At 43.2% G+C, this 234959-nt stretch overlaps 6 protein-coding genes, 2 long non-coding RNA genes and 1 pseudogene across 20 annotated transcripts; 5 read left to right on the top strand and 4 right to left on the bottom strand.

Moving 5' to 3' along the window:
* Nucleotides 1-12012: 12012 nt before the first annotated feature.
* Nucleotides 12013-13304, top strand: LOC102133096 (protein SET-like; annotated as a pseudogene).
* A 3782-nt stretch (nt 13305-17086) lies between these two features.
* LOC107130609 (uncharacterized) lies at nt 17087-18999 on the top strand. The gene is made up of 2 exons (XR_001492923.3): nt 17087-17688; nt 18739-18999. It is a non-coding gene; the product is annotated as an uncharacterized lncRNA (long non-coding RNA).
* A 2695-nt stretch (nt 19000-21694) lies between these two features.
* CD48 (CD48 molecule) lies at nt 21695-37546 on the bottom strand. 3 transcript variants are annotated; one of them, XM_005541240.4, is made up of 4 exons: nt 37365-37546; nt 27790-28092; nt 24139-24396; nt 21695-22082 (listed from the first exon to the last, which is right to left on the bottom strand). In XM_005541240.4, exons 2-4 carry the CDS (start codon nt 28076-28078, stop codon nt 22003-22005), a joined length of 627 nt encoding a protein of 208 aa, XP_005541297.1. In that variant the 5' UTR covers nt 28079-28092; nt 37365-37546; the 3' UTR covers nt 21695-22002. The 3 variants fall into 3 exon arrangements, with proteins under 3 accessions (XP_005541297.1, XP_005541296.1, XP_073895334.1); XM_005541239.4 differs by having other exon boundaries at nt 37406-37546; XM_074039233.1 differs by lacking the exon at nt 27790-28092 and having other exon boundaries at nt 37406-37546.
* A 13413-nt stretch (nt 37547-50959) lies between these two features.
* Nucleotides 50960-51546, top strand: LOC102133072 (large ribosomal subunit protein eL36-like). Its single transcript, XM_045399200.3, has one exon. The coding sequence runs from the start codon at nt 51038-51040 to the stop codon at nt 51479-51481; it is 444 nt and encodes a 147-aa protein (XP_045255135.3). The 5' UTR covers nt 50960-51037; the 3' UTR covers nt 51482-51546.
* Nucleotides 51547-58495: 6949 nt separating this feature from the next.
* SLAMF7 (SLAM family member 7) lies at nt 58496-74599 on the top strand. 2 transcript variants are annotated; one of them, XM_005541237.4, is made up of 7 exons: nt 58496-58603; nt 66903-67223; nt 68529-68801; nt 69016-69135; nt 70074-70177; nt 71661-71723; nt 72573-74599. In XM_005541237.4, the coding sequence occupies exons 1-7, from the start codon at nt 58549-58551 to the stop codon at nt 72642-72644; spliced, it is 1008 nt and encodes a 335-aa protein (XP_005541294.3). In that variant the 5' UTR covers nt 58496-58548; the 3' UTR covers nt 72645-74599. The 2 variants fall into 2 exon arrangements, with proteins under 2 accessions (XP_005541294.3, XP_015310241.3); XM_015454755.4 differs by having other exon boundaries at nt 58496-59499.
* Nucleotides 74600-94646: 20047 nt separating this feature from the next.
* On the bottom strand, nt 94647-104978 carry LOC141410270 (uncharacterized). Its single transcript, XR_012434548.1, has 3 exons — nt 104923-104978; nt 97429-97764; nt 94647-97324 (listed from the first exon to the last, which is right to left on the bottom strand). It is a non-coding gene; the product is annotated as an uncharacterized lncRNA (long non-coding RNA).
* Nucleotides 104979-108548: 3570 nt separating this feature from the next.
* On the top strand, nt 108549-137852 carry LY9 (lymphocyte antigen 9). Its single transcript, XM_074033943.1, is given in 8 exon segments — nt 108549-108686; nt 112135-112464; nt 126237-126512; nt 127020-127361; nt 129215-129546; nt 132873-133391; nt 133778-133849; nt 137357-137852. Coding segments are annotated over 8 exon segments (2064 nt in total). The 5' UTR covers nt 108549-108562; the 3' UTR covers nt 137426-137852.
* A 1716-nt stretch (nt 137853-139568) lies between these two features.
* Nucleotides 139569-172763, bottom strand: CD244 (CD244 molecule). Of its 8 annotated transcripts, none has more exons than XM_065543482.2 (9): nt 172492-172763; nt 150901-151218; nt 150528-150818; nt 148311-148421; nt 147822-147889; nt 145583-145654; nt 143416-143481; nt 141927-141983; nt 139569-140840 (listed from the first exon to the last, which is right to left on the bottom strand). In XM_065543482.2, exons 1-9 carry the CDS (start codon nt 172550-172552, stop codon nt 140760-140762), a joined length of 1125 nt encoding a protein of 374 aa, XP_065399554.1. In that variant the 5' UTR covers nt 172553-172763; the 3' UTR covers nt 139569-140759. The 8 variants fall into 8 exon arrangements, with proteins under 8 accessions (XP_065399554.1, XP_045255108.2, XP_065399568.1 ...); XM_045399173.3 differs by having other exon boundaries at nt 150528-150803; XM_065543496.2 differs by lacking the exon at nt 141927-141983.
* Nucleotides 172764-186934: 14171 nt separating this feature from the next.
* Nucleotides 186935-196047, bottom strand: ITLN1 (intelectin 1). Of its 3 annotated transcripts, none has more exons than XM_065543469.1 (8): nt 195861-196047; nt 195697-195760; nt 194258-194356; nt 192856-193103; nt 192061-192219; nt 191306-191426; nt 190029-190132; nt 186935-187210 (listed from the first exon to the last, which is right to left on the bottom strand). In XM_065543469.1, the coding sequence occupies exons 2-8, from the start codon at nt 195752-195754 to the stop codon at nt 187058-187060; spliced, it is 942 nt and encodes a 313-aa protein (XP_065399541.1). In that variant the 5' UTR covers nt 195755-195760; nt 195861-196047; the 3' UTR covers nt 186935-187057. The 3 variants fall into 3 exon arrangements, with proteins under 3 accessions (XP_065399541.1, XP_005541291.3, XP_005541290.3); XM_005541234.4 differs by having other exon boundaries at nt 195883-196047; XM_005541233.4 differs by having other exon boundaries at nt 195938-196047.
* Between the last annotated feature and the right edge of the window lie 38912 nt (nt 196048-234959).

Raw genomic sequence — 234959 nt, 5'->3', positions numbered from 1 at the left:
CTCAGATGGCATTCTGAGACCCAGCTGTCCTTCTTGGATTTTCTTCCAGCCAGAACCTCCAGCAAAAGTTTCTGTGGAGACATTTCCCTGCAGCTTAGAACATCTACTATTTCTCCTGGAGGAGACTCCCACTCCACCAAAAAACCCTTCCCTGGAACAGAGGGCTGGGAGAAAGACAAGCAATTACTGTTGCTTCCTATATTGTTTACTGAACTCTTTAAAATACAAGAATCTATTTTAAGAACATGGGTCCTTAATCTGGCTTGCTCACAGAGGTGTGGTATGTCATGGGACTACAAGAAGATGAGAATTCTACAGCAGTACAGCTGAACTTTTCCATGAGCTCAGCACCAGGTTTAACCTTACTATTATCCACAGGTGATTCACAGATGAGGAAACTGAAGCTTAGAGAGTTAAATAACTTGCTTGAGGTCATGCAGTAAATAAATAGCAGACACAGCACTTGGATATAATCTCTACTGCCTCTTACCACACTGACCCAGGATACATGCTATTGAGCAAAGCCATTATCACAGCCCTTCATATCTAGGGGCAAGAAGGCCAGATAAGGAGAGACCAGGGAAAGAGAATAGCGGTGGTCCTATGCCCTCCTTTTATGACATTTTTTCTAAGCTCTTGCCCCATATCCTAATCTACTTATCATTAAGGATTTTTGACTCTTGACTTCCCTTAGTCTTTCCCGTCTTCTCAGAAACTGCTCCAGCCTTGACCTAGGGCTTTCTCTTTCTCCCCACTTCTTTCTGCCCTTTGAGTTGTCTCGCTCCCAGGAGATTTCTTGCCACTGGCCTAGGTCAACAAACAGACTCATCAGGGTCCTGCCATAAGCATGATTCTGCTCTCCTTATCCTGAGTTATACACTGAGGCTCCACAGGCCCTGATATTTCTGACATAAGACAGGTGAGATCCAAAATTGGGGCTTAGCCCAGGAGGGCTCTTGACTTTGCCCAAGGAAGAATTCAAGGGTGAGCTGGTGGTGGTAAACAACGACTCGCAGAGCAAGGCTACCCCAATAGGCTGTGTGCCCAAAGTAGCAGATCGGAGGCAGTTTTGCACTCACATTTATACCCACTTTTAATTATATGCAAATTAAGGGGCAATTTATACAGAAATTTTTAGGAAAAGGGTGGTAACTTCCTGGTTGTCAGGTCATTGCCATGGAAAGGGGCAGTAATTTCTGAGTGTTGCCATAGCAGTGGTAAACTGACATGTTACACTGGTAGGTGTGTCTTATGGAAAACTGCTTCCACTTCAGCCCTGTTTCAGCTAATCCTCAACTTGGTCCTGTGTCTGAGCCCTGCTTCCACAGTCAAGTCCCACCTCTTACTTTACTTCCACTGTTTGACAGACTCATGGTTCTCTATTTGGGATCTTAGATATTTGGCCCCACTATTGCCCAGCTCTGCTCTTCCTTGAATGATTAATGTTTGAACAATTTATACTGCCACCCAAAGAATCCGAGGGTTCAAGTTTGACCTTATGCTAATAAAATTTTTATGCCAAGTAAGTTTCTTTTTTTTTTTTTTACATTTTAGATTCAAGGGGTGCAGGTATAGATTTGTTATTGTGCAATGCTGGGGTTTGGACTTCTACTGAACCCATCACTCACATAGTGAATATAATACCCAATAGGTAGTTTCCAACCGTTACCCCACTCCCTTGCTCCCCACTCTTGGGGTCCCCAGTGTCTGTCTATTGTTTCCGTCTTTATGTCTGTATGTACGTACCCATTATTTAGCTCCCACTTGCAAGTGAGGACATGTGATCATTAATTTTCTGTTTTTGTGTAATTTATTTAGGATAGTGGCCTCCAACTGCATCCATGTTGCTGCAGAAGACATGATTTCATTCTTTCTTACAGCTGCATAGTATTCCATTGTGTACATATACCACATTTTCTTTATCCAACCCACTATCGATGGGCACCTAAGTTGATTCCATGACTTTGCTATTGTGAATAGTGCTGTAATAAACATATGAGTGCAGGTGTCTTTTTGATAAAACTATTCCTTTTCCTTTCAGTAGATTCCCAGTAGTGAGATTGCTGGATCAAATGGTAGTTCTAAAATAACTTTGAGAAATCTCTATACTGTTTTCCATAGGTGTTGAACTTATTTACATTCCCACCAACAGTGTATAAGTGTTCTTTTTTCTCCACATCTTTGCCAACATTTGTTATTTTTTCACTTTTTAGGAATAGCCATTCTAGCCGGTGTGAGATGGTATTTCATTGTGGTTTTAATTTGCATTTCTCTGATTATTAGTGATACTGAGCCTTTTTCATATGTTTGTTGGCCACTTGTTGTCTTCTTTTGAGAAGTGTTGCTTCGTGTCCTTTGCCCACTTCTTAATGGTTGATATAAATGGATGTTTCTCACCTCCAAATGTTGAAAAGTAATTCCCAGTGTTGGAGGTGGAGCCTAGTGGGAGGTGTTTGGGTCACAGAGGCATATCACTCATGAATGGCTTGGTGTCCGCCCCACAATAATGAGTTCATGAAAGAACTGGTTGTGTAAAAGAGCATGGCATCTCTCTCACTCCCTCTCCTGCCATGTGACATGCCTGCTCCCCATCACCTTCCACTATGACCGTAAGCTTCCTGAGGCCTCACCAGATACTGGTGCCATGTTTGTATGGCCTGCAGAACTATGAGCCAAAAAACCCTCTTTTCTTTATAAATTACCCAGTCTTAGGCATTCTTTCACAGCAATGCAAAATGGACTAACACAATGGGGTTGTTTCTTTCTTGTTGATTTGCTTAAGTTCCTGATAGATTCTGGCTATTAGTCCTTTGTTGGATGCATAGTTTGCAAATATTTTCCCCCATTCTGTAGGTTGTATTTACTCTGCTGATTTTTTTTCTTTTGCTGTCCAGGAGCTCTTTAGTTTAATTAACTCCCATTTGTCAATTTTTGTTTTTGCTATATTTGTGTGTGAGATATTAGTCATAAATTCTTTCCTAGATTAATGTCTGCAAGAGTTTTTCCCAGGTTTTCTTCTAGGATTTTTATAGTTTGAAGTCTAACATTTAAGTCTTTAATTCATCTCAAGTTAATTTTTGTATAAGGGGAGGGGTAGGGGTTCACTTTCATTCTTCTGCACATGACTAGACTGTTTTCCCAGAACCATTTATTGAATAGAGTGTCCTTGCCCCATTGTTCACTTTTGCCGACTTTGTCAAAGATCAGTTGGTTATAGGTTTATGGCTTTATTTCTGGGTTCCATGTTCTGTTCTATTGATCTATGTGTTCATTTTTGTACCAGTACCATGCTGTTTGGGTTACCGTGGCCTTGTACTATAGTTTGAAGTTGGGTAATGTGGTACCTATGGCTTTGTTCTTTTGCTTAGGATTGCTTTGGCTAGCCAGGCTCTTTTTGGTTCCATGTGAATTTTAGAATTGTTTTTTTCTAATTCTGTGAAAAATGATAGTAATTTGATAATAATTTTGTTAATTCATAGATTGTTTTGAGAAGCATGGTCATTTAAATGGTATTGACTCTTCCAATCCATGAGCATGGAATGTTTTTCCATTTGCTGTCTCATCTGTGATTTCTGTCATCCATGTATTGTAGCTCTCCTCACAGAGATCTTTCACCTCATTAGTCAAATGTATTCTTAGGTATTTTATATTTTGTGGCTATTGTAAATGGGATTGAGTTATTGATTTGATTCTCAGCTTGAATGTGATTGGTGTATAGAAATGCTACTGATTTTTGTATGTTGATTTTGTATCCTGGACCTTAGTTGAGATTCTTTATCAGGCCTAGGAGCCTTTTGGAGTAATCTTTAGGGCCTTCTAGGTACAGGAACATGTTGTCAGTGAACAGAGATAATTTGACTTTATTTTTTCCTATTTGAATGCCTTTTATTTCTTTTTCTTGCCTGATTGTTCTGACTAGGGTTTCCAGGCACTCTACTGAATACGAGTGGTGACAGTGGACATCCTTGTCTTGTTCCAGTTCTTAAGGGAAATGCTTACAAATTTTGCCCATTCTATAGGATGTTAGCTGTGAGTTTGTCATGGATTGTTCTTATTATTTTGAGGTATGTTCCTTTAGTGCCTAGTTTGTTGAGGGCTTTTCTCGTGAAGAGATGTTGAATTTTATTGAATGCTTTTTCTGCATTTATTGAGATGATTATACGGTTTTTGTTTTTAATTGTTTATGTGGTGAATCACATTTATTGATTTGTGTCTGCTGAATCATGTCTGCATCCCAGAAGTAAAGCCCACTTTATCCTGATGAATTGTCTTTTTGATGTGCTGCTGAATTCAGTTTGCTAGTATTTTGTTGAGAGTTTTTGCATCTGTGTTCATCAGGAGTATTAACTTGTAGTTTTCTTTTTTTGTCATGCCCTTACCAGATTTTGATATCGGGATGATACTGGCTTTATAGAATGAATTGAGAAAGAAGCCCTCTTCCTCAATTTCTTGGAATAGTTTTAGTAAGATTGGTACCAGCTGTTCTTTGTACCTCTGGTAGATTTCCACTGTGAGTCCCTCTGATTTTGGGCATTTTTTGGTTGGTAGTTATTTCTTTTTATTACTGATTCAGTTTTGCAATTCATTATTGGTCTGTTCATAATTTCAATTGCTTCCTGGATCAATCAGGAGATTATGGATTTCCATGAATTTATCCATTTCCTCTAGATTTTCTAGTTTGTGTGCGTAGAATTGTTCATAGTGGTCTCTGAGGATCTTTCGTATTTCTGCAATATTAATTGTAATGTCACCTTTGTCATTTCTGATTGTGCTTATTCGGGATCTTTTCTTGTTTTTTCTTGGTTATTCTAGCTAGCAGTCTATCAATCTTATCGTTTCAAACAACCAACTTTATTTTTTTGATCCTCTGTGTGAGGCTTTTTTTTTTTTTTTTTTTTTTTTTGGTCTCAGGTTCATTTATTTTTGCTCTGATTTTAGTTATTTCTTTTCTTCTGCTAGCTTCATCAAAAAAGGTTATCATTGCATGGTTGTATGTATATAGCTAAAGGAACATGAAGACAAATATGAATTAGAGCCACAGGGATTTCGCTCATTACTTGTATGACCTAGGATAAGTCATGGTGTTGGCGAAAACCAGTTTTCTTATCTATAAAATAATGCACTACAAGTTATCCCACATAGTGGATGCTATGATGTGCTGTTCAGATCTCCCCCTCAAGACCAAAGCAGTCATTTCCATGCAGGAAGTATTGGTGGCTGACAGCTCTCAGCTGAGTTCCTTCCCAGGAACTGCCCTTAGCCAGTTCCTTAGCCAGAACCCACATCAAACAACTGGGCCAATTGGTTGATGAAAGGATATAAAAGTCCAGTCCCCTTTTGCCTCAATTTGCAACAGCTCTGAGGGTCATTCCAGCTCAAAGGCTCCTCACTGAGTCAGCTGAGGACTTCGTTGCAACTGCATCCACAGCTCAACTTCTCCCTCTGCTCACTCTTACTTCCCTCACTCTCTCACAGGTATTAATTATATCATGGGCACACCTCCGTCAACTTTTCATACACAAATCTCCATCTCAGAGTCTGATTTTTGAAAACCTGAGCAAAGATACCTAATATGTTTGCTGAGTGTTAAAACAACAGTGTATTTAAAGTACAGTATTTGCTACATTGTGAACACTCAATATTTGGTATTCTCTTCTCTTCTTCATTGTTTTGATCTGTTTTTCTTTCATTCCTGCAAGGATACACAACCCAGGACTTCCCATAGGAGGCAGTGTCTCCCCTTTCACCTGATCAAAACTCCTTTTTGCACACAAATAATTATACACTTTCTTGGAAAGCCATTTATTCTTTGATGGAAGCCACCAAAAGTTTTAAGCAGCTGAGTGACCTGTTCATATTTTTGCTTTAGAAAGATTACCTTGCCCAGGCGTGGTGGGATTACACACCTGTAATCCCAGCACTTTGGGAGGCTGAGGCAGGCAGATCACCTGAGGTCAGGAGTTTGAGACCAGCCTGACCAATATGATGCAGCCCCGTCTCTACTAAACATACAAAAATTAGCCAGGCCTGGTGGCAGGTGCCTGTAATCCCAGCTACTTGGGAGCCTGAGACAGGAGAATCACTTGAACCCGGGAGACGGAGGTTGCAGTGAGCCAAGATTGCACCATTGCACTCCAGCCTGGGCAACATGAGCGAAAATCTGTCTCAAAAAAAGAAAAGAAAAGATTACTTTGGCCTTAGTGTGAGAGAGATTTAGGTAGACCTACAGGCTAGGAACAGATTTGAAGAAATGATTGGTCTTAACTGGAGAAGTGGCAATGAGGTGGGAGAGAAGGAGGTCCATTGGAGAGTTATCTCATAGGTGGATTTATTAGGGTTTGGTGACTAATTGAATGTGGGCTGTGAAGGATAGTGGCCTATATACTATGGCCTTTAAACTTCCAGCTTAGTTTCCCAGTAGATGGCAATGCCATTCTCTAGGAAAGGAAGTATAAGAGGTGGAGATAACTTTGGGGCAAAATTGAGAGCAAGGGGTATAAGATTATTTTTTGGCTTAGGATATGGTCAGTTGAAGTGTTTACAGTTCATGCATATGGAGAGTTCCAGGGGCTATTTGAAAACACAGAGCTGACTTTGAGAGGAGAAGTATAATCTGAAGGAAAGCAAACAAATTTAGAAGTCATATTTTCAACTCCTTCATTTCACCCCCAGAAAGCTAAGACTTAGAGACTAAAACTTCTAAGGGAATTACCATACGGCTAGTTTTTGAAAAGCCATGACCAAAAACCAAATCTCTTGGGTTTAGGTGAATGCACCCATATCCTGATTGAGTTTCATTATGTTCTATTTACCTTCGTGGTTCCCCAATCTAACAATGCCTGATATAAAGCAAGTGCTAAAAATGTTTGTGGAATGAATATACTGATTGCCGCCTTCTTTGGTGGGGGTAGAGCTGGCCCCACGTCTTCACATCATCACTGGAATTACACCTCAGAAGCATCTTGGAAGTCAGCAGACCTAGGGAAGTCCTACTTAGCCATGAAATTTGCATTTCCCCAGGTACCTCCCAACCCCTCTCCACTTCCTCTGAGAGCAAAACCTCCGTTGTTCATGTCACACCCATGGGCAGCCTTTGTGCTCGGTGCACAGACCTGATTGGGAAGATTGATAAAAGCAAAATAGAAAGAAGCCGTGATCTGGGTCATATGAGTTATATAATCAATTCCCTCTTATTTTACACTTGGGGAAACTTAGGCTAAGAGATCTTGTCTTAATTCATTCAAATTAAAGTTGACAGCCCAGAAGAGAGGAAGGAGCATTTGGGACAGAAGAAGGCAACTAATACTTATTGAGCACTTACTGTATGGCAGACTTTATGTGGGATGATTTATTTAGGTTATCTCATTTAATTCTGATTTTAAAAATCATCCACATATGGAAACTGAGGTTTAGAAAGTTTACTTTTCCTGAGGTTCTGAAGCTGGTAAATGATGGTTCTGGAACTCAAACTCAAGGCTGTCTGCCTCCAAAGGTCATGCTCCTTCCCCTACACCACACAGCCTCCCAGAAGCTTGAAATGTGGTTCTGGGTACTAGGTATAAGCTTGAAGACCAACCAAACATGCTCATTCCAGTGCTCTCTCTAGGAACCAACAAGTCCTCCAACATTGCCACCCTAGAAGGTCCTGCAAAATTGAGTGGTCTAGGGTTTGACAGAGTCCAGAAGACACTTACGAACATAAGATGGGCAGTGGGTCAAGCCCCAGGGAGTACCCAGTAGTAGTATCAACAAAGAAAGGAGAATGTGTATTTGCCTTCCAGCCTCAGCCCTGCTGGTAACTTGCCAGATGGCCTTGGGCTGGTCACTTCCTTCTTGTCCTCCTCCAAGATTAAAGAAAATTAGGAAATGCAAATTTTATGGGCTTTCCTGCTGACGATTTCCAAGTTTTCTTTGTAGTAATCATTCTTTTCACAGAGAGGGTGGGAAAAGGTGATTATGGACCAGGGAGAGAGTCTTATTCCTAAGAAGTGGGTCTTGGACTTTGGAGAGGCAACAATTGGTTTGAATCTTAACAAATGAGTGGGAGTTTGTTAGGCCAAGAGGAGTGGGAGGGGATTCCAGGAAGTGTAAAAGTTTGAGCAAAGGCGTTGAGTAAATTCGGGAAATTGCTAGCAGTTCAGGAAGGTTGCAGCATTCAGTGCAAAGGAGGGGCCAAACTAGAAATTGGACAGGAGAAATTCACAGAAACCAAGCCACATAAGGATCAGTAGAACCCTGTAGGCTCTTCAAAGAGCCTATCCTTGAAGGATTTAAGCATGAAAATGTTATAGACTTTAAAGAGATCCTTCTGCTCTGTGTTCCTGCCCTCTGCCAGAGATAGCAAGACTGACAGAGACTCTGCGCCTGTAGCCTGGGAGCCAGAATGGAGAGACACATTGGGCAGAGCCTGGCAGAGTCACAGGAACTTGTAGTCCTCATCTATTTGTTATTCATGGAAGCTTTCTCCTTTTCTTGATTGGATCAACAGAAAAATAAACTGTCATCTTTGGCAGATGATTCAATGGGAATTCAAGGTTGAAAATGATAATATACTCTGAGAACTCACAGGTCTACAAAAGGAGAGGCCTATACAAGGAAAGAAGAGGACATAGTAAATGCAGAACAGACCCTCAGCATCTTGAAGGACCACCAAGGGGAAATAAGTATTGCAGACCTTTCATTAATCTGTATTTTTAACTTTTTGTTTGAAAATAATGTCAAAAGAGTTGCAAGAAACAATTATTATTAATAATAGTACAAAGAACACCCTTATAAATATCTTGCAGGGAGGGAGCTACAAGTTGGCTGTGACTGTGAATACCTCTCTGTAATGTTTCGCCCATTTTGCTTTAATATTAGCTATCTCTGTCTCTCTCTCTTTCTCTGTCTCTATTTGAACTATTATAGGGTAGGTTACATATGTCTTGGCTTTTTATCTTAAATACATCAGTATGAAGAATTAGGATAATTTCTTATACAACCACAATATAGTTATCACTTAAGTAAATTTTACATTGATAACAATATTCTTGTCTAACCTACTGTTTGTACTTCAGTTTTGTTAGTTGACCCTATAGTGTCCTTTGTAGCCATATTTTCCCCTCCAGGTCAGGATCCAGTCCAGTATCAGGTATTCCATTTAGCTGTTGTATCTCTTTAGTATCCTTCAACTGGAACATTTCCATAGCTATATCTTCTCCTTTATGACATGGATATATTTGAAGAATGCAATTTTCCCACCCTTCCTTTTTTTTTTTTTTTTTTTTTTTTTTTTTTTTTTTTTTTTTTTGAGATGGAGTCTCACTCTGTCACCCAGGCTGGAGTGCTGTGTTGCAGTCTCGGCTCACTGCAACCTCTGCCTCCCGGGTTCAAGCGATTTTTCTGCCTCAGCCTCCTGAGTAGCTGGGATTACAGGCATGCACCACCACACCCGGCTAACTTTTTTGTATTTTTGTAGAGACGGGGTTTCACCATGTTGGTCAGGCTAGTCTCAAACTCCTGACCTCATGATTCGCCTGCCTCAGCCTCCCAAAGTCCTGGGATTACAGTCTCTCTTTTTTAATAGCAAATTCCTCACTTGGGGTTTTTTGGTATTTCCTTACAACTAGATTCACATTATGCATTCCCAGACTAGGTATTACACAAGTGATGTTGTACTCTCAAGGTATCACATCTAGAGACCCTTGATGTCTTCTCATTGATAATGTTAATTTTGATCACTTGGCCAACACATTGCCAGATTTCTGTATTGTATAGTTACTTTTTCTTTTTTCATTTTAACTAATAACTATATGTTGGCATACAGTGGAAGGCCATGCAAACATCTTACTCCTCATCAAAATTTCCTCTGAGATTTAGCATCCATTGATAATTTTTGCCTGAGCCTGTCTTAATTGTGATAGTTGCAAAATAATAACTTTCTTCACTTTAGCACCTCACTCCATATTTGGCATTCTGTTGTAAGCAAGAACCCTCCTTTCATCTATCTGATCTATCACATCTGTCTTCTCCAGGCAGTTTTGGTAGTCTGTGTGATTCTTGAAATTTTTCCATTTCATCTAATTTATTTCCGTACAATTCTTCATACTATCCCCCTTATAATCATTTTTATTTCTTTAAAGTCAATAGTAATATCCCCTTTTAATTTTGATTTTGGTCCTTTGAGTCTTCTCCATTTTTCACTTTATCAGTCTAGCTAAACATTTGTCAGTTTTGCTGATCTTTTCAAATAACCAACCTTTAAATTTGTTTTTCTCTTATTTTTGTATTCTCTCTTTCATTTCTTTCCACTTTTATCTTTATTATTTTCTCCTTCTTGCTTTCTTTGAGCTTAGTTTATTCTTCTTTTTATAGTTTCTTAATGAACTTTGGTTTTTTTATAGTTTATTTTCTTTCTTTCTTTTTTTATTTTTATTTTATTTTATTTATGTATTTATTTTAGACAGGGTCTCACTCTCACTGTGTCACTCAGGCTGGAGTACAGTGGCACAATCACAGCTCACTGCAGCCTTGATCTCCTAGGTTCAAGCAATCCTCCTACCTCAGCCACCCAAGTAGCTGGGACTACAGGTATGAGTCCCCCAACCCGGCTAATTTTTTAAATTTTTTTGTAGAAACAAAGTCTATGTTGCTGGTCTTGAACTCCTGAGCTCAAGTGATTCTCTTGCCTCAGTCTCTCAAAGTGTTAGTGTTACAGGAATGAGCCACTAATCCCAGCCTATAGTTTCTTAAGGTAGAAGGTTAGATTATTGATTTGAGATCTTTCTTTTTTAATTTAGACATTTACAGCTATAAAAGTTTCTCTAAGCATTGATTTCCTGCATCTCATAAGTTTTTGATATGTAATATTTTTAGTTTTATTCATCTCAAAGTATTTTGTAATTTCCCCTATGATTTATTCTTTGACCTATTAGTTTTAGAAGTATGTAGTTTGATTTGCACCTAATGGTGAATTTTCCAAATATCCTTCCGTGATTGATCTATAATTTCACTCCATTAAAAACATACTTTTGACATTTCTGTAATTTTAGTCATATCATAGTTGTTGAGACTTGTTTTAGGGACTAACATATAGTCTATACTGGAGAATGTTCCATGTGCATTTAAGAACAACAAACGCATATTCTGCTGTTGTTGGGTAAAGTGTTCTATAGACTTTGGTTAAGTTTAGTTGGTTTACAATGTTGTTTAAGTCTTCTACTTCCTTGTTGATTTTATGTCTAGTTGTTCAATCCATTATTGAAAAGGGATATTGAACTCTCCAGTGATTATTATTGAATTGTCTATTTATCCCTTCAATTCAGTAAGTTTTTGCTTTATGTATTTTGGGGCTCTGTGCATATACGTTAATAATTGTTACATCTTCTTGATGCATTAACTCTTTTATTATTATAAAATGTCCGTCTTTGTCTTTACAACAGTTTTTGTCTTAAATCACATTTTGACTGATCTTAGTTTCTAAACCCAGCTCTCTTTTGGTACTGCTTCCATAATATAATATATCTTTTTCCACCTTTTACTTTCAGCCTGTAGGTGTATTTGAATCAAACTGTGTCCTTTGTACACAGCATATAGTGGGCCCATTTTTTTTTAATCCAGTCTTATAACCTCAGCCTTTTATTTATAATGTTTAATCCATTTATATTTCATGTAATTTCTGATAAGGTAGGATTTATGTTTGCCATTTTCCTATTAGTTTCCTGTGGGTTTTATTTTTTGTGTGTTCTTCTCTTTCTTTATTAGTGCCCTCTTTTGTATTAAATATATCTTTTCTACTGTACACTTAAGTTCCCTTGTCTTTTTTTTTTTTTTTTTTTTTACTGTATTTAAGTTATTTTCTTCATAGTTGCTTTGGAGATTACAATGATCTTAACTGCAATAATATAACATTTTGTTCTCACATAGCTTTTTCTCTTGCCCCCATTTTTTGCTGTTATTGTCATACAAATTACATCTTCATACATGTGTGTTATTAACACAGATTTATAATTATTGTTCTATAAAATTGTCTTTTAAATCAGATAAGAGAAAAAATTACAAACAAAAACTACACTTGTACTGTCTTTTATATACATTTTACATATCGTATATCAGGGCAGCCCGCGCGAGCGAGCAAGTGCCGGGAGAGCGAGCAAGTGCGGGGAGAGCGAGGGAATGAGGAGCGGAGGCGACCTGACCCAGGGAGCGAGCGCCAGCGGCCAGTGCGTGTGAAGTGTGGGGAAGCCGCCTACCCCCGACCGGCTTCCCTGTTCCTTCTCTCCCAGTCCCCGTTTCTCCCCGCCACCACACCGCCCCCCGCAACCCCGCCCCCGACTCCGAGCGGCACCAAGTCTGCGACAATGGCCCAAGTCGGTAAAAAGGAGCTCAACTCCAATTGCAACCGGGCAGACGAAACCTCAGAAAAAGAATAGCAAGAAGCAATTGAACATATTGGTGAAGTACAAAATGAAACAGACTTCGTGAACAAGCCAGTGAGGAGAATTTGAAAGTAGAACAGAAATAGAACAAATTCTGCCAACCATTTTTTCAGAAGAGGTCAGAATTGATCATTGATTGCCCAAACCCCTTATTTTTGGGTAATATCATTTGTCAACCATGCAGGAGTGTCTGCTCTGCTTGTGGAGGAGGACTAAGAGGAACTGCATTATTTGACCAGAGTTGAAGTGACATAATTTGAAGATACTAAATCAGGTTACAGAATAGATTTTTATTCTGATGAACATCCTTACTTTGAAAAGTTATCTCCAAAGAATTTCATCTAAATGAGAATGGTGATCCATCTTCAAAGTCCATTGAAATCAAATGGAAATCTTGAAAGGATGTGACGAAACGTTCAAGTCGAATGAAGAATAAAACCAGTAGGAAGAGGCAGCCTGAGGCACCAGAGAGATTCTTGACCTGCTTTACTTTCTGATGAAGGTGCTGGTGAGTTAGGAGAAGTCATCACAGGTACTACTTGGCCAAAGGCATAACAATGCTCCTTGGTTCTCAATGTGAATGATGAAGAAGAAGAAGAAGAGAAAGAAGAAGATGACGATGATGAAGAGGAGGAAGGATTAGAAGATACTGATGAAGAAAGGGATGAGGATGAAGGTGAAGAAGAGGAAGATGATGATGAAGGTGAGGAAGGAGAGGAGGATGAAGGAGAAGATGACTAACAGAACACTGACGTTCTGAACACTTTTTAAAAAAATTTTCTCCAATCCCTGGGAACAAGTTGCAGTCTTTTTTCTTTATTTCCCCTCTTGTGCTCAGTCACCCTGTTCTTGAGGTCTCTTTTCTCTGCACCATGGTTTTCAACTTATTTGGGGGGCAATATCTTGAGCATAACACAATGGGAAAAGATTCTCTACCTCTTTCTGTTCAGAATTCATTCTTATCTCTTCCTGTCTGAACAAAAGCTGTATGGAATCAACACCACCAAGCTCTGTGAGAGAAAAGAAAAACCTTCTCCCTTCGCTCTGCTGGAAGCTGGAGAGTGCCAGACCCCTGTGTAGCAGTGCATAGAATTCTAGCTTCTTTCCTCCTTTCTCTGTATATTGGGTCAGAGAGTACAGCATGTCTCTATGTGAATATGGACAGTCATTTACCAACATGTATCTGTCTACTTTCTTTTATTTAAAAAAAGGAAGAAAAAACCTTTTAAAAATGAGGTTATAAAAAGTCATCAAAGGGTGGATATGAGGTATTTGGTGGGTTAAGTGGGCATTTTAACACCATGGCTTCTCTTTTGGCATGTTTAATTGTGATGTCTGACAGACATCCTTGCAGTTTAAGATGACACTTTCAAAATAAAATCTCTCCTAATGATAATGAGCCCTGCCACTCAATGAGAGAATCAGCAGAACCTGTAGGATCTTATTTGGAATTCACATTCTCTCTTGTAATTTTGTTCCTGTTTATTTTTAAATTTTCTTTTTGTGTCACTAGAAAGGAAGGACGATGCTCAGTTTTAAACGTTAGAAGTGTACAAATTGCTTTGTTAACAATAAAACTGAATGTATACACACAATAATAATAATAATGAAGCGGCTATGTTGTGTAGGGGTATATCTGGCCTGAGGACCTGGCCGGTGCTACCAGTAACTATCTTTGACTCTACCTGGAAATTCACAAAAGAATAGAGCTGATTATTCTCCAGTCTTACCCCTCCAAAGCCCCTGCAAGAGACTGGGGAGGGATCACTGACGCTTTTCAGTGTCTCTTGCCTTACTAGTTTTTCCTTAGAAAAAAATACACCACACTTTACCATGAATATATATATAAGGTTCTTTACTGAATTGTTCAGTAGATCTCAAGGAACTTGAGAAAGAACAAAGGTTATACAAATTTGCATAATGAAGCATAGTGTCACAAGTCTGGAAAACAATTGGGGCTGATTTATCTTGATCAAGAATTCTAAAATTTTGCACGTTAAATCTTGCTATCTAGATGCTAATATTTAGCTTTTCTCTTGATTCTTCAAGTTACTACAAAACCTTTCCCACAAAATTCTTCCCCACCTTTATTTATTTGGGTATCCTGCATACAATCAGCTGATATAGGAGGTACAGTTTCTGTCCTTTTCATCCTTTCTCATCTTTTACAAATGCAAATGCCTCATCTTTGGCCAGATGCTAAGTGAAATTCTCCTTTGCTCACTCAAAGGTGATTTTAAACTGGGGAAAGGTAAACACGGGTGTAAGGGATTAGGCAGAAGATGGGTCCACTGCATCCCAGCTGAATCTCCCCACCGGTGAGATTTTCTCACTAGTTTTCTAAATAAATAAGCAGGCCTCAGTCACGTTAGGAAAAGAGATTTCTTTCATTAATAGGACTCTGATTTTGTGAAATCATAACCTCAGAATTATTATGACAAATAATATTTCATACTTTGAGAACTGGTTTACTATTCCAGAGCCACCAGTCAAGATAGCTATTTACTGTCTAGAAAGTAGGCAACAGCTTTATTTAGGCACCTTTTTGTGCAAATCTTTCTGGCAACCAGATTGTTTTGTCCTTCTCTGCCATCCTTGCATTCTCCTACTTCTTCCTCCTTGAAAGCTTTTCCACACATACTCTCCTGACCTACCTAACACCTTTCATTTTTCAGTCTCGGTTCCAAAAGGAAGCTCTCTCTGACCCTCAAAAGAAGATTCAATCTTTCTAACTTATCTCAGTCTGAAATAGTTCTTCCATCTAGCAATTGTCATGACACATGCAGCCATTGACATCATTGGGATTAAATTACTAATTTTCCTTATGACTATCTTCCAGACTAGAACGAAATATGTAGGAAGATAAGAACTATGCCTGCCATTCTCATTCTCAGTGTTAAATCTGCAAAGGTGTTTGACTCATAGCAGCTGCTCAATGAACACATCTAACCAGTTTCTTGAACAGTCTGAACTTGGTGTGTTGGGAGCTAACATCAAAGAACTATTTTCCCCCATTCACATAAGGACTGTGTCAAATCTGCCTCCCATCACTTAAGGATGTTTTGGGAAAATCATTCACTTTCGTTTCTATCACTTCCAGTAACTTAACAGTACGGCTCAGATGTAAAACTCCCCTTTTACTTGTTCCTGTCACTTCAGCCCAAGCTTGTCTCATGATCTAAAAATCTGTAATAGGGAAGAGGGTGTGGTCTGATCTTTCCCCTTCTATTTTACCTCATCTAGTTCCAGCTTCTCAAATGATATAGGGCCAGGAGGAGAGGACCGTATTATGTCTTAGTTACCTGGCTGCTGGTGGTTGTCTCTGTTTTTTGTAGAGCACAGGTGTAACGGCTTTCAGGGTGGGGGTGGGGGACTCTCCACTGAGTAGTGTGCTGATGTGGAAGATCTCTGGCTTGGCCTCTTCCGGCCTTCCTCCCACTCAGCTCTCATCAATGATGTATCAATAAAACCTCTTGCTGCTGGGATCTGCTTACGTGGTGGCCAGGGTGGCAAGACAGGTGAAGCTTGACTATGCCTGCAGCGTCCACTGTGGAAACTACTACATCTTTGCCATGCCAAACAGTGGGTGTACAGGCTGCTCCAGATATTGCTGCAATGTCATGTTTCTACCATGAAGAAAATCAACAGATCCACTACCCAACCTAGAATTGAGACCTTAGTCTCCCTTTCTTTTGCATACCTTGAACCTCTCACGGGGCACTCTTGGAGGTCTCTTTCATTTGGCGCTATGGGTGGAGAAACTTACCCATAGGAAGGGAAGGGGAAGGCTGCAGGTCTCCCCAAACTCCAACACTTTTGATGTTGATGATCCTCTTTCTCTCTTCTCTCCCTAGTCAGCTCTGTTTATATAGAGTGGGGGTGAAGAGCACTGGGGTAGTAAAACCAGTTCAGTCACCCCTTCCTAAGCCCTAGAGGTGGTGCTGCCGCAATTTATTTGCAGCTTTCTAGAATGTGAAGTCTTTTTGTCCTAGCCCTTAATATGAGGCATTAGGAAAAGTGCCTCTGGGAATCCTATTGCAAATATCTGTTGAGAGAAGCAACCAACGTGTTTGCTGCGTTGTTGGCTCCTTAGGGAGTCTCTGACCAAGTTAGTCACGGGGATAGGAGGCACTTCTTGAGAGAACTATGTTTCCTATGTCAGTAGAGGAGGAAGGAAATAAACCAAGGCACTGCCTGTCAGGGGATGTGCAGACCCTCATGGGCAGCTGGAACTTCAGAGGCAGAATTGGCATGGTGAGGTCTGGGTGAAAAGCGGGAGTTATGAAAAAAATAATCAGCCGGATAGGGTGAGACAGAGGAACAGAAAAATGAGAGATGGAAAGATGATGGGAATAGAACATGATGGTGACAAAAATTTGTAGGAGAAGAAGATGGTGGAGGAGAGAGGAGGAAAGACAGACAGGGTGGAGTTGGGGGAGGGGACCAGGCAAAAGGAGTGGGCTCTCACCGAACTGGAGCAAAGGGCTGGGCAGAGCAGCTGGTGAAAGAAAATAGAGCCTGTGGTTAGCATTTGCCAGCTGGTGCAGGTGGCTCTGGGCTAAATCCATCCTCTGCCCCACCATGCAGTCTTCTAAGGAGGTTAGAGGTGGGGGAGGAGGAGTGGAAGGAATTGTGGGGAAGAGAGAGCACACTCTCCAGGTGCAGGAGCTGCCACTTTAACAAATGCACTTGAAGATAGCTCAAGAACACTGCGGAGGAGCTTGATCCTTTTATTCCTGGACAAGAAGGGACAATGAGAGATGTCCTTTCTCTCTCTTTCTAAGGCTTTCTAAGGCTGCTTTGATCATACCAACAGTTGTGTAAAATTATTCTGGCCAAGGAAACCATTTAAAGTCCAAATCCTCAATGAAGACTTTCGGAAACAATTCCACTCCAAACAACCTGCAGCCCTGTTCCTTAAAGAAAGCCACGGCCGGGCACGGTGGCTCACGCCTGTAATCCCAGCACTTTGTGAGGCCGAGGCCGGCAGATCATGAGGTGGAGAGATCGAGACCATCCTGGCTAACATGGTGAAACTCCGTCTCTACTAAAAAAATACAAAAAAAAATTTGCCGGGCGTGGTGGCGGGCGCCTGTAGTCCCAGCTACTCAGAAGGCTGAGGCAGGAGAATGGCGTGAACCTGGGAGGCAAAGCTTGCAATGAGCGGAGATCACAGCACTGCACTCCAGCCTGGGTGACAGAGCGACTCTCCGTCTCAAAAGAGAAGAAAAGAAAAGAAAAGAAAAGAAACGAAAAGAAAAGAGCCATTCAGGTAATGAAAGCTCGGCACAGAGCCTGGAACATACATGGGCTTAGTCAGTGTTCCTTATTAGTAAGCGGCTTCCAGCATGGGACCCCAGCATAGGTAAGCACTTGGTAAATATAGGCTGTAAATGAGGGGCCAGGTCTATTTATATGTACCCCTACCTGGTCCCAACACAAGGGCCCAATCCAAGCTGCTTATTTGTGCAAAGCCAGATATGAGGGTTACATTCTCTTAGTCCACAGGAGCTCCTGGCCTTGCCAGCCTTCCATGTGCAACCTCATGCTGGCTGTTGAGACAAGCTGGTTCCCACCCCAGACCTACTGATTCAGAGTGTGCATTTTCACAAGCTCTCCCGGTGATTTGCTGGCAAGTTAGGGTTTGAGAAGCACTGACCTAATCCAAGGCTTTAAATTTTACTTAAACTTGCTGCGGTGGAGCCAGCAGAGGGCAGTGCCGGAGCTTGCCTGAGCTGCCTGAAGGACAAGGGGAAGCAACTTATTCTGAGACCTCAGTTCACTAGAGGCTACTCATGACTTGAACTTGAGGCAAATTCTGGAGTATCCTCTTTGTACAAAGACAAATGGGCTTGTGTATACTGAGAAGGGAACACACTAACCCTTTTTTTTTTTTTTTTTTTTTTTTTTTTTTTTTAAGATACAGAGTCTTGCTTTGTTTCTCAGGCAGGACTGGCAGTGGCTTTTCCCAGGTGCGATCACAGCACACTGAAACCTCCAACTCCTGGTCTCAAGCAATCTTCCTACCGCAGCCCTGGGGGTGGCTGGGACTACAATGTATGCCATTGTGCCTAGTTTCTACTAACTTTTAATGCATAGAAACATATCAGGGGCTGGGGAACGTAAGAACCAGGCCTTGTGACTTCTAGAGAAGGCTGTTGCCTTGGTGTAAGATATTAGTTGTCTCTGAGGTAAATTTGGCTTAACGAGCTTGTGATCTGTGCAGTGACACGGGGCCCCAGGTCAGAAGGGTCCTGTACCTGGGTTAGTGCTCTGCTGTTGCTATCACTATCTGGAAATTCTTGATAATTTTCTCTTTCAGCTTCTGCTTTTTCACGGAAGTCCATTGGGACAATGGAGCATGCAGATGAGAAGGGAAGATACGTGGAATCTGCATATCTGCCACCATTCTTTTTTCATATCCTATGAGCACGGCACTCCAGCGGACCTACCTAAAATGTGTGGGAGTTCAGTGAAACTTAAAGCAAGTGCAAAGTAGTCACGTTATGGGAGCCACTGGCTGTCACAGAGTGTTGGAAGAACATGTATGCAACAAGAAGTAAAATAAAAAAGTTAAGTTGGATTTTTGCAGCGTTTGCACACTTCCAATAAGAACAAAATATATATGCATGCACAAGCCATGAAATATGAACTGAGTAATTGCAATGATTCCAAATATGAATTAAATATTTTATTTTCATTTAAAACTGACATTTCAAAATATAAAAAGTAAAATTCACGAAAATTTAAATTTTTAATTTGCCTTTACTTAGAACAGCATTAAATAGCAAGCAAATAAAAAAATGCCAGTTCAAGTAGAGAGACTGTGGAAGAAAGGAAAAAGCTTAATATTTCAGTACTGTTACTGGCACATTTTCCTTGCTTTTTAAACAAGGGGGGCCACCATTTTCATTTTGCACTGAGCCCCACAAATTATGTATCTGGCACTGCCTTGAGGGATGGGAGGAGCAGGGAACCATTGGTGCCTGTGACCTGAGCCATCTAAGGTGAGATTTACCTCAGGTTTCCAAGTAACTTGTATTATTTCCAAGGAAATAATACAAATACAACGTCCGCAGAGGTGCGCTGGTTCCTTAGCAGCTGAGCAATGTGCGTATTTGTGACAGAAAGTGGCATTTGTTTCCTTCTTACTGCTTGTTTATGCCATTCGCGCTCGCGTGTGTGTGCGTGTGTGTGTGCGCGCGCGTGCGGGCATGACATTCCCGAAAAGAAAACCTCTTCTTTCACTGAGAAAAGTGAGGGGAAGGAGAAGGGTGGATTTGGTCCATGTGCAAGATGCAGAAAGGTAATGGAAATGGTCCATGTGCAGGATGCAGGATGCTCAGAGGTGAGTTCGGATGGGAATGCAGGCTGCTCAGAGGTGAGTTCGCGTGGGACTGCAGACTACTCAACCATAAGTTCGGATGGGGCTGCAGGCTGCTCAGAGGTGAGTTTGAATGGGAATACAGGCTGCCCAGAGATGAGTTCGGATGGGGATGCAGGCTGCTGAGGGATGAGTTCGGATGGGAATGCAGGCTGCTCAGGGGTGAGTTGGGATAGGGATGCAGACTACTCAGAGGTGAGTTGGGATGGGCTTCAGGCTGCTCAGGGGTGAGCTCGGATGGGATGCAGGCTGCTCAGGGGTGAGCTCGGATGGGATGCAGACTGCTCAGGGGTCAGCTCGGATGGGATGCAGGCTGCTCAGGGGTGAGTTCGGATGGGATGCAGGCTGCTCAGGGGTGAGTTCTGGTGGGATGCAGGCTGCTCAGGGGTGAGCTGGGATGGGGATGCAGGCTTCTCAGGGGTGAGCTGGGATGGGGATGCAGGCTTCTCAGGGGTGAGCTGGGATGGGGAAGCAGGCTTCTCAGGGGTGAGCTGGGATGGGGATGCAGGCTGCTCAGGGGTGAGCTGGGATGGGGATGCAGGCTGCTCAGGGGTGAGTTGGGATGGGGATGCAGGCTGCTCAGGGGTGAGCTGGGATGGGGATGCAGGCTTCTCAGGGGTGAGTTCGGATGGGGCTTCAGGCTGCTCAGGGGTGAGTTCGGATGGGATGCAGGCTGTTTGGGGGTGAGTTCGTATGAGGAGACAGGTTGCTCAGGGCTTAGTTTGGATGGGATGCAAGCTGCTTAGAAGTGAGTTCCGATGGGGATGCAAGCTGCTCAGAAGTGAGTTCCGATGGGGATGCAAGCTGCTCAGAAGTGAGTTCCGATGGGGATGCAGGCTGCTCAGAAGTTATTTTGGATGGGACTACAGGCTGGTCTTGGGGTGGTGGGTTTCTTCGGGAGCCCAGGTTGACTTGTGGAAAAGACAAAAGCCTACCTTTCTTATCATGCTTGTGCAATGCAGGGCAGGCAGCTGCCTTCCAAGCAATGGCTCCGTTGCAGTTCCTTGCATCATGTAGCCCCACTTTCTGAAGTCCTTCACTCCTGCCATATCCATTCCACCCACTTTCTTTTGGGCAGATTTCATGATATGGCTCCAGCTAAACACAAAAGTAGCTGGGACAAGGAGTTTTTTCACTCACCCAGGGGAAAATGAGAAGGTGTGGCAAACACACACAGCACTGTCTCTATCACCAAGGAGATGGGGTGAGGAGGGAAGGGCCACAAATGCGGTTAGGGAGGCTGGTCTGGTTTTAAAGGCAAGCAGTCTGTGGCGGGCAGATTTTTCTGAAGGGGAATTGCATTCTGTTGTGACTCTCTCAGCTCCAGGCACATGAGGAGACTTAGAGGAGGGGACATTAAGCAAAAATCCCAGGTGTTACGTCATTGGTGGGCCTGGGGACTCCTACCTGCACATAGTGGACAACTCTGGTGAGACCACTGTGTCGATCTGATGGTTTTTTGGGATCCCATGAAACAACTGGGAGTTGAGAAGTTGCCCACACAGCATCAATGGAAAAGAGGAGAGAGAACTCAGCTCCCTGCGCAAGGCCTGTGGGGCAGGAAGGCTTCTTATGAGATAGAGCTGCATCCTTCCTTCTGAGGGAGCAAGCCTGAACCTATATTTGCAGCAGACTTAAGGAGAGTGGTCCTCAGAGGGGCCAGAGCAAGGCAAGCCATTGGAAAGGAGGCAAAGGCTTGGCAGGGGAGCTGGCACCCCAGGAGGCTTGGCATGGATGTTGGAATAAGAGTCAGAGGTAGCACAAATTGGCTCCTCAGCTGTGTTGACACACAGGAGCCAGTGGCCCCAGACTCTCCCCTCTGTGTTTCCAGATTCCAGTTTCTCCCGGCTGATGGAGCAGGCACTGTCTGACAGATTTGGGACAACTTCAGGAATTCAGTTAGTTGACAATTATATCAAATGTTTATTTTTTAAAAAATAATAAAACATTCACGGTGTTGTCACAATTTTTGGTGGGAAAAACATGTGTGTATCTCTATGTCTATATGTTTACTAGAAAACCACAAAGAGATATAAAATTAAATAATAGCCAGTTCTTAAAAGTTAACTTGAAAATCCTCGTTGATAATTCAGCAGCATGCTTCCATTCATCCTATACAGTTTCTGTCCCGGTGAGGAGCATGGTTACCAACAGGCAAGATCCTCTGGCCTTGAAGTTTCACTTGAGTTAAAAGAGCTCATCTCAGATAAGTAACAGGCCAAGAATGATGGGCACTGTGACCACCAACCAACTTGCAATCCATTCTACTCCAAAGGACCGGGCTGAAAGAGCAAGAAAATCCTATACACTTAGGTATCTTGACTAATGTATTGAGAAGGGGCAGGGTTACTGGACACTGGTGTGGGAGCTCACAGAACAGTGGAATGAATTTCTTCCCCGAATCCCATCCTATTTGCCTGGGACATTCTCTTCCTCAATCTCCCCAAACATAAAGTATAAAAAGTGCAGAAATTCCTTAAATATCACTGGCTTAGCTGGGTCCTGTGCTCAAAGGTTATCTTGACATATCTGTGGCCTGGGAAAGCATCACTGCCCTACTCTGGACATCAATGAGGTAGGGTAGCTCTTCAGGTACAGACAGATGACCACATAATACAATGCACAACTGACTTTAGAGAGAAAAGGATCACTTCCTTTCCTTGTTTCTCCACCCCACTAAGTATCTGCACTAGCTAGAAAGAAGAAGGGAAGGGAAAGGAAGACAGAAAAGGAAAGAAAAAGAAAGAGGATGGAAGGAAAACTTAGATGCTGGGGTGGGGCAGGGCTGAGCTGGAGAAAATCAAAACAAAAAAGGAATGAGTGATACAATAGGGAAGGGAGTTTGAGGGCGCTTTCTAGGATAATTTGGGTGACTAAAAACTGATAGATGGGTTTACCCTTCCAAAAAGAAAATGGATTTATTATTGTTTTAACCCACTCTTCGGATGAACAGTCACACCCATTTTATAGAGGACAAGGAATGTGCTTCTGCCTTTTTCTGGATCTCAGGATGTGATATTGATATGAAGGTGGTATTGGAACCACCAGCTAAATTGTGTTCTCATGGTCAAACACCAAACTGTCACAGTGGCTCTGTGGTGGCAGAAGAACAGGGCATATCAGGAGAGGCTGCTCCTAACTCCAATGAGTCAGGAAGAATAAGGAAGAGCATGCAGGCTCCGTAGTCCACATGTGAGAGTAGAGATAAAGAAATCAGTGCAGATGAGGAGCATAGACAGAGCCCAGGAAGACCATGAAACAGCAACGTTCTCAGAGGCCAGAATCCCTGCTGACTGGGCATGACAGGGGTCACAGGTGAAGGTGAGCACCTCAGGTCTGAGTTATTCTAGAAGAATGTGTACGCCAGGGCTCAGGGATCTGATTTCAGGATTGTGGAGGGTACAGGGCCCAGAGTGCTGGAGATACTGATCCAAGTTTATTAAGGGGTCCCTAAAACTCTAAGAGACTGCATCTCATTTAGCTCCCGCTTACTAAGGACTTGTCAAGCACTGTGATAGGCAGGTTCCATGTCTTGTCTCATTGAATCCTTAGTACGAGATAAGAACTGTTATTTTGTCCTTTATTTAGGAAGAACATGACTTGGGGAAGCTAAGAAACTTGTTTAGCTAGTAAGTGACAGTCCTAGAAGTGATCTCAGCTGTGACCGACTCTAAAACCCACGGCCTTAGCTGTCCCATGCTAGCACCAGTGTAGGCCTGATCTGGAGCAGGTGTGACACTCCAATGAGTGGATCCTCCCAGGAGACAGGGGAATTTGGCTTCCTAACTTCACCTAGGAACATCAGCCTGAGGAGGAGAAGCTTCGCCTGAAGCTCAGGCTCTCACGCCTGTTCGATGGCCTCTCTCAGGCCCATCTCCTCAGTCCCTCTTTCCTTAGCTGACTTTGGCTATCTAACGACCTCGGTCCCTCTTTCTTTGGCTGACTTTGGCTGTCGAACGAAGCTCCTCTAGACAGCTGCTTGCCCACTTGCCCTTCCTTCTCCCTGCTCACCCTGATGTTTCAGACTGCTCTACAATGACCCTGGCCTCAGGTGTCAGGACTATGCTTTGTTATACCGGGAGAGGGAAGAGAAGCATCAGAGATCTCTGTCAAACGTCCTTTGCAGGTGAGAACACTGAGTCCCACGAAGGTGAGGTGAGCTGGCTGGGAGTTGGTCATAGAGCTGGCGGCAGAACCCACATCTCCCAGCTCTCCCAGACACCTTAGGGATTGACCACAACACCGTGCAAGGAGGCTGCATAGAACCCCCAGCCTTTCTTCGTTCAACAGAACTCCAGTTACCCTGTGCCCCCCTCAGCTCCCAGGGATCCTTCTTACCCGCGGTACAGGGTGGACTGAAGCAGAACGTGCCATTCTTGCTGCTCACGGAATTGCTGACTTGGCAAGTATAACACCTGGAGTGTTTGTGTGGCTTAAGGGTGGTTTCAAGAACACTGTTCTGGATCTCCTTCGGGAGTTCCCCATACCAGGTGTAGTTTACAGACTCGCCAGGTATGACACATGACAGTTTCAGATAACAGTTGTCATCCACATCTTCTCTCTTCTCAATTTTGATGACAGGCTTGGGTACAGGGTCTGAAAGTGAGGAGGATGTTATAAGATGAGACAGTGAGGCATTCGTGCTATGAAGGTTTAGCTAACAAAGAACGAAGGGACCCAGGGAAGGGGCCTGAGTGCCCCAGGAGGCAGAGTCATGAAGAAGAAGTTCTACAGAGGGAGCCAGTGAGCAGCCTTGACCTCCTGAGGCCTCACAGACTGCAAGCGCTGCTCCTAGGCAGTGAAGCTAAGCTGGGTCCTGGAGGGGGCGCCAGAGTCCATTATATGCTCTGGGAACAAAATGGGGTTATGATCATGTGTGAGTTTGAACGAATAGCCCAGAGACTTGCTGGGGTCAGACTTAGTATACCAACTGTCTGAGATGCTCAGGGACCCTTCTCTAGCAATGGTTCATGGCAGGCACCTTGACTGGTCTGTCTCTCAAGAATTATCGGGTTCAGATTTGGCAAGAGTCCTAAGGTAAGAGGTACCTGCCTGTGCGTGGCAAAGTCCTTTGCACAACTATCCAGTGCAGGTGCCAGCCTTGTAGACTCTGGCAGAGCTACAGAGAACTTCATGTAACTTCCAGCCACGTCAATTGTGACAAACAGATTGGTCTGCTAACTTTGGTATCTCCATGTCTGGCACAATCCCTGCCACATGGCAGGTATTCTATAAGTATCTTGTGAAAGAATGAATGAAGTAGTTATGAGATAGAAAGGATAAAACACAACCAGGTGCAGTGGCTGACACCTGTAATCCCAGCACTTTGGGAGGCTGAGGCAGGAGGATTGCTTGCAGCCAGGAGTTAGAGACCAGCCTGGGCAACATAGAGAGACTCAGTTTTCACAAAGAAATAGAAAATAAAAGTAGCCAGCTGTGGTGGTGTGCACTTGTAGTCCCTGATACTCAGGAGGCTGAGGTAGGAGGATTGCTGTAGCCCAGGAGTTCAAGGCTGCAATAAACTATGATTGTACCCCTGCATTCCAGCAGACCTTCAAAAAGGAGAAGGAGAAGACCTTCAAAAAAAAAAAAGAAGAAGAAGAAAGAAAGGAAGAAAGAGAAAGAGAGAAAGGAAGGAAGGGAAGGGAAGGGAAGGGAAAGGAAGGGAAGGGAGGCAAGCAGGCACAGAAACACTAGTTTTGGAGTGAGACCAGTCTGGGTCCTGGACTTGACTCTAGTGGAGTGACATTAGGCAAGGTAGTTAAACCCCTTGCTGTCATCTGTAAACTGACTCTACCTCATTACACAATGCTAGTAAAGATAAAATGTCACCTGTCATGGATAATTGCTTTTTGCAGAATGTAAGTATTGCATACATTCTAGAGGTCATTTTACCATTATTATTGTTGTACTGCTGCCAGAGAGAATGAGAGATAGTCCCTGCATCTGGTCTTTCCTTGGCTAAGGCTGGTTTACCTGCAGTCCTCTGAGATCTTTTCATTCTGGTCAAGGGCAAAACATCTGCAGAATCAATGCAGTTCAAACCCCATAAGATTAAAATACGGCAGAGAATTGACCAGATCAGAGCTTGTCTCTTGGTTGTATGTGTGGAGAGGCTCTAGAAGCTCTACCAATCTAGTCTCTAGAACTCTAGTTTTGTCTCCTCTGTGAAGCCAATCTCAGATTGCTAAAAGATTGCTCAGACTACAGAGGAGACAAAAGTTGACTGGACTTCCCCTACATGCTTTAATTGAGCAATTTTCATCCTGGTTTTCATCATTTCCTGTGTTCTGGCCTCATATCTTACATTCCTTCTGCATTTCCCATGGTGATCAGCATAGCACTGGACACTTTGCTGATGGAATTAATTGAGCCAGCTTGGGCTGTCCAGCTCCAAGATGCTCGCTATGAGCTGTCAGAAATGCTTGGGCTGGACCAGAGGACCATTTTTTTTCTGCTAACCACATCCTGGAAATCTTACCCTCAGGCAGGGTATGCTGAAGCCCAAGACAGTTTGTGGATTTTTAAGTACTCAGAAATTTTGCAAGCTTTTTGTGAAACCATTAGTTTACTGAAATCAACTGTGGTAGTGGTATTTAAACCACAGAAATTACAAAGTTGGTAAATGATACACATTAGGGCTTTAAAAAAAAAAAAAATCTTGTAGAGCGTGTTAACCAGAAAACCACTGTAAGAGACCTTGAATATTTTTGTTCCCAGGACTTTCTGAATTTTCAGCCCATATGACATGGAAGAAGAGTGAGAAGGGAATCTGCTTGGATCAGGGACTGTCTGGCTGGTGGAACTTGAATGTATACAACACTCTTCATTTGCACGTTTTGACATTTTAAAAAATGTTTTCACTTTCCTTATCTACTTTGATACTAATAACATCCTAAAAGGTAAGTAGAATTATTCTCATAATATGATGAAGAACCTAAGGCTCTCAAGGGAGCACCACTCTTGGACACTTAGCCCCACTCTTCTACAAGAATTGCATACCCCAACCGCTGGAGCTCTCCCCATATCCATGTTTCTGCCTTATAATCTGACCCTTTCACCATAATTGTTTATATCAGGTACACATACTTGAACTAAATTGGGACTATCAGTTTCTCTGTCTTTAAATTGCCCTGAGAATTGAAACTCAGAGGAGCAAAAGTCTAAGCTTTGAGAGATAACATGTGTAAAATGGCAGGAATCCAAATCCATAGGCACAGTCCACAGATTCCTGAAGCTAGGGGTTCTAGCTTGACCCTGGTTTTCAATCTTCTCCCCTTCAGCCCTTCCTAGCTCTTTTAATTGCTTTAAATAGCCCCAGTTTCTTAAACTAAATTCTTCTTTTTTGGTAAAGGTACATTGGATTAGTTTCTGTTACTTGCTATCGAAAGAGTCTTACCTAATATGGGCATGGAGATGTGAAGATCTTTTTTCAAGGTTGCATGGCTAGTCAGCAACTGACCAGAGTTTTGAACCCAAGTCTGTCTGGCTCCAAGTATAATGTCCTGGTCCTTATTCAATATAAACTGGTTAGACTGGAGCTATGAGTGGAAGTTTTTTTGTCCCGCCCATTATGAAAGTTGAAAAATTCTCCTAATAACTCCTGCCCCATTCTTTATATTAATACATTCTCTTTTATCTTAAGTCCAGTGAAACCTAATTTCAGAGATATAATTAAGATGAGCTGAGCTGATTTAGGATGATCACAGGACAAAATGAAGGAAATAGGAAACCTCTAGTTTTCCTTCTCTTCAAAGCTTAGACTCACTAACTTCAGAAGAGGTGTTAAATGTCCTAAGATTGTTAATTTGGGGGTCTGTTGACCTAGGCTTACTCCCAAATAGAATTGCATCAAGGAAAAATGAATCAAACCTGTCCTGAGGTTTTCCTCTCCTCCTCCCCGAGAATGCCCCATGCCTCCCAGGAAGCCACGGTGGTCCATCCGGGGCCACTGGAGTGGGGATTTGCCCTTTGGCTCCCCTGACTCACCAAGCACCTGCAGCTTGATCTTCCATTCTTGCTCATACCCATCCTTTTTCAACACCCTCATGACGTAGGTGCTGTTGTCCTCTTTCTGGACCTTAGAGATGTACAGTGCACCACTTTGAGGATCAAGTCTGACCCTGCCTTTAAATTTGGATTCAAAGTACTTAGATTTTCCGGAATCCCATTCTACAATCTTCTGGTCGAAAGTATAAAACCAGGTTAGTTGTTTGTAGTTCTCAGGCAGGCTCTCAGAGATGTTCAGAGTAACATTGCTGCCGGAGACCACGGTCATATGTACCAAGCGACCTGCCAATGAGAGTCAGAGTCAGACCTGACATAGAGAAGGCAGTGTTGCTGAGAGGCCTAGGGTATAGGCTGGGCTGGTGGAACAGGCGAGAAGGAAGGGATTTCTGCTTAGGAGAAGTGACTATGGTTTTCATTGGAAGTCCAGGTCTCCTGCTCAGGAACTCAAGAAAAGTTGGAGCTTGAAAAGTGGGCATGGGGGAAGGGGGTGTTGCTTATAATTCATCTAGTACTATCCCCAGAAAATAAAAGAATTGAGTAAGGCCAACTGAGGTTGGGCCTGGCTCTCTCCCTTACTCTCATACCAGTAGGATTTCAAGTAAACTGATGACAAGTCATATCTCCTCTCTGGTCTTGTGTTTCCTGTCTATTCCTAGCTCAGTAAGCATTTTGTTAGTCCCTAGAGGCATAGACATAAAAAGTACATTATTCTATTTAAAAATATTTAATACAACAATGTGGGAGGACAGACACACAAACTAATAATCCTAATATGTTATATTGGTGACTGTTATAAAGGTAATGTGGGGACCAAGGGAAAGCTTCCCGTTCCCCTTCTGAAAGTTTGCCAAAAATCACTGACAAGAGGCAGATTAAGGAAGAAAGGCATACAGATTAACGTGTAAGCAGAGCCTGGGGAATGAATGGACTTCCAATGAAAACTAAACAGTCCAGGGCAAATCGTTCGTTTTTATGCTTAGGTTCAACAAAGCATATGGAGTTGCTTTGTTGAAACAAAACAGTCATGGAGAAATATGATTGGACAAAAAGGGTATGATCGAATGCCAATAGACTGTTTGGGGGAAACCCAGCAAGGCCTGTCTGTCTAGATTCTGCTTGGTCTTTCTGTGCCGGATTCCTTCCTTCCTCCTGCGTGTGGGGCAGGCCCTCTCTAGAATGGGGGTCTTATGATTCACAATTAAACAAGATAGGTCAGATAATTTCTTTATGGCTTTTTTTTTTTTTTTTTTACATAGAAAGGCTCAAGGAAAGTTAGGGTGGTATATTTAAGTTTTACAGCTGGCTTTGGGGAAAAGGGGTTTTGGCTTCTATGGCCCGCCTTAGGAAAGAGGGATTTCAGTGTCTGTGGCTAGCCTAGGGGAGAATGGGACTGATAGACAGGAGAGCAGGAGAAGGTCAGAGAAAAACTTTCCCTTCCAAGGCTGCTTCTGAGGCCATGAATTTGGGGCATTGTTTTCTGAGTCCTGACAATAAACACAGTGGGCTATGGGAATGTATTCCTATCTGGAGGGTAGGGATAGAAAATTGAGAAAATACTAAGAAAAATCTCTTCGGAGGAGATGACCACTAAGGTAAGCCAAAGGATGATTAAAAGCTAATGTTTGTTGAGAACTATCTGTCAGGCACGATTTGAGACACTTGGGATACATCAGTGAACTAAGCAGCAAAGATCCCTACCTTAACCGAGCTTGCGTTAGAGTGGGGTGAAAAGACGTAAGCAATGAACACGCTAACCGAACACACTATATAGTATGTAAGGAGGTGATAATTGCCATGACAGAGGAGAAAACCTAGAATAGGGTAAGGGGAGTCACAAGTACTGGTAGGGGTAAAAGGGTGAACTTCATTTATAAGGTGATAAGTAGGTCACATCTGAGCAAAGACTTGGAGGAGAGAGGTGGCCAAGAGGATATCTGGCGTAAGAGGGACCCAGACAGAGGAAAGAGCCAGAGCAAAGGCCCTGGGGCAGGGGTTTGCCTGCCATACGTAAACAACAGCAAGGAGGCGGTGAGTGGGTAGTGTGGAGTGAGCAAGGGGATTGGATGTTGAGAGACACAGTCAGAGAGGGAGTGGGATTGGGGAGAGTAGATGGTGACATTTTAGCTTTAATAATGTTTTGTCCTGTTAAAAAAAAAAGTGTTCCTGTAAAAACGGCTCATGTCTTGTGTGTGCATTTACAATATATTTAGAAGCAAGTTATTAGAAGGTAAGAAAGTGGAGACTGTTTAAACTATTATTTCACAAAGTTTGGATCAGAGGCAGATTCCCTGTGAAAGTGATGAAGCTGAAGCTTCAGGGCTTCTTGGATGGCCCTGGAGGAGCCCTAGCAGTGTATTCATGTAATCCATTTTACAAAACATATCTTAAACACAAATAATTAGACCACGGCCTCTGTCTACTACAACATCCCCTTCATCACATTTCCACTTTTGTTGGTTGGCATCTCAGTTATGGGCATTTTCAGATCTGGCTAAGGGGAAGTAGAAATGGGAATTACTTAGTTGGGATTAGTGGGATACATGTATGAGGGTTGCAAACTCTTGGAAGTTCCTGCTAGCCATTTCAGTGAAGCAACAGCATCCAGGAATATTCCTGCTGCCCTCTGCGCTGACTCACCGGCAATGGCCGTGGACACGTTGCAATCGGGCTGCAGGTGGGATGCAGAGGAGAAAGCAGGTTGGAAGTGAACAACAGCCAGAGCTATTCAGTAGCAAAGTATTATGGAAGCATGAAGGCATTTCATTAATTAAAAATATGGTGCTATTTTTTCTGCTCTCATGATCTGAGTAGTATTTGTATTTTTTAAACTTGTACTAATTCCCTGGGATTTCTTTTTTTGTTCTAATTGAATTTATTTTTGTTCCTATTTGTATTTAGTTTTGTTCTTTTCTTTTTCTTTTTCTTGACAATACTCCAAATTGTATAAGCCTCGGGGTATTTTTAAAAACCTGGTTTGGTTAAGGTAAGGAGAAAGAAAAGATGATAAGGACAAGGTACAAGATGAAGTGAGGTCTATTGGCTTTTTTTGTGGAGAGAGAACTTAGAATATGTATACCAAGCCTAAAAAAGAGCAGTATAAAAAAAGCTAAAGGTAGAAGAAGAGGAAATATGTCCTATATCACTCTGGTGTCATATGCTGCCACACAAAAACTCAATTGTGCTCTTCAACATGATGTATACTAGCTGTTCACTTTCCACATATCCATCATTTCCAAAACATTCCCAACCACTAAAAGATTTTTATCTGTATCCCCAGGACTTTCAAGTTCCTGTTCATTCAGCTTTCCAACCATTCATCTATCTATTCAACAAATGTTTATTGAGTGCTTACCCTGTCCTTGTTTGTACTCAGAAATACCTAGGCATTCAATTCTACAGTGCTTCTGATTGGTCCAGCCCATGCCCTATAATCCCTCTGACAAAATCAGTTCAAGCCAGCAACAGTCATCACACAACCACAACATGCTTGACACTGTGCTAGACTCTGCTGTCAGCAAGGTGGATAGAGTATCTGGCCTCTTGGAGCATACAGCCTAGGAGGACATTCTTTCCAGGATTTTAAAATCACTAGACATATTCCAGACTTGTTCTCCTTCTGTTACTTGTTTCCACATGAATTAATAGAAGTGGTCATAATAGGCAGTCTAGATCAATGTTTTTCAGTCTTGACATTATTGACATTTTGGGCCATATAATTCATTTTTGTAGGGAGCTGTTCTGTGCATTGTAAGATGTTTGCCAGAATCCCTGGTATCTGCCCACTAGGTGCCAGTAACACTTGTCCAGTTGTGACAGCCAAAAATGTATCTATATATTGCCAAATGTCCCTTGAGGGACAAAATTCTCCCATGTTCACCCTGGTTGAGAAGAACTGAGCTAGGTCATCCTTGGCAGACTCCCCAGCATGTCTCATACACTCAGGAAGATAACACAATCCACTGTCTGATGACAGAGGCAGGTAGTAACACCAGACAGATCATTTGTATATGTAATTTTTTGATGGAGTTTTGCTCTTGTCACCCATGCTGGAGTGCAGTGGTGCAATCTTGGCTCACTGCAACCTCCATCCCCCAGGTTCAAGCAATTCTCCCGCCTCAGCCTCCCAAGTAGCTAGGATTACAGGCATACACCACCACCATGCCTGGCTAATTATTTGTATTTAGTAGATACGGGGTTTCACCATGTTGGTCAGGCTGGTCTCAAACTCCTGACCTCAGCCTCGGCCTCTCAAAGTGCTGGGATTACAGACGTGAGCCACCATGCCCAGCCCATTTCAGTATATTATGAGTGCTGATGACAGGTACGCATACAATATTGTAACTTTCCTCCCTCCCTCCTTAACCACCCATGTGTAACAATTCCAAAAAGGCTGTCCTGATGGTTGGCTGTAACTTCTTACTGAGAAATAAAGAAGTGATTAACTGCTGATAAAATCTTGATTTGCCTTCTTAACAATTCCATCTTTTAGGAAGTAGGTGAAGCAACCTTTTAAAAAATCACTATTTTGATTTAATTCTAACAGGAAGTATTTGGTGATATGTCTGGATGGCTGGGATAAAGTAACAAAGTTGGATCTTATACCTTTACTTTCTTAATAAACTCACTTTCGCTTTTTAAAAAAAGAACAAATAGAACCAGATCCTGCCTGTGCCCACCCATGTTTCTTGTCTGTAGAAAAACAGAATTGTAAAGGGAAAAAATTCAGGTCAAAGGAAGTCATAATCCCATACCAAAGAGTCTCCCCAGGAAAGAGAAAGGTTTTAAAGAGTAAGTTCTGGTTACTCAAAAAAAAAAAAAAAAAAAAAGACACATGGTTGACTTCTTTGGTTTTCTTGTATATTGAGAAAAATAAAAATAATAAAAACAAAACACATGGCTTCTAGTAAAATTCTTAAGGAAGAAAAGAAGATGAGCATTAAAGATGTGGAGACAGAGTTACCTGGAGCTCTCTCATAAGATTAAATATTTAACAAGCCTGTACAAACCTTTTTAGGAAGTAATTTTGCAATAGCTACTAAGACCCCAGGTTTGTGTCTTGGTGAGAAGCTGAGTAGGCTACTATTTTTTGAGATGGGAACTATAATGAGTTCAGTGGGCAACATTGCAATGCAATTTGAAGGTGAGGAAGGAGAAACAATAAAAATAGACTCTTCTCTTCAGACATTGCAATTTGAATGGGAAAAAGAATGGTAGGGCATTATGTAAAGGGTCATGAAAAAGTAGAGAGTATTTTGTTTTTGTTCTTAGTGTTATTCAAAGAAGGAAAGACCTAATCTATGGTAAGCCAAGGAAAGGATTCAGTGGAGGAAAGACATGAAGAGAAGGGAGGTAATTGATGAGCCTGGGCTAGGGGGTCTCAGAGCAGAGTTGATGGCACAGGTCTTGGCTGCGATGAGGGATACTTCATCCTCTGAAGGAAAAGAGGAGGAGGAAAGACAGTTGGTGGTGGAGAAAAGTTACTAGTTTGAAGATAGTGGGCAGGAAGTTGAAGGGCCTCCTGCCTAATGGTCTCTAGTTTCCATTTCTTCTGCAAAGAAGGAGGCACATACCTTGCTGAGAGGGCAGAGGACTGAGGTAAGGGGCCTTGAGGATAGGGTGAAAGTTTGAAATAGCCTCTGTGGGAAATGCGAGAAAGAATTTATCAGGGCCAGTAAGAGCTACTCTGAGATCCCAGGTTGACTGAAACAATGACAAAATTTATTCCTTCCCTCTTTCCTTTGCTTCTTTCCTCCCTCCATCCACCCATCCCTCCATGCATACATGCATACATGAACTTCCTCATGTATTCACTCATCTAATAACTATGCAGTAAGCAGTTACTATGTACTTGACTCTGTATGCATACAATAGATAGATGCAGCTCCTTCCCTTGAGCTTCATTCCAGTGAATCCACACAATTAATCAGATGCTTTCACTACTGATGATAAGTGTTAGGAAAAGGAAAATATGGAATGCTTAGAAAGCATATAAAAGGGAGCACATCACTTGAATTTGGGGGTTGAGAATGGCTTCTGTAAAAGGAATTAGTCTAAGTGGGATGAAACAAGGGAAAGATAAGGACTGGGGGTAGTGAATAGTCCAACAAAACGGGAAAAGAATCAAAAGCCCAGAAACACCAAAATGAGATTTGTTTATGGAACAGGAAGTAGCTCACTGGCAAAACATAGACTAAGGAGGCCAGGAAGTGAGCTTATTATGAAATGTGAACTTTACACTCACAGCTTCTGCTTTCTCATTTACCACAGTGGCTACTGAAGATTTTAAGCAGAAGAGTGAAGTAAACAGAGAACCATTTTAGAAAATGTATATCAACAGCAGGGTGGAGAACAGGTTATCTAGAAGAGAGTACAGTAAATAGAGAAGTTAGGATAGCGCATCATTGTGGAAATTGGTGATAAGAGAAAATGGTGGCTCGATCTAAGATAGATAGCATGGGGGTGGATGGAATTGTACATATTTGAGAGATATTTTTGAAAGTAGAATTAACAGGACTTACTCACTGGGCATGAGAAGCAGGGGAAAGAATCAAGGATGACTTCTAGAATTCTGGCCTGAGCAACCGGACAAGTGGAGATGTCATTTATAGAGGTGGGGAACAGTGGAAGAGCAGTAGGTTTTGGGGGAAGAAGGATTGTAGTAGTTTTTTGTTTTTTGTTTTTTTTTAAGTCTGTAAATTTTTTGACAGTCCTCTCATCAAGTGATGGACTTTGTGCCCCTTCCCCTTGAACTTGAGTAGGCTTGGTGATGGCTTTAATGAATGGAATACAACTGAAGTGTGAATTGCAAAGCTAGCTTAGAAAAGACCATGCAGCATTTGCCTGTTTCTCTTGGGACACCAACTCTGGGAGGTTTCCGCTGGGTGGTACCAGCCACTCAGCTCTTTGAGCCTCCCTCAGTTCAGGCAGTAGCCCTGTGAGTGAAGAGCCTTGCATGACTCTAGGCCACACCATAATGTGATTGCAAGCACATGAAAAGCACCGAATGAGACAGGATGAACAGTCTTCCCCCAGATCTGTGGGCAAAGTAAATCATTATTATTTTAAGCCACAGTATTGTGGCAGCTTGTTAAATAGCAATACATAGCAGGAATAGAGATGATGAGTTAAGTTTTAGACATGTGTCTGGAAAGTCTAGAGAAGATGTTTAAGAGACAGAAGTTCTGGTCTTGGGCTCAGGTGAGTGCTTGCGGCTTAGGAATTTACTGATGCTCTTTCCAGGCTTTCACCTGTATCAGATTGTGTGTGTGTCACAAATGCAAAGCAATTGCACATTTTTTATTTTATTTGATCTTAATAGCAACCCCTTGAAGAAAAGAGGAACAGATTATTATACCCATTATAGAGCTGAGGAAGCTGAGCCTCAGGAAGCTTTAATGATTTGTTGAAAATCCCACAGCATGGAACCAGATAGAACACAGGTCATCTCATTTCTAGTACAATACTCTTTCTACTTCACCCTGCTAAGTGTTGTGGACAGATGGGGAATTGGCTAGTTGTGAAGCGTGCCCTGAATCATTGCCTTGAAACCAAAGAGCTGAGAAACCCAAGTCTGAGGAGAGAAGGAAGAAGAGAGCTAAGAGTGCTTCTCAAACTTTTCCACAGAAGCATCCCTTACTGCAGAGGAGAGAACTACTTGCACTTTCAGGAAGATATGGATGTATCATTCAAAAGGAAACTTTTTGAAGTTGTTCATGCATTTGTGTAACAATTATTTATCAAGCACATGCCACACTCCAGGCCTGTGCTAAGTGCAGCCGCACAACACTGCACGTGGTTTCTGTCTTCATAAAGTTCAAGGAAACAGACGATCAATCAAGCAGTTCACAAACCATAATCTGGAGCCTGAGGTTCCAATCTGACCATGCCTTCAGAACACAGTCACAAGCAGACAGTCCAGGAAGAAGTCACATGAAAACAGATGCCTAAGAGAGAGGCAGGGAGAGGGGAGGAGGGAGGGAAATCTAGGTGGAAAGAAGGCATGTACATAAGCCAGAGGTAAGAGAAAACACCTCTTTTAAGGCAAACAGTAAAATTAAGAGATTTAGGCACATTGACCTTCATCAAGATTCTCTGGCCTTAGTCTAGGAAAGGCAAAATCGTAATAAAATGGTTTGGAAGTTAGACCTGTGTGCCCTTAGGAGGATTTCTCAATCTCTCTGAAAGACAGTATTCTCATCTGAAAAATGTGGATAATAATAGCCACCTCACTATTTTCTAATGAAAGTTAAATGAAAAAGTATACAAAATGCCTAGCACAATGTCTGACACCCAGTAAGTGCTTAATTTGTATTTTACTAACCTAGGTTATAGAAATAGATAACCTAACCTCATCAAAACCAGTATTATCCATTCAAAGGATAACACAATCAGGTGTGGTCTGCATGTTTCAAAGAAGAATACACGACCAAGATGAAGCCTAGAAAAGAAGTCAGAGAACGACCAACTGTCAGGATGTTTTCAGTATGCCAAGAGAAAGTCCTGAAATATTCCAGTTCTCATTGGCAACCCTGTTTTTCCCAATAGTTAGATGAATACTTCACGTCCGTCCCAACTCCCAAGGCCATACCAATGTCCTATGCATTGAGTCAGGTCCACAGAACCCATACAGCTGTAGACTCACACAGTCATGAACCAAAGGACTCTACCTGAGAGGCAGAGCATGTGAGAGACCTATCCTCCACACATTCTCCCTCACCTCCCTAAAAGTTACAAACTATCATCATTTTACGCCACGGTGTAACTACCGCATGTTTGTTTCTTTTTTACTGTTATCCTCGGAGTGGTGAGCATTAAAGCCCTTTAAATTAAAAAGACTTGAGTATTTACTTGGGGGAATAGCAAGAAAGTCAAAGGCTTCACTGCTGCTTCTCAGCTGCATAAGAAGGATGGATGAAGAAAGAGGGTGAGGCAGCTCTAACAGAAGAAGGAAAGTTAGCTCAGCCCTTGGGCACATGACGGGGACCGAACAGGCTGTGGCAGAGGAATGGACCTTAACTCTTAGTAATCAGATGCGTTAAGGTTCCCTTGTTGCTGACGCACTTCCAGCCTCTTCTCAGACCCTCATTTGGAGACCCCAGACAGCAATCCTTTCCAAGCTTTTCTTCCTACAATTTTGATCTATCTTTTCTTTGGGTAAATGACAATGTCATTTACCTTGGCTCAGGACACAACACCTCACATATACAGAGGTCTCAAAGAATGCCTAATGAAGTACAATGTGTCAGAGCATAAAATACGGCAGCTGTCAGTGTAGAGCTTCTTCTTATTCAAAATGAAAAAACACTTTTCCACAACTTCATGGACCACCAGCCAAGGGACAAAATATGAGAAGCCTACTTCTCCTTCTCCCCAGGGTCCTGTTTTGGTTACATCCCCTTGGGAAAGGAGATGAAGCTCAATTCTTCAGTGCTAAGAAAGGTTCCCCAACCATGCCATGGCCATGGTATTGGAATGGAAATATCTGCTTTCCAGATACCAGATCCGGCTTCTAGGGTTGAACTACATCCCATCTCCCCTTTCCCAACTGACCATACCTTCAGTGCACAATCACAGGCAGACGGTTGGTAGAAAGTACCTTGAATGCTGATCGCCAGGAGTGACAGAGACAGCAGTAGCAATTCCAGAGCCAGACACCGATTCCAACCTCTGGAGCCCATGCTTCCTTCCAGAACTTTCCAGCAACGCAGGAGACAGTTGAGAGCCTGGCTAGAAAGAGGCCAGGGCTAAAAAGGGAACTTACCAAATAGGGTTAGAGAAAAAAAAACACTGAGCTTTTCTCTCCACCCAGCACACTTGTGTGGGGCCCCAGAAACCAGAAACAGGAGGCCTTGTAAATTTTTTTATCTAAGAGCATCACGGAAACTGAGAACAATTTTGTTTGAATGTACATGAGTGCTTTTTTGTAGGGAGAAGATTCATAGCTTCTACTGGACTCTCAGTGGGGACAGTACTCAGAAAAGATTAAGAGACCCTGATAGAGAATATCTGCTTTTTGTTCCCAGGAAAGAATCACTCTGATTAATTCAGGGGCTAAGACATAGGAGGTGCCCAGTCAAGCCTGGTTAGGTGTCACTCAGAGCAGGTAGTCTGGGAAATCAGACCCACATAGCCTTAGTGCTGCATCTCTTACCCCCAGCACCACCCTCTACTCTTCTTCCTTTATGATAATTCACCATTTGAAGCTTGACATCAGCCTATCCACTGAACATTAGAAGAAAAGTAAGATTACTTGGCCCAAAAGAATGGATTTCCCACCCCTGTGGTCTGTATTAGTCTGTTTTCACACTGCTAATAAAGACATACTCCAGACTGGGTAATTTATAAAGGAAAGAGGGGGTTTGTTTTGTTTGTTTTGTCTTGTTTTTTTGAGACACAGCCTCACTCTGTAGCCCAGACTGGAGTGCAGCAGTGCAATCTCGGCTCACTGCAACCTTCACCTGCTGGGTTCAAGCAACTCTCCTGCCTCAGCCTCCTACACAGCTGGGATTACAGGCAAGCACCACTATGCCCAGCTAATTTTTGTATTTTTAGTAGGGTTTCACCATGTTGGCCCAGCTGGTCTTGAACTCAAGTGATCCACCTGCTTCAGCCTCCCAAAGTGCTGTGATTACAGGCATGAGCCTGTGCCTGGCCAGGAAAGAGGTTAAATTGACTTATAGTTCAGCATAGCTTGGGAAGCCTCAGGAAACCTACAATCATGGTGCAAGAGGAAGCCAATACATCCTTCCTCACATGGTAGCAGGAAAGAGAAGAACTGAGCAACAATGGGGAAAGCCCCTTCCTTGTAGAGCCATCAGATCTAGTGAGAACTCACTATTACGAGAACCTCGCGATGGTAACTGCTCCTGTGATTAGCTTACTTCCCACTGGGTCACTCCCTAGACATGTGAGGATTATGGGAACTACAATTCAAGATGAGATTTGGATGGAGACACAGCCAAATCATATCTTGGTCTAGGACATTTCAAGCCCATTCCTATTGAATTTAAATTAGTTATTTGCCCACCCAGGACCCATAGGCAAGCCACAGTTCCTGATATAACATATTTGTAATCATTTTTTTTAATTGGGGATATTTCTGATTCTCAACATGGAGATGAACAATAAAATGTCTGCTCTCCTCAATCCTCACACTGGAAGGACATTATGTTAAGTGAAATAAGTCAGGCACATAAAGATAAATACCACCTGTTCCCAATCATATATGGAAGCTTAAAAATGAGCTCATAGAAGTAGAGAGTAAAATTGTGGTTATCAGAGGCTGGGAAAGTACTGGGGGAAAACCCCACCCCTGATATTTAACATGGGTTCTTTTCTATTTCCCTAAGCATCTCGGCTGGTTTGAGAAATAAAGGGAAAGAGTACATGAGAGAGAAATTTTAAACTGGGTGTCCGGGGGAGACATCACATGTCGGCAGTTTCCATGATGTTCCCCGAGCCATAAAACCAGTAAGTTTTTATTAGCGATTTTCAAAAGGGGAGGGAGTGCTCGAATGGGGTGTGGGTCACAGAGATCACGTACTTCACAAGGTAATAAAATATCACAAAGCAAATGGAGGCAGGGCGAGATCACAGGACCATCGGATGGGGCAAAATTAAAATTGCTAATGAAGTTTCCGGCACTCATTGTCATTGATAACATCTTATCAGGAAACAAGGTTTGAGAGCAGACAACCTGTCTGACCAAAATTTATTAAGTGGGAATTTCCTCGTCCTAATAAGCCTGGGGGCACTATGGGAGACCAGGGCTTATTTCATCACTTTGGCTTCTACCCTAAAAGGTGGCCGGCCGCCTTAAGTGGGCCGTCTATAGACCTACCCTCAGGGCACATTCTCTTTCTCAGGGATATTCCTTGCTCAGAAAAAGAATTCAGCAATATTTCTCCTATTTGCCTTTGAAAGAAGAGAAATATGGCTCTGTTCCGTCTGGCTCACCAGCGGCCAGAAGTCTTCTCTCTCTTGTTCCCTGAACATTGCTGTTATCCTGTTCTTTTTTCAAGATGCCCAGATTTCATATTGTTCAAACACACGTGCTCTACAAACAATTTGTGTGGTTAATGCAATTATCACAGGGTCCTGAGGTGACGTATATCCTCCTCAGCTTACAAAGAAGATGACGGGATTAAGAGATTAAAGTAAAGACAGGCATAAGAAATCACAAGGGTATTGATTGCGGAAGTGATAAGTGTCCATGAAATCTTCACAACTTATATTCAGAGATCGCACTAAAGCCAGGTGTAAGAAATTATAAAAGAATTCATTTTGGGGAACTAATAAATGTCCAGGAAGTCACAATTTATGTTCTTCTGCTGTGGCTTCAGGCGGTCCCTCCATTCGGAGTCCCTGAGTTTCTGCAACAGGAAGGGTAGAGGGGTGTGGAGGATGGGGAGAAGTTGGTTAATGGATACAAAGTTACAGCTAGAGAAGAGGAATAAGTTCCAGCGTTCTGTAGCACTATAGGGTGAATATAGTTAAGAATTATTTTATGTATATCTTCAAAAAGCTAGGAGAGAGAATTTCGAATGTTCCCAACACAAAGAAATGATCAATGTTTGAGGTGATGGATATCCCAATTGCTTTGATTTGATCATCACACGTTGTATACAAGTATCAAAATATTACTCTGTATCCCATAAATATGTACAATTATTATATGTCAACTAAAAATAAAAGGAAAAAACATAAAAGTGAAAAGAAAGAACCCTGCAAAGCAAAATTTGAAACAGCACCCGAATCAAATTCCTCTTGGTCAAATTGGTTACACTTTGGAACTGGATATTATATTTTTCCCAGTGAATTGATTTAACCTTAGGACACAACCCTGCTCCTTCAGCAAGAAAAAGATAACATTGTGTTAAATTTTTAAAAGAGACATTATAAATTAATGTTACATTCTCTTTTTTGGGGGGAGGGGTGCAGAGGCTCCCACTCTGTCACCCAGTCTGGAGTACAGTGACCACTACGCTTGGCTATTTTTTTTTTTTTTTTTTTTTGTAGAGATGAGGTCTCACCATATTGCCCAGGCTTGTCTTGAACTCCTGAGCCATGGGATCCACACTCAGCCAGTGGCAGGACTGGGTGTGCTGCTGTGACCTGCTTCCACCTTGGGCATCAGTGTCTAAATGAGGGGAACACAGTGCCACTAACAAACTCGGAGACGCCAACAACTGCAGAGCCCCAAGAGGTGTTACAGCTTTGCCTGGGGAGTCCCAAGGTCTGAGACCCCAAGAAATGTCATAGCTCTCTCTCGTTCCTGCCACCTGCAACTCAGCAAATGAGGGCATGTCACAGCTCTCATTCAGTCCCACTGCCTGCAGCTCAGCAAATGGGGACATGTCACAGCTCTTATTCAATCCTGCTGCCTGCAGTTCAGTGAATAGGGGTGTGTCACAGCTCTCATTTGGTCCCACTGCCCACAGCTCAGCAAATAGGGGTATGTTACAGCTTGTTCCTGACACCTGAAGTTCAGCAGGTCCCAGATTCTTGTCCCGCAATCAAGAGGAATAAAGCATGCAGACAATGGAGACTAGGTAGGGCACCTACTCAACTGCTCAGTGTTTAACTGCCCAGTAGCAGGGAGACCTCCCTGCCTTGCTCACTTCTCTTTTACCTTATAAAAGTGTTCACTTTTTGCTCCAAAGGCAACGTGGCACATTTAAAGGAGGACACTTCCTGCCCTCCTCCCAAACTAGTTTCGGAAATACATTCACTTTTCTTGTGCCAGGCCTCGTGCTTGTAAATTGGACTCTACATGTGGCCTGCGACTGACCTGCTTTTCAGTTACACCAGTAGGGGGCAGTACAACACTGCCTGAGTAGGCGCCAGCTTGGAGGCCATTCCCTAGGGAGACTAAAAGAACCCGCGGACTCAGGACGATTTCCTAGGGTAAATTTAACATTTAAGAGACAATAGAAAAAAGGGATCTTGAAGAGGAAAATAAGGAGGATCAGTCAGAGAGCAAGGAGAAGGTGGTCTCAAAATGTGAGGGCAAAAATTTCAAGACTATATCCAGATTAACAAAAAGTGCTTCCATTTCATTTAACAATTGTGTGGTCATGAGCCACCTTGGCCATGATGAGAGGCATTTTAGTGGAGGCAGAAGACAGATTCTCCATTTCTCACCTCCTTTTTTCGGATCCCCACTTCTCTTCCTTTCTCCCTGTTGGATATTTCTTGAGCTGCACCTGGAGATGTAGAAATTAAAGTCATAATATTGCTCTTAAGCGACTCACAGTCTCATGGAGAAAACAGAGAAGAAAAACACTGAGAAGTTGCAAAATGGGAAACTGTGGTGTCACATAGAAAGGGTGCCTAATACAAACTGTGTATGATCAGAGGAGGTTGCTGTAATGAACATGAATAAAATTTTTTCTTATACACGAAAAAAATCAAATAACAATAGGGGTTTTTGTTTGTTTGTTTTTGAGACGGGGTCTCGCTCGGTTGCCAGGCTGGAGTATAGTGGCGCAATCTCGGCTCACTGCAGTCTCCGCCTCCTGGGTTCAAGCGATTCTCCCGCCTTGGCCTCCCAAAGTTCTGGGATTACAGGCGTGAGCCACTGCGCCCAGCCAAAGGGTTTATTTTTATACCTTTACTACCCAAAGAACTTGGCCAGTTCAGGAAAATGAGGATATTAATGTGGCTGAAATAAAGACTGGATACAGAAAGCAGATCCAGTTTCCAGACTGGTCCAGATCACTAATGTTTTAGTGTACCTGATGAAGGGTTTAAATTTTATCCTGAAGACTCGTGAAGGGAGGTAATTAAAGGGTTTTGAGCAGATTAGTGATATACTGTGGTTCACAAGTTAAAAAGAATATTCTGGTAAACAGGAGAATGAGACCACAAGCAAGGGGGGACATTTTAAGGCTATTGGAGGGATCCAGCTAAGCAATGATGAAAACCTTGGCCTTCATTATTACTCAACTTGGCTGAAGCAGAGGTGGTGGTGTGAAGGGCAGGGGTCAGAATGAGCAGAACTTGATACTTGGTTGCATATGGAGGTAAAGGAAGTGGGAATAGGAAGAGTCTGGTTCCTGACCTGGGTGGTCACATCAGTGGATAGGATAAGGGACAAGTTGGGACATGAGAGATGATAAGTTCAGTTTTGAATATATTAAGATTAAAATGTCTAAGAGGCAGATGAATATATGTATCTGGGGCTCAGGGGAGAGACCTGTGCTGTGTACCAGCACACAAGTAATTATGGCCACAAATTCTTACTCAGAAAGAATATGTAAAGTGAAAGCAGGTTGGGGATGGAATCCCCTGGTAATACCAACATTTAAGGGATGGCAAAGGATGAGGCATATGTAAATGAGACTGACAAAGATTTACTAGAAAAGAAGAAAGAAAATTAGACCATTTTGGCCAGGCACAGTGGCTCACGCCTGTAGTCCCAGCACTTTGGGAGGCCAAGGTGGGTGGATCACGAGGTCAAGAGATCAAGACCATCCTGGACAACGTGGTGAAACCCAGTCTCTAAAAATGCAAAAATTAGCTGGGGGTGCTGGCGCGTGCCTGTAGTCCCAGCTACTCAGGAGGTTGAGGCAGGAGAATCGCTTGAACCTGGGAGACTGAGGTTGCAGTGAGCTGAGATCATGCCAGTGTACTCCAGACAGAGCAAGATTCAAAAGAAAGAAAGAAAGAGAGAAAGAGAGAAAGAAAGAGAGAGAGAGAGAGGGAGGGAGGGAGGGAGGGAGGGAGGAAATTAGAGCATTTTAAAGGAAATTAAAGAATTTGAGGAATTAAGATGTTAATGGTGTTGAGTGCCTGCAGCTTTTACAGGCTGGGGACATAAGCAGCCAGTGACTCTACCAGTGTCAGGTATTACTTTATAGCAATACAAATTGAACTAATACAAAAAAAATAGAACTGAGGAGTTGGGCATTGCTATAAAGCAATTGCTGAAATGTGGAAGTGGCTTTGGAACCTGGTAATGGGCAGGGGTGGGAAGAGTTTGTAGGGCTCAGAAGAAGACTAGAAGATGAGGGAAAGTTTGGAACTTCTTAGAGACTTGTTAAGTGATTATGACCAAAAAGGTGACAGAACTATGAACAGTGAAGGCCAGGCTGATGAGGTAATAAGAATGAACATGAGAAATAGAATCAGTGGAGAAAGACAACAGGAGTGGTGCCATGGACAGCCAGATAACATAAAGTTCTGTGGAAGAAATGATGAATGGGTCAAATGCATCTGCTTCTGGTGAGAGCCTCAGGAATCTTCCAATCATGGCAGAAGGTGAAGGAGGAACAGGCATGCCACATGCAAGAGAAAGAGCAAGAGAGAGAGGGGAGGAGCTTCCAGGCTCTTTAAACAACTAGCTATTGTGTGAACTAATTGCTGCAGGGAGGACACCAAATCATTCATGAGGGATCCAACCCCATGACCCAAACACCTCCCATTAGGTCCCATCTCCAACACTAGGGTCACATGTCATTTGGAGGGGACATACATTCAAACAATATCATCCCTGAACTAGCAAATTAATGTTAGAAATGAGAGATTTCTTGAGGAATACCTACTAATTTCACATTTGACTAAACTTTGAAGATTCTTTCTGGAGGTTAAGGGAATACAGAAAGAGGTACCATCACCTCCTCCCCTTTTGGATCTTACAGAATTGCAGGCACACTCGATCATCAGAGGTGGAGATTCATAACAAAGAAGTTAAAACTCTACTTTTCTGTAGTGGTGGCAATGTACTGTAAGAGATTCAATTGCATTCAGTTATTACACTGTTCTCTTGGTTACCCTCCACTGTTTCCATTATTTGAGAAGAACTTTTTATAACTCTGATTATGCTGTTATATTTTCAGGAGGTAAATTCCTTACATGATCTAGTAAGCGTATCATCTCCCTTTTGTGCTGGTCTAACATCATGCCTTATATCTTAGTTCTTGCAGCAGCTGTATCCTACTTCAGACCATTTTGCATGAGTTTCTAAAAACAGTGTTCTATGGTTTCAACCCAAGGCCCTCCACCATACTTGAGATAGATCTTTAGGTGCTTGGGGTCAGCATGTCACACCAGCCACTGGGAGGTTACAAGCAAGGAGTAACCTCCCTTCCTAGAGCTTCCTTCCCAAAGGTCAGGCTGAGTGATTGATGGAAACCAGACAGAGAGTGTGAGTGAAGGAGCGTGAAAACCGGAATGCACAATAGAGATGTGAGATCTAAAATGGTTCTACACCCTCTGCCCACTCAGAAGTGACTTGTAGAAACTGGAGAAACCTAAGAAAAGCACAGTAGACTCATAGCCTGCTGAGCTAAACAGCATATGACACTCAAGTTTAGCCCTGTGAGTGAGTAGGAGGGAACCAAAGCCCCCAGAGGAAAGAAGTGTGCTCCAGCTTCAGGCAGCAAGCTCAAGGTTTCAGTGTGCACTGCTGCCAACAGGAGTATAGACTGTGGCTATGATGCAGCAAGCCCACCAGCCAAGAAGGAAAATAACAGTTTGTCAGGTCTGTGGCTGGTGTCCGTGAAGTCTCAAGTATTAAATTATGAAAGTTACATGCATTCTCAGGAAGGCTTTAACATAAATATAAATATTTCACGGAAAATTGGAAGAAGTATTCTATTCAAGATGTCCAAAGTTGGTTAAATAGTAATGAAAATATAATAATGGCCAGGCACGGTTGCTCACGCCTTTAATCTCAGCGCTTTGGGAGGCCAAGGTGAGTGGATCACTTGAGCCCAGGAGTTTGAAACCAGCCTGACCAACATGGGGAAACCCTCATCTCTACAAAAAATACAAAACTTAGCCCAGCATAGTGGCACACACCTGTAGTCCCAGCTATCCACGAGGCTAAGGTGGGAGGATCACCTGAACCATGGCTGCCTTGAACCATGATCATGCACTCCAGCCTGGGTGACAGAGCAAGATCCTGTCTCAAAAAAAATTGTGTATATATAATTATATATATACATATGTGTGTGTGTGTGTGTGTATGTATATACGTAAGGTATTCAAATATTCCTGTGCTTTTTTTTCTAGCTTAAAATTTAAAGTTCTCTATTTCGTGTTTTAATGTCAAACTTAGTTATTTTACAGAGATAGTTGTTGGATTTTGTTTGTTTGTTTTGAGACAGAGTCTTGCTCTGTGTCACCCAGGCTGCAGTAGGGTGGTACAATCATAGCTCAGGACAGAATCAAACTCCTGGGCTTAAGTGATCCTTCTGCCCCACCCTTCTCAGTGGCTAAGATTACAAGTGTGCACCACCATGATGAGCTATTTTTAAAAATTTTTCTATAGAAACAGGGTCTTGTTATGTTGCCCAGGCTGGTCTTCCAGTTGGTTACTGAAGCTTGTGCATTTGTCACGTATTTCTCGTGTCATGGTTTTCATCTCTGTCATTTCGTTTATGACCTTCTCTGCATTAATTACTCTAGCCATCAATTCTTCCAATTTTTTTTCAAGATTTTTAGTTTCTTTGCACTGGGTACATAATTCCTCCTTTAGCTCTGAGAAGTTTGATGGACTGAAGCCTTCTTTTCTCATCTCGTCAAAGTCATTCTCCGTCCAGCTTTGATCCATTGCTGGCGATGAGCTGCGCTCCTTTGCCGGGGGAGATGTGCTCTTATTTTTTTAATTTCCAGCTTTTCTGCCCTGCTTTTTCCCCATCTTTGTGGTTTTATCTGCCTCTGGTCTTTGATGATGGTGACGTACTGATGGGGTTTTGGTGTAGGTGTCCTTCCTGTTTGATAGTTTTCCTTCTACCAGTCAGGACCCTCAGCTGTAGGTCTGTTGGAGATTGCTTGAGGTCCACTCCAGACCCTGTTTGCCTGGGTATCAGCAGCAGAGGCTGCAGAAGATAGAATATTGCTGAACAGCGAGTGTACCTGTCTGATTCTTGCTTTGGAAACTTCCTCTCAGGGGGGTACTCCACCCTGTGAGGTGTGGGGTGTCAGACTGCCCCTAGTGGGAGATGTCTCCCAGTTAGGCTACTCAGGGGTCAGGGACCCACTTGAGCAGGCAGTCTGTCCCTTCTCAGCTCTCAACCTCCGTGTTGGGAGATCCACTGCTCTCTTCAAAGCTGTCAGACAGAGTCGTTTGCGTCTGCAGAGGTTTCTGCTACTTTTGTTATTGTTTACTGTGCCCTGTCCCCAGAGGTGGAGTCTACAGAGACAGGCAGGTTTCCTTGAGCTGCTGTGAGCTCCACCCAGTTCGAGCTTCCCAGCAGCTTTGTTTACCTACTTAAGCCTCAGCAATGGCGGGCGCCCCTCCCCCAGCCTCACTGCTGCCTTGCCGGTAGATCACAGACTGCTGTGCTAGCAATGAGGGAGGCTCCGTGGGCGTGGGACCCTCCCAGCCAGGTGTGGGATATAATCTCCTGGTGTGCCCGTTTCCTTAAAGCGTAGTATTGGGGTGGGAGTTACCCGATTTTCCAGGTGTTGTGTGTCTCAGTTCCCCTGGCTAGGAAAAGGGATTCCCTTCCCCCTTGCGCTTCCCAGGTGAGGCGATGCCTCGCCCTGCTTCAGCTCTCGCTGGTCGGGCTGCAGCAGCTGACCAGCACTGATTGTCCAGCACTCCCTAGTGAGATGAACCCAGTACCTCAGTTGAAAATGCAGAAATCACCGGTCTTCTGTGTCGCTCGTGCTGGGAATTGGAGACTGGAGCTGTTCCTATTTGGCCATCTTGCTCCGCCCCCCCCCAAAAAAATTTAAATATTAGCCCAGGCTGGTCTTAAACTCCTGGCCTCAAGCAATCCTCCTGCCTCAGCCTCTCCAAAGTGCTGGGATTACAGATATGATGCATCTAGCCTAAAGAATAATTTTAGATGATAATTGAGTGCAAAATCACGTTCATAAGAAGGTGGCTGCACACTGTTCACAATAGCAAAGACATGGAATCAACCTAAATGCCCATCAATAGGTAAAAAAATGTGGTACACATACGCCATGGAATACTACATGTGCAGCTATTACACATGCAGCTATTACACAAGTTTACCTATGTAACAAATCTGCATTTGCATCCCTGAACTTAAAAGTTAAAAAATAGAATCCCCGGGGCAAGATGGCCGAATAGGAACAGCTCCAGTCTCCAGCTCCCAGCACAAGCGACACAGAAGACGGGTGATTTCTGCATTTTCAACTGAGGTATGGGGTTCATCTCACTGGGGAGTGCCAGCCAATCAGTGCTGGTCAGCTGCTGCAGCCTGACCAGGGAAAGTTGAAGCAGGGCGAGGCATCGCCTCACTTGGGAAGCGCAAAGGGGAAGGGAATCCCTTTTCCTAGCCAAGGGAAACTGAGACACACAACACCTGGAAAATCGGGTAACTCCCACCCTAATACTGTACGTTACCAAGGGTCTTAGCAAACGGCACACCAGGAGATTATATCCCACACCTGGCCAGGAGGGTCCCATGCCCACGGAGCCTCCCTCATTGCTAGCACAGCAGTCAGAGATCTAACTGCAAGGCAGCAGCAAGGCTGGGTGAGGGGTGTCCACCATTGCTGAGGCTTAAGTAGGTAAACAAAGCCACCAGGTAGCTCAAACTGGGTCCTGGGTGGAGCCCACAGCAGCTCAAGGAGGCCTGCCTGTCTCTGTAGACTCCACCTCTGGGGACAGGGCATTGCTAAACAAAAAGCAGCAGAAACCTCTGCAGATGTAAATGACCCTGTCTGACAGCTTTGAAGAGAGCAGTGGATCTCCCAACACAGAGGTTGAGATCTGAGAACGGACAGACTGCCTGCTCAAGTGGGTCCCTGACTCCTGAGTAGCCTAACTGGGAGACATCCCCCATTAGGTGCAGACCAACACCCCACACCTCACATGGCAGGGTACACCCCTGAGATGAAGCTTCCAGAGCAAGAATCAGACAGGAACACTCACTGTTCAGCAATATTCTATCTTCTGCAGCCTCCGCTGCTGATACCCAGACAAACAGGGTCTGGGGTGGACCTCAAGCAATCTCCAACAGACCTACAGCTGAGGGTCCTGACTGTTAGAAGGAAAACTAACAAACAGAAAGGACACCCACACCAAAACCCCATCAGTACATCACCATCATCAAAAACCAAAGGCAGATAAAACCACAAAGATGGGGAAAAAGCAGGGCAGAAAAGCTGGAAATTAAAAAAATAAGAGCACATCTCCCCCTCCAAAGGAACGCAGCTCATTGCCAGCAATGGATCAAAGCTGGACGGAGAATGACTTTGACGAGTTGATAGATGAAGGCTTCAGTCCATCAAACTTCTCAGAGCTAAAGGAGGAACTATGTACCCAGCGCAAAGAAACTAAAAATCTTGAAAAATGAATGGAAGAATGGGTAACTAGAATAATCAATGCAGAAAAGGCCATAAACGAACTGACAGAGATAAAAACCATGACACGAGAAATACGTGACAGATGCACAAGCTTCAGTAACCGACTTGATCAACTGGAAGAAAGAGTATCAGCGATTGAAGATCAAATGAATGAAATGAAGCAAGAAGAGAAGTCTAGAGAAAAAAGAGGAAAAAGAAATGAACAAAGCCTTCAAGAAGTATGGGATTATGTGAAAAGACCAAATCTACGTCTGATTGAGGTGCCTGAAAGTGAGGGGAAAATTGAACCAAGTTGAAAAACACTCTTCAGGATATCATCCAGGAGAACTTCCCCAACCTAGTAAGGCAGGCCAACATCCAAATTCAGGAAATACAGAGAACGCCACAAAGATACTCCTCCAGAAGAGCAACTCCAAGACACATAATTGTCAGATTCACCAAAGTTGAAATGAAGGAAAAAATGTTAAGGGCAGCCAGAGAGAAAGATCGGGTTACCCACAAAGGGAAGCCCATCAGACTAACAGCAGATCTCTTGGCAGAAACTCTACAAGCCAGAAGAGAGCAGGGGCCAGTATTCAACATTCTTAAAGAAAAGAATTTCAACCCAGAATTTCATATCCAGCCAAACTGAGTTTCCTAAGTGAAGGAGAAATAAAATCCTTTGCAGACAAGCAAATGCTTAGAAATTTTGTCACCACCAGGCCTGCTCTACAAGAGATCCTGAAGGAAGCACTAAACATGGAAAGGAACAAGCGGTACCAGCCATTGCAAGAACATGCCAAAATATAAAGACCATTGATGCTAGGAAGAAACTGCATCAACTAACGAGCAAAATAACAAGCTAATATCACAATAACAGGATCAAGCTCACACATAACAATATTAACCTTAAATGTAAATGGACTAAATGGTCCAATTAAAAGACACAGACTGGCAAATTGGATAAAGAGTCAAGACCCATCAGTTTGCTATATTCAGGAGACCCATCTCACATTCAGAGACACACACAGGCTCAAAATAAAGGGATGGAGGAAGATCTACCAAGCAAACAGAGAACAAAAAAAAGCAGGGGTTGCATCCTAGTCTCTGATAAAACAGACTTTAAACCATCAAAGATCAAAAGAGACAAAGAAGGCCATTACATATTGGTAAAGGGATCAATTCAACAGGAAGAGCTAATTATCCTAAATATATATGCACCCAATACAGGAGCGCCCAGATTCATAAAGCAAGTCCTTAGAGACTTACAAAGAGACTTAGACTCCCATACAATAATAATAGGAGACTTCAACACCCCACTGTCAACATTAGACAGATCCACAAGACAGAAAGTTAACAAGGATATCCAGGACTTCAACTCAGCTCTGCACCAAGCAGACCTAATAGACATCTAATTAAACTAAAGAGCTTCTGCACAGCAAAAGAAATTACCATCAGAGTGAACAGGCAACCTACAGAATGGGAGAAAATTTTTGCAATCTACTCATCTGACAAAGGGCTAATATCCAGAACCTACAAAGAACTCAAACAAATTTACAAGAAAAAAACAAACAACCCCATCAAAAAGTGGGCAAAGGATATGAACAGACATTTCTCAAAAGACATTCATACAGCCAAAAGACACATGAAAAAATGCTCGTCATCACTGGCCATCAGAGAAATGCAAATCAAAACCACAATGAGATACCATCTCACACCAGTTAGAATGGCAATCATTAAAAAGTCAGGAAACAAAAGGTACTGGAGAGGATGTGGAGAAATAGGAACACTTTTACACTGTTGGTGGGATTGTAAACTAGTTCAACCATTGTGGAAAACAGTATGTCGATTCCTCAAGGATCTAGAACTATAAATACCATATGACCCAGCCATCCCATTACTGGGGATATACCCAAAGGATTATAAATCATGCTGCTATAAAGATACATGCACAAGTATGTTTATTGCTGCACTATTCACAATAGCAAAGACTTGGAATCAACCCAAATGTCCATCAGTGACAGACTGGATTAAGAAAATGTGGCACCCCTTCCGCCAGGGCCGCCACTGGAGAGCAGCAGCCATGGCTCTACGCTATCCTATGGCCGTGGGCCTCAACAAGGGCCACAAGGTGACCAAGAACGTGAGCAAGCCCAGGCACAGCCGCCGCCACGGGCGTCTGAAGAAACACACCAAGTTCGTGTGGGACATGATTCGGGAGGTGTGTGGCTTTGCCCCGTACCAGCGGCGCGCCATGGAGTTACTGAAGGTCTCCAAGGACAAACGGGCCCTCAAGTTTATCAAGAAAAGGGGGGGGACGCACATCCGCGCCAAGAGGAAGCGGGAGGAGCTGAGCAAGGTATTGGCCCCTATGAGGAAAGCTGCTGCCAAGAAAGACTGAGCCCCTCCCCCGGCTTCTCCCTGAAATAAAGAACAGCTTGACAGAAAAAAAAAAAAAGAAGAAAATGTGGCACATATACACCATGGAATACTATGCAGCCATAAAAAAGGATGAGTTTGTGTCGTTTGTAGGGACATGGATGCAGCTGGAAACCATCATTCTCAGCAAACTATCACAAGAAGAGAAAACCAAACACCACATGTTCTCACTCAGAGGTGGGAATTGAACAATGAGATCACTTGGACACAGAAAGGGGAACATCACACACCGGGGCCTATTATGGGGAGGGAGGAGGGGATAGGGATGGCTTTGGGAGTTATGCCTGATGTAAATGACGAGTTGATGGGTGCTGCACACCAACATGGCACAAGTATACATATGTAACAAACCTGCACGTTGTGCACATGTATCCTAGAACTTAAAGTATAATAATAAAAAAAAATAAAAATAAATAAATAAATAAATAAAAAGTTAAAAAATAAAAAGAAGGTGTCTGCTATGCTTGCTATATAACATACTCTAATTATGGGTGTCTTGAAAAACAAGTGATTATTGAAATGCTATTTTTTTATTATTATACTCTAATTTCTGGGATGCATGTGCAGAACATGCAGGTTTGTTACATAGGTATACACCTGCCATGGCATGGTGGTTTACTGCACCCATCAACCTGTCACCTACATTTGATATTTCTCCTGATGCTATCCCTCCCCTAGCCCCCAACCCGTGACAAGCCCTACTGTGGGATGTTCCCCTCCCTGTGACCATGTGTTCTCACTGTTCAACTCCCACTTATGAGCGAGAACACAAGGTGTTGACTTTCTGTTCCTGTGTTAGTTTGCTGAGAATTATGGTTTCTAGCTTCATCCATGTCCCTGCAAAGGACATGAACACATCCTTTTTTATGGCTGCATAGTATTCCATGGTGCATATGTGCCACGTTTTCTTTATCCAGTCTTATCATTGATGGGCATTTAGGTTGGTTCCAAGTCTTTGCTATTGTGAACAGTGCTACAATAAACATAACATGTGCATGTGTCTTTATAGCAGAATGATTTGTAATCCTTTGGGTATATACCCAGTAATGGGATTGCTGGGTCAAATGGTGTTTCTGGTTCTAGATCCTTGAGGAATGGCCACACTGGCTTCCACAATGGTTGAACTAATTTACACTCCCACCAACAGTGTAAAAGTGTTCCTATTTCTCCACAGCCTCTCCAGCATCTGTTGTTTCCTGACTTTTTAATGATCGCCATTCTAACTGGCATGAGATAGTATCTCACTGTGGTTTTGATTTGCATGAAATGCCATTTTTTAAACTACACTAGTTGTTGACAGCACTGTTAAGGATGGCTTAAATAAGCAACAACAGTTTCTCAATTTGAGGTGACACAAACTCCCCCCCTTGAAAAGCAGAAGCATTCTTTCTAAATTTTCTCTCAACTTTCTGGAGTTTCTAAATTTTCGCCCACACTCTGCTCTACCATCATACCAATCTCACAAAGATGGAGTCATGAGGGCCTCAGAAATCAGACTGTTTTGTGCTCCTAATTTTCTTCTCCAAATACAAAGAAGGAAATGCTGGATATAATTCTTAATTACTCAATTTTTATTGCTACCCATTTACTCATTTGATGTACTTATTGAAGGTCTGCTGTATACCACGCACTGTTCTACTTACTGGGGATAGGGCAGCGAACAAAGCAGACAAAGTCTTTCTTCTGATGCTTCTTAGATTTTAGGGTAGCAGATCCTAGAAGGAAAAAATAATAATAAGGCAGAGTAAGGGGATAGAGAGTAAAAGATCAGGGAGTGATGTTCATAGGGGCACAAGAGCCCCTGTCTGATAGGTGACACTGAGTAGATCTCAAGAAAGAGATAGCCATATGGCTATCTGGGGAAGGGCCCTCCTCTAGTGCAAAAGCTTTGGAGTGTTCAAGAACTTTGAGGTGGTTAGCGTGACAGGTGTGGAATAGGCCAGGGGAAAGTGATGGGAGATGACATTAAAAAGGTAGCCAAGAACCATCATATAGGGTCTTGGGAGCCCTGGGAAGAACTTTGTATTTTATTCAAAGAACTATGGGAGACAATTGGCAAGCAGAGGAATAACATGATCTGACTTATGTGTTTAAAGCATCACTTTAGTAGCCTGTGAAAAATACATTATAGGTGACAAAGATAGAGGCAAGGAGACTAGTTAGGTGGCTGCTGCAATAGCGCAGGTGAGAGATGGTAGTGGCAAAGGTGGTGAAGGCAATGAGAAGTTATCGGGTTCTAGGCATTTTTTTCCAAGGCAAAGTCAATAGAACTTTCTAATGGATGGATATGGGGATAAGAAAGGGGAGTCATGGATAATTATAATTTTCTGTCCTAAAAACCTGAGTGATTGGAGCTGCGGTTTACTGAGTTGAAGAAGACAGATAGAGGAGGAGGTAGAGGGTAGGCAAACAGGAGTTTGATTTGGCACATGTGAAGTTTTAGATGCCTGTTAAATGTCCAAATGGAAATTCTGAGTAGGTAGCTTGAATACAAGACTTGAATTCAAGAAATAGGTTACAGTTGGAAATAAAATTTGGTATTTCAAACCAAGAGACTGAACGAGATCACCTAAGGAATCAGGATAGATTAAAAAATGAGTAAGTCTAAGGACTGAACCCAGAGACATTTTCCATTGCTACAAAGGAATACCCAAGATGGGGTAATTCATAAAGAAAAGAGGTTTATTTGGCTCATGATTCTGCAAGCTGTACAAGAATGGCACCTACATCTGCTCAGCTTCTGGTGAGGGCTTCAGGAAGTTTACAATCATGGCAGAAAATGAAGCAGGGGCAGGCATGTCACATGGTGAGAGACGGAGAAAAAGAGAGAGGCGGGAAGGTACCAGGCTCTTTTAAACAACCAGGTCTCACATGAACTAATAGGGCAAAAGCTCACTTATTACCATGGGGAGGGCAACAAGCCATTCATGAGGGATCCACCCTCATGACCCAAACACCTCCCACTAGGCCCCATCTCCAACACTGGGGATCACATTTCAATGTGAGATTTGGAGGGAACAAATATCCAAGCCATAACACTTGGGAAGGAGAGAACCAAGAGAGAGTAGAGTCTCATGGGCCAACATGTCTCAAGAAAGAGGGAATGATTAACTACCAAATGCTTTTAATTAAATTTTATTTTACAAAGGCAGTTACTTTCTAATTCAACATAGGCTTTACTTTCATTTTCAGTTCTTCTCTAGATGTTTTTTTGGTGGGATACCCCCAGGACTTTTCACTGATCTCATTCCACCCAGTTCAGGTCTCTTTCCATTTCATAATAGTTTCTCTCCATATCTTCCCAGAAATCTTGTCATTTTCAGGAATAAGGAAAGCTGAGACATGAAACAAGAGTAAAATTGTTTGAATGAGAATGAAAGATCTGCTCCAAAATCACTTCTAGGTCAATTTATACAGGATATCTCATCTCCATCCTCATTCTGTTTGCCAAGATTTTCAGGATTCATAATCATGGCACTTTAAAACTACTATTTCTGCCATTGCCACATTTGTACTAGTATGGTGCACAAATGGGTGATACCTCGTAATGGAGGTATTACTGGGTTTGAGGTCATCATAATACTTTAGTTGATATCTTGGCTGTGATAATAAAATGCTGTGTAATTTTGGGGAAAATACCTCTCTGGTTCTTAATAAAATAAGGTCAATATTAGTAAACAAGTTGTCAACCTGTGACCCAAGTTAGAAAAATGTCTTGTTTGCAATTATGGTCAGACATTATGCTCAGTCTCTTATTAGTTCTCATTGTTTGCAGATTCCTTTGGATTTTCTATGTCCACAGTGATATGGTCTGAAAATAACAATTATTTGTCTCTCTTTCTAATATAGTTACATCTTCTTTATTTTTCTTGTCTCGTTGCTTTGGCCAAGATACCAGTTAATTAATAAATTCTATCAGTGACTAGAGAAATCCTTATCTTATTCCTGACTTTGATACTATTTCTTCTAAAGGTTCAGCATTAAGTATGATGTTTGCTAAAGTTTACTAAAAATTTTTGAAATTATGAATCCATATTTAATTTTATCAAAGTTTTTACTATGTCTTCTGAGATGATCATATGTTGTTTTACATTTAATCAATGTGATGGACTATGCTGATAAATTTTGGAAATATTGGCCCATTCTCACATTCATGGGATGAATGCTATTTAGTCATGGTGTGTTTTTATATGCCAATGGCTTTGATTTGCTAAAGTGTCACTTAGGATCTTTGCAACTATGTTCATGAGTGATGCTGGTGTGTAATTTTCTTTCCTGTATTTGCAGGATTTGGGTATCAAGGCTTCTTTTAGACACATATGCCCTCACTTTTCATGTGCTGTGGATTTCTACAATGTTTCTCACTCACAGAAATTTTCACCTTAGTTTTGAGCAAGGCCATACATTTTAATACATTTGAAAATGTTTTATCTATCATTACTGTGTTTTTCAAGTTCACATTGATTCGTTTTGCCACTTGACATGAAGTCTTTTTTAAAAGATTTCACCATTATTTCAATCAAGTCAGTGGAGAGAATGGATATAAAAACATGTGATCAGACATGAGAAATTACAGACAAGATGGAGTGAGTGAATTTATCTCTATTCTTGCCACTAATTACAGATTTTAATAAAACCCTGGACATAATGTATAAAACACAAACACAAGAAGATTCTAAACAGTTGAGAGACGACGTGGTGGCAAGGGACCTCTGGACATGAGGAATGACATGACAATGAGTTACCTGTGTTTTCTTTTTGACCCCTGTGTATTCTAGGCTGTGTGCTAGATAAGAATATAATCTAGAAATGTCAATCCCAAGGATTTTCTGTTCTCTCTTGCCAAAAGACTGGAAAGGGGACTGCTGGAATAGAAGCCTTTAAACAATAATCACCATATTCTAGCCAAACACCAGGTGGAAATACCGGACACACACCCCTACCAGCAAAGGCCAAGTGGAAAACCTATATTTAAACCCCCTACCCCACCCCTTGGCAATAAGGAATAATCCCTCCCCACTCCCCACTCCCCACTGGGGTGACATCAGAAGAGGCTAAGTAGGAAGACTGAACCTCCACTCCCTCCCTGAACAATGAGGCACTCCTCCCAGTTCTTCCTTTGGGTGGTGTCAGAAAAGGCCAAATGGAGAGTCTGGATTTTTACCACTGCTCAGCAGTAATGTGGTCCCCTATCTTATCATCATGGTGTCAAATTTTACTCATCATAACAAGAACCAGGACAATCTAGACTTGAATGAACAAAAGGCAAGCAACAGACACCAAAACCAAGATGACACAGATGTTAGAATTATTTTACAAGGATTTTTAAGAAACCATAGTAAAAATGCTTCAACTAGCGATTATGAACACATTTAAAACAAATAAACAAAAAAACCTAGAAAGTCTCTTAAAAAAGAATAGAAGATATAAAGAAGAACCAAAGGGTAGAATTGAATAATACGATGATTGAAACGTAAAACTAATTGAATGAGTTTAATGAGCTTAATAGCAAAATGGAGGCCAGTGTCAGTGGCTCACACCTGCAATCCCAGCACTTGGGGAGGCCAAGGTGGGTGGATCACCTAAGGTCAAGAGTTCAAGACCAGCCTGGCCAACATGGCAAAAGTCTGTAGTCACCAAAATATAAAAATTAGCCAGGTGTGGTGTTGGGTGCCTGTAATCCCAGCTACTCAGGAGGCTGAGGCAGGAGACTCTCTTGAGCCCAGTAGGCAGAGGTTGCAGTGACCCGAGATCGCACCACTGCACTCCAGCCTGGGCAACACAGCGAGACTCTGTCTCAGAAAAAATGAAAAAATAAAAAAATAAAAAATTTCAAAGTGGAGATGAAAAAGTAAAGAATCAGTGTACTTGAAGATAAACAATAGAAAATGCCCAATCTGAAAGTGTTCAATCTGAAAGTTTCAAGTGTTGAAAGAAAAAGAACTGTTGGCCGGGCGCGGTGGCTCAAGCCTGTAATCCCAGCACTTTGGGAGGCCGAGACGGGCGGATCACGAGGTCAGGAGATCGAGACCATCCTGGCTCACACGGTGAAACCCCGTCTCTACTAAAAAATACAAAAAACTAGCCGGGCGAGGTGGCGGGCGCCTGTAGTCCCAGCTACTCGGGAGGCTGAGGCAGGAGAATGGCGGGAACCCGGGAGGCGGAGCTTGCAGTGAGCTGAGATCCGGCCACTGCACTACAGCCTGGTCGACAGAGTGAGACTCCGTCTCAAAAAAAAAAAAAAAAAAAAAGAAAAAGAACTGTCAACCATATTACCTGATATGGTTCTCAATGAATATAGACAATATATTTAGGTGAATCTCAATCTAAACTTCACACCTTACATTAAAACTGGATGATACATTTAAATGTAAAACATAAAACTATAAAACTTTCAGGAGAAAACCTTTGGGCCCTAGTGGTGGGTAGAAAAATAACTGGTAAGTAGAATTTCACCAAAATTAAAATTTTTGCTCTGCAAAAGACCCCTTAAAAAAGATGAAAAGACAGGCTACAGACTAAGAGAAAATACTAGTAAACCACATATCTGACGAATGACTCATACCTAGAACATACAAGGAATTGTCAAAACTCAACAGTAAAAAAATAAAGAAAGAAAGAATCTGATTATAAAATGGACAAAAGACATAAATAGACACTTCACCAAGGAGGATGTGGATATATAGATGGCAGATAAGCACATGAAAAAATTTTCAACATTATTAGGCTTTAGGGAAATGCAAGTTAAAACCACAATGAGGTATCACTGCAACACTTATTACAAGAGCTAAAATATAAAATAGGAATAAACCAAATGCTGATAAAGATGGGGAGCAAATGGATCTCTCATAGATTGCTGGTGGCAAAGATTTTACTTTATTCACTCTGAGAATAATTTAGCAATTACTCAGTCTCACACGTCTGTGGCGTGACCCCTCCCAGCTCTTTAAAAATCAGCTGGGGAAGAGGTCTGAGTAAGACTTGAGAGGGAAGTGAGTTCATTTCGGTGGCTGACTTCCAGAGAGCAATATGGCTGGTTCCCCAACATGCTTCACCTTCATCTATATCCTTTGGCAGCTCACAGGTGAGTCCAGCCGGATTCTCTTCCACTCTCCTGCTCTCCTGTCTACCCCATCGTGAATAGTTCCAGGTTTCTTGTTCCACTCTGGGCCTCTGGCTCAACTCAGGAGGCTCTGTGTTCTCATCTAACATTTGCTTTTCGCCATCCTCTGATCTCTGAATCTCAGGTCAGGAAGAGACTAGAGGGAGGGCAAAAAATGACTCTGAGAACTGACTCCCCTATTGACTTTCCCAGGGATGAAGGAGCTGAAGGTAGTGGTGCTGGGTATCAGAGACCATTTTTCTAATTCAGGTTCTGCCATGAGTTAGATAAGGAATGTTAACGTTTTCCTGGGCCTCGGAAACTTTATCTTCTAGCCTTCTCTCCTTTTGAGGCAACTTTAAGAACAAAATGGTACTGTACAGGTATGTATTTATTTACTTATAAATGTATTTATAAAACCGGTTATGCATAACAGTAATATAAATGGAAAGAATCACTTGAATTTTCTTTCCTTACTCAAGCAATCTAATCAGTCTCTACTTAGAGAACCATCTCATACCATAGGCACTTTATGTTTAAGCCCATGGAGGACAGAGGTCGGTTCTGCACCTGTCACTGGCATTCTAGTCTTTGAAGATTTTTGTATCCTAAGGGCTCTCAAAAAGGATCAGGAGCCCCATAAGTGAGAAATATATCTTCTGTCATCAATCTCATGGAGTACTACCATGAGATCACCCTATGAGGACTTCACATAACTGCTTCATTATGTGTATCTGAGCCTGCTTGAAGTGAGCTGCCCAAGACCACGCAGGTGGCTGGTGCCCCCAGTACTTTCCCCTGCATCATCTGGCCTCGCTAAGTGGTCAGCATCAGCAGACTCTTACCAGCTTTGAATTCATCAGAAGTTTGTATTTTTGGTAAGTACCTGGGTCTAACCAGGTGGTTCTGGAATAGGTTCTCACTTTAAAAAAAGCACTCCCTGAACGGAAATGATGAGCAAAAATGGAGCTTGAGGGAGATAAGGTGGAGGGGTTGGGGAAAATGACAGAGATTTTGAAAGCCCCAGGTGTCCACTTGAAACCTATCGGTGAAAGAGCCAAGTATGGAAAACCTGCCATGCAAGTCCCCCTCTGCCCTGCTCCAGAGGCTGTGGGCAGCCTGTGTAGTGCCCCTCCTGAGGCTGAAAGGAGACAGAGATTGTCCTGGAACTTCCGGTCTGCAGGGCGGTGGAACAAGTCCTGGCCCTGGACAAGCACATCCTGGGTTTGACTTAGTAGATGCATTATTGTGGGCAAATTACTCTTCCCCTCTGAGCCTTGCTCTTCTCAGGTGTGTAACAAAGAATGAAATCTAAGTTGCAGAATTATTGTGACATTTTAAATGACATATCAAATGCAAAATAATTATTAAAATAATCACTATTTATTAAGTTACTACATCCAAGGTGTTTTTCATACCACCTCCTCATAAGTCTGTAAGACAGATGTCATTATCCCTGTTGTATAGATGAGGAAACTTAGGCTTAGCAGAGAGATCATGTTTCCTGGGCAAGATAACACAGTGTTTAAAAGGTAGCCAGAGACTGAGTTTTCAAAGCGAGTGCTCTTTTAATCACAACAAGCCATTGGTCACTGGACCTGGCACCAAAGAGATGCTCACTACATGTGCATTTGAGCTGAATCTTCCTCAGGGAGTACGAGTTGGGGTTTCTTCCTTCACCAGGTACATAAATCTGAGGTAGAGACTGGAAAGGCCCCAGAAGAACAGGTAGCTCTGTTTCTGGGATATGGGTGTACCAACAGGGGGCCACCCTGGCTAAACTCAGAGGGTCCAAGGAGCAGCTCTCATGGCCTCAGTGTTCTCATCTGAAAAATGGGCACAGTAATCCGCCAATGATTCGATGATACAGTAATGTTGAGGAGACAATCAATAAAAAGAAAACAAAAGAGTGAATGAGGGGAATTAGGAGAGTGTTGAAAAGAACCCGAATAAACAAGGAAGAGGGGGCAGGTGATGAGTGAGGAGCAGAGTGGTGAGCAACGTACATGTGAGTGTGGTAGGCTAGGGCTAGAGTGATGGGAAAGGTGTGTGGTGAAGTGGGAAAGTTTCAAGCCTCTGTCTGTGGCTGCCTTGTGCGGCATTGAATTACACTGCTTTTTCATTCGTTAAGGAGGACTTGAGTAAAGTGCAATAGATTTCAAACTACTTTGGGGTTTTTTGCTTTTGTTTTTTTAATCCATGGTTTCCTTTTATGAAATGAAATGTTACACAGAAAAAAAAAAAACAAATAAATGACTCCAATGTATAGAGTTGAAGTCTCTCTAACGGAGGCAAGTCCCATAGCCTCCTATCCTATGCTCACCCCTTAAACCTCCTCCTGAGCTCCCAAGAAATACACTGAGGCACTGCCACAGCCTCCAAAGGTGGCAGGGGGCACAGTCTGTAAAATCCTGCCTTAGGAGCCTTGGCTGTTAATCCTGGCCTTCCTCTGGTTTGGGAAACATCACCATAATCTTCTGAATATCAGCCTTCTCATCTGTGAAATGAGATCAGACTAAGTAATCCCTGATACTCCTCCCAGCTCTGAGATGCTCTGGTCCATGGTTTTCATGAGGAGAGTGCCACAACACACTGGTGCGTTTGGACAGAGGCTTGGGGACGGGGCTGGCAAGCAGGAGGCAGGCTTTTCTACTCTCCCCTCCCCCCAAGTCTTTCTGCTATATCACCATCTCTTGGTTCTGGTTGCACTGATAATGTATGTTCCTCATAATTGGGTTCCTTCCCTCCACTCAACTCGTGAGACTCCAGGGGACAGGACAGGGGAGGAGATGACAACCAAGAGGAAAGGAAGGTGGCAACGGGCAGGACCTGTTATCCCTTTCTGTTACGGAGGACATCTTACAGCTGACTCCCCCTGATGCAAAGACATCTGAATCTTGGCTGGGGCAAAAGACAAAGGGTCTCCTGCCCCAGCTCCCTCTACCTCCAAAGGCAGGCAGGGGATGTAGTGGGGAATGCTCACGGCCATCTTAACTTTCTGGTGGCTCACTTTGCTGAGAACCCATCCAAAGGCATTTTGGGATATCTCTGTTTCTCATTTTTACCTATCTGTGCAGAAATAAAACCAAAAGATGGGAAGTCTTCTCAAGGCCTGACTCTTATGCTCCCATTTCCCAACCTTGTCACCTGCCTCCCACCTTTTTGTTACGCTACTCTGTACTTCTCAAAATGCTTTCAAATCCGTATTCACACTTCATCTTCCCTAAATGCCTGGAAACTAAATGTTGTTATTTATTTCCCGTATGAGGGTTCGAAACCAAAACTTGAAGTGGTAAATGTTGAAGCAGTAGTGGAAACCACACAGACCTCTGAGGCAGAGGAACTAACTCCTCTTCCCTCTTCCAATGTTTCTTCAGTGGGGCTTTAGGAAAGTCACCCCACTTCTCAAAACTCCAATATCCTAATTTATAAAGCAGGGCTTAAGCTCTATCTCACAGGGCTGTTCTAAGGATCAGGAGGAGGATGCCCACTGATCTAGCTTACAAACCGCAGCGTGACACCAGGCGTTTGCTGCTGAAATTATGATTACTGAGGCACAGGAATGGACCCAAGGTCCTGACTCCCAGTTAGGCCAGAGCCCTTTCTCCCTCTGCCACATGCTGGAGGAGGAGAAGCCACCTCTACCCCCTCTCTGGGCAGGACTTGGTGACACCATCATTGGGTGATCTGGCCTCTAATCCTGTGGACCAATCATTAGCTAATCCACAGCAAAATGATATATCCAACAACCACCCAGGGAGGATATTTCTTTCCGGAGAATTTAAAGTGTTAGTGAAGTGAAATTAGTGGTAAATTTTCAGGGGATATGTGTGAGGAAGAGTTGGAGGCTTCCTCAGGGAAGAGCTTTAAACTAGAATTTACGGGGTTTGAATAAGATTTAGATGAACAGAAAGGAGGATAAAGCACAAACAAGAGTGTGAGGTAGAAAGTGAGCTGAGGATCAGGGGAGGGAGGAGGCCGGGATGCCTGTGTGGTGGCCACATGTGAGTGGTAGTCCCAGCTGCATATCTTTCCACAGCAATACATTGTCATCCTGGCCTTATACAATCAACCCATGTCATGTGACACTCCTGAACTAATTACCGTACAGGAGAAGGGCTACCACCTGAACTGGGTAACCCAAACCTTTTGGCTTCTACGGAATGAGGAAGGAGTAAAATTGATGTAAAAGAGGCAAGTTACAACCTTATGACTGTCTTGCTCCCCAGTTATACCCTCGGCTCCTAAACAATGGGAACTAAATAAATTCTTGTTAAAAGAAGGAATGACTGAATCTGACAAGTGCGACCTGCTTAGATATGGCGAAACTCCATAGGGTCACACACTGCAGGTGCAAAACCATCACAGAAAGAAGAGCTTCAATTCAGCCTTGGATATCTGAAAAAAGAAGTGTCTTGTTTCTGGATCCCTTTTCATAATCAACTGGGAAGTAGAAGCAAAACTGGTTAGGACTCTCCAACACTGCCCCTTTCCTCTGAACCCACATTCCGAGAATGGCATGGAGCTACTGTTTTCTTTCATTACTCCTTGTCTCACCCTGAAGATACACTTAAGATAGAACAATACACTCCATCTATAGGCTCATGTTGGTAATTTGCCCTGCGTCACTCTCTAATTTTATTCTAACAAGAAACAATTAATTTGGCGGCATTTTCTTATATCCCACACAAGTCATGTCCCTTGGCATTTACCCTGAGAATACAGCACTATGTGTGTGCAAGGGTGAAAAGAGTAATTGCACACATGCTAGCAACTAAAGCCACATGCTTGTAGTTTTGGCACTTCCTCACCTTAAATATTGCTCCAAAATGAAATGTGAAAATGAAATTACTTGAAGGTTGCCCTAAGTGTAGAAATTGCATCCATTTGGGGCCAAGTGATACCCAACCTTTATTTGACTTCAAAATATTCACCCCTTTCATCTCTGCTGTTGAAGTAGAAGAACAAATACATTCACTGATCAAAATTTCAGAATAAAATTGATTTTGTCTGTAACATTTCCTGGCACTATTTGACTTGACACTCCTAAAGATGAACAGAGAGAGCAGTCGAAAAACCATCTTGGCCTTAATATTGAAGAAGCAGAGAGAATAGTTTTTTAAAAAAATCAGATTACTTAATGGGATGATTTGATAAAAGCTTGAGTAATCCAAAGTATATACGTACCGACTGATACATTATAGGGGGGAAAATGTTTGAAAATAGAAATCAGCTCCTAAAAGATACTGATTCCTCTTCTTGGGTAAGAGATAAATTTAGCAAAACATTGCCAGAGACTTCAGATCTGTAAGCAATGGAGTGGGTCACCCTTTGGTAGCATCAGATTTCCTCCCCCTGGGGCACTGGTAGAGCAGTTTATGCTTGCGGGAAGGTCACCAAAGGACAAGAAGGGAAATTATGCTTCAATGGCGCCCAAGGGCTTTGAATTTGACACTAGAGCCCCTTAGGGGGATGGAGAAGGGGAGTGAGGGAGAAGGCTAGAGCTGGTACAAATGCCAGGTGGCCTTCAAATTGAGCCACAGTGAAAAGAGTACAGGTCCCAGAGCTGGAGAGACATTGGGTTAAATCCTCAAATCATCACCTGCTAGCTTTGTGCCCTTGGATAAGTTACTTAGCTGTTGTTGTTTGTTGTTGTTGTTTGAATCTCAGTTTTCTTATGAAGTCAGGAGTTAGCAATTTTTTTCTGAAAAGGGCCAGAGAATAAATATTTTAGGCTTTGCAGACAATAAAACATGGTCACAATTATTTAACTCAGTCTTTGTAGTGAAAAAGGATCCATAGACAATATGTAAATGAAAGAGTATGGCTGTGTTCCAGTACAACTGTATTTACAAAAACAGGCAGTGGACCAGATTTAGCCTGGGGGTTATAGGTTGCTGATCCTTGTGTAAAAAGGTCAAAATGCCTAATTTGCAGGATTGTTTTGAGTGTTAGGCATGCTCCTTACAATAAACGTTTGGCCCAGAATAAACATTTAATACATGACAACTCATTATTTGGAAGCCCTTGCCAAGATATTTGATTTTAACAGGGACCAAAGAAATGTCTCTAATGAAACAATTTTTGATATCTGGATATGTCCGTATAGGAATTTGTCTTTTTACTAGAAAAGACATGAGTTACATCAGTACTGGAGTAGAAGAAAATACTGTGTCTAAGAGAGCAGGCTGTGAAATGAAACAGAGCCTGGATGCTTGGTCAGTCTCACAGGGCCAATTAGACACAGGAGACACTGTATGTAAGGCTCACAATAGTTTTAATTTTAATTTCTTTTAAAATCAGAAGAGAAATGAATACAGCAATAACAATAACAATGACTATATAATGAATCCAGCCTGGATCACGTTCATTTTATACCAACACAGTCATGAAATATGATTTTTAATATTTGTTATGGAAGAAGGACCAACAAGGTCAAAAGCACATAGAAACCACAAAAGTCACTATGTAGTCTTGCAATAGCATCATTAGAACTGTCAGGATCCTATAGCTTGGCTGTTTCATTGGCTTTGCTTCTTTCATTTGTGCTTTTCATGGCTGAATTCATAAAAATTCCATTTAAAAATTTCAACCTGACACTTTATGTTAAGAGGCAGAAGGGGAAATAACTTTGGGTTTTGCACTTTTAAGGAGAACACCTTTGTTGACAGCTGATGTGAGACCTAAGTTCTTGTCTACTTAGTTTAAAAGAATTTATATGAGAGACACACAGCAAAGGAAATGCAGCATAGAGTAACTGATCGCAAAAGAAAAAGAATATTTTGACAGTTAAGTGCAGAAAAGACAGTACATCCTGAGAGCGGGAAAATTCAGGGCGGGCTGCTTGTAAGGATGAGACAGCAAAGACTGGCACTGGGGAGACTCCCTTTATGGGAATCTTACATGATTCTTCATAAAAGGGTGGAAAGAAGTGTTACTAGTAACCATGTTCTTGGTGGTCCTCTGGGTGGACATGCACGGTAGCTATACATGCTTCTTCATAAACCTCGTATCTCATTGGCATCTTAAATCTCCACCCATGGGTGTGTTTTTTTACTATTATAATGAGCAACGGGTCAGTTTGAGGACAAGTAAAATCAAAATCCACATTCTCTCTACAGAGGAAAGTCCTCACCGAAGATAGTTTTGCTTAAATGAGCTCAATTACAATGTGAATGCTGAGGCTTATTGTATTGACTGTAGGGTCACCAGAGTTACTGCCTCGAACACTGTTACTTCCTTCACTACCTACCCTACTTCACCTTTAAGGACTTAGTCTTAGTTTTTGTATTTCTATCGGCCTTGAATAAGTTCTTTTCATTTCTGCTATTTAGTTTTCTCATCTATAAAATATGCCCTTCAAGGTCTTGACCCTGTGGGTTTTGGTGTGTACTCTGCCTCTTACTATGTGGCTTGAGTAAGTCATTTACCCACACTGTGCCTCACATTCCTGATCTGTAAGATAGAGATATAAAGAATGTTTCCTCGAAAAGTTGTTTTAAGAGTTAAACAAGGCTGGGTGTGGTGGCTCATGCCTGCAATCCAGCACTTTGGGAGGCCGAGGCGGTCAGGAGTTCATGACCAGCCTGGCCAACATGGTGAAACCTCATCTCTACTAAAAATACAAAAATTAGCCAGGTCTGACGGTGCACACCTGGAGTCCCAGCTACTCAGGAGGCTGAGGCAAGATCATCACTTGAACCCAGGAGGCGGAGGTTGTAGTGAGCTGAGATTGTGCCACTACACTCCAGCCTGGGCAACAGAGTGAGACTCTGTCTCAAAAAAAAAAAAAAAAGTGTTAATCAAGATTATAATTTGTGCTTTTAAACTGCTAGTCCCAAACTAAATTCTCTCACTGCTCTGTGCTATTCCCAGAGGCTGTCTCTCCAGTTTAATAGGTAAGAATAAGATGACTTACTCCCCACACCTGTTTACTAGTAGTGCTCAGCCGGCCACTTCTGGAAGTTTCTTCAGCAGACATTCTTAACTGTTTTTCACCTACAACCACATAACCAGTGATGACTTTTTATAAGTCATACTTTCTGGGAGTGAACTAAGATTGTTGTGATACATAAATTTCTACTATCAATGCTTCCATATGAGCACTTACGTAACAGGGTAACATGTAAGGGACCTTCATATGAGGTTCCAAAGGCTTTTCCAGGAGCTGGTTGTGTCGGACTGAGTGGGTGTCTCAGATCTCTCCAGGACCTAAAGGGGATGAGTAATTGGTGACAAGGACAGGGAATCAGGCTTATTTTATGGTTCTCTGTGTTTATAGGGTCAACAGCCTCTGGATCCGTGAAAGAGCTGGTCGGTTCCATTGGTGGGGCTGTGACTTTCCCCCTGAAGTCTGAAGTAAAGCAAGTTGACTCTATTGTCTGGACCTTCAACACAACCACTCTTGTCACCATACAGCCAGAAGGGGGCCCTATGATAGTGACCCAAAATCGTAATAAGGAGAGAGTACACTTCCCAGATGGAGGCTATTCCCTGAAGCTCAGCAAACTGAAGAAGAATGACTCAGGGATCTACAATGTGGAGATATACAGCTCATCCCTCCAGGATCCCTTCACCCGGAAGTATGTGCTGCGTGTCTACGGTGAGCAGAATCAGTTCCAATGGTGGATGGCTGCCTTGGTGAGGTGGTGAGCTCCTTGACATGAGAGATGTTTAAGCAGAGGCTGGATAAACACTTGGCAAGAATGTGGGAGAGGGGACTTCTGCATGAATGAAGTAGATGTAACTGACCCCTGAGGTCCCTGCCTACTCAGAGATGCTATAAGAAGCAGCGTGGTGCAGTGGATGGCTGATATGTGCAGTGGCCATAGCATAGATCAAGATCAAATGCTGGCTTCTTAATTTAGTCACATGACCTTAGCCAAGTTATTTAATTTCTTCAAGTCTTAGTTTCCATATCTGTAGTGGGGAGGAAAGCAATGCCTACCTTAGGAAGATTTTTGGGCAAAGTATAGATCACACCTCTTTCTCTACAGATTACAACCAACTGATAAATAGATGCAAGAAGGAGGGGATAAAAATATCAACATTATTTCTGGTAAATCTAGACAGGAAAAATGCTTCTTTTCAATTCTGGACCTTGGCACTCATCCAAGGAAGTTAAAATTACAAAACAATGACTCAAACATCTACAAGAAGAATAGCTGCCTCACTCATTGAGCCACAATATCAGGGACATTAGGAGATGGGCCTTCAGACTTGCTTGTAAGAGGTAGGCACACCTCCTACACCTGATCCAGGTGTGTCTTCCATATAGACATGGTTGAAGGGAACGAAGATATGTATTCTGCGGGCTAACTAGTCAGGGGAGGAAGGAAAAGGGCAAACCACATTTGAACTGCAATCTTTAACGTCTCAAACCCATGAGTAGAGAAAGGTAAACGATGAATGTCAGACTCTTACCATCTCACCAATGAACCAATTACTCATTCTCGGAGGCAGGGGAGTGAGCACAGGGTAGAGAAGGGGGCCAGAAGGGCTACTCCAATACAATTTTCTCCTAGAGAGTAAAGTAAACTCTCCTAGAGAGTAAAGGGAAGCCTGAGGACAGAGACTAGGGAACCTCTAGAACAGATAATATTAGCAGACATCTAACATGCGTCTAGCACAGTGCTTGCCATGTGGCTATGCTTAGTAAATGGCGGTTATATTCCGATTGCATTATTATTTCTATTGTTGTTATTGTTGTTGTTATTATATAGCTGTGGTAAAGCAGACCTAGATAGTTCTCTTTTCCAGATAAGAATGAGGATTCTGCTCTGAATTACTGCTTTCTCTCCAGTCGGAGCTCCCAGGGAGATTCAGGTCCAAGGTATCCAAGGTTCACTTAGAGAATGGAGAGCTATAGGCAGAGTTTCCACCTCTGTTTGTCCTTCCTCTTTCACAGAGCACCTGTCAAAGCCTAAAGTCACCATGGGTCTACAGAGTAATAAGAATGGCACCTGTGTGACCAATCTGACATGCCACACGGAACATGGGGAAGAGGATGTGATTTATACCTGGAAGGCCCTGGGGCAAGCAGTCAATGAGTCCCATAATGGGTCCATCCTACCCATCTCCTGGAGATGGGGAGAAAGTGATATGACCTTCATCTGCACTGTCAGGAACCCTGTCAGCAGCAACTCCTCAAGCCCCATCCTTGCCAGGAAGCTCTGTGAAGGTGACTGCCTCTCCTCCCTCCACAGGAGCCTCTGCCCAGGACCTACACCTTCTTCAGCTCCTAGCCCCCATGGGAACAGGCACTTTATGGAAACTGGAAGCCACTGGGTGGTCACCAGGCTGGGAGGAAGGTGGCAGGTGCTCCAAGACCTGGGTCGTTTTCCTGAACTGACTTTTCTCCCTTCCCTGTGCCTCCAACCGTTCTCTCTTTGAAGGTGCTGCTGATGACTCAGATTCCTCCATGGTCCTCCTGTGTCTCCTGTTGGTGCCCCTCCTGCTCAGTCTCTTTGTACTGGGGCTATTTCTTTGGTTTCTGAAGAGAGAGACACAAGAAGGTAGAGCACGTACTATTTTTGTCCTCACCCACATTCATGGTTTTCTCCTTCATTGATTCAACAAGCACATATAGAGCTGTGTGCCAGACTTGGCATGAGGTGTTGAAGATGCAGAGATGAAGAAGCCACAGTCTCTGCCCTCAGGAAGCACACAGTCAGCCTGTACTCCTTAGTTCTGGAGTAGAGAAAGTGCTGGAGGTCTTTCCTGAGGACACAGTTCTCTCAGTTCCCTTTCCAGGACCTGTTTCTCTCCTTCTCCCAGAGGGACATACTGATATGGCTCTTGTGTTGATACAGGCCCCACACTGCTGACTCTGCACCCCTGACCTGGGAGGTGATGGCCTCCAACTCTGAGGTCCCCACAGACCAGCATCCTCTAGTCAATCTTTCCTATCCCTATCCCTATCAGAGCCCACAAACCACTCCCACCCTTTCCACAGGATCAACCCAAGACCTAGCTTTACTGCCCACTAGACACATGGCTCCTGGGGGAAGCCTTTCCCTGTCTCTCTCCAGTTGCACCCCATCCTGTGTTCCTAAACCCTGCTGATTGGTCTTCTGAGTTCCCACTGTCCATGTGGGTGATGGGGAGGGACATAACATCAGTTGGGTATGACTTGCAGACTTTGAAATCTCCCTTCCCTCCTGGAAGCCCCTCTGAAAGTGTCTTTGACTTTCTCTACTTCCCACTTTAACCACCTTGATGGAGAGATCAGGAAGTGAAATAATGAGGGTGGCCAATTCATCCTGTTTTGTTTAGATTTTCCCAGTTTTAACACTGAAAGTCCTATTCAGTGTTACAAGGAAAAAACCCTTCCGTTACAAGGAAACTGGGATGGTTGGTCACCCTACGTGGGTCATCCAGGAGAAATGGTGGGCCAGTGGAAGTGGTGAGTGGTCGGAGACGTATCTTTGATTCTCTCCCAACTTGTTTTTAGAGTCCATTGAAGAGAAGAAGAGAGCGGACATTTGTCGGGAAACTCCTAACATATGCCCCTATTCTGGAGAGAACACAGAGTATGACACAATCCCTTACACTAATGTGAGTCCCTTCTAATCTTTTCTGGGGACTGATCCTCTCTCTGAGGCTCTCCTTGTGAGGTTTTTCCATGGATTTGGGCAACATGGGAAGGAAGAGGGGAGTGAGGATATATAGCCTTAAAACTCAATGCACCTGTGCCTCCTCCAAGTCTTCATGGATTCTCTTCTGTGCAGAAGAAGCTGGTGGTCTCTGGAGCACCTGGTTCTGACTCGTAATGCTCATGCTGTGGTCTATGAAATCACCTGCTCCCTTCCACAGTTCATAACGGCCACACAAAAGGCCAGATTCCTTTTGCATAAGGGAGTGGGTAGAAGAGTGTGACTTTGACAGGATGTTTGAATCATGGTATCAGAAGACTTCTCTAGAGATGCCTCTTCTTCTGAAATGACTCAAGGAACCATCAGAAGGATCGGGGCATCTGTAGTGACTCTGGGCCCTGAATCAAGGCATTGCAGGTGTAGGTCACTGAGTGAAGTGAATGAACACAAATGCAATTCAAAGAAAAGTCTCCAAAAAGAAAATCATAATAATGAAGTTTAAAGAAACTCAAATAACAAAAGACAATTTGGAGAAATGAAATAAGTAGACAACTTCAAAAGGCTCCTCAGGGCCAATTCCTGCAGCCCAGGCTGGGCTAGCTCTTTAGAGGTCATAGAGCCCTTTACCACAACGGCCTGTTTAGCGAAGAAATAAAAATACTTTGAAGCCTCAAAACCCCAGTTTTACTCAAAACTTTGGTGTCTCTCAATCAGGTTGCATCTTCCTCATTTACCTACAACATTTACTTACGTTTACCCTCTACAAAGAGGAGACATTACCAAAGTCATTAGTATTGTGAGAACTCTTTCCTTTATCACAAAAGAGGCTGCTTTATGCTCCATTTAACTGGTTTAAGTCAAAATTTATCACTTTATCACTATGTTCTTTCTTCCCCTGCTTAAGATATATCCCCAGAGGGCTGCAGGGCTGCCCAGGATGTTCAAGAACAGGCTTAGCCAACCCAGGATATTTACCTCTGATTGGGAAGGAGTTTTGGTTATTGTTGTTCTTGTTTTGTTTTATTTTGTTCCGTAAGTCATCCTTACTGATTTTCTCCAAGGGCCCTTTGACCGTTGGGGAAGTTTATTTGCAACATTAGCAAAATTATTTCAAATTATCCTTTAATCCTTTTAGGAGACTTATAGCTAATGAGAGAGAGAGAGAAAGAGAGATCTTATGTATTTTTGAAATTCATGTAAACACAATACAGTTTAAAAATAATGTAATGGCTTCCTGAAAAAAGTTATCAAAAATTATTATAATAGCAGTCACCAACAAGAGAACTTCCTACTGCCCTTCTCTGTTCCAGAACCCTCCTTTTCCTCTCACCATCTCCTCCCATCTCTGCTTTCCTCTCTCTGGATTCTGAACGTCTCTCTGGCCTTGTCTATGTGATTCAGGATGTGGGTGATGATTTCTTTTGCTTGTTGTTTGTTTTTAATAGAGAACTATCCCAATGGAAGATGCAGCAAATACACTTTATTCCACTGTGGAAATACCAAAAAAGGTAAGAAGCTTTGAGCTGAATTTCATCTTAATGGTTCCATTTCTTTTCCTGCTTCATGTTTAGGTCAAAATTTCTTGGACCCAGGGATCTCATACTCTCTGGAATTAAAAAGTCCCCTAGTAGTTCCCCATTCCCTTTGCTTAGGGTTATATGAGAACATGGGAGATGGAAGAGAATTGTGTTTTAGGCGTCAAATTGGGTAATCTGGAACAAATAGAGTAGGAAAGAGGTTCTAGATAGGAATAACAGAGAAAATCAAAAGGCTTCTGACTGAAGTTACAGACAAGGAAAAAGACCATGGCTTAGGTTGCGCAAGGAATGAAGAGAGGAATAACTGGGGAGGAGACTCCAGCTTGCTCCTGAGAAACCAGGAAACTGTAGGAGGGAGTGATTTCTACTTTTCTCCCATGGTCCAACTATGTTACATCTGGTTTGCATCCTCCCCTCAGTTAAACTACTAATGCAGTAGCTTTAACGCTTATTCCTTCACAGGGTATGGTTGGCAGCAGTAATGGTGCCTTTCTGTCTCCTTTTTCTTCCTCTCCGAAACAGATCCAAAAAGATAAGAATCATTAAAGCAGTTTGCTTAGTTATAGAAAAGGTTGGTTTAGTGGATTATTACAAGGAAATTTCAGTTCGTTAAGCATTCAGCAAGATAAATATGGGTTAAACCTAAAGAATAGTTTCTCTAAGCTAGGGGTGATTAAGATTAAACAGTGGGAGCCAGCATGGCAGCCAATTTGGGTTGGGTAACCTTGGAAATAAAGTTTCCTGGATGTCAGGGTCTCCATGGAAGATCCAGAGCCCTGCTCACCTCCCTCACTCTGCTTTCTTTTTGTCTGTCTTCAGATTGAAAATCCCCACTCACTGCTCACGATGCCAGACACACCAAGGCTATTTGCCTATGAGAATGTTATCTAGACAGCAGTGCACTCCCCTAAGTCTCTGCTCAAAAAAAAAAAACAATTCTCGGCCCAAAGAAGACAATCAAAAGAATTCACTGATTTGACTAGAAACATCAAGGAAGATTGAAGAACATTGACTTTTTTCCAGGATAAACTATCATTGACGTTCCTTTAGATTTAAGAGTTCATAATTCCATCCACTGCTGAGAAATCTCCTCAAACCCAGAAGGTTTAACTACCCCATCCCAAAAATGGGATTGTGAATGTCAGCAAACCACAAGAAAAGTGCTTAGAAGTGTTCCTATAAAAATGTAAACGCGGCCGGGCGCGGTGGCTCACGCCTGTAATCCCAGCACTTTGGGAGGCCGAGGCGGGCGGATCACGAGGTTAGGAGATCAAGACCATCCTGGCTAACACGGTGAAACCCCATCTCTACTAAAAAAATACAAACAGTTAGTCGGGCGTGATGGCGGGCGCCGGTAGTTCCAGCTGCTCAGGAGGCTGAGGCAGGAGAATGTCGTGAACCCCGGTGGCAGAGCTTGTAGTGAGCGGAGATCGCCCCACTGCACTCCAGCCTGGGCGACAGAGTGAGACTCTGTCTCACAAAAAAAAAAAAAAAAAAGTAAATGCAAGGTCACACATATTAATGACAGCCTGTTGTATTAATGATGGCTCCAGGTCAGGGTCTGGAGTTTCATTCCATCCCAGGGCTTGGACATCAGGATTATACCAAGAGTCCTATTACCAGGAGGGCAAGAAGACCCCAGAAAAGTCCAGCAGAAGCAGATGCACCTTACAAAAATGGATGTATTAATTGGCTGCATGAACTATGTGCCCGGCACTATGCTGAGCTTACACTAATTGGTCAGACATGCTCTCTGCTCTCATGAAATTGGCTCCAAATGAATGAACTACTTCATGAGCAGTTGTAGTAGGCCTGACCACAAATTCCCAGAGGGCCAAGTGCGGATCCACAGGACTTGAAGGTCAAAGTTCACAAAGATGAAGAATCAGGGTAGCTGACCATGTGTGGCAGATACTATAATGAAGATGCAGAAGTGTGCATGGCCCAAGGACAAGGACCTCCAGCCAGGCTTCATTTATGCACTTGTGCTGCAAAAGAAAAGCCTAGGTCTTAAGGCTGTGCCAGAACCCATCCCAATAAAGAGATCAAGTCTGAAGTCACATTTTAAAGCCAGTATAGGAGACTTGGAGTCAGGTAGTAGAGACTGGTGGGGCACATGGGGCGGTTGGTACTTGCAAACCTTTAAAGATGGTTAATTCATTCAATAAATATTTATTAAGAATCTATGTGGCCAGGTGCGGTGGCTCACACCTGTAATCCCAGCACTTTGGGAGGCCAAGCTGGATGGATCATCTGAGGTCAGCAGTTCAAGACCAGCCTGGCCAACATGGCGAAACCCCATCTCCACTAAAAATACAAAAATTTTCTGAGCGTGGTGGCACGCACCTGTAATCCCAGCTACTTGGGAGGCCAAGGCAGGAGAATCACTTGAACCCGAGAGGTGGAGGTTGCAGTGAGCTGAGATCGCACCACTGTACTCCAGCCTAGGCAACAAGAGCAAAACCCCATCAAAAAAAAAAAAAAAAAAAGACCCTATGCTAGGTCAGTCTCAGTCTGGCACATCCCTGCCAACACAGAGCTCACCATCTCTTATACTTAAGCAAAAAACATAGGAAAGGGGAAAGGGGGATGGCTGCTTTTGATATGTTCCCTGACACATATCTTGAATGGAGACCTCTGCACCAGGTGTTGAAAGTGTTGAAAAACTTAAAAACAAATGCTTGTTGGGCAAGAACGGGATTGAGAAATTGAGAATTATCTTCTCTCGAAAACGCATTTTGAAGGAATTGAGCCAGATCTTTTTCTCTTACTGCAAAACCGTATTGTAGTAAAAAAGTCCTTTACTATCTTAATAAAACAGATATTGTGAGATTCACATACAAAAAGATGCATTATTTTGCTATTTGCAATAGTGAAATTCTGGAAACTGCCTAAGAACCTGACCACCACAGGTGAAGGCCTGTTCACACACAGACATTAAGAATTATGGGTTAGGCTAGGCACAGTGGCTCACGCCTGTAATCTCAGCACTTTGGGAGGCCGAGGCAGGTGGATTACTTGAGGTCAGGAGTTCAAGAACAGCCTGGCCAACATGATGAAACCCTGTCTCTACTAAAAACACAAAAAATATTAGTCGGGCATGGTGGTGAGCCCCTGTAATCCCAGCTTCTTGAGAGGTGGAGGCAGGAGAATTGCTTGAACCCGGGAAGGGGAGGCTGCATTGAGCCAAGATCACGCCACTGCACTCCAGCCTAAGTGACACAGCAAGACTCCATCTCAAAAAAAGAATTATGGGTTATACTCAGCATCATGAAATATACCCATGTAACCTACACATGTAGCTTCTGAATCGAAAATAAAATTAAAAATAACAAATTTTTAGCACTTGCCTGTAGTCCCAGCTACTCGGGAGGCTGAGGCAAGAGGATCTCTTGAACCCAAGAGGTGGAGGTTGCAGTGAGCCGAGATCACACCACTGTACTCCAGCCTGGGTGATAGAGTGAGATTCTGTCTCAAAAAAAGAAAAAATTGTTTAAACAAGAACTATGGCCGGGCGCGGTGGCTCACGCCTGTAATCCCAGCACTTTGGGAGGCCGAGGCGGGCGGATCACAAGGTCAGGAGATCGAGACCACAGTGAAACCCCGTCTCTACTAAAAAAATACAAAAAATTAGCCGGGCGCGGTGGCGGGCGCCTGTAGTCCCAGCTACTCAGGAGGCTGAGGCAGGAGAATGGCGGGAACCCGGGAGGCGGAGCTTGCAGTGAGCCGAGATCGCGCCACTGAACTCCAGCCTGGGCAACAGCGTGAGACTCCGTCTCAAAAAAAAAAAAAAAAAAAAAAAAAAAAAAAAAAAAAGAACTATGGGTTGGCTGGGAGAGGTGGCTCATGTCTGTAATCCCAGCACTTTGGGAGGCTGAAGTAGGAGGATCATTTGAGCTCAGGAGTTCAAGACCAGCCTAGGCAACTTGACAAAGCCCCACCTCTACAAAAAATACAAGAATTAGCCAGGCATGGTGGTGCATGCCTGTAGTCCCAGCTACTCAAGAAGGAGCTGAGGTGGGAGGGTCACTTGAGCCTGGTAGGCTGAGGCTGCAGTGAGCTATAATCGTGCTACTGCACTCCAGCCTGGGCAACAGAGTGAGACTCTGTCTCACAAAACAACAGCAACAACAACTATGGGTTTTCAAGTTAGAAAATGTTATGACATCACAAATATAAAAAGTAGAATGCAAAATTTAATGTGCTATATGATTACAGCTGTGTTTTAAAAAAAAATCTCTACACGGAAAAATTTAGAAGAAAACATCAAAATAGTAACACCAGTTGTTTAGGGAGGGCGAAAGCTTAGGTGGCTTGGTTTTTTCCAATTTTTATTCATTTTCTGAATATTCCTTAACGAGAAAGTATGTATTACATAATAGAGTAGAGGAAGTTTTAAATAGATGTTCAGTGAGAAAAAAGAGGCGCTACCCACTACGTGGGGTTGAGGGGAAAGTCTGAGACCCTCATAGTGACGGTGTGGGGGACGATGGAAAGACCTCCTTGAGTGAGAATGGGTGGGGAGAAAGGAGGAAGCCCTACACATGACAGTGGAAAAGATGACTTTCCTTCAGAGAGGGCTGCTGGAGGCTGAGGAGAGATTCACAGAGTGTGAAGACAGAGGGGTGGAGAGGGGGATGCTGGGCCTGAGGATGCATCTGTTCTGCCTTCCCCTGTCTCCTCAGAGCCCATTCAGATGATAAATAATTAGGGTTAATCATACTTTTGGGTTTTTTAAACCAGTGACTGAAACAGGACCTAGGGAGACCAATAGATCTGGAGTCTGGACACTCAATAAATTCTGCTCCAAAGCTGGCTGCAGAAAGAAGCTTCCCCTCATGAGCTCAACCAGCAGGCAAAGGAAACCACCAGCTCTTTATGGTGAGAAGTCACATCACCTCACAGCCCCATTACATGCAGCCTCCAGAACTGTGTGGTTTGCAACTTGTGAGGTGTAAGTAACAAACTCATAAACATTGAAACCTTGGTGGAAAGTAAAGAAGGTATCTGTACCATTTCAGTAAGGCTTTCACTCATTCATTTGATCATGAATGCATTCATTCACTTATTCATTCAGCAGTAATTATTGAGCACCACTAAGTGCTGGACATTATGCTGAACTCAGGGAATACAGCAGTGGGCCATGACAGAGGTCTCTGCCCTCAGGGTGCTTACATTCTAATGGCAGAGGCCAACACTCAAATATCCTTTAAATATCATGGCTGCAATGATGACTGCTATGAAAGGGAGCTGTGTGGAGCCAAGAATGGCAAATTTTCCTCTGGTCAGAGACAGTATCTCCAAAGTGATGAAGACTGAGCTGAGATCGGAAGATGAGTAGGAGCTACTTACAAGAAGCGGAAAGGGAAAATAAAACCCTTCTAGTCAGAGGTGCAAAGGCCTTGTGGTGAGAGGACCTAAAAGAACAAAAGTCAGTGTGGCCAGCAGAGAGAGTTGCACTTTTAAAATTTCATTAGTTGCAGTATGGTAAACAGATTGTAGGGGGTCAAGATTGGATGTAGGCAAACTGAGTCAGAAGGCTCCTACAGTTATCCAGGAGAGAGGTGATGGTAGGTTGGACAAGGATGGTAGGATGCAGAGAGAGGGAAGGATGCTTTCAAGAGATATCTAAGGGATAAGGAGGTTTCTGCTTTCAGTACTGTCTTGGGAATGTGTGCTGATCTGGAAAAGGAGGTAGGAAGATGGGCCTTTGCTTCTGATAGCCTCTAGGGACTAGACGGACAAAGTTTGGAGTCTGGGGCTGCCAAGATTAGAGAACTGGTAAATCACTCATCTTTTTGACCTGGGACCCGAAAAGACTTACCCTAGGAGACTTATCCTTCTTGTAAACAAGAAGTACACCAGTTTTAATTCATCTATGGAGCCAAGAAAATCTCAAAACTGCTATTAGATTAAAGAGATCCAAGCTTACAAGTGCCCACAAGTACCTTACAGAAGCAAACAAAGACCATCACTAAAAGAAAATAGCATTCTTAAACCTCACATTTTCCTACAAATAATTTTTCATAAGCAACATTCATCATATGTTCAGAGATATCCAGGCCCATGAGCAAGACCCTCTTGGTGGGGACAGCCTATCACAGACTGCAGCCCAGGACGCAGCCTGGCCCACTCCCCTCTCATTTCATCCCAAGAAGATGGAAGGAGGAACTTCAAACCTTCTCAGTTCATGTACTTGTAGACACACTTAAAAGATGTTTGGGCCGGGCACGGTGGCTCAAGCCTGTAATCCCAGCACTTTGGGAGGCCGAGACGAGTGGATCACGAGGTCAGGAGATTAGCCCAGTGAGGTGGCGGGCGCCTGTAGTCCCAGCTACTCGGGAGGCTGAGGCACGAGAATGGAGTAAACCCGGGTGGCGGAGCTTGCAGTGAGCTGAGGTCCAGCCACTGCACTCCAGCCTGGGCAACAGAGCGAGACTCCATCTCCAAAAAAAAAAAAAAGATGTTTGGAGTTCTATCTGACTATAGTCCTAAGCATACTCTTTATTGCAATCTGTCAAGAATATAGCCAACAACAGAGAAGAGTTGATAAACCATAAAATGACCATTTATAATATTTAATATTTAGAGCAGTCACAATATGCCAATCATTGTTCTAAACAATATATATGTATATGTGTATATGTATAGACATATGTACCTTTATTTAATCTTCATAACAAACATAACCGTTTTATAGATGAGATAGTTGAGACCAAGACTGTCTTTTGTCTAGCTGAGTTTTGTGGCTTGTTTTGTTTTGTTTGGCTAGTATGTATTACTGTTCTAGGCAGTATTAATTAATTGATTAATTTATTTAAAATTTATCATTTTAAAATAAATACTGGTACTGCTTGTCTTTACTAATTATAAAAGTTATTTTTTCTTTCAATTAAAACTTATTATGTGTCTACAATGTGCTCCCCATACTTCTAGGAGCTCACAATCAAGTGGGAGACAGGGATATCAACAGACATTACAAGTTAAAATGGTAGGTAAGAAAATAAAGGCATATATAAGACATATAGGGGGTTGTATTACTCACGGTTCTCCAGAGAAATAGAACCAATAGGATATTTGTAAATATATATAAAAGGAGACATATTATAGGAATTGGCTCATGCATTAGGAAGGCCAAGAGGTCTCATGATCTTCCGTCTGCAGCTGGAGAACAAAGAACGCCTGAGGAGTAATTGAGTTTATGACTTGGAAGTCCTGAGAATAGGGGAGCCAAAGGTGTAACTCTCAGTATGACCCAGAAAGTCAGAGTACTAAGACCACCAATGCCCAAGGGCAGAAGAAAATGCATGTCTCAGCTCAAGTAGAGAGACCAAATTTGCTCTTTCTCTGTTTTTTTTGGGAGGATGGTTGTTTTTGTTTGTTTGTTTTACATTTTTGTTTTGTTTTGTTTGACATAGAGTTCTATGTTGCCCAGGCTGGCCTCAAATTTCTGATCTCAGGTGATCCTCCTGCCTCAGCCTCCCAAGTGGCTGGGAGTACAAGTGTGCATCACTGCATCTGGCCTTCCTCTGCCTTTTGTGTTCTGTTCAGGCCCTCAACTGATTGGGTGGTGCTCACCCACATTGGTAAGGGTGGATCTTTACAAAAATAAATCTCTTCTGGAAACATCATCACAGACACACCCGGAAATAACATTTTACCAATTATCTGAGCATCCCTTAACCCAGTCAAGTTGACACATGAAATTCATTATCACAAGTCCACCCCTTGTCAATTTAGCACCCATAGCAATCTCCTAAAACTCATACTTAATCTCCAAATAAAGAGAATAACACGGCCATAATTCAATCTAGCATGATACAACAATCTTGCATACAACTGAAAACACACTAGCCTCTTCCCCAGAAGAAGAGAGAAAGTCTTTGAGTAATATCTACTCTTCTCCTGATAGCTGTAACTTAAATATTATGATGTAAAATTAACAATACTTAAATACTGATATAAATTTAATACATCTTGTGTTACATGATAAGAAAATAAGACAGGAAAGAAAGCAAATATATTTGCCTAACATACATACACATAATTGTATTCATAACAAAATAAGGAGGAAATATCCACGACAATTACAGTCCTTATTTCTGTAACTGGTCATATGGTTGTAGCTGAAATTTACAATTATCTTTTTCTACTACGCATTCTGTATTTCCTTTAACTTCAGCAAGCGCCTCAACTGGGTTTTGTTCTTTACCTGGTAGGGTGATCTAAACCTTCATTCCTGAAGGGCCTGGGCCATTAGCAGTTCTGCCTGCATTGGATTGTCATAGTTGACTTTAATCACAGGGCATGATAATACTAAGAGATGTTCCTAAGGGAGCTCTTTGTATTCCAAACCCTTACCTGCTTTTGTGAAATACTAGTCTAATTTCTCCCTTGGCAGTCAGGATCTGTATCCCAGTCAACACCAAAATTCCCTTCTTTGTCTGTTGATTCAGAGGCATGAGGAGGCCAAAGTGCTCAGGTGGCAGTCTTGACTTCCAGTTCAATGGAATCACTGTTGTGTCTCCTAATGGAAGCATTCCTCCCTCTGCAACTAAGACATTGAGGCCAGCAAAACACAAAGTTGCAAGAACAGGAAGGAAAGTTTTTGCTAGTGGGTCACTAGGGGGTAATAGTGGGTGGTGCCACTCTTGTTGCCATCTCCTTGATTCCACAACCCATGAATACTGGCGATTGCAAGAAAGAGTACTATATGTTGAACACTGATTCCAAGCCTAGACACAACCTTCTGGAGAACCTCGCCCTAGTCCTGCAAGGTATGTGATGTTCTAAAGGTTGCTAGTTCAACGAAATTCATACTTGGGACCTAATGCCCAATATGATAGTATTAAGTGGTAGAACTTTTAGGAAGTGATTAGGTCACCAGGCATCTAGCCTCATGAATGGGATTAGTGGCTGTAGAAAAGAGGCTTGAGAGGGCCAGTTTGTCCCTTTCACCATGTAAGAACACAGCAACAAGGGGCCATCTATGAAGCAGAGAGCCCCATCATACACTGAATCTACTGGTATATTGATCTTGGACTTCCCAGCCTCTAAAACAATGAGCAAGAAATTTCTGTTGTTAATAAATTACTCAGTCTAAGACATTTTGTTATAGCATCAAGAACAAACTAAAACAGTATTGCCACCTAGCTCATGCTGTAACTGAGTCTTCCAAAGCCCATTCCTCTGTTCTATTAGGCCAACTGCTTCAGAATGATGATGAGCATGGCAAGACCAGTGAATTCGAAGAACGTGGGCCCATTGCTGCAGTCCTCTGCTGTGTAATGAGTTCCTTGATCAGCAGCAATGTTGTGTGGAATATTATAATGGTGGATAAGACATTCTGTAAGTTCATAGATGGTAATTTTGGCACAAGCATTGCATGCAAGGAAGGCAAATCCATATCTAGATTAAGTATCTATTACAGTAAGGACAAAAAAAAAAAAAAATAAGGACACTGCCCCATGATGGAAGTGGTCCAATGTATTCAATCTGCCACAAGGTAGCTGACTTATCACCTTGGAGCATGGTGCCATATTGGGGACCTAGTGTTGGTCTCTGCTACTGACAGAGAACACAGCCAGTGGCCATTGCCAGGTAAGCCTTGGTAAGTGGGAGCCCATGTTGCTGAGCTCATGAAAAACCCCATCCCCGCCACCATGGCCACTTTTTTTATGAGCTCGTTGGGGTGACTGGGGAAAGAGGCTGATCGGTATCCATAAAATAGGTCATCCTATCAACTTGATTACTGTAATCATCCTCTGCTGAGGTCACTCTTTGGTAAGTACTCACATTAGACACAAATATCTTCACTCCTTTTGCACATTCAGAGAGATCTATCTAGATACCTATACCCCAAATTTCTTTGTCACCAACTTTCCAGTCATGACCCTTCCAAGTTCCTGCCCACTCAGCCAAAGTGTTGGCTACTGCCATGAATCAGTATATAATCATATATCTGGCCATATCTTCTTCCAAGCAAAGTACACAGCCAGGTGCACTGTTCAAATTTGGCACACTAGAGAGGATCTTCCTTCACCACTGTCCTTCAGGGATATCCCAGAAAAAGGCTGTAGTGCCACAGCTGTCCACTTTCAGATGGTGCTTGCATGTCATGCAGGACCATCTGTATTCCAAGCCTGAATCTTCTCTCCTATGTAAATTGAGCATATGGAACTACCCATGAGGCCATAGGTTCAGACGGGGAGAGAGAAAGTAGTGTAGCAGGAATGAGAATCATGCGTATTTAGGCCACTTCTTTATGTAATTTACTCATACCTTCAGGGCCTGCTTGGCCTAATTATGTATATAACTCTTCCATCTGATGATGGAGTATTGCTGTGTATGCCAAAATTTATGGCTTAGGGGATCAGATAATACCCAGTTTAAGATGGGCAGCTCAGGATCATACGGTAATTTGGTCAAACATTCAGTCTCTACTAAAGCCCAGTAATAGGCCAAGTGTTCTTTCTCAAAAGGAGAGTAGTTGTCTGCAGCTGACTCCAGGGCCTTGCTCCAAAATCCTAAAGGCCTGTGCTGTGATTCACCTATAGAGGCCTAACAAAGACTCCAAACAATACCCCTGTCTGCTGCTGACACTTCAATCACCATGGGATCTGCTGGAGCATGTGGCCCAAGTGGTAAAACAGCTTACACAGCAGCCTAGACCAGTTGCAGAGCCTTCTCTTGTTCTGGGCCCCACCCAAAACTGGAAGCTTTTTTGATCACTAGGTAAATGGGACAGAATGAGGTATATGTTATCTCAAAAATCCGAAGTGGATCACTCAGCATTGTGCCTCTTTCTTGGTTCCATTAGGGTCCAGATGTAACAAGTTATCTTTCACCTTAGAAGCGATAGCTCTGTCTGCCCCATGTTGCTGAACCCCTAGAAATTTCACTGAGGTAGAAGGCCCCTGAATTTTAGTCAGATTTATCTCCCACCCTCTGACATGCAAAGGTCTTACCAATAAGTCTAGACTAGGTGCCACTTCTCACTCACTAGGTCAAATCAGCATAATGTCATGAATGTAACTGATTAGTGTGATATCTTGTGGAAGGTGTCAGGCCTCTGAGCCCAAGCCAAGCCATCACATCCCCTGTGACTTGCACATAGATGCCCAGATGGCCTGAAGTAACTGAAGAATCACAAAAGAAGTGCAAAAGCCCTGCCTCGCCTTAACTGATGACATTCCACCATAAAAGAAGTGAAAGTGGCTGGTCCTTGCCTTAAGCGATGATATTATCTTGTGAAATTCCTTTTCCTGGCTCATCCTGGCTCAAAAGGCTCCCCCACTGAGCACCTTGTGACCCCCACTCCTGCCCACCAGAGAACAACCCCCCTTTGACTGTAATTTTCCTTTACCTACCCAAATCCTATAAAACGGCCCCACCCTTATCTCCCTTTGCTGACTCTCTTTTCAGACTCAGCCTGCCTGCACCCAGGTGACTAAAAAGCTTTATTTCTCACTCAAAGCCTGTTTGGTGGTCTCTTCACACGGACGCGCATAACAGAAGGCAAAGGTGATCAAGAGTCCCTTGAACTTGATTATGACACAGGGCCAAAGGGTTGATATTCCCCCAAGGTAGGATAGTGAAGGTGTACTGCTAGCCTTGTTAGCTAAAAGCATACTATTTCTGGCGGGTCTTATGGATAAGAATGAAGAAAAAGGCATTTGCCTTAAGAAAATAAAAGAAGGTATTTGTCAATTTAAAAACAAAAGCTACATACTAGATACCAAGGAGTATGTTAATTACTCAAACAATAAAACCATATCTGGTATGGCAGCTGCAACTGGAGTGACCACCTAGTTAAACCTATGATAATCCACTGTCATTCTCCAAGATTCATCTGTTTTTTGCACAGGCCAAATAGGAGAGCAACAAGGATGTAGTGGGAATTATTACCCCTGCATATTCCAAGTCCTCAATGATGGCACCTATCTCTGCAATCTCTCCAGGTATGTGGTACTGCTTTTGATTTACTATTTTCCTAGGCACAGGTGTTTCTAATGGCTTCTACTTTGTCTTTCCCACCATAACAGTCCTCACTCCATAGGTCAGGGAACCAATGTGGGGGCTCTGCCAGCTGCTCAGTGTGTCTATTCCAATTATGCATTCAGGAACTAGGAAAATAACAACAGAATTGGCTCAGGGACCCCTTGGACCCACTGGGAAATGGATCTGAGCTAAAACACACTTGGCCTCCATAAGCCCCTACTCTGACCGAAGGGCCACAGTGATGTTTTGGTCTCCTGAAATCAGTGTCAGTTCAGAGCCCGTGTCCAATAGTTCCCAAAATATCTGACTATTTCCTTTTCCTCCATGAACAGTTACCATGGTTAAAGGCTGTAGGTCCTTTTAGAGAAGGCTAGGAGAAAGATTAACAGTATGAATATTCTGTTGTATATCAGGGTCCTTCCTCCAGAGAACTTGGCCTCCCCCTTATTCAAGAGGCTTTGGATCTGTAAACTGGCTCAAGTCAGGGAATTGATTCAGGGGCTGTGACTGTTTTTAGGAACTGTGTTAAACTTTTGCTCACTTGATCTAACAATTTTTTTCTTATACAGATCATGTAAGAGTTTAGTAGGCTTCCTATCTGTTTTTCTTCTAGGAACACCATAATTACCTCACTAGTGCCACAGGCCTGCACAAGTCAGACTATTCTGATTGCTGCTTTGACTCTGCTATCTATTATGGTAACCACTCCCACTTTGCCTTTGGTGGTTCAATACCACACTTGGCTCCTGCCACCCAAGGTCCAATTATTCCCATTGTGTTTAGGTTTTCCAACTGAGTGGCTATGGTTCCCACTGTAAGATCTAATCAAAGTGAAGAGTGATCGTGGAGCTCTCCAACGATGCTGGGGCTCCCCTCACAAATTTATTTCTCAGAATTTGTAAAAGTTGTGTCTTCTGGATACTCCCAGTGTGGGTGAGTAAGTCTTAAATAATATATTCACTCTAACATTCGATTTTCTCAAAGTCTCTGATCCTTTTCTCTACACTAAACAAGGGAGGTCAGGCATTTCCAATTCTTATGGTAGGTAACTTTTTGGTCCATGATTTCAGTCAATCGACCAGACAATGTCTTGGGCCCTTTCGAACATCATGAGCTGCAACACTAAATGTAGAATCTCTGCTTAGTCAGCATATTAACTAGTAAATAAACTGAGACCCAACTTTATGTTCTTTCTACCAATACCCCACACCTTTATTATCCATTCCCACAGGTTTCCCAGACTTTTGTTTATATAAGTTAGAAAACTCATGTAGTCCTTTTGGAGAGCAGTGTACCTCCTCATGGGTCCCACTTTGTACCTCATCTTTAGGGGCCTGCTGGGACTTGAGTTTAGTTATAGCTCTCAAAGCAAAGAGGGGTGGGGAGAGTGGGTCCTGAATCAGAAGGGTTTTGCATGGCAGTTGCCTTAGGGGAAGGCATTACTCTTTTCTTTGGCAATGCAGCACCTCAGAAGGAGGTGGAAAGGCCAAGACCGCTGTGGGTGGGGAGGCTACTTTCACTGGGGATGAAGGAAGACTTTTCCACTGGCAAAGAAGATTCATAAGCATATAGGGGCTGAATATCCCCAGCTCTATCATGGTATTCCCAATGTCCCTTTCTCAACTTACAGGACATCATTCTGTCCCAATGAATGCCATCACTTTAACAGGAGACATCCTGCAAGTTTGAGAGTTCAACTTGTATTGTAATTCAGCCAATCACAGGATGAGGTTCTGCATTTGGTTTTCAGCCTTTCAGCTATAGGAAATAAGTCTCTTCTTCAGGGCACACTACAAGCTTTTAGGTCATTTATGCCATGCTTTAGTTGGGAAATATATATATATATATATATATATTTTTTTTTTTTTTTTTTTTTTTTTGAGATGGAGTCTCGCTCTGTCACCCAGGCTGGAGTGCAGTGGGGCCAACTCTGCTCACTGCAAGCTCCACCTCCCAGGTTCAAGCAATTCTCCTGTCTCAGCCTCCCAAGTAGCTGAGACTACAGGTGCCTGCCACCAAGCCCAGCTAATTTTTGTATTTTTAGTAGAGATGGGCTTTCACCATGTTGGCCAGGCTGGTCTCGAACTCCTGACCTCAGGTGATCCATCCGCCTCGGCCTCCCAAAGTGCTGGGATTACAGGGATGAGCCACTGGGCCTAGCCTCCAGTGGGGAATTTAAATCCCCAAGCTCATCCCTTTCTTTCATCAGTTTGTCCATTGGTATTAGGAGAAAAGAACCAATGTCATTATATTCTCTCATTTTTCTAAAAATGTTTAAAAGTATCATGTACAGAGTAAATGAGCTCCTTGCTTCATATAAGTGATTAGATATAAGTTGATTAGAAGTATTCAGTACAGATATTTTTCCTATCTCTATATAAATGGTGTATGTCATAGACTATCACTGCTTTCCTTACTACTAGAAATAGAGTCATTAGCATCTTTCTAATCAGATTAGAGAGTCAAATCCAGAGACTCCAGAGCCAATTCAGAAAAATCATTCTTAAAATTGTTTCCTGTAGAACCACTCTCAGTACCAAACTCTATATTAACCAGGGTTCTCCAGAGAAACAGAACCAATAGGATGCAGATATATACGTGTATAAAGATTTATTATAGGCGTTGTCTCATACAGTTATGGAAGTCAAGGAGGTCCCATGATCTACTGTCTACAAGCCAGAGAACCAGGAAAGCCAGTCATATAATTCCGTTTAAGCCTGAAGACCTTAGAATTAGGCGGCCAGTGGTATAAGCCTCAGTCTCAGTCCAAAAGTCCAAGAACCAGGAGTGTCAATGTCTGAGGGGAGAAGAAGATGGATGTCTCAGCTCAAGCAAAGAAACTAATTTCCTTCCATCCTTCACCTTTCTGTTTTTATTTTATTTTTTTAATTTTTATTTTAGGTTCAGGGGTATATATGCAGGTTTGTTATATAGGTAAACTCTTGTCATGGGGGTGAGTTGTGTAGATTATTTCATCTCCCCGATACTAAGCCTACTATTCAATCATTATTTTTTTCTGCTCCTCTCCCTCCTCCCACCCTCCATGCTCAAGTAGGCCCTAGTGTCTGTTGTTCCCTTCTTTGTGTCCGTGAGTTATCACTTAGCTTCCACTTATAAGTGAGAACATGCAGTATTTGGTTTTCTGTTCCTGTGTTAGTTTGCTAACAATAATGGCCTCCAGCTCCATCCATGTTCCCACAAAAAACATAATTCCATTCTTTTTTTTAGCTGCATAGTATTCCATGGTGTGTGTGTGTGTGTGTCTGTGTGTGTGTGTATTTAATTGACATATAATAAGTTTACATATTCATGGAGTACATAGTGATATTTAGAGTCATATAATTTGTAGTGATAACATAAGGGTAATTAACATACTTGTCATCTCAAACATTTATCATTTCTTTGTGTTGGGAACATTCAATATCCTCCTTCTAGTTATCTAAAACTGTACATTATTGTTAACTATAGTCATCCTAGAGTGGTACAGAACACTGTAACTTATTTCTCCTTTCTAGCTATAATTGTGTAACTTTTAACAAGTCCTTCCTTATGCCTCCTCTCTACCTCTTTGTTCTACTCAGGTCCTCAATAGATGCATGATGCCTGCCCTCCTTGGTGAGGGCAATCTTCTTTACTCCGTCTACTGGTTCCAATGCTAATGTCCTCTGAAAACACCCTCATAGACACCCAGCAACAATGTTTTATCTGGTATCTGAGCATCCCTTAGCCCAGTCAAGTTGACACACAAAATTTACCATGACAGGGACCAACAGTTGTTTCCCCTCTGCCAAGGTAAATCCTGTATAAGGCTGGGACAACCCCAGAAGGGACAATCCTGGAGCTGAGTTAGTCTGGGAAGAAAGCAAACAAGATGAGGACAGGGAGAGATGAAAGTGAGGCCCGGAGGCTAACCACTAAGATCTAAACTTCAAAGATGGGCAGACAGCAAGGCAAGTGGTTGAGTGGTTGAGGCAGTTAAGAGGAGACAGTAGTGTGGATCATGGCTCACTTTAGGGCTGAGGCTACCTAAAGTTTTTGATTTGCTCTTCTATGCATACCACCTCCATTTCAAACAAGACAGAATAAAAAACCAGGGGTGAGCTGGCTTAGGGCACCAGGAAAACAAAATGAAAGGATGTTTAATTAAAAAGGGGAAAAATAAGAGAAAGCCCATGCTACCCACAGTGGTTAGTCACTAATCTGTTTTACTTTCACCACCCTGAAAACTTGGAGAGGAGAGAGAAAGAGACACAGAGAGGGAGAGAGAGACACACAGAGAGAGAGAGAACAGAAAAGCAACTCTGAACATCATATATCTTCTCCTAGTCCTATGACCATGAGCAAAATGCTTAGCTTCTTGGAACCTCAGTTTTCTCTTCTATAAAATGTGAAAGATACTTCCTACCTCACAGGGTTGTAGTGAGATTGAAGGTAAAGATAATCATACACATAAAGTGTTCAGCAAAGTATAACATCATAGTCCTTCGACAGAAGTTACTTCATCATAAAGAGACTACTGGCGTGAACCCAGGAGGCGGAGCTTGCAGTGAGCTGAGATGGCGCCACTGCACTCCAACCTGGGTGACGGCGCGAGACTGTGTCTCAAAAAAAAAAAAGAGACTACTGGCTAATTATGTAGATTCCATTCAGAACTGAGCCTCTAGAACTTTAAGTATAAAGAGTAACTGAAGACCTGAGAATAGCAGTTAATCATATCATTATAAAGTTGAGGCATGTGATAAGAGGCAGCTGACCAGTGCTCACAGAACAAGCAAAGTAGCAAACACTCCCTTCTGTGTCATTCACTCATTCACACCACCCTTACAGAAGGCTTGTCAGCTATAAGCCTCCAAGCTGTTCCTCCCCTCACTCCTCTGGTGCTCTTTCTAGCTCCTCCTCTTCGCTGTGTTCTCCATGTTCTCTCCCAGTCACTTGCAAGCTGGGACCTGTGCATCTCCCCAGGAGCAGAAGCAAGCCCTGCTGAGTCAGGCTGCTAAACGGACTTTGTGGTTCTGGAGGTGCTGCAGGCCCAACTGCCCTGTGGGTGCAACTCTGCTGTGTCTCCTCCTGGGCAGTTAGGGACCCACCACAATCCCTCTGATTGCCCGGCCCTGTTGAGAGCCTGTTCCCTGCTCCCATCTCACTTGGCCCCAGTGAATTTCATTCATTTCCTGTTTTGCCCGGTCCCTGGATCTGTCTGATATCTACTGGTCAAGCCCTGGTCTGACTTCTTACCCAGCCTCATACCCTCCAATCCGGACAGCCTCCTCACCACTATGACAACCGTAGGGTCTGGAAGGCCCCATGGGAATGTAGGCTTCATAAGAGTAGGGAATTTTTGTCTGTTTCCTTCACTTTCTCTTCCCAGAGCTAAATCAGTCCCAAACGTCCATTTAAAGCTTACACACAGAATTTTGGAGCTGGAAGAGACTCTAAGGATCATGTAGTCCAACTCCCTCATCTCAGAGAGAGAAAGTGAAAGCAAGGTCCCAATGAAGGCTGGTGGTAACAGGATCCTCCAAGCCACACAGCAAGCCCTGGGTTAGCTCACTGCTGCCTCCTCATGGCTCAGCTGGAAAACCATGCACAAATTCAGCTGTTTTACTCGTCTGTTTTTTGTTTTGTTGTCTGTTTTCCAATAAAATATAGAACCTTATGAAAATACCTGCACACTAAGCTTCATGAACACTGAGGAAAACACATAGTATTTCCTCTTCTTCTTCTTCTTCCTCTTTTTTGAGACGGAGTCTCACTCTGTTGCCCAGGCAGGAGTGCAGTGGTGCAATCTTGGCTCACTGCAACCTCCGTCTCCTAGGTTCAAGCAACTCTCCTCCCTTACCTCCCGAGTAGCTGAGTAGCTGGGATTACAGGTGTGCCCCATGACACACAGCTAAATTTTATATTTTTAGTAGAAATGGGATTTCACCATGTTGGCCAGGCTGGTCTCAAACTTCTGACCTCAGGTGATCCACCTGCCTCGGCCTCCCAAAGTGCTGGTATTACAGGTGTGAGTCACCACACCTGGCCTTATACACAGTATTTCTGTAGAGTAAAACTGTTGAATGGAATCTGCTTCTTAAAGTCTTCTAAGGGAAGAATATTGAGGTAACACAATCTGAATGAGAGTCTAAAAAGAATACAAGGAAAAGAATAGCTCAGAAGGCAAAATATAAGGCTGTATGAATCGAAAGGAAATAGTTACCCCTGAATTTTGTCTCCATTTTTGAATTTCCTTATTGCTTCAAAATTTAAAATAAATATCAGCAGGGATATGAACTCTCCCTAGCCAAACTCAGAACTGTGGGATAGGCAAACAGAAATGGATAGGTTGCTTCTCTCAAAGGGACTTTCATTCGTTCACTCGGTTTTATTTGTTTGTTTGTTTGTTTGTTTGTTTTTACACTCACTTGCTCTGTAAGACAAAGTAGCAAACATAAGAGGCCATGTTTGCTCATTCAGCTGCCAGCAGAATTTCACAAAGCCCCTGACTCAGTGACAGAGGACAGCCCTTCGGAAGGATGCCCTGAAGATGATAAAGACAGAGCCCAGGTTACCACATCTCTTGCCTAAATCACTGCATTTTTAGAAAAGATAAATTCAATGATCCTGGCCTTTGTCTTTTTTCTTTACATAAGACAAAGGCTGACAGGATTAATCATTATGCCTCTGCAATCTATAACTAGATGGACCCTTGCACCCAAACTTTGGTGAAATTTTGCTCTTACATAACTTTTGAGCACAGGCAGAATGTCTGTCACCTTATGTATAAGCTGTAGGCTTAAACACTGCTTTGGAGCAGTCTAACAGAAACTCTCTGAAAGACTCTCCCGGGTTGCCATCCTCAGTAAGAGTAAATAAAACTAACTTTAATTCTTTAAAAACTTGGCTTTTCTTTAGTTGACAAGTGTCTCAGCAAGTATTTAGTGAGCACCAACTATGTGCTATGGCAGGGATGGATAAAGCACGACCCCTAACTTCAAAGAGCTCACAACTGATGGAAACACAAACGGGTCAAGAAGCAGCTTGACACAGATTGAGCCAGATGGAGAAAGGTCAGTGAGTCCCCTTGGGGAGAAAGAAAAGCAAGGTGACAGCACAGAGACATGTGTAGTGACTGTGGGGCTTTAATGGCTGTACTTTGGGGTGTGGAGACAGTGGGTAAAACTACAAAGATGGCAGAATGTAGCAATCTGTTTACTTTTCGGCTAAGGAAAATGAAGGGGGCTTTTCCAACAACTTGTTTTTGCATAGTCTGAATTGTCAACTTACTCTTTCATAGGGTGGTAATCTATCTGCTCCTGAGGGTCATTAGTCATTTCCTCCTCTTTCTACCTGTTCTCACCTCCTCCTGTCACACAGCAAGGGCATCTGGCAGCACCCAAGCAGGCAGGAAGCCTTCAGATACATACAGTTCATACTTCACACCTAAAACAATTTCCAGTAGACACCCACTTCCCTGGCTTTTTGTGGGTAAGCGGCAGGATTTGAGCTCTTCTCTTCTAGGGGAATCTCAGAGCTTTCAGTATCTTGGGACGGTTTCCAGCAGGCATTAGCTTCTCATTTTGCCAACCCAAGGTTAGGGACCAGGAGATGAAGCATTCCACTCCTACAAAATGCTGGTGACTTCAAGATCTCAAAAACAGGTATTGTACCAATTCTCCCTTCTCCTTCACATTCAGATGGCAGGCTGCTGCCCAAGAGTTAAGGGGTTCTGGTTCTCTTCAGACGCAAAGAGTGAATAGTGCTCTGTGGCAGAGGTTTGTATTGACAAGTCTATGCCTTTAACAGTGGTGCATTTGCTCTCAGGATCATGCTACCTGGAGTCCCTGAATGACAGTTGTCTGGAACAACAAGCAAGATCACTGACAGCCCCAGAACTGCTTCCCTAGCTATGAAATTTTGTTATATCTGTAAATAAGCATAAATATTAACTAGTTAGTAATGTTGAATTTTGTTGAATGCATCATTGGAGCTAGATTTGGAGAAAAGATATTCAACTCTAATTTTGTTTCAACTAAAATTTGACTAATTAATCTCTTCCTGTTTGTTTAAACCATTCACTCTTCCTGTAGAACCCCATGACCCATTGAAATCCTCCCATTTCCACCCAGTCAAGTCCCTAGACCTTTGAGTTCTCTTTTTTGTTATTGTTCTTCATCTCTTGATGCGCTTTCTAATATTTTAATTTTTTCAAAATACTACATATATATAGAGTTCTAAAATTCAACTAATAGCATAAATCATAATAAATAAATAAACGCAGACATCTGCCACACTACACCCAGAACTTCTGTTCTGGCAACTGCTGTGCTGGCAACCACTGTCAATTATTTGGTTTTTCTCATGATACTTCCTTGATGTTTAGAAATGATACATTTGTTCTGCCCTTTCTTGATTTTAGACATTAGTTATTGATGTCTTGCTATGGAGATAGGTATTTGACTCTCTTATCCACTGTCCTCCAAACTCTTTAGCCGCTCAGCAACACACAGGCCTTTCTGCCCATCCTGCCAGAGTATGACATAGCTTTTTGCTAAACTGTACTTAACGTTTATGATAATAATTATTCGCATTTGAGCCATGTAGAGTACAATGATTCGATTTCCTTCCTAACAATTTTTTGTTTTCCTTATAGTTGATGTCTTTCACTGGGTGCTCTGGTCCTGCTGCTGCATTAATTCCCAGTACAAAAGAGTTGAGAGGTGGGAACTTTAAGAGCCCTCATGAATAGGTTAATGTCATTATCTTGGGAGTGGGTTAGTTATTGTGGGAGTGAGAACCCATCAAAGGATGGGTTCAGCCCCCTCCTCTCTCTCTCTTTCTCTCTCTCTCTCTCTCTCTCTCTCTCACACACACACACACACACACACACACTCTCTCTCTCTCTCTTTCTCATCATGTTATGCCTTCCACCATGGTATGATGCAGCAAAAATGTCCTCCCCAGATGCAACCCCTTGATCTTGGACTTACCAGTCTCCAGAACCATGAAATAAATAAACTCCTACTATTTATAAATTACCCAGTCTGTGGGATTCTGGCATAACAGCAGAGAATAGACTAAGACATGTCCCTTTCTGGAACTGTGTTATTCAGGGGTTGGAGCTCCTGGGCTGATTCTTTAATTGCCTTATCTTTTCTGTTTTATTTTCTTCTGTTTGTCTTTAGTTCTACTTTCTAAGAGAGTTTCTCCATTTGATTTTCCAACACTTCCATTGAATTTTAGAAGATTTCTGCTTTTTATTTTTTTATTTATTGTTACTAGGGCTCTTTCTTATTCTCTGAGTTTTCAGTTTTTCTTATTCTGGCACCCTGTTTCTGTTTTTAAGTGAAAATCTTTTTATATGTCTCTAAGAATATTAAGTTTGAGGGATTTTATTTAATTTTCTCCTACTCCCTGTATTATCTCTTTTCTTCCAAGTTTCTTTTTTCTCCCCTGATTCATTTGGTTTGGAGATTGTCTTTCTTGTTAGAGGCTTTCCCCAAATATCTTGTGATCCTGTCTGCCTACTTATATTTCCAAATAAGTCATTAACTACTTGATTGGAAGCTTTGTGTGTAATGGGTGAGATTTGTCAATCCTCTCTGTGAATGAAATAGGAAATGAGGCTGGGCACAGTGACTCACGCCTGTAATCCCAGCACTTTGGGAGGCCGAGACGGGTGGATCACGAAGTCAGGAGATCGAGAACATCCTGGCTAACATGGTGAAACCCCATTTCTACTAAAAATACCAAAAAAAAAAAAAATTAGCCAGGCGTGGTGGTGGACGCCTGTAGTCCCAGCTACTTGGGAGGTTGAGGCAGGAGAATGGCATGAACACAGGAGGCGGAGCTTGCAGTGAGCCGAGATCATGCCACTGCACTCCAGCCTGAGCAACAGAGTGAGACTCCATCTCAAAAAAAAAAAAAAAAGAAAAGAAAAGAAAAGAAATAGGAAATGAGCTAATCAACTGAGAGCAAGAAAAAAGAAAGAGAAGCTCAAAGTTTCTCTCCCACCTAAATTTTGCTTCTGGTTCAATTACTTGCATATGGTTCGAATTCTAGATCAACCTATCTAGCACTGCAGAGCAGCTTGCTGTCAAAACAAAACATAAATGACTTTTTTTATTTTAACTTTTTCTTTTGCCAACTGTTGAGCATTCTAGCAAACTTTTAGGATAAAGATTTAATTTCCTCCTTCTTTCCATCAAAAGCAGAAAGAGAAAACAAACAATGGCATAGGCCCCAGATCCTTGTAAAACCTCCTAATAGTCTTCAAATCTTAAGAAAAAATATTCTCAACTCCAATTCATTCTGTCATTCATTCAATAAATGTTGAAGTATCTATCATAAGCCAAACGCTATTACCCTTTGGGTTTTTAGTTGTGAAAAAAATATATAGAAATAGTTCTTATCCTCATGGAGCTGAATATTTTGTGAGGGAAATAAACAATAAATAAATAAAACAACAAATAAGTGTGCCAGGCATGGTAGTCTATGTCTGTAATCTCCACACTTTGGGAGGCCGAGGTGAGAGGATCACTTAAGGCCAGGAGTTTGAGACCAGCCTGGGCAACAGAGTTAGATCCTGTCTCTATGCAAAATAAAAAGAAGAAAAGAAAATATTCGATTGCTTAAATGGAATTCTCCATTTAGAGATTAACTGGTGGTTTCCAACTGGTTAAGTTATTCTGAGTTAGTTTTCTGTTTGCTTGTGTAGAATCCCAGATTGCTAGGGCCGTCTCAGCCTAAGAGCCTCCCGATTATGTTTTAAACATACATTGATTATGAATGAGAGGAAAGATCTACTTAAGTGTAGTGGCCAAAGGCTGCTCCAAGGAGATGACATTCAAGCTGAAGCTGGGCTGAATCCAGTTATTTAAACATTAACAAAAACGTAATAGTATCTATGTATGACAATAACAATGTTTTTATGTTTCAAACCATTCAATTTTTCTTAAACAAATAAGCTCCTTTTTCTTTCTGAACACTTAAAAACACACTTCAACAAAACATAAACAGATTATTTTAAACAGAAGACATGTAGCAGTTTCCTGATAATTTTGAACTCAGTTTGCAAATGAGATAGGGTTTATGCCTTAATCAGTGTCAATGTCCCTCTCTCACACCAGGAAATGCCGGCCTCAGGCAGCACTCCACATGCGAACTTGTTTAACTGTGTGTCTCACAGGACGGCCGCCCTCTCACACTTCTCTTCTTGGCTTCTCCACATGTCAAGGTGAAATCTATTCAATCCCTAAAACTCCCAGAATCAAAAAAGGAAGAAATTCTTTCCTCGGGGTAGAAAGAAGGCTGAATGAACAATGACCATAGGTTAGGAATTGGGAGAAAAGGAAGAGAGGAAGACAGAGAAACAGGGAAAATGATTTTGAAGGAAGACAAATCAGAGGCATGGGTGGGCTGGAAGCCCCTTCAGGAAGCTGAATGTGGGGGTGGAGCTGAGATGTCCATCAGGCCCCATAGAGAGAGAGGGAGACTGTGAATGTCTATAGGCAATTATCATGTCTCCATGTGTCCCATAACACCCAGTGCAGATGCCTCTTAAATACTTGTCAGACCCACATTTTTTATGCCTTTTACTTCTTGTGTATTAGAGATGCAGAGAACAGTAAGAATGTGTTTTTTTCACAGTTCAGTGGAGAACACAGACACAAAAAGCCCATTATAGAACACATTCAATGTTGTCTTTGTACAACAAAATACAGAACTCTCCCAAAGTCATTTCCCAGGGCTGACTGGAAGACGAAATGGCCAAAAAGCTAGTCAGGTGCAGGTTGTGATGATTGTAACAGTGATTTACATGAGGGGTAGAAATTTATCTGGACCTCTTCTTCATTGTATCTACAATGGTTAGAACAGCGCAGGGTTCATAAAAGATGCTCAGTAAATACCTGTGGCTTAAATGAATGAATAGTTGTTAAAATACTTATACCTTAGATAGTAGGCAGACATCATAGGGCTTTTTTTTTAGTTTTTAAAAGACTTACAATTTTTGATTGACAAATCACAGTAGCATGCATTTATGGTGAGCAATGTGATTTTTGATAATGTATACAATGCGGCATGATTAAATCAAATTAATTAACATATCTTCACTTACCTACCATTTTTTATGGTGAGACATTTGAAATATACTCCCTTAGCTATTTTGAGCTATATAATACATTATTATTGACCGTGGTCACCCTTCTGTGGAATAGATCTCAAAACCGATTCCTCCTGTCTGTCTGAAACTATGTACCCTTTAATCAACACTTCCACATTCCCTCTCATGTTATAAGGTTTTAAGCTGAAAAGTAACACAAGCATTTCTTAACTTAGAATTAGACCTCTGGCAGTACAATCTGAAAGATGATTGGGAAGGAAGAGATTAAAGAAAGAAGGAGTGGTTAGGATGCTGTGGAGTGGTCCAGGCAAGGAATAAAGGGAAAGGGTGAGCAATGGCAGGATGTGGTGGGGAAGAGGAGGGGCCCTAAATGACACCAGCATTTCTGCCTTGGGCAACAGAAAGAAAACTAGGGCAGTGGAGAAAGATCTGAGGCACCAGTCCTGAGAAGGATCCTGATCCAAGGGAAGATGTTCCAGGAGAGAGCAGTCCAGGTGACAAAGAAGAGCAGTTAATGTGTCAAGTACTGGGAGAAGCCAAGGATAACAGAATTTAAAAGTGGCCACTGAATTTATCTAGTTGGAGGGGCAAACCAGCAGCAAGCGGGTAGAGAACGAACAATTGAAGATCTGGAGTCAGGAAAGACAACTGTTTCAGAAGGCAACTGAGATGAGGAGAGACAGGATATGTTTGGACTAAGACAGTTTCCAGCCATGACCTATGACGAAGCCAAATGGGACCAGTGACACCATGAGAGGCCTCCCTTTGCCTGCCAGAAGAGCACAGCTTCAAGTGTCTCTCAGAGCAGCTCTAGGCAAGGGGAGGTGGTAGGGTTTCTCTGAAAACACAGACAAGGAGTTTTGAAGGTCTCCACAGTGGGTTGTGCAGGGTTGAGTGTGGGTGAGGCAGCACCTTTCCTCAGGGAGTCCCAAGAATGAGCTGAATGCCTTGCTGAGTCTGCAGCAGATCAGGCACAGAGGAACGAGGCCAAGAGAGAAAAGGTGGACCGGGACGGGCCCTGGGATGGTGGCTCCAGAGCCCTCATCTCCTGCCACCTCAGAGACACTTCCTGCTGCCAACTAATCTGGCTCCTCCCTTTCTTCAATTGCTCCTGGATCCAAGAGGAAGAGGCAGGGATGCTAAGAAACTAGACCAAGGCTTGCCAGGAAGAAGAGAGTCAGAAAAGGAAAAGCTTTACCTAAGCAAAGGGGTCTGGTAAGGACAGAGCTGGAGCTCTGGCTGATGGGGTTCCTAGCATTGCAGTGGTAGCTCTCACTTTCCGCAGATATCCCGGGGACACTGAGAGTGGTCCCCCCATGGGATGCAACTGCTCCATGACTGGGAGGCTCCCAGCTGTTCTGCACATTCTCTCCAGCCTGTTCCAGGGAGCAGGCCAGGGTGATGAAGCAGGTCCCATCCTTCATGATCTGGGAGCTGGCAAAGATGTTTGGCTCCTGCAGCCTCTCTGAACCAAGAAGGGAAAGCTTGAGCTATGAGATGGCTCTGGTCTGGCCAAGCAGGGTAAAGGAAAGCTCAATTTCATATGTGGGGCCCTCCAGCCCTCCTTACCATAGACAAGCAGGGTGAAATCCCTGGTGATAATGATTGAGGAAGTACGCAGTTACCCAGGCTTATAGGCTTATAGGCTTATAGTCCTGCGGCCTCAGGGGGCTGATCCGACGAGAGTAGCTGTGGTGGGGAATGCTCAGTTATCTACTGGAGGGTCTCTGAGTCTCAAGAATCAGAACTGGTTTGCCTGTCAGTCCTTGTTGTAAAAGAGCAACACGCTCTCGAGAGCTCCATGTAACACTTCCTACTTCTTGGTCTGCCGGGACTTCCAGGGGCCGAATGGCCAACTCCCCAAGGATATCTTCCCCACTGTATCCTCTCCCAGTGTTCCTGACCCTGTAGAGAAAGAAGAGAACCCACAACCTCAGTGTCAGTGTCTCCCCACCCCGTTAGGGAAGCCACAGGCTCCATCCATCTCCTCCTGTGTTAGTCCCTCCAGCCTCCCCACCAGCTCCAGTGGGTCTTCTCCTCCCACTGCCATGACCACATAGACCATCACCCACCCACCCCAGACTCCCACCCTCCCAAGTGCATTAGCCCCCTTGCCCCAGGGTCTGAAGGGAACCAGGACTACTTCTTCCACCCTCTCTGTCAACCCCAGAGCTGCTCAGGCCCCTGGGCAGACTGAGGAGCCAGGTACCTATGCAGAAGTGGGGCGCTGAGATAGGGCGGGAGCTGCTGTTACTGAATGGGTTCTTGACCACGCAGGTAAAAGTTAGAGCACTGTCCCCAAGCCTCAAGGAGACTCTGAGGACAGACCCTCCACAGGACACAACAACAGTCTGGGGTCCCGGGGGTGTCCAGCTGTAAGTCACACTGTCTCCTCTGCTCTCTGCCACACATGTCAATGACATATGAGAATGATGATGCAGCATCCATCCTCACAAATCCTGGAGCTCAGTGTGACGTGAGGCCAGGCCAGCTGCTCTGTGCGTGCAAAAGGGAACAAACTGAGGACTGGGAAACTGCTCTGGGCCTCCACTTCACAGGACCAAAAATGCACAGCATTGGTGCCCAAACCTTGCATCACCTTGAATACACAGAAGGAACAGCAGAGGCAGGATCTGCCCACATCTGTTCCAGGACTTTGTGGTATGTAAGGCCATGTCACTTAATATCTCAGCTGATTTCCAGAACAACTCCATGAAGTAGACAGGGAAGATGTTATTCAACTCCATTTCACAGGCTCAGAATGCTTAGATAACCTGCCCAAAGTCTCATCTAGTTAAGTGGTAAAGCCAAAACCCAAATCCAGGGAATTTGACCCCAAAACTGAGGTTCCCAACCCTCCCCTGAATAGATAAAGGAGTGCAAGCACGGAGCTGCGTTGTAATTACATATATTCCCCGTAGGTGGCTCTGCAGCATACACTGAGCTTCCAGGTGTTGATCAAGAGTCCCAGAGGAGGTGGCTGTGTGCCTTTGAGGTTTCTCTTCACTCCTTTGCCCTCCGTTGGACCTGCTCCCCATCTCCTCTTGCCCCAGGGCCATGACCCAGATATTCTTAAGTGCTTGAGGTGTCCACATTGCCATTATTTGTCCACCAGCCTCCCCAGGCCAGACCCAGGAGGATTTGCGGGGGAGGGCGGGGCAAGAAGAGCAGCTGTGGACACCAGGCCTGAAACAGGCTCAAAAAAGTCATATTGCATAGAACAAAGCTGCTCTGTTACTCAGCCTCAGCCCTGAGGCCCACATGACTGCAGCCCCGGGGGCAGCTCAACTGTGCAAAGTAGGACCACACAGGCCCAGCCTGTCCCCTAGGAGAAGGCAGCCTGGACGTTCCCATGGGTGGATACTTTGCTGCTGGCTCTCCCCAGTGTGTCTCCTATAGATAAGACCCTGGAATGCAAGCCTTTTGACTTCTATTGGCCATTTTCTCATCCAATAAATATGACGACATACCAGAAACCCAGAGAACGAAGGCACAGGGTACAGCATCAGAATACCTGAGTTCTATTCCCAAATCTGCCACTTTCTAGCTCCATGTCATAGGTGTGTTGTTTTCCCTCTCTAAAATTCCATTTCCTTCCTAGAAATGGAAACTCCTGACCTGCATACTGGCAGGGCTGTTGTGAGGCTGCAGTGGTGGGAAGCACCCTGTGAAGGATGGAGCCTAACCATTAGCACTGCCTTGCCATTGGGGTGTCAGCCCAGAGAGAGAAGGGCTCTCTGGAAGACCCCACCCCTGACGGGTTGACACAACCCTATCTGCTACCCAGTATCCACCTGACACCATACCACACTAAGTTAGTGCTACCACAATGATTATCAGCAAGGCCAGAGGGCCCCTCCCACCAGCTTTGGGCCCATGCTACCCCAGTGAACAACCCAACCGCAAGTCCCAGCAGCCCACTTCCATTGTGCCCTGGTCCTGTTGTGAGGAGTAGGCCATAGTCAGCCCAAGCCTGATTTATGGCAGACACGCCTTCTCCCCAGCCATGTGGACCTGACCAGAGAGCAGCCCCATCAACTCCACTAAAAGAGTGCCTTCATCTAATAGGAAGATTTCCTATCACAGAATCCAAGGAAAATGTCTGTGAAGGTTCTCTGCAGGCCTTCCCATGTCCATCCTCACTCATCACCTGTCCCCCTCGCTCACTGCAGGGGAACGGCTCTGCCATGGCACCCCGACACCTTGCACATCTCTCTCAAGCAAAGGTTTCAACCTCTGCTAAACTGGGTCTTGGCAAAATGCCTTGTGATCCACCCAGGACACGAGAGTTCAGGTGGCCTATGAGGCACGGCCTTGAAGCCATCTCCCCTGGAAGGCTGTCATGAGACCATTTCCCCTGGCCCCTGGGGTTCTGATGCAGTATGGGACTTCCTGTCCTCAGAGCACTGCATTCTCTAAGTCCTCTTTGCTGAAGCTAGAATTGGCCCCTCCGCGTCTGGGTATTCCACTGCTCCCACTGCAGCCATCCGGCCCCTTTTGTTTCAGTGTCATCTTTTCTGGTGTGGAAAAGTGCCCAGGGATCTGGAACCCTTGGCTACTCTTCCATTCATTATATGAATAATCTACTGTCTGAATCTCAAAGTGGCTCAGCGTAGCATCTTTCATAGGCCTTTCTCGGTGCTGTGTGTGCTTGACACCCACTCCATTGCTTCCTTTGTAGTTTCTCCTGCTAAATTTTTTTTAATTTATTTAAGGAATTTGATAAGAGCATCCCTCTGCATCTGCATAGGCCTTTCCAAAGCACTTTCTTATGCCTTTCATTCTCACGAGAACGTGTTGTTCCCATTTTAGTAATGAGGAAGCTCCAAGCCACAAAAGAGGTTGTGGAAAAACTCAGTTCTCAGAGCCTGAAATCCCATTCTCTGACCTCTACTGTCCCAAGAACTCTGCTTCAGGTGGTCTGGGGTAGGTTCTGAGGCTTGACGTTTTTCAAGAGATTCTCTCAGGAAACTCTAACTTACATATCTTTAAAAAAAAAAAAAAAAAAAGAAAGAAAGAAAAAGAAAAAAAAAAAAACCAGTGCACATAAATTAGTCTTGCTAATTGCGAATGTTACTAAAGCTATAGAAATGACTGAGAGGCTGACACTGCCTCACCCATTGCTGCCATCTCCAAGACACTCACTATAGACTTGCAGATGGTACTCCCAGGTGAGGGTGCTGAGGGAAATCCTCAGATTAACATGGGCTCAGTAGGGCCCTGCATCGTCCCAGCTCAGGTTGCTGATCTGCACGCAGGGATAAACCTGGACCCATGACACTCTAGGGACCCGAGGACCAGGTTTCCACTTGGTAAAAGGTGTCTGGGCCCCCAGCTTCTCCCATGGTTACTGTGGCGATCTCTATGGGGACCGAACACAATATCCAGGAGATGGTCTCCACTTGCTGTCCACAGCAGCTGCAGGTGCAGAATGACAGACGCTCCTAGGTCCCAGTGACCGCCAGGGGTGCTGTGGTCCCTCTGGAAGTCCCTGGTCCTGCAGACACAGAACAGAGGCTTCAGGGGCATAGCCTGACTACACCAGAAGGTCACAACAGGCCTGAGAGGGAATCAGGGAAGGGATTATTATCCCCACTTCATAGATGGGAAAACAGTGACAAAGAATTTAGGTGACTTGCTCGAGACCACATCCCCAGAAGGCTTTATCCAGCCACTTCTGAAACAGATGTCACATCCCCTGAGGCCTAGCCAGGATTCCTGGGAACACATCTTATCTGGAGCAGAAGAACTTGTGCTGTGCTGGCCAAGCCAGTTTAAAGGTGCTCAGGGGGCAGCCGTTGGGATCCCAGCCTATACTTAAGAGAAGAATGTAAGCACTGGGGCACCAGTCAGACTGCCCGAGTTCAAATTTGCTCTACCAGATACCAGCTGTGTGATCTTGGGCAGGTGTTAAAACTCTCTGAATCTCGGTTTTCTTACCTGTGAAACAGGAAAGGCCATCTTCTAGCATTTTGTGAGGGCTAAATGAAATAATGCAAGTAAATACTATTCACTATTAGTATTCACTATAAGTGTTGTGATTTATTATAATTCACTTCAATCCACTATTAGTATTATTAAAGACACTTTACATCACTGGAATAAATTGCTGAATGCACCTTGTTTTGCATCCTCACCAAAACCAGTCAGAACTCTTGTAGAGTAATTTTGAAAACCACTCCTCAGTGGCATGACCTATCTCTGTCAGAGTATTTCTGCAGCACTGACATGCAGTCCCAGGAGGCAGAAACGCTGAAGCTGACCAAGGTCTACTACACACTTTTCTCTCTATACACAGCTGTATAGAGAGAAAAGGCAGCATGGGGTCTAAGGTCTGATTTGAAATTGGAATCTGGAAGCACTGACTACACAGCTGCTTCTTAGGCTGGGCGATGAGGCTCCTTGCCAAGCTGAACTGAGAAGTCCTGTGACAATAGCTGTGGTCACGAGGAGTGGGAGTGTGGTTGCTGTCTTGTGCGCCAAGCCAGGGGACATGCAGTGTGCTGGTGCACTCACCACAGACTCCACTGGCTGGCCCAATGTTATGTTCTTCCATGGAACTAACTATTCTGGCTCTGCCTGGAGTGGGCAGCAGGAAGCATCCCACACAGGGTGTTGCTGACACCAGATAGATATTCCTCTCCTCAAATACAGCCCAGGCCTGAAATCTAAGCTGGAGGTATTCCACCTGGAACAAGCAGCTTTGTCCTCAGCTTGCACCCTCTAGTGTGGTAACTCACTAGCCCGGTTTCCATTCTGCTTCCTTGTTACAGCCTTATCTGAGCTCCACACTTCCGGTCCAGCCATGCCTTCCCCTTAGTTTCCTTCTGCCTGTGTTTTGTTGCATTGGTTTGTTTCAAGCATTTACTTCATTCTGCCTCATACAAATAGCTGTGTTGTGTATCTTTCCCTAGAGCCCATGAGCAACCCATGGAGAGGAGAAGTTGGGAGGGAATTAATATCTGAGTAACAAGGTAAAGTAAGGCCAGCGGTTTAGCCTCATAGTTAGGTGTAGTTGGGTGCATCCGGTGAATCCTGTTTCTGGATTCAAGGGAGGAGGGGAAAGAGACAGAGAAGGATCAGATGATGCAGGGCACAAATCCCAAAAGCCAGACACTTTGCCAAGCATATTATGCACATTACTTTCCTTAACCCTCCCAACAAACTTGTAAGGTAGGTATTCTTTTATCTCCACTTTATAGATGGAAGACCGTGAGACTCAAAGGGCTTAAGGAACTTTCCCAAAGTCACCAGCTAGCAACAGCAGAGTACAGGTTAAAACCCAGGTGTGCCTGTCCCCAGAGTCAATGCTCTGTTTACTACACCATGCTGCTGGCAGCAGGCCTTCCCATGCCAAATTCTTTCCTGTGTCACACTGACACCAGCTTTTCCCCAGCCACACCCGACATAGGACCTGGCACACAAGAGGCCTTAATTGATGTTTCTAGAACTGAACTGAGGAACTGTGAACATTTTTAAGGCCACATTTGTCTTACTCATTCTCTTGCCATGGGCCCAAGAGATGCCCCTGTGCTCAGTGACTACCAAGGGCCTGACTCAGATGTTGTGGAGGGAGGAAAACACCGATACACATGCTCCACAGGGGAAGAGGAAAAGCGCAGGCGTGAGAAACGTTGCAGTAATCCAGCTTCTTCATTTAAGTTCTGTCTTTGGTTAGGGACACTGTGGTTCTCTGAGACATTCCTTGTTGCTCCTACGTTTCTACAGTTGGGCTGTGCTGACTTTCAGTTTCGCAGATCACTGGAAGATGCCACGTAATCTCTCTAAGCCTCAGTCTATCATCTATAAAATGGGTGAAATGCTACCTGCCTTATCCATATCACAAGACTGTTATAGGGATCACTTTTTTTTTTTTTTTTTTTTTTTTTTTGAGACAGAATTTTGCTCTTGTTGCCCAGGCTGGAGTGCAATGACGCGATCTCAGCTCACCACAATCTCCGCCTCCTGGGTTCAAGCAATTCTCCTTCCTCAGCCTCCCCAGTAGTAGGGATTATAGGCATACACCACCATGTCCAGCCAATTTTGTATTTTTTAGTAGAGATGGGATTCCTCCACTTTGATCAGGCTGGTCTTGAACTCCCAACCTCAGGTGATCGCCCGCCTCGGCCTCCCGAAGTGCTGGGATTACATGTGTGAGCCACTGCGCCCGGCCAGGGATCACATTTTTAAAGCTTTAAGTTAAAGTTCTTGATGAACTATCAAGGTTTAAACACATCTAGGGGATTCATCAGTGTGTTAAAGGGGAGCCCTAAAGGCTGGGGTGAAAACAACCCTGAGGGCAGGTAACTGTAAGAAGAGAATGTGCTGGTTTTCCCCTGATGGAGAATAAAAGTGAAAGCTTGAAACTCTAGAGATTAAGAGCAGAACCTGTCCCCTCACCATGAATATCTCATGATCTGTGTTCCCCTAGCCTCCAAGCCCCAGGCCCATCCCCCTGCCATCTCTCAGATCCTTAGAAGTGAGCAGTGAGAATCCACAGGGACAGGAATTGCCACTGTGTGCCAGGCTTGAGCTCCCCCACTGAAACCACTTATGGGACATGAAAGGCCCAACTCCAGGTGAAGGGTGACTCCCAGGGGCTGGCAGGAGAGGGAGGAAAGGGAAAGAGATGCAAGAGGACCAGATACAAAACACAAATCCCAGGGCACTACACCCCCACAGGTCCTTAAAAATCTGGACATCTCTGGAAACATGACTGAAATGGCACGATGCAGACTACATGCATCTTGGAACTGACTGTGGCCGATCCTCCATCTCATGCCTCCACAATTCAGCCTCTCTGGAAATGCTCAGGCTCCTTGTGATACATTAGTCAAAGAGATGTGAGGGTCACAAGGACACCGTCTAGACCTGCATGTCCTGAGATTATAGCACATGCACACAGACTTACACACACACACACACATGCGCGCACACACACATACACACACAGAGCCTGGCTCCCATACAGGCAGCACCTCAATGAAACTTGCACATTCCTAAAGTAAACCTGTGTACACAGCAAATAGACGAGGCTGGGAGGCAGTGGAGGGGTGGACTTACCTATGAAAAGACCAAGGAGGAGCAAGCACCATGGTAGAGAATGGGCCACAAAGTGCACCTGCATAACTACTTGTCACATGGCAGCAGATGATGAACTATGCATGCGTAAATGTCAGCTTACTACCAGTTCCAGTTTTTAGTGTCACCACTTTAATCACGGGTGGTTTATGTGTCACAAGATATGAAGATGAGGGGACACAGAAGAAAGAAGGGTGAGAAACACCTGAACGAGCTACTTAAAAGCCAATGCTGGTGACATCACAGCCTTGCTTTAAACCCCTCAGGGGTCTACCACCCCCACAAGGCTAAAGTTGGGGGTCAAAATCCTTGTGGAGAAGGCCCTTCATGATTGGCTTGTGTCTTGCCAACCTACCTGGCTGCACTCTCTGTCACCAAGTCTCACAGCTTGGACTCCAGTCACCACAGACTGCTTCTAAAGCAGTCCCCTTAGGATTTCTCATTTTTGTAAATGCAGCTCTACTTCCTCAGGCCGTCTTACTGATTGGATTGCCCTAGTGTCTGCCATCTACCTCACCTACCTCACCCTAACACCCTCCTATTGCCCATCTCAAGTCATCACCACCTTGGGAAAGGCCTCCCTAAAGCCCCAGGCTAGGGTGGTGCTAGGACATCCATTCCCTCTTGCTGTTGAACGTCAGGCCTGTGGTTATGGGTCAGGACACTTGTACTACCAGCCTCCAGCCTCCCAGTTCTCAGGCCTTCCAACTCAGGCTGGGACCTACACCATCAGCTTCCCTGGTCCTCCAGCTTGCAGTCACCAGGTCATGAGACCACTCACCCTCCATAATCATGTGAGCCAATTCCTATTAAAAGAGATCAAAGGAAATATATATGAGAAGATATATTTGTCTTCTCATCTAAGTGTAAAAAGCTTTGAGTTTGTCAAAATTCTATAGTCTTTCATATTCTTCCAATCCGTGGTAGCATATATATACTACAAGTCAATAAAACATTTAAAATAAAGTCCAAAAAAATGCAATTGTGTAAAATGCAAGGTTGTCTTAATTGCACAGTGAATGAAGGGTTGGTTGGGGGATGGTGGTGAAGCAACACAGCTGAGTTTGTGGTTGTGGCTGCCAGACCCAAATCTCAACCCAGGCTGGAGTTTGATGCCACCTGGAGGCAATGCCCAGTTGATGGGGGTGATTTTGGGCCTGTAGCTAGCTGGACTCCCAGGACAGTAGCAGGGATTTCAAAAATTTTCCAGTCAGTCACACCCATTTGCTGGGCTGGTTGAAGGATACTGAGAAGGAAAACACTGGAGATGCTGGGGCCAACATCACTGGATGTTGCTCCCTGATTCCCAATGCTAGTGCCTTTGCCTCCCTGTCCTGATGAGAATATTAGTCCTCCCCATGTGAGGACAGGGCACACTTAACAAATGCATCATACCAAAATTTATATTAATTTAGGTTTTACTATACTTAAATGATAATACTTAAATTGGATTTTGTGTATCACAAGACTGTGTCCTCCTATGGTCACAACTTCAAAGGAGGTCATTTCAGTGTTGTTACTTTCCTAAATCTCAGTTTCCTCATCTCCAAAATGGGGATAATAAGAGTATAATCCAGATAGGGTTTATCTTAGAATTAAAGGAGAAAACATATGTAAAGTTCTAAACACAAAGCCTTGCTCATAGTAATTACCCAATAAATGTTAGTGATGATTTTTAGTATTACCAATCTCTCTGAACTCCCTTCTGCCTTTGTCCTCGCCTCCCACGCAGACTGTTCCTGCTCCCATGCTCTGTACCCAGACTCCTTCAATAGATTCCTCACTTGTCTTCTCATCCCCAGGCTCATCCATTCCACCCATTCTCTCTTCACTCTGCAACTCCAGGAAGCTTCCTACTCATACTGTATCCTTGTTGCCTTTAGCTTGCTAACAGGATGCTTTATCTGGCCTCTGGTAACCTCTCCTGACCGTATGTCCTGCAGTTCCCTCTAGACAGCCCATGTTCTGGTCACAGGACCAAGACTAGAGTGAAACAAGACAGGCTCCTATTGCGCAAAATTTAAAGATTTTCGAGATTCTGTCACTTTCAAGATTGTGCAACATCAGATGGTGACCAGCCTCTAAAGATGCTTTCCATGGACAGAAGCCTATTATCCTAATGGTTCCTCTTTCTCTCCCTTCTTCCTTTGATCCCAGACTTCCTGAGTTCAAGTCGTTAATAACTATAAAACTTATAGTAAGCTATTTAACCCCTCTCCACCTCTGTTTTCTCATTTATAGAATGGAGATGATAAAAGATATCTCATAAAACTATTGTAAGATCAAATGAGTGAATATGTTAAAGTGTCAGAAGACGGCCTAGCACTCTGTAAGCTTTCATCGAATATTAGCTAAAACTACACACTCTGCCAGCCTCAAGTTTTCCTACCAAGTCCCCTTAATGTTACAGCCAAAGTAAACCAATGACCTGAAGCCCGAAACACAAACTACAGCATAGCCAGCTATTACACTACTGACAAGAAGAAGGAGGAGAATAAGACAGTTTCCCAAGTCAGGATATAGGGAATCATGCCGTTCTCCAACCTACCTTTTCAACTCAATCACCTCTACATTGTCACATACAATGTCCACCCCCACTGCAGTCTCCCTGATGCCTTTGTCCATATAAAAAGTCCTTCATTGCATGTGACAGAAAGTTAGCACAAACTGCCTTGAGCAAAATAGAAAATGTATTGGGTCACTGTATTAGTCACCTGTTGCTGTGTAACAAATTGCTCCAAACTTCACAGCTAAAAGCAATAAGCATTTTTGATGAAAAATAAAAAATTGAAAAAAATTTTAAAAACCAAGCATTTATTATCTTACAGTTTCTCTGGATAAGGAATCTGGGCATGGCTTAGCTGGGTGCCTCTGGCTTAAGGTACTCACACAGCTAACATCATGGTGTCAGCCAGGGTTGCAGTCATTTCAAGGCCCTCCTGGGGAGGATCCACTTCCAGTCTCATGTGATTCTTGGCTGGCCTCAGTCCTAATGGACTGCTGGCCAGAGGAATCAGCTCCTTGCTGGGTGTTGGCCAGGGACCTCCCTCTGTTCTTTGTTTGGAACCCTCTCCCTAAAGTATTTCACAAAATAATACCTGGTAGGGAGACAGAGATAGTGGGAAAGAGAGAGAAGGAAAGAGGGCAAGAGAAAGAGAGAGAGCATATGCACACACATGCTAACCTAAGATGGAAGTGACAGCTTTTTTGTAACCTGATCTCAGAAGTGACATCCCAGCACCTCTGCCACATTCTATTCACTTGAAGCAGGTCACTAAATCCAGGCCACACTCAAGAAAAGGTGATTACACAGAGGCATGAATGCCAGGAGGTAGAGATCTTTAGCAGTCACCTTAAGGAGTCAAATTTAGAACCCGAGTCCCTTGATGTCAAAGCAAGTGATGCTCCACATCAGTCACAAATGAGGCCCTGAATAGACTTGGGACCTTCACCTGCCTGTGCAGATGGGAGGAGTCTGTGGTGTTTCGTATAAACAACCCTCCCTCTGAGACACACACACTTACACATACACATGCACACACACACACACACACACGTATACACGTGCGGAAGCTGTGGTAAGTGCATCCTCCTTCAGTCGCAGATCTGAAAATAGATCATCATGGTGGCACCAAAGAGTCACACACAAGACTGGGCTCCTGGGCCTTTCTCCAGTAAGCCACAGAGGAGTCAGCTGCAAATATTCTCTTCTGTTCTATGGACCTCTCTCCTCTTCCTGCTCATGGGTAAGTCCACTTTATGGCCACCACTTCTTGCAACTGGTGTTCTTCTGAAGCGGGTTGCATTCCCTGCCTGGGAGATTCTTTCCTTTTTTTCCTTTTTTTAACGGAGTCTTGCTCTGTCGCCAGGCCGGAGTGAAGTGGCGCAATCTTGGCTCACTGCAACCTCCGCCTCCTGGGTTCAAGTGATTCTCCTACCTCAGCCTCCCGAGTAGCTGGGATTAGAGGCGTGCACCACCATGCCCAGCTAATCTTTGTATTTTTAGTAGAGGTGAGGTTTCACTGTGTTGGCCAGGGTGGTCTTGATCTCTTGACCTCGTGATCCGCCCACCTCAGCCTCCCAAAGTGCTGGGATTACAGGTGTGAGCCCAATTCTTGTTGGTAAAACCAGGAAACTCCTCGCCTTGCCAGAAATTACTCTGCATTTGTACATACTCGTGTACCATGAAGGGGGTGGCATTCTAGCCCTGGTCTCAAATAACTCTGGGCTCAAACTACATTTCTCTCGCCCTCACACTTTCCTAAGAAATGCCAAGTATGTAATGAGTTTGTTCCTTGTATAGTGTGGATAAAACTCACAGAGGGATCCAGGAAAATCCCCTGATGAGAAGCCACCTAGCAATTCCTAGGGATGGAGATAACTTCTGGAGCTTCTTTCTACATATCCTGCCTTGGTTATCACATATGCTGGCTTTATTACTGAGGCTTCACTGGGGACCTGGAGGCGGCTGGGTGACCCTCGGCAAGGTGGTGTCTATCTGGATATCCTTTTGTCCTCAACCTTATTCCTCCCTATCAAGGCCCAACTCCTGGGAAACATCTCTCCGCTGCATGGCCCGGAACCCCACTGTCCAGCAGATAGAGCCAGTCTAGTACCCCAGAGAGGATCTCAGCCACCTGGGACTGTAGCAGCTACTGTCCTTCTGTGGTCCCACTTTGTCCAGGGCTTCAGGGATGATGGTGCAGGTAGCACTAGAGATCTGAGAGCAGTGGGAGTTGGCTGTTGGTGCCTGAGGGGAGCTCTAGAAACACTCCTAGATGCAGATATGGGTGAACAAGGAGCCTAGACCTCAGGGCTGAGGTCCAGTCTGACCTCTCTTCACTTTCAATTTTATCTTGGCTCATCAAAAAAAACACAGAAAGCAGCAAGGCTGTTTATGTCTACATGCAACCTTTGGGATATTCCTTGATTGTGTTGAGCAAACCTGAAATAAGCTACATTCAAGGTCATCCAAGCCTCAAATGATCATTGCAGTGAATTTCAAACAGATCGGAGCAAAGAGACATATCCTTCAGTCTGGCTCCACTGATTAGGATGACCTCAAATCTCACTCTTTTGATCTGAAAGGAGGATGCTTTTGTATCTCCGAAGAGTCGTTTCAGGAACTTAAAAGGCAGTCGAGTGAAAAGACCCCTCTCACTTTAGTATCAGGAACATCTAAAATTAAATATTGCTCCATCATTTATTAGTGGTGTGAGCCTCTATTTCTTAAGTGTAATAGTTAGTAGAATGCATCACGCAACACTCTTACAGATTGAAGATCTATACACACACACACACACACACATATATATAGTGGCACATAGTTGGCAGAAGCTATGATTGTTATTATAATAATCAATTACTGTTATATGCATTCTTTGGAAACTATTAAAAAACAGGTGAGTCAAATTCAGTTATTGCAATCTTTGAACACTCTTTTATGATTTATCCTATGGTGCAATTCAAATAAAATGACTGGTACTGGAAAGCTGTCACTGTACTGGGAGCTGCATTGCACTGTTTTCTGCAACAAGATTTGCCCTGTGAGGCCCACATCCTGTCCCCTCCACTGACAGTCTGTGAGGCTTTGTTTATGATTTTTGTCTGACGTAAGAAAATTTGAAGTCAAAACAAGTCATATACACCCAGCCAAAACCCAGCAGCTTCTGGGCTTCCAGGATACAGATGGACAGTACTCCTGGCCTCCCTACTCCAGGGGCATCATGGACATAGGATCTGGACTCTGTGACTGATCAACCCTGTAATCTCAGGGAAGTGGCTTAAATTCTCTAAATATCAGCTCCTCATCTGTAAAAGGGGGCTAATTACAGTATAGTTATGAGAATTAAATGAAATAAGTTACATAAAGTACCTAATGCACACATAGCAATCGTAAGCAGTGTCTTCCAGAAGAAAAGGGCTCTCTTTCAGAAAACCTCAAACCAGCCTCACATCAACTCAGCTTGAATCTGCCTAAAGAATCCACCTGACCTGACCTTCTCATGTCCAGTATCCCTAGCCCTGCATGCTCCATAGCTGCCTCTCCACAAGGTGCAAGTGCTTGACTGATGGAGGTCTAAGCGGAGAACCCCCATGACCTGCACCAAGCAGCCTCTCTCCTTCCTGTGTCTGCATATTCTGTAACTTCTGGCTTTTCAGAGCTTGTTTCAGGTTTCTTCCACCCCTCCAGGCTATCCTTATGCTCCTTTTTTGTCTCTAACATTTTCTACTTATTTTCCCACCCAGAATTCCTGGTGGAGTCTGGGTCCCAAACCCATTTGATTTGGTCTAGAATTTCCAAAGTTCTCTCCAGAGCCTCAGAAGCCCTGGAATCTGGGAATCCAAGCTGGGGTCACCCACAAGACACCCACAGGGTCCCTACAAGAAAATTAGCTGCCTTGGCCAAATACCAGCTTCCTAGATGCCTTGGTAACAATGTTTATCAGGAATATGATCTTGCCTAAGATGAGGAAATCAGGAACTGTATTGGTACCACCAGCTATTCCCACCCCCAAACCTGGCCAAGCCAAAGTCAATCTGAGATCCCATGGACAATGAAGGGAAAGATAGGGTGAGGTAGAGCTAGGAGAAGTTCCTTTAGTTCCCGACACTGCTATAAGAATTCTCAAACATTCAGAAAAGTTGGAGCATTTACACTGAACATTCATATGCCTACTACCTAGGCTCTAACACAAATGTTTTACTTTGCTTGCTTTATCATTCACCTGTTCATCTAACCATCCCTCTACACACCCATATTTTTAAAAATATGCTCCTTTTTACTTCATTGGCTCTTCACAATTTGCAGCAAACTGCTTTCATTTAATTTTTATCATATCCCTTGAAGAAAGTGGTGCAGGTATGAGCATTTAAATCCTTTAGATAAGTAAACTGATTCACTGAAAAATTCAGAAATGTACCCAAAGTCACAAGGCTAATTCCCCTACTGGAACAGAAACCCAGAAGATCTGTTTCACAGATTGTTGTGGCTACTTTTAAGGGAGACAGTGTTTGGAGAATGGAGGAATTAATGACTTTGCTAGGCAATGGACCTAGAAGAAGGCGGACAACAATCTCATTTCATTTCTCAGCATCTGACATTTATGCCCAATGTATATTCACCGAGTGAAAGAAAGAAGGCTAGCTCAAGGAGTCTAGCTGCTCCTGCAAGTCCCTTTTCTATCTCTGCAGGACTAAGAGCCTCTGGAAAGGACTCAGCCCCAACAATGGTGTCAGGGATCCTAGGGGGTTCTGTGACTCTCCCCCTAAACATCTCAGTAGACACAGCGATTGAGCATGTCATCTGGATTGGTCCCAAAAAGGCTCTTGCTTTTGCACGTCCCAAAGAAAATGTAACCTTTATGGCCAAAAGCTACTGGGGCCAACTAAACATCGCCAGGGGGAGTTACTCCCTGTCCATCAGCAATCTGACTCTGAATGATGCAGGATCCTACAAAGCCCAGATAAACCAAAGGAATTTTGAAGTCACCACTGAGGAGGAATTCACCCTGTTCATCTATTGTGAGTTCCAGAGAGCTTCTGTGTTTTGATCTTTTCTTTTTTTTTATTTGTGCAAATTTATGGGGTATGCGTGAAATTTTGTTATATGTATATAGTGCATACTGATCAAGTCAGAGTTTTCAGTGTGTCTACTGCCTGAGTACAATACATTCTTGTTAAGTATAGTCACCCTACTCTGCTATCAAAAATTGAATTGATTCTTTCTATCTTACTGTATGTTTGTACCCTTTAACCCACTTCTCTTCATCATCCCCCCACCACCCACTCCCTACACTCACCCTTCTCAGTCTCTGCTATCTATCTTTCCACCATCTACCTCCACATGATCAAAATTTTTAGTACCCACATATAAGTGGGAACATGGCGATATGTGTCTTTTTGTGCCTGGCTTATTTCGCTTAAGATAATGACCTCCAGTTTCAGCCACATTGCTGCAAAAGACATGATTCATTCTTTTTTACGGATTTTTAAATTGTTTAAATATATTTAGAGGGTACAAGTGTAGATGTATTGCATGCATATATTGCATGCTGAGGAAGTCTGGGCTTTTAGTGCACCCATCACCCAAAGAGTGACCTTTGTACTCAATAGATAATTTTTCAATCCTCACTGCTCTCCCACCCTCCCACCTTTTGTAGTCTCCACTATCCATTAGTCCTACTCTGTATGTCCATGTGTCCTACTCTGTATGTCCATGTGTACCCACTGCTTCCACTTACAGGCGAGAACATGTGGTATTTCACTTTCTGTTTCTGAGTTATTTTAGCTGGATAATGGCCTCCAGTTTCATCCAGGGTGCTGTAAAAGACATGACTTCATTCTTTTATGGCTGATTAGCATTCCATGATGTGTATAAATATATGTATGTATGTGTATACTGCATTTTCTTTATCCATTCTTCCATAAGGGACACAGATTAATTCTATATCTTTGCTATTGAGAATAGTGCTGCAATAAACATACAAATGCCGGTATTCCTTGCATATATCAATTTCTTTTCTTTGCCTTTGGGTAGATATCCAGTAGTAGTATTACTGGATCAAGTGCTAATTAAATGTTTAGTTTTTTGAGAAATCTTCATATTGTTTTTCATAGTGGCTGTACTAGTTTCCATCCCCACCAAGAGTGTCTAAGAGTTCCCCTTTTCTCCACATCCTGCCAACATGTGGTTAGTGTTTAAATAATAGCCATTCTGACTGGAGTGAGATAATATCTCATTGTGATTTTGATTTGTATTTCTCTGATAATTGGTGATATTGAGCATTTTTTAATACATCTGTTGGTCATGTGTATGTCTTCTTTTGAGAAATATCTATTTATATCCTTTGCCCACTTTTTAATGGAATTATTTGTTTTTTCTTGTTGAGTTATTTGAGTTCCTTGTATATTCTGGATATTAGTTCCCTGTCAGATGAATAGTTTACAAATATTTCTGCCATTCAACAGGTTGTCTCTTCACTCTGTTGATTATTTCTTTTGCTGTGCAAAAGCTTTTTAGTTTAAATCCCGTTTGTCTATTTTTGTTTTTGTTGCCTGTGCTTTTGAGGTCTTAGTCATAAATTATTTGTCCAGACCAATGTCCAGGAGAGTTTTCCCTAGGTTTTCTTCTAGTATTTTTATAGCTTCAGGTCTTACATTTAAGTCTTTAACTGATTTTGAGGAGTTTTTTTTTTTTATATGATGAGAAATAGGGGTTCAACTTCATTCTTCTGCATGTGACTATTCAATTTTTCCAGCACCATTTATTGAAAAGGTGTCCTTCCACGTCATCGAGGGTGACCACTGCACGCTCCTGGAGGGCAGCGGCCTGGAGTCCATCATCAGCACCCTGGCTGAGCCACACACGTGTGAGCGTGCGGGAGGGCTAGGCCTGCGCCCCCAACTGCCACTGGAGACCGCTCCGCCATCCCTACCTCACCGCGGCGCAGCGGGGACTGGAAGAGTCCTGCCTATGGAACCCTGCCCTGCCCAGGGCCGCTGCCCCCCAAGGCTGCTAGACGTAGGCGTTAGGCGTATTCCACCCACCCGCTGCCTCCCATGGCACCTCGGGGACACCAGAGCCCAGCTTGGAGACTTCTGGTCTGTGAAGAACCGGCGACGCCCGCAGGAACCGGGCTGGGCCTTGTGTGCTGTGGGGTTTGCACTTGGTCTTTCTCCGCTTGTATTTGCATATTTATTGCATTGCTGGTAGAGACCCCCAGGCCTGTCCACCCTGCAAAGACTCCTCGGGCAGCATGCGGGTCCCGCACACTGCACCCATTTCTCCAATGTCCCCTGCAGGCGCGGGTGGCCACCCAGGCCTGCTGGCTGCGGCCCTCTCTCAGCCAGGCCAGGCTCAGCCCACTGTGTGGGAGGTCACCAGCCAGTCCCGAGGAGCCGGGACCCCCGGGATGCAGGCCCACAGTGCTGGGCTGCATCCATGATGCGGAGCTGGCCTCCAGCCCTGCGGACAGCCCAGGGCACCAACTCAGTGTTTGTCAGTGTTTCTTTTTCCAAGAAATGATTCAAATTGCTGCTCGGATTTTTAAATTTACTGTAGCTGTCAGTGTACACGTCTGGATCCCGTTTCATTTTTACACCAATTTGGTAAAAATGCTGCTCTTCTCAGCCTCCCCACAATTAAACTGCACGTGGTCTCTTAAAAAAAAAAAAAAAAAAAAAAAAAAGTGTCTTTTCTCCCCAAAGTAAGTTTTTGTTGGATTTGTCAAAGATCACTTGGCTGTAAATCTGTGGCTTTATTTCTGTGTTCTCTATTCTGTTCCATTGGTCTATGTGTCTATTTTTATAATACCATGCTGTTTTGGTTACTATAGCCTTATGCTATATATTGAAGTCAAGTAATGTGATGCCTCTAGCTTTGTTCTTTTTGCTTAGCATTGCTTTGACTCTTCAGGCTCTTTTGTGGTTCCGTATATATTTTAGGATTTTTTTTTTTTTTCTGGCCAGGTGCAGTGGTTCATACCTGTAATCCCAACACTTTGGGAGGCTGAGGCAGGCAGATCTCTTGAGGTTAGAAGTTCGACACCAGCCTGACTAGCATGGTGAAACCCCGTCTCTACTAAAAATACAAAAATTAGCCAGGGGTGGTGATAGGCACCTGTAATCCCAGCTACTTGCGAGTCTGAGGCAGGAGAATCACTTTAATCTGGGAAGCAGAGATTGCAGTGAGCCAAGATCATGCCACTGAATGCCAGCCCGAGTGACAGAGTGAAAACCGTGTCTAAAAAAAATTTTTTTTTAGAAAGGATTGTTTTTTGTAATCTGAGAAGAATAAGGTTGGTATTTTGATACAGATTGCATTGAATCTGTAGATTCTTTGGGCAATATGGTCATTTTAACAATATGGATTCTTCTGATCCATGAGCATGGGATATTTCTCCATTTGTTTGTGTCATCTATGATTTTTTCATCAGTGTTTTGTAGTTTGCCTTGTAGAGATCTTTCACCTCCTTGGTTATATTTATTCCTAGAGTTTTTAATAGCTATTGTAAATGGGATTGACTTCTTTCTTTCTTTCTTGATTAAATCATTATTTGTGTATAGAAATGCTACTAGTTTTTGTACATTGATTTCTGTCCTGCAACTTTACTGAATTCATTTATCAAATCTAAGAGTTTTTTGGTGGAGTCTTTAGGTTTCTCTAGATATAAGATCATATCATCAGGCTGAGCATGGTGGCTTACACCTGTAATCCTAGCATTTTGGGAGACCAAGGCAGGTGGATTGCTTGAGCTCGGAAGTTCAAGACCAGCCTGGACAACATGGAAAAAACCCATCTCTACAAAAAAATACAAAAATTAGCTGGGCATGGTGGCATGTGCCTGTAGTACCAGCTACTCTGGAGGCTGAGGTGGGAGGATTGCTTGAATCCCGGGAGGTTGAGGCTGCAGTGAGTCATGACTATACCACTGCACTACAGCCTGGGTGACAAAATGACACCCTGTCAAAAAAAAAAAAATTATACCATCAGCAAAGAGGAACAATTTGTCTTTCTCTTTTCCACTTTGAATGTTTTTTATTTATTTTGCCTGGTTTCTCTGACTAGAACTTTCAGTACTATGTTGAATAAAAGTAGTGAATGGGGTATCCTTATCTTGTTCCAGTTCTTAGAAGAAAGGCTTTCAGCTTTTCCCCATTTGGTACAATATTAATTGTGGAATTGTCATATATGGGCTTTATTATTTTCAGATATATTGCTTCTATGCCTGGTGTGTTGAGAAATTTTTTCGTGAAGGGATTTGGACTGTATCAAGTGCTCTTTCTATGACCATTGAGATGATCATATGGTTTTTGTCCTTCAGTCTATTGATGAGATGTATCACATTTATTGATTTACATATGTTAAACCATCCTTGCATCCCTGGGATAAATCCCACTTGATCATGTATTGTCTTTTTGATGTGCTGTTGGATTCTGTTAGCTAGTATTTTGTTGATGATTGTTTCTTCTATGTTCATCGGGGATGTTGGCCTGTAGTTTTCTTTTTGTTATTGTTGCATCCTTGTCTGATTTTGCTATCAGCATGATGCTGGCCTCACAGAATGAGTTAAGGAAAATTCCCCCCACTTTGATTTTTAAGAATAGTTTCAGGAGGATTGATATTAGTTATTCTTTGTATATTTGGTAGAATTTGGCTGTGAATCCATCAGTCTTGGGCTTTTCTCTGTTGGTAGACTTTTTTATTACAGATTAATTTCACTACTTGTCATTGAGGTCTGTTCAGGTTTTCTATTTTTTACTTATTCAGTCTTGTTAGGTTGTATGTTTCTAGAAATTTATCAGTTTTCTCTAGGTTTTTCAGTTTGTTAGAGTATAGTTGTTCATAATAGTCTCTGACGATCTTTTGTATTTCTGTAATATCAGTTGTAATGTCTCCACTTTTTCTGATTTTGTTTATTTGGGTCTTCTCTCTTCTTTTCTTAATTAGCCTAGCTAGCAGTTTATTAATTTTGTCTGTCTTTTCAAAGAGCTTTTTGTTTCATTGATCCTTTGCATTTTTTTAGTCCCTACTTCATTGAGTTTTGCTCTGATATTTATTACTTCTTTTCTTCTGCTAATTTCGGGTTTGGTTTGTTCTTGCTTTTCTAGTTCCTTTAAGTACATTGTTACATTATTTATTTGTGATCTTTATACTTTTTTCATGTAGGCATTTATTCCTATAAACTTCCCTCAGCACTGCTTTTGCTGTACCCCATAGGTTTTGGTATGTTGTGTTTTCTTTTTCATTTGTTTCAAGAACTTTTTTAAAATTTCTTTCTTAATTTCTTTGTTGACCCAATGGTCAGGAGCATGTTGTTTAATTTCCGTGTATTTGTATCATTTCAAAGTTCCTGTTAATATTGATTTCTAGTTTTATTCCATTGGAATTGAAAAGATATTTGATACGATTTCAATTTTTTAAAATTTGTTGAGACTTGTATTGTGAACTAACAAATAGTTTATCCTGGAGAATGTTTCATCTACTAATGAAAAGAATGCATATTCTGCAGTTGTTGGATAGAACATTCTGTAAATATCTGTTAGGTCCATTGGTCTAAACTCCAATTTAAATCCAAAGTTTCTTTGTTGATTTTTTGTCTAGAAGCTCTGTCTAATGCTGAGAGTGGAGTGCTGAAGTCCTCCACTATTATTCTATTGCAGTCTCTCTCTCTCTCTCCCTCACACACACACACACACACACACACACACAAACACACACACTCTCTCTCTCTCTCTCTCTTACTCTCACTCTCTCTCGTAATATTTGCTTTATGAATCTGGGTGCTCCAGTGTTGGGTGTATATTCATTTAGAGTTGTTATATCCTCTTGCTGGATTGATCCCTTCATCATTATATAATGGCATTCTTTGTCTTTTTTTTTTCACTATTTTTGACTTAAAATCTGTTTATCTGATATAAATATAGCTAGCTACTCCTGCTTGCTTTTGATTTCCATTTGCATGGAATTGTTTTTCCATTTCTTTACTTTCAGTCTATATATATTTACTGTTAAGGTGAATTTTGTGTAATTAACATATAGATGGATCATGTTTTTAAATTCATTCAATGATTCTACATCTTTTAAATGGATAATTTAATCCATTTACATTCAAAGTTATTATTGATATGTGAAGCTTTTTCCTATATACTGTTGTTTTCTGGTTTTCTCATATATTCTTTGTTTTTTTCTCTCTTATTGTTTGTCATTATGGTTTGGTGGGTATCTGTAGTGACATCATTCAAGTCTTTCTCTTCACCCTTTGTATGATTGCTTTACAAATGAGTTTTATACTTCTGTGTGTTTCCATCATGGTAAATCTCATCTTTTGCTTACAGGTTTAGGACACCATTGAGCATTTCTTGTAGGACCCCATCTAATGGTAACAAATTCTCTCAGCATTTGCTTGTCTGAGAAAGGCTATTTCTCCTTTTTTATGAATAATTTTCCCGGATATAGTATTTTTGGCTGACACTTTGAATATATTATTCCATTCTCTTCTGGCCTGCAAAGTTTCTGCTGAGGAATCCACCATTAGTCTGATGGGCTTTCCTTTATAGGTGGCTAGATGTTTTTCTCTTACTGTTTTTATGATTTACTCTTTGACTTTGGACAGTTTGACTGTAATGTGCCATGGAGACCTTTTTGCATTGTATTTTCCTGAGAATCACTGAGCCTCCCATATCTGGGTGTCTAAAACTCTTGCTAGACTTGGGGAGTTTTCTTCTACTATTTCATTAAATACATTTTCTAATCAGTTCTTTGCCTCTTTGTCCTCAGGGATAGAAATAATTTGAATATTTTATCACTTTATGTTGTCCCAAATGTAACAAAGGTTTGGCTCATTCTTTTTTATTCTTTTTATTTATTTATTTTTTGTTTGGCTGGATTATTTCAAAAGACCTGTCTTCAAGTTGTGAGATTCTTTCTTCTGCCTAATCTAGTCTATTGTTGAAGCTTTCAAGTATATTTTGTATTTCCTTCAGTGAATTATTCAATTCCAGAATTCTATTGATTCTGTTTTTTAAATATCTATCTCTTTGGTTAATTTGTCATTCACATCCAGCATTGTTTTTCTGAATTCTTTGTATTGTTTTTCAGAATTCTCTTGTATCTCACTGAGTTTTTTCTTATTTTTTAATTTACTTTCATAGGGAAGTCTTTTTCCTGAAAATGTGTCCATTGTGTTGTTGGGGTAGGGCACCCTGGCTTTGATTCTGGGTGCATGCAGTAGTATAGTCTCTGTATGATTTGTCTGGCTGTAAGTAACATTAGTGGTATCTGTAATTTCCTCAGTGGGTCAGGGTATGGTTATTAACAGAGGCTGTGGTGAAACTGTGCTGGGGATTGAAATGTCAAGTGGGCCAGTCATCAAGCCACAATGGTGGCAGCATACCTATCTTTATGCCTCAAGGCAGTGTATGCTGTAACTTGTGTTTATGCTTATCAGCAGGCTGATTTTTAAGTCTCCAGTGGCTTGCTCAGATACCGATAATGGCAGCAGTGGGCTGGAGGGTGGTGAGCAGGTTCTCAGGCCCCTGGGAAACCAATGTGGCATGGGCAATGACAGTAGTGGGATGATTCTCTGGGTCCCAAGCAGTGTGCATTGATGTTGACGGTGCCCAAGGCGGTGGATTGGGGTGGGCTATCCCCAAGATGCTGGCCTATGTGTTCTCTTTCCAAGGGGGAAAGGGGAAGCCAAGCTGAGTGGGCTTGCGCTCAGGCCCCCCAGTGGTGAAAGCAGACACCAGCTATGGTACATGGGAGCAGGGCCATCCTCAGGCCCCAGGCAGAGTGCTCAGATGAGGGCAGTAGCAGCCACAGTGAGGCCCTGCCTCTGGAAAAGATGAGGCCAGGTTCAGTGTCCACAGCCTTGGATGGCAGATGGGGAATATGCATCCCTCTCAGCCTCAGTCCTAGGAGGGCTTCCCCCAATTCAGCACTAGCTGCAGGAGCTTTTGCCTAGCTTGCAACCAAGTTGCAGCAGCAACTCACAGCCCACTACTTTACCCAGTCTCAATCACAGCAGCACTCACTTCCTAGGAGCAGAAACCACAGCCCACACCTCTCTTGCTACTTAGTTCTACCCGCAGAGTGCTCCCAGTTCATACTCTAGTCTCAGCAGCAACAGTTTTAGTTTTCCTAACACCTCAGATCCAGCACTTTGGGCCCCAGGACAGCGTGCAGTCTGCCAAAGGCTAAGTTTGAAAATGGTCCCTTACTATAACTGCAGAGGTCTCAGAAAGAGTATGGAACCCTGTAGGAGCTCCCTCCCTGGAGCAGTTCTGCCCCACAGTCTCCCAGCAGCTCCCTATGGTAGCTTCAGGAATCAGGAGGGTCAGAGGGGTCTCATGCGGCCAGGATTGCATGATTCTGCAGTGGGATGTGGGCCACTGGAGGTCTTTCGCTCACCTCTATTGGGAAATCACCTCCAGCTCCCAGCAGATCCCAGCCAGGGAGGCTGTCTCTGTTGCTTCTCCTTCCCTGCTTTTAGTGTTTCCTGTCACATCTCTGTTGAATTCCGGCATTCTCCCTTGGAAAATGTATTTGAAATATGACTGTTTGTATACTACTTTGGTTCTTCTAAGTAGAGGAAGTAGGCATTAAATGCTTCTAGTCAGCCATTTTGAAGCCCCTTCTCTTGATCTTTTATTTTTAAAAACAGACATTCTTTTTCTCCAGGAATTTCTCTCTCTAGGATAAATATGACTACTATATTGATCATTTTTCACCTAATTCCGTATACACAGATGTCAAGATTAGAAGACACACCCATAAATTCCTGACATATATAATCGCCATAATTCATGTAACTTGTCTCCTACTTGTAGAAATACTGTTTCTGCTTATAGAAATATTGTTTCCAATATTTTCTCTTATAAACAATACTGCAATGAATATTCTTGTGCACCTATCTTTTCACGCTTACGTGACTAGGTTATATTCTGATGAATAAATCTAGAATATATACATGGGGTCAAGTTGCTGAATCAAATGGTATATGCGTTTTTTTTTTTTTTTTTTTTTTTTTTTTTTGAGACATCGTCCCACTATGTCACTTAGGCTTGTCTCCAATTCCTGGGCTCACGTGATCCTCCTGCCTCAGTGTCCCACGTAGCTGGCACTACAGGTACTTGCCACCATGCCCAGCTTTTAAATCCTGAATTTTTTATTATTATTATTATTATTATTATCACTAGTATTACCAGTATTTCATAGAGACATAGTCTCATTTTGTTGTCCAGGCTAGTCTCAAACTCCTGGACTCAAGCTATCCCCTTCCCTCAACTTCCCAAGTAGCTGGGACTACAGGCATGTGCCACCTGTAAAGCCATGTGCCTGGCTTTAAAATCCTAAATTTTTATTTATTATTATTTTATTTTGTAGAGACTGGTTCTCACTATGTTGCCCAGGCTGGTTTCAAACTCCTGGCCTCAAGCAATCCTTCCACCTCAGACTCCAAAGAAGCTAGTATTACAGGCACCACTGCACCCAGCTTAGTATATACATTTTTAATGTTGCTAGATATTGCTGGATTTCCCTCCGTGTTACCGAGTAACCCTCCCACTAGCAATGTTTGAGAGAATATTTCCTTATATTCTCAATAACAATGTATTGTCAAACATTTCTTTATTGATAAATTGAGTAGTTAAAATAGTATTTCGTAGTTTAAATTTATATTTTAAATTGAAGCATCTCTTCATGTTTTAAACTGAGCATTTCTTCATGTTTTATGTTTTATGTTTGTTTCGAGACAGTCTTGCTCTGTTGCCCAGGCTGGAGTGCAGTGGTGCAATCTCAGTTCACTGCAACCTCCACTTTCTGAGTCCAAGCAATTCACATGTCTCAGCCCCCCAGGAAGCTGGGATTACAGGCATGCACCACACGCCTGGCTAATTTTTGTATTGTTAGTAAAGACAGGGTTTGAACTCCTGGCCTCAAGCAATTCACTCTCCTCAGCCTCCCAAAGTGCTGGGATTATAGGCGTGAGCCACTGTGTCTGGCCATCTTTTCATGTATTAAATAGCCATTTGTATTCTCTTTTCTGTAACTTTCTATTAATATTCTTTACTCATCTGTATTAGTGTGAAAGGGATGCTATAACAGAATACCCCAGAATAGATGGCTTAAACAACAGAAATTTATTTCTCACAATTCTGGAGACTAGAAATCCAAGTTCAAGGTGTTGGCAGGTTTGGTTTTTCCTAGAACCTCTCTCTTCAGCTTGTAGTTGGCCACCTTTTCACTGTGCCCCCAGTCATTCCTTTGTCTGTGTTGTCCATGTCCTAATCTCTTCTTATAAGCACATCAGTCATATTGTATTAAGGTTCACCCTAACAATTCCATTTTAACTTAATTACCTCTTTAGATACCCTGTCTCCAAATACAGTCACATTCTGAGGTACTCGGGATTAGAACTTCTACATATGAATGTTGTGGGGGGACAGAATTCAGCCCTAACATTCTACCCTCTGGCCTCTCAAAATTCATGTCCTTCTCACATGCAAAATACATTCACCCCATTCCAACAACACCAGAAGTTTTAACCCATTCCAGCATCAACTCTAAGTCCGAAATCCATCCAAATATTATTTAAACCGGGTATGGGTGAGACTTGCGATAGGATTCATCCTGAGGCAAAATTCTTCTTCAGTTGTGAACCTGCGAAACCAGACAAGTTATCTGCCTCCAAAATTCAATGGTAGAACAGGCATGGAATAGACATTGCCATTCCAAAAGAGAGACATTGGGAAGAAGAAAAAAGTCACAGGTCCCAAACAAGTCCAAAACCTAACAGGGTAAATTCTATTAGATGTTAAGGCTCAAGCATAATCCTCTTTGGCTCAATGCTCTATCCTCTGAGCCCACTGGAATAGCAGCCCCACCTCCTTGGCCCTGGGTGGCAATTCTGCCCGCTGGAATCAAGGAGGAAACCACCTCACCCTACCCAAGGCTTATGCCCTCTAGGCCAATGGTGGCAGTGGCATCTCTGCCTACTTCTGAACTGCCTGTGGGGTCACCGTTCCCTTTTCTTGAAGGATAATACATGTTTGCAGCTGTATGAGCTATATTGACTTGTTTCATAAAAGCCCAGAAGCCTGACACACTCCTTCATTTGTCCTGTTTCTGTCCTTTACAGTCCACACTTGCAGCAATTTTGCTGAGGTGGTCCAATCTCATAACCTCTCTAGCAAACATTGCCAAGCCACAATCTTTGTGTTCTCTCCAGACACACTTTCTCATTTTTCACAATATGAATAGGCTGAAATTTTTTCAAAGCTTTAAATTCTGGCTCCATCTTGCTTGACAATTCCTTATTTAACCTCTCTCTCTCCTCTCACATTTTATATAAGCAGCAAGGAGAAACCAGGCAGTGCCTTCAACTCTTTGATTAGAAATCTCCACAGCTAAGTACCCAAATTTATCACTTAAACATTCTGCTTTCTGCAAAACACTAGAATACAACGTGGCCAAGTTCTTTGCCACTTTATAACAAGTATACCCTTTCCTCCAGTTTCCAGTAACATATTTCTAATTTCTGTCTGAGACCTCACCAGCAATATGTTTAATATTTATATTTTTACCAACATTCTGCTCATGATGACATATGTATATCTCTAAGGAAATAGCAGCTTTCCCTGCAGTGTTCCTATTTTCCTTCTGAGTGCTCACCCGAATTCTCGTTAACATTCATATGTCTACTCAGAGTCTCTTGAAGATAATCTAGGATTTTTCTAGCACATATCTCAAAATTCTTCCAATCTCTGCCCATCAGCCCGTTCCAAAGCCATTTCACATTTTTATATTGTTAGAGCTTCATCCCACTTCTGGTATCAAAATCTGTATTAGTTTGCTAGGGCTTCCATAACAAAATACCACAGACTGACTAGCTTAAACAATAGAAATGTGTTCCACATTTCCCCAGAACACAATTCTGGAGGCCAATGAAGGTATCAGCAGGCTTGGTTTCTTCTAAGGCCTCTCTCCTTGGCTCCTAGATGGCCACCTTCTCTCTATGTCCTCACATGGGTGTCCCTCTGTCTGTATTGTCTACGCTGTAATCTCCCCTTCTTAAAAGGATACCACTCATATCTGACTAGGGCCCACCCTAACGGCCTCATTTTAACTTAATTACTTCTATCTCCAAATATAATTCCATCTTCAAATGCAGTCACATTCTGAGGTGCTGGAGGTTAAGACTTTAATATCTAAACTTTGCAGAGACACAGTTTAGCTCATAACACCATCTTTCTCTCAGGTAGTTTGATCGTTTTCATTGATTTGTATGGTATTCTGTATCTGTTAAGGAAATGGAATTCTATGCAGTTAATAAAATTAGAATGAATCAACATGTGTTGACATACGACATACAATAATTTCCAAGATATACTGTTAATTTTTTTTTTTTTTTTTTTTTTTTTTTGAGACGGAGTCTTGTTCTGTCGCCCAGGCTGGAGTGCAGTGGCGCGATCTCCGCTCACTGCAAGCTCCGACCCCCCGGGTTCACGCCATTCTCCTGCTTCAGCCTCCCGAGTAGCTGGGACTACAGGTGCCCGCCACCTCGCCCGGCTAGTTTTTTTGTATTTTTTTTTTTAGTAGAGACGGGGTTTCACCGTGTTAGCCAGGATGGTCTCGATCTCCTGGCCTCGTGATCCGCCCGCCTCGGCCTCCCAAAGTGCTGGGATTACAGGCTTGAGCCACCGCGCCCGGCCTATACTGTTAATTTTTAAGGTCCAAAACAGTGTGTAAAGTATGCATATATCTGTCTATATCTAGAATATCTCTGGAAAGATCAATAAGAAACCCATAACAGTAATTGCCTCCAGGAATAGTAATTCTTGGAGAGAGTAAATAAATGGCTGGAGGCTAGAAAGCTTACTTTTTCATTATGTACCTTTTGTATTTTCTCAATTTTTTTATATGTATTACCTATTCGAAGAAGAAATATTGGGCCAGGTGCAGTGGCTTATGCCTGTAATCCCAGCACTTTGGGAGGCCAAGACAGACAGATCACCTGAGGCCAGGACTTTGAGACTAGCCTGGCCAACATGGTGAAACTCCGTCTCTACTAAAAATACAAAAATTAGCCGGGTGTGGTGGTGTGTGCCTGTAATCCCAGCTACTCAGGAGGTTGAGGCAGGAGAATTGCTCGAACCCAGAAGGCAGAGGTTGCAGTGAGCAGTGATCGCGTCACTGCCCTCCAGCCTGGGTAACAGAGTGAGACTCTGTCTCAAAAAAGAAAAAAGAAAGAAAGAAATATAGCTTAATGAAACATTCACACATGTGCACATACATGGTGAACAGTGGAGATGGAGCAAAAGGAAAGGAGAAGACAAGGAAGAAGAGCTAGAAGCACAATTCTAAATTCAGACCAAAAGACACGGGCAACTCAAATTCTAGAGGCACAGTTCCCCACTCCATAGTGTTTGGGGCTGGGCCGTTCACCTATTTATTCATCGAACATTCCTGAGTATTTTTCATAAGGCAGGTGCGTGTTAGATGTTCAGACACAGAAATCAGCCCTGTCGTCAAAGAGTTCTTATACTGGTCTGGGAGAAAGAGAAGTAATCAGACTATTAGTCATGCTGAGTCATGGTGATAACACCTGTAGAGGATGTTATGGGAGCACAGAGGAGAGGCCGTCAACCCAGCCTGCAGAGAAGATGTCCCTGTGACTGGTATTGCTGGCCTCTCTCTGCTGCCCCCAACTCCACTATTATCACTCCTTTCTCCTTTCAGTGCTTTTCTGCTGGCAAAGGGAACTGAGCATCTTCCCATGCTGTTGTCTCTGCAGAACAGCTGCAGGAGCCCGAAGTCACCATGAAGTCTGTGAAGGCGTCTGAGAACTTCTCCTGTAACATCACTCTAATGTGCTCCGTGAAGGGAGCAGAGAAAAGTGCTCCGTACAGCTGGACCCCAAGGGACCCCCATGCTTCTGAGTCCAATGGAGGCTCCATTCTTACCATCTCCCGAATGCCCTGTGAGCCAGACCTGCCATACACCTGCATAGCCCAGAACCTCGTCAGCCAGACCAGCTCCCACCCTGTCCATGTTGGGCAGTTCTGTACAGGTACCTGGCTCCAATTTGGCCCTTGAGGGAAATCCAGAAACAATGTGAGCAACTGTGGAGTCTAAACCCTAGGGTTCTGGTCGGACACACAGCAGGTGGGGAAGCAAGAGGACAGGCCCCAAAACCCCTTACTCTCTACTCTCAGGGGCCTGAGAGAGGCTGGCAGGACTTGGAAAGCCCAGAACACCGTGATACTCTAAGGTTAGAGCAAGGGAGGAGAAGACAATATGGATACAGGAGTCCTGATGGGTCTTTGCTTGGGTGGAGGTGTTTCCGGGTACCCTCAGAAGGGCAGAGAAGGGGAATGAGAGTCCAAGTATTCAGTGGGCAGAGCCCAGTGGAACAGGTGGTCATGAGGAAGTAGCAGGCATGCCCCTCAGAGGAGGAGGCCAGGAGGAAGAGGAGGGGGAGGAGGGACTTCAGTCCCCTCAGTCCCCTTTAGAATGCCTGGAGGCCAAGCGAGTAGGGACAGTGACTGAAGCTGCAATGTCTCATCTCTGACCCCAGATCCAGGAGCCTCCAGAGGAGGAAAAACAGGGGAGACTGTGGTAGGGGTCCTGGGAGAGCCAGTCACCCTGCCACTGGCACTCCCAGCCTGCCGGCACACAGAGAAGGTTGTCTGGTTGTTTAACACATCCGTCATCAGCAAAGAGAGGGATGAAGCAGCAACGGCAGATCCACTCATTAAATCCAGGGATCCTTACAAGAACAGGGTGTGGGTCTCCAGTCAGGACTGCTCCCTGAAGATCAGTCAGCTGAAGATAGAGGACGCCGGCCCCTACCGTGCCTACGTGTGCTCAGAGGCCTCCAGAGTCACCAGCATGACACATGTCACCCTGCTTATCTACCGTGAGTCTCTGGGCAGGGCACCCATCATTAGATTCCTTCTCTGAAAGCTTTCTCCTCTGCTGCCTTCTCCACCTCCCCCTTCTCCAAGGGTCTTCCCTCAGACTGAAATGCCTCAGACCACTAGGACAGCTGTTCAGTTCACACCAGTTGATTCACAGGAGGAAAACTCATGACTAGCTGCTGGACAAGTCTACCTGCCAAAGTGCCCCTGGTTCTAGGCTGCCAGTTAGGCCTCTACCACCCAACTTTAGGTGCTTGCCCTGGTCCTTCTGCATTGAGTCTCAGAAGGGACTAGGAGGCCAGGTGTGGTAGCTCACACCTGTAATCCCAGTACTTTGGGAGGCTGAAGCAAGTGGATCACCTGATGTCAGGAATTTGAGATTAGCCTGGCCAACATGGTGAAACCCCGTCTCTACTAAAAATACAAAAATTAGCAGGGTGCGGTGGTGGGCGCCTGTAATCCCAGCTACTCCGGAGGCTGAGGCAAGAAAATCGCTCGAACCCCAAGGGGCGGAGGTTGCAGTGAGCTGAGATCATGCCACTTCACTCCAGCCTGGGAGAAAGATCGAGACTCTGTCTAAAAAGAAAAAAAAAGGAGGGGGGGGGGGGGCTGGGAACTCACCAACCTGCATTTTTTTATTTTTGAGATGGAGTCATGCTCCATCTCAAAAATAAAGTCAGTCACCCAGGCTGGAGTACAGTGGCACGATCTCAGCTCACTCCAACCTCTGACTTACAGGTTCAAGGGATTCTCCTGCCTCAGCCTCCTGAGTAGCTGGGAGTACAGGCACACACCACCACACCCAGCTACTTTTTGTACTTTTAGTACAGATGGGTTTTTGCCATGTTGGCCAGGCAATTCTCGAACTCCTGACCTCAGGTGATCCACCTGCCTCAGTCTCCCAAAGTGCTGGGATTACAGGCATGAGTCATGGCACCTGGCCCCAACCTGCATTTCTATAAACTATTATCATTTTTAATAAGGCCAGAGTTGGCTGGGGTGAAATCAGAGAAGACTGGGGAGAAGCCCTTGATGTCCAAAGACACTGTGGCCTCCAAGAAGGTGGGCCACTCAGCTCCCCTGGACGTGTGGAACAGAATTTGCATTCTACCTCCTCAGCCTTGGGCCTCACAGGAGCTTGCCTTGGCAATTTGCATGGTTTATGTTTACCTGTTCCTTCACCTGTGCCATTCAGACATGGTCAGCCTACCCCCTGCCCGAGTTTGTCAGTGTCTAGGTATCTGTGAAGAGTCACCATCATGGTTTTGTTAAAATATGCAGCAAGTCGGCCAAGTCCATGCCTATTGCCCACAGTGCCTCAAATATAAAGAAACCCACAAGGTTAAGTAAAAATAAGAATAAACAGGAAACAAATAGAGTCAATCTTATTGTTTCTTTTAAAGTTGCTAACATTTATTGAGCATTTACTCTGTCAGGTACAGCGCTCGCCTCTCTGCATCCCTTGTCTCACATCAGTAAGCAAATCAGCCTCAAAGGCAAGCCTTGAAGGGTCTTTACAGCACATGGAAGTGTTGCGCTCATCCGTGTTGATTGGTTTGCTTGCTTTCACAGCTGTAACTAACTGTATAGAATGAGGTTGTATCTTTCTTTCTTCACTTTTCCTCATTTCCCTTTTTTCTCACCTGAGCATCAAGAGGTAAAGAGGTGTGTCTGAGATGTCACAAGTAGGGAGGAAAATGCCAGGTGTACTCCAAAATTCCTGTGGCTCCTGGAGGCACTCTGCCAGCAGTATCAACACTTGGCTTCATGAATATATTTTTAACGAATGAAGACAGATGACTGCCCAGGGGGCAGGCCTGATTCCACACGGAGTCTGCCTCTCTCCTCACAGGGAGGCTGGTGAAGCCCAAAATCACGTGGCGCCTCCGGCACAGCAAGGATGGCATCTGCAGGGTCAGCCTCACCTGCTCCGTGAAGGATGGGGGAAATGCCGTCATGTACACATGGACCCTGCTGCAGAAGGGAGCTGTTGTGTCCCAAGGGGAATCACACCTCAACGTCTCATGGAGAAGTGGTAAAAATCACCCCAACCTCACATGCACAGCCAGCAACCCTGTCAGCAACAGTTCCCACCAGTTTCTTTCTGAGAACATCTGTTCAGGTTTCTCTCCATCTCTATTTACTCAGGCCACGGGGCCTCGGGGCCTCAGATCCAAGAGTTTGCATCCTGACTGATTCTTTATGAAGTGCAGTGGGAGGCTGTGGGTGAGAGCTCTTTAGAGTGGCATGCTTCCACAGATATATGAGAGCCAAGCATGTGATTTTAATGTTCTAATAGCCATGTTAGAAAAAGCAAGAAGAAATAAAGTTATTTTAATAATATATTTCATTTAACTGAATATATCCAAAATATCATGATTTCAATGTGTATTCAATACAAAAAAAAAAACTCATTAGACACTACATTTTATTTTGTACTAAGTCTTTGAGAGCCAGTATGTATTTTACACTTACAGCACATCTCTATTCCAATGCTAAATTTTCACTGAAAGTGTTTAATCTATATTCAGACTTTGTAAAATTACAGGTGAAAAAATAGATGTATGCACCCAAGTTATTCCAAGCACACTTATCAGTTTTTCAAGAAGGAATTGAGTAGCCATTTATAAATTAAAACTAAAACTAAACAAAAGAAGCAGTTTGGTGTCTCAGTAATCCTAGCCACATTTCAAGGGCTTATGCATAGCTTGTGGCTACCATATTGAACAGCACAGTCAGAGGCTTGTAGAGAAAATCTGATATGAAGCTGATGTGGAAAGGGATGTGGACCACCCAGGAACAAAGGCTGTGTGAGTGGGAGCTAGAAAAGGAGCCCCAGTGGCCCTTACTAAATGCCAAGCACTATTCTAGGCCTTCATGCATTTTTGCACAATCTTCGCAACAATCCTACAGAGTAGATACTCTCATTTTTCCCCATTATACGGGTAAAGAAACTGAGGCTCAGAAAAGATAAGGGACTTGCCCAAGGTCACACCGTAAAAACTGGATTTGAACCCTAAGCTGTATCTTCTGCTCTTCCATAGAAGGAAGTAGAAAAAAGGTACGGTCTACCCAGGATCTGACAATGTTGGGTCAGATTGTGTCTGGCAGACAGATCTAGAGTCCAGCTTAACAGGAATCTGGAAGTCTCCTCATATCATTTACAGAGGGGCAGTGTAACGTGGCGATTAAGGGCGCTGTAGGATCTGCACTCGAACCTCAGGTCAGACACTTGAAACTCTGTGACACTGGGCAAGCCATAAACCTCTCTACCGAGGGACTGTCTGCCTCAGGTACCGCTATAACCTCTTGCCTAGAATAATGCTTGCTTGAAAACCATTGCACTCCAACCTGGGCAAAAAGAGTGAAACTTTGTCTCAAAAAAAAAAAAAGACATATATTCACATGGCATACAGTTAAAAGTAGCTCTCTTTCCAAATTCCAATCTCCAGGTTCTAAGTCTCTCCCCCAACAGACAACCACTGCTGAGATTTCTACAGACCTGAATCCTTTCAGAAACTTTTAATTCATTTGCAGGTTTCATACATATTTGTGTGGGAAGGGTGTTCCTTTAACTTCACACATGGGAGCAATCTATAACACTTTTCTAAACCTTGCTTTTTGATCTTACCAGTACATCCCAGCAATATTAACATTTGTAGATTAAAACTGACTCCCATTTATTCTATTCTACACATTTGTTTAACTAATTTACTTTGCCAGTACTTATTAACAGTCATTCTCATTCCTTGTTACTTCTTTCCTAAAATATGCTAATAGTTTCCTTACAGACTATTCCCTCTCATCACTTTGCCAAGCTCAACTGACTTCTCTAAAACCCTCAATAGCTCCTAATAGCCTTTGTCTGTTCAAAAGGCAATATAACCAAGTGGTCAGGTGTATGGGTTCTGAGGTAGGGCAATCCTGTGCTCAAACCCTAGCTCTTCTCCTTATGAATCCCTTAGCCTCAGTTTTCTTACCTTCCAAAATGAAGGTGTCTACCTATTTTCACTCAGTATTGAGCGAAAGAGAAAGAGGGGTCAGCAGGGAGGGGGCAGGATTGAGCAGCGGTTAAGAGCATCAGGGACAAGACTACTTGTGTTCAAATCCTGGCCCTACCACTTACTCAGGCAAATACTTAATCTTTATGTGCTCGAGTTTCCTCATCTACAAAAAATAAACACGGATAGTTATTCTTTATGCTTCATGGGGTTTTATGCAGACTAAATAAACTTATTCATGAAAAGCATTTAGAACAGTGCCTCGCACATAGTAGGCACTTACTAAAAAATATGAGCATCAGGTCAAATCGAAGGGGCTATGTTGTCTGAGATATAAACGCAGGGTTTGTCCTCACTTGCCAGGAAAGTTTAGGACACAGACACACACGAGGAGTTTAGGAGCGGAGGTTTAATAAGTAGAAGAGAAGAAAAAGAGAAACAGCTTCCTCTATGGAGGAAGGGGTCTCAGGGTGGGGACCGGCTGCTGGTGAATGTGCCGAGTTCTATAGTCCAGTTTGAGGAGGTGGCGTCTGATTTACGTAGGGCTCACAGATTGGTTTGATAAGGTATGACGTTTACATAGTGCCTGGGGAAGGCTGCTTCCCCCACCCTAATCTTCTTATGCAAATAGATTTTCCAGTTGATCGCCACCATCTTATATGCATCTTATATGCTCCTTACAATACCAGTGGCTGGCAGAGAAGGGAAGATGGAGCCACCATTTTGAAAGTGTCTAGTCCTTAGTCCCTGCTGGCATTCACCCATGCAAGCTCCCAGCTTGCAGGCTGCTCTTTGTTGGAAAATGATTTGGGGCTGCTTTTCAATAGAAAGAAAAGCCTTACCAAGGACTCCCATACCCTTACTATCTGCCTAAGTAATTTCTTCTTAACTCCTACATCAAAATGGGCTACTTCACGTGCCCCACAGGCAGGGTTGACATCCACCCAGTGTGCCGTGACAGCATTCACAGCATATCCACCCAGTGGGCCACACCAGCCCTCACAGCGTGTCCACCATGCCAGTGTTCACAGGTGCCCATGCTGATTGCCTAAGCCCTGACCATTGCAATTGTTAAGTATTTTTAATATCACCCTTTTGGAAAAGGAGACTGCTCCAGGCTTTACACCTGCCTCTAATCATGCTGCTCCCTCCTCCACCTAGAATACCCTTCCACTCATCGAAATATTGAATCCCTATTCAAGACCCACCTCAATTCTGCCACCTTCATGAGTTCCTCTCTGCTTCTCTAACCAGTCATCTCCTCTCAACTCTGCACTTTCCTTATATGTTCCATGGAATACTTGGCAAAGCTGGCCTTAGATTACTGGTTTGCACATGCACGCGACTCCCCAGCTAGACAGGGTGCTCCTCCAGGACCGGGTCCAGTTTACCTTTGCGTTTCCTCAGAGTACCTGTCATGATGCTTGGCATGGTGTATCCCACAGGGCCAGAGAGTTGCTAAAGTCTATCACATGTCATATTTAATATTTATCAAATGAATGAATAAATGAATGCTTGAAAGGAGGAAGGGAGAGTGGAATGGACTCCCTGAGGGAAGACAGGAAAAAAACAATCTCCCTCAGTTTTCTAGGCCTCATCCAATGCAAGCGTCAGAGCAGGCTGGGGCCTTGCAGCAAAGCAAGAGAGAGGTGGGGTTGGCATACTTTTATCAGCCCTGCACAAGGTGTTCCAGAACCCACAGCTGGCCACATGCTATACTCTGTGCTCTCTCAAAAGTGTGAGAAGCTGGACACTCCCCTCAGGCCTGCCAGGCAACAGCCTAGGCCCGCCTCAGACAGCAGCTCTGACAGCAACATCACAACTGAGGAGGATGCGGACAGGCCCAAGGTGCACAAGCCCATCAATGGAAGAGACGAGGTGTGTGACCAGGTCACTCAGGAGGGTGCTGGACATGACCCAGCCCCTAAGGGCCAAGCAGACTATGATCCCGTCACTCCATATGTCACAGAAGTTGAGTCTGTGGTTGGAAAGAACACCATGTATGCACAAGTGTTCTTCAACTTACAGGTGAGCCCTTCTGATCAATACACCTTCCTCCTCCTCCCACATCTAGCAGCATCTGAGATCCTGGTTGACTAGTTCCTCCAAACTGGGGGCTGGGGCCTGGAAACAGGACTAGGGGCACATGGGCAGGGACTCATGGCTGTGTCCATGTTTACCCAACCTTGGGATCCTGTGGAAGGAGGGACTTCTCCCTCAGCTCTCATTCTTAGGCCACTAAAAAGGGAGGTGTTGGAGAAGCAGAGGCACCGTCCCCACTGCACTAAGGCAGCTCCCACCCTCTGTGTGAGATGGGAAGCTGGGGGGTATCCCCTCTCCTCAAGGGTTGAGGGTAAAACTGAAAAGCTCTCATGTGGGGTCACTAGGGCTCATCTGGTGTTGGTCTGTTACAGGGAAAGACCCCAGTTTCTCAGATGGAAGAGAGCTCAGCCACAATCTACTGCTCCATACAGAAACCTCAGACGGTGAGAACAACTTTCTCTGTACCCCAAGGCCCACAGAGTGAGGAACTATTCCTTAGACCCTTTGAACTGAAAATCCTAGATTCCCACGGCTAAGGATCTTAAATTCTACCTACTATGCACCCCTCAGATACATTCCATGGTCAACAGAAATGTGTAAACAAACATTCCTGATATCTGTATGACCAAAGGCTGAACATTTCTAATTGATTTAATAATATCTTATGTTGGTTATTTTTAACACTGACCTGAATGACAGCTTATAAACTCAAACAAGGTAGGGTCTTTATAGTTTTCTAACTCTATCTCCAACCCTAATCCTAATCTACCTAAATGGCAGCTTCTCAAAATCATTGAAAATTAGCTCACAATTTAACAACAAGAATTTTTGGAAAATATGCCACTACCTACAGTACGTTAGTTTTATTCTAGTGTTTAAAAAAATCCCAGCTGGGTGCGGTGGCTCACACCTGTAATCCCAGCACTTTGGGAGGCCAAGGCGGGTGGATCACGAGGTCAGGAGATCAAGACCATCCTGGCTAACATGGTGAAACTCCGTCTCTACTAAGAATACAAAAAAATTAGCCAGGCTTGGGGGCGGGCCCCTGTAGTCCCAACTACTCGGAGGCTGAGGCAGGAGAATGGCGTGAACCCGGGAGGCAGAGCTTGCAGTGAGCCAAGATCACGCCACTGCACTCCAGCCTCGGCAACAGAGCGAGACTCCATCTCAAAAAAAAAAAAAAAAACACACAAATCCCAGCCTGGGCAACATGGTGAAACTCCGTCTCTATAAAAAATGCAAAAAAGATTACCCAGGCCCATGGTGGTACACACCTGTAGTCCCGGCTACTTAGGACACTGAGGTGGGAGGATTGCTTAAGCCGGGGAGTTCAAGGCTGCAGTGAGCCAAGATCATGCTACTGAACTCCAGCCTGGGTGACAGAGTGAGACCATGTCTCAAAAAAAAAAAAAAAAATCCCTTACAGGTAGAATTTATCATTAAATAATCATAATGATAATAATAACTAACTTGCTTTTATATGAAGTTTTACAGATACAATACATTGATACACATTCTTCTCTGATCTTTGTAATATCTCTAGAAAAGTGTTGTCCGTTTTGTAGCCGAAGAAGCTGAGATTCAAGGAAGTTAATTTTGCCTAAGGTCACAAAGACAGTAGTTGGAAGTTCCAGTATTAAGACTATGAGGCGTTTTAAGATAATCCTGAGTAATCTTAAATAATTCACCTTGATCTGACTGTCCACTCCATTTTCACTTTCCTGAAAACATCCGGTCTATTCATACTTCTGCTTTCAAATCTCCCCCAAATTCCCTCCCTATAACATATTCAAAAAAATATGTTTTAAAAAACTCTCGGCCAGGCCTGGTGGCTCATGCCTGTAATCCCAGCACTTTGGGAGGCTGAGGCAGGTGGATCACCTGAGGTCAGGAGTTCAAGACCAGCCTGGCCAACATGGTGAAATCCCATCTCTACTAAAAATATAAAAATTATCTGAGTGTGGTGGCGGGCACCTGTAATCCCAGCTACTCAGGAGATTGAAGCAGGAGAATTGCTTGAACTCAGGAGGTGGAGGTTGCAGTGAGCCGAGATAGCACCATTGCACTCCAGCCTGGGCAACAAGAGCGAAACTCCATCTCAAAAAGAAAAGAAAAGAAAAGACTGCAGCTGACCCTTGAACAATTCAGGGGTTTAGGAGTGCCAACCCCACCCCACTCCATGCAATCAAAAATCATTATGTAACTTTGACTCTCCAGAACTTAACTTCTAATAGGCTACTGTTGACCAGAGCCTTACCAAAAACATAAACATTCGATTAACACATATTTTGCATGTCATGTGTATTATATACTGTATTCTTACAATAAAGTAAGCTAGAGAAAAGAAATTATTAAGAAAATTATAAGGAAGATAAAATACATTTACTATTCATTAAGTGGAATTTGGATCATTGTAAAGGTCTTCATCCTCACCCTTCACATTGAGTAGGCTGAGGAGGAAGAGGAAGGATTGGTCTTGCTCTCTCAAGAGTGGTAGAGGTAAAAGAGATAGAGGAGGTAAAAGGGGAGACAGGAGAGGCAGGCACACTCAGTGTAATATTTATTGAAAAAACTCCGCATATAAGTGGCCACACAGGTCATACATATGTTGCATTTATGCCTAGTGTTCCATTATTGGAACGCTAAGCATGTAGGAGTTATTTATATCCTACTGCTCGAGATAATCGCCAAGGTCTGATTTCTCACTCACACACAAATTCAAAAAATTGCAACCTCCTGCATAAATGGGTTAAGGTTACTTGACTACTTAACAAAGTGTATGCTCAGTTCCTAAGGGTTTTTCAGACACTGAAGGTGGGGGATATCACTGCACTGTGGTAAAGAGGAAACACTTCCTAAAAAAGAATTTGGGTTGCGCCTTAAAAGATGGATAGAATTTGCTCAGTAAACACTCGTTGGGATGTGTGGTTTGATTCAACCATCATCCATCTCATGCTGACTTCTAGACAGTAGTCTAATGCTTAGCCAGCTAGAGACTTTGCCTTGGAACCTGAGGCCAAATATGTGCTGTTCACTGCATTCCCAGAGCTGCTTTCTACTCCGGCCTGGCCCTTTGTGTTTTGGTCAATATTGGTCAAACTTAAAGTCATGAATGTCAGTCCCTGCTCTGAGTTTCAGAATGACCACCACATGTCTGGTCAGTACTGTAAGGCACCCACACTACTGTGGAGACTTAAGACCCCTAAAACCACCTCTCCTACAGTGTAAGTGGAAATCAGTGCATTTCCTGAACCAAAATCTTAACAGATATGTCCCTTGTCTTCAGAATTGTCAGGACCAGGAATTCTGGTTCTGGATCGCTGAAGGCCATTACTGCCTACTTGATCCGGAAATTCTCAAACCTACTTTAGTTCTTATTTCTGATATACCTCTCTGCACAACATCTCAAAGGTTTATGCTATCCCCAAGCTGTTGCTGGTACCCAGCCTCCCACTCCTCTGGGTCAGTGCAGAGCTCATCTGCCCTTTAGAGCCTTCCCTGAACACTCTCAGACAGGGGAGTCTAAGAACCCTTGGAATAACTTGGGGACTAATGGTCTGGACCATTACTTTGGAACTTAATCTCTGCCATCTAAATTATCTTCACATAAATGTTTATTTTGTTTCTCCAGCTAGGGCAGAGATAGGAATCATTTGACAGTACCTTCTTGAGGGCAAGGCCCTTCACTGTCATTTTTTTATCCCCTGGATTTGCTGCACTAAACTGTCTTGCATTGGCCTTGCAGAGCGTCCAGCCCACAGCCTTTCCCATTAGGATCCTCCATAAATGCTTGGCATCAGGCTGGTTAATTGTGCCATGCCTGGGCCAGCACATGTGATTCTACTTCTGTAGGATGGACCGGTCATAGCCTGGCCTTGCCGTCCTCTTTCAACAGCCTCACTCTTCCAGGGCTTTATTAACCATATTCTTTGTGGATTTTTGGCTCACAGGTCGTGCCGCCACCACAACAGAATGATCTTGAGATTCCTGAAAGTCCTACCTATGAAAATTTCACCTGAAAGGAAAAGCAGCTGCTGCCCGTCTCCCGGGACCGTGGGGTTGGAGAGTCAGCTGGACCTCATGGGGCCTGGGGCTCACAGACAGAAGCACCTCAGTGCCTCAGAGATGCCTGGATGTGGCCCCTCCCCATCCTTCTCACACTCAAGGCCTCCCAAGCCCATTAATAGTTCAGACACAGGCTCCTTCTTGGAGCCTATGGGCTTCAGATGTCTTTGCCCCATTTGTCACCTCCCACACTCATAGCGTTTCCTTCTCGAAATTCTACCACGACTGGTCAAATGTTGCTGAGGGACCTGGACCAGCTGACCTTTACACCACCTTCTCAACACTGCTGAAATGAACCCAAGAGAATTGTCACACATGACACAAGATGTACGTAAAATCATGCTCACTGCAGTGTTATTTAAAATAAAAGGCAGGAAATAACCTAGATGTCCATTTGGTGAGAATCCAGTTACATATACGATTATATACCCATGCAACGGCAAACCCTGCCGCTTGGAAAGCAAGCAAGGACTAATAGGTGCTAATATGGAATGGGCTCTAAGATACATTATGGAGTGGAAAAAACAAAGTTCAGGACCATGTGTATTGTATGCTACCAATTGGATTTTTAAAAAACTGCACGTTGGTCAGGCGCGGTGGCTCATGCCTGTAACCCCAGCACTTTGGGAGGCCAAGGTGGGCAGATCACTCTAGGTCAGGAGTTCAAGACCAGCCTGGTCAACATGGTGAAACCCCGTCTCTAATAAAAATACAAAAAACAACTAGCTTGGCCTGATGGCTGTAATCCTAGCTACTTGGGAGGCTGAGGCAGGAGAATCACTCGAATCTGGGAGGTGGAAGTTGCAGTGAGCAGAGTTCGCGCCACTGCATTCTACCCTTAGCAACAGAGCAAAACTTTATCTCAAGAAAAAAAGAAGAAAGAAAGAAAAGAAAAAAATGTAAGTCTACATGCTTACATAGGCATAGAAAAGCTTTGGAAAGAAATACAAAAAACATTAGTGGCTGCTTCTGGAAAGGAACTGGGAATCTCAAGCTGGGAAAGAGACATTTTTTACTGCACAATTTTTTGCACTGCTGGAGTTTTTTAAACCGTATGTGTGTATTACTCTTTTGCTATTTTGTAAAGGTGCTTAAAATGCCTGTTTCAAATGAGCTTCCCATATTTACCTAAAAGAACTTCCCTCCTTATTGTCCAGTCTGGATACAGAATGCCCACAGTATCTCTCCCCAAGACTGTGGCTACAGCCCTCTCCTCTGCCTGTAAGATGCACTATGCTTGACTTATATTCATGATACTCTAGCGAACATTTCTGTTACCATCACCTTGCAGCCCATCTAGGTCCTTTAATTGTGTGCTGCCTCTGTCATGCTCTCCTGCACATGGGCCTGGAATCAGTATGGCTTCTGTTACCTGCAGTGGGTACTCCCAGGGGTTCAAGCAGTGCTTCCTACACAGCAGGAGCTTAATTACTGCTTGTTCATTGACTGGCTTGTTGCATGGATAATTATCTTTGTGAGACATTATCAGGGAAGCTCAACAATCAGACATATAACATGGTGATATTGTACATCTTTCTTTCCATAATACTGCATCCTCAAAAGCCCTGACCCCATAGGGTCTTTTCTGCTCCTTAAATAAATCTGGCCGGTTCAAGATCTATGCAGGACACGTGAAAGGCCAGCAGCAGTTAGTGGTCAGAGTCCTTGGTGTTCATCTGGACTGTTTCTGAACCCCGTTATTTCCTGCTGCCTCTGCTCACTGAACTCCTTGACTCTGCAACTCAACTCCCAGTACCAGACTCCTTCTGAATATATTTCCCTGGTTTTTAAGCCTCACACTTGCTCTAAGATGTCATCTGTTCACACTTCTCTCCAGGAGGAAGCCAGCCTGGCCAGCAGCACAGTCTCAGGGGGGAGGGATCCTGCAGGGTGTGAGCAAGTGCATGCCTTGGCTCTCCTTCACAAGATGGAATAGCCCCTGGTGCCTGGTTCTGTGCTGTCCCAGTGCGAACAGGGCTGAAGGACACTGCCAGCTCACCAGAAAGCCAGACCCTCTACAGCAGTATTCAAACAGACATGTTTATGGACGGCCCACAAGTGTCCTTTGGCTGCTATAGAGAATAAAAATGCAGGATATGGAGAGGATACATAAATTTAATTCAGGTAAGGAATTCAGACTGCATCTGCATGATATCACAGTTTTATATGAAACTCCTGTATTAGATACAGGGTAGGACAATTGAAGAACCAGGCTTTGTGCAGTATCACCTGTTGGGATCTCTGAGTAAGTCCTCTCCCAGTTCACCCTTGTCCCTTTCCTGGGCCCAGCCAGAGTCTCCGCCCTGCTCCCCACAGCCTTGTTGAAATGTCTGGACTGACGACTCAGGGAACCCAGCATAGTGTCTAGATTCCAACTGCCTCGTGCTCAGCTCTCAGCTGCCTGAGCCCTCATCAGTGCACCTAGGGAGCACTCATCAGGACTCAGAACTTAAATAGAACATGGCTTCTGAGAGGCCTCTTCCTCTGGGAAGCCACTTCTATGAAGAAGCCAAAATGGATTTCTAACAATGTGTCTTCATAAATCAAACATCATACCGTGGACAAAGCTGGTCTCAACCCCCACTTATCAGGTTGGCATGTGCTCGGGTGATTTTTCTACTCAGAGATGGGCTTGCTTTGCACCATCTACTCTCCCTTCAGCTTACTCCCCCTGGTGGCCAACTGGCCAGAGGTAAAGGTGTGAGATGTAGGGGGAAAGTTTTTTCTCTGCAATTGAGAAGCCCAGGCCCTGGCTCCTGGTGCGGAACCTGCCAGGCAGCTCACAGCCAGACAGTCCAGGCTCTCAGCGGAGGGCTGCTTCCTCTTCCCCTGAGTCACTATTATCGTTCCTTCCTCTTGCTTTGGAAGATGGGCCTGGGCCTGGGCCTGGGCCCGGGCCCAGGGAGAGTCTAGAAATGCAGTCAACCCAGATTGAGGAGAAAAGGAGACAAGGGACAGCTTGAAAATCAGGTGGACAGAATCTCGATGCTGATAACATCACTTACATACACTTCCTAGATTACAAATACTTGGAAAGTGGCCTTTTGTGAACAACCTAACCCCTCCACCTATTCATGTCTGATTTGTAAACTGGAAGATATTATTTAACAGCCTTGCTCTTACCATGGCTGTTAGACATCATTTTCAAAACAAAATATAAAACAAGAACAAATTTCCATATCCTCTCCAAACTAGGAGCTGTTCTATGAGACTCCTGTGCCATCATCCACTGTGCCAATTCCCAAAGCAGACGCTGATGTGCAGGAAAGGTGAGAATTGCTGCAGCAACTAGGAATAAACATCAAAGTTCTCCAGCTCTTTGCAGCTCAGTCGAGCAGGGTTCTGGGCTTTAGGTTGACTCTTTTCAATCTGCAAAAGAAAAGGAGAAACTTCAGGCACTTCCACTGGGAGGTCCTTATAACAATCCTGTGGGGTATGAATTGCCATCCCCATTTTACAGATTTTAAAAATGGAGCTCCGAGTGGTAAAACAAATTACTCAGGGTCCACGACTAGGGTGAAGTGCAGGAGGGACTTGAATCTAGTTCTTCTGGCTCCAATTCCAGTGCTCTCTTAACCATATATGCTTTTTCATGACCTCACAAGCTATCTGAGTCTACACAGTGCCCTCTATGACCCTAGGTTGTCCAGTTGGCTTTAATGTTGGGTGATAGCTGAAGTGCCAGGAATACCGGCAGGCAGCCATCCACCCCCTCCCTTGTGACCAATGGCAGCATCTTTATTGGACCACAGGTGGGGAGGCTCAGGTGTAGTGTGAGGCTACTGGGTCGGGGGGGAGGATGAGGGATGCTCTCCATGCCTTAGTCTCTCTGAGTATAAATGGAAAGTATAATTATACCTATCTTGTAGCATTCTGTGAAGATTAAATAAAATAATCCATGTGAAGACACTGGCAGGCTACCTTATCCATAATAAACTCCCAAGAAATTTGAGTCCCTCCTTTCCAGTCTCTAAATGCTCTGATGGGAATTCAGCCACCAGGCTCAGTGGTCATCTTTGAATAGTGTCCACTCCTGAAGAAAATTAAGATCACCTATGTCCTGCAATGGCTCCCAAAGACTTGCTAATTTTAGAAAATCATTTAGAGTGCTTTATCTTCCCTCTCTGACCCCTCCCGCAACCATTCTTGGAAAGGGGAGATGTCCAGTTTGTGGCCCACAGCCTGGGAACTAGCTTGGGGACAGCCCTAATGTAGAACCCAAGCTGCCCGATAAGTATCGTATCTAAACACGCAACATGATCTTGGGTTAGACCCTCACTCTCCTTGGCCTTCAGTGTCTTCATCTCTAAAACAGAGGCTTGCATTAGAAGATCTCTAAATTCCCTACAACTCTGAGACCATGTGGATGACCTTTTCCTAAGTGTACCCTTTCATGGCTAGATTTCAGGGCTATGCCACAGACACTAAACCCATTGAGGAGTTCCAGAATCTTACCACTTCATAGATAGTGCTATTGAAGGAAGGGCTGTGGTTCCTCTTTCTGGATCCAGGCTAGAAATTCAGAAGGTAAAGAATGCTTAACTTCGAGATAAGTGCTCTCCCACTCCTAAGTGATGTGAGAGGTCCCAAAAGAGACTCAGGGCCCAGAAAAATTCTGAGGCACTCTCAGCCGGAAAATGAATAGAATCTGTCACCCCAGGAGCAAACAATGGTGTTTATGGTCTCCAGGGAAGACACAATATATACAGTATTTGCCTATAATATGATATTTCTGAACCAAAATCAGAATTTACTGTTCCATACCCACATACACCTAAAACCCATACATATATGTGTGTGTATGTATATATGTATGTGTGTATATACACACACACACGCACACATACACTTTCCCAGAGCACATACACATACACACACACACATATCCGCAAGGCAATCCTAATGCAAATACTGCCCCAAACCATATAACTCTTCAACACATGGTGTACATACACCCTTAATGTAAACAATTCAGGCATATAAGCAATTGCCAACCCAAGGACACTAGAATTCAGAGGCACATTCAGTAGCACATAGAGTTTTCATATACCAAAGCATGTGAACGTGGTGCCTATGAACATCTATAAGGCCTTATATTGTAGCATATAATTAAAAATAAATCTCTCTCATGATGGGATCCAAGTAGGTTGAATGGCTTATTGGAAGGAGGTTGAATGAAAAGTCTGAAAATCTGTCCTAAACCCCTTCAAACCTGTGGTCCCTGACTTGCATGGACTTCCACAGTTATGTGGACTCCCAACTTCCCATGCTACCATGTTAAGGTTTTCTGGCTTCATACTATGGCTCCAGCCTTGGGAACACCACTCTTCCCATCCCCTTCTACACAAGAGAAAAATAATGACCATGGGTACCAGGATACCCAACTCTGTTTCCAAGTACACAAGAGAGCTATGAGCTCAGCTTGGAGAAGGATTTCAGTGGATGACGATGGGTTGCCTCAGTCTGGAGGCCTCCACCAGCAGGTGACTGACTGGTCAGGACCTTTCTCTGGTCCCTGAGGGTCAAGATTGTGTCTCTCTAGATACAGTCTACTCCTCCAGCTCCAGGCAATATGCCCTGCCTTGCAAACCCCTCCATTATCTCTCACCATAGCCTCAGCTGGCCTAAGTACCCCGTAGTCTCTCTGTGCAAAGCACCTCCTTTCTGTCTCTGATTGTCCTTTACCTCCCACAGAAACTCCCAAAAACTCATCTAATCTACTGTTCTCTTAGTCTAGAAGCTGTTATTTTTCTCCAGACAGAACCAGAAAGGCATTTCTCACTGGCCCGTTGACATTTAAATACAGTCATTTAACAGAAGCTACTCAGATACACACAATGAAGAACAACTTGCTAGGATGTGCACACATACTGTCTCTGCAAACACATGCAAAATACACATCTGCATCAACAACACCCCACCATCACCACAGGAAGAAGCTCACCTTCTTGGAAAGCTGAATTAATGAATATAATGTATATGCAGGTTCTTGTGACGTAGGAGCGGAAGACTAATGAGAAGAGAAATAAAATCATTTCAGAAGCACAGATCCAGCACAACCCTACGAAGGTCATCTCTTCCATCCCTCCACCTCAACCCTGCCCAGATGGAAGCTTCAAGTGTTAGTGCAAAGAGCCCTGGACTAGCCAGGAGGTCAGACAACCTGAGTGTTAGTCTCGCTCTGTCATTAATGAAAGCTACTATTTGTCGAGCATTTATTTTAAATGTGTATTCTCCTCTGTTTGTTTGTTTGTTTTTGAGACAGAGTTTCATTCTATTGCCTGGGCTGGAGTGCAATGGCTCGATCTCGGCTCACTGCAACCTCTACCTTCTGGGTTCAAGCAATTCTCCTGCTTCAGCCTCCTGAGTAGCTGGGATTACAGGTGCTCGCCATCATGCCCAGCTAATTTTTGTATTTTTAGAGACAGGGTTTCACCATGTTGGTCAGGCTGGTCTCAAACTCCTGACCTCGTGATCTGCCTGCCTCAGCCTCCCAAAGTGCTGGGATTACAGGCATGAGCCACCGCACCCGGCCCCTTCTCTAACTCTTTTAACACTCCTATAAAATAGGAATGATCATAATTTGCCCCATGCCACAAATGAGGCTCCAAAAGGATAAATAGCCCAAGTCAGGCAGTGCATACACAGTAGAAGCAGAATCCAAACCCAAGACTCTCCAGGGCTCTTTCCTCAACATCTCAATGCCTCCCTTTGGCAACTTGCCTTCCTTCCCTAGACCTGAATCAGGTGTCCTCTAACTCAGGTAACCATCCTCCTTTTAAGATGCTCCAGAGGAGGATTCTCATTCTCACCCAACACCATAGTTTGAGAGGAGCCCTTTCTTGCACTGATACAAGTTCCTCTTGTTGGAGTTCATGTGGCTAAAACTAGAGAAATGGCAGATATCAAGCACTCTTATAATCAGATTTTCTTTGCCCCACAACTCAGCCACCAAACTGAAGATGGTGCTGTTTCAGGTCTCAATTTTTTTTTTTTTTTTTTTTTCTATTTTTTTTTAAGCCATTTTTATCAGAAAGTATTTTATTACTGGCCACCAGGAGGCAGTGTTTCCCTTGGGAGAGACGTCCCAGCCTGGGTTATCAATGTCATTTTAGCCATCAATATTAAAGGACACTTCTCCAGTTTATGAGTGAATTTCTCTAATCCCAGAATATCAGAGGTGGAGTATGAGGAGGTGCAATGGAGACTCAAAAACGCTTTGGCTCAGCTCTGCCACTACCTAGCTATGTAGCCTTGAGTTATCAGTTGACCTGAGTCTCAGTTTCCTCATTGTGATATGGAATGTAGACCACATCTAAAGTATTAGAACTAGTTTCATGAGGCTGTTATGTGAGACTTAGTAAGCAAATATGGCCGGGTGCAGTGGTGCACACCTGTAGTCCTAGCTACCCAGGAGGAAGCTGAGGTGGGAGGATCACTTGAGGCTGGAAATTCAAGGCTTCTTCAGTAAGCTATGATTCTACCACTGCACTCAGCCTGGTAGACAGAATGAGATCCCGTCTCATAATGGGTGTACCAAAAATCTCACAAATCACCACTAAAGAACTTACTCATGAAACCAAATACCACCTGTTCCCAAAAAACCTATGAAAATAAAAAATAAATCAATAAAGAGACCCTGTTTCTAAACAATAAAATTTTTAAAAAGAAAAGAAAATGGACATTATTGCTAAGTCATAAGAAGATAAAAGAGACCAATGCAGATTCATTCTTTCCTGAAAATGAATATAATAGGGAATAGGGATAAAAAGTGCAAGAGCCCCAAGTGCTAGAGGCAGCAGCAGGGCAAGAAAGCAGAAGTTGAGTCCCCTAACCAGGTTTCTGCTCCTATAGACTTTATCTGGGCCAGACCTTCTACCAGACGCGGAAGAAGAAGGAATGCCCACATCAGGCTTCCCAGCTGTGTTAAGATGCTCCACAGTCACATGGATCTTTTCAAATCATGTGTTAATGCAACTGAAGTCAAGCTATCTTCTGGATTCCAAGAGCACTAAGGTCTTATTCTGCCATTCAAGGGTGTGAGTTTCGGGGGGGGCACTAGGAAACCCCAGAGATAGGTATGGAATGGACTAGAGAAACTAGAGAGGTACCTGGGACTGGATCATAGAGTAGATGGTGCTGCCCCCTCCAGGAAAAGTCTGCTCCTGCTCCTGCTCCTGCTCCTGCACAAGAAATAGGGATGGGGTAACGTGAGCAGACAGCTAGGTCAGTCCAGATTTAGACTGAGCAGGGGAAAACAGCACAAAGAAGAGGGGCTTTCAGGAGCCTGGGAGGGAGGTGGCAGGACTGAGGAGAGTCATTGATCCTCCCAGGATGGGGAAAGACAGAAAGAAGAGCAGTTCCGGTGAAGCCATTAGTATCAGGAGCAAAGAACCACCCAGGTGTGAGGGATTCCAGCAACCCTGCCCAAAGAGAATGCTGTCACTTTCTTTCCTTTACTGACTTAGAAACTCTTCCTTGCAAAGCTCTGAGTAGGGCTGTTATCTGAGCCTTATGTCAGAGCACTGGAATTCAGAAAGTTTAAACATTTCAAAGACCACACACAGGTAAGCCCTCTCTAGATCATCTTCAGTGTCACTTTGCCCGTGACCTCAAGCCAGCCCCCTGGGCAGCTACAGTGCTGGGTACAGCCCTGAACCCAAGGGCCAAAGCAGGGAGCAGGGAGCAGGGAGCAGCGCTTCCTGCTTCCCTTTTCTTGTTCTTGCCCCTTAGGAAATCGGTGGTGGAGGTATTTCATGCTGCTGGCCACTGAAAGCATATTGCCAGTTGGATAGGAGCCAGTGGAGCCCAGCAGGTTTCATTAGGCAAGGTGCAAGCTAAATTCCTGGAAGCAAGAAGAAGCTAAGAGGAGCAGAGAACTGTCAGCTGTCCTTAGAGGCTGGAGAGTCATGGGCATCTGACAATGTCAATAACTTCATTTGTGTTTTAAAATACTGCAAGAGTTTGTTGCTTTTCTCTCCTGTCCAGACTCATCTGAAGTGTTTCTAGAAAGATTAGAGCTGGGTCTCAAAGTGAGACCACATGAAACTTGAGATTTAGGCCTTCAAATTGGAACCCTGAGACAATAGGGAGAGGCCAGAGAGGGCTGAGGCCAGACAGGGAGGAGCTCTTGAGTCAGAAGTAAGCTAATAGGACTGAATCCCCAAGATGTTTCCTTTGCACTAAGTTGTTTCTCCCCCTGTGGTCTCCTAAACTCAAGTCATCTTCTTTTTGGAAAAACAGATTATTTGTAGCAAGCAGCACCCGCGCATCATTGGCTGTGGGTAGATTCACATGCTCTCAGGAATTTGCACCAGAGTCTGGTAGCAGTGAGACAAACAAAGTTCCCTTTTATTTTTCACATTCCAATAGCCACTGCTTTATTTTTCACATTCCCATAGCCACCGCTGGGGCCAAAACAAAACAAAACAGGCGTGGGGAACTGCCCTAACTGCCTCTGAAACCAGACCCAGGAGAGGATGCTTGCCTGCTCTGCGAGGCTGCACAGGGCCTCACGTATGTGGCCAGCGCGGAAGAGCCCCACCACATGTGCTTGCTACGTGGTGCTGGGTCTCCGCAGCCAAGCGCCAGGGGGCAGTGGAAAGAAGACATTTCCGCCCCACTTCACCCCCCAACTTCCTGCCAGCAGTTTGGTAGGCCCCATTAGAGCTTTCCCCTGGGCCTGTCACCACATTAGCCCTGAGCAGGACACAGCAGCAGGGGCATCTGCAGGCCCTCTGCAATTTCCTCCTCTTCTAATTCTTGGATGACGGGCAGAGTTGGCCACTGCCTGCCACAGAGAGCAGGCGAGAGGCTCCTGGAGGAACCCACTCAGGCTGGTGGGCTTTGTGCCAGGCTGGTTACTCTAATACCTCAGCCACACTCAGGCCTCTTCTCCCAAAAGGCTGTGAATGCAGCCCATTGAGCCAGCTACAAAACTGTTATGCTTTGGCTGGTCACACTTCCCAGCCTGTGTCACCATTAAGGGACTCATGAATGCAAGCCCTGACTCATTGGGAAAAAGAATTTGTGGTCAGACAACAAATACCACAGCAGCACTCTGCCTCTGCCATTGATTTCTGTTGTGCTCCATCCCTTCTCAGCAGGTGCAATATTGCACCAAGAAGCCCCTTCAGCCTCCCTTTCATCTTCTCTGCTCCTTTTGTTTCCTCTTTTCCTCCATTGCCAGAACTAGGAAGCAAGTGGAGAAAAGATAGTTGGGGAAGGGCTGAGGGTCACATCAAGAAGACAGTTGTTCAGTCCTTTTTGTCCCTCTTCTCTGTATAACCATCATTGAAAGAGCATTTTCCAAGCCAATTGAGAGCGACCCCAGCCTCTGGGACAACATACTTTATTTCTCCTGGTTTTCAGATCCTTGACCTCTTCATAAATTGTCAAAAATTCCTTGGGACAGGTCTCTGAGGGAGGAAGAAAACAAAGAGCAGAACTGCAGAAACTTTCAGAAGGGCTTTTGCTTCTAACAGGCCCCACCTCCACCCCAAATGGCCAAACCTTAAAGAAGGTTCTAGAAAGGAGGCAGGTTAGTGCTCTTCCCAGGAACCCCAAAGAGCACAGAGGCAGCAACCAAACTGCCCCTCTCATGCTTCCTCCCAAACCAGCTGTCTGCAGGGAAATCTGCACATTGGGGATCAGAAAGCATGAACGAGGAGAGAAAGCCTGGCGGCCTGCATGCCCCCTGCCACCACGCATATGCATATACCAAAGCTCGCTGAGGAAAAGGAGATGCTGTGCTCCCAGACACATCCCACTGGAGGCAGGACCAAGTCACAGGATCCGAGGCCTCAGGCAGAAGCATCACCCCAAGGACCTTCCACTCACCTGATTGCTTCCCCTTCCTCTTTCTCCTCCACACACAGAAGCAGACAAGGGTGCCAAGGAACAGTGTGCTTAGAATCACGATGATCACCAAAAACGGCCAAAATCTGAATTCTGAGGAATACAGAAGGCATGAGGTCTGAGCTGCCAGCTCACTCTCTTCTTCCTTCCCATCTGCCTACTGCAGGGGCTGCCTCAAAACCCACTCTTTTCTGTGGTGTGGTTGATCACACTCTGTGAACTCACCATCAAGGTTTTCTCTTTGCTCATTTGGGTAACCTCCTCTGAGTGATGCCAAGAGCATGGATATTAATAGCAGACAGGCCTGGCTCAAATTCTAACTCTGTGAGCTCTGCACTATTTATTTAACCTCTCTGGGCCTCTCAAGTCATCTTCTTTTTGGAAGATACCTCAGAGCCTCTCAGATTTTCTCACCTGTAAAAGGGGATAACGTTATCTACCTATGGGGGTTAATTACATGATCTAATACAGTTGGCCCTCCAAAGTTTTGAGTTCCACAACTGTAGATTTAATGAATTGTGGATCCAGAATATTCAGAGGAAAAAAATTGCATCCATATTGAATATGTAGACACTTCTTTCTTTGTCATTATTCCCTAAACAATACAGTATAACAACAATTTAAATAGCACTTACATTGTATCAGACATTATAATTAATCTGAGATTATTTAAGTAAGGTATACAGAAGGATGTGCATAGGTTATATGCAAATACTGCACCTGTTTATACCAAGGACTTAAATATTCGTGGATTTTGGCATCTGTGGTTATGGCATGGGTCCTGGAACTAATTCCCCATGGATACTGAGGGACATGTAAAGCATCTAGCACAACAAATGTTACATTTATCCATTCATTTGTTTTTAACTCAAAAAATACTCATTGTCCAGGCAAGTTTTCCATCTCTCTTTTCCACTATTCCTGCCTTCATGGTTCTTCCTCATTTGAGCTTCTACTTAAAACATTTGTGTCAAACATGTAGCCTGATACATAATCCAGCCAATGAGAGGAAGGGAAAGGAATTAAGGGTTCCGAGGTACTTATTATCATCCCCATTTTACCCAAGGGGGGAAAAATTGAGACTCAGAGAGGTTCATGAATCTGCCAGAGATCACAGAGCTTTTTTTGGTTTTTTTAATTTATTTATTAGGGATGGGATTACACCATGTTGTCCAGGCTGGTCTCAAACACCTGGACTCAAGTGATCCACCTGCCTCAGCCTCCCAAAGTGCTAGGATTACAGGTGTGAGTCACCACACCTGACCTCTAAGAGATCACAGAGCTTCTGAATGATGAAGCTGGTGTCCCAGTTCAGTGGCGCGATCTCGGCTCACTGCAACCTCCGCCTCCCGGGTTCAAGGGATTCTGCTGCCTCAGCCTCCCGAGTAGCTGGGATTACAGGTGCCAGCCACATGCCCAGCTAATTTTTGGTAGTTTTAATAAAGACAGGGTTTCACCATGTTGGCCAGGCTGGTCTCAAACTCCTGACCTTGTGATCCACCCTCCTCGGCCTCCCAAAGTGCTGGGATTACAGGCATGAGCCACTGCTCCCAGCCTGCCTCAGTCTTGTTTATTTTTTGTGCAAAAGTACTTATTTTAGTTGCCCTTACTTGGCTGTAAGTTCCTTATTAATGAGAACTGTATTTTTTTTTTCCTATAGTGCCCATGCTGCTGGCATATGAAGTCTCTGTTTATATAATAAAAAGTTGTGGAAAGTGAACTCAGGTAACTCGTAGGATGAGCGTAAGCAACAACCCAAGAACTCATCTAGGTATCCCTGGGATCATTCTCATGCTCCCGCTCCAGGCTACTGCTGCACAGTATAGTTACCTCTTGAACTATGTGGCCTGGAGAAAGTTATCACTCAAGAGGAGAGAACAGTTCTCCATCAGCCTCTCTCAGGAAGAAAATAATGTTCAGGAGCCATTTCAGGACTGTCACTCACCAAAAAACTGTGCCCTCCCTCTGCAGAAGAAAAGCTTGCATCTCCCAGAAGGAAACAGGGATAACTTTTTTTCCAGAGTAGGATAGCTTTACAGGAACTATGTGCTTGGAGGCCAGGACTCCCCTGGGAAGGGCTACAAGGCACTGGGAGAGGAAGCCAAGGGATTTTATCTCATACCACGTCTGTCTTACACATGAGCCTGGTTGTGGGTCCAAACCTTCAGCCCTTGTTATAGCCCAGTGTGTTCCACTTACCGTGATGGGCATTCTGACAGTCCTGAGTGAGATTCAGGGTGTGGCTTTCCCAGCTAACAGGATTGCTGACGTTGCAGGTATATGTGTGCGTGCCATTAATTTCAACCTCCTCCTCCAGGTAGGTGAGGTTCCCTGCTGTCTGGATCAGCTTGCTGCCTCTGTACCAAGCATAGGTCACATTGTCATCCCTGGAGACCAAGCAGGACAGAGCCACTTGGCACCTCCCTCTGTCCAGGATCTTGCCCTGCCCCTGTAGGCGGGGTTTCTCAACTTTATCTGGAAGCAGAGATGCTGATCAGAAGGGCATGGAAATACAGAAATTAGAGGCCTACAGGAATCAGAGAGGGCAGTATGAGCAGTCCTGGAGACTTACCAAATACAAAAACCTGGAACATGGCTCTCTGAACTTGTCCCATCGTATTGGTGACCTCCAGGCAGTAGAGGCCACTGTCCTGCTGCTGAGCTGCCTTGATGAGAAGAGTCGAGTTCTTGATTATAAAACTGAATCTATTGTTGAAGGTATTGGAAGGCGAAGAGCCATTCTCCCACTGCAATATCTGACGAAATGTATTTTGTGAGGGCAGCCACATCTTCCACTGAACATTGTAAATCTTTGTCTGTATGCTGTTTGGTTGTAACTGAAGGGGCATTCCCAAGATGCTAAACACATTGTCAGCTGATCCCTGGCATCCTAGGAAAGAGAACCCAAGCTGAAAGTAGCGGGAAGAGTGAGCAATGTGGGCAGCTGGATGTGATTTCCCTTAAGCCAATAGGTTGGGGATGGGTATGAGGAGCCCAGAGCCTAGGAGCACCTTAAAGTGTATCCCCCCATCTGCCTCCCCTTGTCCCCAAGCTCTTTGTCCCTAGTCTGAAGGATCCCATAGACCAATAGCTAAAATCTTGAGTACTTACTATGTGACAGGCAGGTTTCGCACTTTATACATTTTAACCGTTTAAGTTAAAAGGAATAAAATGGTGAAAATGTACAAATGTTTTATACATTTTAACTATTTAACTTAACAATGACCCTTATCCCCATTTTATAGGTGAGGAAACTGAGTTAGAAAGAGCTTAAGTAACTGGCTTAAGTTACACAGTGAGAATGATGAGCCTGAAACCTAGTCAGTTTGGTGTTGTTTTTGTTTTCTTTTGTTTTGTTTGTCAGAGACAGGGTCTCACTCTGTCACCCAGGCTGAAGTGCAGTGGCACAATCACAGCCCACTGCAGCCTTGAACTCCTAGGCTTGAGGTGATCCCCCCACCTCAACTTCCCTCGTAGCTGGGACTACAGGTGCATGCCACTGCACCCAGCTTATTTGTTTATTCTTTGTAAAGACAGCAGTTTGACTTCAGAGGATAAATTCTTAACCATGATGTTATAAACACCACATCTAATGTGACTCCCTCCAAGCAGTGCTGAGGCAACTACTAATGGAAAGTAGTGACTGTCAGAAATTCTGAAGGGTCAGGCCCAGGAAGAATGACCCTCCAAGCTGAACTCATGACCCCTCAACTGTCCTCTCAGAGAGCTGAATACATAATCCTCTCTCGTGGCACTTGGCACACTGGATTTTGGTCATTACTCATTGATGTTTGCCAGTTTTTCAGTGATCAGAAAGTCTCCACAAAAATTTCTCCCTAGAAAACAATTTTTAAAATAAAACTACACTTCCCAGGTAGATCCCAGCACTTCCCTGTCAATGAATCCAGATGAGACCTAATGAATATGGGGGTGTGACAACCTGGAGCAATTCAGTGCAGGCAGTGTACAAAACTGGAAGTTTCTACAGCCAGTTTTAGCAACGAAGCTATGTGGCATGGCCCAGTAGGTACAGTAAATTAAAAAGTCTCTCTGGGTGAGTTGGAGTGGGTCAGGGAGGGTTTGGAGGAGAGAATAGGAGATGGAGAGAGTTTTACAAGTGGCTCTGTTAAAATGGACGCTATTAAGAAGTAAGCAATGGAGAGAGAGGGGTTTTTAGATGTCCAGTGCATTATGAATGCACTCTCTCCAAGCCACAGCTTCACCCTGGCATTTTCTCAAGAGACTAAGTAAATAATTAAAGGACTTGTAATACTATTTGTTTGATGAAATATGTTTCTTTGATCTTGATGTTCCTAAGACTAAAACACATAGGTTCCCATTTATATTTATATGACTTGTACTGGCTCTGCCCATTAGCAAACCAAAAGCTTCTCCAAAGTAGAGACTGTGCTGTGCATCTCTGTGTCTCTGTCTCCCACAGTCCTAGCACTATTTATGAGAACAGGTCAACCTACCAGATATTGCACAAAGACCCTGAGAACAAAGGTGAATGGAAAAAATCATTACTAAACTTACAAGAAGGACATAAACTGTCCTCATCAATCATTCAGTCCTTACTGAGTCCCACTCTAATCCAGCCCCTGAAGAGGCAGGGCCTCTTCACGTATAAGACGTGATTCCTGACTCCAGAGAGTTTGTGATCTGGAAATGGAACACTTTCATTCTACAGCATCTCCTTAACGGTTGATATAAAGAATCATCTGAGGAATTCTAATTATGTAATGAAAATCCAGGTTAAGACTTGCTAACAAATCCTCCCACTAAAAATAACTCGAAAAAAAAGGAACAACATGTAAAAGCACATTGTTAAAGTTATCAGAGAGTTTACAAAGCAGTGAAAAATTACGGGGCCAAGATCTGGAAGAAGGAAACTCAGAGAGGTGAGACCAACATTTCTGACGGTTGTTCCCTGGAGGCATCTTCTGATTCCATAAATGGCAGCTAAAAGGCTGAGAAGCTGAGCAGAGCTCACAATAAAACTCAAGGAACTAAGAGAACATGGAGTTCAGGCCCCTCCTGTTAGAAAGTGGGTATACCTAAAATCCATCGGTGTTGAGGTTGGTACCACAGAGGGCTATACACTAAGAGTAAGAGTGAACGAGAAATGAACAGCCCTCGCAGGAACTGAAGCTCAGTTTTGAATCATCACAACCCTGGATTGAACTAATGATCTGGAATCTCTAGTAGCCCTAAGCTAGCTGCCCACTAGAAGCAAATATAAGTTATGACTAGAGGAAAATAACATCAACCAGAGCATTAAATTATTTCTAGAATTTTTCGTGCACAATATCCGAAATGAAATGAAGTATAAGAAAAGGAAACATGTCCAAAAACCAAAACAAGAATAGAGACAATAGAAACCAATCAACAGGGCATCTACATAATAGAGTTGTCAGTCATAAACTTTAAAGTAATCATGTCTAATATGTTCAAGGAAATAAGACATAAGTTTAAGAATTTCAGCAGAGAACTAGCATGATCGAATGCAAAAATAACCATGTCCTTGCAATGTGACTTTGCAACTCCTTCCATCATCAAGAAATGGGGTTCATTTCCCTGTCTCTTGGAACTGGGCTGGTCTTCATGATGAAACGCAGCAAAAATTATGTCTGCCAGTTCTAAGCCTAGATCTGAAAAGGCATTGCACATTTCTACTTGTTCTCTTGGAACCTCATCTGGCTGACATGTGAACAAGCCTAAAATAGCCTGCTGGAGAATAAGAGATCACATGATACAGAGATAAACCAATACAGCTAAGGCCATTCTAAATCAGCCACCCCTGGCCTGGTGCGGTGGCTCATGCCCATAATTCCAGCACTTTGGGAGACCAAGGAGGGCAGATCACTCGAGGTTGGGAGTTTGAGACCACCCTGGCCAACATGGTAAAACCTTGTCTCTACTAACAATACAAAAATTAGCCAGGCGTGGTGGCACACGCTTGTAACTCCAGCTACTTGGAAGCCTGAGGCACGAGAACCTCTTGAACCCGGGAGATGGAGGTTTCAGTGAGCCAAGATATCATGCCACTGCACTCTAGTCAACGTGACAGAGCAAGACTTAATCTCAAAAAACAATAAAAAATAAATAAATGAATCAGCCATCTGTGGTCTGGCAGCTGACCACACATGCATGACTGCTGCAAGAGGGAACCAAAAGAACCACCTAGCTAAGCCCAGCCCAAATTGCCAACTAGCAGAATCACTAACTAAATAGGTAGTTGTTTCAAACTACTGGATTTTGGAGTGGGTCATTATGCAGCAATACTTACCTGAAATTGGATTTTTAAAGAATTAAATGAAAATTACAGAAATAAAATGTAAAATAACTGTAAAACAAACTCAATTGAAGGGTTTAAAAAGTCATTTAGATGCCATTGAAAAGAGAATTAGAAAACTGTTATAAAATATCCAGAGTGAAGTAAAGAAAAACAAAAGGATAAAAATACACAAGAAGGAGTGTAAGAGATATTTGAGATATAGCAAAAACAAGACCCCTAAACTAAGTGTAATTGGAAAGCAAGGAGACGGGAGAGGAAAGAGGAACTGAGCAAAAGAGATAACAGATAACAATTTCCCAAAACTGACAAAAGCCATCAAGATAGACTTGTAAAATGTGTTACAAACCCCAAGCAAGATCAAAACAAACCAACAAGCTGGGCGCAATGGCTCATGCCTGTAATCCCAGCACTTTGGGAGGCCCAGGCAGATGGATCACCTGAGGTCAGGAATTTGAGACCAGCCTGGCCAATATGACAAAACTCCATCTCTGCTAAAAATGCAAAAATTAGCCAGGCATGGTGGTGCACGCCTGTAATCCCAGCTACTTGGGAGGCTGAGGCAGGAGAATCACTTGAATCCAGGAGTGGAGGTTTCAGTGACCCGAGATCGTGCCATTGCACTCCAACCTGGGCGACAAGAGTGAAACTCTGTCTCAAAAAAAAAAGAAGAAGAAAAAAAAAACAAACCAATGAACAAAAGACAACTTCTCAAAACATCAAAAAAAAAAAAACATGGAAACCAAAGATAAATAGAAAAATCGTAAAATAGCCAGAGTGGGGGAAAACTAAATTCCCTTTACAAAATAAACAACTTAGCTGACATTTCAGCAAAAATAATAAAAAGCAGAAGATGATGGAATGGTATCTTTTTTTTATTTTTCCATAGGTTATTGGGGTACAGGTGGTGTCTGGTTACAAGAGAAAGTTCTTTAGTAGTGATTTGTGAGATTTGGTGCACCCATCACCCGAGCAGTATACACTGCACTCTACTTATAGCCTTTTATCCCTCACCGCCTCCCACTTTTCCCCCCAAGTCACCGAAGTCCATTGTATCATTCTTATGCCTTTGCATCCTCATAGCTTAACTCCCACATATCAGTGAGAACATACGTTGTTTGGTTTTCCAAGGAATGATATATTTAAAGTGCTGAAAGAAAATAACTGCCTATCTAGAATTTTATACCGGTGAAGAAGTACTTCAAAGACGAAGGCAGACACAGTGGCTCATGCCTGTAATCCCAGCGCTTTGGGAGGTTGAAGCAGGTGAATCACTTGAGGTCAGGAGTTCGAGACCAGGCTGGCCAACATGGCAAAACCTCATCTTGACTAAAAATGCAAAAATTAGCTGGGCGTGGTGGCACGCGCCTGTAATCCTAGCTACTCAGGAGGCTGAGGCATAAGAATCACTTGAACCCGGGAAGTCAAGGCCAAGACTTGTGCCACTCCCCTCCTGCCTGGGCAAAAGAGTGAGACTCTGTCTCAAAAAATCATAATCTTTTTAAATGAAGCTGAAATAAAGACATTTTTAGAAAAAATTAAAAACTGAAAGAATTTGTCACAAAAAGGCTTGCAGTAAAGGAAATACCAAAGAATGTTCTTTACATATAAAGAAAATGGAAACTCGGGCACAAGAAGTGAAGAGCAATAGAAATAGATGTAATTTGTGACAATAAAAGTTGGGAGATAGAGCTGTATAGGAGTTTTTTATACTATTGATAAGAAATTGGTATTAATTCAAAAGATATTGTTGAAGCTATTCATTGTAATACCTGTAGTAACCATTGAGAAAATAACAAAATGTACAGAAAAAGAAATAAGAAGGGAATCAAAATGATGCAGCACAAAATATCAATTTAATACAAAAGAAGGCAGTAATGGAGAAAATGAGGGATAAAAAAGACATAAGATGTATATAAAATATACAGAAATAGAAGGAAATGTCATCATTAGAAAAGGACCAATTAAGTAGGAGTAAACAATCATCTTCAGTTTCCATGCATATAACAAGTTTAAAATAAATAAAATAATATTTGAAAGAACTAAAAGGAGACGTAAATCCACAATCATAGTTGCAGAGTTTTATTACATTGTCTCTCTAACTGACATAAGAAGAAAACAAAAAAACAATAAGGCTATAAGAATTTGAAGATCATTAAACCAATATATATTAATTATATATAAAACAATTATCCTAACAATTGCAGAATACACATTCTTTTCAAGTGCACATGCAATATTTACCAAAGTATTTTTGTAATTTTATTTTATTTTATTATTATACTTTATGTTCTAGGGTACATGTGCACAACATGCAGGTTTGTTACATATGTATACATGTGCCATGTTGGTGTGCTGTACCCATTAACTCGTCATTTACATTAGGTATATCTCCTAATGCTATCCCTCCCCACTCCCCCCACCCCACAACAGGCCCCGGTGTGTGATGTTCCCCTTCCTGTGTCCAAGTGTTCTCATTGTTCAATTCCCACCTATGAGTGAGAACATGCCATGTTTGGTTTTCTGTTCTTGCAATAGTTTGTTGAGAATGATGGTTTCCAGCATCATCCATGTCCCTACAAAGGACATGAACTCATCCTTTTTTATGACTGCATAGTATTCCATGGTGTATATGTGCCACATTTTCTAAATCTAGTCTGTCATTGATGGACTTTTGGGTTGATTCCAAGTCTTTGCTATTGTGAATAGTGCAGCAATAAACATACATGTGCATGTGTCTTTATAGCAGCATGATTTATAATCCTTTGGATATATACCCAGTAATGGGATGGCTGGGTCAAATGGTATTTCTAGTTCTAGATCCTTGAGGAATCGCCACACTGTTTTCCACAGTGGTTGAACTAGTTTACAGTCCCACCAACAGTGTAAAAGTGTTCCTATTTCTCCACATCCTCTCCTGCACCTGTTGTTTCCTGACTTTTTAATGATTGCCATTCTAACTGGTGTGAGATGGTATCTCATTGTGGTTTTGATTTGCATTTCTCTGATGACCAGTGATGATGAGCGTTTTTTATGTGTCTGTTGGCTGCATAAATGTTTTCTTTTGAGAAGTGTCTGTTCATATCCTTTGCCCACTTTTTGATGGCGTTATTTTTTCTCTTGTAAATTTGTTTGAGTTCTTTGTAGGTTCTGGCAATTAGCCCTTTGTCAGATGAGTATATTGCAAAAGTTTTCTCCCATTCTGTAGGTTGCCTCTTCACTCTGATGGTAGTTTCTTTTGCTGTGCAGAAGCTCTTTAGTTTAATTAGATCCCATTTGTCAATTTTGGCTTTTGTTGTCATTGCTTTTGGTGTTTCAGACATGAAGTCCTTGCCCATGCCTATGTCCTGAATGGTATTGCCTAGGCTTTCTTCTAGGGTTTTTATGGTTTTAGGTATAAAATTTAAGTCTCTAATCCATATTGAATTAATTTTTGTATAAGGAGTAAGGAAGGGATCCAGTTTCAGCTTTCTACTTATTGCTAGCCAGTTTTCCCAGCACCATTTATTAAACAGGGAATCCTTTCCTTATTTCTTGTTTTTGTCAGGTTTCTCAAAGATCAGATGGTTGTAGATGTGTGGTATTATTTCTGAGGGCTGTGTTCTGTTCCATTGCTCTATATCTCTGTTTTGGTACCAGTACCATGCTGTTTTGAGTACTGTAGCCTTGTAGTATAGTTTGAAGTCAGGTAGCATGATGCCTCCAGCTTTGTTCTTTTGACTTAGGATTGTCTTGGCAATGTGGGCTTTTTTTTTTTTTTTTTTTTTTTTGGTTCCATATGAACTTTAAAGTAGTTTTTTCCAATCCTGTGAAGAAAGTCTTTGGTAGCTTGATGGGGATGGCATGGAATCTATAAATTACCTTGGGCAGTATGGCCATTTTCACGATATTGATTCTTCCTATCCATGAGCATGGAATGTTCTTCCATTTGTTTGTGTCCTCTTTTATTTCATTGAGCAGTGGCTTATAGTTCTCCTTGAAGAGGTCCTTCACATCCCTTGTAAGTTGGACTCCTAGTTATTTTATTCTCTTTGAAGCAATTGTGAATGGGAGTTCACTCATGATTCGGCTCTCTGTTTGTCTGTTATTGGTGTATAGGAATGCTTGTGATTTTGCAGATTGATGTTTTATCCTGAGACTTTGCTGAAGTTGCTTATCAGCTTAAGGAGATTTGGAACTGAGATGATGGGGTTTTCTAAATATACAATCACGTCATCTGTAAAGAGGGACAATTTGACTTCCTCTCTTCCTAATTGAATACCCTTTATTTCTTTCTCTTGCCTGATTGCCCTGGCCAGAACTTCCAACACTATGTTGAATAGGAGTGATGAGAGGAGTGCATCCCTGTCTTGTGCCAGTTTTCAAAGGGAATGCTTCCAGTTTTTGCCCCATTCAGTATGATATTGCCTGTGGGTTTGACATAAATAGCTCTTATTATTTTGAGATACGTTCCATCAATACCAAATTTATTGAGAGTTTTTAGCATGAAAGGCTGTTGAATTTTGTCAAAGGCCTTTTCTGCATCTGTTGAGATAATCATGTGGTTTTTTGTCTTTGGTTCTGTTTATATGCTGGATTATGCTTATTGATTTGCGTATGTTGAACCAGCTTTGCATCCCAGGGATGAAGCCCACTTGATCATGGTGGATAAGCTTTTTGATGTGCTGCTGGATTCGGTTTGCCAGTATTTTATTGAGGATTTTTGCACTGATGTTCATCAGGGATATTGGTCTAAAATTCTCTTTTTTTCTTGTGTTTCTGCCAGACTTTGGTATCAGGATGATGTCGGCCTCATAAAATGACTTAGGGAGGATTTTCTCTTTTTCAAACTCAATCAAAACTGCTCAACTACATGGAAACTGAACAACCTGCTCCTGAATGACTACTGGGTACATAACGAAATGAAGGCAGAAATAAAGATGTTCTTTGAAACCAATGAGAACAAAGTTACCAAAGTATTATCATGTGCTATGCATTAAAACAAGTGTCAACAAAGTTCAAAGTATTGAAATCATATGAATTATGAGTAGAATTAAATAAAAAATCAATAACAAAAATAAGTGGAAAATCTCTGAATGTTTAAAACATAAGCTACATATTTCTAAAAACCCATGAGTCAAAGAATAAATGAAATGAAATTTGGAGAAAAATTTAGAGCTAAGTGATAATGAGTATCAAATGTGCAATATAGCTAAAGCACTGTTTAGAGGGAAATTTATAGCTTTAAATTTGTATGTTAGAAAAAAAAGAATGTTTGCAAGTCAATAATGCAAGATTCAATCTCAAGAGACCAAAAAGAAAAAGAAATAGTAATTCAAATAATGATGATGATGATGATAACCCAACGAAAGGAGAAAGGAGAAAATAAAGGTAAGAGCTAACCTCAATAAAATAAAAAGCAAATGTACAATAGAGAAAATTAGCAAAGTCAAAAGTAAGTTCATTAAATAAAAGTGTTAAAATGTATATATCTGGTGCTTTGGAGGTGCCAACACCACCTAGAGTCTCTTGCTATCAGCCATAGTTAACCCCACCGTGTTCGTTAATATAGCCGTTGACTATGAACCCTTGGACTGTGTCTCCTTGGAGCTGTTTGCAGATAAAATTCCAAAGGTAGCAGAAAATGTTTGTGTTCTGAGCGCTGGAGAGAAATGATGTGATTATAAGAGCTCCTGCTCTCACAGGATTATTGTAGAATTTATGTGCCAGGATGTTGACATCACACACCATAATGGCACTGGTGGCAAGTTCATCTATGGGATGAAATTTGATGATGAGAACTTCATCCTGAAGCATACCGGTCTTGGCATCTTCTACATGACAAATACTGGACCCAACACAAAGAGTTCCCAGTTTTTCATCTACATTGCAGAGACTGAATGGATGGATGGCAAGAGTGTGGTATTTGGCAAATTGAAAGGGGGCATGAATATTGTAGACACCATGGAGCCCTTTGGGTCCAGGAATGGCAAGGCCAGCAAGAAGATCACCATTGCTGAGTGTAGACAACTTTAATCTGATATGAATCAAAAGACCCTCATTCCAGAGAAGTTCCTGCCTCAGATTCTAGAGAAAGAAATGCTGCACAGAGAGACCAAGAAGAATCTGAACAGACAGGCCTTGCTGAGTTTCTCCACTCAGCCTATTAATATGAAATCATACCCTTTTTGTCCAGTCACATTTCTACAAGGTTGTCAGTCATGCCTATGAAATGAAGTCTCCACAAAAACCCAAGAGGACTGGGCTTGGAGAGCCTCCAGATAGCTGAACACGTGGAGATTCCTGGCAGGCGGTGTGCCCAGGGAAGGCATGGAAGCTCCATGTCCCTTCCCCCATACCTTGCCCTATGTCATCTCTTCATCTGTATTCTTTGTAATATCTCTTATAATAAATCAGCAAACATAAATGTTTCCCTGGTTTATGTGAGCCACACCAGCAAATTAATTGAACCTAAAGGAGTGGGTTATGGGAACCTCAAGTGGAAGCTGGTTGGTCAGAAGTTCTGGAGGCCCAGACTTACAACTGGTGTGGTGGAGGGGCGGTGTTGGGGACTGAGCCCCCAAACTCTGTGGTCCAACACTGTCTCCAGTTAGTGTGTGAACTGAATTGGAGAACACCCAGCTGGTGTCCACTGTAGAATCCATTATTCAGTTTGTTGTGAGGAGAAATCCACCTCCCTGCATTTGGTCACGGAAGTCTTCTATGTTGATGATTGTTGTTATTTTGATGTGGGAGCAGAGGAAAAATGTGGTTGGAGAGGTTTGTTCAAAACAACAAACATTCACATTTGTACCCATCTCTTTTTTTTTTATTTTACTTAAGTTCTGGGATACATGTGCAAAACGTGCAGGTTTGTTACATAGGTATACAGGTGCCATGGTGGTTTGCTGCACCTATCAACCCGTCATCTAGGTTTTAAGCCCCATGTGCATTAGGTATTTGTCCTAATGCTCTCTCTCCCCTTGGTCCTCACCCACTAACAGGACCTGGTGTGTGATATTCCCCTCCCTGTGCCTATGTGTTCTCATTGTTCAACTCCCACTTTGAGTGGGAACACGTGGTGTTTGGTTTTCTGTTCCTGTGTTAGTTTGCTGAGAATGATGGTTTCCAGCTTCATCCACGTCCCTGCAAACTCAGGAACAAAAAAAAGGATTCCATAATTACCTCTTTCAATCGACATTGTACTGGAGGTCATGGCTAGTTCAACAAAACAAGGAAAATGGCCAAAGGGAATAAAAATTAGAAATGTATATGTGAGGCTGGGTGTAGTGGTTGACGCCTGTAATCCCAGCACTTTGGGAGGCTCACCTGAGGTCAGGAGTTCGAGACCAGTCTGGCCAACTTAGTGAAACTCCGCCTCTACTAAAAACACAAAAATTAGGTGGGTGGGTGGCAGGCACCTGAAATCCCAGCTACTCAGGAGGCTGATGCAGGAGAATTGCTTGAATCTGGGAAGCAGAGGTTGCAGTGAGCCAAGATGGCACCATTGCACTCCAGCCTGGGCAACAAGAGCAAAACTCTGTCTCAAAAAAAAAAAAAAGAAAGAAAAAAAGAAAAAAATGAATATGTGAAACTGTCATTATTCACAAACTATATACCTGTGTATATAGGAAACCCAGAGGAATATATGAAAATCTATTTGAGTGTAGAAGTCAGTTTGGCAAAATTGCTAGGTATAAGGTCAATATAGAAAAATCATTTTTATTTCTATATGTTAGTACAAACAGATAGAAAATGAAATTTTGAAAACAATACTAATTACAGCAGCACAAAAAAATTAAAATATATAGAAATAATTTCAACAAGCAATATTTAAGACCTATACACCTATTGCAACAAAAGATTTCTGAGAAAAAATTAAAGAGCTAAATAAGCGGAAGAATATAGCATGGTTTTTATGGTAAGACTTAATATTGCTAAGATGTCAATTCTTCCTAAATTAATGTATAGATTCAATAGAATTCCAATAAAAATTATTGCAGATTATTTTTATAGAAATTAACAAGTTGATTCTAAAACTTATGTGAAAATGTAAAAGACATAGAATAGCCAAAGCAATCTTGAAGAAGAACAAAGCTAGGTTTTCATTACCTAATATCAACATGTATCGTAAAACTTCAGAAATTAAGATAGCATTCAGTATTGCAAGGATTGAAAAGTAGTTGATGGAATATAATAGTCTAGAAATAGACCCTGTATGTGGGAAAAGACACTAACTGTTTTTCCTCTGGTTTCACACCACAACAATCAACACAGAAGTGACCAATGTGTGGGGAGTTTTCCCACGCACCAAGCAAGCAATCAGTTCTTCAGTGGACACCAACTGGATGTCCTCTAACTCAGTTCAATTCTGACACTATCTACCTGTAGATATCTACCAGATGCCAATTGCAAGCTCCAGAATTGTTTTACCCACGCTTCTGACCAACTGGTTATAAATTGGGTTTCCCGTTACTCCCTCCTTGGGTTCAATTAATTTGTTAGATGGCTCACAGAACGCAGGGAAACACTTACATTTACCGGATTATTACAAAGGGTACATACGAAGAGATGCATAGGGCATGGTGTAGGGGAAGGGAAACAAAGTTTCTGTGCCCTCCCAGGGTGTGCCACCCTCCAGGAACCTCCACATGTTTAGCTCTCTGAACCTCATTCTTTGGGTTTTTATGGGGGCCTCAATAAGTGGGAATGATTGACCACTGGCCATCAGTGATCAGCTTAACCTTCAGTCCCTCTCTTTTTCCTAGAGTTTGGGGATGGGCTCAGAGTCCACTATTCCAAACCTGCCTTGGTCTTTCTGGTGACCGGCCCCTATCCCGAAGCTACCTACAGGCTGCCAGCCATCAGTCACTTCATTAGCCTACAAAAACACATCACTTCGGAATTTCTAAAAGTTTTAGGAGTTGTATGTCAGGAAAGGAGGTTGAAAAACAAATATATATTTCACAATATCACACAAACCAACACATATTTGATGTTTTCAACAAATGGTGCTGGGTCCAATTGATACCTATAAGAAAAAAAAACCTTGATATCTCCCTCATATCATATACAAAAATTAATTTTAAATAAATCATAAATTTAAATATGAAAGCTAAACCTATAAAGCTTCTAGAAAAAAGCACAAGAGAATATCTTCTACATCATGAGATAGACAAATGTTTCCTTTTTTATTTTTACATTTTAATCTATTTTTGTGTTTATTTTGAGACCAGATTACAAGACTGGCTAATTTTTGCATTTTTGGTAGAGATGGGGTTTCACCATGTTGCCAAGGCTTGTCTTGAACTCCTGGGCTCAAGTGATCCACCCACCTTGGTCTCTCAAAGCGCTGAGATTACAGGCATGAGCCACTGCAGCCAGCCAACAAATGTTTCTTTAACAGGACAAAAAAAAAAAAAACACTAACCATGAAAGAATATTGATAAATTGGACTTCACTAAAACTTAGAACTTCTGTTTGGTGAAAGACAACATTGAGAGAGTGAAAAAGCAAGCCACAGACTGGGAGAAAATGTTTGCAACACATAGATCTGAAAAAGGGCTCATATCCAGAATATATAAAGAATTCCATCCATAATAGACTGATGACAATAATCAATAATAGACTGCAAATCAATAATACACTGATGACAATAACCACAAAAAAAGCAACAGACTTGGGCAGGCATTTTACGAAAGAGAATATCCAATATCCAATAAGCATGCAAAAGGGTGCCCAACATCATTAGTTATCAGAGAACAATGAGATTACGCATTCCCACCAAAATAGCTAACATTTAAAGGTCTGAAGGTTGGGCGAAGCAGCTCAAGCCTGTAATCCCAGCACTTTCAGAGGCCGAGGCGGGTGGATCGCTTGAGGCCAGAAGTTGGAGGCCAGCCTGGCCAACATGGTGAAACCCCATATCAAAAAAAAAAAAAAATTAGCTGGGCGTGGCAGTGCACACCTGTAATCCCAGCTACTTGGGAGGCTGAGGCAAAAGAATCACTTAAATCTGAGAGGTGGAGGTTGCAGTGAGCCAAGATCACACCATAGAACCCCAGCCTAGGCAACAAGAGTGAAACTCTGTCTCAAAAAAAAAAAAAAAAAAAGAAAATCTGATGTTTATATCCACTAAAAATATGTACAAGAGTGTTAATAATGGCTTCAGTCAAATAATTCAAAATGAGAAAAAATCCAAATGTCTATCACAATTGGATGAGCAAATAAATCATGTTATAGTCTTATGGAATATTACACAGCAACGAAAAAGAAAAGCTATTTTCCTGGCAATAATGTGGATGGATCTCACCACAATGATGAGTATTAAGGAAGCCAGACTCCAAAGAGTACATAGTGAATTATTTCATTGATGTAAAGTTTAAAATCAGGAAAAACTAATCTATGGTGAGGGAGGTTAGAATGTGGTTACCCTTGCGGGAGGGCGGTTATCAACTTGAAGGAGCAAAAAGGAACAACTGGGTGCTAGAAATGTGTTACATCTTGATGTGGGTAGTGTGAATATGTACTTAAGCATATAAAAGTTCATGAAGTTGTTGATTTAAACTTTGTACAGACAGCTGTGAGTTATACCTCGATTAAAAAAAACAGAAAAGGAGTAATGACTACCTCTCACTGCACTGTTCTGACCATTAAACTAAGATGTACTTTGATAAAAGCAAAGTATGACCTGCCATTGTGGAAACATTACCATAGCAAGTGAATTTGTAGATTTCCTCACTCATCTCAGCTAAACCCAACTCTTAGCTAAATATCAGAAAAGCCTGGGAGGCAGGGGTTGCAGTGAGCCATGACTACACCACTGCACTCCAGCCTGGGTGACAGAGAAAGACCCTGTCTTGAAAAAAAAAAACAATGAAAAAGAAAGATAGACCTAAAACAGCCAACTGAAATGCAATATGGAATGTGCTATGGATGTGTGCCCAGGATGTAAGGCAAGCATAAGAAAAGCATGTTTTCCGCTGTCCGGCAGAATTAGGAGTGGCTGCCCGGAGGAGGTGGGTGGGAGCTGCCATTGAAAGAAAAAGCCAAAGCCTGCCTGGTGGATGCAGAAAGGAACAGGGAAGGGGGTTATTGTGGACACAGCAGTAGCATGTTTAGGGGAACACACAATCCATGTGTGGCTTATGGGTCTGGTAAAGACAGAGCAGGTTTGGAGAGTGAGGTGATGGAACATGAGTTTAATTTTTAGGTGTTTTGTGGTGGTTTTTTTTTTTTTTTTTTTTTTTGAGGCGGAGTCTCGCTCTGTAGCCCGGGCTGGAGTGCAGTGGCCGGATCTCAGCTCACTGCAAGCTCCGCCTCCCAGGTTTACACCATTCTCCTGCCTCAGCCTCCCGAGTAGCTGGGACTACAGGCGCCCGCCACCTCGCCCGGCTAGTTTTTTGTATTTTTTTAGTAGAGACGAGGTTTCACGGTGTTCACCAGGATGGTCTCGATCTCCTGACCTCGTGATCCACCCGTCTCGGCCTCCCAAATGTGGTGGTTTTATTTTATTTGTATCTTTTATAAAATTGTGAGAGGTAGCACAAATATTAAAAGGTACTTAAATATAAAGGTACTGTATAATGAATAATAACGTAAACTCCCATATAATCCACCAGTAGATCAGAATGTAGAGTACTACGTAGAAGAAGGTTGTGCTCTGCTATTATAAAACTGAATAGGAATCACACAGGAAAATGGTTAAGTTACTGCCTAGACTTCTTTTTTGTTTGTTTGTTTGTTTGTTTGTTTGTTTTTAGACGGAGTCTCTCTCTGTCACCCAGACTGGAGTGCAGTTGCGCAATCTCGGCTCAATGCAACCTCTGCCTCCCTCGTTCAAGTGATCCTCCTGTCTCAGCTTCATGAGTAACTGGTACTACAGGTACCTGCCACCAGCCCCAACTAATTTTTTTTTTTTTTTTTTTTAAGTAGAGACAGGGTTTTGTTGTATTGGCCAGGCTGGTGTTGAACTCCTGACCTCAAGTAATCCACCCTCCTCAGCCTCCCAAAGTGCTGGCGTGAGCCACCACTCCCAGCCATAGACTTCTAAATACTTGAAGAACAAAGTGTGTGATCTACAGTCCTCATGCTACACTGCCTTTGGGGTTTTTTTTAAAATTATGCCATTATATTTTATTTTTATGTAATATTATATTAGTTTATACACTTAAGACTGGTTTGTCTGCAGATAAAAAGGAGCTAGAGAGAACACCAGGTGTTGTTTTGATTTGTTGGTTTGATTTTTTAACTGGAAGGAAACTACTAAAGGTAGAAAGCCCGCAGAAAAGGAGCAGCTGAAGAAAGATCAGGGATGTCTTCATGGACAGCAGGTCCCAGATGACTTCTGAAAGAAGCTCTGGTGCCCTGAGCACATAGGAAAGTATGTTCAAGGACTGCAGAGGCAAATGTGGTCATTTACAGGAGTAGATGAAGTACATTGACACTGGAGAATTGCTGGCAAGGCTGGCAGAATCCCTAACTTGTGCTTCAGTTTTCTTAAAGAAGGAGGTTGTTGGTTTGTGGAGGCTGGGATAGTGGAACAGGGTCTTGAAGAGATGACGAAGGTGTGGAATTCTCCCACCTTTTGGGGAACAGGAGAAGCTATGGGCCAGAAATGAGGATTCCCAGGACACTGAGAGTCCAGCTGGGGTTGGAGATTATGAATCTGTAGCCGCTCTTTGTTGCTGAATTTTCTCCTGTAGCCCCCAACAGTCCAGTGTGGGAAGAAGGAAGACGGTTGGAATGAGTTTCCATGGACGGCCTGGAAGGGGTGGTGCCGGAGCAGGGGTGCAGAGCAGATACGGTGAAAAGGCAAGTAGACAAGTCATTATGTCCAGGGTATTGTGACTGATACAAAAAGACCTCAGTTTCTGTCCCAGGGGTGTACACACACCAGACAGGGGAGACGAAATGCTAGTATGAAAACATAACTTCAACACAAGTTCTCACACATTTAGTGAGGCATAGAGGAGGACGCTACAAGTGAAAATTGTTTAGAGGAAAGAGGCCACAGTCCAGGAAGGCCCCGGGCCCCTGTCACTGCTGTTGCTACTGCTCGGCGGCTTTGGGGGCCTCTTTCCGGTGGTTAAGAACGGATGAGGTGAACTAGTAACTCTGAAAGGGAGGGTAGAGGGCAGATGGTTAACTCCACTGCAGCCTCAGGAAGAACAGAGGATGGTCAAGGACAGAAGTACGGAGGATGGTGAAGGAGACAATCTGATCCAGCAGCAGTGAGTCTCGTTCAGCCCTGAGCCCATGTGCAGAGCTCTGAGTCAGCTCAGCTTCCTCCAACCTGGACTTGCCAGTCGGAGGAAAGTGTGGGGCCTGAGCACCTGGGAGAAGGAGCACGGAAGGGTCTCAGAGCAAGCGGAACTTCCACCAGTCAACAAATAGATGTTAAGGTTTTCTCAGCTAGGGCTTGTGCTACCAAGCTTGGGGTGAAGGCATCAAAAGATGTACCTGCTAGGGACTGAGCAAATAGACCCCAGTGAGATTCCAAAAGTACTGGGGCAATCCAGCTTTAGTCAGGGCAAAATCATAAGATAGATAAAGTATCCTACAGGGCCCACATCCCATTTCTTTCTTCCTCTCTATTTAGCTTCATACTGACCATATTAACTCCCCTCGTCAGGTAATACAACCTGTTTACCTCTGTCAAAACTCACCTAGCCCAAGTCCCACTCTGCATTAGTTAACCAAATCATCTCATATGTCATACTCTTTCTCCATGATAACAAGTGCATCTGCCTTTCCTGTTTCCCATCCAAACCCCATGCATCCCTGGCTTTTCTGAGCTCTTTCCTCTGCTTCAATTGTCCTCCTACTTTGTACCTACCTCCTAAACTCTTATTTATTCTTCAAGGCCAGTTCCCCAGTGTTCCTACCTAGAAGGAATCTTCATCTTCTTAGCTCCTTTTTTATTCTAAAGGTATCTTGCCTGTTAATGACATGTAGCATTTCCATTTTCCCTTATAGTTGTAATTATACATACCTATTTTCCTCTGTCTGAAAGATTCTTAAGGGTAGAATAGACATCTGTTTCATCTTTGTTTCCCCCACAAAACCTTGCATAGTTCTTGGACCATAATAAGGGCTGGGGAAAAAGTATATGAATAAGACCTCAAAAGCACAGGTAACAAAAGCAAAATAATCAAATGGTATTATAGCAAACTAAAAAAAATCGTGTACAGTAAAGGAAACAATCCACAGAGTGAAAAAGCAACCTATAGAATAGAAAAAAAAAATTGCAAACTATGAATCCTACAGGCAACTAATATCCAGAATAGACAAGAAATTCAAACATCACAACGGCAAAATGAACAACCCAAGCAAGGGCTTCATGAATTCATTTAAATTAGTTAATTCAACAATGCATCTCACATAACTCCTAAAAATGACTCCATTGTCAGAATTTCACGCAGGATACCAGAGAAATCACAGAGCTGTAATTCCCTTGCCTTTGGCCTCTTGCCAAGCTCCACATTCCCGCAATTTCATTTTCCATCTGCAGACCTTCAGAACCAAAAGCCAGTGGCCCTGAAGCAGCATGGAACTCTCATGCACTATTTCGTCCAACCACTTTGGAAAACAGTTTGACAGCATCTGCTAGAGTTACGTACACATACCCCATGATTCTGCCCCTCTGTCTGAAAGAGGGGCAGAATAGGCCTGGGCCCTAAAGTTCATTTTGGGCCCTAAATTCAGGTTTCAGTTGTCCATTCTGAGGAATGGACATTTACTTGTAAGCTCGCCCCATTCCCTGTAGGAACCTCAGTGTGTGCTAACCTGGCAGACCTCCCGAACATCAGCAGCCAGAGCAGCATGAAGGGGTGTGCACCCTGCCTGGTCTGACTGGTTGGGGTTGGCTCCAGCCTCAAGGAGGCAGCAGGTAGCAGTTGGCTGGGAGAATCAGGTTCAAGACCACCCTGGGCAACATGGGGAAACCCTGTCTCTACAAAAAAAAAAAAAAATAGCCAGGCATGGTGGCTCAAACCTGTAGTTCCAGCTACTAGGGAGGCTGAGGTGGGAGGATGGCTTGAGCCTGAGAGGTTGAGGCTACAGTGAGCCGTGAGCATGCCACTGCATTCCAGTCTGGGCGACAGAACAAGATCTTCTCTTAAAAAATAATAATAGGCTGGACACAGTGGCACACACCTGGAATCCCAGCACTTTGAGAGGCGGAGGTAGACAGATCACTTGAGGTCAGGAGTTTAAGACCAGCCTGGCCAACATGGTGAAACACTGTCTCCACTAAAAATACAAAAATTAGCCAGGCATGGTGGCATGGACCTGTAGTCCCAGCTACTCAGGAGGCTGAGGCAGGAGAATCACTTGAACCTGGGGAGGCAGAAGTTGCAGTGAGCCGAGTGGTTGCAGTGGTTCAGCAAAAATTATTATACATTTATGCACACATATACATACGGCGAGGACCACTGTACTCCAGCCTGGGCAACAGAGCGAGACTTCATCTCTAAAAAATAATAATAATGATGATATAAAATAAATAAAAATGCATATGATAACCTGAATCATATGAGGGAACATCAGACAAACCCAGATTAAGGAACCCTCCACAAAACAACTGGCTTGTCCTCTTCAAGAATGCAATATCATGAACGATGAAGAAAGGCTAAAGTATGGTCATAAACTGAACATGAGAAACATAAAAACTGAATGTAATACATGATCTTGATTGCATCTTGGGTCAGCAAAAAATAAACAACTAAAGCATATTCTTGGGACAATTGGTAATATGTGAATATGGACAGCATATTTGATGGTATTAATGTGAAATTTACTAAATTTGATAATTGTGCTGTACTAACATGAGAATGTCTTTGTTCATAGGATATAAGTGCTAAAATATTTAGGAGTAAAGGGACATAATGTCACAGCTTGTTCTCAAGTGGTTCAGCAAAAATTATTATACATTTATACACACATATACATACAGCTAGAGAAAGAGAAATAAAGTAAATACGATAAAATATTAACTGGTGAATCTAGATGAAAGAAATTCAAGAATCCTTTGAACTATTCTTGCAACTTCCCTGGAACTTCACAATTATTTCAAACTAAAAAGTTTAAAAATTACATAAACAGAGCAGCTTCAGTCAACTTACGCCAGGCCAGCCCCACAGACCCAGGTTGGAGAAGGAAGCAGCTCAGGAAGACCCAAGTCCATCCCTCCCTGTGCCTAACGAGTCACTCACCAGCTTCACCCTGCAAGGGCCAGCATAGCCAAGCCCAGCTATGGCGCTGAAACCCTGGGAATGGGAGTGGAGGGAGCATCACCCTCTGTCACACAGGCTCATGACCTCAGGGTCATAACCTCAGCTTCTCTGTTACTCTCATCCCCATAGCCAGGCACCAATCCCATCAGTCCTCCTTCAGCTGTCTGAGCTGCTTTCAAGGCGCCTTAGACCAGGTTCCAGCCTAGCTCTCCTGACCAGAATCCTGGGTCACTGGGCCTCCCAACCCACCCACAAGAGCCGCAGGCTCCACACCTCCCTCCCTGCTCCCTGTTCCTCATCATACTCTGCCCTAGGCTGCCTGCATCCTTACAAATGTTGAGTCCACCTGAGCTTTGACTGTGTCTTCCTGAAGGACACAAGAATGCTCAGGGACTCAGTAACTGAATTGAGTACCTGGGCATGGGACTTTATTGCATATGGGGCTTCTACCCGGCCCTGAACCCACGCAACACTATGCCTCAGTTTCCCCTCTTTGTACCTAGAGTGTACCCTCCTCTAACTCCACGCTCTCCACCCCTGTGAAGCCCCTGCAGAGTCACTGATCTAAAATGCAGAACCCTGGCGAGGCACAGTGGTTCACACCTGTAATCCCAGCACTTTGGTTGGGTGAGACCAAGGTGGGCAGGTCACCTGAGGTCAGAAGTTCAAGACCAGCCTGGCCAACATGGTGAAACCTGGTCTCTAATAAAAATACAAAAATTAGCCAAGTGTGGTGGCACGCGTCTGTAATTTCAGCTATTCGGGAGGCTGAGGCATGAGAATCGCTTGGACCCAGGACGCAGAGGTTGCAGTGAGCCGAGATCACACCACTGCACTCCAGCCTGGGTGACAGAAGGAAACTCTGTCTTAAAAAATAAATAAATAAATAAAAATAATAAATGAAATAAATTAATTTAATTAAATTATATGTGGGATCCAGGTTTCAGAGCATCCTGGACCCCAGGACTGGAGAAAGAGGGGAGCAGCCCTCAACCGGGATCCCCGGGAGTAAATGTTAGATGGCTCCATGCCTAGCTGATAGCTTTAGGTTTGCTGTGGAGCTTCCTCATATTGTCTCCTTCTTCTGCCCCAGCCCAACATGTCCCTAATAATTTCCAGGCTCCTGTGGCATCTGGGTGGCTGAAGAAGCCAGGGAGATGAAGAACCATGCCATCCAGGCTCTTCCTGGCTGCTGGCCTTGCCCTCCCCTCCTCGGGCTCAGTTTTCCTGCCTCAGGGGTCCATCCGTCTGTCTCTGAGCTCCAGAACCACCACTTCCTTGGGACTGCTTCTCTTCTCTCATGCCACAATTGGAGGATGCAATTTTCTTCATCTTTACAGGCAGCTGGAAGGAGGCTTCTCTCTCCACGACATGGAAAGATAAATTGAAGCCAGTGGGAAGGAATCTCCTCACCCAAGACTTCCTGGATTGCTGGCAGCAGAGCCAGATGCCCCTCTCACAGACCCCCCGGTGCACTGCCAGCCTGTCCTGTCTGATTTAGACTGTCAGACCTGTCAGGAGCTGCTCGGAGTCAAGTTCCAGATGAATGTGTATGTGGCACAATCAGGGAGATATGGCTCTGATCTCCCTGAGGGGCACAGCTCCTAGTCCATCATGTGAGTCCCCCGCCCCACGCCAGGTAGGACCTCCTTACCTTTGCCCTGATACCCCTTGAGGAGTAGGAGGAGTGTGAAGGTGACCACTTGCTCCAACATTTCCACAGAACAGAGGGGCCAAGCCAGCCCCTCCACCCCCACCAGACGCTGTGCCGCGCACTGGCTCAGCAGTCTCCAGTCAGCAAGAGGACGATGCGGAGCAGAACTGCCTTGCAGCCTGTCCAGCCACAGTTTCCTCAATTAGAGGCTGTTAACACCTGTTGTGAGCTGACAAGGCCACTGAGAAAGCCCCAGCGCCTGGAGCTGGTCTGACAGTTCCCACAAGCCAAGCTGGTGAAGCTTACCTCAAGTGGGAGGGCGCTTGAAGTTCACAGTGACTCACAAAGCCAGTTTCAAAACTGCATCCCTTTCTCTGCTTCAGCCCAAGAAATGTTCCAATTCTCTGAAGCCTATGTGGAGAGACCCACATGGGGGCCAAACAGCCAGTATCCTTGGCTGTTCCTTTCCAACAGACTTTGTGGAGGTGGAGTGGAGAGGGGCTGGAGAAGGAGTGGGCTGAGAAATAGGACCCTGGATACAGCGGCTAAGAGTGTTGAAGGAGACGAGGAGTAGCTGAGAGAACATAGGAAGAGACTTAAGGGCTGGAAGCACTAGAAAAATCTAACAAACCTGGGGATCCCATGCAAGTTAACACCAAAGTTTAAGCACATGTAAATTAAATTTGTTCCATAAGAATTTGTTTCACATGGGGCACGGTGGCTCACGCCTGTAATCCCAACACTTTGGGAGGCTGAGGCAGGCAGATCACTTGAGGTCAGGAGATCAAGACTAGCCTGGCCAACATGGTGGACCCCTGTCTCTACTAAAAATAAAGAAATTAGCCAGGCTGGGTGGCATGCACCTGTAATTCCAGTCACCTGGGAGACTGAGGCAGGAGAATCACTTGAGCCCAGGAGGTGGAGGTTGCAGTAAGCCGAGATCACGCCACTGCACTCCAGCCTAGGTGACAGAGCGAGACTTTGTCTCAAAAAAAAAAAAAAAAAGAATGTGTTTTGTTCCACATTTCCAATCTGTATGTCTAGATTCCCTCCCTTCCTCTTTTTCTACTTTTCCATAGTAGTCCTCTCTTCCCTCTTTTGCCTTCTCCCAGAAGTGACGTGGGCCTACTTTTGCTGCCTTCACATGCATGCTTGGATGCCACCCTCCAGGAAGGCCAGGCAGCTTTGGATCTGCTCAGGCCCCCATGGAGGGGTGGGGACAGTGGCATCCCCCATCCCCTGGAACACTGTGCTTCAAGGTCAGGCCCCAGGGTTAACACCTCTTTCTTACTTCCTTCTGCTTTCCCCTTAATAAATGCTTTCAGTTCCCTTCAAGTCCACTCTTCTCTTTTTCCATCCTTTGGTCCATTTCCGGCCATCCTGTCTGAACTGGGCAGGGGTCAGCAGACTGACAGCTTCAGCTGCCAAAAGAGGCAACAGTGGTGCTCTGGACAGAGCCCTGGATTTAGAGTCAAAGACTTGGACTTTGAGCTCCCATTCAGCAACTTACAACCTATGGTGATTCTGGCCATGTTGCTGTCTGAGCCTGTAGGGTCATCAATACATCCTCCCTGCCTTCACAAGGTGGTTTTCAGAATCAAATTAAAAATGATACTTGAGAATATGCATACAAAAAAAAAAACACTATACATAGATGAGGCTTTTGTGGTTTTGTTTTCATTTTTTTAAGCTCTGAATTGCTTTTTCCAGCTGGTCTAGTGGTTGTCATCTCTTCTCTCCTTTGTCTCCTCCCAAGTCGCAGCCCTCAACCCTGGGGAATTTCCTCAGAGTTGATCTGGCCATGTCCTTAACCTTGAGAAGTGGTTCACAAGACACGATATAACAAAGAAGGGTAAACTTCCTCACATGCTAGGTGGAAAACAAGATCCAACTGTTGGAACCCACTAATGAATGTGACTTAGGAATCAGCCTCTCCAATCCTGACCCCAACACCAGCTCCATCCTTCCCACCAGGCATGTGGATGACCTATCATCCCCTGGAAACTGAACTCGGAGCAGCTGTACTACTTAGTGTGTGTCTGTCTTGTAGTCCCTGACAAACTCTATCACACAATGTCTGCTATTTGTAGGCTAATCGCAGTGGCTCATGCCTGTAATCCCAGCACCTTGGGAGGCCAAGGCAGGCAGATCACTTGAGGTCAGGAGTTTGATATCAGCCTGGCCAACATGGTGAAACCTCATCTCTACTAAAAATACAAAAATTAGCTGGGTGTGGTGGTGCATGCCTGCAATCCCAGCTACTCAGGAGGCTGAGGCAGGAGAATCCCTTGAACCTCGGAGGCAGAGATTACAGTGAGCCGAGATCGTGCCTCTGCACTCCAGCCTGGGAGACAGAGCAAGACTCTGTCTCAAAAAAAAAAAAAAAAAAAAGGCTGGGTGCAGTGGCTCATGCCTGTAATCCCAGCACTTTGGGAGGCCAAGGTGGGTGGACTACCTGAGGTTAGGAGTTTGAGACCAGCCGGACTAACATGATGAAACCCCGTTTCTATTAAAAATACAAAAAAAATGAGCCAGGTGTGGTGGTGCACACCTGTAATCCCAGCTATATGGGAGGCTGAGGCAGGAGAATCACTTGAACCCAGGAGGAGGAGGTTGCAGTGAGCTGAAATCACGCCATTGCATTCCAGCTTGGGCAACAAGAGCAAAAACAAACAAACAAACGAACAACAATAACAACAACAAAAAAAAAAACTGCTATTTGTTCTACACACTGACCTCCCCAGCCCTGAGCTCTTCAACACAAAGTCTATGCTCTCCTTAGCTTAGTGTTTCCAAGCCTCACCCAGTGCCTGGTTCTTCAGAGTTGATTAGTAGATTGTCAAGTGCTGAAGGAATGAATGAATTCCCTAAGGAAAACATTTCTATTTCCCCTGAGATAGACTGGTTAGCTAAGTCACCATAGACCCTGCCTTCATGGAGTTTGTATCTTGCCTTGACGAATTTTTGTGCAGAGAACACTTCTGTGCAACTCAGCCCCTTTAGCACGAGGACCCAAGACCTACAAAATCAATATGAACCAGAGACTCCCTTAGCTACATCTCCCATACATATTCACCCGGTCTCTATAAGTCTGGGACAGAGGACTCAGACAGTGCATTTAAAGGTTAGCGGACATCAAAGGTTCATAAACCCCTGCCCTTTCATCTTTCCTTTTCCCAAACCATGCTTTCATCAAGTTTCGGTGAGTCAAGGTCATTCCAGTAAATCCCACTTCTGATGCCAATTACAAATTTCATGGGTCCCCAAGACCACGCATTTCTGAGACAAATTGCAAGTTTGAGGTTCCCAAGACCACCTTCAGTTTTGATAATTAACTAGAATGACTCACAAAACTCACTGGAAGCTGTTTTACTCATGTTTTATTCTAGCCTTCACAAAGAACCCAACTGATCTTATAGGTATAGTCAACCAATCTTGTAAGAATTCAACAACTAACTTCTGTAATATTAGAGTTTATTAAAGCCAAAAATACAGATGAAAATGAGCCAAGGGAAGAGGTACCTAAGGCAAGGTCCAGGAGAGTCCCAAACAAAGGAACCAGTCACAGCACTTCCAGTCTCCTCTCCCAGTGGAGCTGTGCAGACAGGGCCTACTTCTCCCAGAAACTATGTGTAACAATATGCACAGAGTATTGTTAAGCAGGGAAGCTCTTCCAAGTCTTGATGTCCAGAATTTTTATTGGGGTTTGGTCACATAGACATGGCTGACCACCCATGTGGCTGACCATAGTCTCTGGGCCCTCCAGAAATTGAATTGATGCTATGTGGCCAAAGCTCCCACCATAAATCACATTATTAGCATTGACAATGCTAACAAGGTCCCCAGTAATGAAGATACTCTTATCAAACAGGACATTTCAAAACTTAGAGATTACTCCCAGGAGCCAAGAGCAAAGGTTGGGCCTCTCTTTGGAGAAGGTTTATCCTTTACTGCACCACTGGAAAGAGGTTGTTAAAGTTGTCAAAGATGAACCGTTCACAAAGAGGCCAACTGATAGGTATAGTTAACCAATCTTGCAAGAATTCAGCAAATAACTTCTGTAACACCAGACACTAAATGAGAACTCATTGCCTTTATTTCTAACCATCTGAATATTCTCTGTGTTCCTATTTGGATTAAACCATAATGATGCTTTTAACAAGCACAACCTATCTTTTTCTGTCTCTTCTTCTCAGAAGGGCTAGAAAATCACTTTCCCTTCTACGTATATTTATCTTCTGTGGGCTTTCACTTGTTGGAGCAGAAGTAGCCAGTTATTGTTTATTTATTGGTTGTGATAACTTTCAGGTTCAGGTTAAAGGTAAGAGATGCAATAGTCTCATAAAGCAGATGGAAGACAGAGCCTCTCAAAACAATTTATGGGACATCAAATAACCCAGAGAACCCACATCCCCCGGAGCAAGGGCTAAAGAGTGCAATACATGTCTTAACTCCTCTCAGAATTTCAACATAACAAGAAATTTATCATTCCCAGATTCAGTGTGAGAAACAGCTCTGACGATGCAGAGAACCGTAGGCTAGCTCTCTCTGACACTAGCAATGTGGTGGGGGAAATGGAATCAATCTCTACTTCCCTGTGTTGAAACAAAATGTTTCTACACGAAAAAGGAACGAAAAGGTTTTCCTAAATTGCAAGGGAAATGCACCATAGAATAGTCTCCTATTTAAAGATAACTAAATATAAATTTGTCTTATACATTTCTATCTTTTATTACATTGTATAAATCAGAATCTGATTTAGTATGAAATTATATTCTGAGATTTTTATGTTTGACATATTAGTAGATCAAGTGTTTTGCAATTAAAAAAAAAAATAATGACTTCTAAGTGCCCTGCCATCTAGTTTGTGAATTTTATCTAGTTCGTGAATTACAAATATAGATAATCAAAATTGGGGTTATAATGATGAAGTCATTTGTGCAAACCAATGTTCTCTTTTAATTTTTTTGTGCTACTTTGACACCTAAAAAGAAATGAATGTGATCAAAGTTTAGTAGTGTAATCAGATAAACTCATGATATGGATTGGCTGTGTCCCCACCAAAATCTCAACTTGAATTGTATCTCCCAGAATTCCCACGTGCTGTGGGAGGGACCCAGGGGGAAGTAATTGAATCATAAGGGAGGGTCTTTCCTGTGCTATTCTCGTGATAGTGAATAAGTCTCACGAGATCTAATGGGTTTATCAGGGTTTCCGCTTTGCTTCTTTCTCATTTTCTCTTGCTGCCACCACGTAAAAAGTGCCTTTCACATCCCACCATGATTCTGAGGCCTCCCCAGAATGTGGAACTGGAAGTCCAATTAAACTTCTTTGTCTTCCCAGTCTTGGTTATGTCTTTATCAGCAGTGTGAAAACAGACCAATACAACTTACAACCAAGTTGTTATTTTAATAATTTGAATATCCATAATTGACCATGAAATTGTTTTGAAATGACAAAACTTTACTGTGGAGTATTTTATTCTACATCATGTTGCTGTTTTATTCTATTTCACCTTGCTCTTTATCCCTCATGTAGAATCCTTATCAGTGATGACAGTTTCCCTGATTCTATGTGTCATCGAATCTACCACACAGGTTGCATGGGCTCACACATTCACATATGAGATTATAGAAGATGAAGAACCTAAAACTGACTTCTTGTGTCTCTAAGAGTTCCTCTTCTTCTTCCCCTATCCGTGCCCTATCCGACCTCCCTACATGAATTTTTTTTTTTTTTTTTTTTTTTTTTTTTTAGACGGAGTCTCGCTCTGTCGCCCGGGCTGGAGTGCAGTGGCCGGATCTCAGCTCACTGCAAGCTCCGCCTGCCGGTTTACGCCATTCTCCTGCCTCAGCCTCCCGAGTAGCTGGGACTACAGGCGCCCGCCACCTCGCCCGGCTAGTTTTTTGTATTTTTTTTCAGTAGAGACGGGGTTTCACCGTGTTAGCCAGGATGGTCTCGATCTCCTGACCTCGCCTGTCTCGGCCTCCCAAAGTGCTAGGATTACAGGCTTGAGCCACCGCGCCCGGCCTCTACATGATTTTCATGTGAAGTTCTCTGGGTTTTTGTGGCATACCCTCTCCTGCTAAGAAGTTTGCTCTGGCCAGGTGCAGTGACTCACACCTGTAATCTCAACATTTTGGGAGGCTGAGTTCAAGAATTTAATGGGCAAAAATAAAGAAGTCTGGTAACACCAAGTATTTGAGGGCATAGGGATCAATTGGATCAATTATATACAGTTGATGGGAGTGTAAATTGGTAAAATTTTGTGGAAATAAATTGGTGTTATCTTGTAAAGTAAAATATTTACAAACTCTAATGATCCAGCAATATGACATCTAGTTATATACCTACATATAAGAGAAAATTTAGCACATACATACCTGGAGACACATATGATAATGTGCATAGCAGCACTGTTTTTTATTGGAAAAAAACTGGAAACAAAACAAATGACAATGGGAGAGTGGAAAAACAAGATGTGATCTATTCATACAATGTGAACTCAATAGCATTGAAAATGAACGTGGCACAGCATAGGAGAATAGTAGTTACATAAAGTCATAGGAAAAAAATAAGCACCAGAAAACAATATACAATATAATAGTATTTTTATATAGTTTAAAAACAAAAATTAAACAACATATTATTTAGGCATGTGCATGATTGTTAAAAAGTAGTTTAAGCAATAGGACCTTAACCACAAATTGAGATAATGGCAACAACTAAGGAAGAAGGGAGGGATGGAGTGACATAGAGGAACACAGAGGTAGGTGTAGATTATTAATAACATTCTAGTTGTTGGGTTGTGTCATGATAAGTGTCCACTGCATTGTGAAAGAAAGGAAGGTGGGAGAGAGGTGGACAGGAGGTAGAAGGAGAGAGAGAGAGAGAGCTGACCTAGCTGCCATGCATCTCTGCTGCTTATTATTACCACAAAGAAAGACCACTAATACCACCTCATCATGAAACCTTTCAGGTAACCATTAGTGTTGTTCACTCTGATACAATTCTCCTCTTTTGGGGCAGGGTGGGGACATGGAAGGCTGCACTTCTCTTTGAAGTTAAACAGGACCATGTGACTTGCTCTGGCCAAGAAATGTAAGCAGAAAGTATCACTTTCAGGCTGAAGCCTTTAGGAGAAGCAAGGCACCAGTCAACATACTCCTTTCTCCAGCTTCAGTTAATACCTAAAACATGCAGCATTGACTTGGTAATGGGCTTACTGGTGATGAAGAAATTAATATTGAAGGTTGGAAAGATGGCACTCCATGTTATGTAAGAAGTGAAAACGTTAAGAGCATTGCCTGTGGTCACTCAAGAAGTGTGTTATATACCTAGTGCCCTTGAGCTCTAAGGGAAGACATCAGGGAAACAGAATGTAACACTGTGTGTCAGCTGCCTTTGGTAATATATTATAAAACAGAGGCCCAAAGGAAAATCAGATGGTCTGTTTTGCAAGCAGGAATGAAAGAACTAACTGATTCAGTGTCTTCAACAGGTAAATGGTAAAGAAAGCTTTCATTGATAAATGATCTTCAATAAAGACACACACAAATACATACACGTGGCTGGGTGTGGAGGCTCACCCATGTAATCCCAGCACTTTGGGAGGCTGAATCAGGCAGATTGCTTGAGTCTAGGAGTTCGAGACAAGCCTAGGCAATGTAGTGAGACCACAACTCTACAAAAAAAAAAAAAAAAATTAATTAGCCAGGTATGGTGGCATGCCTGTGGTCTCAGCTCTTTGGGAGGCTGAGGTAGGAGGATCTCTTGAGTCAGGGAAGTCAATGCTTCAGTGAGCTGTGATCATGCCACTGCACTCCAGCCTGGGCAACAGAGTGAGATTCTGTCTCAAAAAAAGAAAATACACATACACACACACACACACACACACACACACACACACGCACGGTATAAAAATCTTTCCGTCCACCTCAGTCAAGAGAAAATATTAAGTGCATTCATACTCTTGTACAACCATCACCATCATCCATCTGCAGAACTCTTCCTCTTGTAAAACTGAAACTCTGTATCTATTAAACAATCATGACCCGTACCCCTTTCCCCACAGCTCCAGAAAACAATCATTCCATTTTTCTCTATATATAAATTTGACTATAGGTACTCATAAAGTGAAATCATACAATATTTGTCTTTTTCTGACTGGCTTATTTCACTTAGCATAATGCTCTCAAGATTCATCCATGTTGTAGTTTCAGTCAGAATTTTATTCCTTTTTAAGGTTGAATAATATCCCTGTCTATGTGTATATATATGTGTGTGTGTGTATGTGTGTGTGTATATATATTTGTATATATATGTGTATATATGTACATATGTACCACTTTTTGCTTCATCTGTCAGTGGGCACTTGGGTTGCTTCCACATTTTAGTTATTGTGAATAATGCTGCTATGAACAAACATCTCTTCAAGACCCTGCTTTCAATTCTTTTGGGTATACACCCAGAAGTGGACTTGCTGAATCATATGGTAATTCTATGTTTAATCTTTTTTTTTTTTTTTTTTTTAAGACAGTCTCGCTCTGTCCCCCAAGCTGGAGTGCAATGGCATGATCTCAGCTCACTGCAACCTCCACCTCCTGGATTCAAGTGATTCTCCTGCCTCAGCCTCCCAAGTAGCTGGGATTACAGGTATACGCCACCACACCCAGCTAATTTTTGTATTTTTAGTAGATACAGCGTTTCACTATGTTGGTCAGGCTGGTCTCAAACTCCCAACCTCAGGTGATCCTCCCGCCTCAGCCTCCCAAAGTGCTGGGATCATAGACGTGAAGCACCGTGCCCGGCCTATGTTTAATCTTTTGAGGAACCTAATACTGTCTTCCACAGATGCTATACCATTTTACATTCTGATATGGTTTGGATCTGTGTCCCTGCCCAAATCTCATGTCCATTTGTAATCCCCAATGTTGTATGTGGGGTCTGGTGGGAGGTGATTGGATCATGGGGATGAATTGCTCCCTTTGGTGCTGCTCTCATGATAGAGTTCTCACAAGATCTGATTGTTTAAAAGTGTGTGGTGCCTCCCCCCTCTCTTTCCCTTCCTCCTGCACCCACTATGTAAGATGTGCCTGCTGCTCCTTCGCCTTCCGCCACGATTGTAAGTTTTTTGAGGCCTCTCAGAAGCCGCTATGCTTCCTGTAAAGCCTGTGGAACGTTGAGCCAATTAAACCTCTTTTCCTTATAAATTACTGGTTTTAAATATTTCTTTATAGCAATGTGAGAACAGACTAAAACACATTCCCACTGTCAGTGCGTAAGAGTTTCCATTTCTCCACATCTTCACTAACACTTATTATTTTCTGTTTTGTTTTGTTTATAGTAGCCATCCTAATGGGTTTAAGGTGGTATCTCATTGGGATTTTGGTTTGCATTTCTCTAATGATTAGTGATGCTGAGCATTTTTTCATATGCATATTAGACATTTGTATATCTTGTTTTGAGAAAGATCTATTTAAGTCCTTTGACCATTTTTGAATTGGGTTGTTTGGTATTTTGTTGTTGAATTTTGGGAGTTCTCTGCATAGTCTGGATATTAATTCTTTATAAGATACATGATTTGAAAGTATTTTCTCTCATTCTGTGGGTTTTTGCTTTGTTGATAGTGTCTTTAGGTGCACAACATTTTTAAATTTTCATAAAGCACAATTTGTTAATTTTTTTCTTTTGCTGCCTATGCTTTGTTGTCATAGTCGAGAAATTATTGCCAAATGCGATGCTGTGATGCTTCTGTCCTATTTTTATCTGAGAGTTTCATAGTTTAGGTCTTACATTTAAGTCATGGGTCTGTTTGGAGTTAATTTTCTTTTTTTTTTTTTTTATACAGAGTCTCGCTCTGTCGCCCAGTCTAGAGTATAGTGGCACAATCTCAGGTCATTGCAAGCTCTGCCTCCTGGGTTCAGGTGATTTTCCTGCCTCAGCCTCCCGAGTAGCTGGGATTATAGGCATGCAGGACCACGCCCGGCTAATTTTTGTATTTTTAGTAGAGACAGGGTTTCACCGTGTTGGTCAGACTGGTCTCAAACTCCTGATCTCATAATCTACCTACCTCAGCCTCCCAAACTGCTGGGATTACGGGCATGAGCCACCACAGTCAGCCCAAATTTTATTCTTTTTACATGTGGATATTCAGGCTTCTGAGTATCATTTCTTGAAAACACTGCCCTTTCCCCATTGAATGGTCTTGGCAACCGTGTCAAAAATCATTTGGCCATATATGCTAGGGTTTCTTTCTGGGCTCTCTATTCTATTGTATTAGTTTGTATGTCCGATATTATGCCAGTAGCACACTACTTTGAATACTGTAACTTTGTAGCAAGTCTTGAAATCCGGATATGTGAGTCTTCAAGCTTAGTTATTTTTCATGGTGGTTTTGGCTATTTGGAGTCTCTTGAGATTCCATATGAATTTTAAGATGGGTTTTTCTATTTCTGCAAATAAATATTGAGATTTTCATAGATATTGCATTGAATCTATAAATCACTTTGGGTGGTATTGACATCTTAACAATATTAAGTCTTTCAATCCATAAACATGAGATGTCTTTCCATTTATTTAAGTCTTGTTTAATGTCTTTCAGAAATGTTTTGCAAGGAGTCTTTCACCTCCTTGACTAAGTTAATTCCCTAGTGTGTTATTCTTTTTGGCGCTATTGTAACTGGAATTATTAATTTTACTTTTCATATTGTTCATTGTTGCTGTATAGAAATGCAAATGATTTTGTTTGTAGACTCTGTATTTTGCTACATTGGTGAATTTATTTATTAGTTCTAACAATATTTTGTGGGATCTTTAGGGTTTTTTTACATATAAAATCCATATCATCCATTAACAGAGATAATTTTACTTATTCTTTTCAATTCAGATGCCTTTTATTTGTTTTTCTTGACTTATTCCTCTGGCTAGAACTTCCAGTACTATGTTGAATAGAAGTAGCCAAAGTGGGTATTCTTGCCTTGTTCCTGACATAAAAGAAAAGCTTTCACCATTAAGTATGATGTTTGCTGTGGGTTTTTTGTATATGTCTTTTATTTCATTGCATTGCGGTTATTTTCTTCTCTTCCTAGTTTGTTGAGTGTTTTACATGAAAGAGTGCTGAGTTTTGTCAAATACTTTTTCTGCATCCATTGAGATGATCGTACAGCTATTTTCCTTTATTCTGTTAATGTGATGTGTTACGCTGATCAAGTCTCATTTATTGAAACATCCTTGCTTTTCAGAAATAAATCCCACTTGGTCATGGTGTAAAATCATTTTAATATGTGACAGGGTGCAGAGCGTGATGGCTCATGCCTTTAATCCCACCACTTTGGGAGGCCAAGGTAGGCAGATTGCTTGAGGTCAGGAGTTCAAGACCAGCCTGGCCAACATGGTGAAACCCTGTCTCTATTAAAAAATTTTTTTAAAAAGTGATATGTGTATATATATACATATATATGTATGTATATATGGATATATACATGTCACTATTTATATATATATCTATTTTATATATACTTTCTTATATATGTATATATACATACGTATGTATGTATATATGTATACGTATGTACATATATATACGTGTGTGTATACATTCGTGTATATACATATGTATACACACACATATATATGTATGTACATATACATATATACACACACACACACACATATATATGTTGCTGAATTTGATTTGCTAGTATTTTGTCAAAGGTTTTTGCATCAGTGTTCACAATGGATACTGATCTGTATTTTTCTTTTCTTGTAGTGCCTTCACCTGGCTGTTATCAGGGTAAAGCTGGACTCACAGAATTGGGGAGTTTAGCCTTCTCCTCAGTTTTTTGGAAACGTTTGAGAAGAATCGATGTTAGTTCTTCTTTAAATGTTTCTTCACTGATAGAATTCACCAGTGAACCATCAGGTCCAGAGCTTTTCTTTATCAAGAGATTTTTGATTACTGATTCAATCACCTTACTAGGTATACGTTTATTCAGATTTTCTCTTTCTTCATGATTTAGTCTTGATAGGTTTTATGTTCCTAGGAATTTGTCCATTTCATCCAGGTTATATAATTTGTTGGTGTAAAATTGTTCATAGGCCGGGCATGGTAGTTCACGCCTGTAATCCCACCACTTTGGGAGGCCGACGTGGGTGGATCACCTGAGGCCAGGAGTTCAAGAACAGCCTGGCCAACATGGCAAAACCCAGTCTCTACTAAAAATACAGAAACGAGCCAGATATGGTGGCATATGCCTGTAATCCCAGCTATTCATAAGGCTGAGGCACAAGGATCGCGTGAACCTGGGAGGCAGAGGTTGCAGTGAGCTGAGATCGCACTACTGCACTCCAGCCTGGGCAAAAGAACAAGACTCTGACTCAAAAAATAATAACAATAACTAATATATATCAAGCAATTACTATAGGCCAGGCACTCCTTTAAAGGCTGTACATAATTATTTCATCTAATTTTTATGAAAACCACATGTGAGGACTTTACTACTCTTATCTGTAGTTTACAGATAAGGAAACTGAAACTCTGCTACACGAAAAATTTTTCAAGGGTCAGATTTATTTAGAAAGCTAGGATTTGGACTAATTCCATCTATTTCCAGAGCATAGACCTTTAACAACTTCACCCTCTGGATGTGGGGCACAGTGAGAACAATGACAGGTGAAAACTTTCCCAGCTCAGAGATCTCTGTGGTCACGCCAAGGTGGCAGGGAGAATTAAGGTAAAGCCACCTTCTCTGAGAGGTCCTCCCTAACATTCCTTTCTGGATTGGGGATCGCTGTCCTGTGTTTCCACAGTTCCCCAGGAAGCTCTCATGGGAGACTTTTATCACCTTGCACCTAAAGAGCTCCTGGGCTCCACCACCTGCAGCTTTAGAATTGGATTCATCTGTCTTCTCTATCAATTCTCTATTACCATATCCCCAGCACTTAGCCCAGGAACTAGTACACACTCAATGAACATTGTTGGAATTAATTCATAAAGGAATATATCAAAGAGAAAAAAATGTTCACCTCTCTCTCCCACCACTGGTCTGTGCACTCCCAGCCAACAGTGTCTGGCACACAAAAGGTGAGTCACATACAGGGCAACTCCAACCAGAGGTAAAAACATACTCTGGTTTGCCTCCTGTAGTTGGACGAAGGGCATCTGAGAGTGAAGAGGGACGGAGATATCTGTGTTTCAGGATAGAGAATGGGGAAAAGAGGTAAGAGAGAAGGCAGGAAGAACAGATGACAGAAAATGAGTTATTAAAAAGGTAGAAAGAACTAAAGAAAAAAAGGCTCTAGAGAAAATACTAACAATTTCTAAACCAGGTCTAAATAGACCTAGTTTAAACAACAAAGAAAATCCTCCCAGATTTTTTTCTTTTTTTTTTTTTTGAGATGGAGTCTCACTGTCACCCAGGTGGGAGTGCAGTGGTGCGATCTCTGCTCACTACAACTTTCACCTCCTGGATTCAAGCAATTCTCCTGCCTCAGTCTCCTGGGTGGCTGGGATTACAGGCACGTGCCCCCGTGCCCAGCTAATTTTTGTATTTTTAGTAGAGACAGGTTTCACTATGTTGGCCATGATGGTCTTGATCTCCTGACCTCGTGATCCGCCCACCTTGGCCTCCTAAAGTGCTGGGATTATAGGCGTGAGTCACCACACCCCAACCCTTCCAAACCTTTTCTAAGCAAAATTCTTCCCCTTCCTCTTTCCCTTCTTCCCCTTCCTCTTCTAATTCCTCTAAGGCCTAAGAACTTTAAACTTCATTTTCTAGCCAGTGAGAAGTAATTGACACTTAGAGTGGGAAAGAATTGGAAGGGCTTGTCATAATCCAATTTGTATTGTAGAGGAAACACAATATTATGCCTAATAGTTAGTCATGGATAAGAACTGATGCCATCCCCATCCTATCTGTACTAATAACCCATTGGGAATTATTTGGCCACGTGGCTCCTTCTGAATGAGCACCTGCAGATGGGAGCCCAGGAATGGTTTAGCCACTGCCCAAGGAGAGTCACCATCATCATATCATGCCAGCCCATTCTTCCCTAAGGAGAACGCTCAGTCACTAAGGTTAGAACATACTAGATATCGATATTGGGTATATATCTCCGTCTTCTTTGGTGCACCCCCCAAAATGGACTCTTTTCTCCTTTCGGGTCTACAGGTTGAGGATACAAATTGATCGGTCTATGTGGGTGAGTTAGGAAGGGTTAGGATAAATGCTTCCTTTCCCCTTGCCCTGTATTCCTCTAGCTACTTTAAGGGCTATCTGAAAGGGAATTAGAGATGCCATGTTTCTCTGTCAGGATTCCGGAGTCTTAAGAGTCCAAACACACAAGCAGTTGAAGTTCAATCAGCCACAGCAATACACATGCTTTTGAAATTTCCTACAGTGCTTCACCCCTACAGGAAAGGAATTCACAGAAACACCAAGCCTTGAGTCAATATGATTTATTAGTTTCTCTTCTGCCATAACATTGTAGCTACTGGGTAAGTTGTTCTCCATCCCTGGGATCTCATGGTTGGGAGGAGAGGTCTGGGTTCCCTCCCACAAAGCTCTCAATGATAGAATAGAAGCACAGCTGCCTCAGTTATCTCCCGGCTGCTGCTGTAACCAACATGAGTTCCATATCCACTCCAATCAAAACTAGAAAAATCTCCACACTGCCGGGGACTAGACTCTGGAAAGTATCCTCCTCCACCAATGCAGTGCTGGGAAACAAAGAGAGGAAGGGGCAGTAATGAGAGATCTGCCGGTGAGGCCAATGCCATCTTAACAGCCGAATCCAGTCATTTCTGTGGTCCTCATCAGACTCTCCATTGACAGTGTTGATCTATCCTTCCCATAAAAATCTCTCTCTCTTCCTTGGTTCACCTATAATCCCAGCAGTTTGGGAGGCCGAAGAAGGTGGATCACTTGAGGCCAGGAGTTCTAGACCAGCCTGGCCAACATGATGAAACCCTGTCTCCACAAAAAATACAAAAATTAGCTGGGTGCGGGCCAGGTGTGGTGGCTCACACCTGTAATCCCAGCATTTTGGGAGGCCGAGGTGGGTGGATCAGGAAATCGAGACCATCCTGGCTAACACAGTGAAGCCCTGTCTCTACTAAAAATACAAAAAAAAAAAAATTAGCTGGGTGTGCTGGCAGGTGCCTGTAGTTCCAGCTATTTGGGAGGCTGAGGCAGGAGAATGGCATCAACCCGGGGGGCGGAGCTTGCTGTGAGCCGAGATTGTGCCACTGCACTCCAGCCTGGGTGACAGAACGAGACTCCTCTCAAAAAAAAAATTAGCCGGGTGAGGTGACAGGCACCTGTAGTCCCACTACTCAGGAGGCTGAGGCAGGAGAATTGCTGGAACTTGGGAGGTGGAGGTTGCAGTGAGCCTAGATAGCACCATTGCACTGCAGCCTGGGTGACGATCCTGTCTCAAAAGAAAAAAAAAAAAAAAACTCTCTTCCTTTAGCTTTGGTGACATTATTGTCTTGATTTTCTTTCAACTTTTCTAAACACTCATGCTCAGAGCCCCTGTCTGTACTCTTCTTTCATAAATCCTCTAAGCACTGCTCCCTAGTGGAGGACCCATCTCCCTCTGGCTTATAAATTGCATGACCACTGTGGCCTCAATTACTAAAAATTCACTGATGGCCCCAAAATCTCCATCTCCTGTCGAGATACTTCTTGTGCTGAAGACCTCAAAATCCAGCTTGGATATCTACACAGGCATCTCAAGCCCCAAATGACCAAAACAAAGTTAATTATATCCCTCATTGACCCAGAACCTATTCATCATCCAGACACTCTGACTTCATAAATGACACTCACCCAAATGAGAACCATGTTATTCTAGACTTCCCTGCTCATCCTCTGTATTCAACTGGTGATATGGTTTGGACTTGGGTCCCCACAAAATCTCATGTCGAATTGTAATCCCCAGTGTTGAGGGTGGGGCCTTGTGGGAGGTGATTGGATCATTGGGGTGATTTCACATGAATGATTTTAGCACCAGCCCTTTGATGCTGTCCTCATGATAGTGAGTGACTTCTCACGAGATCTGGACATTTAAAAGTGTGTAGCACCAGCTGGGCGTGGAGGTTCATGCCTGTAATCCTAGCACTATGGGATGCTGAGGAAGGCAGATCACTTGAGGTCAGGAGTTCGAGACCAGCCTGACCAACATGGAGAAACCCCATCTCTACTAAAAATACAAAATTAGCCCAGTGTGGTGGCTCATGCCTGTAAACCCAGCTACCTGGGAGACTCAGGCAAGAGAATCTCTTGAACCCAGGAGGCAGAGGTTGTGGCGAGCCTAGATCGTGCCATTGCACTTCAGCCTGGGCAATAAGAGCAAAACTCTGTCTCAAAAAAAAAAAAGTGTGTAGCACATCCCCTGCCCTCACTCCTGCTCCTGCCACAGGAGACACCTCACTCCATCTTTGCCTTCTGCCATGTTTGGAAGCCTCCTGAGACTTCCCTAGAAGCAGAAGCCACTATATTTACAGTATAGCCTGCAGAACCATGAGCCAATTGAACCTCGTTTCTTTATAAATTATCCTGTCTCAGATATTTCTTTTTCTTTTCTTTTCTCTCTCTCTCTCTCTTTTTTTTTTTTTTTTTTTTTTTTTTTAGACAGGGTCTCACTCTGTCACCCAGGCTGGAGTACAGTGGTGTGATCTTGGCTCACTGCAACCTCCATCTCCCAGGCTTAAGCGGATCCTCCCACCTCAGCCTCCCAAGTAGCTGAGACCACAGGCATGAACCACCACACTTGACTAATTTTTGTATTTTTTGTAGAGACAAGGCTTCGCCATGTTTCCCAGGCTGGTCTCAAACTCCTGAACTCAAGAGATCCACCTACCTTGCCTCCCAAAGTACTGGGATTACAGGCGTGAGCCACCATGCCTGGCCAGTATTTCTTTATAGCAGTGAGAGAATGGACTAATACAACTGGTATTCCATTTAAAATAACTGGAATTTATCAATCCCACCATTCGGGATTCCTGAACCTTAACATTTCAACCACCCAAGGGATGGCCTGAGTGAGGTTTCTAGAAGGTGATGTCCAGGACTGTCCCAGCAACTCCCCAGTGCAGTGTGTATCTAGGCAAACCATGGCTAGGGTTGGGGAGGCCCAGGTTTCCTCTGAAATATAAATCTCAGATGAAGAAAAATAACACCTGTGTTTCGCAAGGAATCTCAGCTCTAAAGACTACTACAGAATGTTTCCGCACACAAACCTCACCCCACCTCCAAGCGATTAAGTGTTTTCTCACAAAGCCTGAGCACCCAGCAATGGTTCTTTGAAGCCTCACTCCTTGATTTTGGTCCTCAGAGGGACAGGATGTGTACACCTGGACAAAGGGTCCCACAGCCCTGGCCCCTGAAGCCCAGCAATGAGCAAGAGAATGTCACACAACCACACACATACACACATACACCAGTCATACCACACTCAACACACACACACATACCAACACACACTGACAAACGCGACCTTACTCACAGGTCCTTGTGGTCCCCACAGAGACTCACGTGTTCAGTGTTACATCCAGTGACCTTCATTCCAGCACACAAGGCGTTGGCTGCTCTCTCATTATTAAATACCCTGAACTGAACAAATCCCGCAGTGAACTCCACTGAAAACAAGAGGCACAAAACATCATTCAAGGAAGATGCTAGAAATCACTTTCGTTAGGCCAGCCCTGAGATTCTCGATGCCAAAGCTCAGGCTACAGCCCAACACTCCAGCCGTACTGGTGGAGCCCAGCACCTCTGTGGCCAATGGCTGGTGCATCCTGGCCTCAAACTTAGCTAAGAGGGAACTTTTCCCAACCCCAGAGAGCAAGAGCTGGTCCTCAGAGAGGGTTCCTCATCTGCCAGAGGCTTGTGAAGAGAAATTCAACTTTGCGGGAAGATCACCACTGAACATCTACAAGAACTGAGTTTCAGCAGTTAACAGATGTATTCACTCTGTTCCTATTTACATTTTTCTTTTCTCCTTTGTTTTAAACTCTCAACTCCCAAATGTAAACAATAACAGCTTTGAGTTCCATAATATATGCTCAGGCTCTGTGAAGCAAACTACACTACCAACTTTGGCTTCACACAAAATAAACTCACAATAGGAAGAAAAAGTCCTGCCATTTTTTTGGTTGTTCTATACACATGGCCTGGCCTGGTCCTAACAAGCTCCTGCAGGGCTGAGAGTGGGTTGTTAGGAGTGAAGAGTCTGGAGTCTGCAGCCTGGCTGGGCATGGTGGCTCACACCTGTAATTCCAACACTTTGGGAGGCCAAAGCGGGTGGATCGCCTAAGGTCGGGAGTTGGAGACCAGCCTGGTCAACATGGTGAAACCCCATCTCTACTAAAACTACAAAAATTAGCCAGGCATGGTGGCAGGCACCTGTAATTCCAGCTACTTGGGAGGCTGAGACAGGAAAATCATTTGAACCTGGGAGGCACAGGTTGTGGTGAGCCAAAACTGCACAATTGCACTCCAGCCTGGGCAACAAGAGTGAAACTCCATCTCAAGAAAAAAAAAAGTCTGGAGCCAAATTTCTCACCCTAATTGATAACTCTTCCACACATGCCTGTGATCTTGGCAAGATTCTAAACCTCTCAGTGCTTCAGTTTCCTAAAATGACGTTAATAACAGTTCAGATCTCAAAGGCAGCCATGCAAAACAAGTGAGGCAATACAGGGAACATTACAGAAGAGAACCAGGCCTCAGTCGGATGCATAACTGTTACCTAGCACAGTTGAATGTATTCCCTTTCCTACTAAGAGTTCAGAGGATCATCAAAGACTCACGCTGGCCATAGGGTGAATAATAAGATGCTGTTTTCTGGGCATCACCAAAATCATAGACCACAGGGATCGCCGGGCCGTTGTCAGTAATACACTGTCCTACTCCATATTTCACTGGGAATTTCTACAAAGAAAGAAAAAGTCATGGAGTAAAGACAACAGATTTGCCATTACCAGCATCTCCTGGGATGCTGCCATTCATAGAGGGGAAACAATGCTTTCTCAGTAACTGAGATTACTTCAAAACCAGTCAAAATAAGAATCTTTCCCTGGTACTGCTGCCAGTTACTCAGGAGCTGTGATTCTGCGGCAGCCTAGACCACTTCATTCTCTCTCTCATTCTCCCCAACCCACCCACACTCTTCCTGCCCCCTCTGTCCTCTCCCATAGGTCTTTAATTTATTATTATTATTATTATTATTATTATTATTATACTCTAGGTTCTAGGGTACATGTGCACAATGTGCAGGTTGGTTACATAGGCATACATGTGTCATGTTGGTTTGCTGCACCCATTAACCCGTCATTTACATTAGGTATTTCTTCTAATGCTATCCCTCCCCCAGGCCCCCACTCCTCCCATAGATCTTTTCTCTTGCCTGGCTCAGAATTCCTAAGAAAAGCAACAGAAGCCATTAGCAAATATAGGTTAGAAGAACATGGGAGACAGGCCCATTGAAAAATGATTCCTGCCCAACCTCTAACACTTGCTTTCTGAACACCCATGAAAACCAGTCCCAGCTAGCAGCCCTCTGTACCTGGTAGAGGCCAAACAGATTATGTCCCAGTGTCTGGAGGAAGCCAGTGTCAGTGTGGTACCTCAGCAGGGAGCTGTTTCTCCAATGCTGCATGGGGGATTTGTTGGGCACATGCCAGATGCCCAGATCCTTGGCCTGGATGTCATAGTAGCCAGGGTTCTGGAAAGCAACAGACACTGAGCCTGACCGGGCCAGGAGGTCCCAGGAGGTAGAAGGTCCACACATGCAGCCTCGGCTGGACTGAGAGCTCTGGACTCCAGGTGAGCAGATGGCCAGCCACACTCAGACACCCCACTCCCAGCAGATGATCCCACCACACCCAGGGCCCTAACGGCCTTGTTAGGAGGAAGTTGTGATTCTACATGTAAGTTGGCTGGGCGTGGTGGCTCATGCCTGTAATCCCAGCACTTTTGGAGACCAAGGTGGGCAGATCACTTGAGGTCAGGAATTCGAGACGAGCCCGGCCAACAAGGAGAAAACTCGTCTCTACTAAAAGTACAAAACCTAGCCAAGTGTGGTAGTGAGCACTTATAATCCCAGCTACTTTTGAAGCAGAGGATCACTTGAACCCAGGAGGCAGTGGTTGCTATGAGCCAAGATCACACCATTGCACTCCAACCTGGGCAACAGAGTGAAACTCCGTCTCAAGAAAAGAAAAAAAAAGGTGCAAGTATTTCTCTCTTCTTCTCCAGCCCTTCCCCACATCCCCACCTTCCAGCCCTCCCCCCTGCAGGCTTGTGGTCAGCCACACTCCACTCCTCACCCTCACCCTAGTGGGTGGGAAGTGGCACCAACCTTGTAGTCATCACTCGTGGCTGCCTCTGCAGACCCAAAGGTGTTGTAGTTGGCCCAGTTGCCGTCCCCCTCTGGGTAGTCTGCTTTGCTGCCCTGCTGACTGGACCAGCGATCACCCGCTGTACACTTCCCATGCATGTTATTCTCGTGCACGCTGGCCACCAGGGTCCAGCCACCACCCCCAGAGGTCATGTCACAGAAGGTCTGGTAGACAACACCATTCTCAGTGCGGAGAAAATACAGGCCATCTGTAGAGAGAACCAGCCCAGAGCCTCACTGTCTGAGAGATGAGGGTTCATCTCAGCCCCATGACAAGAAAGGCCCTAGAAACCAGAAACATGGCCTACAGGCTCCTGTCCTGAGTCACATCACTCAGTGTTCCCAGGGCTACTAGGGCCTCCCTGAGTTCAGAAGATCATGTTCCTGTAACTGAGGCAGAACATAGAATTGTATAAAATCCCAGTGACATTTTTCATAAAGTTAAACATGGAATTATCGTATGACCCAGCAATTCCAGTGCAGTTCTGTCCCCAAAACAATTGAAAACAGGGTCTCAAGCTGATGCTTTTGCACCAGTGTTTATCGCAGCATTAGTCACAAGAGTCAAACAGAAGAAACAATTCAAATATTCACCAACAGGTGAATGAATAAACAAAACATGGTGTGTGTGCATATATGTATCAACAATGGATAAAAGGGAATGAAATACCCATGCTACAACATGGACAAACCCTCAAAACACTGTGCTAAATGAAATAAGTCAGACATCAAAGGACAAATACTGTATGACTCCAATTACATGAGGTAACTACGCTAGGCAAATTCATACAGACAGAAAGTAGAATGCAGCTACCAGAGACTGAGGGAAGGGAGTTATTGCTTAATAACTCCGTGTTATTTTTTGTTTTGTTTTGTTGTTGTTGTTGTTTTTGAGATGGAGCCTCACTCTGTTGCCCAGGCTGGTATGCAGTAGCACCATCTCAGCTCACTGCCACCTCTGCCTCCTGAGTTCAAGCGATCCTCCCACTTCAGCCTCCCAAGTAGCTGGAATTACAAGTGTGCACCACCACACCCACCTGCCACAGCCTCGTAAAGTGCTGGGTGAGCACTTTACAGGTGTGAGCCACCGCATCCGGCCCCTCCTAGTTATTAAGTAAAGAGTTTCTGTTTGTGGTAATAAAAAAGTTCTGCATATGGATAGCAGTGATGGTTGCACAACCTTGAAGGTAACGAATGCCACTGAATTGCACACTTACTATTGCTTAAAATGGCAAATATTACGCAAATTTTAATGTGTATACATATACTTTACCGCAATTTTTTTAACTAAAAGACAAAATGGCTCCCAGAAGACACAATCCTGATACCCTCACTGAGCTCTGTTTGAGTGTTTATCACTCACCACATGCACTAGGGCACTTGTCTTTGATTTCCTTGCAGGTTCTGGGCAGAGATGAAGACGAAGAACAGGTCCATTCCTTGGAGTAAGTATTAGCCTCATCTACGGAATATACAGAGTTTGATTCTCATTCCTGGTCTGACACAAAACCTAGCCTCTCCTATCAGCAGTCACACTCATTCCACCACTGTAGCAGAACCTCAATGCCAGGGTGGTAAGGCCTGAGACAGCCAGTGTCACATCCACTCAGCCCATAAGCGTCACATCCACTCAGCCCAGCAGCGTCACACCCACTCAGCCCATCAGCATCACATCCACTCAGCCCAGCAGCTTCACACCCACTCAGCCCGTCCGATGCAACAGCCAGCACAGGCTTAATGCGGGCCTCCCGCCACATGACCTGCCCTTGTGCTGGGTCCTGCCTGCCCTAAGCACTGAGTAATCAAAGACATTAAACTTCCCCAGCAAGAGCTTGCCTCTAGAGGGAACTGATGACAAGTCATCAGAAAATTGGATTGAGAAGAATAAATGGTAGAAGAAAGACAAACTCAAGAGAATGAAAGAAAGACTCTGAGGTAAGAATGGAGAATGGAAAGGCCAGACAGCGAGCAGGGCAGTTGCCTGGGAGAAGGAGGCAAGAGGGGTTGTCTCATGTCTTAGTCACAGAAGACCTTCAGTCCAGGTGACATCGTAGCTTCTTCTGAGAGAATAAACATGATTTATCAGTAGGAAGAGAATCCAAGGCAGGGAAAACAGCATATCCACAGGCCTAGAGAAAAAAAAAAAATACAGCATGGCCCAGCTGTAGAGCTACAAACTGCTTAATATGGCTGAAACATGGGATGTGAAGTAGGGAGCAGTGAGACTAACCTCTACTCCAAAAAGTGCAAACTATTCGAACAGTCTAGGGGAAAAGCTTTGAGGTCAGAGGTGACTGATCTCAGTCTTCTCATACCTAAAACACCGTTAATAAACAGTGATTTTGCAAAGATGAAGTAAGAAGATATTTTGAAACAGCCTTTTCCTTAAAAAAAAAAAAAATTACAGTGAAGGGAAATACAAATTTTTAAATGTCATTGTTATTCTTGTTGTAGTGAGGAAGACTGTGAAGAGAACGTTCTCCAGGCACAAAGCAGACCATGTAGTTCCCATGGAAATCCCACAGCCAAGACCACAGGAGTGGGCAGTGGCTGGGAGGTGGCACAGTTCTTACCACAGCCCCCTCAGGGCCACACAAAAGCACAGAGCCTGGACCCAGGACATGCCTCAAGCAACACGCTCACTGCCACAGGCCAGATCCCACCAGAGACCAGAAATTGGCACTCAGTCTACATGCAAGCCGGCCTCTGTGCATCTCAAAGACATGCTCTGTGTCCTGGGAGAGACCAGGATCCCAGGAGCCACCCAGCTGAAGGAACTCTGTCCCTAACAGCGTGACTCACCTGTAATCCACCCTCTGGTGGCCGCAATGAGAAAAAGCAGGAAGCTGAGTTGGTTCATCGTAATCTAAAGAAAGCAAGATGAAGGTCACCGTCTTGCCCATCATTTTTCTCTACATCCCTGTCCCACCCCTGTCCAGTCCTACGAAGACTCCAAAAGCCCTTGCCTTTTGTTTAAACCTCACACACCTCCGAGACCAAAAGCAGACGTAAGCTGAAAACAGGGTTCCCCCAACTCACAGACCTTGTCGGAGTCTCAGCTGCACTTTACTTGGGTACAGAGAGCTCCTTCACTCCCTCTCTACACTGCAGCCTGGAGCTTAACAGAGTGCAGCTTTCTCCAAAAACACTCCTGATGTGGGATGAGGGGCTGAAACCTTTATGGAGAAAGCCTAGCAGGGTCAAACCCAGGTTTCCAGCCTCACCCTCCCCTGGCACAATGCCCAGTGCTGGGGAGGTTTCTGGTTATCTCAGGGAGGTAATTTACACAGTGGAATTAACAGGTTCTGAAGAAAAAAACCAATCCTAAATATTGCCTACTAGCATTGTTCCTGGATCTGGGGGTTTCATGAACCTGTGTCAAAGTCCACGAAAACAAAACAAGTAGACAAAGAGACTAACAAGAGTTGGCATTGATTTTGGGGTTTTGTGCCTTTCTTTTGTGCAAAATAAAAACTTTCTCTAAATTAAGCATCTGCTGGCTTGGCACATTGGCTCAAATCCCAATGCTTTGGGAGGCCAAGGCAGGAGGATCACTTTGAACTCAGGAGTTTGAGACCAGCCTGGGCAACATAGAGCAACCACTTCTCTACTAAAAATAAAAATTAAAAAATGAGCATGGCATGGTGGCACTTGCCTGTAGTCTCAGGCGGGGCTGAGGCAAGGCGGGAGGGTTCTTGAGCCCCGGAGACAGAAGATTCAGTGAATTATGATCATGCCACTGTATTCCAGCTTAGGTAACAGAGCAAGACCGTATCTCTAAATAAATAAATAAATAAAATGAAATCAAACATTGGCCATAATTATCATTTCATAGAAATAGAAAAAGGAAATTTTAACAAGATGGGAAACTGATCATTTCTGAATAATGTGGTAAAAAGGAATAGGGGGAAAGAGATACAAAACACACACAAAAAAGAATAAAAGATTTTTTAAAAATGTGTAAATCTTTAGTTTGAATAAATTTAGCTTCACACAAAGACTCACTACTTTGTCTTTAATTTTGTCATTTTGCCACAAACTAGGGAAAATTTACTACAGACTTCATTTGAAACTGAATCAATATGAAACCTCTCTGATGCTTCGAACCTCCTGTCTTATTCCTGTTCCTATGTCATGAAGTTCTCAAATGCCACCCTGCAGCTATAATAGAATTGCTCAGTTCTTCCCCAGTGATATCATACACCTAATACATAATGTCATTGTAGCATTAATAATACTGCAATCTTTTGTTACGAAGATTGTGAATATCTTTTTTGTTAAGCTAATATTTACTATTTGTTGGTTCAAAGTACTGATTTGCACAAAATACTCATATATTGATAGAAGAAAATAAAATAGCGCCCAAGAAGAAAAACTGCAAAAAAAGTTATACTTTTGTAAATTTAAAATCTATTAGAAGCTATTTGCTCTGTGTATGCAGAAAATGATTAATTATCTTAGAAATAGAGGTCTCACCAGGCACGATGGCTTACGCCTGTAATCCCAGCACTTTGGGAGGCCGAGGTGGGTGGATCACTTGAGGTCAGGTGTTCAAGACCAGCCTGATCAATATGGTGAAACCCTGTCTCTACTAAAAATATAAAATTATCTGGGCGTGGTGGCAGGCACCTGTAATCCCAGCTACTCGGGAGTCTGAGGCAGGAGAATCGCTTGAACCCGGGAGGCAGAGGTTGCAGTGAGCCGAGATCGCACCACTACACTCCAGCCTGGGAAATAAGAGTGAAACTCCGTCTAAAATAAATAAATAAATAAAGTCTCTAAATTTACAGTTTACGGTAGTAAATACGTGTATATAAAGTTAACAACAAGGGCTCAAGATCTAGAGAAAAAATTAAACATCCCCTCAGTTGTTCATTACTGTGTAACTAACCACCTGAAAACCTAATGGCTTAATTAATAAAACAGTAACATATTTGCAAAAAAAATAAAAGAAAGAAAGAAAATTTATAGTTCTAGTAATTTCTTTAGTTGATCCTAAGACACTTTTTTGGTATTTTGACATCTTTAATATCATTATGCATCTCATCCTTAGCGGTACATGATGCCATCTAATAGACTGGGAAAACGGTACATCTATTTTAGGGACATTACCCCTTCTAACCAACATCATCCAATCAGTGACTGCATCTCATTGATTCTGCCCCTACTTTCTCTTGAATCTGTTCCCCACACAACTTCCTCTAAACCCCACTGCCCTGGACATTGATTTAGTTTAGTCTGGTTCTTTTTCGCTGTAACTAATAGAAACCCCATCTCAAAGTGGCTTTTCTAAAAAGTAAATCTATTACCTCAGGAAATAGAAAATTGAGAGAGAGGGCAAGATCCAGTATTGCTTGACAGCAGCTTCTCTTTATTTTATGTATTTATTTATGTTGAGACAGGGTCTCATTCTACTGCCCAGGCTGGATGGAGTGCAGTGGCACGATCTCAGCTTACTGCAACCTCAACCTCCTAGGCTTAGGTGATCCTCCCGCCTCAGCCTCCCAAGTACCTGGGACTATAGGCACACACCACCACACCCTGCTAACTTTTGTATTTTTTGTAGAGACGGGTTCTCACCATGTTGGCCTGGCTGGTCTTGAGCTCCTGGGCACAAGCAATCCTCCTGCCTCAACCTCCCAAAGTGCTGGGAGTATAGGTACATATGTGACAGTATGTATGTGCACAAAGATGTAAGAGTGTGGAAGAAAGCCCCTCCCCACCAACTCACTCCAGTTCCACATCTACATCTCCAAGTGACTTGGAGAAGCTTTATTATAAAATTACACATACAGAAAAAGATATGACATTAAATAGGCAGTTTAATGAATTTCAAAAAAGCCAAATAGGATGTGTAATTATCATCCTAGCCCAGAAATGAAACTTTGGCAGCACCCAGCAGCTTCCCATATGCTGCTTCCAGATAACAGAGCTCCCTCCCAAAAAGTAATCACTGGCCTGTGATGGAAAGCAGCACTTCCTTGTGTGCATACCATATTGTTCCAAATATTTTATATATAGATATATATAGATAGATAGATAGATAGATAGATTTTTTTTTTTTTTTTTTTTTTTTTTTTTTTTTTTTGAGACAGAGCCGCTATCTATCGCCAAGGCTGGAGTGCGATGGCGCGATCTCGGCTCACTGCAACCTCCGCCTCCCGGGTTCAAGCGATTCTCCTACCTTAGCCTCCCGAGTAGCTGGGATTACAGGCATGCACTACCACGCCTGGCTGATTTTTGTATTTTTAGTAGAGACAGGATTTCATCTTGTTGGTCAGATTGGTCTTGAACACCTGACCTTGTGATCTACCCAACTCAGCCTCCCAAAGTACTGGAATTACAGGTGTGAGCCATCGTGCCTGGCCCAAATATTTTAGATTTATAAAATGTCTTGATATCCAGTAGAGCAAGGCTTCTCACTTTGTTGTTCTTTTTTTGGTTATTCTTGGTCGTTTGCCTCTACACACACACACACACACACACACACACACACACACACCCTTTAGAATTTTATTGGAATTACATTGAATCTGTAGATCATTTTAGAAATAATTTTTGTCTTTAAAATATTGAGTGTGGCCTGTTTCTTCATTTATTTGTGTTTTTATTGCTTTTTCACATGTAACATCTTCCTTATGTGTCCGGAATTGGTGGGTTCTTGGTCTCACTGACTTCAAGAATGAAGCCACGGACCCTCGCAGTGAGTGTTACAGTTCTTAAAGATGGTGTGTCTGGAGTTTGTTCCTTCAGACGTTCAGATGTGTCTGGAGCTTCTTCCTTCTGGTGGGTTAGTGGTCTTGCTGTCAGGAGTGAAGCTGCAGACCTTCATGGTGAGTGTTACAGCTCTTAAAGGCAGCGCATCTGAAGTTGTTCATTCTTCCCAGTGGGTTGGTGGTCTCATTGGCTTCATGAGTGAAGCTGCAGACCTTTGCTATGAGTGTTACAGCTCATAAAGGCAGCGTGGACCCAAAGAGTGAGCAGCAGCAAGATTTATTGCAAAGAGCAAAGAACAAAGCTTCCACAGTGTGGAAGGGGACCCCAAAGGGTTGCCACTGCTGCCTCCAGTGCCCTACTTTTATTCCCTTATCTGACCCCACCCACATCCTGCTGATTGGTCCATTTTACAGAGGGCTGATTGGTCTATTTTACAGAGAGCTGATTGGTCCGTTTTGACAGAGTGCTGATTGGCGCCTTTACAATCCTTGAGCTAGGTACAGAGTGCTAGACAGAAAAGTTCTCCAAGTTCCCACTAGGTTAGCCAGACACAGAGTTAGCGAGATACAGAGTACCAATTGGTGTATTTACAAACCTTGAACTAGACACAGAGTACTGATTGGTGTATTTACCATCCTCTAGCTAGACATAAAAGTTATCCAAATCGCCATTCAGCTCAGGAGCCCAGCTGGCTTCACCTAGTGGATCCTGCACCAGGGCTGCAGGCAGAGCTGCCCTCCAGTCCAGAGCTGGGCCTGCACTCCTCAGCCCTTGGGCTGTCAATGGGACCGGTTGCCACGTAGCAGGCGGCAGCGCACGTAGGGGAGGCTCAGGCCATGAGGGAGCCCACCACAGGGCGGTGAGCTCAGACACGGCGGGCTGCAAGTCCAGACCGCTGCCCCGTGGGGAGGCAGCTAAGGCTGGGGTCTGGGGGACCCAGCGCAACCTCCGCAGCTGCTGGTCAGGGTGCTAAGCCCCTCACTGCCCTGGGCCGGGGGACCAGCAGGCCGCTCCACCTGCAAGGCCCGCCAAGCCGGCGCCCGCGCCTGCCAGAACTCGCACTGGCCAGCTAGCGCTGCGCGCAGCCCCAGTTCCCGCCCACACCTCTCCCTCCACACCTCCCCACAAGCAGAGGCGGCTCCGCCCTCAGCCTGCCCAGAGAGAGGCTCCCACGGTGCCGTGGGAGGCTGAAGGGCTCCTCAAGCGCCGCCAGAGTGGACTCCCAGGCCGAGGAGGTGCTGAGAGTGAGGGCTGCTAGCACATTGTCACCTCTCACTTACAGGGATTTTGTGTATTGTTTCTTACTTGTTCCTTAGTATTTGATTTTTTTTTTTTTTAGACAAGGTCTCACTCTGTCACCCAGGCAAGTGATTCTCCCACCTCAGCCTCCTAAGTAGCTGAGAACACAGGTACATATCACTATGGCCAACTAATTGTTTTATTTTTTGTAGAGATGGGATCTCACTCTGTTGCCCTAGCTGCTCTCCAGCTCCTGGGTTCAAGCAATCCTTACAACCTTGACCTTCCAAAGTGCTGGGATTACAGGCATAAGCCACCACGCTTGGCAGTGTGTGACATTTTTTGATGCTATTATAAATGCTATATTGTAGAAATTTTATTTTCTAATTGCTTGATGCTTATATATAGAAACACACCTGATTTCACGAATATATATATCAATGACAGCACAGGAAAGACATCGTCTCAAAATAAACATAAATTTTCAGCTTGAATAAATTTAGTTTTATGAAAAATAATATTTTTTCTTACTTTTCTCATTTTGCTACAAACCAATGAAAACACTCTTGTGGTGGGGGGTCATTCTAGAGTATCACGGGCCCCCAGACTACATTTTGGAATCACTGATCCACGACAAACTTCCTCTGATGCTTCAATACCTGCTTTGCCATTTCTGTCCCAGTGTCATTCCTCAATTTCCTGAGCATAAATGTCACTTATGCCTCTTCTCCCTCAGTAATGGAATGGATCACTCCCTCCTCAGTGTTGCCACATCCCTTATGCCCATTACTGTCTTAACACAGTAACATGACCTTTTCATTGTTTACATGTTTCTCACTACAGTTCTTAAGAAAAGGTTTATGAGGCACCATATTTGTTAAGCTAATACTTTATTTGTGGAGAGAAAATATTGAACTATTTATTTCCGGATGTTTTAACAAAAGGAAATAGAACTGTATCTACGTCCAAGACAAATACTCGATTTTTTTTTTTTTTTTTTTTTAGACATGGTCTTGCTCTGTCACCCAGGCTAGAGTACAGTGGTACAATCATGGCCAACTGCAGCCTCGACCTCCTTGGCTCAAGCAATACTCCCACCTCTGCCTCCTGAGTAGTTGGGACTACAGGCACATGCTACTGAGAGGTGACAACATGCTAGCAGCCCTTGCTCTTGGCGCCTCTCAGCCTCTGCGTCCCCTCTGGCAGCACTTGAGGAGCCCTTCAGCCCACCACGGCACTGTGGAAGCCCCTCTGTGGGCTGGCCGAGGCCGGAGTCAGCTTCCTCTGCTTGCCAGGATGTGTGGAGGGAGATGCGCCAGCGGGAACCTGGGCTGTGCCTGGCACTCCTGGGCCAGCGCCAGTTCTGGGTGGGCGTGGGCTCCGCGGGCCCCACACTCCGAGCAGCGGCCAGCACTGCCGGCCCAGAGGGCAGTGAAGGGCTTAGCACCCGGGCCAGCAGCTGCAGAGGGTGCGCCGGCTCACCCAGCAGTGCCTGCCCACTGGGCCTCAGCTGCCTCCCCATGGGGCAGGGCTTGGTACCTGCAAGCCGCCAAGCAACCCCCCCTCCGCCCTCCCCTCTTCTCCCCCTTCCCCCTTCCCCCCTCCCCCGCCATGGGCTCCTGCACGCCGAAGCCTCCCGGATGAGCGCTGCTCTCTACACTGCGGCACCCGGTGCCATCAACCGCCCAAGGACTGAGGAGTGTGGGCACTCTGTGTGGGACTGGTGGGCATCTCTGCCTGCAGGCCAGGTACAGGATCCACTAGGTGAAGCCAGTTGTGCTCCTGAGTCTAGTAGGGACTTGGAGAACTTTTATGTCTAGCTAAAGGATTGTAAATACACCAATCAGCACCCTGTGTCTAGCTCAAGGTTTGTAAATACACCAATCAGTACTCTGTATCTAACTAACCTAGTGGGGATTTGGAGAACTTTTCTGTGTAGCACTGTGTCTAGCTAAAGGATTGTAAACGCACCAATCAGCACTCTGTCAAAATGGACCAATCAGCTCTGTGTAAAGCAGACTAATCAGCGCTCTGTAAAATGGACCAATCAGCAGGACGTGGGTGGGGTCAGATAAGGGAATAAAAGCAGGCTGCCCAAGCCAGCCAGGGGCAATCTGCTCAGGTCCCCTTCCATACTGTGGAAGTTTTGTTCTTTTGCTCTTTGTAATAAATCTTGCTGCTGCTCACTCTTTGGGTCCATGCCACCTCCAGAACTGTAACATTCACCACAAAGGTCTGCAGCTTCACTCCTGAAGCCAGGAAAACCATGAACCCACCAGAAGGAAGAAACTCCAAACACGTCCTAACATCAGAAGGAACAAACTCCAGACACACCATCTTTAAGAACTGTTAACACTCACGTGAGGGTTCGCGGCTTCATTCTTGAAGTCAGTGAGACCAAGAACCCACCAATTCTGGACACACTACCAAACCAGATAATTGTTTAATTTTTTGTAGCAATGGGGTCTCACTATGTTGCTCCCACCACTCCTATTCAACATGGTGCTGTAAGTCATAGCCAGAGCAATCAGGCAAGACAAATAAATAAAAGGGACCTAAATAGGAAAAAAGGAAGTCAAACTGTCTCTATTTGCAAATGATATGATTCTATACCTAGGAAACTGCAGAGTCTCTGCCCAAAATCTCCTAGATCTGATAAGCAACCCCAGCGAAGTTTCAGGATTCAAAATCAGTGTACAAAAATCAGTAACATTTCCAGTCAGCAACAACATCCAAGTTAAGTGTCAAATCAAGAATGTAATCTCATTCACAATTGCCACAAAAGGAATAAACTACCCGGGAATATAGCTAACCAGGGAGGTGAAAGACCTCTACAATGAGAACTACAAAACACTGCTCAAAGAAATCAGAGACAATACAAACAAATGGAAAAACATTTCATGCTCATGGATAGGAAGAATCAATATTGTTAAAATGACCATACTGCCCAAAGTAATTTACACAATCAATGCTATTCCTATCAAACTACTGATGACATTCTTGGCTGGGCATGGTGGCTCATGCCTGAAATCCAAGCACTTTGGGTGGCTGAGGTGGGCAGATCACCTGAGGTCAGGAGTTTGAGACCAGCCTGGGCAACATGGTAAAACCCCATCTCTACTAAAAATACAAAACTTAGCCAGCTGTGGTGGCATATGCCTGTAATCTCAGCTACTCAGGTAGGAGGATCACTTGAGCCCAGAAGGTGGAGGTTGCAATGAACTAAGATAACACCACTGCAGTCCAGCCTGGGTGACAGAGGGAGATTCTGTCTCAAAGAAATTAATTAATTTAATTTAATTTAATTCATATGGAATGAAAAAAGAACCCAAATAGCCAAAGCAATCCTAAGCAAAAAGAACAAAGCTGGAGGCATCACATTATCAGACTTCAAACTATACTGAAATGTTACAGTAACTAAAACAGCCTGGTACTGGTACAAAAACAGACACATAGACAAATGGAACAGAATAGAAAGCCCAGAAGTAAAGCTACACACCTACAACCATATAATCTTTGACAAAGTTGGCAAAACTCAGCAAAGGATAAAGGACTCCCTATTCAATAAATGGTGCTGGGATAACTGGATATCCATATGCAAAAGATTGAAACTGGACCCCTTTCTCATACCACATATACAAAAATCAACTAAAGATGGATCAACTAAAGATTAAATGTAAAACCCAAAACTATAAAAACCCTAGAAAAAAAAAACCTAGGAAATACCATTCTAGACATAGGTCCTGGAAAAGATTTCATGATGAAGACACCAAAACCAATTGCAACAAAAACAAAAGTTGACAAATGGGACCTAATTACAGTATTTAGTAAAGAGCTTCTGCACAGCAGGAGAAACTATCAACAGAGTAAATAGATAACCCACAGAATTGGAGAAGATATTTGTAAGCTATGTATCTGAACAGAGGTCTAATATCCAGAATCTATAAAGAACTCAAACAATTTTACAAGAAAAAAACACCCCATTAAAAAATGGGCAGGGGTGGGAGTCGCCAAGATGGCTGAACAGGAACAGCTCCAGTCTACAGCTCTGAGTGTGAGCGATGCAGAAGATGGATGATTTCTGCCTTTGCAACTGAGGTACAGGGTTCATCTCACTAGGGCTTGTCAGACAGTGGGTGCAGTCCATTGAGCAGGGTGGGATATCACCTCACCCAGGAAGTGCAAGGGGTAGGGGATTTCCCAAACCTAGCCAAGGGAATCCGTGACAGATGGTACCTGGAAAATCGGGACACTCCCACCCGCATACTGCGCTTTTCAATGGTCTTAGCAAACGGCACATCAGGAGATTATATCCCACACCCGGCTCAGAGGGTCCCACGCCCATGGAGCTAGCTCACTCGCGGAGCTAGCAAAACTCACTCACTGCCAGCACAGCAGTCTGAGATCTAACTGCAAGGCAGCAGTGAGGCTGGGGTAGGGGCATCTGCCATTGCTGAGGCTTGAATAGGTAAACAAAGTAGGCAGGAAGCTCGAACTGGGTGAAGCCCAATGCAACTCAAGGAAGCCTGCGTGCCTCTGTAGACTCTACCTGTGGGGGCAGGGCATAGCTGAACAAAAGGCAGCAGAAACTTCAGCAGACTTAAACATCCCTATCTGACAGCTTTGAAAAGAGTAGTGGTTCTCCTAGCACAGAGTCTGAGATCTGAGAATTGACAGACTGCCTCCTAAAGGGGGTCCCTGATGCCCGAGTAGTCTAACTGGAGACATTTCCCAGTAGGGGCCAATTGACACCTCATACAGACAGGTGCCCCTCTGAGATGAAGCTTCCAGAGGAAGGATCAAGCAGTAACATTTGCCTTCTGCAATATTTGCTGTTCTGCAGCCTCCACTGGTGATACCCAGGAAAACAGGGTCTGGATGGACCTCAAGCAAACTCCAACAGACCTGCAGCTGTGAGTCCTGACTGTTAGAAGAAAAATTAACAAACAGAAAGAACATGCACACCAAAACTACATCTATAGGTCACCATCATCAAAGACAAAAAGGTAGCTAAAACCACAAAGATGGGGAGAAACTAGAGCAGAAAAGCTGAAAATTCTAAAAATCAGAGTGCTTCTTCTCCTTCAAAGGATTGCAGCTCCTTGCCAGCAACGGAACAAAGCTGGATGGAGAATGACTTTGACTAGTTGAGAGAAGAAGGCTTCAGAAGATCGGTAATAACAATCTTCTCCGAGCTAAAGCAGGATGTTCAAACCCATCGCAAAGAAGCTAAAAGCCTTGAAAAAAAGATTAGACAAATGGGCTAACTAGAATAAACAGTGTAGAGAAGACCTTAAATTACCTGATGGAACTGAAAACCATGGCACGAGAACTACGTGATGCATGCACAAGCTTCAGTAGCCGATTTGATCAAGTGGGAGAAACAGTATCAGTGATTGAAGATCAAATGAATGAAATGAACCGAGAGGGGAAGTTTGAGAAAAAAAAGAGTAAAAGAAAAGAACAAAGCCTCCAAGAAATATGGGACGATGTGAAGAGACCAAATATAGGTCTGATTGGTGCACCTGAAAGTGACAGGGAGAATGTAACCAAGCAGGAAAACACTCTTCAGGGTACTATCCAGGAGAACTTCCCCAACCTAGCAAGGCAGGCCAACATTCAAATTCAGGAAATACAGAGAACACCACAAAGATACTCTTTGAGAAGAACAACTTCAAGACACATAATTGTCAGATTCACAAAAGTTGAAATGAAGGAAAAGATGTTAAGGGCAGCCAGAGAGAAAGGTTGTGTTACCCACAAAGGGAAGCCCATCAGACTAACAGAGGAACTCTCAGCAGTAACACTACAAGCCAGAAGAGAGTGGGACCCAATATTCAACACTTTTAAAGAAAAGACTTTTCAACCCAGAATTTCATATCCAGCTAAACTAAGCTTCATAAGTGAAGGAGAAATAAAATCCTTTACAAATAAGCAAATTCTGAGAGATTTTGTCACCACCAGGCCTGACTTACAAGAGCTCCAGAAGGAAGCACTAACCATAGAAAGCAACAACTGGTACCACCCACTGCAAAAACATGCCAAATTGTTAAGACCATCAATGCTAGAAAGAAACTGCATCAACTAAAGAGCAAACTAACCAGCTAACATTCATAATGACAGGATCAAATTCACACATAACAATATTAACCTTAAATGTAAATGTGCTAAATTCTCCAATTAAAAGACACAAACTGGCAAATTGGATAAAGAGTCAAGACCCATCAGTGTGCTGTATTCAGGAGACCCATCTCATGTTCAGAGACACACATAGGATCAAAATAAAGGGATGGAAGAAGACGTACCAAGCAAATGGAAAACAAAGAAAAACTAGGGGTTGCAATCCTAGTATCTGATAAAACAGACTTTAAACCAACAAAGATCAAAAGAGACAAAGAAGGCCATTACATAATGGTAAAGGGATCAATTCAATAAGAAGAGTTAACTATCCCAAATATATATGCACCCAATACAGAAATACCCAGATACATAAAGCAAGTCCTTAGAGACTACAAAGAGACTTAGACTCCCACACAATAATAATGGGAGACTTTAACACCCCACTGTCAACATTAGACAGATCCACAAGACAGAAAGTTAACAAGGATATCCAGGACTTCAACTCAGCTCTGCACCAAGTGGACCTAATAGACATCTACACAACTCTCCATCCCAAATCAACAGAATATACATTCTTCTCAGCATCACATCACACTTATTCCAAAATTGACCACGTAGGTAGAAGTAAAGCACTCCTCAGCAAATGTAAAAGAACAGAAATTATAACAAACTGTCTCTCAGACCACAGTGCAATCAAACTAGAACTCAGTATTAAGAAACTCACTCAAAACTGCACAACTACATGGAAACTGAACAACCTACTCCTGAATGACTACTGGGTACCTAAAAAAATGAAAGCAGAAATAAAGATGTTCTTTGAAACCAATAGGAACAAAGACACACATACCAGAAACTCTGGGATACATTTAAAGCAGTGTGTAGAGGGAAATTTGTAGCACAAGAGAAAGCAGGAAAGATTTAAAATTGACACCCTAAATTCACAATTAAAAGAACTAGAGAAGCAAGAACAAACACATTCCAAAGCTAACAGAAGGCAAGAAATAACTAAGATCAGAACAGAACTGAAGGAGACAAAGACACAAAAAACCCTTCAAAAAACCAATGAATCCAGGAGCTGGTTTTTTGAAAAGATCAACAAAATTGATAGACTGCTGGCAAGACTAATAAAGAAGAAAAGAGAGAAGAATCAAATAGATGCAATAAAAAAAAGATAAAGGGGATATCACCACTGATCCCACAGAAATACAGACTACCACCAGAGAATACTATAAACACCTCTACGCAAATAAACTAGAAATAAACGCAAATAAACTAGAAAATCTAGAAGCAATGGATAAATTCCTGGATGCATACAGCCTCCAAAGACTAAACCAGAAAGAAGTTGAATCCCTGAATAAACCAATAACAGGCTCTGAAATTGAGACAATAATTAATAGCCCACCAACCAAAACAAGTCCAGGAGCAGTTAGATTCACAGCCAAATTCTACCAGAGGTACAAAGAGGAGGTGGAAGCATTCCTTCTGAAACTATTCTAATCAATAGAAAAAGAGGAAGTCCTCCCTAACTCATTTTACTGAGGCCAGCATCATTCTGATACCAAAGTCTGGCAGAGACACAACAAAAAAAGATAATTTTAGATGAATATCCCTGATGAACACTGATGCAAAAATCCTCAATGAAATACTGGTAAACCAAATCCAGCAGCACATCAAAAAGCTTATCCACCATGATCAAGTGGGCTTCATCCTTGGAATGCAAGGCTGGTTAAACATATGCAAATCAATAAACGTAATCCATCATATAAACAGAATCAAAGACAAAAACCACATGATTATCTCAATAGACGCAGAAAAGGCCTTTGACAAAATTCAACAACCCTTCATGCTAAAAACTCTCAATAAACTAGATACTGATAGGACGTATATCAAAATAATAAGAGCTATTTGTGACAAACCACAGCCAATATCATACTGGATGGGCAAAAGCTGGAAGCATTCTCTTTGAAAACTAGCACAAGTTAGGGATCCCCTCTCTCATCACTCCTATTCAACATAGTGTTGGAAGTTCTGTCCAGGGCAATCAGGCAAGAGAAAGAAATAAAGGGTATTAAATTAGGAAAAGAGGAAGTCAAATTGTCCCTCTTTGAAGATGACATGATTGTATATTTAGAAAACTCCATCATCTCAGCCAAAATCTTCTTAAGCTGATAAGCAACTTCAGCAAAGTCTCAGGATACAACATCAATCTGCAAAAATCACAAGCATTCCTATATACTGATAACAGACAAACAGAGAGCCAAATCATGAGTGAACTCCCATTCGCAATTGCTTCAAAGAGAATAAAATACCTAGGAATCCAATTTACAAGGGATGTGAAGGACCTCTTCAAGGAGAACTACAAACCACTGCTCAACAAAATTAAAGAGGACACAAACAAATGGAAGAACATTCCATGTTCATGGATAGGAAGAATCAATATCGTGAACATGGCCATATTGCCCAAGGTAATTTATAAATTCAATGCCATCTCCACCAAGCTACCAATGACTTTCTTCACAGAATTGGAAAAAACTACTTTAAAGTTCATATGGAACCAAAAATGAGCCCATATTGCCAAAACAATCCTAAGCCAAAAGAACAAAGCTGGAGGCATCACACTCCCTGATTTCAAACTATACTACAAGGCTATAGTAACCAAAACAGCATGGTACTGGTACCAAAACAGAGATATAGACCAATGGAGCAGAACAGAGCCTTCAGAAATAATACCACACATCTACAACCATCTGATCTCTGATGAACCTGACAAAAACAAGAAATGGGGAAATGATTCCCTTTTTAAGAAATGGTACTGTGAAAACTGGCTAGCCATATGTAGAAAGCTGAAACTGGATCCCTTCCTTACACCTTACACAAAAATTAATTCAAGATGTATTAAAGACTTAAATGTTACACCTAAAACCATAAAAACCCTAGAAGAAAACCTAGGCAATACCATTCAGGCCATAGGCATGGGCAAGGACTTCATGACTAAAACATCAAAAGCAATGGCAACAAAAGCCAAAATTGACACATGGGATCTAATTAAACTAAAGAACTTCTGCAGAGCAAAAGAAACTACCAGAGTGAATGGGCAACCTACAGAATGGGAGAAAATTTTTACAATCTACCCATCTGAGTAAGGGCTAATATCCAGAATCTACAAAGAACTTAAACAAATTTACAAGAAAAAATCAAACAACTTCATCAGAAAGTGGGCAAAGGATATGAACATACACTTCTCAAAAGAAAACATTTATGCAGCAAACAGACACATGAAATAATGCTCATAATCACTCACCATCAGAGAAATGCAAATCAAAACCACAATGAGATACCATCTCACACCAGTTAGAATGGCAATCATTAAAAAGTCAGGAAGCAACAGGTGCTGGAGAGGATGTGGAGAAATAGGAACAGTTTTACACTGTTGGTGGGACTGTAAACTAGTTCAATCATTGTGGAAGACAGTGTGGCAATTCCTCAAGGATCTATAACTAGAAATACCATTTGACCCAGCCATCACATTACTGGGTATATACCCAAAGGATTATAAATCATGCTGCTATAAAGACACATGCACACGTATGTTTTTTGCGGCACTATTCACAATAGCAAAGACTTGGAACCAACCCAAATGTCCATCAATGACAGACTGGATTAAGAAAATGTGGCAAATATACACCATGAAATACTATGCAGCCATAAAAAAGGATGAGTTCATGTCCTTTGTAGGGACATGGGTGAAGCTGGAAACCATCATTCTCAGCAAACTATCACAAGGACAGAAAACCAAACATGGCATGTTCTCACTCATAGGTGGGAATTGAACAATGGGAACACTTGGACACAGGGTGGTGAAAATCACACACTGGGGCCTATCATTGGGTGGGGAGAGGTGGGAGGGATAGCATTAGGAGAAATACCTAATGTAAATGATGAGTTAACGGGTACAGCACACCAACATGGCACATGTTTACATATGTAACAAATCTGCATGTTGTGCACATGTACCCTAGAACTTAAAGTATTAAAAAAAAAAAAAGAAAGAAACCTGTGGTGGGCTTGAAGGTAGTGACTTGATATTTACTGAGCTATACTGGAATTCAAGTGTGTTTCTTCTCTTTCAAAGAATAAAATCTCTCTTAACTTCACACATAAAAAAGTGGGCAAGGATGTAAAAGGCATTTTTCAAAAAGAGACATACGTGTGGCCAACAAACATGAAAAAATGCTCAATATCACTAATCATTAAAGAAATGCACAATGAGATACCATCTCACACCAATCAGAATGGCTATGACTAAGGAGCAAAAAATAATAGATGTAGTTGAGGTTGTGGAGAAAAGCGAATGCTTATACATTGCTGATGGGAATGTGAAAAGCAATTTGGCAATTTCTCAAAGAACTTAAAACAGAACTACCATTCAACCCAGCAATTCTATTATTGGGTACATACTCAAAGGAAAATCAATGGTACTACTAAAGACACATGCACACATATGTTCACTGCAGCACTATTCACAATAGCAAAGACATAGAATTAACCTAAATGCCCATCAACAGTAGACTGGATAAAGAAAATGTGGCCCATACACACCATGGAATACTGTGCAGTCCACAAAAAGGAAAAAGATCATGTCCTTTGCAGCAACATAGATGGAACTGGAGGCCATTGTCCTAAGCAAACTAACACTGGAACAGAGAACCAAATATCACATTTTCTCACTTATAAATGGGAGCTAAACATCAAGTACACATGGACACAAAGAATGGAAAAACAGACACGACAGCCTACTGGAGGGTGGAGGATAGGAGGAGGGTGAGGACCAAAAAAACTATCTATCCGGTACTATACTTATTACATGGGTAACAAAATAATCTGTACGCCAAACCCCTACAACATGCAATTTACCTACACATGAAATCTGCACACGCCAAACCCCTACAACATGCAATTTACCTACACATGAAATCCCTGAATCTAAAATAAAAATTAAAAATAAAAATAAAAAATAAAACTTTTGGCTAAAAAAAAAATTAATTAATTAAATTGAAAATAAAAATTCCATTACTTCAGCACTTTCTTATTTTGTAATCCACATCACTTACAAGTTGAGACATTACAAATAGGTTATATGCTTCGCTAAAGTTTGACTTGAACGAAGGGGCTCTCCCTTGGAAAGCTAGCGTTCTGGCTACATCCATCCCCTGTTCAAAATCCTCTTAGGGCATCTTTCTGTTTTAATTCCCACTTACTGGTAGAATAGTGACATGGCACATGTTTTATGTTCACTATTCATTTGCAGTTTTCCCACAGCCAGAGATCCTTTATCTGGAGATACTATTAAGAATTACTTTCTTCATGGAAAAGCCTGCACCCTTCTCCTTTGGAGGCTGAGTAGAGTGGACCTTTGTGCCTTTTCTGGCTACCCCACACCAGAACACCTTTCTTCTTTTGGAGGAATCTCTCTCATACCCTGTAAAATGTACGACTTGGAGGGAGGCAGAGCCCCACCTCTAACTAAGGAAGCTGAAGGTCCTGATTCTCCCTTGTACCGCTCCGGACAGTTCATGATGCAGACTGATGACCTAGGCTTTGTCAGTTGGAGTTGCAGCCCAGAATTCTAAATCTTGAGACAGACAAACAAAGTCAGAGAGTCAAGTTTGGTAACGACCACAGTAGTGGCACCATCAGCAGCCCAGAGCAGCCTCAGAGAGACTGACAGACATGGAGCCAGCAGCAGCATCCTGAAAAAATTGGAGCTGCGACCAACCACTGTTGTGTTCCCTGAAGTTCACTCTCCTTTGAGGTCCAGACCATTTTCCAAGCCTAGGATGCCATGCCAGCCTTCCCACTTTACACTGATTCTAGAATAGTTCTGAGATTCTTAAATAAATTCCTTTCTGCTTCAATGAAGTGTGTGTGTGTGAGAGACAGACAGAGAGAGAGAGAGAAAGAGAGAGAGAGAGAGAGAGAGAGAGAGATCTAAAATTCTTGACCACAAGAAAAAATCATCTCAAAGGAACCCCATATTGACAATATTTCCAGTCAAAATTTTATGAAAAACTAGACAAAAGTGTGATGCAATTGTACTTTGTTATACATCTTAATCTTCTGCCAAAGTGAATATCATAATTTTTTGTTGTTGTTCTTGAGACAGAGCCTCACTCTGTTGCCCAGGCTGGAGTGCAGTGGTGTGATCATGGTTCACTGCAGCCTCAAACTCCCGGGCTCAAGCAATCCTGCCACCTCAACCTTCCAAGCAGCTGGGACTACAGGCACACCCCACCATGCCTAATGTTTTTAGGTTTTTGTAGAGATGAAGTCTCACTATGCAGCCCAGGCTGGTCTCAAACTCCTGGGCTCAAGGAATCCTCCCACTTGGTCCCCCTAAAGTGCTAGGATTACAGATATAAGCCACCACACCAGCCAATATCATAATTTTATTCTTATTTCTCATTTTAGAAAAAGAAGAAATACAGTCATTCCCTCTTATCTTCAGGGTATATGTTCCAATACCCCAGTGGATACCCAAAAACCAATGATAGTACCAACACTATATGTAGTGTGTTTTTCCTATACACACATACCAATGATAAAGTTTAATTTATAAATTAGGAACAGAGGCCAGGTACAGTGGCTCTATACCTGAAATCCCAGCACTTTGAGAGGCCAAGGTGGACAGATTGTTTGAGCCCAGGAGTCCAAGACCATCCTAAGGAACACAATCAGAACTCGTTGCTACAAAAAAACTAAATAAAATTAGCCTAACGTTGTGGCTTGCACCTGCAGTCCCAGCTACTCAGAAGGCTAAGGCAGAAGGATTGCCTGAGCCCAGTAGGTAAAGGTTGCAGTGAGCCAAAATTGCGCCACTGCACTCCAGCCAAGGCAACAGAGTGAGACCCTGTATCCAAAAAAAAAAAAAAAAAGTAAATTAAAAATAAAAATAAAAAATAAATTAGGCACTAAGAGATTATCAGCAAAAAATAATAATAAAATAGAACAATTATAACAACATATTGTAATGAAAGTTTCATAAGTGTGGTTTCTCTCTCTCTCTCTCTCTCTCTATTACCTTATTGCACTGTACTCACCTATTTTCACACCGTGGTTGACCTCAGGTAATTGAAATTATAGAAAACAAGGCCTGGCATGGTGGCTCATGCCTGTAATCCTAGTACTTTGGGGCGCCATAGTGGGGGCAGACCACTTGAGGTCAGGAGTTCGAGACCAGCCTGGCCAACATAGTGAAACCCCCTTTCTACCAAAAATACAAAAATTAGCAGGGTGTGGTGGCAGGCAGCTGTAGTCCCAGCTACTTAGGAGGCTGAGGCAGGAGAATGACTTGAACCTGGGAGGCAGAGGTTTCAGTGAGCCAAGATGGCACCATTGTACTCATCTGGGGAACAGAGTGAGACTCCGTCTCAAAAAGAGAAAGAAAAGAAAGAAAGAAAAAAGAAAAAAAAGAAATTATAGGAAACAAAACTGTGAATAAAGGGGTACTATTTGTATAAACAAGCCTATGGAGGTACAAAGGTTGCTGATGCTCAAATGACATTGCTAAGTCAATCTTTTTGTGCTGCTGACACGTTGGCAGGGAGAACACCTTAAAAAAAAAAAAATCAAATAATTTGAAACTTCAATTACTGCCCCAAGACTCCTCTGTATAATGCACACACTTTTTCTCCTTAACCAGGCAGCCCTTCTTCTTCCAGTACAGAGCATGTCCTAGGTAAGGTCCTACCGTGCCAGGATTGACAAGCTGACATTGTCTATCCCCTAGATGCTCTGAGAAGGACATAACAGCAACAACATATATTCCTGCCAGAGATGTTTAGCCTGGAACTAATAACCTGAAGGAAGCAGCCAGACAAACCCAAATTAAGGAACATTCTGCAAAATATTGACCCCCCAGACTCTTCAAAAATGATAATATCATTAAAGACCAAAAATAATCTCAGTTACTAGTCTAGATTAAAGAAGCCTAGGTACACATGACAAATAAGTGCAATGCATAATCCCTGGTTGGATTCTGGATCAAAAAAAAGCTATAAAGAACATTATTGAAATAATTAGTGAAATGTAATATGAGCTACTATTAAGTACTAGTATTTTATTAGTGTAAAACTTCTTGAATTATATTTGTATTGTGTAGAGATTAATGTTTAAATAATTAAAGGTAAAGTGTCACAGGCTAGGCGAAGTGGCTCATGCCTGTAATCCCAACACTTTGGGAGGCAGAGGTGGGCAGATCACCTGAGGTCGGGAATTCAAGACCAGCCTGGCCAATACGCTGAAACCCCATCTCCACTAAAAATACAAAAAATTAGTCAGGCATGGTGGCAGGCTCCTGTAATCCCAGCTATTGGGAGACTGAGGCGTAAGACTTACTTGAACCCAGGAGTCAGAGGTTGCAGTGAGCCAAGATGGCACCAATGCACTCCAGCCTGGGTGACAGAGGGAGACTCTGTCAAAAAAAAAAAAAAAAAAAAAGTGTTACACTTGCAACTCATTTCTAAGTTCTTCAACAAACCATAGTGAGAGAGAGAGAGAAAGAAAACAAATGTAGCAAAATGTCTAGATGAAGGAGTTCATTGCCAATCTTTTGCACCTTGTTGGGGATGCATGGCAACATATTCAAGTTTCTCTACAAGGCATTTGAGGTCGAGGCATGGAAAAATACTGAAGCATTCTGTGCATGTTGTTTGTGCATGAGACTGAAATTCCTTGACCCTGAAAACAGGGCAAGGAACAGAATGTCTGATTAGGAGCTGTGTGATAAGGAGTTGTGTGATAAGGAGCACTGAAAACAGCCTCCTGAGAATGTGGTCTGAGTGATTTTAGATGTAATAAACAAGGCCGTATGTGCCTCATGACCCAGCTGCAAATCGTTACCTAGTGGATGTCTCTTGGTTGTCTAAATTGTAGTTCTTGTACAATTACAATTTAGATTACAACTACAATTACAATCAGAACTACAATTTAGAGAGGGCTTGTTGCCCTCTCAATAAATACTTGGCAGACAGATCTTAGAGTGGCACTCTCTCAGAAGTGCTACTCCCTGCCCCGCTCAGCTGGAATTCTCTGAGTACTTCATTCTCAGCGTTCGCTGTAGCTAGAAGCTGCAAGTGGTGACCCCAACATAACTGCGTTGAAATTATGCATGGAGTAGGAAAACTCATCAATCTTTGGGGAATACCAGTAAAGGACAGTCACAACCCGTTTCAGGAGGATGGGACTGATGCATATAATACCAGGGGTTGAGTTATCATGGGTCAGGAATTGACCAAAGAGCAGAAAGTATTTTTTAAAACGGTGCAACAATTAAGGCTATCCACTGCACCTTAGACTCCGAAGCTTTGCATCAGCTTATGCTTTTTATTCGGCAGGAATGCCCTTGGTTCCCTGATCAAGGAACATTAGACTTAGAGTTATGGAAGCAGGTGGGTCACTGTCTGAAAAGAGGATTTAAGCAGGGCCATTTTACTAATGTCACCATTTTGACCACCTGGGCTCTGGTACGCTCTGCGTTGTACCCTCTTTATAAGCCAGATTGTGGTGAGTCTGACTGCCTATTATCTCCACCTGAAGGGAATTCAGAAGATTTAAAGAAAAATAGGAACAGAAAAACAGGGAGGGGCTCCTCTCCCTACTTCATTCCCTTCTGTAGAGCATAAGGAGGACACTTTCCAGTGATGATGAGGACAGACCGGAGCTTTTTCTTCCCCCAACAGAAAAGTCATTGCCCTCCTTTCCTCCACCCCTAAAAAAATCTGCATCTATTGGCCCTGTTCAGGCAACAGCACCTCCCATCCCCCTGCAGGAGATTGGAGGCCACCCAAGGGACGGTTCTTGGATAAGACCCCCCCCGTCCGTGAACATCTATATTGTCATGCGCATCCATGTGAAGAGACCACCAAACAGGCTTATGTGAGCAATAAAGCTTTTTAATCACCTAGGTGCAGGTGGGCTGAGTCTGAGATGAGAGTCAGCAAAGGGTGGTGGGATTATCATAAGTCCTTATAGGTTTGGGATAGGCGTACAAAGTACATTCTCAAGGGTGGGGAGAATATTACAAAGTACCTTCTTAAGGGCAGGGGAGAATATTACAAAGTATCTTCTTAAGGGCAGGGGAGAATATATCATATCAGTTAGAGTGGGGCAGGAACAAAACACAATGGTGGAATGTCATCAGTTAAGCCTATTTCCACTTCTTTCGTGGCTCTTCAGTTGCTTCAGGCCATCTGGACGTATACGTGCAGGTCACAGGGGATATGATGGCTTAGCTTGGGCTCAGAGGCCTGACATATATGATCAGGTGAACACGTTCTCAGTGATAACTCATCAAACTTCCCTAGTAGAGGGGTGCCTCCAGGAGGGACTTAGGAAGGGAGATTCTGAGGCACTTTTTGGCGCATTCCTTGTAATTTTTCAAAACAATAGGAGACAGCATGAGAGTTTGCCTTTAACTGTTTTTAAAGAGATAAAGGAAAGTATCCGTGAAAATGGTGTACATTCATTCACCCTTTACCCAGGGGATGATTGAGGCTCTGGGAAATGGCTATGACTCCGCATGAAATGTGTCTGGAATTGGTGGGTTCTTGGTCTCACTGACTTCAAGAATGAAGTCGCGGACCCACACAGTGAGTGTTGCAGTTATAAAAGATGCTGGGTTTGGAATTTGTTCCTTCTGATGTTTGGACGTGTTCAAAGTTTCTTCCTTCTGGTGGGTTTGTGGTCTCACTGGCTTCAAGAGTGAAGCCACAGACCTTCCCGGTGAGTGTCACAGCTCATAAAGGCAGCATGGACCCAAAGAGTGAGCATCAGCAAGATTTATTGCAAAGAGCAAAAGAACAAAGCCTCCACAGTGTGGAAGGGGACCCAAACAGGTTGTCACTGCCTGGCTGGGCAGCCTGCTTTTATTCCCTTATCTGACCCCACCCACATCCTGCTGATTGGTCCATTTTACAGAGAGCTGATTGGTCTATTTTACAGAGAGCTGATTGGTCCATTTTACAGAGAGCTGATTGGTCCATTTTAGAGAGCTGATTGGACCATTTTGACAGGGTGCTGATTGGTGCATTTACAATCCCTGAGCTAGACACAGAGTGCTGATCCCTGCATTTACAATCCTCTAGCTAGACATAAAAGTTCTCCAAGTCCTCACTAGATTCAGGAGCCCAGCTGACTTCACCTAGTGGATCCCACACTGGGGATGCCGGCAAGCTAACAGCCAGTCCTGAGCGGTGCCTGCATTCCTCAGCCCTTGGGCGGTCCATGGGACCTGGTGCCACGAAGCAGGGGGTGGCGCCCATCGGGGAGGCTTGGGCCCCGCGAGGGAGCCCACCGCAGAGCTGTGGCAGGCTGCAGGTCCCGAGTCCTGCCCTGTGGGGAGGTGGCTGAGGCCCGCAAGAATTCAAGCACGGTGCATGCGGGCCAACAGTGCTGGGGGACCCTGCGCAACCTCCGCAGCTGCTGGCCCAGGTGCTAAGCCCCTCACTGCCCTGGGCCAGCGGCACCGGCCGGCCGCTCCGAGTGCGGGGCCCACCGAGCTCGCGTCCGCGCCCGCCGGACCTCGCGCTGGCCTGCGAGCGCAGTGCACAGCCCCGGTTCCCGCCCGCTCGTGCCTCTCCCTCCACACCTCCCCGCAAGCAGAGGGAGCCGGCTCTGGCCTCTGCCAGCCCAGAACGGGCTCCCACAGTGCAGTGGCAGGCTGAAGCGCTCCTCAAGCACCACCAGAGTGGATGCCCAGGCTGAGGAGCACGGAGAGTGATGACTGCTAGCACATTGTCACCTCTCAAAAATAGTGTACATTCACCGTTTACCCAGGGGATGATTGAGGCTCTGGGAAATGGCTATAAGATGACTCTGCATGATTGGAAAACTTTAGTAATAAAGTTTTGGTTTCAGTTGCAGAATACACTGTGTGGTAGAGTGAGTACAGTGATCTATCCATGCAGCAGCCCTTGCAAAATTTGGATAATAATATCCCAGTACAGCTTGATATGCTATTGGGAACAGGGCCTTTTGTTTGAGCTCAGGCTCAAGCTCAAATAAACAGCCACCTATTTCCACAATACTTGCAGCTAGCAATACAGGCATAGAAGAGGATACCCTTTTTTATGGCTGCATAGTATTCAATGGTGTATATGTGCCACATTTTCTTAATCCAGTCTGTCACTGATGGACATTTGGGTTGATTCCAAGTCTTTGCTATTGTGAATAGTGCCGCAATAAACATACGTGTGCATGTGTCTTTATAGCAGCATGATTTATAATCCTTTGGGTATATACCCAGTAATGGGATGGCTGGGTCACATGGATGCAGCTGGAAACCATCATTCTTAGCAAACTATCACAAGAACAGAAAACCAAACACCGCATGTTCTCACTCATAGGTGGGAACTGAACAATGAGATCACTTGGACTCGGGAAGGGGGACATCACACACCCGGGCCTATCATGGGGAGGGGGGAGGGGGGAGGGATTGCACTGGGAGTTATACCTGATGTAAATGACGAGTTGATGGGTGCTGACGAGTTGATGGGTGCAGCACACCAACATGGCACAAGTATACATATGTAACAAACCTGCACGTTATGCACATGTACCCTAGAACTTAAAGTATAATAATAATAATTAAATAAATAAATAAATAAAACATATTTATCTAAAAAAAAAAAAAGAAGAGGATACCCATGGGACAATCCCAGTGTTCCTTTATAACAGTTAAACAAGAGTACCACAGAAATATACACTGAATTTATCAACTGATTGCAAGCTGCACGTAGTGACCAACATCACATCAGCAGAGCTATAAAAAAAATCTATTCAAATCCACTGCACATGGAATAAATCAGAAGGTAAACAAAATAAAAGCCTCAAAATTCATACAACTTGTGAGTGAGTTCCAAAAAGCTTAGTTTAGAAGGGCTAGACAAAGTAAAACTTCAATGGGGCCCAAATTAGAATGCCTATAATGAAACCTAGTCTCCAGGAAAACAACAGTCACATGTGTTTATTCATATAAAATGATTTATAATGTCTCTAATTAGGTGAATCAACTAGAAACAAACTCATTAGTCAAAATAAATTTTTAAAATATCTTGTAACCTATATTTTACTTTTCTGAGTAGATTAAGGGGATGCCAGCCCAGAGAAATACTTAAGATATAGGTGAAAAATCCCCAGGCCTTTACACAGAATATTTCCACTTTCAAAGCAATGTCAGTGGACAATGATAAAAGTATAGCAGCATCCTCTACTAAGGTGATTTCATTTATTCCCTGCAACCCACTAATAAATATCCCACTTCTCCCAAACAGTGTTTAGGCTCCTAGCTAAGCAAAAAACTATTGTCAATTAGCATTCAACTGAAGAAAAGAAAGATAAAAGATTGTCTTTTTTCCATCACTGTATTACTTGGGCAACACAATTATGTAATTCTTACCCTAAGAGAAAGTTTTCATATTTTTTTAAAAGTCTTTTCAACTAAAACCTTCTTATGTTTTGAAAAATATAAACTTTCACTATATTTTATTGTAAATTATAAAGAGATCATTGTCTTAAACAATATATTAAGTTAGCTTCAAGCTTCCTAAAATATAAAAACATTGTTGTCTAAAGTCACATATTAACATTAAACTCAGTGGTGTAGAGACTCTCCTACATTTTTGCAAGCTCAAGCTGATCATTCCGTTTTTTATCCGAACAACCACAGTCTTAAACAACAGTTTTTTTTGGCACTCACTCAAGCTCGCATGATTATTAAAACCTGTCCTGATTGCCAATGGCATTCTCTCTCCCCTTTTGCATTAGAATTTGGTGCCAACCCACGAGGTTTTGTGCCTAATGCTATCTGGCAAACTGATTACTCAGCATCCACCCTTTAGATGCCTCAAATTTCTACATGTTACTGTAGACACTTTATAGAGGCCTGAAATATGCTACTGCCCTGACTATAGAGAAAACTAAAGATGAAATTGCTCATCTTTTTAAATCTTTTATGACTTTAGGCCTTCCACAAACTATAAAAACTGATAATAGACGTTGCCATCTTAGTGCTTGATTTACATATGCATTTACAACCTTAGCACATACAACACAAGACTGGCATTCCTTATAACTCAACCAGTCAGGTCAATGTTGAGTGAGCTCATCAAACTCTTAAAGTATATCTTAAAAGGGGGCTTATGGGACTTTCTCCTCGAGAACAGATAGGAGACCACTGAACAACCCCCTCCCGATGATGAAAGACCTGTCGTTGGAGAATCGACCAGCAATGAGGGTGATGACGCAGAAGACACCTGACATTACCTGAGGACAGCTAAAGAAATTGGAGCAACAGGCAACTATCCGGCTTGTTGCCATGGGAGTCCCTGGAATTGCAGAGAATTGGCTTCTTATGTATCTGGTGGTAATTGGGGAAGCTTCTGAGAAACTAAGACAGACATGGATGCTGGGGTGGCTGGTGTTTCTTGTCCTTTGCCAAGTGGGATCAGCTCAAGAACATATTTATTGGAATCATATTCTGAATCCCCCTGTTTTAAATGTTATTACACGGTGGGATGCTGATCTACCTTTGTCATCTAAAGATACTTCTTGGATGAGAGGTCGATAGACGCCCCTGTCTTACCCCTTAACTGAAAATTTGGGATGGATTAAACTCAATGACTCCTTGACTTTATTGTCTAGCAACCGCCTTCTTTGTTTTTCTACAGTATCACACGATAAGCACATTACTCTCATTCCTCTGGAGTATCTTTACTTCCAGCTCAAAAGGGATGCCAAGCCGGCAAACTTGACCTTTATTTCTGCTGTTACCATTAATCTCACTAAGGTCTCTAATGAAGCTACACAAGTGCCTGATCTTCTTATATGCTATTTGAGAAGGGACTGGCAATATAAGCTTGAGGCTGTCCAGTGTGATCCACCTGCAGACAACCTGCGCCACGACAAGGGCCTCTGTTTAATAATGGCACCTTACTTGATTGGGGTCGCCATGGTAGTCTTATGTCTGCAAATCAGACTATTGGATTTGGGAGTCCCTCCAATAGTTCCATCACCTGGTCAGAGTATGGGCTTTCAGGACCAATATTACAACTAAAAGGGAAGCAAGCTTTAAGCCTTGCTATTACCCAAATTTGGAGACTAGGTCTTCCCTTTTTTGAATGGGTTCTTTTGCATGGTGATTACATTTATAGCAGTGGCAACCACGCCCTCTTCTTGTACAATAATGTTACTGATACAGTCCTGATTTGTACTACACACCCCTATATAGTTTTGTCTGGGCAGGGTATTCCTAACATAGAACAGAATCAATCCTTTTATAGTATTACTTTCTCTTCCAGTAGTTGGTATGCTACATGTTTGTCTCATCAAAATGTTACATAGTTAAATATAACCTATGTCATGATCCTAAAATGGCATGTAGAATTGTGGCTCCCTGTAAATTTAACCAGAGCTGGGAAGGGGATTCCACCCTACAGTTATTTAGAAAAGAACTATCTCATACTCGAAAAAAAGATTTTTGGCCACTTTAATTGCCTTTTTTGTCTCAGCTATTATTATACTGTGTCTGGAATTGGTTCCTTCTGGTGGGTTCTTGGCCTCGCTGATTTCAAGAACGAAGCCAGGATCCCTCAAGGTGAGCGTTACAGTTCTTAAAGATGGTGTGTCCAGAGTTTGTTCCTTCAGATGTTCAGATGTGTCCGGAGTTTCTTCCTTCTGGTGAGTTCGTGGTCTCACTGACTTCAGGAGTGAAACCGCAGACCTTTTCCGTGAGTGTTACAGCTCTTAAAGGTGGTGCATCCAGAGTTGTCTATTCTTCTCGGTGGGTTCCTGGTCTTGCTGACGTCAGGAGTGAAGCCACAGACCCTCGTGGTGAGTGTTACAGCTCATAAAGGTAGTGCAAACCAAAAGAGTGAGCAGCAGCAAGATTTATTTTGAAAAGGGACAGAACACTTCCGTGCCATAGATGGGGACCCAAGTGCTTGTGGCTGCTGGCTCCGGTGACCAGCTTTTATTTCCTTATTTGGCCCTGCCCACATCCTGCTGATTGTTCCATTTTACAGAGTGCTGATTGGTCCGTTTTACAGAGTACTGATTGGTGCGTTTACAAACTTTTAGCTAGACACAGAGTGCTGATTGGTGTGTTCACAATCCTTTAGCTAGACAGAAAAGTTCTCCAAGTCCCCACCTGACCCAGCCCAGCCAGCTTCACCTCTCAATACTAGCAACTGCTGCTACCACAGCTGTTTCTCTGACAGAATCTATTCATACAGCCTCAGTAGTGAACCACATGGTATACAAAGTAACCTTTGGATTTCAAGAATAAGTAAACATTGATAAAACTATTTTGTCTCACCTGGAGGCTCTTAAAGCCCCTGTTGAATGGCTGGGGGATCAGCAGCAGGTATTCGTTACTCGTCAAAATTTACATTGTGATTGGCAATATAATTCCATCTGTGTCACACCTCTGCCATATACTAGCTCCCAATATACTTGGGAGAGAGTAAAGGCACACCTACAAAGGGTTTATCAGGGCCACTTACCCTCTCAAATTTCTACTCTTGAGTGTGAGTTAAAGAAACAACTTAAAGAATGATCACAGTAATTACAAACAAATATCCTTCAGCAATTACAAGGTTTTCAATGGTTGAACCTGAACATTTAGTTGTCTGAGTTAAATATATGCATTTGGGTGATGGTCACTATAATTATTCTTTTTTGTATCTGTTTGCTAGGCATCTGCAAATGGCTCTGTGCTGCCCTCCCTCCCCCCACCCCCCGCATCTACCACTGCATTACATAACCAGCATGCTTTAAGAATTAAAGAAGGAGTATATGTGGGGGGTGCACAGCAACATATTCAAGCTTATGTATAAGGCATTTGAGGTTGAGGCATGGAAAAATACTGAGGCACTGTGTGTATGTTGTTTGTGCATGAGACTGAAATTCCTTAACCCTGAAAACAGATCAAGGAACGGAATGTGTGATAAGGAGCTCTGTGATAAGGAGTTGTGTGATAAGGAGGGCTGAAATCCTCCTAGGAATGTGGTCTGAGTGCTTTTAGATGTAACACACAAGGCTATATGTGCCTCATGACCAGACCGCAAATCTTTACCTAGTGGATGTCTCTTGCTTGTCTAAATTGTAGTTTAACAAGCCCTCTCAATAAATACTTGGCTGACAGAGCTTAAAGCAGCACCCTTTCAGAAGAGCCGCTACCTACCCCGCTCAGCTGGAATTGTCTGAGTACTTCATTCTCGGCGTTCGCTGCAGCTACAAACTGCAGACTTTGTTTCTTGTTCTGCTCTTAACAAATTACCACAAACGTGGTGTCTTAGAACACACATTTGTTGTAAAGTTCTAGAAGTCAGAAATTCAAAATGAGCCTTGTGGAGATGAGAGGGGTTGGAAGAGCTATGTTTCTTCTCAGGGCTCAGGGAAGAATGTTTCCTTTTCCAGATTCAAACACCACCCACACTCCTTAACTCGTGGCTCCTTCCTCTATCTTCAAAACACATCACTCTAACCTCTGCTCTGATCATCACATTTTCTTTTCTGTATCCTCTGCCTGCCTTCTGTACCCCTGTCTGACCCTTTGCCTGCCTTTAAAGAACTCATGAGATTATACTGGGCCCACCTGGATAATCCGGGACACTCTTCTCATCTCAAAATCCTTAACTTAACCACATCTGCAAAGTCCCTTTTGCCATCTAAGATAACGTATCCACAGGTGCCAGAAATTAGAATGTGGACCTCTTTGGGGGACGATTATTCTGCCTTCCATACCCTTTTCCATAGATTTGAACATTTTCAAAATAAAAAGGAAGAAAAATAAGGAAAATGTCTAGAAAATTAGAGCAATCAAAATAAATGTAGGCCTGTAACTCTTTGTGAAGCTTTGTGACAGCCCTTCTCAGGCACTAACCTTGGAGTCCAGGAAGCCTTGCAGAGGAACCAAAGGCTAAACAGAGATTCACAGAGGACTCCTGAAACCAGGAATACATCCTCCAGTCATGCAGTTCAGCATGGTTAATGAAAGAAAAAGCACAACTCTTCCTTCAAAAGCCCACTGCTGAGCCAGGTATGGTGGCCAGAACTGCAATCCCAGCTACTCTGAAGGCTGAGATGGGAAGACTGCTTAAGTCCAAGAGTTTGAGTCCAGCCTGGGCAAAAGAGCAAGACACCATCTCAATGTTTTAAATAAAAACTTTTTTTAAAATTTTTTTGGAGACAGAGTCTCGCTCTGTTGCCCAGGCTGAAGTGCAGTGTTGTGATATCAGCTCTCTGCAACCTGCACCTCCTTGGTTCAACTGATTCTCCTGCCTCAGCCTCCCAAGCAGCTGAGATTACAGGTGCACACCACCACACCCAGTTAATTTTTGTATTTTTTTAGTAGTGATGGGGTTTCACCATGTTGGCCAGGCTGATCTCAAACTCCTGACCTCAGGTGATCCACCCGCCTCAGCCTCCCAAAGTGCTGGAATTACAGGTATGAGCCACCGTGCCCAGCCTAAAAAATGTTTTTAAAGCCCACTGCTACCAAAAGAAAATTCAGAGACTTTATTTTGATGGCATTAAGGAAGCTGATGTTGATGAGACAACAAAAATGAAAGTTAGGACAGGATGGGAAAATAGTGAATTTGTTTCAAGCTCTTTAGTTAAACTGATATGATGTGCATGAAACAATATCTGCACAAAATGGCCAAGAATAATCGTCCTCAGAAAATAACCACTCCAGCATAAATGCAGGCCTTTCTCACTACAGATGTATTGCTATCATAGATTGAAATAGATATATGAACTCACCTTTTTTTCTACTTTGGTGAGTAAACTGCTTTTTTAAAAAATTAAGAAATAGGCCGGGTGCGGTGGCTCAAGCCTGTAATCCCAGCACTTTGGGAGGCCGAGACAGGCAGATCACAAGGTCAGGAGATTGAGACCATCCTGGCTAACACGGTGAAACCCTGTCTCTACTAAAAAATACAAAAAAACTAGCCGGGCGTGGTGGCGGCACCTATAGTCCCAGCTACTTGGGAGGCTGAGGCAGAAGAATGCCGTAAACCCAGGAGGCAGAGCTTGCAGTGAGCTGAGATCCGGCCACTGCACTCCAGCCTGGGCGGCAAAGCGAGACTCCGTCTCAAAAAAAAAAAAAAAAAAAAATTAAGAAATATGGGCAGAAGGGTGATTTTAAAAGAAAGTCAGCCAAATTACTTTTTTTTTCTCACTCCATTGGCCAGGCTGTAGTGCAGTGGCACAATCTTGGCTCACTGCAACCACCAACTCTGGGGTTCAAGCAATTCTCCTGTCTCAGCCTTCCAAATAGCTGAGATTACAGGCACCTACCACCATGACCAGCTAATTTTTGTATTTTTAGTAGAGACAAGGATTCACCATGTTGGCCATGCTGGTCTTGAACTCCTGACCTCAAATGATCCATCCGCCTCAGCCTCCCAAAGTGCTGAGATTACAGGTGTGAGCCACTGTGCCCGGCCTGAATTAAATCTTCTAAAGTTTAATTGAGCAATGAACGGTTCCCGAAACTGGCAGCCTCCCAAACCAGAGTAGGCTCAGAGACTCCAGCCCAGCCACATGGTGAAAGATTTACTGACAGAAAAGGAAAGTGACATACAGAAAATGGAAGTGAGGTACAAAAACAGCTGCATTGGTTACAGCACGGCAAACATTTAGCCACATTTGATTGGTCAAAACTTAGTGATTGGCACAAGAATAGACTACAGTTTGTTTACATTTCCATTTAGGCTATAGCTCATAATGTAACCTTTAAGCTGAACTTAAAATATGTAAGGAAGCTGCTTTAAGCTAAACTTGATTTAACAATTCCCCCGTTTTAGTCATCCTCTCAATTTTGAGACATTTACTGAAACGTTAGTCATTGATGCCACAATCACCATCGTAAAAGTGCTTATTTGGTCTTGAGACCCACTGGGAAACAGTAGAACAGTAGGTTTTGCAAGTTGGGAACAAGGACTTTGGGGGTTTTTAAGGATTAGGGTAGAGGGTACTTCCTTATGCTGAGACGTCCTGTTTATAGGAGAAAAAACAAAACCTGGTCTCTTCTGGGATCTATGTGTTTCCTTAAAGTCTTAATTTGATTATGTCACATTTAGAACAGTTACTCCATTTTGCTTTGGTCTGGTCTGTTTGGGCCTAGTGCATGAGTTCAGTCCAAAACAATGGCTTTCCATAATGTTGTTTAAAAATTTCCCCATTTGGTCCTCGCTTAGGTGGGATCAAAACTTAGCATCACTCTCAGTTGCCATCATTTTGGATTTCCAGTATCAGTATGTCATTCACAGGTTACGGCGCCCTCGTGGTCACACATTTTTTTTTTTTTTTTTTTTTTTTTTTTTTTTTTTTTTTGAGAGAGGGTCTTACTCTGTCACCCAGGCTGGAGTGCAGTGGAGCGATCTCGGCTCATTTCAACCTCCACCTCCTAGGCTCAAGTGATCCTCCCACTTCTGCCTCCTGAGTAACTGGGACTACAGGTGTGCACCACCACACCCAGCTAATTTTTGTACTTTTTGTAGAGACGGGGTTTTGCCATGTTGCCCAGGCTGGTCTCGAACTCCTGGGCTCAAGGCATCTGCCCGCCTTGGCCTCCCAAAGTGCTGGGATTACAAGCATGAGCCACCATGCCTGGCCTGTGGTCACACATTTCTTTGAGCCCTTGTCATTCCGTTGAAGCAAGACCATTTGACATTTTAGTGATGGCTGCATGCAAACATTTAAAACTTTTGAGAGAATACAGCACACCAGGGAGACTACTCTTATGACAATCATGAGGATAATACCAAGAGTTTGCAGTACGTTCTTTACTCAGGGTCCCCATAAACCAACTCCTAAAATCAAATAGATCAAAAAATGAGCTAGATATACAGTCTACTTGCTTAACTAAGCAGCCTCTTCATTAATCCCCTACAACTGAATCTCTATCATACCCAAGACAAGGTATTTCTCCTTAGGCTACAAAGTGTCAGCAGTTGCACAGGTATTTCTCTGTTTAGCCAGTAAGTAATCTAAAGCAATTCTATTACTTAGCATAACTTTCATGAGATAATTTGAAGTCTGTTGTGTAATCATATCTGTTACAGTAGAATCTTCTGTAGAGCCTATCATGAGGGATACATTTCTAATCAATGCCTCTTTTACTCCAAACCATGGAAAAAAGGACCTAATGAATGAGCCCTTTTCTAGAAGAGTGAAGACCTCCTGGCAATGTTCTCTTTAACCCATGATGTAGATTAAGAGGGGATAGGTGAACCAAAGTTCTGTTTCTGACTGATTATGAAGTAACATATATGCCACTAAAATTTCTCACCTACATTGGGCCTTCACCTTCCATCTTTCAAGGTATAAGGTCATCCATGTATAAGGCTCACTACAAAATCCTTCACAGGTAAGAGTATACTAACAGATCCTTTTTTTTTTTTTTTTTTTTTTTTTTTTAGACAGAGTCTTGCTCTGTCACCATTCCAGACTGGAATGCAATGGCATGATCTCGGCTCACTGCAACCTCTGTATCCTGGGTTCAAGTGATTCTCCTGCCTCAGCCTCCTGAGTAGCTGCGACTACAGGCATGTGTCACCACACCTGGCTAGTTTTTGTATTTTTAGTAGAGACAGGGTTTCACCATGTTAGTAAGGCTAGTCTTGAACTCCTGACCTCAAGTGATCTGCCCTCCTTGGCCTCCCAAAGTGCTGGGATTACAGGCATGAGCCACCATGCCCAGCTGCTCTTTTCACTTCTGTTGTTCATAGAGGCATAAGCAAGGGGAAAAAATATTCAACGAGTCACATGATAGTAGAGAGGTCTGGATCTGTGGTCTTAGGAAAAAGCTGTTCACATCAAGCATGCCATCTTCTTCTGGGGAGAAACTTCCCTGATTAGCTTTACCTTAAGCTTTCCAATGGCTCTACAAGTGTGTGGAGGGACCCTTCTCAGTTGCGAGATTGTGAACCTGAGATTCGTAGTCCCAAAGTTTTGCTCCAGTGTGAAAGGCAAGGGCAGTCTTTCTCTATTGTTCTCAGAACATCCAGTCTTCAGGTTTTAGAATTTGAAGGGTTTGATTGTCCTCATAAAAGGCTTTCTTTACCAGTGGCATAACAATCTACTGTTAGAATATCAGCATTCTTCCGTGGGAAAGCTCTTATACAACCAGGAAACATGCATTGAAAATGACAATTGAACGAATTCTCTCTATAAATGTTTAAATGGCCCATCAGGTAGCAGAATGTACTTGAAGCTTTGATTGTCTTCCGGGATGTGGGTTTGACAAACCAAATATTGGTCATAAACTATTTTAGCAATTTACAAGACACCACACCAATATGTATTCAATTTGGATCATTTTATCTTTTCCATAATGAGTCATAGAATGAAGAGCTTTTAATAACAAAAGCTTTAAGGACTCAGAAAGGACAAGGCAGACGTCCCCGTTCTCCGTGAGTGCAAGCTTAACTGGACTTACATCCTCTTGAATACTAGTTGTTTTTCCAATTTAGGGGCATAGCACTGATAACTGATGGGTTATCGTAAGTAATTTGACTTAGATCATGGAATTCATTCAAATTATATATTTAAACTATTTCAGTATTGGCTGATTTAGCATGAAAATCTGACAAAGTAGTCTCTTGGTTTTCAAATATTTTTTGTTCTACTTGGGTTAGCAATTTTATAAACCAGTCAATCTTTTCATTAAAGTTCCAGGAATTCTTACTCAGTCCAAATGATATGATTCTAAAGTCATCAGAAACCTGTATTCAAGAGTGCTTTTCAGGCTCCTTTCATCCTTTCACAAACCTCCTAAAAGACACTATATTCTAGGATTTTGCCTGCTTATGAAGCTTTCAGAAACTGCATCAGAATTAAGCAATTAACTATGGAAATGACTTTAAATTGTCTTAAAGACAAAATTGACAAGGAAATTTCTGTGGTCTACAATATCTTAATATAATAGCCATAATTATTATTGATAGCATTTACTCAGACATATTAGAATTTTAGAAACCCCATATGAATTGGGAACATGTATTAATAACATTCACTAAAATATAAGATGAAGAAAGATAGACATTATTTCTTGTTTTAACAATGCTTCCCATGTAACTAAACAATTCTGTTTTCCTCTCTTTTGGATGCTTCAGGGGTACTCTATAGCATCCCAAAGTTAGAGGTTAAAAAAGACGTCTGTATTTATCCATTTTCACACTGCTGATAAAGACATACCTGAGACTGGGCACTTTACAAAGGAAAGAGGTTTAATGGAGAACCCACATTTCCATGTAGCTGAGGAAGTCTCACAATCATGGCAGAAGGCAAGGAAGAGCAAGTCACATTTTACATGGATGGCAGCAGGCAAAGACAGAGAACTTGTGCAGGTGAACTCCCCTTTTTTTTGTTTTGTTTTGTTTTGTTTTTGGTTTTGTTGCTGTTTTTGTTGTTGTTGTTTTGAGACAGAGTCTTGCTCTCCCACCCAAGCTAGAGTGCAGTGGCATGATCTCAACTCACTGCAACCTCTGCCTTCCAGGTTCAGGTGATTTTCCTGCCTCAGCCTCCTGAGTAGCTGGGATTACAGATGCCCTCCACCACTCCCAACTAATTTTTGTATGTTTTGAGACAGAGTCTTGCTCTCCCACCCAAGCTAGAGTGCAGTGGCATGATCTCAACTCACTGCAACCTCTGCCTTCCAGGTTCAGGTGATTTTCCTGCCTCAGCCTCCTGAGTAGCTGGGATTACAGATGCCCTCCACCACTCCCAACTAATTTTTGTATGTTTGGTAGAGACAGGGTTTTACCATCTTGGCTAGGCTGGTCTCAAACTCCTGACCTCGTGATCCACCTGCCTTGGTCTCCCAAAATGCTGGAATTAAACTCCCGTTTTTAAAGCCAACAGATGTCATGAGACTTATTCACTAACACAAGAACAGCACAGAAAAGAACGGCCCACATGATTCAATTACTTCCCATCCAGTCCCTCCCACCACACGTGGGTGGGAATTATGGGAGCTACAAGATGAGATTTGGGTGGGGACACAGAGCCAAACCATATCAAGGTCACTATAAGTCATTCATTTTGCCAAAATGATAACTCAACAATTTTTAAAAGGCAAAAACCTCTACTCATTGATAGAGGGAAGATTTAGTTCCCCAAACTCTGTGTCTTGCCTTTCCCTTCCCTTTCCTATAGTTTATTCAAAAGACAAACAAAAATCTTTCATGGCCAGCCGTGGTGTCTCACACCTGTAATCCCAGTACTTTGGGAAGCTGAGGTGGGTGGATTGCCTGAGCTCAGGAGTTCAAGACCAGCCTGGGCAACACAGTGAAACCCCGTCTCTACTAAAATACAAAAATTAGCCAAATGTGGTGGCACACACCTCTAATCCCAGCTACTCGGGAGGCCAAGGCAGGAAAATTGCTTGAACCTGGGAGGCAGAGATTGCAGAGAGCTGAGATTGTGCCACTGCACTCCAGCCTGGGTGACAAAGCAAGACCCCATCTCCCAAAAAAAAAAAAAAAAAAAAAAAAAAAAACTTTCATTATTCTTTAATATACATGAAAATCTTACTCAAGAGAAAAGCCAAGTTTCTTTTATTTCTTTAATTTTTTATTTTAAATTCTGGGATACATGTGTTGAATGTGCAGATTTATTACATAGTTATACATGTGCCATGGTGGTTTGCTGCACCTATCAAGCCATCATCTCGGTTTTAAGCCACGCATGTATTAGGTATTTGTCCTAATGCTGTCCCTCCCTTTTTCCCCCACCCCCCAACAGACCCTGGTGTGTGACGTTCCCCTCTCTCTGTCCATGTGTTCTCATTGTTCAGCTCCCACTTATGAGTAAGAACATGCAGTGTTTTGTTTTCTGTTCCTGTGTTAGTTTGCTGAGGATGATGGTTTCCAGCTTCATCCATGTCCCTGTAAAGAACACAAACTCATTCTTTTTTATGGCTGCATAGTATTCTATGGTGTATATGTGCCACATTTTCTTTATCCAGTCTATCACTGAAGGGCATTTGGGTTGGTTCTAAGTATTTGCTATTGTAAATAGTGCTGCAATAAACATAAGTGCACAGATGTGTGAGAAAGTCAAATTTCACCCTTGCATGAGTGTACTATTAATGTCAACATCAATTTTTAATAAAACCTTATAGACAAATCTATCTAATCTTAATCCATTTGACCATAACGTTAGAGTCTCATAAGCCTCTTAAAACCCTTTACAAATTTTTGTTAAAGAGCAGATCAGTTCCTAAGAAAACCCTGTTGTGCTTATTCCAATGTTCAATTTATGGAAAAATCAAATAATACCCCTTTAAATTTAGCTGATATGTTCCCACACAGAATTTCTTTTACAATATTAATGTTTTATAAACCTTCCACAACTTGCTCAAGTTTTATCCTATCTAACTTAAAACAATCCTTTAATCGTTTAATTTAGGCATACACAAAACCCCACATTCCCATGCCTTCTTATAATCTTTTGCCAAAATTGCATTTTACTTTCCTCACACACCTTGCATGTAAAACTGTTTTTTCAGTAGTCTCAATTATGTCATACAATGTTAACTCTTAGCAATTTTTATCTTTGGTGAAAAACCTGGTAAGTTATTTTAATTATGTACTAGGTGTGGAGCCTAGGACACCAGAAAGAAATGCAGATAAAGTCTCATTTATTCCAGCATAGCCAGGGGGCATGGCTAATTCCACATGTCCCCAGGGCTTACCTAGAATGTAATGGCTCCAAAGCAAGTAAGTTGAACAATTTTCAGAAGACAAAGCAGTTTATGACCTTAAAGCATTTAGCAAACCTAATACCTGACCTGCATAATTTAGACCAAACAGCTTTATTTTACCAATAATATTTAAAACTCTTCATTTCTCAAAGTTACATTAACTAAAAGGCATTAATTACAGTTTTTATTTTTGATATGGTTCAGCTGTGTCCCCACCCAAATCTTATCTTGAATTGTAGCTCCCATAAATCCCATGTGCTATAGGAGGGACTAGGTGGGAAATAACTGAATCATGGAGGTGGTTTCCCCCATAATGTTCTCATGGTAGTGAATATATCTCATGAGATCTGATGGTTTTATGAGGGAAAACCCCTTTCATTTTGTCCTTGTCCACCACCATGTAAGACATGCCTTTCACCTTCTGCCATGATTATGAGGCCTCCCCAGCCACGCAGAACTGTGAGTCCATTAAACCTCTTTTTCTTTACAAATTACCCAGTCTTGGGTATGTCTTTATCAGCAATGTAAAAATGAACTAATATAGTAAATTGAACCAGGAGCAGGGCACTGCTGTAAAGATACCCAAAAATGTGAAAACGACTTTGGAACTGCATAGCAGGCAGAGGCTGGAACAGTTTGGAGGGCTCAGAAGACGACAGGAAAATGTGAGAAAGTTTGGAACTTCCTAGAGACTTGTTGAATGGCTTTGACCAAAATACTGATAATGACATGGATGGACAACGAAACCCAGGCTGAGGTGGTGTCAGATGGAGATGAGGAACTTGTTGGGAACTAGAGTAAAGGTGATTCTTGTTACGTTTAGCAAAGAGACTGGCAGCATTTTTCCCCTGACCTAGAGATTTGTGGAACTTTGAATTTGAGGGAGATGATTTAGGGTATCTGGTGGAAGAAATTTCTAAGCAGTGAAGCATTCAAGAAGTAACTTGGGTGCTGTTAAAAACATTCAATTTTAAAAGGGAAACAGAGCCTAAAAGTTCAGAAAGTTTGCAGCCCAACGATCTAATAGAAAAGAAAAACCTGGCCAGGCACAGTGGCTCATGCCTGTAATCCTAACACTTTGGGAGGCCCAGCTGGGCTGATTGCCTGAGCTCAGGAGTTTGAGACCAGCCTGTTCAACATGGTGAAACCCCATCTCTACTAAAATACAAAAGAAATTAGCCAGTTGTGGTGGCATGCACCTGTAGTCTCAGCTACTTGGGAGGCTGAGGCAGGAGAATTCCTTGAACCCAGGAGGTGGAGGTTGCAGTGAGCCAAGATTGCATCACTGCACTCCAGCCTGGGCGACAAGACTGAGACTCCATCTCAAAAAAGAAAAGGAAAGAAAAACCCATTTTCTGAGGAGAAATTCAAGCCAGCTGCAGAAATTGGTCTAAGTAATCAGGAGCCACATGTTCATCACCAAGACAACAGGGAAAATATCTCCAGAGCATGTCAGAGAGCTTTGAAGCAGCCCCTCCCATCACAGGCCCTAAGGCCTAGGAGGAAACAATGGTTTCATGGGCAGGACACAGGGTGCAGTCTAGAGGCTTGGTGTGTGCAGTCTAGAGGCTTGGTGCCCTGCATCCCAGCCACTCTAGCCATGCCTAAATGTGCCAAGGTACAGCTCAGGCCATGATTTCAGAGAGTGTAAGCCCCAATCCTTGGCAACTTCCATGTGGTGTTGAGCCTGCAGATGTACAGAAGTCAAGAATTGAGGTTTGGGAACCTCCATGTAGATTTCAGAGGATGTACAAAAACACCTGGATGTTCAGGCAAAAGTTTGCTGCCAGGGTGAGGTCCTTATGGAGCATCTCTGCTAGGGAAGGGAAATGTGGGGTTGAAGCCTGCACACAAAGTCCCCACTGGGGCACTGCTTAGTGGACCTGTGAGAAGAGAGCCACCATCCTCCAGACCCCAGAATGGTAGATCCACCAGCAGCTTTCACCATCCACCTGGAAAAGCCACAGGCACTCAACACCAGCCTGTGAAAACAGCCAGGAAGGAGGCTGTACCCTGTAAAGCCACAAGGACATAGCTGCCCAAGACCATAAGAACTCACCTCTTGCATCAGCATGACCTGGATTTGAGACACAAAGTCAAAGGAGATCATTTGGTGCTTTAAGATTCGACTGCCCTGCTGGATTTTGGAATTGCATGGGGCTTTTAGCCCCTTCTTTTTAGCCAATTTCTCCAATTTGGAATGGGTGTACTAATCCAATGC

The sequence above is a fragment of the Macaca fascicularis genome, chromosome 1, assembly GCF_037993035.2.
Source record: "Macaca fascicularis isolate 582-1 chromosome 1, T2T-MFA8v1.1".
Taxonomy (NCBI): domain Eukaryota; kingdom Metazoa; phylum Chordata; class Mammalia; order Primates; family Cercopithecidae; genus Macaca; species Macaca fascicularis.
This window is presented reverse-complemented; position numbering and strand designations above follow the sequence as displayed.

Coding starts and splice junctions, on each gene's coding strand:
- CD48 (XM_005541239.4), bottom strand. CDS start 37,487: ATGGGCTCCAGAGGTTGGAATCGGTGTCTGGCTCTGGAATTGCTACTG. Junction 28,093..37,405: donor CCTGGCGATCAGCATTCAAG/GTACTTTCTACC, acceptor TCTCATTGGCAG/GTCGCTTGGTACATATGACC. Junction 24,397..27,789: donor GATCAAGCTGCAGGTGCTTG/GTGAGTCAGGGG, acceptor CCTCACTTTCAG/ACCCTGTACCCAAGCCTGTC.
- LOC102133072 (XM_045399200.3), top strand. CDS start 51,038: ATGTTTATTGCTGCACTATTCACAATAGCAAAGACTTGGAATCAACCC.
- SLAMF7 (XM_005541237.4), top strand. CDS start 58,549: ATGGCTGGTTCCCCAACATGCTTCACCTTCATCTATATCCTTTGGCAG. Junction 67,224..68,528: donor GTATGTGCTGCGTGTCTACG/GTGAGCAGAATC, acceptor CCTCTTTCACAG/AGCACCTGTCAAAGCCTAAA. Junction 70,178..71,660: donor ACACAATCCCTTACACTAAT/GTGAGTCCCTTC, acceptor TGTTTTTAATAG/AGAACTATCCCAATGGAAGA.
- CD244 (XM_065543482.2), bottom strand. CDS start 172,552: ATGTTGGAGCAAGTGGTCACCTTCACACTCCTCCTACTCCTCAAGGGG. Junction 148,422..150,527: donor CTGTCAGAATGCCCATCACG/GTAAGTGGAACA, acceptor TGTATTCCTCAG/AATTCAGATTTTGGCCGTTT. Junction 140,841..141,926: donor ATAGCACTATCTATGAAGTG/GTAAGATTCTGG, acceptor TTTCTTTTGCAG/ATTGAAAAGAGTCAACCTAA.
- ITLN1 (XM_065543469.1), bottom strand. CDS start 195,754: ATGAACCAACTCAGCTTCCTGCTTTTTCTCATTGCGGCCACCAGAGGG. Junction 191,427..192,060: donor ATCTGTTTGGCCTCTACCAG/GTACAGAGGGCT, acceptor CTTTCTTTGTAG/AAATTCCCAGTGAAATATGG. Junction 187,211..190,028: donor CTGGATGTAACACTGAACAC/GTGAGTCTCTGT, acceptor TTTGTTTCCCAG/CACTGCATTGGTGGAGGAGG.